General features: G+C 43.0%; 3 protein-coding genes across 7 annotated transcripts; 2 read left to right on the top strand and 1 right to left on the bottom strand.

The window, feature by feature from the left end:
• Positions 1 to 670: 670 nt before the first annotated feature.
• Positions 671 to 182,911, bottom strand: PAG1 (phosphoprotein membrane anchor with glycosphingolipid microdomains 1). Of its 5 annotated transcripts, XM_090040235.1 has the most exons (11): positions 182,470 to 182,909; positions 181,829 to 181,922; positions 145,470 to 145,534; positions 79,730 to 79,789; positions 52,546 to 52,624; positions 38,502 to 38,713; positions 31,649 to 31,700; positions 29,879 to 29,975; positions 24,546 to 25,144; positions 12,684 to 12,743; positions 671 to 10,252 (listed from the first exon to the last, which is right to left on the bottom strand). In XM_090040235.1, the coding sequence occupies exons 6-11, from the start codon at positions 38,624 to 38,626 to the stop codon at positions 9,902 to 9,904; spliced, it is 1,284 nt and encodes a 427-aa protein (XP_089896361.1). In that variant the 5' UTR covers positions 38,627 to 38,713; positions 52,546 to 52,624; positions 79,730 to 79,789; positions 145,470 to 145,534; positions 181,829 to 181,922; positions 182,470 to 182,909; the 3' UTR covers positions 671 to 9,901. The 5 variants fall into 5 exon arrangements, with proteins under 5 accessions (XP_089896361.1, XP_089896359.1, XP_089896362.1 ...); XM_090040233.1 differs by lacking the exon at positions 52,546 to 52,624; XM_090040236.1 differs by lacking the exons at positions 38,502 to 38,713; positions 52,546 to 52,624 and having other exon boundaries at positions 182,470 to 182,911.
• Positions 182,912 to 241,389: 58,478 nt separating this feature from the next.
• MRPL53 (mitochondrial ribosomal protein L53) lies at positions 241,390 to 249,968 on the top strand. The gene is made up of 3 exons (XM_090040239.1): positions 241,390 to 241,548; positions 241,990 to 242,102; positions 248,083 to 249,968. Exons 1-3 carry the CDS (start codon positions 241,457 to 241,459, stop codon positions 248,208 to 248,210), a joined length of 333 nt encoding a protein of 110 aa, XP_089896365.1. The 5' UTR covers positions 241,390 to 241,456; the 3' UTR covers positions 248,211 to 249,968.
• A 24,767-nt stretch (positions 249,969 to 274,735) lies between these two features.
• On the top strand, positions 274,736 to 282,322 carry LOC149869386 (fatty acid-binding protein 5-like). Its single transcript, XM_090040240.1, has 4 exons — positions 274,736 to 274,897; positions 279,108 to 279,280; positions 280,267 to 280,371; positions 280,779 to 282,322. Exons 1-4 carry the CDS (start codon positions 274,822 to 274,824, stop codon positions 280,827 to 280,829), a joined length of 405 nt encoding a protein of 134 aa, XP_089896366.1. The 5' UTR covers positions 274,736 to 274,821; the 3' UTR covers positions 280,830 to 282,322.
• The last annotated feature ends 6,036 nt before the right edge of the window (positions 282,323 to 288,358 follow it).

Below are 288,358 nucleotides of genomic sequence, written 5' to 3' on the forward strand. Positions count from 1 at the left end.
AGCCACACAATGAACCCTTAAGGCTACAGGTCTCCTGCAGAGGCACAGACAGGTTGAGAGGGCCCAGGTTGAGCTTGAGGGCTGAACTGAGACTCCAAGAGAGACCCAGTGGTGATTTGCATAGACTAAAGCTCACTCTAAGGCCCATAAGTAGTCCCCCAAACCTAACCTCAACAAGGTGTGGCAGGTGGGTGAGCAACCAAGGGAGGGCCACACTAGGGACTGAGCTGGGCAGGAGCCACATGGCAACCAGGTGGTGTCACAGCTGCCACAAAGAACCTTGACCAGATAAATCTGCAAGCTCAGTAATGCCAACTTTCTGAAAATACTGAAAACTACAGAGGTAAGCTTAAGGGCCAGTTTCTAATGCTCTCATTATCATGGAATATTATTTTGAGTAGCCCCATGGAAATCATAAGATCTCTAACCCACATGTCTTGCCCACATGTCCTTCCATGGTCATGGCTTTGTAGAATGAGGTGTTACTCAAAAGGAATAAGCCGATTAAAGCTGGGCTTGAAATAAGTAGATTTAATGGTTAATCCAAAGTATTACATGTTACTGAAAGCAACAGAACTCCTCCCCCACAAAAAACACACATCTCCTTCATCAAGCAACAAGAAGGATTTTGGGTGCTTTTTTTTTAAAAAAAAAAAACACTTTCCCAAAAAATGACCAAACTTTTTAATGATAGTTTATTGTATTTGGCTATTCAGGTTTTATACAGCTTTCAATTTATTGAATTATCCCAGTATTTTAAAATTAGGCTTGTTTCATTTCATCTCAACATAAAACATTTCTCATTTTGACATTGTTTACATGGATTACCAATAAATTTAAAAGTTATATGCAAATATATGAATCAGAAAAAAATGGCAGAGCCTATTTTAAAAACTTCCATAGAATATAGGACAGAATATGAAGGTTTCATCAGCATATAAACAAGTAGAGATTATGATACTGCTGTACATAAATAAACATAAATATTACTGACCTGTGTTCTTACTTTTATATAACTCACAACTTGCCTCATACTTTAAGTTAGATTTTTTTGCCCTGATGTATTTACACAGAACTTGTCTACACATATAGTAAATAACCGTAATTACCTACTGTGCTTTCAGCAGCCAAAAAGCTAAATTGGCTAGGAACATCAAATTAACATTCTTAGAATAATGGTATCGCTAAATTACATCAGATCATACATACTATTACAAAAAATATTGAAAGGAATTCCATGGTATTTATCAATTTGCAAGCTGTAACTTTGCAGTGTTGACTCTGAATTACTCCCACAGTTATGTGGCCCTGCAATTACAGCCAAGCTACAATTTAAGGACCATAATTTTGGAAAACTATACTATACTGCCTGCTGTTCTGTTAATAAAACTATACTGATTTGAAAAGGTAGCAAGCTAAATAACCAACCAGGTTGCAAACAAGCCTTTCTGCTAGTGCCATCTTGGAAGTCTGCATGCACCGACTCCAATTTCATATATTACAATCACTTATTTGAACTGCTTGGATTATCCATGCATCTGAATTACACATAGTATATTTAACACAGGCTCTGTATCCAGTCCAAGATTTGAGTCTGATACGGTCGTAATGACCTCTCTTGAAAATTATAATGGTTAGAAAATATTTTGCAGTTCTGCCTTGGTGACAAAAGAACCAAATACAGGGTGGAAAAAAGTTTGTTGCTTAATAGAATATTGCTAGGAAATTATTCTAATAAATATTTTTCCATTATAAAACAACAGCAAAATAAAAAGAGATGCCTATAATTACAAATATATATGCCATATGTCTTAAGTATTCACTGTATAACCTATATAAAGTAATTTTGTGCTGAAGTATAGCTATTCTCTGTAGCACCTGATTTAAAGTAAATCCTTGGAGTATTACTACTGAGGCATGCTCCTTGTGATAGTTATTACTGAGAACACAACAAAGCCCTGCATGTCTAGCTGTTCCAATGGGAGTCATGTGTGTTGATCAGGACAGAAGAAATAAAAATTACTTCAACTAAAATATGCACAGATACCCAATACAAAACTACACATTGCCTCAGCAGTACCTTGGGGTTTGAATCTGTATCTTTAACTTGCGCAAGTTATCCTGTTAGAGTCCAATTTTGATTTCTAATAGCATAAATGTAGGCAAGTCCCTTGAAGTCAGCAATACTGACAAATTTACTTTAACATAACAACACTTGGCCACTGGGATTTCTCATGCGGCAGTATGTCTATTTAGAAGCTACCTATAGATTTCATTTCTGCCTACTTTACACCTTGACAAAAGACAAGCACCGTATGGTAAGACGGGGCAGGAGATTCTCATATGTCCCCTTATTTTGCTAAGGAAATACTGATAACGGTCCTAATACAATCTTTCTAGCTCTTGGGAATGCTCTCAATTGTGGCCTTGTCTGCTGTGTGACACTTCACTGGTGCACGTGCATGTCTGTGGTATGGAAGGAGCATAAATTAAACATACCTGTTACTTTTCTTTCTGTTCTCCCAAGTAGTGGCAGTATTCAACATTGTCTCCACTGGAGGGGACATGTTCCTTTCTGATTTAGCCATGTGGCTTTTTTACAGCTTTTCTTTAATCTGGAGAGTTGGCCTTCTGAGGAAAAGCAGCTCATTTTTGCATTCTGGATTAAGAGGACCCTGGGATTGTGCTACAGTCCTTTCTAGAAAATCATTGCTATGCAGGCAAAACAGGCCCAGGTAGAAATATTTAAGTGAGGCACAGGTGGAAAATCAGTAATTGCTAGGAAAGTCCACTTGCCTATTAATTTGGCCATAGCAGTAGACTAGAGAGTCTGCTTGTAAGGACATTCTAGATAGGCAGGCTGAGCAAAGACGTGCAGCCATACCCCAAGGATCAAGGTAAATTCTCATGTCCTTAGGCTTTTGAGAGACTGCAAAGTTCTTGTGCTTTTAGGCATTTTTAGTCCTGTCTATTGCTCACTTTAAACATATGAATCCTCATTAGCAGCGTACTTCTGCAACAGAGCATCTTGCCTGAGCAAAGTCTACAGAATATGGTCTGCAAGGGTATGGTTTTCAAAGCAGCTAATTTAGAGCCAAAGTCCCATACTTGTAAATCTTTGAGGTGCTTCTGAGAAATCCCAGATTAAATTCCTCCCCTGACACATTAACTCCCTCTGAAACATGCAATTAAAATGCTGATTGCTGTAAATATATAAAAATGCTGCAAAAAACCCCGCAGCTATGTCACAACCCTGATGTTAACAACTTGAGCCTCTTACGGAAAGTCTGAAATGATATGTGGTGGTCTCTCTATGGGCATTTAGGAGTGAAAGGATCAGCACTGTCAACTCCTACTGTTAAAATTATTTAATTTAGAAAAACAATTATAAAATTTGAGTGCTTTTTATTGGCCTCCTGGGTTCTCAAGCCTTCAGGCTATACTTCAGTCACCTTTCAAGATCTTTTGAATGTTACAATTTTTTATTAAAAAATAATCTAAGCGCTTTAAGATTTCAGGACTCAGATTTGCAGGAGTTGGCAATACTGTGCTGTTCTGAAGGGAAGGCATTACAGAGTTTAAATAAAGGCATTTTAAAACAAAGTTAATTTTAAGTACTTTCCAATTAACTGATCATATGTTGTTTTTGTACAAAGATCAAGAAATAACATAGCCACTCTTTAAATATAGCTGCCTTTTACACCAAATAATTTCCTATAACAAACATATGTATGCTTGTTAATAACAGTTAAACAGTGGATCTTTAAATATACAAAACTTGAAACCCACTACTATTAAAAGGATAAAAATAATACAGAAAAGCCATGATTTTAAAAAGTACACTGCAGGACAGTACCATAAGTTGCTATAGTAGATCAACCTATGAATTGTGCAGAAACACTGATCTTTTCACATCTTTATTTGTAGGCACTTTGTCAGCCTGTGCGTGACGGACTTTATCTTGGAAAAACTTTAGATTTTTTGAACTGGCCATCTCCAGAGCTTAAAGAAGATTTTTTACAGCTCAACAAGTTGAGAAACATAGGAGACTTAAATCTTCTCTGGCTTTGACACAGCATGCATAACAGCTACTGGCCAAGTAATTCATGAAGGCAGGGCAGAGTGGCTTTTTAGAGACTAGGTATCAGACTAACACAGCTAACAAATCTCTCTGCTCATGATAGGCAAGAAGCACAGCTATGTTTTGTAGAGCGATCATTGGTAAATCTTACATCAGAAACCATCCTGCATCTTTGTCCTTCTCCTCAAGACAACTGCAATGTCCACTGCACGTGGCAAGTTTAGCATGACTGGAAAATGAGCACCGAGGCAACTGAGCTATTGCATGCTTCTGGGCAGGCATGTGGGAATTCTGAGCAAAGAATCTTCCACACGTCCAGTCAAAGTGTGTGAAGGGAATGCAGAAACTTTACTGTCCTACTTCTCTCTTTAGCCACTACCATTCTTTTTTAATAGTTTGCAACAGGGCTGTTGTTCTGAGAACAGTGGAAAGTTAGCAATGTAATACATCTTTAAGCTTTTCCACATACTGGCAGCTCCCTTCGTAACGTCTTCAGTCAATCTCATTCCACAAGCAGAAACCAAGAGCCAGCTTTAGTGTTAGTGTATGTAATGGCAATGCCTGTCTAAGTCAACATCAGCTGTGTTTCCTTTACTCAGAACAGGATTTGCACCAATGTCTCTAGGAGCACAAGACACCATTTCCTGAGATCCTGAGCCATTCTTTCTGCATTCTTGTATTTTTCAACAGGCTAAATCTTGAGCTGAGCAGTATGGTAAAGTCCAGAAGTCTCAGGCATGCTTTAATTGGAGCAATCCATTCAAATCTGAATTGTGTGTTAATTTTCCTATTTAAGGGCAAAGAAAGAATCGGTCATTTGGCTCAGAGAACAATTTACACTGCAGATATATAGTTCATTAATCAAATTACAAAACTGACCTACAGACAGAATTAGGGATGAGAGAGAAGTCTGGGAAGTCTCCAAATGTACAGATCAGATTCATGCACCCGACTACTTTCAAGCCAAGGAACCTGCTTCCAAGTGGCTTCTTTTAAACATTGACCAGACCTGCATGGTTAGATATGAGGACTTACTTTGATTCGATGTAGGATGGACAAGAAAAAGTGGAGTATCATCAGTACTTTGTGGTTGGAGTAACAATGCTAGTGCTAAGAAGTAGTAATTGCCAAGTGGAGTGCTACATGTCTGAGCAGAGAAAGTACATTGAAATCATTTATCCAGCACCTTAAAAAAGCACCACTGAAAGATTTAGCAGAGAGCACCATGTAAACAGAATTTTGATCAAGACAATCAACAGAAGCTGCTCAGGGAACCATGGAAAAGTATAGGGCACAGAAAGTTCTTTGGAAGATGGATTTCCTAAAGGAACGATCCATTAGGTACTGCTGAAGATGAAGGGTGCCCCACAGTAAGCTGCTGTTGTGAAATGTTCCCTGAATCCTAGCAGCTACTTCACTCCTGCAATTTCCTTCCCTAATCCTATGCTACATATAAAATAAGTTTACAAGTAATATTAATGCAAGAGTCCGAGCAACTTAATTCCCATCAGACTCCCAGAGCACCATTTTCCGTGAAGCTTGCTGGATCGCAGGAGAGTTCCAAAGGGAAAATAATCCTTTGCTGTAAACCTTGGTCATGACTGCTACCTTCCTGAGCTGATCATAGAAAGTTTGTGATATGAATATAGCTATTCTGGATTAACCACTCCCACAATCCAAGTTGATAGATATTCTTCTTTCCCTATAAATTGTGGAGTCAGAGACTTTAGGGGCTAGTCACATCCTTTCTACCTCTGTGCTAAATTACTACTTCCAAAGCCTATGGAAACACTAAATACTTATTACTAGATCAGTAATAACGCCTTTTCTAGCTGTGATAATTAGACACAAGGACTTTGATAAGAACATGGTACGGATAGCCAAAGAACTTATCTCTGCAGCTGATTGTGCCACTATTGATGTAATAGCGAAACCTCCTACAGTTGTCACAGCTTACATTGGCAAGAGCATAGCTTCTACTAGGTCCTAGAATGAAACCAGCTATCCTAAGATATTTTCCCCCTGGAATGTGTGATTTTGCCTATACTAGAACTCTTACTTTCAGAGAAATAGCAATTAGAGGTGTTATTATTCATACACAGCTATACCAGCAAAGGGTTGTTTGGGTTTTTTTTTAAAGTAGACAGTGCTGTAGAGAAAAAATATATATCAGGTAGCGAATTCTACATTTTGTAGGCTGGCCTGTCAGCCAGTATGAGATGCTGGGAGAGCATTTACTTCTGGAAAGAATATTCAGAAGTGATGCAAAGTTTCCAGATCAAATTGTGCATTTCAGAATCTGTGACAGGATTTTAGTGGATTTTTCTTTAGGAGTAAATCAGACCTGGAGACTGAAAGTGAATTTAGATCTTTCCTCTGAAGAGTGTTTGATCAGGGAAAACTGTTCTGGCTGATGACCTCATGAGACCTAAAGATGACTTATAAAAGAGCCTGACATGATGTAAGATGCTATAGATGCCCCAACTAGCCATCCAGACAAACGCTGAAGTGTGTTTTTCCTGAAGACAAATAGCAGTGTCACCTAGTTGTGCTGCTGCTATTTTTCCTTGGGGACTGCCTCTCCATGCATGGAGGGGGAGGGGGCAAATTGCCCTGGGTGGGGTAGGGGAGACTGGGGCCAGAACCTGGGCTGGCTGCAGCAACCTTACCTGGGGTCCTGGGGACCTCCCAGGGCTGCAGCGGTGACAATCTAGGTGTGCAGAGCCTGGCAAGTAGCCAGTGCGTGGCTCTGGCAGGCCAGGCTCTGGTTTTGGGTGGCGCACACTGCAACCATGTGCTGTACCCTGCTTCTTTTTAGATTTTTTTTTTCAGATATCAGAATCTAATTTTGGTTTGCAGCATGGAGAACCTTTTCATGTGTGCCACATGTGTTTTGATGCTGCAAAGTGCATGTGTGCACTTGTCTGGATGTGCCCCCAGAGTCTGAACTTCTTTTGGTATCCTGTAATTTGGAAGCAATCTTGGTACGTCTCTCCATCACTGGCTCCCTAAGATCTTCTGATTTTTGACTTGCACTGCTGTGATGCAAGAGGGGGAGAACAGGGTGGAGAGTTGAAAGTTTTATTCCCTTAGGAAAGATTTTTCTTGTTGCTCTCCTGAAGTTAGGTTTGAGGTACAACTGCAGTGAAAGAGATGGGAGCAATGAACTGGAGGAAGAGACTCTGGTTCAAGTGGGAAGAGATGTAAGTCGGGTGGGGTACGGTCTGCTCCTGGACTAGACTGACTGGCCCTGGACTTGCAGGAGAGTGTCTGAGACTGGTGAGTGAGATAAGGCTCTCAAGAGTTCTAATTGCTCTAACACTGCAAAATCAACTGAAAAAGTATTGAAAAGTATCACTGCTTTGCAAGGTCACTGTAATATGTACCATGTGAGTACAGTATAACCTCATAAATCTGGGTTTCAAAATTCAGAATTCTCAAAAATCTGGCACTTTTTAAAAATACAGTACACTACTTTATTGCATTAAAAATAGCTTTCCAATGATCCAGAAATTTCTCCGGAAGTCCAGAGCTTCTCTGACTGCCATTATTTTATTAGCCTACAGCTATTGCTTTAAACAATACTCAGTCCCATGTATAGTGTAATAGCAAAGAAAATTGTCCTAAGGCTATGTACTTTCCTCATGTTTCAAAAATCCAGAATTTTCAAATTTCCAGCAGGTGCTAGCTCCCAAGGATGCTGGATTTATGAGATTATATTGTACCTGATTTAGTTTTCTTTTGACAGTTAAAAATCATTTGTAGAGTAATTGTGTTGTTTATTAATTTCATGTGTGTTATGTAGGCACATGTGGGACCAAGTATTTACTATGCCAATGAACAAGGAAAAATGCAGCTGGATTTGATATATCCCTTAAACAAACTGGTATTATTACATAGCACCAGGCTACTGTGCAACTAAATGGGCTAATCTCACCATACGCATTTTAATCTTTATAAAGTAAAAAACAAAACAGAACAAATTTCCAAACACTCCTGCTTTTATATATTACATCCTAAATGAATAAGAGAAAGCCTCAAACAAAGTCATAGGATTTGCGGGGGGAGATTTATATTTGGTGCCAAATTATGCAACTTTTTAATGTATATTTGTATCCACACACGCACACATGCACACAGTATACATAAATAGGTGCATGAGTGAGTTATATATTGCATGCACTTGCACACCCACACATTCTAAATACATTGCATCTTTCTGTGCTCTTGAAGTAGTTAACATGCTGTTGCTGTTGAAGCAAAAGAAAAGAACCAGCCCAATACCAACCCATTTAATCTCTCTAAGCAGTATCTCTTGTTTTTATTAACAAAATACTTGTGACTTCTTTGGAGTGATGATTTTCGAACTGCTTGTCAAAACGGTCAGTTGTTATCATATCCCAAGTGATTTGCCTTCCTTACGATTTTATTCCCACCTTTGGTTTTCAAAAGAATGACGACAGCCATTAGACTATTTTTGTATTCTCTTTGTCCTTTGACAAAGTGGCTTCATGCAAACTGAATGATCTTGATTTTAAAGAGAGGCAAGGTATGCTCAATGTACCTGCTAAGACTTGAGATAAAAACTACTGAAGTATTAATTCCTGTGCTTCTACTAGAACTAACAGATAGTTTTGTTGGGTTTTTTAAAGACAGGATAATTTCTTTTGTTGCATAAAATGGCAAGTTAATATACAGTAATCCTGACCATGGAAAATGCGTTAGAAACTGTGCATAAAATGGAAAATATTACCCTCCCACACTGCACCTACTGGATAAAGTCTTACAAGGAAAAAGACATTTTTATATTTTGATCTATCTAAATTTGAAATGAACAACGTGGAAAAGCAGATTTCTTGAAGAAAAAAATCAGATTTCTTCACTGTAAATGCAGACTGGACACATGAATCAGAACATTCTTTTGCACAGTCTTTCCTTCAGATGCAATGAGACAACTATCCAATTACTGTGTGTGAATGTGACAGCCTATGTATTAAAAATGTTAAGGCTACCATTTTAAAGCAATATGCCTACAGATAATTTAAAAAACGAAGCCTACAAACACCAGTCCATATTTTAAATACTGAGAGTCACGTTCTAAAACACTTGACTTAAAAAAGAAAGAGGATTCTACAAAATGAATTCAAGTACTTTTGGAATAGGTCACTTGTGAACTGAAGTACCTTTGTTCACACCACAGCAGTACTGAAAGCAGAACAGAATATTCTGTCTTCACCTCAGATCACATTTAAATGCAAGTGCTCACAGTTCTAATCTGCTGAAATATAAAGATCCTCAGATGATACAAAGATTAAAAATTTTCTCTTGCCCTCACAAAGAAGGACCAAGTTGAAGCATGGAGCTAAGATTAACTCTGATTTGCTCATAAAAGGGAAGGCTGAACCTTAAGTAAAATGATCCTCGAGAAATATTTTGAAGCAAATAACACAAATATTTAAAAATGAAACCTTTGCTTTGTTTAATGGCAGTGTTTTTGGCAAGTGATCCATTGAAAGTGACAAATGTGGCACTCTTTCCCAAATACTGGCTGTCCTGAAACTAACAATAAAGAAGCCTACGTCCTTTTGATCTCAGTTATGAATTGATGTAATCTTTCTAGCAAGCTTCAATCCACCACAAAGAACAAGTGAATAGATACTGCATCCCAGATGAAACGTTCATTGCTTCTTTAACCTTTGTTCTGCACTAATACCTTGACTTTGTTCTTCATAAAGCGAAATATTCCTTTTCTTTTTTCACATATTATTTTGAATACTCCTGTTGATAAGATAAATGTCATGTAATCTTGCTGCAAGAGACCTAAAATCTAGTCATATCTCTGTTTTGCTGCAAGTCTCCTATACTCTCATAGTCACTCTCTCCTGAGAGAGCAGTTTGGCTGGTGGTAGGCACTGATAAGGTCCTATCTTCCTCCTGGCTGACTGAGTGGATAGCTTCATAGTCAGGCTCTGGCTCCCCATTTGGTTGGTCCGCTGAGTGAGGCACAGTGGTAATATTTAGGGTATTTTCAAAGTCTTTTACACTAGCATAGAGTCCACTGGAGATAGATGGTGACCTTGGAGGTACAACTTCTTGAATACTAGTGTAAGTGAAATCCAGTACCCTCATGGACTGTCCTGGCTTGTTCACAGAAGAGTACATCGCTGAAATCTATGGAACAAAGACAAAAATTGAATGTCTAAGCATCACATAGAACTGCTCTTTCACTGTCCTCTTTCTGTTTTTAAAACACCCTTTGAAAAAGTATCTCTCTATGGCATACATTTACAATCCTTTTTTAAAAAAGAAAAATACATTTTATAAATTTAGAAAGGACTTGGTGTCCTTTGGTGTCCCTACTTCTATTTTAGGTATTTTAGGGCTTCTTTAAGTAATCCCAAGTAGCATAGTACTTTATTATTTGTAGTGGTTTTTTCTTGTTAGAAATGTACATTAAGAAATTGGCGGTTTCAGATTTTCAAATTGTCACAGTGTTTTCTTGCTTCATAAATTTGCTACAAATACACAGTCTGGCCTCTTGGGAGCCCATGTACTGCAAGAGCTGTCAAGGATGAGTGTGCTATGTGCTATGCATTATGTGAAGTGCCAGCAACATAATCCTCCACTTCAAACAACTCTTATGAAGACACTGAAACACAAATACTATATTTATTAAGCATAAAGAAGAAACTGTAGGTTCTGTATTTTCTTACTGAATACATTTTAGGCTTGTTTGGTTTTTTTATGAGTATGCATTTAAATTTGAATTTGTTTTATTTTTCTCCTTAGATTTTTTGAAGCCACCTATAGGTAAATTTAAGGAATCTGAGGTGGAAGCACTGTTATAAATAAATTATGCATATAGTAAAAAGTACCTGCTTAAACATGGCTCTAAATCTTGGGGTTACTTCAAGATTTTCAAAGCTTTTGCCTTTGCTTATATCAAGAAAATCAGTTTCACTTAGTGGAATGCCATGGGAAAGACTTAATTTGTTCTATGTTTTTAGCTTTATAATATAGTGATTCCTTTCCCATTCAGGCATACAGGCGTATACCATAATAGCATTGGTTTAAGTACTATAAGGGATGTAAAAAGAAACTTCAAAATGGGGGAGTAAATTCATCCACATGAAATCATATGAAATAAAACTAGACTTAGTACAAGGCCTGGTTCACAGAACCTATTCATTTTGCTTCAGTGGGGTTTAATCCATGATTAGGCACTGCACAGTTAGTTTTACTGAATTAGTGAAAAAGTGAACCCTTTTCAGTATACCTCTGTGTGGTCTGAACATCCATGGTTACTTTAGTCAGTTCCCTCTTGTAGTTGACAAAAATAAATATTCTTAAAAACCTACAGAAATAATGAACTTCGAGCAAGGGCAATAAAGGATTCAGTTAAATCAGTATCAAAGGGAATAATTCAGTTCACTAGAGCCAAATCCTAGAAATCAGTTCAGAATAGCCACTGGACCATTTTATGCATACATCTGGCTTTGTGGCTCCACTCCACTATAGGCTCTACAGGCTGTGAGAATTCTTATGACTATCCTCCTGCCTAATGGCAACATATTGGGTCCTTCACAGGCCATTTAGGATTTGGATTAGATGAATTCAGAACCAGAGGTAGTTGGCAAATAGCTATTATCATGGAAAAGCAATCAGTGGTGCAGGTATACTTGCTATTCCCATGGGCTGGAAAAATAGTTCTATTAATTTTCTCTTGTATTCTTTTATTATATATTTTTATTGACTAACAGGCATGTCACACTCCAGGTGGTAGCACTTCCTACTTTTTATTTCTTGCAGACAATAAAATATTCAGACACAAACTTTTTCTGCCAATATTCTTCCAAAAGTGCCACAGCCGTCATCAAGATTAAACTGAATAAACCCAGTGCAAGGGCAATATGCCTGTCTATGTCTCTTAACAGTATATATGAGACTGTGGAGGGCTGTAAAGTTTGTGTATGATTTTGTGTTTAAACGTCATGCTAGTATTTTACAGAAGTCATTGAAGATGACTCTCAGTCTAACTTTTTCTCCTTACAACTTTCCCTTTTGTGTTTTGATCCTTTTGACTTGCTTGCTTGGCATACCTGAGTGTATGTGGCCTTATATTCCAAATGCTTTTTTTGTGTTTTAAATTTATTTTACACTCCCGCAAACACTGTAGGTCAGGTAGGTGAAACACCTGATTAAAGGCCATTGAACATCCATGAGTTCAGGTTAAAAAATTAGACTCTTAGAGTCTCATACAGGGTCTTCATAAAGTCCTTGTGCACAACCTAAGTTATTAAAGTTTAAAAGTGCGCCAGGATTTTCTGAAGATCCTGTATTATTTAATGGCATTAATATTTTATAAGGTAGTAAGCCCCCATGTGTAGCTATGACAAAACAAAATGCAACATCCCACTGTTAAATGCACCAGATTTTATGTCTGCATCATTACAAACTGCATATAAGAAAAAAATAGTTTTATTTTCTCTATAGGCAATTTTTACCTCTTCCAGACCTTGCTTAATCATGCAGAGTTTATGCTGATCTCAGTCTACAAAAATATTTGTCTGCTTAGTTATTACATTTCATGCAAGAAACCTACTTCATCTTCTGTAAGAGATGGGTCTTCCTCTCGAGATTTGTAAGACAGTGAACTAAGCCTCTGTAAGTGGGGAAATAAAATCTAATTAGCAGGCAGCAGTGTGAAAGTCGTAATACAGCCTTCCCCTTAGAATCAATATATATTATATGGTCATTTGCTCACTCATTCCATCGACTAATATCCAAACTACAGCTTTTGAAATCCACAGCCCTGAGGTTAGTGTAGCTTTTTAATGCACCAGCCCCTTAGTTTGAACCTAAACAAAGGGTAAAAATAATTTAATGGGTAGATTAACTCTGGGTCATTGGATTCCTCCACTTGGATTCCTGATGAAGTGAGAATGGATCTGTAAAAGGTTTAGGCTGTCGAATAATTAAATCAAACTGCTCTGAATAGTTGATCCCATCACACTATTTCTATATTATAGAAGAAACGCAGGGGAAAAGACCTTTACAAAGATAATGTCCTTCACAAAGCTTACTAAGATGTATGACTACTTATTAGTACTGGACCCCTTTGGATGAAAGATCCCTGGACCCCTTTGGATGTTTAGCAGTTTTGTCCTCCCCCATGAAATAGTCAGCTGTTTTAGCAGCGCACAGAATATTACATCACAATTTAGGGCAACAGATGAAGAAATTATTGCTTTCAATCAAACTAAAGGGAGAAAAGTTTAGTTAGAGATGACCCTCAGCCCAGATGTTCTGACCAGACATTGAGTTTGGATATGGGGAGGTGGAACACAGACTGAAGGGATTAGTTTGGAACCTCTCTCTAATTTTAGGCATGCTGATTAGAAAGGAGACAGGGCACTGGAGTAAACTTTTCTGCCTTTGTGTAAAGTGCCTAGGTCTTCATGTGCTACCCTTTTCAGAAGGCTCAGGGAAACTTACAATCAACAAAAAATTATGGAAACAGAATAAAATATTAAAATAAGAAGATAAAAACCAAACAACACCCAAACCCTCTCCCCCAAAATTCAAGAGCAACCCAGCAATCCCAAGAGCCTTCCCAGCCCAATCTTACTTTTTACCCCCATTTATTTACTCCACAGAAGGTAGCAAACTAGATAAACACAGGGCCTAAGCCTGCAAACTGTTCCCATGCTGCTGCTGCTGCTGCTGCTTGGATAAGAAGCCTTCCTAAGCCATAGAGAAAGGAAAATAGACATAAACCAGCTCAGTGTCCCTGTTCTGAGGAGAGCTCTGAAGAGCTAGTTGGTCGGGAGAAGGACCCAGAACCAAAAACTGAAGGGAGCAGAAGAGTGACAGAGACAACTTCCTTACAACTGAGTGAGGTGGCAAGAGTTTTGGAGCCCTTTGGAGCAGAGATGAGGATCTCTGTTACATCATGTCATGGAGTCACAGAGGTGCTCCGTGATTGAGAGGGTGATTGGCAGAGCTGTCAATCACCCAGGCAGCTCAGGTGCCTGGTTGCTAGGACAACCAGGTGGTCACATGGCCGGAAGAGGGCAGGGCCTGGCCTTTATAACCAGCGTAGGCCAGAGCCTGAGACACAGTTCCCTTCTGGCTGCCGCAGGAGCAGGAGCTCTGCGGCTGAGCTGAGCGGCCTGGGTTAGTGGCTGCTACTTCATCGCGCTAACCGGCTGCAATGATGCAGGGAACAGCATCGCCCTGACTGGAGGTAGGATTGCGGGCCCTGGTGGGGCTTGGAGTTATTAGGCGTGTGGAGCCTTTGCTTATGTTATAGCCAGATGGCTTGAGTATTAAGTTACAGTTGATCCGGAGGACTGGGGAGGCTGTAGGGGAGCGAGGAGGCCTCAAGGGGAGCTCCCCAACAGCTTGGGGGTTCCCAGTGCCCAGTTGAGGCACAGTGCCAGGGGCACTAGTGTCGGTGCGGCTGGGCATTATATTGCGCCAGGGAGCCCATAAGGGCGGTGTTTAGCCCCGGAGCAGGGCAGGGACAGGGCGCCAGAGGCGCGGAAGTTAGCCCCGAGAGGGCAAGGCCCCGGAGCAGGGCAGGGACAGGGCGCCAGAGGCGCGGAAGTTAGCCCCGAGAGGGCAAGGCCCCGGAGCGGGCAGAGACAGGGCGCCGGGGGCGCGGAGTCAGCCCCGAGAGGGCAAGGCCCGAGAGCGGGGCAGAGACAGGGCGCGGGGCGCGTGGCGTGTCGGCCCCGGAGGGGGGAAGCCCGAAGGGGCAACGCGCAGGGAGCGCGGTAGCGGCCCCTGAGGGACAAGGCCCCAGAGAGGGGCCGAATAGCCAGGCCTAGCTAGCCACCCGAGGGCGGCGATAGCGCCGGCCCAAGGGCGCCGAGGCTAGGGCAGCGAGAGAGAGCCGGCCCGAGGGCGCCGAGATTAGGGCGGCGACAGAGCTAAGGCAAGCGCGCCAGGCGAGAGAGCGCCGGCCCGAGAGCGCCGAGACTAGGGCGGCGAGAGAGCGCCGAGACTAGGGCGGCGAGAGAGCGCCGAGACTAGGGCGGCGAGAGAGCTAAGGCTAGAAGCCGGCCCGAGAGCGCCGAGACTAGGGCGGCGAGAGAGCTAAGGCTAGAAGCCGGCCCGAGAGCGCCGAGACTAGGGCGGCGAGAGAGCTAAGGCTAGAAGCCGGCCCGAGAGCGCCGAGACTAGGGCGGCGAGAGAGCTAAGGCTAGAAGCCGGCCCGAGAGCGCCGAGACTAGGGCGGCGAGAGAGCTAAGGCTAGAAGCCGGCCCGAGAGCGCCGAGACTAGGGCGGCGAGAGAGCTAAGGCTAGAACCCGGCCCGAGGGCGCCGAGGCTAGGGCGGCGAGAGAGAGCCGGCCCGAAGGCGCCGAGGCTAGGGCGGCGATACAGCTGAGATCCAGGCAGAGTGAGCGAGCCGGCCCGAAGGCGCCGAGGCTAGGGCGGCGATAGAGCCGAGATCCGGGAGAGGGAGCGTGCCGGCCCAAGGGCGCCGAGGCTAGGGCGGCGAGAGTGCTCCAGACTCAGACCGAGCCGGCGATTAGCCAGGCGCCGGCTAGAACCCGGCCCGGGGGGGCCGGTAGTGAGCGGCGCTGGTGGAGCCGACACAGGAGGCGCCAGCAAGTGGCTGGGCGCCAGCGTGATAGGCCCAGGGCGTGGGGAACGGGCCAGAGATTGGGGCCCGACCCAAGGAGGCGCCAGGTGGGCGAAGAGCCCCGGTGCCCGAGAGTGAGAACAAGGGCACCCGAGGGGCGAGGGACCATACAAGCGTCCCCCGGAATAGCTGCGAGGCTTGGGGCGTGCTAAGGGGGAGGCTTGGAGGCACGCATTGCCCTTAAGGCAGGACGCTTATCAAATACCCGCCTGGAATAGGGACGAACAACTAGACCGTCCATTAGGGAAACTGGCAGCCTCCACATTATATATCTTACCATCAAAGTCGTGGCGGGCGAGGTTCTGAGGGTGCTACGTCACCCTAATGTGACGGTAGGGGGCGCTAGGGGGTTCACGGCCGCCCCTAGCCGCCGCTCCCTCACACATCACAACCAAGGTGCTGCTCAGCAGGAACGTGCGTTTCCCCAAGGACAAATAGCAGCAGCACATATTTGTGCTGCTGTTACTTGCCCCTGGGCATGCCCCTACATGTGTGCTCTAGTGCACAACATATTGCCCCAGGTCGGGTAGGGGAGGCTGGGACCAGCACCTGGGCTGGCCCCAGCTGCCTTACCTGGGATTCTGGGGGCCTCCTGGGGCTGCAACAGCAGTGATCTGGGCACTTGGAGCCTGGCTAGCAGCCAGAGTGTGGCTCTAGCCAGCCAGGCTCCAGTTTTGGGTGGTGCATGCTGCAGCCACATTCACCACCGCGCTTTTTTGCTGCATTTTTTTTTTAGATACCAGGAGTTCTTGGTATCTAATTGTGCCTCCATGCTGCATGCAGCGCAGAGAACCCTTTCTCATGCGTCACATGTGTTTTGCAGTGCTTCAAAAGTGTTTGAGGCACTGCAAAGTTCACATGCACACTTGTCTGGATGCGAACCATTGAGTAGAAAAATACTAGCAGCTGGAAGACATGGTAGATACCGGTGGGAGCCTTTGTGTAGACAAGGATTCTGTTATTGGAACTTTTTTTTTACTACCGTCAATTATACTTGATTTTAGACATACAGAGTTTTTAGAGAGAATTTCAGTGTAACAGAAGCTGCTCTATTTCCATTTTTATTTGTGGTTTTAGCCGTGATAAATACCCAACTGTGAAAATTGCCACTGAAGCCATGATCCACAGCTTCTGAAGTCTTTCCACAGATTTCAGCGGGCTTTGGGAGAAGTTCTAAATCCTTCACCTGTTGTTCCCACACACACACTATCTGGAACAAACAGTCTATAAATAACATTAAGTTCAGTTTTCTGTGTTTTTTGGGAGATAAATCCACTCAGTGCTTTAGAAAAGTTCAAACATGCTTTGTTAGAGCTCTACACTGGCTTTGCAATATTACAGAAGTTCAGCATAGCCCTACTTAGTAGCAAGCTGTTTTCCTTGTTTTTACAGATGAGTGTTAATTCCTGGCTTACTGCACGTACATTAAAGCAAACAGTTTGTGCTAGCAAAATTCTATCACACACTATTTTCTTTAATTAGTGGGATATTAACACTTTGTGCCAAGAAGTTGTTTTATTACATACCCTAGAAGAAATGCTGTAGTGTTGAAATCCAAAGGCATTACAAAAGATATACTCTGTTGGTTAGGAGCCGGCATTCTTTTTGTGTAAATATTGACTCAATATCCCACCAGTATCTTAATAAAATGAACATTTTGTATTTAACTTTGTTACAAAAAATGCCTTGCCACAAAGGACAGGACATGAGGCAACAGATTTAAATTGCAGCAAAACAAACTTGAATTAAATCTCAGGAGAAGCTTCTTAACTACAAGAACAGTAGGCCAATGGAACTTACTGCCCGGGAAAGTTGTGGAAGAAAAGTCTGGTTGGGCATCTGTCTGGGATGGGTCAGGAAGAGAAAATCCTGCAGCTGTGCAGGGGGGTTGGACTATAAACATTTTCTAATAAAAAGAATGAAAGCTAGCGAAAGCTAGCATGGCCTTCAGCAGACTCTGTAAGTTGCGCTGAGACCACAGAGGCATTGGAATATAGACAAAACTGAAGATATCCAAAGCCATCGTTCTGCTGACCCTCTTTTATGCCTGTGAAACCTGGACCATCTACCAGCACCATGTCAAGTAACTAAACCACTTCCACCGGTGCTGCCTGTGAAAGATACTAAAAATCAAGTGGCAAGACAAGATTCCAGACACCGAGGTGCTTGAAAGATCAGCTCTCCGCAGTATTCATACTCTACTGAAACTGGCACAGCTAAGATGGGCCGGCCACGTTTCAAGAATGCCTGACACTTGCCTGCCAAAGAAAATCTTCTACATCCAACTGTCAAATGGAATACGCTCTTGCAGCGCACCAAAGAAGCAGTACAAGGACACCCTAAAGGTGTCCCTAAAGAGTTTTGGCATTGACCCCGAGTCGTGGGAGCAAATCGCTTGCAACCTACCGTCCATCCTGGAGGTCATCAATCCAGAATGGAGCGCTGCCTTCGAACAGCAACACATGGCAGAAGCAAAGAAGAAACACATGGCCAGGAAAACGAAAACCTCTTGTACCCAGTCCTCACTGATTTTCTGTCTCTGCCGCAGCAGACCGTTCAAGGCAAAGACTGGGCTCATAAGTCACTTATGTACCCATGCGACCTAGCCTCCACCCCACGCCATTTTCTTTCCTCTCTTTTCTCCTTTTGTTCTACTTTTCTGTTTTCTTCCTCCCTGTTTCTTTCCTGCTTCTTTTCTCTTCTCCCCTCCCCGCACTGGATGCAGTTGTCTTCACCTGTGAAAGGTGAATTTCAATAAAAAGAATGACTTAGTTTTAAAAAATTCAATATGGCAGTGTTCCCCGAAGAGGCACTGTGCTATTGGAAATGCTGTCTTTTACAGAAAATTTTAAAGTTCTTTTTTGCAAGATGGTTTTGGCTGGGGTCTTGATGACAATCTAGATAAAAAAATATATTTCTCTAGCCTATTTCATCATGTAGGGTTGCTATGTGCCTGGAGTTGGCTTCCTGTCAGTACTATGGGAAAGGATTTTGTAGTAGAAAAGGGCTTTTGGATTGTTTAGAATGAAAGGGGCTATTAAACCATATAAGACATTATTAGCAAAGTTAGTCTAGGTATGATATAAGTCTTTTGCTTTGTCTTATACATCGTGTGACAGGTTCTGGGGATGCTGTTAGCAATTAATCAATAATAATTCTCTTTAGAGTCTACCTCCCAATGCCACCTGATGAAATGAGACTACTACTATGATTGGGAAGTGTTAATACATTTGAACCATCCTATTCCACCCAGCCCAGATTTATCTGGCTATTGAAATGGACAGAAAAGAATTCTCTCTCCCTCTCATTTTCCCATGCAAACCCAGAGTCTCCTGTTGTCCACAACTGAGAGGGCTCCAAAACTCTTGCCACCTCACTCAGTTGTAAGGAAGTTGTCTCTGTCACTCTTCTGCTCCCTTCAGTTTTTGGTTCTGGGTCCTTCTCCCGACCAACTAGCTCCTCAGAGCTCTCCTCAGAACAGTGACACTGAGCTGGTTTGTATCTATTTTCCTTTCTCTATGGCTTAGGAAGGCTTCTTATCCAAGCAGCAGCAGCAGCATTTACATGGGAACAGTTTGCAGGCTTAGGCCCTGTGTTTATCTAGTTTGCTACCTTCTGTGGAGTAAATAAATGGGGGTAAAAAGTAAGATTGGGCTGGGAAGGCTCTTGGGATTGCTGGGTTGCTCTTGAATTTTGGGGGAGAGGGTTTGGGTGTTGTTTGGTTTTTATCTTATTTTAATATTTTATTCTGTTTCCATAATTTTTTGTTGATTTGTAAGTTTCCCTGAGCCTTCTGAAAAGGGTAGCACATGCATCTAATAAACAAATAAATACATATTCATCTTTTGTGAAGCTGCACTATACCAGATGTTTGGGCAGGTTTTGGGTTATAACAATACAAACCGTTTTTACACTATTGCAAAATTCCTACAAGAGATATTGCCTACAAGAGAGGGAAATGTTTCTACTGTAGAGAGGCCCTGGCATAGTGCGATACTGGGTTATACATGTATAAGGTGATCTGCAAACATATAGGTTAGAAGCTTTTTTTTAAAAAAATTAAAAGCTAAGGTTCTACAGAGGTTGACAGCATTCATCCCCAGTTACACAAAAACCTTCTAATGGGAAGAGTTTTCAAGCCTGGGACCCTGCACTCTACAGGCTCTGCTAAGACAAAGACACTTATTATAGAATAATAATTAACAAATGACACCAAGTCCCACTTTCTTATCGGGGGAGGAAGTGGGTTGGAGGTTTTGGGTATAGAAGATTTAGGAAGGAAGTTAGAGGCATCACAAAAGAGGAAATAACAAGTGATAGCCAGGGGATTGGTATAATTAACAAAACCCTCACAAAGATGTTTAAGATATTAACATTACCATTCTTTCTCTCTCCCCCACCCCCCACTCCCCTCTCCCCTCTCACTCTATCAGGACAAGCAGCTGCTGCTGCACATTGCTAGGGAAAGCTAGGGAGGAAATGAAAATTAGAATAAATAAAAAACCCTTACAACAACCTCTAAATACAATGCCTGTAATAATTGCATTTATATATTCAATCAATTACCATTTTCAACTCTGCAGCAGCTGTAGCTCTCAAGGACAGGACATGCACACACTTCAATGCATTATGTATGTTCACAAAAACAATGCTGAAATAATCCAATGCTGCCAATTCTCTAACTCAGGATGATTTTTACTCTGAATAATTTTTATTTAGGCAAACACCTTTTTCTGGCACTTAGGGACTGTATGTGTCAGCTCTTGATGAATTCTTCAAAGCCTCAGCCATTTTAATTAATTCCCAGTCCCTGCAGTTACTGAAACTATACTCTTTGTGTTGGGGTACTACATGCCAGTGAAGAGATTTATTTCTATCATTGACTAAGACAATGATTTTCTAGGAGATTTTTCATACCTGACATGAATAATGCCACTTATATATTGTTTATTCCCCATAAATATTAGAGATGGTATAAATATTCACAACAAATAATATTTGTTTGAAATGTAGATAGCTCTTGGTTAACCTCCCCCGCCTCCAAAAAAAAAAAAAAAACCCAAAAAAACCACCAACCAAACAAACAAAAAAACCATTCAGATAGATGAAATGTTCTTGTTATTTCTCATTGGTTCCTAAACTGTGGGCCATGGATCAGCAGGGTCTGGTAAGATCATGGCAAGTGATTTCCAGATTGATCTGGGCCTAGTGTGCCTTTCAAATGTTTTCAGTTAGAAGGTGGATGCTTGATAAGGGTGCGTGGCAACTGTGAGAAATTTGATGGGCTAATAATGATCTGTTGGACCAAACATTTTGGGAATTGCAATTCTGGATTAATTTTTAGATAATGGGTTGTTTGCAAATTATTCATTTTAACTTTACTGTGCTTTACTTACGTTACAAGATACTTTTTTAAAAATAGGGATGATCAATAACAAAGAGCAAATAACTTACAACCAAAAACGTTTTTTGCAGAACCATTCATATTAAAAGCTGTGAAACACTGGGAATTTGTGAATATTTTCATGAAAACCCAAGATAATTTGAATATTCACAAAAATATGCCCTGTAACACCTCTCAGAGAGCCACACTCAATGTACTTAGTCATTAACAATTATAAAAATGTTAAACTATAATATCAGGTCTGATAAGTACAAACCAGTTGTAGCAAACTACAATGAAAAGAAGCACACTAATCTAAATATACCCTAAGTTAAGTTTGGTTCACCTAAGACTTGTGAGGTCATGCAGGATAGGATAGATATTAGGTCTATCCACGCTCCACCCTCCACGCTGCATGGGGGGGCTCTGCTGTGAGCCCCCTGACCTGCCCTGCTGTCTTAGCTCCCCCATGGCTGCCCTGCCTGCGCCAGCCCCCGGCACTTTAGGAAAAACAAAAAAAGCTCTGACTCACTGGCTCCTTCCTGGCGGAGGGGGTGATTCTTTCTGCCCCCCACTGCTCTGTGTTGTCTGGGGGGCTCTGCACAAGCCCCCAGAAAGCCCGATGCCACTGCAGAAGCTGGTGAGTTCGGGGTTTTGTTTATTTTTTCCTTAAAGGGCTGGAGCTGGGGCAGGCGGGGCAGCCATGGGGGTCTGGTAGAGCAGGGGGGTCGGGGGGCAGTGGAGATCGCCCCCCCCGCTGGGCAACAGCGGGCTGTTTTTGAAGCAACAGGGTGGACGGGGCAGCCACAGGGCAGGGCTGGGGGAACGGGTGAGGATCAGGGGGCTTGGCAGGGGTTCCCTCACAGTCCCCTCTACCCTCCTCCAGCCCCACTACCCTGCCCCCTACTTACCAGCTTGGAAACCGGATTCAGCTCCATGCTGCAGCGGGTGGGGGCTGTCCAAATCACCAAAGCTGTCCGAATCTTTTCGAAATCTTTTCTGAATCGATTCTGAGAGTTTTGAATCAATTTGGACCTTTTAACTGGTCCCCGATTCAGTTCAGATATGGACAGTTGGCCATAACATGAAGGATGTTGTGAAGGCCAAGACTATAACCAGGTACAAAAAGGTATTAGACAAATTTATGGAGGAAGATCCATCAGGGGCTCTTAAACAGAAAAGTGAAGGATGTAACCTGATGCTCAGGACATCTTTTCATTGAGGGAATGACAGGGATGGATCACTCTACACTGGGGTGGGCAAAATACAGCCCACAGGGCCATTCTATCCAGCCTGCGGAGCCCCTAAAAAAATGTAGACAATTAATATTTCTCTGCCCTTGGTTCCTGTCAAAAGTGGGCAGTAGGACCCAGGGGAAGCCTGGCAGGCTCTAACAACAGTGGGACCACCTGGCCCTGCCCCCCAGCCAGAAGCCCCAGCTAGGACTGGGAGGACATGGCTGCCCCAGTGCGGGAAGCTCAGGTAAGTGGGGGTGGGGGGACCCCAGGCAAGGAAGGAGTGCGGGGCATGGGGGAAGTGGCCCCTCCCAACCCCTCACCCAGTGCCCAGCACTGCAGCTGCTTGCAGCCCGTGTGGGGCTGGCTGTGCCTGCTCCGGACAGCCCCATGTGGGCTGAGAGTACCTGCAGCGTGGGGCACCAGATGTGGGGTGGGGGAGGGGCTGGTTCCCCCCCACACTCAGCTTTTCCCTGGGCTGCTTCCCCGCATGGCTAAAAGTTTCCCCTTGCCTGCCCCATGGCCAGCGCTCCCCGCTGCAGGCTCTTACAGCTCATGTGGGGCTGTCTGGAGCAGGCACAGGCAGCCCCAGGCAAGCTGTGAGTGGCTGCAGCATGGGGCACTGGGCATGGGGTGGGGAGGGGCTGCTTTCCCCACTCCACTATGCTTAGCACCACCTTGTAACCTGGCCCCACTGCCAGGCTGGCAGTGGGGCGGGTTACAAGCTGGTGCTGAATGCAAGGAAAAGCTGCCCCTTGCCTGCCACATGGCCAGCACCTCATGCTGCAGCCACCTGAAGCTTGCCTGGGGCTGCTTGTGCCTACTCCGCACAGCTCTGCATGGGCTGGGAGCACCGGCCATGGGGCAGGCAAGGGGCCACTTTTCCTCGCACTCAGCACCAGCTTCTTCCCTGGTGGCGAGCAGGGGGTTGGGGCTGTGCACTGCCCCCCCCCACCTGTACCACAGGGCTGGGGGGCACTGGGTGTGAGCGGGTGGGGAGCCAGTGGGAGTACAGGGCCAGTGCTGGTGGGGCATAGAGCACGGCGGCAGGAGCTCAGGGTCCCAGCTGGCAGGGGCTCTGTGGAGCTAGGCCAGCTCCCCCGCTCCCTGCTGGTGCAGCCCAGTCCAGCTCCACAGACCCCTGCCAGCCTGAGCCCCACTTTGGGCCCCACTGGTGCTGGCCCTGGGACATTGGTCCCAAGATGGTGACCAGGGGGTGGGGCACCTGTCAAGAGCTACCCATGTGGCCCTCGACAGCCTGCCAAAACTGGGTAAGCGGCCCTCTGCCAAAAATAATTGCCCACCCCTGCTCTACACATACCCTGTTTCCTATATTCTTCCTGAAAAGCATCTGTTAATTGCAACTGTTAGGAGCTAGACAGGCCTTCTGGCTGACCTACGATCACAATGCTTATGTTCTTATGTGGGGTGTAAAGTGCTCAAACCAGACTGTTCCTTACAAATGCGAAGGGTCAGCTTTGATCACCAGGCTGGTATATTTTTCTACTCTGTTCTTGCAGTCACAGGAATTGCTAAAGAGCCTGACTAGCCTGCAAACCATCTTACTGAATTTTCTTGCATACCATATACCCCCAAATAAGATACCTTGTTTTAGAAGGTAGGATGTAGGGAAAAAAGATTTTTCTATATTCATGGCTTAGCTTTTCATGAAGAGGCTATGCTGCAAAATGGCTGACAGCTTCTTTCTCAGCCATCTAAATGATGGCCTGCTTACAAACCAAGACATGAAGTGCATTCCAAGGTGAAGAGTCTCTGCTGAGAATGCCCCGCTCTCCATTTTGTAAATTTAAGTTTTAACAACATAAACTATGAGCAGAAGCTAAACCTGAAGAACTTGAATGAGACAGAAATGTACTGGATGACAGTGCAGCTTCTAGGGAACTGCATAACAGCTTCTATAAATATCTAACAGTACTAAGCAAATTGACAGAATTTGTTTGCACTGTCTGCAATTATGAATGGTTTTCAAGTGTGGCCCCATAAACAGCTATCCAATCTGGAGGTCACCAGGACATGAATCTGCCCACATTAAAAGATGGGATGCTCCATTGTTTCACAGCCATAGACCACCTTAATTTTAATATTCTATTAAAATAGTGATGGGACCACCAGGTTTTTTTCTCCATTGTTAGTGATTGTCAGATAAGGATGACTGTGTAAGTAGGAAGGCTTACCTTCTCGGGTTCACCAACTTCCCCTGCCACTTCTTCCTCCTCTGCTCCTTTGTCCTGTACGTTCTCATTTTCATCAAGAAGTTTCACAGGTACAGGTGGAGGAGCTTCATCTTCCATGTCTGGGGTGTTGCCAAGAGGGCTATCTGAACTAGCACTCTGTCGGCTCTTTTTATTTCGGTCAACAGAGGCATATTCTGCTGATTCAATCCTACACTCAGGACCCTGGTCCTGCCTTTCAGTAACTGCATCCGTAGGCTTCAATTTGCTGCTGCAGCTTCTTTCCACATTCGTTGTTCCTCCCACCTCCTTAATTTCCTTCACAGTTTCATACAAGCAGTCTTCAACTATATTTTCTTGGGAGGAGCTGTCTTTCAAGACCTCATAGGGCCCTTCCATTCCAAGACCTGGATCATTTTCTACATTTCTTGTGGAAAGGATGGTTTCCATGGTGCTGTCGGGAGGAATGCTAGGTAGCTCCCTGCTCTGGTGACATTTTATGGACTTTCCAAGACTGTCCTGCTGGTCTAATAGATCTGAAACTGAAGTTTGCACTTCTTCATAAGGCTGGATGCAGGCAGTTGTACTGTCTTCTGAGAGAACTGTGGGGGGAAAAATTATTATTTAACCAACTATCCAGCACCAGAGAAAGGCAAGAGTAGATAAACATACTGCACCACTTTGCTTCTGCATTTCACTGTAAGTGTCAAATCATGTAATTACATGAAATTCTATGGTATATGTGGCTTTCAATTTACTAAAAATACTAGCCAAAAAGAGATTGCTATACTTATCAGCTGAGATATTTTTTGGTTTTATATAGCACATTATCTATTCATTTTTTCTTAAAATACTTTATACTGTAGCGCTGCTCATGGTGAGCCCAGGAAACAGGTGATCAGATGCAAGACATGCAATTTTTTCAGCAGTGGCTCCTATCCACTTCTGCACATTAGAAATTCTACAATCCTGAGTAAGGACCTTGGTGAGGAACCTGGCATCAACTGAAACTCCTCCTGGATCTCTAATTTCCATGTTCTCATTTCTCTCAGATAATCAGTCACTGATTTGCTGGTTGCCAGCTATATGCCCTTCACCCCCCATAAGAACAATGACTTAACTCTGACATGCTATCTGGGCATATATTTTTGCTTAGCTGGTTGCTGAGTTTCAGGTACAATGTTGGTGGTCTTCTCTTTTCTGGGTTCCCCAAATAAAGGCAGGGAACAAGAAAAACTGAAATGTGGGGGAAGGGAATAGAAACTTCTCTCTTCTGGCCCCTGCATAAGGCTGGTGTAATGAGAATCCAACAAGGGGACTTTCACCCCCACACCGTGACTCCAGAGGTCCTGAAGAAGATCCAGGCTAAGGAAGCTTGAGGGGGTACTTATTTCTGTCTGGATTTTGGCCCACAGGGGATTCTTCATTCTCTTCACAGTTTTTGGAGAGGCCAGGATCAGGGAAGAATTAAGGGGACTACGAGGTCCATTTAGAAGCAGGACCACTCATTTCTTTATGCTGTTTTTGTTAAACAGCATTGAACGAACAGCCTTGCCAGCTAGCTAGCAAGAATGGAAGCAGGAAAGGACAGGACAGGCCAGAGTACATGTAACGGTGGTGCTTTTACAAGCCTGACCAACTTGAAAACTCCAACAAAAACTCCAACAAGGAAACAGATAGTTGCGGGGAAAGAAATTAAAAAATAAAAAAACAGAACAAATTCATCCAGGCTACTCTTCAGGAGCTTTTTAATACCTTTTGTATCCTGTGCCAATGATATCATACAGCTTAAAAAACCCCTCAAATTGCAGTTTCCTCCTTCCATAGCAGGTTCTGACAGTTGCATGCATGGCAGCTAGTAGCATGAGGAAGCGTTCCCTTCTGTAAGGCTTTATTCAGTGTACTGGGTCACTCTGAGGCAAATACACCCAACTATGAAATACCATCAGCCTGAAAGGATGGGGATTAACTGTAAGAAAGGACACATTTAAAAAATCCTTTTGTTAGTTGTTTTTGAGTGCTAAAGGTTTACCAGATTAGTGTCTAGCATCACGGTGGGATGAGGAGTCCAGCTATAAAGAAGGGAACGCAGCCCAGTGTGTCAGTGTCTGATGCAGATGGAGAGCACTTGGCTCCCAGGAGCTCTGTGCTGAGGGCCTGTTCATTTTTAGTTTCAGCTGAGTGAAATTTTTGTTCAGTCTCATTTGAGTGTGACTCATACTGAGTGCTCAGCAAAGCAAGAGGGATTAAGAAAAAGCTTATTCATGTTTCAGTTTTCTAAAATACAAATATATGCTCAACTGAATGCAAAATGTGTTTTATTTTTCCAAACTACTGACTGTAAAATGTGTTCAAATAAATCTGGAAATGGTGCAGCTTTGTACATTATTATTATTTTAAATATCCCCATCATTCTCAAAGTGTGTCTTTACACCTCTAACCCCAAAAGGATTTAATTAATGCCCTAAGGATTAGGTATGTGCTGATCTTATAAACATTTCACATGAGCTTAGCTTTCCTCAGGTCTGTCAGCCTATTGAAGTCAATGGGGCTACACACATGCAAAAAAGGACATTCATGTTTGCAAGACACAGCAGGCTGGAAGGGGCCTCCTGGGCCATCAAGAAATGATCCCCTGAAGCATTTCTCCAAAGGATCCCCAAATTATCTGCTCCAACCTACTCCAACAATGCAGACACAAAGCACCTTAAAATACCCCTCTACAATGTAATGCAGCTAAAGAGAAGGAGAGATATAAGGACGATTAGCACTCTACCACTGCCATGGCAGGTAATTTGTTAAAATATGGTCACCTAATCCCAGGAAGAGGACCAGGCCCTGTACAATAGAGAAGGCAAAAATCCCAGTCCCCACCACTCTAATTTAAGGAAAATACCTCCCTTTCTCCAAAGTTGGTAGTTTGTTTGACACTGAGTACATAAGCATGACCTTCTAGCCACCACTGGTTAGAGCTCAAGTGAACCCTACTGAAACTCTCACTTTTAGCCAACGTCCAACACTTCAGAAGGAGGAGAACAAAATAAGAACAGAGACAACAAAAAACAGATGCCAAATAAAGCATTCATAGTGGGGAAAATTGTAATGGCTGTTGCAAGTGACTACCAGAACCCTGAAGCATGGACTTACTTGCTTCCTACATGGATTTCCCACTGAGTTTCCTTGAGTTTTCACCGAGTTACCCTGGCATGGAAATACTAAACACCATAAATTTGTATCCCTGTATATATGACCCTTGCTTTTGAACAGCAAAATGAAGAAAAATATTTTGCCAGTTATGGCCGTACAGAACAGGTGCAGAACCTAATCTTCATCTGACTGACCCTCCCTTTTCTACTTAACTAAAGCTGAAACCCTAGCTGTTGCTGAAGACTGGTCTCCAGGGGTGCATTTCTGATTCAGAAAAGAGCTAGAGTCTCCAGGACTGTAAAATAGAAAGAGAGAGACAAGGAACAGCTAGCAGACAGTAAAATCGGCACTACCTTGATTAGCAGAACATCAAAACCATTAAAAAGAAGAGAAGATTGTTAACACCCGTGGAGTGACGTACAAAGAGCCATTAAGTCAACTGACTCCATCAGCTGCCTGAATTGTGATACCACAGCTGCTGCACTGTGGAGCAAGAATCAAAGCAGGGTGTTTCTAATGCGGTCAGGAAATCAGCTGTTCCACTTGTTATGTGCACCCACATTTTGGGGAACTGATTTTGAGAGGAAAAGTCCATGCTGTATGCAAGAAAATACAGTATTTAAAGCCACACATTACATGCTGATTATTGCTTTAAGAACACCCTTGCTGTATCATGCCATCCCTTCCATAAAGCTGTTGAGCTACATCTAACAGCATTTTAGCTTCCTTGCTCCTACTACTTTGTTCACAAAACCACTGCAAAACTCCAGTCCTCTGATCCTTAAAAACCTTGTTTTATTTCTCAGTCTATACTTGTTCATGACCTGTACTGTATGTAGTAGGCATTTGACCTTGTGCTACTCTTTAACAAAAAATACCTCCTTCTCCATCCCTGATTATCAACTCCATGACTTTATTTATACAAAAGCAATCTCTCCAAAAGCTTTCTTTTGCCAAGCTAAACCAACCAAGCTATTTTAGTCTTTTGGTGTATGATAGGTTTTCTGTCTCCCTATCTTAGTAGCCTTTCTTTTTTGAACATGAGGGATCAGAACTGTACACTATATTTTAGACAGTGTCCTTGTCCCCACTGAGGAAAACACTCTGTGTAATATGTTCTAGAACCATATTGGCCTTTTTCGTGGCTGCATCACACTGGTGGTTTAGTCATCCTGTTACAACACCCAGAGCCCTCTCTTCTATTGCCTCCATTACCAGGCCCCATTTTATGACAGAAGTTCTTGGTATGAATCCCAAAGTGCATAAAATTTTACACCATTCCCGGTTACTCCAGGTTATCTAGTTTTTCAATAATCTGATCCTCCTTCCTCTTGGCAACTGCCCCCCCAAACTACATAACACCCTCAAATTTCAGATGACTGTACAAAGTGAGCAATTGAAAAGAGACTGTATTGCTCAAACAAATTACAGAATATGAAAGATGCTGAACCAGTAAAAGACTATAGATTGAGGTGGGTATACGAATCTTTATGGGCTTGCTAGTGATTGTATTCCTAGCTAAATGAGCAAGAGAAGGAATTAAAAGCAGCTGGGGGAAATTAAGGCAAATCTCACAACTGAAAAAAATGCAGGTAACAGATCTTTTGAATTTTCATCCCCTGGCCCTGAGACTCAGTACAGGCTGGTCTCACCTGATTCAAAAGGCCCAAGAGAGCAAAGGACTTGAGACAGCATAAAAAGGTCTGTGAGAGGAAGACACCATTTGGAGCTGAGAGGCATGAGAGGAACAGGTACTGGCGGAAGTTTACATGAAGTTTAGATTTCTCAGGGTCCCCACGAGCAAGATGGGTGGCCACGTAGTAAGCTAGACATGCTTGTAATTTGTTTATTGTTTTAAATTAATGTGCTCTGTTGTTCTGAATAAAGATTATTTAGCTTTATGAAAGATGACTGGTCATTGGATGGGGCCAGCCCTTGCCCCTGAGAGGGTAGACCTAAAGGTGCTGATCTGAAGCAAGACCTGGTGAGGCCATCACAGTTTGTTGCAGGGGTCTGTAGCTTAAGGTGCTAGATCCAGAGGGAGCAGGGTCATGGGAGTCTGTCCCTAGAAAGGTGCCAGGTGGAGGCCTGAGACCCAGGTGGGCTGCCCATCAGGAGACCGCGAGGAGGTGTCAGAGGGGGCAAAGGGATCTTTTGCTCTTTTCTTTTTAGAAAACTGAAGTACTTACCATCCCCGTTACTGAGTCCCCCATTCTGCTCACTGCTGGCAGGTGGATCTGTGGCTGAACTAGTGATAGAATGACTGAACACCTCCTTGTCTGAAGGCTGAAAAAACAAAATCTGATGTTTACCTAACATTTATGGAGAATGAGAGATAACTAATCTTGTAAAATAATACTGCAAATGAAGTACAGTTACCTTGACATGTCTACACTACTACAAGTGTATGTCTACATACAGATGCATACACGCATACACACATACTTTGGTACATACATAATTATACACACTACGAATTTTATTCTGGTTTCATACTGTTCTGTATCAAATATAAAACTGGTGTCAAATTTGAATTAAGTCAAACATATTTCAATATTCCTGCCGGTGTTATATATATATGAAGCTATCAAATGTATTCAATTATACTGTGAAGTTCATCCCAGAAAAAGAGTGGAAGCTGGGGCAGCTAGGGAAGCAGGAAAACAAAAAAATGGTAAAAGCGTATATGAAAAGTTGCCCCCAGCTTCAGTTTCTTGGTTGCTTTTCCTACTCCCCCCTCAAAGGTAAATTACACTAACATTGCATACTCTTTAACTAACACATTCATATACATTATTTTATTGTAATTTGCCATGATCAAATTGTACCCTAAGGCACCTACTGTAGCTGAGGCTAAGTCTGATTCAATCCGTGGAGTTAGCCTATGTAGTTGAGATGCATGATCTACGCTGATCTGCACTGAAAAGTCAATATTTACCTATGGTTACCAACCACCCAGAACTCTGTCCTACTACAATAATTCCTTAAAAATACTAAAGTAACTACAGTTTATGAGACATAAATTTGTGGCAATGATAATTTATTTGTTTAATTAACTTAAGCTGAGGAAATAATTCAAAAAGTAAACACAGCATTTTTAGACTGTCACCATGTCCTTTGCTGAAGTTGCTAAGGCCTCAGAACACTGCCTGGTGTGCCGGACAGCAGTATTCCCTGCTGAACTACTGCACTGAACTACTACTGTGCTAATACAATCAGAGGGAAAGAGGGGCCTCTCTTCTCCTGCAGTTAATAGAAGAGGTTTTTATGCCCTGTCAAGGGTGCTGGCTCAGACAGCATGTGCCTAAAAGAATTGGCCAGGGGGCACATCCAGCTCTTTAGAGAGGCAACAAGTATTCCTTACTCAAATGCATACACTAGTTTGTGTAAGTGTTATTCTTGCTTACCACGAGGCAAAGTGTGACTGAGGACATACTTAACTGTTCAGCGCTATGATCATTGCAAGGTTCTTATGGAGGATGTGCAACCAAAAATACATGAGATGTGCACCCAAGGTAAGTGTAGGAGTTTGCTCCCAGGACCTCACTCTCCTGGCTTGCATTTTGCAAAACCTCCCTTAACTTCACTGGAACTGTATGGAATGTGAACAAGTGCAAACTTAGTGCAATGTACTGTTGACTTTAGTAAGTAACTCAATCTAACAGTAAGGACCTGGAGGTTTGCAATGAATTAGCTGAATGTTAGGAGCTCTGCTTTTAAGTCTGTGAAACTTTAAATATACCCATTACCAACCAATACAAAGCCTATTAGTACATTTTTTTTATTTTAATAAAAAAGCTAACCCAAAGCAGTTTTCCTCCCATGACCCAAAGACAACCCCCAAACCCACCTCTCTGTCTGCCTTTTCGCCAGCAATATTATATTTTATAGGCTCAATTAAACGGGTCAGCACAAATTGAAAGAAAAAATACAAACGATAATAGAGAAATAATGTTTACCACGTTCATCAGATTTTCATGATCCCCGTTCTGATGTTTAGGCTTCTTTTCCCTTAAAGGAAAAGAAATACATATTGTTACAGCCCACTGTAAATCTACTGTGAAATGTGTGTGTGTCCTGGTAGTAATTGCTACTGACCTTCATCCTAGATTTTTATTTTTCTTCCTGTTAAAAACAGATTATTATTTTGGGGATTGTAACTACCTTGAGGACAACAAGGTAGTCATAGTCAACAGTTCAGGATAACTCCAATCAATAGTTTTTTTCCTATTCTAACTTGGATTCATAGTATGGAAAAAGTTGAAAACTATGGAACCAAAATAGGTATTTAGTCAGTCTAAAATTTACAGAGAATAACTGTTCTTTGAGACTGATAATCTTTAAATGTCTTGTCTCTTAAGTGGCCAGTGTGGCATCTTTTAGGGAATGCTTGGGGTCTGAAGAATCATAGGCCTCTTTAAAATTACTCAGGAGCTATACAAATCCTTCCAAGAGCACAATTCCAATTCTTAAACAAAATTCTTAGTAGTAGATAAAGTGTGACTAGTTTAAGGAGTTACAAGTCAGACTGCACATGTTTCAGTCTGGAGCATGCACTTCATTTTCTCTCTTTCTCTCTCTCAGGGTTGTGCGAAGCTTTGGGTGCTGATTTGATTCAGCCCAATTTGGTGGCCCAATCTCTGAATCAAATCAGGAGACCAATAAAAAGGTCCTAATTGATTTGAAGCCTCTGAATTGATTCCAGGGAGATTAGGGCAGTCCCTGGTCTGTGTCAGTAACTGGGGGAGGGGGGCTGGAAGAGGGGGGAAGGTACCATTGGGGAACCCCTGTCAGGTCCCATCCCCTGCCTGCTCCCCCAGCCTCCCTGACCCCCAACAATCCCGGCTCTTAAAAAAAAAAAAGGTTTGCATTCACTGACTGCTACAGCAGCCACTGGGGCTTCTGGGGGCTTATGGCAGAGCCTCCCACTCAGCATGGGGCAGTGGGGTGCAGCAAGGGTTGCCCCCCCCGCAACCTGGTAGAAGCCAGTGAGGGCAGGGCTTGCTTTTTTTTTTTTTTAAAAGGGCCAGGACACTAGGGCCGGGCAGGGCAGCCATTGACAGGGCTGCAAGAGTGGGCACGGGATGGGGCCTGTTTGATTCAGAGATTCAGCCACGTCAATTCAGGACAGTGATTTGAATCACTGAATTGAATCACCATCCCCCGAATCGGCCGAATCTGAAGTGAATACTAGCTGCTTTGCATAGGCCCAAATAGAAAGATATATCTATATTGATATATCTATCGATAGCTAGCTAGCTAGATAGATATACAGATATAAAATGAAGTGCGTGCTCCAGACTCTGTGTGTGTGTGTGTGTGTGTGTTCAGTCCATTTCTAAGAAGGGCCACTGGGGACATAATATACATATTCATAGAAAATATATATTGTAAAACTTAATTACACACAGGCACACACATACTATATATATATATATATCTATATCTATATATATATATAAGCTTTACAATAAGTTATAGTGATATATGTAATTATTATAACTAACACACTAATGCATGTAATTTTATGTATATGGATATACACACACACTTAAGCTATGTGTGTATAATTAAGCTTTACAACGTACAGATTCAAAGAAAGTATATACCATGTCCCTAGTGGCCCTTCTTAGAAATGGATTGAATAGATTGCTTATTTTGAAATACAGCAATAGGATGTCAGACTAATATTCCTCATCTGGAGTGAGTAAAAAGTGGGAAGAGAAGAGCAGAGGAGGAGACTACTGATGACTTCTTCCCACTATACTCTGAAACACATGGCATCCGCCACAACAGCCTGGGCCTTAAACATTTTAGCTGGTTGAGAGCTGAGTAACTGTATCAATTAAATCCATGCCAGTATTCATGCCATTCATAGTACAATTCCTGGTAACAAATACTTAATTCCTCCCTGAAGCTTTTCTGACACTGCATTTTAAGCAGAGCAGATTTTACTTTGGTTTTATGTCTTCAGATATTACATCAACAATTCTCAAAGAGAGTGCTGTAAAGAAATTTTATGTAATCATATTTCTCTGTAAACAACTTTGCACACACAACAATCTACAATAAATGATGCTTTGTTCAAGCTAGGAACACAATGTAATTATTAAAGTATATTACTAGATAATATCTAAGGTTATTAATTCATATTAACTTGTTAGAACCCAAATGATTGATTCTCATAAAATATTTTTGCAGCTTCTTTCTGATAATGTCTCAGGACAGAGCACTATTCACTGATCACAATGTTGGTTAGAAGCTAAATTAATTTTAAACAGTTATCTGTATACAGGGTTGGAGTGTTGTAGCTATAATAGTCCTGAAAATATGCAAACAGCAAGGGGTTTTTGCTGATATCTTTTACTGTACCAAACATATAGCCGAGAGAGGTGTTAGACCACTGATTCTCAACCAGGGTTCCATGAGAATTTTTGAAGGGTGTTGCAAGGTGTTAGGAGATAAGCACGTGTGAGAAGAAAAGTGCAGGCTTATCCTTGTCTGGCTGCTGCTCTGGCCCCACTGCCTGGTCCCTTAGCAAGATGGTAAGCACTGTAATAAATAAATTAGTTTTTGAAATGGGGTGCAGCTCAATTCACAGAAGGTATGGAGGGACAGCTCAAGTCAAACAAGGGATGCCTTACATCTAAAAAAAAGTGGAGAACCACTTTGTGAGGCAAACTTTTGGGCACAAGAACATGCCTGCATACAGGCAGTTGCAATGAATGTGGGGAAGTTCATAAGAACTTTTAACTTAGCTTGTAGGACAATATCAATTGAATGGGCTTCTCTTTTCAAGTTACAAGAAATCAGTACAGTGCTTCTACGCTTTCTGCTATGATAGTTCTGGTGGGGCTTCAGTAATGAAAGTTCATCCTGGTTCCAGTTTGTATTTCAGGGAGTGGCTGCGTGTACATTTGGAGCCTGTGCTGCATACAGCCCATTAGTGGAGACAGAGTGTACATTTTCATGTCAAGGTTTTATGCCAGTGCAACTGCACAACCTCTCCAGTACAGGTTTCCCTTGATTTATGTGGGTTCTTTATATGCAAATTCGCTCTTATGTGATGAGCATATTTAGACCCATAATTTGTTACATGCGAGGTAAATTCACTCTTATGCGATCAGCATAGATGCCTCCCTGCCCAAGCAGGTAAATCTGTGTGGGGAGTGGAAAGGGCCATGGCCCCACTCACCTCTGCCCCTTCCCTCATCCCAGCCTCATTCCCTCCCTGCCTCCCTCACTGCCATGGGAACCTATCCCCATGTGTTACATTGTAGGCATATGCTATATGTGATTTGTAATTTATGCGCTGTCTCTCCGGGAACTCATGTACAGCATAAATCGAGGGAAACCTGTACAGATAAGCTGACAAAAGCACGCCTTTGTCAACATAATTGTATGTAAATCAGAGATTTTGCTGCAGTAGCCATGCTGATTTTTTTTAAACACTGTAGCTAGCACAATTAAGACAGAAGAACTTTGTAACATGGGCTGAGAAAGTGGCTTGGACTGTGTTCCCATGTCAGGTCTGTATCTGAGGGACATTCAGGTAAGTTAAAGTGCTATTGGGCAAAAAGAAATGGCACAAAACAAAATGAAGCAAGAGAGCAACCCAAACCTCAAAGCTATCTTCTTCCTTTCTGGTGCTCATGTGCCATTTCTTTTTGCCCAATAGCCTTTATTACAGAGCCCATACATTAAGTCTCCCTTCACCAGTTAAGTCTATTCAGCCTTATTGGTCGGTGATTACTGGTCTTGCATGTGCTGAAACTGTCAGTTCTTCTCTGTTGTTCCAAGACACCATCTTACAAATCCAATACATATGCCACTGTTTGGGGTGGACAGGATGAACTTTCATTACTGAAGCCCCCACCAGAATATCATAGCAGAAAGGTAAACACTGTATGATTTTTGTAATTGAAAAAAAAAAAAAGAATCTGCTCTTGTCCTTATAAAGAATTCCAGATAAAAATCCAGATATACCCCATTGATATTGATATAATTACTCTAGATTTACATCAGTATAAAGGAAAAGAGAACCAACTCAGGAGTTTTATGTTTAAAATTTAACCAAATTCGTTGTAAATTTTTTTCATAAAGGCAATCTGGATCTTAAGGAGTGTATTTCTGAAGTACTGTACTGCATCACATTTAGCTACATGACTCATTAAAATCCTATACACTGCTTTGGGAGCCTATTTTTAAAAATATCCATCATCTCAGTAGGACTGGTTATATGAATTTTGTAAAGGGCTTGAAATTCAGCTTTGAAGACCAGAAAGTATCTGTTTCATGAAGGTACTTATCTTGATGGAACAATTCTTCTTAACAAGAATGAAATTTTTAGGGGTAGGTTGTGAGATCAAACTGTTAATTCTGTACCACCTTTATCTTAGTGTCTAGTCCTTCCCATTTTTAGAATGAGCAGGATCAATCAAACCCTCAGTCTCAGAGGTAAAGTACAAATATATAGAAATATCAATGTAATACATAACTCTGTTTTTCTAGTCTCTCCCATTTCTTCCACCCAGTTCAACTGACCTGATTTCTTATTTGCTTATACCATGTAGGACAAGTATGTAGGAACATTCATCTCTTGGTGTCTTCTCAAGGCTCTCTGCCCTACCTGAAAACCTCAGATCAACGATCCAAGGCTGAATCAAAATACCACTAGCTTTGTTCTACCCTGGGCTACCTGAGTTGTGCTGGCATTTCAGGCAGAGAAGGAAATCACAGATGAATCGAAGGAGAGAAGATGGTTTTGTGTGAGCAGCACTCCTACACAACAGAAGCAAACAGGCAGACCAGGCTTCAAATGCTCTAAATAGGGAATGTTTTATGAAATTTTCCTGGAAGGATGCTGGAGACAACTCGCTGTTTCTGCCATAGAAAAACACACCATACAATAACCACTCTTAGACCTGTTACCACAAGCTTGGAAAAAACAGAGGAACTAGCATCCTTCATGAATGAAGGAATCTTTCATTGGCTTCAATGCTTTGATGTAACCCTGATTATGTTCTTCATGTTGGACTATGGTTATGTTTTAGAACGGTAACTTTGTATATTCTTCATCTGCATGCTCTCCTTACTATGCAGGCTTGAAGGTCTACTCGCACCTCACTACTCACAGCTGTGGTCTTGGGTTATACTGAGATTAAAGTGTGCAGTTAGAAAGGCCAGGTGGATCAGACTTTGTGTCCAACAGCCCTCCCTTCCAAATGCATGAAGCATAAGTGTTGTCAACATAAGTGTTGTCAATGCCACGTTCTACGATGAACTCTGAAAGGGCCTTGCTACAAGCTGTGCCAAAGGCCTGCAAAGCGGTGGCCCTCAGTTTTAGGGCTAAGTACAGAACAGAGGCATTGAAAAGATTCCAGGCAGAAGTCATGCTCGACATAGCTTCAGCCAACTCCTCAAAGTAAACACACTTCTGAATACAGCAATCTACGGGGGTCTTAGAATGAAGCCAGGGACTCATTACTAAAAATATCCCTAAATCTATAACAGGAATAGGGCAGGATCTAAAGATAGGGACCCCCACCAGCGTGGTGGAAACTCCTGGAGGTGGCAGTCAGAGCATTTTGTAGCATCACACCCTAGTGGTGCTCCCCAACAGCCAGAGCAGCAGCAATCTTAGCATCAGTAACTCTAGTACAGGCCTCCCTACCCAGCACTTGCTACTTTGGCTGATGGAGGTGGTAGAGCCCCCAAGAGCACAGATGCACCCCTGGCAGGGGGGAGCAACAGGGCCTCCCTACCCAGCACTTGTTACTTGGCTGGAGTATCTGGCAGAGTTCCCAGATGGCAACCCTGGGTGAGAATCTCCTTCCAACAGCTGGGATAGGTGACAGCTTCCCAGGCTGCCTTGTCAGTGATTGTGACTGTGATCTGTTTTAAGCTATAGTTAAGGGTTAACAGTTAAGTTTTTCCTGAATGTGTAATCTTGCTCTCCTTTTCCCTTGTTATAAACACTATTTGCTTGTGAGTGGAGAAAGTATGCTCATATTAGAATACCAAGTTAAAATTTATTTGCCTAGGTTTCTGGGTGGGGACTCAAACTAGATTTGAAAAGTTGGTTTTTAAATCCTAAATTTGAACCCAGCCCTTGTTACTGCCATCCAGTGCCTGGGAAAGAGGTTACATTTAATTGTCAAAAAAAATGAGGTAGGGAAAAAACAAACCCCACTTTCTGTGTACCACACAAGGGAACAGTTGTAAGCTAATGTTTCTGGTACCAAACAAACTATTCATATCAGGCGGAAGAACTGATTTCCATTTCATTTATGAAAGTTTGAATCTTTTATCCTTTGCCTTGTACAATGATTAAAAATGTAAGCTATTATTTAAGAGAATCCAGAAAGTTTGATAAATCTGTTTGACACAAATAGCTGAGCACAGAGTTTTCATGTTAAGAACTCAATTTTCACTTTGTTTCCAGTCAGAGATACTATGGGACAGGTTTGTAAATATGAATGTCACTAAGAATCTCAAATCCTATACTGTGAACAAGCACCTAGTAGACAGGTAGAGGAGGAACTGAAAGGAACAAGGTTAAGATGTGTTCTATATATTATAGAGGTTGCCTTCCTTTAAAAGAAATCAGGGTTGAGGACTTTGCTATGTATTTTCAACCAGTTTAACTAGAAACTGCTTTATTTTGGCCCATTAAAATTTTTTTTTTGGAATCCCAACCACGCTTGTTACTTGGCTTAAATGAAATTACTTGAATCCACACAATACTCAAACGTGGCTTCTTGTGGCACATCTCCTGCTTTTACTTTTATTGCTTGAGCTGCTGAGTCTTACCTGTCACAGCTGGAGCAAAGAAAGATGAGGAAAGTAAGGAACAAGAGCATCATCACAGCTGCCAAACCTCCCCATAGGATGATATGAACCTGTCCACTGCTTAGAAAACTGCTGCCAGGTCCCATGGTATAAAGAAGGGCTGGTATCACTTAAGGATGAGGGAATCAGTCCTCAGAGAATGCTGGCATCTGTGGTGAAAGCACTTTCTCTTTCTGTAAAAAGAGGAGCATGTTTAGAAATCATTATGGATTGTGAAGACAGAATCTGACAACTACAAGTCTGGCAAAAGAAATCGTCAAATACCATCTATAAGAACTGTTCCAAGGACATGATAACTAGCAATGTAAATCTTCAACTAAGTGTCTGATATGGACATAGAACAAACTCTATCAAATGTTAACAAAAATGGCAAGTAGCAACAATTTTGGCATAGATGGAAGTAGGACAACAGCTTGCTAAGAACACCACTTGTATTTGGGGAAACAATCCCATGCATCAATTTCTGATTAATCAAACAGTATATTTTGCTGTTTGATTTGCAAATTCAATTTATATGCTGTTCTCCAGAAATGCATGGACAGCATAAATCAAGGGAAATCTGTACAGATAAGATGACAAAAGCACTTCTTTGTCAACATAACTCTATCTAAACCAAAGATTTTGCTGCAATAGCCATGCTGATTTTTTAAAACACTTTTAGCTAGCATAATTAAAGCAGACGAACTTTGTAGTATAGACCAAGCCACTCTCTCAGCCCATGTTTCCATGTCAAGTCTAGATCTGAGGGACATTCGGGAAGGTTAAAGTGAATCAACAAAAAGTAAATAAAGCAAAATGAAGCAGGCGAACAACCCAAACGCCCAAACTACCCTCTTCCTTTCTGGTGCTTATTTGCCATTTCCTTTTGCCCAATAGCCTTTATTACTGAGCCCATATATAAAGTCTCCCCTCACCAGTTAAGTCCATTCAGCCTTATCGGTAGGTGATTACTGGTCTTGTATGTGTAGAGGCATGTGTTGAAACTGTCAGTTCTTCTCTGATGTTCCAAGACATCATCTTACAAACCCAATATATATGCCACAGTTTGGGCTGGACAGGATGAACTTTCATTACTGAAGCCCCCACCAGAATATGACAGCAGAAAGGCACACGCTATATGATTTTTGTAATTAAAAAAAAAAGACACTGCTCTTGTTCTTATAAAGAAGTACAGATAAAAATCCAGATAAGCTAAATGTGTTAATGACAATATTAATAAGTGGCTTTAAAAAATAACAAACTCAGGGAAAGCATGTGAGATAAAAAATGGCCTCTACTCTGCCTAGGTCTCACAGATTGCTGCTTGCATGAGATTAATGTTACAGTTAACAAACAGATGCTATTCCATTAATAAAAGTGTAACACACTTTCCTGCAAAAGGTTTACAGTTACACTTAAATGTCTCTAGGTGAAGCTACTATTTATATTAGATTGTCCTGGGCTCAAGAATAATAAAATTGAACTGAGAATGACTTTTCAGCTCTGTGAAATACTGACAAGAATTTAGAAATGAGAAGAGATGAGAGGGAATTTTTTCAGGCACTTAAATCAACATCACTTTTGCTACGTAAAAGCCCATAAATCAAATTATTTTATTTAAATCAGCAGCCCCTTAGAGACAGTTCAATTTAATCCCACTTCTATATATTCAATTTGTTTGGTATCCAGTATGTTTTCTTCCCAACGTATAAGGCAACAAACTTTTTTAATGGAATACATTCTCTACATAATGGGAAAAAAACAAGCTGTCATTCTGAGTTGCCAGAGATATCAGTTTCATCATAATTTAGAAAATAAATACGCAAATTGGATTTACCATCAGGTTTCAAGATTTGAAAATATTCTAATAAGATACAAGCCTCTGACAGACATTCACTTTAAAATGTGATGAGGTCTAATCATTGATCCCCTTAATTCTGTTAGATCCCAGTCACACTTTATTTGCTGATGCAGGGACAGTCCAGCAAATAAGGTGCCTCATTAGCCTGGGCTTCCCCTGCATCAACAATATTAAATCAATCAGCTGATTGTCAATTGGGGTTCCAAACCAAACTGATCCCTAGCCCCAGCTGACAGTCAGCCCTGCGCATGGGAAGCCTGGCATCAGGCTGAGTCAGCCCGGTGCTGGGCTCCCTGTGGATCAGGCATTATAAAACTATGTGTGCTGCCGAACTGATGCTGGGCTTCCCATGCACTGGGAGCTGTATAAATCCCATGTGTTGCCCAGCTGGGCAGCACTTGGGGTTTGGATATGTCCTGGCCAAATGTTCAAGTTAAGGCATGATATAAATGAGCCACAAAGTTATTCCACATCTGTACAACTCAATTTAAGGTGTGATAAAGCAGCAAATGAGCCACAAAGTTAATCCACATATAAGATACCTTAAATTGAATTGCATGTATGGCCAAATGTAACAGAGCACAGGGTGTGCCCTGTTACTTGCAGGGGCCTGAGCAGCAGCAAGCCTGCTTGTAGCTGGCTGCAATCCCAATGGGGCACAACTGCCTGACTGGGAACAGGGCCCAGCTGTGCCCTGTAAGAACAGGGGCTCTGAACAGCAAAGCAAGCAGCTAGAAGAATACCAACTCAGCTGAGGCTGCTGCTTGTGACACCCTGGAGGTAAGGGCATGAGCTATAGGGATAGAAGGAGGCTCCAGGTACTGGGGTATGACCTAAAACTACACCCTGCTGGGGCTGGATGGTATAGTGCGGCTGTTTGTGGCAGGGCAGCTTCCAGTAAATGCTACACCTGGGGCTTCCCCAGTGAAGGGCGATTATGGGTCACCAGAAAGCCTCAGCCCCTGCTGCCTTGCAGGTGACCCTGTGGAGGGGAAAGGCTAGAGGTACCACACCCTGAATGACAAATCAGGGTCCCAGGCTCAAATGCGAGTCCTGAGGTAGGGCCCTGTCCAGGAAAGGACCAGAGGCAGTGCCCAGATTCACTAAGAGTGCTGAGGCTGCATTAAGGAGCCAGGAGTGTGGCTTCAGGGGGGTGGGGCCCTGAGCCTATACAAGGAGGTCCTGGGATGAAGGGATTAGGGATTGCTGAGGCCCAGTGTAGGGCAGGAAATGCTCAGGGATACAGTGTGGGGCATATGGGGCTTGGAGCCCTGAAAGGGAATAGGGCTCGGATCCCAGTTATGGAGGGGGGCTTGGAGTCTTGAACTGATAAGGGGCTGAAAGCCCTGAGAGGAACTGGGCTGGAGCCTGAGGAACAGTAAAGGACTGAGAGCCCAAGTGATTTAGTGGCTGGGGTTTAGGCCAGACAAGCAGGCCAGATGCTAGGCCAAACAAACCAAGGCCAGGTGTACGGTCATGGATATTATCTGTGAGGCATGTGACATGATAAGGGACAGTCAGAGCCATGTGTATCAGCCCTTAGCATCAAGGCAAGTAAATGGGCAGCCTCCCACCTTGTTAAGATCTATCGATCATTACCATCAAGGCATGGCAGACGAGGTAGGCAGGGGGTTTCCCCAGAGACAAGTGGGTGGGCCTACGTTTAAACCAGCCCCAGGATGGCCACTTGTTACAGGCTACTACTAAAGGCACAGTTAACCTGCTAATCATATTTTAAATATTATGTGTGATGGGACCACATAACATTTAAACAGGCAATGCTGCTTATCTGTAGGCATGGAAAACCAATGCAAACCACACCAAAGGATGGAGGTAGCTTAATGAAACTAAGAATTGATCCTACTCAATAAATATTTTTGTAGCAGTAGCAGATGTTTTCTTTTTTTAAATTCAGAACTGTAGTTTTATCGCCTGTTGAGATCGCTAAGAAAACCACAATAGAACACTAGTGCAGTAATGTTAACAAAAGACAGATTCCTCATTAAAGGCCATTCACATCAAATGAAAAGTGATCAGACAGTAAAAGGGACATATGACAAGACCATAGTAACTGGACAGCTCATGTTGGTTGTTCACTAGTTGCTTGTCCAAGGTGCGTAAGAAGAATAATGTGCTTACAAATCCCTGACAAGATACTGTTCAACAGGGGCAAGAGGATGTGACCAATTATCAATTTCAGTTTTAAAAAGTTTTGGGGGTTGAGATAAGTACAGAGGAACGGGACTAGAAACTGCTCAACACATTTACTGTATAACATACACTTAAATATACAACAGTTTGAAGAGTGCATATGTAATTCCAAATATGCAACAGGTTGCTTTTACTGAGAATGATAAAGAAGAAGAGGTCTTATTGCTAAAATGCCATAAAAACAACTCAAACAACATTTTTGTTCTGATGTGTGCACAGTGCTTTATTCATTAAGGTAAATCAGGATCTTTATTTAACTTGTAATCTCTGGCAATGAGCACAGGATAAAATTTTAATAGATATAAAAATACAATTGCATAACTCAATTATTCATAGTTAGAGAAATACTGATGCAAGTGAAGGTCTAACAAATTAGAAGTTCTACCATGATTTTTTTTGTTTGAACTGTGAGTTTCCCCATGTCAGTACATTTAAATCAAACCATTAATATTACAGCTGCAAAACTCAGCTTTAAACAGAAACATAGGTGTAACCTCTGCTGTGGAACAGTGAATAGCCACTGCCCAATCCCAAGAAGCTATTGTATGCTTTTAGAAGAGAAGCTAACTTTCCACAAAGAAAAGTTTTACTACATTGCCCTCTAGTGTTTCTTTTTTGCTGTCCTTGTTCATGTTCTTTGTCATCATGTTCTTTTTTGCTATGCTCAAGTGATCGCAGTTCAAACTGAACACAAATCAAGTTGTAAAACATGGAGGGATGTATGAAATCATTAATTGACTTGCCTTAAAAATAATCCTGTTGCAGCAATTATTTTAATGCTTGCATTGAAACATCACTGAGACTTGTACCTGAAACAGGTGATACTTAATTGGGTTTAAAAGCCACAGACTAAAAGATCTATTTTTATGTGCAAGTTCCTGATAGGATGCCACTGGAATGAATGACTTTTAAAAAAGAATCTATTCAAATCTTTTTAGACTCAGAGATTTTTTTTTAGATTGGACTCTCTTCTGAGAAGAAAGGTAACTAACTTGTTAGAAAGTTTTTAACCAGCTGTAGATTATAACAAATTCTGAATAAGAATGAGAAAGATGGGGATGAGATGCATCAATATGAAGACAAGCTATTACACTACCTAGGATAAAATGATAACGAATATTGATGCTCTCACTTAAAAAAATCAATAGGCAATAGCACAGGGAAATAATTGCCCTGACTCCAAACCCAGTCTTTGAATAGCACTGTCCATTACTGGACAATTATTATTAATTAATAATAACTTGTGTTACTATTAATTCATAATTATTATAACCCTTAGTAATATATTGGTCATACTTACTAATTATTTATACTTGATACTTATTATTCATTTAGTTAGTAATTATTATGACCCTTTCTTTTTTAGGATCAGGTATAAGACACTACAGGAACCTGTATCCAAATAACAACAATGCCCACAGTCAGTTTCTCAAAATCAGACTCAAACATAACACCTCATCTCTACTCTGTTGGATCGAGACATCTCACCATTAAGGATGCCTTTATTTTCACAGTGCATAATGTGTAAGTTTTGTCTCAAACCAGTTCTGCGGATGAAAACCAGGTCGTGCATGTGTAGGTGATTGAGAAAAGTTAGCTGTGTGCAATATGGGTGGTTGTAGGATAAAGGCACATGGGAGGGTTGTTATGGAACTGAAGAATAAAGTGTGCATTTGGTTATTGTGAGGCATAAAGACTAAGATGCAAACTGAGAGGTTGGAGAGGAGTTTAAGTGATTGCATGGATAGGAGATTTTTACCAGTGCTTTTTGTGGGGCGGAAAACTAGGGATGACCTCAGACTGCAAAATTTGGATTAAGATCTGAGCTTTTCTGAAGCCAAGGTTTTGATTCATGTCCTTTTGTATGCAAGCAAAAGGGTGAGAATGTAACATTGCAAAAGAGATTTTAAATTTCTGAGCTCCAATATGTTACAGTGATACCAGCAGTCTTGGCTTTAGGAACAAAACAAAAATTTGGTTGCATTCAGAATCACAGAAAAATAGGGATGGACAAGACCTTGAGAAGCCATCTAGTCCATTTCCCTGTTCAAAGGCTCATCTATACATAAAGAAGTAGACAGGCTCCAGCACAGAGTTCTGGATACTGTAACTGGTGTAACTAGGTGCAAATAACAAATAATCACAGAAGAAAGTTGCTTTATTCCAATATTGAATACACAACTATATTAGAATAAAGATATAGCATTATATATTAAACTACTCTGCATCTCTGTCTCAATAAGAAATATTTCACAGTTCCTCTCCTATCTTGCTTTCTGCTTCACATTGTAAAGAAAGAGCGCATATGAGGCTTGGGTATTAAAAATAAAAATTACCCACTGCTGGTCCTTCTGTACCCAGTGTCATTTTAGCAAGGACAGAATTGTTAAAAGCAATGTCAGTTTTTGGGCTGATTGTCGAATATCTGGAGGCAGGGATCATTTCCATCTGTTTTTTCAGGACGATACCAGTTTCAGAACCTATCCTGTCAGATGAGTTTTATCGGTATGCTATGACTATTCTTTGCATTAAGTTGCATTTCTATTTGGAAACGATACAGTAGAATGTTTAGGCAAATGGGCAAGTCATTTGAGTGAAATGCTGGGTGTTGAGTTAAACAACACGCAACTGCTTGACCACATGGTGGCAGTATGACACCACATTCAGATATGCAATTTTGCACTTTTCCAGCACAAGGTTTTAACAGTCCCTGAGGTCTGTGGCTTTTTTTTTTTTTAACTACTTCATTAATCTCAAATTATAAACCATCTAGGCAGCACTACCCATTCATTTCCAATAGACAGAATGAGAAAAGCTGATAGTTTAATCTTTCACCAGTTTTCCTTGTGAATTATAAATACGGCACAAACAAGGGAATCAACTGCTTTGAAAACTAAACTATTCTAGACACATTGATAATAATCATATGGTCATCTCCAAAGAGATGGAGCTTGGAGTGAAATATAAAGACTTACATTTCCAGGTTGCCCATCTGAATGTGGCTGATACTCCAAAGTCAGTATCAGATAGCAGTTTAGTAGCATTAGTCTTCCCCCCACCACAGGCCAGTTCCAACCTCCTTGCCTATGCAGCCCAAGTCTACTTCTCTCCCAGCCCTTTTCTGCTCAGTTGCAACCTCAAGTCCACAGTTTCTCTTACCAAAACCCAACCCCAGCTTTCCTCCTCAATTCTAGTCAATGGCTCCATACACATATGTAAATAATGAAACAGAATTCTCTCAAGTTTGTTTTCCTGGTAGAGAAACTTACCCAGAGCCACATATACAGGTATTTGAATGCTGAGGCCCTGAAGAGTAGAGAACTTGCAGTGCTCACACTGTGCAGCTGGGGAAAAGCAGGGTGGCAGGCTGTATACACATCTCAGTGTGCATTTTTGGCTCCCTTAGTCTGCCTGGCGACCAATGGCAACAGTACATAGGGCAGCCCTGATTGGCTGCCCCAGACTGCCCATGATCAGCCTGTGTTTCCTTGCAGCACAATGTAGAGATTGTTCAGGGGATGTGTTCTGCTCCTTGCTGGAGCAGCAGTCCAGTGAGTGACCTCATACAGACATTCAGTTTCTCCTGAGAGAGTTGCTGTTTTCCCCAAGAGAAACCCCAACATACAGATGTTCAGGCTTTTTCTGCCAGAGTAAGGATGGCTGCTGTAGAAGAAAAATAACCAGGGTAACAACCAGGGTTAAATCACCCCCAGGAGTTTCCCTGGAGAGAACAAATGTCTGTACATGCTGCTTCTTTTAGAAGAGAACATAGCCCTCCAGCATTGCCCACCCTGCTTTCCCAGGGAGATGGTGTGTTGCTCCCTGGACTCTGCTGCTCCCTCATAAGCCCAAGCTGGATCATGCTTAATTGTTTTGTGAGGATTTGTAGTCATGTCTGTTGCAGGAACCATCAGAGGACTAGAGCATTCTCAGTGAAATTGGTATCTTTGGTGATTTAGCTGCCAAACACTAAGAATTCTCCAATGAGCATATGCAACTGAACCCTTTCAAACTTGGCTGAACTAGGGCAGATTCCCATGGGTACAACAAAAGGCACTTCTTTCACAAAATGGACCCTCTTCTGCCAGGTTTCATGCTTTTGTTATAAAACATGGGGCCACGGGAGCATTTAAAAAAAAATGTTGCCAGAGTTTTTTTAAATGGCAAAAATGAGGTATTTGTGCACAAGCTTGTTCTTACACTGGCTGCAGTATTCTGGATGAAACATTCCAAAAGAAATATATGTATATATGTTGCCCTGTGGGATCAGGCCAACTCTCAGGGTCTCAATATTGTGCTGTTAGACAGGAGGGTGTGACACAATTGCACATATACAAACACACAAATCAATTAGGTGCACGCACGTGCGCGCACACACGCACACACACACACTCTCTCTCTCTCATACACATCCAAACCAGCCTAGGCACATGCATACCTATCACCAATTAAAGCACATACACACTACACACTAAAAATTAGACAATCAATTGTCAATACCTGCACACTCACTACACATACACAGATCACTAATTCATATATCATGCACACAATGTGTGTGTGTGTGTGTGTGTGTGTATACACACTCGTGCGTGCATACAACTCACCTACACATAGGTAAGTTCCTAACGTGGATGGTACAGTATATATGTGTGTACTTGAGGTACCTGGGATACTTGGGGGAAGGTTCAGGTGAGAAAGAGAGAGTTAAAGTGTAGGGAGTACAAGTTGCCAGAACCCGTGGACTAGAGAGAAGCTGACTGAGGAACTGAGGCTTGGGTTTACTTAAGATCAAGTGGCCCAGGGTTACTCGAGGTCACTGGTACATGGGAGTGGGGGAAAAAAAAGCCTGGTGGCAAAGAGGAGACAGCCAGGAAAGAGAGAGAGACAGAAACTTGGGAGGGGAGCTTGGGGCTGAAAACTGAGGCAGACAGCTGAGATATTGGGGGGGGGGCAGATAAGTGGTGGCAAGGAGGAGACAGCCAGGAAAGAAACTGAGGCAGAAACCTGGTTGCTCAGGGGAAAAGGAAAAGGCAGTGGGGGTAAGACAGTGGCAAAGAAACAGGGGGTCTGGAGGCAGAGCGGAGTTCAAGACAGGTATTGGAGGTGGCAGTGAGTCAGAAGCAGGAGAGGAAGAAATGAGACAGAAGTTATAAGAGCAGAGATTGGAGCAGGGCTGAACCATAGTAAAGCAAAACCCAACTCAGGGGTCCAAATAACAAGTTTATTAAACAGACAACATGCCACACAGCCCATGAAGTTATTGGTTCTTTCTCTCACACACACACACTCACAATGGCAGCAGGAGAAAGAGACTCAGTGGAAGGGTTGGAGTTGAGGTAGGGAAGAGAAACAGAGTCCAAGACCTTGGTTGAAGAGGGGGTGGGGGTGATAGCTTCCTATTCAGGCTGGAAAGGGGTACTTGTCCAGTAGGTGTTGTCCAGAGGGGGGGTTGCTGGCAGGGCCTCTGGTTGGATAGGTGGTGTGGCATGGTGCTGGTCCAGATGGAGAGGGCATCCCTAGGAGTCAGTCTTCACTACAAGATGCTCTGGGCAATTTGGTGGTTGCGCCAGAGGAGAAAGCAGAACTCTTTAACCAATTGTTCACCTCTGTTTTCTTGGGCAGGGACCGGGACTTCCCCACTGTGATGCAAGGCAGACTCGAAGGGAGTGCCTCCAGACCTCACGTTGGGGAGGACCAGGTTAGAGAGCTTCTGGAGGGGCTGGACGTGTTCAAATCAGTGGGTCCAGATGCTCTCCACCCCAGGGTGTTGAGGGAGCTAGCTGGGGTTATTGCAGGGCCCTTGGCACAGCTTTATGAGCACTCGTGGTGCTTGGGCCAGGTGCCGGATGATTGGAAGGTAGCCAACATGGTCCCCATCTTTAAAAAAGGGAGGAGGGAGGACCTGGGCAACTATAGGCCTGTCAGTTTTACCTCAATCCTAGGGAAACTCTTTGAGAAGATCATCATGGAGCATATGTGCGATGGGCCGGCCTCAGAGATGATGCTCAAGGACAACCAGCACAGTTTCATTAGGGGCAGGTCATGTCAGACTAACCTGATTGCCTTTTATGATCAGATCAAAAAAGCCTTGGATGCAGGTGTTGCCGTGGATGTAGTCTTTCTGGACTTTAGCAAGGCCTTTGACACCATCTTCCACCTCATCCTCATTAAGAAATTGGGTGACTGTGGCATTGATGCCTACACAGTCAGATGGATTGCAGATTGGCTCAAGGGTCGCACTCAGAGGGTGGTGGTGGATGGGTCATATTCGACCTGGGGAGCAGTGGGCAGCGGAGTCCTTGGGCCCACGCTGTTCAATCTCTTTATCAACAATTTGGATGATGGGGTGAAAAGCACCCTGTTTAAATTCACTGATGATACCAAAATTTGGGGTGAGGTGAGCATGCTAGTAGGGAGGGAAATACTGCAGCAAGACTTGGATAGGTTACAGGGGTGGGCTAGCAAAAACAGGATGCGCTTCAACACTGACAAGTGCAGGGTGCTGCACTTGGGCAGTAGTAACCAGTAGCACACTTATAAGATGGGAAACTCCCTTCTTGAGGTCATGGAGGCAGAAAGGGATCTTGGAGTCACTACTGACTCCAAGATGAACATGGGCTGACAATGGGCGAGGTCACGCTTGGAAGGGCTAACCGGACCTTGCCATGCATCCACAGGTGTATCTCTAGCAGGGCCAAGGAGGTGATCCCCCCCCTCTATGCAACACTGCTCAGGCCACAGCTGGAGTACTGTGTCCAGTTCTGTGCGCCACACTTCAGGAGAGATGTGGACAACATTCAGAGGGTCCAGAGGAGGGCCACCCACATGACCCGGAAATACAGGGCAGACCCTACAATGAGAGACTGCAGGACCTGAACCGTCACAAGAAAAGGCTGAGGGGGAACCTGGTGACTGTCTATAAACTCACTAGGGGGGACCAGATGGGTTTGGGAGAGACCTTGTTTCCCCTAGCGCCCCCTGGCATAACAAGGAATAACAGCCACAAGTTGTTGAAGAGGAGGTTTAGATTAGACATCTGTAAGAACTACTTCACAGTTAGGACAGCTAGGATCTGGAACCAACTTCCAAGGGAAGTGGTGCTGGCTCCTACCCTGGGGGTCTTTAAGAGGAAGCTTGATGCCTACCTAGCTGGGATCATTTGAGCCCAGTTTTTTTTTTCTCCTGCCCTGGCAGGGGGTAGGACTTGAAGATCTATAAGGTCCCTTCCAACCCTACTTCTATGATTCTATGACTACCCCTTTTATGGGGTAGACTACCTCTGATCTCTTATGGGGAGGGCCTGTCCAGGCAATGTCAGTCCTGTTCCAGAGGGCTCCAGATGTTCCTACTGAGCATATGCAGCCTTGGCACAATCGTGGGTTGCCTCACCTTTTGTTTCTTGAATGCTGGGGGTGGTTCCAATGGCTGGGTCCTTGCTCCAGGTATTGGTGTTGATGGTTTAGTCATTCAGAAGGAGCTATTTTTAGACCTACTGCCATTGTCTCTCAAACACCCTAATTCATCCCCAGTCATTCAGGAACGAAGTTACATAGGATGGGTATGTGTGAGTCATGGGTTACACAACCGGGCATGGGGATAAGATGGAGGCTTGACATTACAAGATGGAAACTTGACATGACTTATGCTAACTCACATATATAGGCCTAAAACAATAACCACACAATATAAAAGCAATAAAAAAAAAATCAATACAAAACATAACAATTATTACTTATAAAACAGTGGATATCCATATCAAAATAGCAGGGCACTTATTTTCATAGAGGGGATAGAAAAATAAAACTTACTAACTAAAATAAAATGTTAAAGCTTATCCTACATCTTAGCTTATTTATACTTATCTAGGGAATAGAGAGAAAAAGTCAGAAATGGTTGGGGAAGAGGAGGGAATGTGTTTTAAAATAAATAAATAAAAGAAAACCTTGGGGTTTTGCTACATATTCACAGAGTGAGAGAGAGAAAATAAATTTGAAAACTACAGGCTCAATTATGTCATTTCAGAGACAGTTCTGTTTTGGGGGTGTTACCGAGAAGAAAATTATTTGCAATGACTTCTTCCCCCATATTTGAATTTGTAAGAAATGATGAGATACAAGTGCTCCTTGTCCTCCCCAGCTTCATTGGGGTGTCTGTCGTCTAACTGTATGGAAAGAAGGGAGCTTGTAAGGTGGCAAGTACAGAGACTGCAGTGGTGGCACATTGACATAACATGCCCCTTGCATTCTCTCCGCTTCTTAAGGGTAACTGATAAAGAAACAGGACACAATCTGGTCCTAAGTTTGATTGCCAGAATACATTACTATGTTAAAATATCTATCAATTACCAGTATCATTTTCACTATTACTATATGGCAAAACAACACGAAGATGAAGTTAAGGCAGTGACCACACATAAGTAATAAGAAAAACATATTTCAGGGATGTAAAAAGTTATTCTCCAAATAAGCTTCACCAACCCAGGTAATTTAGAGCCAAGGTTACACTTATAATATGTTGAGCTGTCAAAATGCAAGTTAGAGCCCAGCTGGATAAATGCTAGAGCTTGGTAGATTTATGAAGGGGGCTACACAACAATGCTTGCAATTGTGAGAGATTAGTACCACCATAAATTTCTAATTAAGGGAATTTAGTGCTTATACTCCTAAAACAAACTTTTTTGGAAGATGCATTAGATTTTAAATCCTCATGGTGATAATGGAGTTAAGGTTGTTTGGGCCACTTTTAAAAAACTAGTTACTTAAATAATTTATGCTGTTATTTTCTCCATATTTCAGTTTCTCTTTGCCTATATGGAGGCTCTTGCAGTGTAGCTATCGTCCCATTGAATGTCTCTGACTGAGATAATCAATAAAAAGGAACTAATCAATTTCACATTTATCAATTTCCCATTGGTTTCACTTTTGCAGTCCTGGGCATTAACACAAGTATGAAACTTTTGAGCTTCAAATGATACAATGCAAGAGAATGTTTATTTGGTAGAGAGAAAACAAACAGTCTTACCACCTACCCAAAACCATCGTTAAGCCCTGCATTGAAAATATTTTCTCTATACTGTACGAACACCTTTCTGTACAGAAGAATAAAAAGATCCTTGGAGTTAAAAAATTTAAATTTTAAGACCATGTTCTTTTAGATCAGATAGAGAGAGAAGATGACTTATTTCAAGAAATCAAAAACTGCTACAGTAAACCATATGTGCATGAAATTAAGACCCACTCCTGCAAGATTTCTCTACATCGAGCTCCCACTGACATTGTTAAGAATTCCATATGCAAAGGGTTTGCATGACTGGACATGTTTTGGTGCTTGAATAAAACTCGCTGAGATGGACTTCAATGATGCAGTGTATTATACAAGAACATGACTTTCAGAGAGTCATTTGCATTGCAGGTAATCAGAATCTCATGTCTGTGACTTGTAAAGCCTCTCTGATGGATGCAGTATACCGAGCTTCTGATCTCTCCAACTGTCTTTAGCGCCTGCTATATACAAAAGGCCCAGGAAGAATATACAGCACATGCGAATCCTGTAATAGCACTAAAAAAATAGAAGATTAAGGCCTGAGGGAAAGATCTGGGGTGGCTCTTCAGGTAACTCCAATTCAGGCTTTGGAATGCTTAAAAATTAGACCTTATGCCCCTGATTCAAAGAAACAGGACTAGTTGCCTAGGCTCCCTACATAGTCAATGGAGAGAGTTGGGTGCCTTCAATGGGCAACCAAATGGACCTGAACACTGAATGGGGAACTGGCTAGTTAACCAAAACACTAAGTTTACAGGCATGTTTGCACTCCTCCATCAAGAAAGCTTTGGTGTCCGAGTCAAAGCTGCACATTAGGTGCCCTATCTGTCCAGAGCCCAGATTCCTCTACCATTGCAAGAAGCCTACCTGATCAGGGATGATGAATTTTAAGACAGGGAACATCCTTACCTTTTACATCACAGGCTACTGGTTAGAGTAAGGAGACTTTAGTTCTGGTTTCTATTCTTGGGATGCTCCAAATTGGGCCCTGAAATTGAAGTGCCCCAAATCAGTAGTAATTTATGATTACTTGAGCCTTTAAATATCTAAAAAGCAGAACAAAACAAAAAGCCAGTCTCTTTGGTATCTGTGGCATTACAGAAGAATTCAAAATTGGCCTTTTCCTCAGTAAATGCTGACCTACCAAGATGTACTGATCACAGTATGAATTTGGATATTTGTACTGTCTCAGAAATCTAATGATTCTATGGATAATCTAATGAGGGAGCATGCAAAAAAAAATAATATAAAGAACAAGAACCTCCTGAAAGATGGGGCATGTCACTGATGACAAACAGCTGCTCTATTTATTAGGATTCAGCAGGCCTATTCTATTTAAAATTCAAATCAAATTTACAATGCTCAATGACATGTAAGAACTGTCTTTGCAAAAGCAATGTAAATTACATTTCTACTGTCATGCTGTTCTTTGACACCAAAATAAATGAGCCATGAATTTAAGGTGAAAGTATGCATAAGATAAATACTAACTCCCTCCCCTCCACATCGACACACACACACTCCACTGACCTAGACCTTAAATATATTAGAAACTGCTGCTCTATTATGCTGGGTTAAATTATACCCCTCACATCCCTTCCTTTCCCTACCCTTTACTTTTCTCTGCCTTCTTGCTATTTCTCCGTATTTAAAAATGAGCTTGTAATCCAATTTTTTTAGGGGAAAAAAGCATACTTGTCTAACTACTACCTCACCTTTCTCTCCTGTGCTTCCATGTCCACTCTCTCAAATAATAATTAAAAAAACAAACAAACCAAAAAACCCCACATTCTTTGTGTGGCCCAGAATCCGTCCTTTAGTTCTCCGAACTCATCTCCTGACTGCTCTTCAGCCACCTCACTTCACTGAAACTGCTTTAACTCAAGTGACCTTTCTGACAGTTTAGTTAATGGCCCTTTTCTATCACTCTTTCCACAGTCCTTGTCATTGTCAGTAATTCCTCCTTGGACTTCTGCTGTACAGAGCTTACCAAGTTTTATCTTACATGCTTTTCCTAATGTACTTAAGGTCACTTTTTTCTCCTCTGTCAAAGACCCCCCTGAGCTTCTTCTAGGTCCACTGCACTTTTCATTCCACACACTTCCCTTGGTAATTCCACTCATTCCTACCATTTCAAATACCAATTGTACCTATTTCTTTGGGTTCACCGGTGCCTCCCATCTTCTAACACATTTGTCTTCATAATTTCCCATGAAGTATTTCAGAAAGTTGCCTGAAGGTCAACCTTCTCACAGCTGAACTCTTTTTTTTCTTGCCAGATTCTCTCCCTCTTTCTTCACCACCATTCCTCCTGCCCAGGTCCATCAGTTTCCCCTCACATCCAGACTCTTACCACATCAGTGCTTGTTATCCTGTAACTTCTCTCCCTGCGGCTACATCCTCTTCAGCCCCAAATCTAGTGTGGTTGTCTCCACCTTAGGTACCTCTCAGTTTGTCAGATGAATCATCTGGTTTCCTCACCTCTCACCTTCCCACAGTGCTTCTCATTGCAGTCCCGTCAAGACACTCTTGACAAAATCATTATTCTCCTTACTGCTCTGGCCTTGTCATTCTCTTTTAGTTTCTTCACTAGTTACCATTTGTTTGCCAGTTCAGTTTATGTTGCCTATTTCTATCTTCAATGTTGTCAGAGCTCTCTGTTTACCTGTCTGTTGGCATTCATCTCCATTTTCCCCTTTGGCAAAGGAAAACCAAAAAAGTGAACCCTCCCCCCATAAATTGATTATTTTTCCAAAACTAAATTACAGGTGTGGATTTAGAGGCATGCTTTGTGGGTGAGAGATCTCAGGGAAATGAATGAAGAAACTTACAGAGTAACAGGACACTGAGCCTGTCACCCCTGAGGCCTTATAGTGGGACTGTTAAATTTGGAGTTTCAAATGAAGATATACACAAGTACAAGTACATAGTTGCCCAGACCTTCCTTATAAAATCTAGACATCAGCCAAGTGCCATTTATGTATATGATTGCATATAGTCAACTGGTAAGGGATGCACGGGGGTGCATGTGGCTCCCCTGATGGGGCCAGTGCCCCCCCGATGACCAACACTGATGCTGTCGGTAGGGCTGGCACCACCTGACAGGGTTGGTGGCTTCTGTGGGTGCCCCCCCAGATTCAGGAGGCACCAATCAGTCATGTGATTGCACATGTAGATAGCTGATGTGTATATACTCATTGGATCCAATATTTGTGCACATAAATCAAGTATGCATAGATGTGTGCCATTACATGCATGTAACTTGGAGAATCTGGTCCTAAATATATTGATTTCTATTTATGTTACACAGTTCAAGCACAGTAACTACTCAAATAGCACTTACTGGTTCATATAAGGCTTAAAGCACTGGATAAACAGTAATTAATATTATATGCTCACCGTGATATCAGGAAGTAGTCTTAGTTATTCTTACCTCCTCAGTTATTTTAAATGAAGCAATTTAGTTAATTATCCACAACCCCAAACTTCCCCCATAATAAATCAATCAATCTGAGGAAGTGACATGGATCACTCTTTTTCAGCTGCAGTTTACCAGCTTGGCCTGGATAAGATGGTAGAGGCCAAACTGTTCAAAAGCAAATTGACAGTGAAGGCTGTATCAGAGAGTTTATAATAGCTCTCACACACATTGTTTTCTCCAGCCATTACCAGCCAGATAATGAGTAACCAGTGTTAAGGGAACAAAGCATTATCTGATGAGTGACCATGTCAAATATTATAGCTTAGTTAGAGTATAATGTTCTTCCTTCCCACACCCCCACAATAGCCCATGTTGTTTTCTGGCTTCAATGAGATAATTATACTGGTATTATCTCATGCTTTAAAGCATATAGGGACACCAGTCTCTTTGTGAAATCTTTTCCAGTTCTGACATTAGTATTTCTGATAGCTCTTAGTTCCAGGAAAACCAGTTATTTGTTACTAAATATAATCTATTTGCAATAGCACATTGCTATACATAACCTCTGCTACACCCACTTAACTTTTTATCTTTGTGTACTCTGTGCTGTGTGAGAAAGATAAAGTAGATCAATCAATGCTGTCTTGTGCACTGGTATAAAAATATGTTGAGAACACATAAATGGTACACCTTTCCTAAATCCAAAAGCACAGATTCATGTAATGCTGTCTCTTAAAAAGACTTGTCTTCAGTGGAATCAAGGTTCTTAAGACACCTTAAAACCTCTTTAAAACATGATGGTACGTGAGTCAGTAATACATCTTTAATTGAACATACTGGGGTTTAAATCAACTCAATGCTATGCTCTTTGCTACATTTAAAAATAATTCCCTACATTTGTTAAGCTGTAAGAAACCACCTAGCAATTTCATCTATTCTGGAAACAGACCTTTATTCTCCTGACAAATATCATCCTCCAGGATGACCTGGGCTGCTACCAAATATCAGTGGGCCAGTCTCTGAGTGTCTATATTCTGGAGACCACCAAGGAATAATAGCAGGTCCTAAATTTACAGGATTGTTGTGCTGCATGGGGAAGCTGCTTGCTGCTGCGAGCTCTGCATGGCACTGGCGACGTGTCCCTGTGCGTGCAGAGGCAGCAGTGTGGGGTTGTGCCTCTCGCTGCTGCTGCACGCACAGGGGACATGTCACCAGGGCAGCATGGAGCTTGCAGCAGCAAGGAGATCCCCATGTGGTCCCGCTGTTCCTTGCAACACTGGGTCACACCCACTGGGCTGCAGAGGCCCCGGGGGAGGGCAGGAGCCCAAGCCCAAGGTGCACACTTACTCTGCATACAAATCTGGGGGGCATGGGTCCCCCCTGCTCCCTGGGAACATGCACTGTGGTGTGGCACTGCCCCCTCCCCCACTGCCTGATCCAGTAGGCAGGCAGCAGGCAGCGCTGGGGGAGGGGAGGAGCTGGGCTTTGCTCTGCTGCAGAAGCTGCTGCTGCCGCCTGCCAGGGACAGGGCTGCTGACCCAGGTCCCTGGCCCCATAGCCCTGGCAACTGGAGGCTTCCTCCAGCAGGGCTGGGGGGGCAGCAGCAGGGCTGAGGCGGGCTGTGGGGGGCCTTTCATTTTAATAATGGATTTTGGGGTTTTTATAAGACGATTTTGCAATTTTTTTACTAGGGAAAACCAGGATCCTCGACTATAAGGTATATTGCCTGAAAACACCAAAAGCACTCTAACTTGCTAGCAATGAAGCAAGGGGACAACAGCAGTCAGCATCCTGCTGCAGCAAGGGCAGTTAAAATGCACTCATGGGGTCCTGAGAAGAGGGCCATGACCCCCTGCTACAGAGGAAGGCAAAAACCCTCACAGTCCATACCACATGACCATGGATTAATACTCCTCCCTGATCCCAAACTGGGAATCAGTTTTGCCTTGAGCTGAGAAGCAAAACAGTAGCTCAGAACCTCTGAGTTTTAGGCCCAGAAGCAGCACTGGCACACCTCAGTCAAAGTTCCCAGCCTTAATGGCAGCCAAAATCCTATGCTTCTGAGAAAAGTGAAAAAAAACGGTCCAGACACCTGCAGCAACAAGAGGGGGAAAATATTTCCTTCCTGGCCCCATGTGGTAACCACCAAATCCTAGACGCGTGGGAAAAAACAAACACTCTCCATTTTTCAGTGCAACCTGGTGACAGCAAGCATAATGCCACATCGCGCGCTTCTACTGTACAGCCAGAATCCCCTGTCTGTGTCCCTTCCATAAAATTACTCTGGCTCTTTTAACCTTCTTTCACAACTAAGGCAATTGTGGAGCTCTGTCTTATTCTCCCGCTCCTCTCCAATATCCACCTGCTTTAGGAAACAGAGCTCTTTGCGTTATCTCCCAGAAATCTGTCTGCTGCAGTTTACAGAGCACTCCAGGCACAGCTATTTCTAGAATCCCTGACCAATGCTTTTCCAACCTCTTCTTAAAACCCTCCACTGCTGGGGATTCCACAGTCTCCCTCGACACTCTATTCCACTGCCTCGCTGTTCTAACACCATGGGGAAGTTTTTCCTGATAGCCAATCTAAACCTACTGTGCTGCAACTTCAAGCCACCAGTCCACATCCTCTTCTCTGCAGCAGTGGAAAAAAAGACAAAGACATTCTCCTTCTCTATTTGTCCATACCCTTAAGAAACATTTAGGTTCACAAATTGACTAATGATTTTGCATCCTAGGAAAAATCACTGAAGAGTTCTTATTTTTAGAAAGTACCATAGACCTATTTTCTTGATATCAGATCTCAGGTTGGGCAACCAAATATGAAGGTACTGAAAATGACCAGTGATGTTTGAGTAGGTAGAGAAAAATAATAAAAACACAGTGTAAGTACTGTATATCGAAAACTGATTCCCCCACCCCCCACTCCCCCGCACCAGCAATAAGGCGTTATGGGATCTGATTCACAATCCCACGCACATATGTTATGGCAGGAGGCACAAATGTGTGGATCATGCATTAGATTCCATTGTGCTTTTACTTGCAGGTGTAGGGGGCCCGCAGAGCTTATAATCAAAACAGACAGGACAGACCGGGGGTGGGAGAACTGGCATATACTTACCCCTTTTTTAAATGGAAAACTGAAGCACAGAGAGTTTAAAGATCACATGCAGATCAGCCTTTCACTGAAGGAGACTTCAGGAGGCTACAGATTGGGCATCAAGGTCTTTATGGCATTCACAGAGAAAGCTTTGTACCTCCAAACAACAGTCAAGACTGAGCAGACAGTGAGAAAGGAGATGCACAGACTGAGCCAATAGGGATCCTTAAGCAAAGTGTTTGGCTGAACTCTCAAGAATCGTCAGAGCTCAGGCACCATTATCGCCTCAAAAATTAAGAGCCTGGAGGGAAGATGCCTCACTGACTGCTACTGTTGGTCACCTTCTTTATAGTAGTCTAGTAGTTACAGCATTCTCCTAGTGGAAGTGGAAACTGGGTTTCAGGCTCCTTCCTCAACCTGAGAGGACTCAAGCCCACATTCCTAACTGCCCAAGAGACTGCTCTCAGCTTTAAGATACAGAATAGTCTGGGTGAGATTGTTTTCCATTCCTACAGGTGACAATGGGACACTGGGAAGTCAGGAAGTCAACAGAACAAGATACACTGACTGGGCTAGAAGGAAAGCAAGTAGCATGACTAGCTCAGTGATAAAGACATGACATTGAGAGGAAGTAACTCCTAGGTTCTGATTCAGCAGTTAATTTTGCTTTTCAAACATTATAAAGGGTCTGTAGTTGAAGACTGGAATGCTTCTAGCTGCACGTTGTGGATGCTACCAGAAATAAACTATCTTTAACATGCATGTTAGGAAATGTTGCTTGGTGGCCTGTGACATATATGATATGGGCTTTATTGCAAGATCCTTATTTTTGTCTTTACTTCTTTTTATTTTGCTCTTAAGTTATAGCATAGTGATGTCATTCATTCCATGTTACGAGACTGGGATAGAGAACACAAGATGGAGCAAAAAGCATGCCAAAATATCAATTCAATTAGCGAAATATATGTTAGGAACTACTTTCAAGTCCTAACTAGTGTGACCTCCTACCAGTGTTATAAAAGGAAATAAAACTGAATGTTGGGGGTTTTTTGCTTTATTTTCTGACACTATATATAGTCTATTTTCCTGCTTTCCTCTGGTGAAGAGAGTAAAATAAATTCTGAATTGTGTCCCAGCAGGTTGAGGCAGTGAAAGGTAATTTTTGGCCCTTTGGGAATGATTGGCAAGGAGGGTTTGTACTCCCCTCCTATAATGCCACATAGCAAATGTGATTATAAGATTTAATGAATTGCAACTAATTTAATTTTGAAAATCTTCACACCTAATGCAAAAACAGCTTTCTCCTTCCAGATTTAATTGGGGTGTTATTTTTCTAAACTATGTAAAAGAAGCTCTTCATAAAATTATATATGAAAATGTATTTTAGAGTTCTAATAAACTGAATTATCCATGCCATTTTTCTTGGGATCCTTCCTGACACCTTGCTAGATCATGAGTGGATCTATGCATATTAACTATGGTATGAAAACAGGTGGAGACAGGAACAAATTTCAGAAGGAATAACATGTGAAATTATTTCTTAAAACAAATCTTTAACCCAGCTGTCACAGACTAACGCTTTATAATCTACAGTTTGTTGCCTACATGTGTACAAATAGAACGTTTACGCACCAGGACTAAATTCTGGCCTCAGATGAACATACAGCTCTCTTGGGCTCAAGAAAGAGCCAAAACACATTTGCCTGAAGGCAGAATTTGGCCCAGAGCCTGTAATTTTCAGTTTGTAGATTAACAGCCAATTGACTGAAAATGCCAAGGTTTGCTCTTCTGCCTGGCTCTTGGCAGCGATGTTATTTTATCATGGTTTGTTCTTTAGGAAAACATTGAGGAAGTTCCCCTGCATGACAGATCTCTGCCTCTGTCTACCCCATTCATATTATTTGCACTTCTCCAGCACCCAACCCTACCAAACTTGGCACTTACACAAACAAACAAATACACAGTCCCTGCAACAATGGACTTAATTGTAATTTAAACATAAGAGCTGCTACAGGACTGTAGCAAACTACAGATGGGCTTGGGAAGGGAAGACAAAGTACCATATAATATGGCATAGTTGAGCAGCTCAACAAAGCACATGTTGGTAACAAATCATTTGGATTCCTGTTGTTGTTTTGACCTGTCTTCAGTTTTTCTTGTTGGTCTCAGCAGAAATGAGTCTCAAGAACATAGGGTACTGAAGTTTGAGGAAACACTAGATTGGATACACAATGCTCCAGGGACAGAAGGCTGAGGCAAAATGGATCAGATGATGGAAAAACAGCTGTGCAACAATGGTGGTCACAGAGAAGAAACAGCCAGTAATTTTGTGTTCTACAATAAGAAATACTGATATAGTCAATAATAAATATAGACTAGGCCTGTGTGAAATGGCAAATATTCCATTTGGATTCAGCCAATTCGGAGGGACAGTGATTCGATTCACTGATTCAAATCACTGTCCTGATTCGATTCGGCCTAATTGGATCCAAAGATTTGGCACCACTTTGGACATTTGGCCATAGACTAAACAGGCAGCAGTCCTTGACACTAGACACAGCTGCCTCTAGCTGGTAAGTCCATTGTGGTGGGCAGAGGGGCATGGGGGGGCAGATCAACGCCCCCACAGCAAGGGAGGGATTGGGGCTGGCACAAGCTGCCCAGCAGGAACGCAGCCCTGGCTCTGCCCACCCCACAGAGTGCGGCCCAGCAGCAGGAGCTTGCCACCTGGAGCGCAGCCCTGGCCGGGGGTGGGGGCGTGGTTCATGCTGCTGCGCGCCCCTGGTCCAGGAGCTGCTCATATGGTGGCTTGTCTGGTGTTTCTCGCCGCTACTCCAGCCACTGGTTCAGGAGGGCATGGGGTGGGGGCATGTGCCCCAGGATCTGTGCGGGGCAGGCAGGGTTGGGGCTGTGCAGCGGAAGGCGCTGGGAATGGGGGCTATGCCCCCCCCAGAGCTAGCTCAGCCAGCATGGGGCTGGCGCAAGACCGAGCCCCTGTGTTGCCTCCAGACAAATGGCATGTGGTGGCAGGAGTTAGCCTGGCCTCCCCATGCCTCATGGATGAGCAGTGGCTTCGCCCTGGATAGGCGAGTGGCAGCAGGGCGTGGGGTGGGAATGTGCCACATGAAAATTCACTGCAGGCCCCCCATAGCGCCTACTCCACCGCCTGCCCTGATCTGGAGGCACACACTCCCCACTTCCTCCCCCTGCATGCTCTGCTGCCACTCGCCCAGTTGGGGTGAAGGCATTGCTCATCCGGGAGGTGCAGGGAGGCTGGGCCAGTTCCCGCCACTGCGCACCACTTGTCTGAAAGCAGCCCAGGGACTCAGTCTCACAGATGGGCGAGTGGCAGGGGGTGCATAGCGCTTGCTTCCCGCGCCTTCCACCTTTCATCCAGTCCAGCCCCAGCCCTGCCTGTCCCTTGCAGATCCTGGGCCACACACCTCCACCCCATGCCCTCTCAGACCCGGTGGGAGCAGTAGCAAGAGCTGCTGGACAAGCTGCCGCACAAGGAGCTCCCAGACTGGTGGTGCGCAGCAGCACAAGCCGCCCCACCTCCTCCCTGGGCAGCATTTGCCCCAGCTCAGGTCCAAGCCGCAGCCCCAATCCCTCCCTCACTGTGGGGGGCACTGATCTGTCCTTCCATGCCCCTTCCCTCCCCCCTCCCCCCACAATAACAGTATTACCAGCTGGAGGCAGCTGTGTCCAGCGTGGTCAAGGACTGCTGCCTGTTTAGTCTATGGCTGAATCTCTGAATTGGTGCTGAATATTTTCTGAATCGATTCGGAATTTTTAATGGGTCTCCCAATTCAATTCGGATTTGGAGATTCGGTCACCAAATTGGGCCAAATCTCCTCTGAATCGAATTGGCTATCGAAGCTTCACACAGCCCTAATACAGAATATTACACTGGAGGTGACAAGGACATCACGTTCTTTCAACTGGAGAAAGACAAACATAATCACATGACACATTTCTAGAAGCTCTTTCACATACTGTACAAAAATACCTCCAGTCTTCAAGGACCTTCATGAACACAATCCTCTACTTTGATAATCTTGTGTCTCTCTGTATAAGTTTCATTCACTTTGTAGTGCTAAATAAGTCTGTCTTCATTCCTGAGATACATTCCTCCCTGCACCTCCTCCTCCTGCACCAAAGGGCAAACTTTTGCTGCTACTCTACTGTAGCTTCCCTCTTCTCACCGTTTCCCTATACCTTATGTACTTTCTGAACATCTAACTCTTCTGTAATGCAGGATTTAATTAGTTCCCAAATCATTCAAATCTACAGTTCTCATCCACTCTCAACATTTTTACTGAAATATTTTTTTCCAGAATTGTCTGTTGTGACCACTGTATGACAGAAGACATTTACATGATTACTTTAGAAAAATATTTAGTAGAAATACAGAAGCTCACTGATTACTTTGGCTTCTGTCTTGTTAATACTTGTTTGCTTTTCCTAATCAATTCATATTTATTTTCACTGTTCTTTTCTTCCCTTCTCTGTTTAGTACTGGAATTGTCATTGAATGCATTAGTTAGAGCTCTGGGAAAGGGCTGAGATGAGAGCTAATGAAGATGCAGATAATACAAATTATGCAGTTTGGTAATGGACAGGGAAGGATGAGAGGAACTGTGAGGGGCCTAAACAAACCAGCTGAAATGGGCTTTTCAAAACGGTTTTGATTTTTAATATGGCACAATTAGCAAATACAATACATTGTCACAAGATACTGAAAGAAAGCCCTGAATAGGATTCAAAAATGGATTTAAAAAAATACAGATATAACAAGAATATCATGTATTAAAGTAGCAAATATTAAAATAGTTTTGAAAGGAACAGAACTTCTCTTACTGTAGGACATAACCTAGCCTCTGTTAGAGGTTAGAAAGGAACCTTTCTCGGGATCATGTTATCCTTAAACCTGCCTATCACAAGGAAACTGCATTTATTTTTACGTCCCTTTCAAAGATGGCTATTGTCAGAAAAAGGATAGTAGATGGTGCATCATTGGTCCATTGACTTATGCTCCTCTATTACTTAGTTGTTTTTGAAAAACTCACTGTCAGTTACTGAGATCCATTTTAGATTTTGAAACCTTTTTAAATACCACAGTGATGAGAGCAATAAAAGCATCTGCACAGACAGATGGGGTGCCATCATCTTGGACATTTTTCTTATAATATTCCAACCTGGTACTACCAACACTGAATTTCCCCCTGCTTGCATCAACAGGGACAGCATTAGCTTAGTTGTGGTACCTGCATTTTTATCACCATGTCATGGTTTAACTGTGATATATCCAAGTCTTATTACCATCATGATAGAACTGCTATCTGCATGTCAACATTAATGTGCTCAAAGTTGCTCCCGCTTGTGAAGGTGCCCTAATGAAACACCAATCCAAAGGGAGATTTTAAGAAAAGTACCAGTTTTTGCAGGCCCTGGCAGGATGCTGTTATTATCACCCCCTACCCCCAAGCAGGGAATGTTTATCACACCTAACTCATTGTTTATCAACCCATTAAGAAAACAAAGCCTCTCTCCATTAATTAATAGCACTCTTCTTAAACAGCTCTTCCAAGGAAGAACATTAAGCTACCTGTTGATTAGCTCCAAAAAGCCTGCCTGCCTGTTGTCTCCCACAGCCTGCCTGCCTGTTGTCTCCATGTGGTATGCTAGCTAATGCTGAGGTATCTGTGTAAAGCAGAGGGGAGGGGGAAATAATTCTTTTTTAGCACGGAGAATCCAGGCAGATGCTCTGTGCCTGCAAGTCTTTACCGGAGCTCTGGCCAGGGAGCAGAGAAGAAGGGCCAGCTGTGGAGCCAGCTGTGGAGCAGAGAGCCCTGCCCAGCCCAGAGAGCATGCTGGGATGCTGGGGGAGTATGGTTCATCTTTAACCAGCAAGGGGTCTGGGATGGACAATGCATATACTGATTGGACTGGAATTAGTTAAGTCTGATGCTACATTCAACCAGGTTTCTCTCAAACCAGTTTCAGCCATTTTGAAGCTGGTTTATGTGCACTGAATATCTGTTCTGTTACAGGTTTAAACCAGTTTCTGATTACTTAAACCAGTTTATGAGTAATGTCTGTACCTAGCCTTAAAGAATATGATTTTCAGCCTTCTCACTGCATGTGATGAGAGCGCAAGGCTAACTTAGTTTGGAGTGTTTGTTAAATTACTTGGTTTACCATGAAGTCTGACTGGTTATTCAAATAGTGGGAATAACCAAGAATGTGAGAATACGTTTCCAGGAAACCAAATGAAAGAACAACAACAACAACAAGTCCTTGTGTGGAATTATTTGCTAGCAAATAACCCATGCCTCAAAAAAAACCCCAAAACAAAAACAGCTCCTGACCCAAATAAATCATGGCTCTTATTTTCCCCTAGTTCATACAGATGAAATGTACCCAAAAAATGCATGCAGAAAAAAATACTCACAGTCTGCCCATGATGTGGAAAAATGGGACATCTGGTGCACAGGAGAACATATTACTACTGAGCATGATAAAAGTGAGGACAGTAAAATGATTACAAAAAGGCCAGGATAAGAGGAAGAATTCAGTTATTAAACAGGTAACCAGATAGTATCTGCTGTTGTTGCAGAAGGTCTGAGTTTTTTACCATAATATGAAGGCAAGGGTGAGCATATTCAGTCTACAGTATGCCCAGTTTATCTTTCTGTTCTTTTGTATCCGTCTCCTAAAACCTCTGGTTTGCTACTCAATACTTCAAAGTCATCCAGGCTTTTACATAGGGCTTCCAACTTTTTTTGCCCACCCATTGTCATAGCATGCATCTAGGGATGAGACTTAACCAGGGTAAAAAGACAGTGTGCAATGTCATCTTGCCCCGATTTAGAAGGTATCTCCCAGGCTAGATCGCAGGGTGGAACCATGGGCCAGGGAAATTCTACCATCTTTTAAATCTCTTCTATCACTTTCCTTCTTCCCCTTCTAAAGTACTTCCACAATTATTTCTTTGCCAGCCATTTCATTCTCAAACATCAGGTGCTACCACACCACATTTTGTGGTTCTCTATGTTAAGCATTGTAATTTTGTGAAAATAGTTTGAAGCTTAAAGGACAGTCTTCAGTGGGAATTTAATGAGAGTTAGTCCTTACTGAAACACATCTCTTATATTTCAGGAATAGACAGCTTATAAACAAAGCAGGAGCTCTGCAGTTTAAAATAGAACGTATCATTGTATTAACAGGCTTATGGCAATGTTACTAAGAATTTTCCTTTAGGTCTCAGCAGGCATGCACTGCTTCACATTGTGTAAGACCATCTGCTGAACAGGCAGAATCAATCTCTGAGTGTGTGTGCCCTGCTTGGTTTGTAAATTTACCTACTGTGACTAAGTACATAACTCATTACTAAAAACAGTCAGACCCAATCTTTCCTAAGGGTAAACTAATGTACCTTATCATCCTTTAAAGAGAGAAAAGATAAGCCATTGGTACGGCATTTAAATAAGATACATCCATTGAAATATTTACCTTTGTGACCTAAATCAATATGGAAGCCTGGGCTGCAAATCTTCTTCACGAGATAATTATAATTAATAATTGGCATTCCTTGAGCATTTTCACAGTGCTGTGCAAATATTGACTAATTAAGCCTCAAAACAATCCTGTAGGCTAGCTAAATACATTAACCTCTCCTATATTTGAAGAAGCACATGCAAAAAATTTAAGCCCATACAAGCATAGCTGGAATTAGACTTCGGGTGCTTCTAGTTCAGTGGTTCTCAACTTGTTTGGATCAAGGCACCCCTGAGAAAATACCAGCTCACAGTTTTCACTTGTTTTTTGACTACAGAAAAATAATAGAACAATTTTTCCATTGCAAAGAACTTAGATCACAACATGTCAGAATGTTTTTAACACTGGATTCCAATTTGAAATCTCTGGGTTTATCATGTGAATCATGTTTGCACACCTAGCAGTGCTAGCATTGTATGGGAGCTTTGAAAGGATCTCAAGCCAGTCCAGGCTGTCACGGCACTCTAGCTGATATTACTCTTTAGTTCTTACTCTGACACCACCTCACATCACCTATAAGCCATACCTAGTGAAGCTGTATGCTTTGAGCTATGTTTTTGGAGACTATAATTAAACCTCAATTACCCAAAGTCTCATGAACCAAAATGGTGTTATCTGAAGGTTAGACATGTCTCCCTAGGTTTGACTTCAGTACAGAAAGTATTTATATGAGGATGTCTGACTTCAGGTCTGAAGATTTACATCTTTATAAGTCTTTAGGCTTAAGGTCTTATTTCAGCATAGAAGAAGTTTTGCAGTAAAGATTTACACAGCCACATCCCTGGGAAGCTCTCTCACTGTCTCTAATTGCTGATGTAGACCAGCAGGCTTTGATGTTGGTGCTCAGCGAGAGTAAACCTCAGGCACTGATTTCAAAGCCTGAAGAGCTGGCAGCCTTGTTTTCTGGTTTTGAGCATCTCTTACACCCCACAGCTAATCTCAAGTCTATTGTCATAGAATTCCTGCCCATTTTTATTAACTAAATGTTACAAGATTATTCCTAAAACCAGAGTCAGAAATAAAACTTTGCATATGAGGATCTAGATGCTCCTTTGTTTAAAAAATTGTTAAAATATGGTCAATACATCCATTATATACCCATAATGAAAGATGACAGAAGTGTGAAGGTTTAGGTAGTGCCTTAGAGTATGAACAATTTGTCATTTATTACAAATCATGAAAACAACCTTACCATCATTAACCTATAGAAAAGCATCTAAAATCAGACTTCCATTTATGGTAGAAGATTTAAAAACAGTAACAGCTAGAAATATCAAGAATGTCGCTGAGGCATATTGATTCCATTAAATCCAGTCCTTTAATTTAATGGTCCATAGGAAAGGAAGGATTAGTTTTTAGATCTTAGTTTGCTGATTTAGTATACCACAGATGGCTTTGTTCCAGGGCTCTGGTATTAATCATCATGCCCAGAGGTGACAGACTGGTCGTTTCCAAATAATTTAATTATGGCCAGATTACAATGCACAATTTATATAGTAATATGGTAATATGAATCACATTTTTATTTGGAGTAACTCTTCCTTATCTGGAATATTGCTGGGTTTTTCTTGTGTTGAAATCTCTTTAGGGAAAGGCCCATGCTTTTGTACCATTGCAAAACTTTACTCACAATTTTGATGCCACATAATGCCTAAATCAATGAGATAAAAAGAGAATACTAAAGATCTGAGACTTATCAGGAGTCCAAGGAAGAATCTGGAATTTTTGCCTCACAGGCAAAATGTAGAAAATTTCTCTCTAAGCTCTGGTACTCTTTTGTGTCTTGTGATTGATGGCAGTCACTCATCGTGGTGCCCTGTGACCAGTGGGGTCCCTCAAGGATCTGTCCTGGGACCCATACTGTTCAACATATTCATTAACAATGTGGATATTGGAGTCAGGAGTGGACTGGCCAAGTTCGCCGATGACACCAAACTTTGGGGCAAAGCATCCACGCCAGAAGATAGGCGGGTGATCCAGGCTGACCTGGACAAGCTCAGCAAATGGGCAGACGAGAACCCCGGGACGTCATTCTCCCCTTGTACTCGGCCTTGGTGAGGCCGCAGCTGGAGTACTGCGTCCAGTTTTGGGCTCCACAATTCAAAAAGGATGTGGAGAAGCTTGAGAGAGTCCAGAGGAGAGCCATGCGCATGATCAGAGGTCAGGAAAACAGATCTTACGATGACAGGCTGAGAGCCATGGGACTCTTTACCCTGGAAAAGCGCAGGCTCAGGGGTGATCTGATGGCCACCTATAAGTTTATCAGGGGTGACCAGCAGGATCTGGGGGAACATCTGTTCACCAGAGCGCCCCATGGGATGACGAGGTCGAACAGTCACAAACTCCTGCAAGACCGTTTCAGGCTGGACATAAGAAAGAATTTCTTTACTGTTCGAGCCCCCAAGGTCTGGAACAGTCTGCCAGCGGAGGTGGTTCAAGCGCCTACATTGAACACCTTCAAGAGTAAATTGGATGCTTATCTTGCTGGGATCCTATGACCCCAGCTGACTTCCTGCCCTTTGGGCAGGGGGCTGGACTCGATGATCTCCCGAGGTCCCTTCCAGCCCTAATGTCTATGAAATCTATGAAATACCTAATCAACATATTGTACCTTTTTAATTCTAAAGTGACATGACTAGACCAGAATGGCCAGAAGACTATTAAGAAGGATGAATCAAGTTCCACAGTGACTGAATGAATATTTACGGCCAAGCTACAGCCAATGTCCTGCCATCCCAGGGTTTATTCTCCAACTCAGCTACCACAACATTTGGTTTTAAGGTCTCGTTCAGACTAATGGGTTGGGTGAGAATTTTCTTCCACTGACAAAACCAAGTACACGATAATATTCTGGCAGTGTGTTAGTATGTGCGCAATGACACTATAGGTGTCACTACTAGTTTGCTGGCATTTTTTAACCCACATCTCTTGGTTAGGCCAAAAAGACCTAACATGTCAGCTGCTGTGGCAACTTTGTCTGCACCAGGGCTCTCACCACAGATAGAGACAATGGTACTGCTCTAGCAGTAGCGAAGTTCTGTTAAAAAAAAAAAAATCAGGACAGGCACAGCTAAATGGACTCCTTTTCTGAGGTATACATCCAGACTGTTTTAACCTGTTAAAGAACAATTATGACACCTGCCACATTTCACATTATCACATTTTCTTGCGGGGGTGGGGGGCTTTCCTCTCTTCTCTTTTAGAGATCTTAGTCAAAATGGGGATTTACTTCTACTAGAGATATTTTTCATTGAAACAAGTGGCCTGGGGCTTTGAGTAACAGTAGCCCCAAGATCAAAAATAATCTTAGTGCTCTCATACCGTGCAGTGGATGTGTTCCCCTTTGTCCATATAAGGCTAGGGTGCAGATTATGGGCTAGATTCTGATCTCAGTTATAATGGTGTCTATCTAGAGTAATTCCAGAGTAGTCATGCTGGTGTAATGGACTGGTAATGTTAACCTGAAACACCTGCCACCTACTAGAAGTGGTATTCATACTGGAAAAGAATTTGGCATGTTCTGCTGATAGAAGTAACACCCCCATCCCACCCCCACCTGGATTTAAGAATAGGAGCAGATCTCAGAGGAGAGAAAATTTAAGGCTGGAAGAAGAACCCTGGAAGCAACCAGAACTGGGGGCCTGATCTTTATCCTGTTGCTGTTTCCATTTTTTTGTAATGAGGCTGAAATCCTGGAAGGGCATAAGTATGCATTTCCATGCTGTCTGAACTAAGCTTGTATAGCAAGTTGAGAAATTCATCTGCTCCTACAGTGATAATAATCGGGCCCCAAAGATTTGTATACCCTGCAAAGTTGTTAGCATGGCCATGGACAGATGTTGCACCTGCAATGCTCCAGAATTTGAATGCACAGATGTGCCCTGCCCTTGTAGCATCTCAGCAATGGCAGACGCATTATAAAAATATTCCTGAATGAAACAGGAACTTCTCTGTAGTGTTACATTTTGCAGTGCTACATACACCATCTGTACAGTATACCACAGTGCTACCAGGGGCCCTCTCAACTACTTCCCTACTTCCTCCCAGATTGCCGACAGCTAGCCTGTTCCCCATCCCCTGCTGTGGGTCCCTGCCTCAGTTCCTCCTGGACCTGCTAGAGGGGAGGGAAGCAGGCAGTGGAGACAGAGGCTACCTTCAGTCACTGACAGCCAGCCTGCCTGCTCCTCTTCCCCTGCCACAGAACCTTGCTGGCTCTGCAGTTGGGGAGGAGCAGGCTGTCAGAGCCATTGGAGCAGGGAAGGGAGCATAGGCAGGTTGTCAGTAGCCACCCCCTGGCTGGAAAGCACACCCGTGAATGCCTTTGTCACAACTTGTAGTGCTCCAGCCAGGGGTCTTTGCATGTCTGTTCCTGTATGTAGTACAACATTTTTGCAACTAAAAATGTAATGCCTGTCCATGGTCTGTATCATAGTAGTTCACTCTCTGAGTGCATATGGGTGCTGTAAAGGGAGGTTAGTAAGGCTTTGTTCCTTTCATTCAGAGTATAATCAAAGGACCCAGTCTTGGATTGCACTAGTCAGACAGTTTATATAGGCACAGTGCAAATTACTTTGGATTCAATCCCTAGTCAGGACATTGCTTGAGTAAGAAGACATGAATTTGGACGCGTCTTGAATTCTGCATAACAAAATGACACACAAAAGGCACAAAAGCCTAATTTTTAAAAATTTGCAAAAAATTAGCCAACAACTACTGTTTCTGACCATGAATCTGACTAACAAGAATCAGATTTCTTTTAAGTATTAGCAGAAGCTGTAATTTCTGAGAGAAATATTTTAGGTCAGATGTCACAAACCACATCAAAGACACTAAAAATGTGCAAGGATTCCCTTCCACCCCTAACAATGGTTATTAGAGCTTTTAGGGGAAAAGCCTGTGGCAAGCTTAGTGCTAATGACCATAATATAATACAGACATTTTTAGCCATCATTATCTAAGTGGCCTCAAGTGCTAATCAAAACAGGGCCTATTATGTTCACTTTAATGGAGTTCGGCTCAGTTATACTACTAAATGAAATAAACTGTATTAACTGAGACAGGCTACAAAAAAGATAAATAGCAAACAATGCACTAAGCCTGAGAAATTCTTTAAATCTACCATAAATTGAGTTACTTTCTACAGTATCCCGATTTAAATGGAATTTCTATAACCTGAATATTAATCTGTATAATATAATCTAAGTATTTCTGTAGAACCCAAGTATTAAAATAAAACTGTTGCTGTTCTACTATTTACAACTACAAATTAAGCAGAGCTCACATTTAGCTGGTCTTGCACCCTTACATTGTGAAAATGGTGGCATGTGTGAAGCCACACAAGCCTATTCTCCAACAACTGTGTGTACAGGAATCTTTTTCCCCTCGGTCTGATCAGACAGAAGGTAGGTTTATTCTTCTTCATCTTTGGAAAGGTTATGGAATTTAATTGAGGCCTGTGTCTTCATTACTTTAGCAGGTTTGAATCAAGCGACCTAGGCCAGACATTCAACAAGCCTGAGGCAGAATAGATCAAACCCACGTGAATTTCTGTAAGCAGCGTAGGTTAGTTTGGGAGCAAATACAAACACGCATTTGCCCTTTGGTGGTGGGGGCAAGCAGGCCCCTGAAGCTTGGGAGTGCTCTTGCACCCCACAGACCCCACGGGCTCCCTGGGCTGCCAAACAATGCCAGACACAACCAAGTGGCCAGGCCACCCCTGGGTCCACGTGGCTTGATTGGCTCTTGGGGCCATGTGGCAGAAGCCTCCATTCCACCTCCACTCCCTGTTGCCTGGCTGCAACTGATAGCTCGCTGCAGGCAGGAGGTAGGGCTGGGGACAGAGCTTTGCAGTTTTGGGTCTGTGAGAGCCCAGGAGCAGGGCTCACTGGGTACTCAGCTGGAGCAGCTAAGAGTGGGGCAAGTGCTGGCAATACTCCCTGTGAGGGAGGCTAGTGGGGGGCCACAAAAGTGCCTGGGATGCAGACAGTGACCTAACATGAATCAATAGGGGATCTAGAACAGAAGTTTGATGCACCAAGTGAACTTAAATTGATTGCGTGTACATTGATCCAGATCTATCTTAGCATAGGCTCCACCATTTTTAAACCAGTCTGTGTGCACTGAACTTCTGTTGTGTTATGGGTACAGATTGGTTTCTGGGCACTTACCACTGTCTGTACCTGGCCCTAGAGTAGAGTATTCTGGCAGGATTCTCATTCTCTGTTGAAGTCCCCAGGCATTCACAGACATTTCTATAGACCTCTATTGGTTTTAGTGTCTACAGGCCTTTCTATGAAATGGAGAGACCTTAGTTGCTACCTAACATGTGTTGTGCAGGTGGACTGAACCTCATCAAAACTACAAAAGCATTCCATCCTGGCACAATCCTAGTGTAGATACAGTTTATAGTGTCGAGTGAAATAAGTTATGCCAGCTAAAGTACTTGTTAGTACAACTAGGGCTTTAGACAACATAGAAACATCATAAAAATGAATATCACTCCCTTAACCCACATTCATTACTGAAAAAAATTATAGGATAGACCTAGTCATACTCTGTCCCTACTAACTAGAGCTACCGTGAAGGGTTTCACAACCCTATTCTCCAGCCCCTTGGAGATGTCACATGCAACTTTGGGATCTACAAGCCAGGAGCTTATATATGAAGTATTTCCCCAGAGAACTCTACCATCCACCAAAGCTTACCTGTCGCAAAGACAGTCATTATGGGGTGATTAGGATTTGAACTGAAAGTCTCTGAAGTCATCAGTTTGATTACTATTTGGCTTCAGTAGGTTTCTCATTAACCAAGAAGCCTATTTCTCATGCCTGCTCCCTTTCTCTTCGTCCTAGCTAATCTTTCCTTTGGGTATATATTGCCCCACTGCATAGCCCAGCCTATGCTGCTTTCTTGAGTCTAAAGTCCCCAAAAGATCACTTACATTAGCTTCTCCCAATTCAAATAAAATAGGCTTTTGTTATGTTTTTTTTGCTATGCAAAGTGTTAGAGCAGTTCAGAAGTTCATTTCAAAATTGACCTGGAAATAATTCATGCATGATATTTATTCACTCATGATTAGTTTTATAGTGAATTAAAATGAAAAGCTTCATGTATAAACACCCAGTCACAGCCTACCATGCTAATCAGAGCTGCATTAAATCTATGCTATTAAATGTGTAATTAATAATTAATTGTTTTAATGGAACTTGACTCTGATGGAAGGCAAATGTAAATACCAACTGAAATATTCCAAATGCTCCAACGCAAGTGAGCTGTTCTAAATAAATAACAAGTTCCTGATCCCAACATCTTTCAGTAGGGGCCAGATGGTTTTCAGGGAGTATGGCTCTACGATAAACTTACTCTGAGATTCACATAACAGCTCTCTTTCCCCCATATAGAAAACGGGTACAATACTAACCTAGTTCACAGGAGAAATTAAGTAGATAAATGGGCACTGTATTTTGAAAATGGAAACCGGTTATTCTTAGATAAGCTCAGCAGCCAGGTGGAACAAACACCAGCATCCTAGAGGAGAGAATGACTGTCCCTCCCAAAACAACTCTACTATCTGCCTACAGTACCTTGAGTAAGGTGGCAGTTCTCCAAGACCTCTGCAAAGGAATAGGTGAAATAGGATGTTCAACAGAAGTGTTTGTACAGTAATTGAAGTAGGCTTATAAATAGGTATTAAAAGATACTGAAATAATATATTCAATTGAAGAAGATGGTCCACTGATGTAATGTTTACTCTAAACAGGTTTCAAGCCAAGGAAAATGGATTAAGACACATAAATGGTGTTCTACATGCTTTACTTGGTGAAACTTTCCACTGAGACCTTAAAATAGGAAGCTCCATCTGCACAGTAAAGAACTGATAGTTCATTTTGTAATAAGTGGCGGTTCCTTGAGGGAAACTGCTGTAAAGTGCTACGTATACAATGGCTGCTCCTCTGAGCTCAAAAGGCTCACAGAGGTTCAAAGGGTGGAGTACTGTCTGTACGATTTACATTTACAAAGTGCTTTGGGATGGGAGATACTATGTAAATGTAAAATATTTCACTATATTCTTCTTAATTGGGACACACTAAAATAGAGTTGCTTTATAGAAATAACTTCTAGGAAACTAATTTAGTCCCATGATAGTGAAGGTCCTTAACTGATTGACTAGGACAGTCTTAGCATATATACTACTTAATAAGAATAAATTTATCCAGTGACGGATAGGTATTGGTGTTTAGTCAGGAGTTACGTAGGTTTGGAATTCTAAGATATCTTATATAGCAGCCACCAAAAGAAGAGTAAAAGGTATGTTTTGTTGAAAATTGTATTGATATTGGAGGAACTCCACACCAGCTCAATCCTTCCTAATCAATAGGTCTGAAAAGTTGGATCACACTGAAGTGACAACAGAAGTAGTTTTAGAATGAATTGATAAATTAAATACTAGTAAGTCACTAGGAATGAATGGCATTCATCCAAGAGCTCTGAAGGAACTCAGAGGTGAAACTGAACTGCTGGCAACAGTACATAACCTATCATTACAAATGGCCTCTGACAGAGGACTGGCAGGGTGTCAACATAATGCCCATCTTCAAAAAAGGCTCCAGAGGTGATGGAAGGAATTCCGAAGTGGGGCCCACAGGAATCTGTGCTGGGTCCAGTTTTGTTCAACATTATCACCAACAACCTGGAAATAGGGGTGCACAGTGAAATCTCTCAATGTTTCACATAATGCTAAATTATTCTGGGTAGTCAAGTCCCAAGCTGGTGGAGAGGAGCTACAGAAAGATTGCACCAAGCTAAATAAATGGGCAGAAAAATGGCAGAAGAATGCAAATGTCAAAAGTGCAAGGTAACATGCACAGGGAAAAATAACCTCAACTATACGTACGCAATGCTAGGTTCTGAACTAGCTGAGAAAAGACACCTTAACATCAGCTAAATGTGCAGTGGCAACCAAAAAAAGCCAAAATGATGGACATCATTAAGAACGGGACTGAAAACAAAATGGAGAACATCATCATGCCACAGTATGTCCACAACAATGGTATGTCCACATCTTGAATAATGTGTTCAGTTCTGGTCTCCAAAGCTCAGAAAGAATATAGTAGAATTAGAAATGGTACAGAGAAGGGTAAGTGTGATGAACATGGGTATCATATCCCCTCTTCAGCCTTTCAGAAAAGACTATAAAAGGTGAGTACTCTTCAGTTTGGAAAGGATAAGGCTGAGGGGACATATGATAGAGGTATATAAAAAACATAAAGCATGTGGACAGAGTAAATAGGGAACTGTTAATCACTAAGTTCAAGAAAACTAGAACTATGGGGCACTCACTGAAATTAGCAGGAGACACATTTAACACTAACAAGAAAAAGTACTTTTTTACACAGTGCATAGGTAACTTTTGAAATGCATTACCACAGGAGATAATAGAGGCAGACATTATAGTGAAGTTCAATATGTAGTGGATGAATTTATGAATGATAGAGCTATTAAGAGCTATTAAACAGAATAGTTAGGGATGTATCCTTTGGCACCTCTTAAACAAATAATGGTGGATGATGAGGAGGATAATGAATAGGGGATCACTCTAGATATACCCTATTCAAAGCTTTCCTTCTAAACCATCCACTCCTGCCACTGTCAGAAACAGGATACTGAGTTAGAAGGACCACTGTCTGACTTAGAATTCCACTATGCATAATCTCAAGTAAAACACAGTGGGTGCATCTACACTTGCAATTAATGCAATGCAATAAACTCTGGAGCAGTTTGAGCCAAAGTAAACTACTCCTGGGCACAGCATCTATACCTGCACCTGGGATAGTAGAGAGCACAGGGGGTCATCCCTGGGCTCCAGGTGGCAGTGAAGAGCAGTGGAAGGGCTGGCTGGGGACATGAGGGTGCTGAAAGTGTGCAGACTGGCCCCTGGCTCGCTGGGTTTAACAGGCTCAGTTTATGCCTGTGTACAGTGCCTACATGTGCATTTAATCATAGTAAATTACCCTGGAATAAGATGGTACTATCCCTGACAGTACTAACTTACATCAGCATAAATTAGTTTACTGTGGCCTAATACTGCTGCACATGTAGATTGCGATGCTTTACTTCGCAACTCCGCAGGAAAGTGCAGGTGTAGTCATGGCCAGTGAGGCTTAGTCAATGGCCAGATGGAATCATATGGGATTAATCCCCCTGCTTCAAAAAGAAAATTTGATATCAAATGTGTTAACACAATATTAAAAGGTTGAGAAATCAGGCATTTGAAATTCAGGAATGGAAGGATAATGCTGTAAAGTTCAGCCTTAGCACTTGTCCCCTCATGGTTATAACGTAGAATGTAGCCTACTGCAGCCAATTTGTCAGTTAATGATATAGAAAATACAAAGTGTAATTTCTGCCCTATATGACTTATAGTCTTCAAGACTTAGGTTGTATACCATGTTCAATTTGGCTTCAAACACAAGACAAATGTGAAGAAAATAATTTTTGCAGTATTTCAAACCACCCTATAGGTTTGAGTGGATCCAACAGGTTTGAATTAGAAAAAAGTCTATTGCTGCATCTAAATATTCATAACTTAAGAGCTCCTGAGACATTTTTCTTTAAGATTAGCCTCATTTTACACTTGTCATTGATCTTTTAAATTCTAATTTATCCTGAAAACTGGAGGCCTGTAAAAAAAGTTCCTCTACATATTATACTTAAATATTATATGCACTGACAACTATAGTCTAAGAATGATAAGAAAATGCCACATTTTAAAAGCATACATACAAGGCTGAAGAGTTAATAATGAGCTCTCCCATCTTTTTTCATGCTTTTCTCAATTCTAACTTCTCATTAAGCTATCTTCTCCTGAGAAAGGACCCTCCAGATTTAGCACTGCAAATGTATTCTAAAAGGATCTCTAAAAGTAATTACTTAGCAGACTGAGTGAAAACAAGGATGGCTGGGATAGCAGCCTCTCTCTCACACGTACATGTTCCCAGATCAGATGGGGAAATACTATATACAATATTTATTAGACAAGTTTTTGGGACTGATGCCAACTTCCCTCCTTTCTCTGACTGAAATGCACTACACTGTCACAGATAATAACTTTGAGGCTGATCTTAAAATTCTTTAAAAGGTGGGGCAATGGGATTATTCTTCCACTTTACCATAAATAGAAAAGCCTCTTTTTTTTCATCCGTCCAACCTTATTTCTCAATTTGCAGGCCCTATTCGAAATTAACTTTGAAGACCAGGGTTACAGAAGTTACCCGCGCAATCCTTTTATCTCATTCCCCATCTCCATGACATCTATAGTGTCACTCCAGAGATTTTTTAAATTGCTATTGAAGCACTTTCCTTTCCATAGCATCAAAATTCCCCATTTCCTACCAATTTTCTGAAACCAAATCGTTCCACTGCCTTTTAAAAGAGCATTGCTGCACATTCAATCCAATAAATTGATCTGATAATGTCCCTTTTACTTTTCTACAAATAGTATTAGCTATGTTTACTGAGTATAAAAGTGTAGTAGAAATGTCTAAGCAGCTACAGACCCTGAGGGGAAAAAATAATTTAATTTCTCTTCTCTAAACTAATCCATACTTTTCTATAACAGATTATGCCACAATATGGGAAGCATAGAACATTTGCATTAGCTATATTTCAGGAAATAATTACAAGAAGGTACCATATAACAGACCTGATTAATTAGAAATGACACGCAGAAGACAAGTCTACATGTGCATTATGGTGCTTTTTCTAACATGCATTGAATTTAGGCACCATCACATTGGAGGCACTATACACGAGCAGAGGCAGCTCTGACATGCTGTCATCCCAGTGTGTCAGAGCAGACTCAATTAACTGAGTTTGTTGGAGCGTGGCAATTACTGTGCTCCAGCAGGTCTCCTGTGTCTCATGCATCAGGGTCCCCATGCTTCAAAATGGCAGTGGGGGCACTTTATCTAAAGCTTACTGAATGAGCTTTAGATAAAGCACCCCCGCCACCATTTTGAGCATGGGGATGCTGATACATAAGATGCTTCAGGCACTTTAATTACAGTGAATCTCAGAGCCGTTTTAATTAAAGCATGCCCCTCCCCACAGCCCCAGAGCACATGTATGAATGCCCAGAGGTACTAAAGAAATACGCATTAGGTTGCCTTAATCTGCAGTAATGAATGCACACAGTTTTTAAGTGACACTTAATGCTCAGTAGTCTATTTTACTGCACATTTGCGTAATTGCAGTTTTTTGCACGAAGCTTTAATGCACATTAAAATAGACTACTGCACATTAAAGCACATGTGTAGACATGCCTATGTAGGGATATCAGTGTAAGAGTGGATATCTTTCATAGCAATTCATCCACTTGTACCCTAACTTATAAGTGGTAACTTGTTTGTGTGGCCACATTCCAAGTATAGGTTTCTTTAACTTTTTTAAACAATTCTGATCTACAAAAAAGGGTCTTGATTTTTCTGATATGGAAAAAAAACACCATTTTATTCCATCTTTTATTCCCTTACAATGATTCCTTCAGCCTGTGTCCCTAACCTCTGCAGAATGATGCTCACTAGCTGCATCTCCACAAGATGCTGACTGCATGGTAGCATCGTGTGACAACAAACATGACACAACGTTACTGCACAGTAGTATCAGGCTATTGTGCAATCAGCATCACAAAAAATATGCACGTGGATGCTACTGAGGAGTAACTCGGGTTACTGCAGTCAGTGTCTCGTGTAAGTGCAGCCACAATTTCCCACAGACAACCTTGACCCTTTTCAACTGTTAACTCAAGTCATTTGCTTTGCATTCTGCAACAATTTATAATTGACTTCTGTGACTGGATCCATGCATGCTCGCTGTGGTGCTAGGAGAGAAAGGGTCAAAATGTGACATCTTCCAGGTCAGCATGGGAAGATGTAGTTAACAGACATTAAGCAGGAGCCTCCTGTCACAATTCAGACAAGTTCCCTTGAAGAAAAGATGTGTTTTTTCTGTATTCTCTTCTCTCTTGAGAGCTTCTGAAGGAGCTCTACAGGCAAGGTGAAGCAAAGCCCTAAGCAAGTGGGTGTTCAAAATCTGCTGGATGAAAATGGATTTCTCTAAAGAACTCCAGGTTTCTGGTATAGTTTCAAGGTAATATCTTTTGGTCTCTTCATGCATCTGAAGAGGGAATGCAGCAGGAACACCTAGCATTCATATTTAGGCTTAGTCTACCTTGGGAATACAGGAATATGTACCATGTTAGTAAACTGAGCTGCCAGCCTGTTTCGACTTACAAGACATTAAACATGACTTTGTACTTTGTGTTTACAGGATCATACTTAACTATGACAGATAGTTTCAGTTAAGAAAAAGCTATTCTTTCACTTAAAGCAAAATTGAGTTTGATCAGGTTGGTTAAAATGTGTTTGCAACACATGTAAACAATGCATTCCCTGATTATATACAAGACCCGAGTTGTGCTGCTTCTCCAACAAAATGAAACTATTTGACATTTTATTATCCCAAGCAGAATAAAGCATGTCTTGAAGACCTCCACATCATACAGAGTCAAAGTTCAAGGTTTCAAATAAATTTCTCAATAGTCCACTTGCTGGTTTAGTCAGAGATGATCCTGTCTGGAGCAGGGGGCTGGACTAGATGGCCAGTTAGGGCTAGAAGGGACCTCCAGCCCTATTTTCCAATGACCCTAAAACATGGCATACATCTCCTCTATGAGTAAAAATGGAAGCTATTTAAGGCCAGTAGGAAAAACATGTATGTATGTTTATACTGCTAGACATTTCAACATCATTTTAAAAAAGCGATACAAACCCACAAGTAAGTTAATCATATAACTGTTAGGCCATGGTGATAAAATGACAGTATATGCAATTTGAATGAAAAAAAGCTTTAAATCGATCTCAGTTAAATTCTTGTATGGAAATTCAGTAGTAGTATAAAATTAGGAAGTACAACAAATAAAAAAGGAAAATCAGACTTTTTGTGGGGTATTTTACTTACCTGGCAGCAGTGTCCTCCCAGCTTGTCATGCAAAGTCTTTTCCAAAGCAAAGCTTGTGTGCTGAAAAATGAAGTAATAACTTAGAAACCATTAAAAACATTTTGCCTGATCCTATGTAAATTATAAGCTAAGATGCATCTTTTTGTTTATAAATTCCCATCAGATAGGTCAAAGCTAAATGTGCAAGCAAAAAACATTCCACTTTAAGTCTACCCTGCCTGCTTTCTCTCATATGCTTTATAGGAAGTAGCTTATCTACATTAGTATATACAAAAAGAAAGCTCATTCATTAAATACCAAATTAAATAAAATTATGCAGATGAGCCATTTTAGTGTGCACATACCCCATACACTTTATTACTGGAATGAACAGAATCTGTGTAATTGCTTGACAAATTAAGCAATATGATTAACAGATGCAAATCCAAAGCCAGAGCAATGTGAAAGTTGGGCCTTGCGGAAAAGCAAAGGCAGAAATTTCACAGGTTCAGAACAAGTGTCCTATTTTGATTTAATGTAAATCGATATGTGTCTACCCAACTTAAACCAAATCAGTGCATTCGATTCCAAAATGAACATGCTCATACACAGACTTTGACTGAAGTAAAGGTGAGGATTTAAACCAATCTAATCATTACAGTTCTTTTTTAGTTTTTACTGTAGACAAACTATAACCTTAAACTTCCCTGCTTGTGGGTTCCTAATGCTATCCTCACATTAAAAAAAGCACAAACCTTTCATTCATTGTAATCTTATTTAGGGTCTACAATTCTCCTTCATTTGAAGCCAGTTTAATTTTATCTTTTGTATTTAAGAAGTAGCTTCAGGTTTGCTTTTTTGGCATAATTTTGAGGGCACAGAAGGGGACTTGGAAGGCTGAGTGCTTGGAATTTGGTAGGAAGGCCAAAAGTTTTATCTTGCCTGCTGATGTTCTACAGATGGCTCAGTTAAAACACTCATGAACGGCTGGGTATGGAGCCTAGCACCATCCACCCACATTCCAAGCACCAGTCCTGCTTCATGGACTGATGCAGAGAAAAAAAATCAAGTATCGCTAGCCTTGTTCTTGTCTAGGTAGTTCTGAAAGGATTTATGTATCAAGAAAAGACCAGGTCCCTGTGCTGAAGTCAGTCTGTCTTCAGGTACAACAACTAGTACTATCATCTCCATTTCCCAGGGACAAGATTTTCTTCGTATTTCCCGATTTGCCTACCCAGTTTGTTGTTGGTCTGCTTGCAGTTCCTGCTGTTTGGCTGGTTAGCTAGCAGTTACTGTTTTTGGCAGCCTGTTGTCCAGTGTGATAGGCAACCGCTGCTGTTGTCATAAGCAGCCTGTTGTCAGTGATTCACATACAAAGCAATGTGTTTGCTACTCAGAACAGTTGTTCCCTGAAGATTAAAACAGAACAGGATCCCAAAGTAGTGTGTGCCCACCGGGACTGGCACATACTACCAGGCACACAGATGGCACTAACAATGTCTTCCTGAATGAAAACATCCAGGTATGCAACAGTGGGTAATGCCATACATGGCGTGAAATGAAGAAGCTATCTCACGAGCCCCAATATGGCAAGGAGGAGTCTTTCCTCATTTCTAGCTTTTGTTTAAAAAGAAAATAAAGTTAAACACAAATTTCAGAAGCCACTTGTGATTCCAGGTATCTTTTCAGCGCTGAGAGCCCCCCCTCTGAAAGTGCATTATGCACTTACTTAAGGTACCCGAGATTGCCAGGCCCTAATTTTTGCCATATTGTTCATACTATATTCATTAATTAAATTGATCAAATATATTTAACTAACACAGCAGAAATGTTTTCCATAATAGACTTAGAGCTACAATATTCTCAGGGTATGACAACACCAAAAACAACCACAAGACCTGCTGCTGCTTAGACAGTATAGAAGGAGAAAAATAAAATAGTAGAAACAGTACAAAAAAATTTCACTGGTAAGATCACAGGAGAAATATAGTTGTATTACAACATACAAATCTGCTTACCACAGTTTGTAGTCTAGTAATAACAAAATGCCAAAAGAAATATTGCTCAATAAACACAAGATGTTTTTTCTTTCTGCTGTGCTATGTGGAACAAATGTTAATTTTTCACCACAGTGTAGAATGTTTTATACAACAGGGATTACCCAAGAGTTAAAGAACTGGTAATGTGCAGAGGTATTTATCCTGTCTAGTGGCTGTATGTTAATGCATCTATACAAGCAAAATCCAAGCAACGTCGCATATATACAGTAGCTACTGGCTGAAAAATGAAGACTAAAACAAACTAAATGTTCTCTTCTTCCTCTGTTGGGAGCACATGCCGATTTTCTCGTTAATGGTAATAGGATCTACACGCATATAAAGGGGAACAGACAAACTTAAATAACTCTAAGATGAAGAAAGACTACTAATGCTCATTCTAAACTGCTTATTCCTCTAAAGAATGCTGAACTCCTATTTTGTTCCTATTGTGTGCATTTTTAGTTAATCACTGATTAACAGCAGTAAGTAATGTGTTACCATATGAGTGAAAATATTACCTTCAATTAAAAAGGTTTCTCTCCCCAGGAACACATTTCTATTCTATAGAAGGCACCATGAAAATCTATTAACAGCACATTATAAAACTCCTTCTTGTAGTTCTTGGAATTTTGAAATTCTTGTCCGCTCTGCTATTTTCTGATTCCGTATGCACAGCACAGATCTCTACCTTATTTGGCTGCCAAGCCTATTACAGTGAGCAAACAATGCCTTCTCTGTCAGAACAGAGAATGAATAGTATCACAAAGAGACTCCTCTAATCTACAGCCATGTACATTTTACTTCTCTTTAGAATAGTCTAACTAGGATGAGAATGGATGGGAAAACACTGATGAATTTTAAAAAAATCTTTATTAACTAAAAAAAAAAAAAAGAAGGAAAAAATGTGCATATTTTACACAAAACCTTACCTTTACAGATTAAATGAAACACTAAACAGCAGGATGTCTCTCCCTTGTGGTTCACACTTTTTTTTATCAGAGGTGTGAACATCTGAAATAGGGGAGGAGTTATTTGATATACAATTAACGGCTTGAAGCAACCGTTTCTATCCGTTAAAAATCAAATTTGAGAAGAGAAATCTGACAGTCATGACCCAGCAATGGGTATTAGAATTCTATCTGCTACTTATTGTGTTTTGAAACTGAATTACGCCCCTCTCCTTTGATTTCTGGAACAGAACATCATGCTCCGAAAGTCAGAAATCACAAGTCTAGCTCTTCACTTTTTCCATACACCATCACCATTTTATTTTTCCAAGAAGGCAAAAGCGTTGATGATCTTCCCAAACAAGTATTTTATGAGACTTTCTGCCAACAATGAACGCCATTCTTAGCAGATGTTTACAGGTGTTAAGATGCAGAGAGGAGGAAGGCAGGTTACTGAATTTAATACCCAGTTCCTAGCACAGCTTTGGCAATAAATGATATAAGCCAGCAGCCTCTTTCTAAAGCAGATGTGTGGATTTTTCCTTATGTTATGAAGGGATGTGGTATATGCTGGGACTTATTTTGTATGATTTCAGTTTGTTCTCTTATCTATTGAAAGCAAAAATCAAGCACTGAACCTTCACATGCCTTAAAACTAATAATGTAAAAAAAACCTGCATTCACCAAACCCGTATGCTTAAAGTTAATGTAAATGTAAATAAAGTTTGGAGGGCTTACAGACTCGGCCACAGTGTAGACTTTGCTACAGAATGCTTCTAAATTGTGAAGATCAAGTGAAATAACAGAGACTGACATTGCAGATCCACTGATGTCAGTGGCAAAACTCCCCCTAGTTTCAATCAGGCTACAATTATAAATAATGCATTCCTGAGGCAGCCTGAGAGGTTGTGTATTTTTAAGATATATGGGAAACTTTAAAGCTTATTTAACTTGAATATTTTTATATACTGAAAGCAACTTTAGAAGAAGAAGGAGAAGATAATGCTGCTGCTTCATACATCCGATTTCTAGTAACAACCTGCTGGGGCCATACAGCCGTGGAATGGAACAATTCTGGACTCATTCCAGTTCCCTGACTAATTATGGCAACATTACCATAATTCCCTGTACAATTAGTATTAATTGGCACTTGCTGGCAGTCTCATAGCAGCCCTCTCTCACATCCCCAATAGGTCCTATCAGGTCAGTTTGAGTATCTTTGGCGAGGGAATGTGGAACACTTGTGTAGCCAGTGTCCAAGCAATACCTACTCATTTCTACTTAGCAACTTTAACACATTTGGGAATTTTACCACTACTTTAAAAATTGCTTAAAATGTTGAATGGCTACAAATATTTAGACAACTAACAATCAAGCCTTGTATCTGAATTTGTGTGGCATGGTGGCAAAGGCATCTCACTCTGGATCCAGGTCTTTCCCAACCCTAAAGAAAGGAACGTTGTGCCCCAAATCTTGTCTGATATCTCTCCCATCTATAGAATTGTTCAGTATTTCAAACAAGTCTGGCTTCCTGCACCAAAGGCTGCCCCTACTCAACCTGGTTTGAAGTGGATACCTGGTCATTCTGGCTGGGGAGTGAAAGGCACTCAGATACGATGATAACCCAGGTCCATTCCAGTTTGTGCCACTGGCTACTTAAACTGACACACTCCAACCACTCTAGCCTGACATGTTCCAACCACAGCTAGGCGTAGACAGACCTTGGACCTTTTGATCTTGCAACTGAATTCAGGACATCAGGAAGGGAAATTTCCAGAATGATTTTTAAAACAACAATTACTATTGTAATACTTGGTACATTTGGAATCCTTTGCATTAGGCCAAATTCTAACATTCTTACTCAGGAAACTGGAATATTCAGTGGGAACATTCATGGAAACTGAGTAAGAGCCACAAAAGTGCTTATCATTCATTGTACACATATTTATTTGAAGGAAGAATAAGAAAGAACAGTCCCAAATGACCAGCCGTCTTTATAATTTATATTTCTAATCCTGCTTTAAAGATAGTTTTTAAATTTACCTGGAAGGAAATAAGAGAGAAACAAAAGAGGCTTCTCCTTGCCACATCTATAAAAATCTCGAAGAGATACTGCATCTGCTAGCACAGTGATGTTCAAATCTCGCCGGAGGCTACAGAGCAGCACCACAGAACAGTGACATTATTACCTTTACACACAAATGCTGCAAGCTGTGCCTTGATTTAGGAAACAAATATATCATTAGGAATTAGGAAATTAGAAATTCGGAAGTAGAAAAAATTAGTATTCAGAATAAGTAAATATAATATTGGTTAAATGTAAGTTATGAATATTCTTTGACGGTAAATCTGACCTATACAAAAATTATTCCAGAGAATAATACACTTCTAGCTTAAAAGAGCACTGCCAAGTGGATGGGCTTCAAATCTGACCCCTCCCCTCCATAAACTTATATAATAGATCTCAAAATGTGTATTTTCAAACAGTTGCTTTGGTGCATATTTCTAAAACCAAAAATGTCTAATTCATTAAGAAACATACACTGTCAGATGTAAGTTGAATCAGTTCAACTCAATTACATGTCAACTCCCATCAAGAATGCTGCACTGTAGACAGTATTCATCATCTCCTCACAATCTGTACTGTACTTTGAAATTTACAGGCTACAGTATTATTTTTCATAACATTTTCTCTTCTTTATTTAACAGCTGAATGGCATCCTAGTATAATGCCTAGAAAATGTCTTGGGTTGAAGGTGTTTTTTCTAAGAATGTCATCATTAAATGGCAGTCATTTCTAACTCAAAAAAAATGGTTCTACCACAAGGCAACAGATGTACTTGTGGATATTTGGAAGAATTTTCTGTGTCATTTCATCTCAACTCTGACATTTTATCTTGCTCTGTCTCATCAGACAGTTATACTCATGTACTTAGAAATCCACATAGTCTATCAGGGCAGAGCCATTTCTTCTGGAAAGTTACTACCTCACAATAGAAATAAAAAGTACAACTTGCACAAATAATAGCTCTCAGAGAGAATTATGGAGCTACTGTTAATACAATTTATTATATTCTTCTTTAAGACCCTTTCTTAGCTGGGTTTGTATGACCCTGTGCATTATATTCTTCTTTAAGACCCTTTCCTAGCTGGGCTTATATGACCCTATGCTATTTTGGTTCTTTTCATGCCTTACTACCTGCTATTTTAGAACCTCCTATTACATATAGAGATCAGACCATTATTTTCTATTTCAGTGAAACTTGCATTAAATTCCAAAAAGGTAGAGGAAATGCTTTTCATGCCCACATTAAGTACAGAACACTGTATTTTGACCTTAGATACATCAATTTAAATCTAAAGTAACTCCATTAACCTCCAATGTGTTTTGATGTGTAACAGTACAACTAAGACCAGAATTATTTTTATGCATGTGCCCTGTACCCGAATGTACACACACACACACACACACAAAGGAATTTCTCAAAGGATGTAGTATACAGGCTTAAGGCAGTCTAGGTGGCAAAAGAACTCTGACACTGAAAGCATGAATGACTATGGAACTACAAAATAAAAAAGCTAAAAAGAATATCTTTCAGCTATATTCATCTTTAAAAATGCCTCAGAGAGTAGAAATAAAGGTGGTTTGTACCATATGACAGAAAGTAATCAAAAGAGTACAATACTACCTCTTCAGAATTGATGGTGCAGTGATTAGAACTTTCAGTAGGCTACTAGTTGGACAGCTGTATTTGATTACCACATTTAAAAAATGTAATATACTTCCCTCCAACAAATACACACACACACACACACATATATATATATATATATATATATATATAGACACATACACACACACTCAAGTAGACAAGTACTCTGTAGAATAAAATGTAAGTTTCAGAATTCCTTCCTGATATGAAATATGATTTAGAACATGCTGAACTTTAGGAAGCAATTGGAACAAATCAAAATAAACCTTTATAAATATCAGACAAGCTTTAAACAAACACCTCTACCCAGCAAAATTAGAAATTACACTTATCAAATGATTCTGTACATTAAGTGTTACATCAAACCTTTAACCAGCCAAACACAGTTGGGGGATAATACGATCTTCTATCTCTGGAGATCTGGGTGCTCATGGAAATGAGTTAAGCAGCAATCTCACTGAACTCTCCTTTCTAAACTTGTATTTCTATCACATAGTCTGGGTACCACTGTACCTTCCTAGTATACTATATGCTTTGTGAGTTACTTTTACTGATAATTGTCAGCAGCCAGGGCCACAAGCTAGCTAAACTGCCATCACTGGCTCTAGTTGCCTGAATTGGCTTGCCAGACTCAGGCAACTAACTACCTCCAGTTGGCTTGAGCTGCTGCTGCTGGGCATGGCTGCCTGCTTTTAAGCAGCAGGCCTTTCAGCACTCAGCCGGCTACCCAGCAGAACAGATGTTTCCCTGGTTAGCCCTGGGCTTCTGACTCCTTGTTCCTAGGGCTCTTGGTGCTGTTGCCTGGTTCCTACTTTCCTGTCCCCCGGTTGTTTGAACCAAGATCAAGTCCAGAGGAAATGCCAGACTCCAGACCTGCTCCTTGTGCTGCTGAACTGCCTTACCACTTCCTTGGCCCCTTGTGACTGACTCCAGACTGTCTATCAGCTCCTAGTTTATGGCTTAGCTAGGTGATTGCCCATGCCATGGTCCCACACAGCAATAGCTGCCTGTTCCAGACCCTCTTGCTGGGAACACTGGTCTGGATCCCTGCCTCCCTTACCACACTGAGGAAAAAAGCTAATGATCGTTCTTCCCACTTGGATTTTACATTAACAAAGTTGGCTGGAAACTAAACATTCGCATCATGTAACAGTGAAAGTACAGCCTCAAGAAAGTCTAAGGTTGCTACTACATCAGAGGCACTAGATAGGTGAAAACATATGTTAACATAATTTAAATTAGTTTTGTATACTACTATAAATTACACTAGGAGGAGGGGAAAAATGGATCTTGGGTAGCTGTATAGAATGAGATAATATTACTGTACTTCACCACAAAGGGTAGGTGTAGGTAGGTTACTTTAAGCTGCATAAACCTAGACCAGGAGAAGTGCGTACAGCAAATTGCCCAGGAGCAGCGCTGTTTGCTGCTGCTGGGAGTGGTATGGGGAGCCCAATGTAAGTAACTTAGGGCAGGGGAGAGAGTGGTAGGATGGGGGGGGCACAAAGGGGGGATGTTGCCTTGTCATGAGGGGAAATTGGGGGGGGGGTGGTACTAAAAAATAGTCCAGTCAGAGTTAGGGTGGGTGGGAATAGCACAGCCCTGAGGTTGGGGTGAGTAACTGGGCTTTTCTAGCCCCAGGGCCGTGTTGTGAACTCATGCAAGTGTTTATGAGATAGGATGCATCTGATCTGGAAGGGGTTAACCCATTCTTGACATTAATTCATCTCCACCTCCTGAGAGGAATTAACTTAGACCATTTTTTTGGCCATATTAAACCCTCTGAACACCTGTATGACTGGGCATTTAGATCAACCTAACTGTGACAAGGTTGATCTAAATGTAATGCCTGTACCTACCTAAGTGGCAGGGAAGCAGGTAAATAGCATGTTAGCCTTCTGCAAATGGCTAGTCTGGGACGTTGTAGACAGATGACAGAGTAGTTTACGTGGTGGAGTTCTGCCCCCGATTCTTTAGCCAGTAATTTTTCACCAGTTTAGGTAAAGTTACCCCAGTTTAAAGGATTGCAATCTACATCAGGAAGTTTGCTGTCAACTTTTTCAAAGTTGTTTGCTGCTTTCTTTTGGGTTTCTTCTGCCCTCTATTGCAGCTTGCTAATTTTTTATTTTTGTTTTTAAATAAAAATTGTGTTACAATTGCCGAATGGAATTTATCTTCATAATCACAAGATGTCTTCTATTTACAGGTTTCAAAGGCCTTCACCCATCAGCCATACTATTTTGAGAGTGCTATACAGCATTTAATTTAATGGGACACAAGTCTTGACAGACTATGGCTTTTTTGTCATTTTCTACTCTTTAATTAAATTTCAAATCAAACCTCTGTCTGGACTCATGACATTCAACTGTGTTTAGATATGGCTTAAAAGATCCATTTTCCCAAATTGTCATGGTTAACCAGGAGGAATTCTGTTGTATTAGTTGGAAATATAGACAAGATTTGATTATCTAAATCAAATTGCTAAGCTATAAAGGCACAAGGGAATCCTATACTTTTTAAAATGTCAAATCTAATTAAAGCGTTCTAGAAATAATATGTCAAGTTACAGAATATTAGTGAACAGAAGGTTTGGAAATGCAGTTGATATCATTGTAATTGGTAAAGTAGCCCCCAAAAAGTATTACCCAGAGATTTAATTTTAAGCATACAAATGTCAAAGAGAGATGAAGACTGACATTCTTCTGTCATTGTTTGACAAGTTGTAACTGTTGGGGAAAAAAGGGAACCCTGGAATTTTGACTTTACCTTTCAGCAGTGTCAGTATTTCATCACCACATAGGGCTGTCCTGCCTCCTGTTTCTAAATGCTGGCTCATCTTTTTTAATCCTGATCCAGACAGATCTGTGTTTAATGTTGTTCCTTTGCTGCAAGGAATGACATGGCTTGCACCATCTCTGGAGAGAGTCTGTTCCAGACCCTGGACAAACACACTGTAAACAACTTTTTTCTTATATCCAGTCTAACTCGGCCTTCCTGGAGTTTATGGCTGTTAGACCTTGTTATGCCTTGGGGAGCTCTGGTGAATAGCTGTTCTTCCAGGCCCTGATGTACCCCTGTTATGTAATTGTAGGCTGCCACCAAGTCCCTGCTGAGCCTTCTTTTCTCCAGACTGAAGAGTCCCAAGTCCCTCAGCCTCTCCTCGTATAGCCTTCCCTCCAGGCCTTGGATCATATGAATGGCTCTCCTCTGGACTATCTCAAGCTTCTCCACATCCTTGCAGAAGTGGGGGGCCCAATATTGGATGCAGTACTCCAGCTGCGGTCTCACCACGGCAGAGTAAAGCGGGATGATGACTCCCCTGGTTTTGCATTGAGAGGCACTGGTGGATCCACGCCAGAGTTTGGTTAGCTTTGCCAGCCACAGCATTTCTACAATCATATATATTTGTTTCTTTATGCTAACTGTTCAGAATGTGCTTAAATCCTGAATCTGAACAAATGCAGGTATGAATAAAGCAGAGAAAGTCTCTTCATGGAACTGATTATTTGGTATTATCTCTGAAATTTGAATATAAGACACAAGTCTGAACTAAATAAATAAGTTCAGACTTCTAAATCAAGAAAAAGACAGTGAATGCACTTAAAGAAAGCATTTCCTCTGGGATCCACATGTCTGATCTCAGTTCTACTATAATGCCTGTAAGAGGATTAAAAACAAAGGGGAAAAAAGCCCAAGAAGTTGATGTAATATGGGAATTTGAGTGAGTACAGTCCCCAGAAGTGACTGAGAAATAAGACACTAAGAAATGGATTTTTCCATATCTCCTGATTTTGTCTCTGAAGATTTAATTACTTTAAAAGAAGTTATTTACTTTAGATCTGTGAGACATCATGCCCCTCTAGGCCACTATATAGAATATCAACAATACTGTATTTACACTAAAAGCTCTGTTATTTGGCATTAGTGGAGAATGGGGTAGAGGGCGTGGTAATCTAAAAATGCCAGTTAGCTGAGACAGGGGTTTTTGGCAGGACCCAGAGCAGGGGGTGGGGGTGGTGGCCACACATGAATGGCAGCAGTGCAGAGTGGTGGGTGGCGGCAGCGGTTGTGTGCAAGCTTCCACACCCCCTGCGTCCTGGCAGCCGGCCAGAAGTTCTGATTAGTAGAGTGTACCGTTTATTAAGATGGTGGTTAACACAGCTTTTACTGTATATGTATCCAAGATGACTTCAAGTTTAAGATGACCCACAAAAATTAGATTCTAGACATAGAAAAAATGTATACATTTGTTATAATTTTCCATGTAAAAAATCTAATTTTTGGAGGGACATCTTAAATTTGCGCCCCCTTCCCCTCAGTGCTGCAGTGAGGTAAGCAGCAGTAGCAGGGCAGGTAGTACAGGGGGCAGGTGGTAGGAGAGTCAAGAGGCCTGACCCATGCTCCTTTGCCCCTAATCACCTACCCCTCTACTACCTACTGCCCCAATGCCTACATGCTCCAACCCCTGCCCTCTTCCTGTTTGCCCCCCCCACACTCCTGCTGGTCTCCACCATGCCTCATTCCCTCTTCCTTCACCCCCACTGCTCCCTCCCTGCTGCCTGTTGCTCACTCCCGTGCCCAGGCCAAGGAGAACATGTGTCTTGGCCCCCCAGCCCTCACCCAGCCATGCAGCAGTAGCAGATCTGACTCAGCTCTGGAGCTGGAGCTGCTGCCACAACTGCCACACAACTAGGCAGGGCTGAACCAGAGCTGTGGAGGGTAACTGGTGATGGGGGGGGAAGCAGGCAGCAGCAAGGGAGCAAAGGCAGTGGAGTGGGAGGGGCGGGGTGGTTGCAGGCAGGCAGCTGCTGGGGCTCTGACTCCAACCTCTGGTCAGGGTTGAAGTCAGAGCCACCAAAGGTGCCTGTCCCCGACTTGTACTCGGTACAGAACACGGGGCTTCCTCCCATCCCCCTCCTTCATGTTAAATGGGGAAAGAAACCTTGTCTTGGATTTGAGTAAATATGACAACAAAAAAACTGAACTGCTACCCTGAACTGCCTGATACTCCCTTTGATGTGATATGGAGAGAGTTAACTCTAACACCAATGTGGAAACCCAACACAAGGGGTGTCAAAGATGGCCTGAAGGCCCATTGGTCTCAGTATGACTCCAAGCACCTTATGTGCTACACATTGATGCTGGTCCCACATGCTGCATGTGATGCAAAGAACTACTCTGGCACGCTCTGTGTGTCACATGCAGGAACAGCTGTGGCACTGCAGGTACTCCACATGGTGCAGGATGCTTGAGCCCTGCACACTGGCTCTGGGGCTGGTCCAAATCAACTGGTCTGGCATGGGCACTGCTTGCAGTAAGCACCCATGCTAGCCCTGCACACTGTGTATAATGTGAACCCCAAATGGGCTTGATGTGTGCTGTGTAAGATTAGACTAGGCATGACCACCACACACAACACAGCAGGCTGAAGCAGGGTACACTCTAGATGCAGTGTCCATACTGCATTAGCTTTGCATGGTGACTCTGAGGCCAAGTCCAGATCAGGCCCACAGACAGGCCCCAGCACACAGGGACAATCTGGCACAGGCATCACATATGGAGTGCAAAGTTGGGGATGGTGCATGCTGCAGGCAGTGCACAAGGCTGGGGCTAGGATGTGCATTACATGAGGTACCTGTGTGCTGTCCCTTTGTACTGACTCCAGACTGCTCCTATATGCTGGCACCAGTGTGTAGGGCTGACCTGTGGATCAGAGCTGGCCCACAGACTGAACCCTGCATCTCTGGGATGAGAAAACTATACACACACTGTTAGGATAGCTTGTCACATTTAACTTTAGTTGCATGTTCTTGAGTGGTGAATTATAGTATTTTTGAACTTTCTTTTATATTCAGCCTTATTTAATGATTGCTTAAGTTTTTGTATAGCCTCATTATTATTTGAACTTTTCTTTTTTCATTTTACTTATGATTATCAGCTAGCCTTGAGCTCGCTTTTACAGAGAGCACAGTGTTATCAGCATAGCCATGTGAACAGGGAGCAGCAGGGCAGGCCCTACAAGGAGAGGCTAAGGGACCTGAACCTGGTCAGCCTCCACAGGAGAAGGCTGAGGGGTGCTCTAGTGGCCTGTTACAAACTAGTCAGAGGGGACCAGCAGGCATTGGGGGAGTCCGTGTTCCTCTGAGCACTACCAGGAGTGACTAGAAATAACGGTCACAAGCTGGCAGAGGGCAGATTCAGACTAGACATCAGGAGGTGCTACTTCACTGTCAGGGCAGCTGATCTGGAACCAAGTTCCAAGAGAAGTGGTGCTGGCTCCTACCCTGGGGGTCATTGAGAGGAGGCTAGATGAACACCTTGCTGAGGTCATTTGATCCCAGTACTCTTTCCTGCCATGGCAGGGGGTTGGACTTGATGATCTGCTCAAGTCCCTTCCAACCCTACTAACTATAAAACTGTGAAACTGTAGGCCTTGTTACTAGCTCAAATGAACTGAACCTGGCATTAACCTGTTGAATCAGAGGGATAAAATGATTGGATGTGTTAATGAAAAGAGATAAGAGGTGACCACTAGGATAGTGTCCAACTGCGGAACTCTTGGATTTCCAGTTTTCGTGGACAGACCAAAGCTGAAGGCCACGGCATGCCCAAATTAAGACAGTGGTAAAAGACAAAATTAAAATGTGTGCATGTGGTAGATTTGTTGGAACAAAGGGGTATGCTGACAGGATAAAATATGAACAGTATGATGATCACAGGGAAACCAATTAACAGTACCCGGAAATGAAGACTCATCAGAGGAGTAAAGTTAAAGAAAAAGCACAAAAGGGGGGGCAACAAGGAAGAGAGGTTTGTGTAATCATCCAACAGTATCTGGATTGAAAAGACAGCTGATACCCACAGATGACCATTTCTACTTTCAGGAACTAATTGGTCACCTTTTCTGTGAAGTGGAGTAACATCTGGGATTGGGTGAGATTAGGCATATTTTTTCTCTCTATGTAGAAACATATATTAATACATTTGTTAATACAATGTGTTAATAAAGTTAGATTTTAGTTCAGCTGAGTTGAATGGTGTGAGGCATATTCCGTGTTCACTCTAGGTTGATTATGCTTTAGTGATCCTTTAGTGCCATGGGGGCATAACAACTCAATGCTTATCTTTAAAGTTTATAAAACTGCAAATCCCACAAGTGGCGGATGAGACCTTGCAGAGGTAGAAGCATAAATAAATTAGGTAACTATATTTTTTCTCTGATTTTTAGGAGCACTTTTTCTAAAAGCAGAAGCTTTTAGATATTTGTATAAACAAAGGTGATGGGAAGAAAAGTGATCCTTTTTGTTGACTTTCTCATATACAGAAGTAATTCAGTGATGATAATGTGAAGGACTAGACTAGTTTAAACAGCAGGTTTTGTATCTTTTTTTACTAGCAGACATCACTGCCTAGAGATAACAAGAACAAATCTGTGATACAGGCTCCTGTACCCACTGAATCTAATTTTAAACTGTTCTTGCAAACCATTACCTTAACCACTAGTGTCAAACTTGGCAGAGAATCTGGAAGGAACTGAGGTAGCCTGTAACATTCCTTATCTTTACTTAATGTAACTACTCTAATAAACCAAACTGCTGAAACAGCTCTGAGCCACTTCCCAGCCTCTGCATAAAAAATGACAGTTTATTGTTAAACAGAGTATAAGCAATTTCAACAATGTTGCCCAGTGCTGGTTTTCACAGCACAATACACTAAAGGTTCCATCCACTTTTCAAAAATCTACAAACATGAAATATTTTCCAAGATTCTTTAATGGCTCTGGGTGACTTTTCTAGAAGCAGCAATTAATGTGGAAAGAGCAAAATTACTTTTTTATATCTGCAAAGACTCTATTTCCGTTCTATAGCTTAGAGAAATTATTTGTACAGGTTATGCCTTGATCACACTGGCTAGCACCTGCCATTAAAAACTGTTACCCAAATTTGCTCTAAAAAATTTAATCGTGTGCAGGAAAGGCCTGAAATTCACAGGACCTACATTGTATCTTTGATAAAACAAAGCCTTGAGGGCTAAAATGAGGATTTTCTCTGGTAATCATCAATTAAGTCTCTGCAGTGGCTACAGCTCAATGCACACAGCCATGCAAAGTCAAATCTATTGAGACAGAGTGCCACAGAGAAGCTTTCATCTATTCAGACTCCCTCATTTCAGTGGATGAACTCTCCAGCTACCTGCTGTTTGTGTGCCATTATCATCTACTATATTCCTTCTGTGATTCACTGAGTAAAAATGGGGTAGGCAAGCCTGAGGGCTGGTTGGTGAGCACACAATCACCTCTGTAGCTGGTGCCTTCAACATTTGGGATTCTTTAGAATTAGGATATGCCTCCTTTAATAGAAGATTAAATAACACAAAGCAAAACACACTACACAAATCTATAGAGACTGGAACATAGGGAAGCATCCTACCTACAGCCTATTTAATCCATTGACTGTGCTTTGCAAATAAACACACTGATCAGTACTGGTAATTTAATATTCTATTCCATTTTATTAATCTGGTACATGCCTGAAAAATGCCAGGTGGATGAAATATAAAATTTTAGAAAGAAATTAGGTAAAATAACACTGGAATTGGCAGTGAGCACATCATTGCCATCACCAGAATGATGTGCAACTACAGACCACCAGCAATAAACATTTGTATGTCTTTGGACAACAGAACACAACCAAATTCCACAGTTCTTCATGGAAAATTACTAGTGGAAATTCCCATTAAATTTATTATGAATCCTGTCTATGGGCCACCACACGTTTTCTCCTACCAGTAACAGAAAATGAAGTCTTTCCTAAAGAATTACCAAACAGTTTATAGAAAAATCTAAGAAAACATCATCAGTTCACCATTCAAAATCCTGAAATAAGTTTATAAAAGAATCTGCACACACACATACATGTACAGACAGAGCCTGGGTTTTTCATAAAGTCTGCCCTTTTCCTCCCATAACTTTGGTCTCAGATACAACAAGGAGGGCAGACAGACAACTGGGATGGTACAGGAAAGCACTAATCTGAATACTAGCAATTGAGCCATGAAGAACTTTAGAAGTCTTATGTCACTTTTGTGCAAGAAGCAAGAAATTAGTTTCTTGCTTCCACAGCACCTCTACACTGAACATGAACAGAAAGGAACAAAAGACAACTGACAGTGTTTATAAAGGCTTTACATATTTTTTTGGCATTAAACATTCACCTCACCAGCTGGTTTTCCTCCCAACCAACAGTTGTTAGTTTATTTCATTACAGTTTTTCTTACTTTTAATTTGCCTCCCTCCCTTCTGAGAGGACTACACTAGCACAGCTGCAAACAGCTGTGAACTTTCCCACAGGGGCTCTAACTGCTGCCTCTGATAAATCCTTGATAGGCCCAGGAAGATGAAGAGAACTTCCCTTCAAGTAAGGTCACTTGCTGGTACTGTGGGAATCCAGGCAGCAAGCTCCCATTAAGTTTACAGTTAGGGTGATGTGCGCACATAACACAATCCAAGCAAAGAAAACATTCCACTTCTAAACCAACTGGGCAGATGAGAAAAACCCTAACCTAATCATGTAAAATTGTTTGCAATACTTTTAAGAAAAGGCTTCCTCCTCCAAAGCATTTAAAAATCCCAAAATTATAAATGGTACTGACTTCCCACCTCCTTTGCTTTTACTTTTGAGTGGACTGATTAGGAATACACCAAATATATCACCTTTCACATTCTTATTCCATTTGTATCACTTTCAGATTTCAAGAATAAAGTTACACATTTTGGCTGTTGGGTTCCTTTCCGTAATTATGTACCAAGCTATACAATTTTGCTGAGTACAGATGTTTGGGGAGGTTAGGGGGAAATTAGATTGGGTTTAAAATGACCATACAATCTAACTTAGTTTGCCCAGGCATGAACCTTGTACTAGATAGGTGGATCTAAGTGCAAACTGTATACAAGTTCAGGATAGTTCAATTGGTCTAAAAATGGCCAACCCAATTTAAGCTAACCCTACATCTGAGGTGGTCTAGACTGGATTGGCCATTTGTAGACCAATCTAATCCTTAAGTTCTGTACAGATCCTGGTGCAGCCCCAGGGCTGGCAAAGCCTAGCCACCTGTCCCAGCCCTGCCCTCCATGCCACACCAGGCTACTTTTAGCCCCCCTGCTTGCCAAACTACCCATCCCACAAACTGCTCCCAGTGTTGGTTTTACTGATGTTCCTCAGTGCCAGGAGCTGAACAAGTAAACTGAAGTGTAGGAGGTACAAGCGTGATTGGGGTGAGGGCAGGGGGTAAGTTGGGGCAGTGGGAGGGGGGGAGAGGTTGTTTTTCTGGGGTTCAGGGAGCTAAAAATAGCCCCTGGTCCCAGGGGTAGGGAAGATACCCTCAAACCCTCCCACAGACCCTGCCTCTCCCTCCAATCCCTTCCACAGGTCTCACCTACCCTCCCGATCCCTTCCATGAACACTACCTGCCTTCTCCCTGATCCTTCCACAGACTCCCCCATCCCCACTTAGAGCCTGCTCTCCCCCGACCCCTGAACGCTCTCACGTCCCCACCCCCATCCTGGCTTATCTTAGATCAGGTGGCAATTTTTAACTTGATCTAACCGCCCTGAATGCCTGTATGCAGCCGATAGTGGGTCAAATTCTGCATCATTGTTCTAGCTAAATTCCGAGAAACACAAATCTGTTGATGACCCAAAACATCCCACAGCCCGAGTTCTCAGTATGGTAGACATTCACATGATATAAAACCTTTCATAAAGGGATCAAGATTCATTTTGTTCCATGAAGACAGAGGATCAAAACCAGGAATATTAATCTGAGTGGACTCCAGATTTTGGGTAATATCTATACACACAGTCTCATTTTTTAATTCCGAATAGGATACCACATGAATATATTTAAAAGTATTCAGTAGTGAGGCATTCCAGAATAGGGACCTAAAGCTCTTGCTGGGAGACTGTATTAGCTAAGCAACAACTAAGTTTTTAACATACCCTTCAAAATTGCCCCTCTTTTATTTTTGTGACGTTGCATTTTAAATTACCAGATCACAATTTAGTTTGATAAGTCCTGATAAGATAACAATATTTTGCCTGTGCTCATAATGCTGCAAGTCTACTTACTGCATCCTTGGAAAAATGCATTAGTTTAACTGCATGAAAATGCTAGAATTTTAAAAAATGCTTATGGATGCATTTGCCCATTTACAATGTACATAATTCTATCTGTATGGTCAATTTTCCAACAAAGAAAGAGACCCAAACATTTGGAACCTTATATGTTGCCCCTTTCCTGCTTGTCTATAGTAACTGCCAATAGTTCAATCTTTTCCTTTCTGAGACACAAAATTCATATTGAAGCCTGTTTATTATTAAACATAGTTAACCCAGTGGGTGAGGAAGAAAAGGCTTCTACTACTGAAGTAAGTCCAAGGAAAAATCTTCTACACTTCCCCTTAATAAAACAAACAGAACACTAATAAGACAAGACATGCCTATGTAAGATCCTCTGTAAATTTGCAACCTACACTCCATGGCTTCCTCTTCGACTACACTCCTCTGTTCATGCCTCTTCCTCTTACTGCCTCTTGCTCTTTATTCCAGCTGCGTCTCTTCCTTCCTTCACCCAGCTGTCCAAGCTCTTGCTTTCAGCTCTCTTAGTAACTAATGTGTTAACAATACCACTCACACCATTGGATATCGCCTGCTGGATTCATCACCGAATCAACATGACATAAATCCCACATGTACGCCAAAGCAACAGTCCAGTAATGCTTTGTCTGCACCACAAGAGAGACTCTGCTGGGAAATCTTCTAAAAAAATGACTGAAAAATGGTTTCAGTCAAGTATGGTTTGTCCCTTGCTACAGACTAGGCAAAAGGTAGCTACAAATATTACTATATTGCCATCATTTTCAATGCTTTAAATGTTGCTTTCATTTACACTGTTGTGAATGAAGAGTAACTCTACTGAAATTGCTAGAATTGCTTTGGATTTATCTAAGTCCCAGTGTATAGGATCAGAATCTGATTTGTGTGCATGCAATGGAGTTTCTGTTGTGAGCAATGCCGTAACAGCAGCTGGTGCCTGGGGAAGCCCCGTGGGATAGCAGGGGTAAGTGGGTTCTGGGCGTGGGGGCATGTATAGATTTCCAGAGCAGGGGAGGTGGGGGGCGCTGTGCAAGTTCCAAGAGCGGAGATGGCGGGGGAGTATGGACTAACCCACACTGAAACTCCTAAACAGTCCCATCTGAGCTCCTGCCACCAACCCCCATGCTCTGCTTGTCTGTCCCAACTGCTGCTTTTAAAGTAGCAACAGCAGCAGCAGAGGACTGTTTTGAAGTTTCTGGTGCCATGGGGGTGGGAGGTGAGTCCAGCACCCCTCCACCCTTGGTGCTTAAGGCAGGTACCCCTGTCACCTACTTCTAGTTATGCTGCCGGTGGTGAGTTTGATGTACTATGTCAGTTAATTATTTCACTTGCTTCTATCCGGTCATCATTTACATTCTTCCCCATCCATGCAGTGGCAAACTTGGAGCATTGAAAACAATTTTTTAAAAGTTTCCCAGGCTGGTGTTTTTACACTGCCAACATAATTTATGAGAGCCATTTACCTTAGGTTCCTTTTAGTGTTACTTTTGTCATTACCTCACTTTTGTCATGTCTTCTCTTTATTTAGACTCTAAACCTGCAAAGACCTACATATATTTAATTTTACGCACTGGAGTTAATCTTGCCATCCCCATTTAGTTCTTTGAATTGAAAATAATCTGAAGCAATGAAGTTATTTTTATTCCAGTTTGTCTGCAATCAGAAACTCAAATCAACTGGCTCCTGAACAATGCTTTATTTTATCAAAATAAAACAAATCCACATGTAGTGGATTACTATTACTGTAGGAATTTTTATTAATATTTTATTTCCCAATTTTTAACTGCAATAAATGATTATTTAACATGAGCAAATATTTTTGCAGTCTACTTTAAGAATATCTACCCTCATTATAAAAAGTTTCTGGCTTTTATATTTAATTCTTTAATGAAGGTACACAAATATAAGGCATGGGAAGTTGTATTATCTGAAAACAGAATACCTTAAGAATACAAAGTATTTCTCAGGGAGACTACACAGATCATGTGCAGTGTATAATACAGATTTTCAAGAGGCAAATACTTAAATGCTCACACAACAAAACAGCAGCAAGGGCTCCCACCAGTAAGTACCACACAACTAACCTCAGCACATTAGAAACTCCTTTATTATTGTTTTGAATCAAACAAAATCTTACAGGTGTGCAATTATGGGGTATTTTTACTGCCACTGCCATTTCATCACAGTACTGTAACAACAACAAAAGTCCTATGTAATCTGTGGCAAGCTTAACCTAAATTCTGAATCAAGACCCCTGGATTATGTGGCATTCCTCTGTAGCAGATGGGATACTCTACAGATATCTATCTATCTATCTAACTATTTTCTTCTTTACATATTGGAAATAAGCTTTTACTGAATTAAATTGCTGGGGACAGGACAGGACATTGTCTACAGTGCAGTATTCCTTTTGGTATTTAATTTGATATTCATAACTCCTACATTTTCAGTATGGAAAAATGTAAGTGTGCTATAGAGTGGCCCTGAAAGAAGCAGGAAGCATCAGCAGCTGTCTAGAAGAAAGTCAGGGCTTCTGGCACCTGAAAACAGGTTATGTGAATATTTTGCTAAACTGATCACTAACAAAATAGGTAATGAAGGTGATATTTGGGTGCCAGTACTGAGGCCCACATGCCCTGATCCTTCTACGTCTGTATATATCCTGGCCGGATCTGCTCAAGAGTAGGTTTTCTCAGACAAAGCTTAGGGCTAAACTGGGGATGGTAAAAATCAGTCTGTTCAAACTGATGCTCTATTGACAAGAATGAGACAGAAATGCTTGTTTCATAATTTGAAAATAAAAGCACCAATTATTTATTATTCAGAAAGTATCACTCTTCTTCTATAGAAATCAGCCTTTCCAGGTAAAGCTCAGGCACTCTAGATGGTTGGAGTTTCCAACAGTGCTTGCCTGGGAATTTAGACAGGTCTTGGATAACCTCCAAATTAGCAATTTCCCATGTGTTGATTAAAATAAATTATATTCATCTATGGTTTTCACTGTAGGAATGTCAAACAGTAAAAAAAACACTTCAGTGAATTCCTGTCTTTCCTTATGTTGAAAAAGGCAACAAAAAACACTTTTGCAAGCAGGACTAGTTCAGAGTGCTTCCTCTGTCAAAATGTAGTACCAAAGGAATAAACTTCAGATATCACAGGAAAACAGGAAGGAAGTACTAAACAGAGGTAGCAGAAGAGCAACAATTACAACTTCTTTAGCAGAAAGAGGTACAAGTAACAAAAACTTACTAGGTAAATGTGTGAAAATAGTTTCCTGTAAAAGCAAAAGAAAAAAAATCCCCCAAACCCCCTTTCTAGACTCTGTGGAGTGTGTAACCAACACAATGCTTAAATAGGTGTTAAAATAAAATAAAACTCCTGCTAATAAAAATAAAAAAAACAAGCCACATGGCATTTTTAAGCACACTTCTATAAGGCAAGAGGGATCCTTTTAATAGTGCTGCTTTGAATTTCTCAGTTGGGAAGTAATCATCAACAAAATTGGCAAAAGCCAAAAAAAAAAAAAGAGACTTCAGATATTAAAAAAAACAACCCAAAAAAGCCAGAACATTCATTAGAGTATCTTGGCTGCACTGTGTTTAGGCTGTCTGTAATAATGAGGCTGGGGGGGAGGGGGAGAGTTAATGTTTTTGAATAAACTATAAAGCAATGAAGCATGCTGAATTACTGTGCATTTGGACAGCTGACAAACAATCTAAAGGGAGTATTTTCATCAAAGATGTGTATTTAAAAAGATTCATTTGGTCTTTCCCAGCAAAAGACACCTAGAGCTTGCTCAGTGGCACAATATAATAGTTTGCCTGGAATGTTTAGGCCACGTTATCAGCTGCATTGTGACCTATACTCAGAGTGGTAACACTCCATTTCCAGATCAGTCTGCAACGATTAGGGGAACCAAGACACCTTTCAGAAAAAGAGTAAGGGGATCTCATGGGCAATTAGCACCACCAAACATGACCTTGACATGCTGACACAGTATGAATTGGGGTACCAAGGCTTATTGGCATGCTGCAGTATTATTGTCATCATCAGGTGTTGCTATGGGAACTAATGTGTCAAAGAGTCAGTGTATACAGTAAGGAATCATCTACAAAACAGCTACAGATATAATGAAAATTAGAGAAGTGCTCTCAATTATCCATAGAAAGAACTATGTGGGTCAACCTTTTTATTTTGATTGCTTCCTTGAGCAATGATACTATGAGACTTTACAAGCTAAGCAGGATCAAGCTAGGTTAACATTTGGATGACAAACCACTAAGAAAGCTCACTTTCTTTTCTAGTAAAAGTACTGGTAGTTTGGGAACACACTCTATTACTAGTACTGCTATTTTTATTCAAGAATCATCCAAACATACATGCATGCTTCTGCCCTATTTGGACTTGAGTCTTTCTGAAGACATTGTGCCCATAAAAAAATTAATCTGACTAGTGCAAGACTATTCAGGTATAGAGTTTAAATATTCTCTGTGCATATTCATGCAGTAACATCCTTATTTGGACCATTTACCTACCACTGAAAGACCCATCAAAGGGAGTTTTGAGAACACTGTACCCTGTAGTACTAAGCAATGTCTTACCCAGTAAAATAGTCGGGTGAGAAGACCCAAGAACCTAGGTTTAAAATTCACTTTCCTTGAATACTTGTGCATGTATACCATGTTTGATTGTATATTTATCAAAAATTAATTCAAATGGGATGAGAATGTGGTACATACAAGAATCATTTGTAAATCCATGCAACTACAGCTAAACAGTTTGACTGAAAAACTTCTCGGTTGAACCTCAGCAATGAAAGGGGTTGATTTGCATTCAATTTAAAATGCAGAAGAGATTGCACTTTTCTAATTTACTTTATTTTTTACATTTATGACATTTCTTATTGTTTTCAGTCCTTGTTTGGTTTCAAATAATGTTAACTGTTTTAGGTAAGCTACAGTTGAAAGAACTTGTTATAATTGTGTATCAATGATGAAGAAAAAAATTATACCTCACAATTTAATTTAAGGGTAAAATGTAAATGGAGAAGTTCATACTTTAGGAATGATACTTTAGAAATACTATGTTATTTCTGTCTATATTGTGCCCCCGATGAACACAGACCACATCATCACTGGACTAAACAACACAAATTACAGTATGTGTGGGGTTCATTAACTTACTTTTCCACCAATGTTATATATGTCATTACCTGCTTAAAGTGCCCCTCTGCTGTTTACATTGGCTTGGCAAGGTAATCCCTACATAAAAGAATGTGTGGACACCCATCTGGCATCCAGAAATCCACAAAACCCCATAGCAAAATCCTTTGATCTCCTTGGACATTCCATCACTGACCTTAGAGTAGCTATCCTTAAACAAAAACCTTAAAAACCCAGTTTAAACACAACATTGTGGAACCAGACCTCACCCACAGATTAGATTGTTTACTAAGGTCTCAACAGCAGCTATGGATTCTTATCCCATTACCTGGGCTGGTTGTTAATTCCAGTGTCCCTCAAGGTGTTAACTGCCCTGTTCATTTAAAATAATCTGATCAGTTCACTTCTTACCACTTTTAGCAGCGTCTTCTCCATCTCCCCTTTTCCGTCAGTCAGACCTGGACACAGGCATGGGTGAACCAAGCAGTCGGTTGGGGCCCAGACAAAAAGGGGGCCCAAAAACGGTATTTTTTTCCCTGTTGCCTGATTATTATTATCATTATCTCTGGTGAAGGGGGGGCCTGATACTAAAAGTTTGCCCAGGGCCTCCAGGAATCTAGGTACGGTACTGCTGCCAGTGCATTCATAGCATCGAAGGTCCTGTTGCACCTTATGCCGTAAACCGAACAAATGTTAAATCAGCTTAGTGTTGTTCAGCATAGTGGAGCAGTTGTACCTTAATGCAAAAAACCATCTCTGGCTGTCCTTCACCTGCAAAGTTGCGAATTGCCACTAAAGGCTTGGGGAGCAGGGACAGGACTAGCAGCTAGGGGCAGAACTGGCTTGCTTTTTGGGCTCTGAGGGGCCTGAATCCCTTTTTCTCTGGACTCCTCCCCACCCCTGTACCACCCCTGCCTGGGCTGCTGGCTGTCCAGGAGCTGCCTGAGCTCTGAAAAGGATCAGGGCCCTTGGAGGTCAGGCAGTATCTGGCTGGCCAGTAGCCCAGCCAGTGGCAGCGCGGGGGAGGCGAGCTCCAGAGAAAAAGAAGAATCTGGCCTCTGCAACATGGACAGATGCCCTGCTGGGGCCGGGTGGTTGCAGTAGGGCAGAGTTCAGCAGCTTCAGCCTGAGGCCAATTTCCACTGACCCTGAGCTCTGCCGGGCTGTACAGGGTCTGGTCACTGGCTCCTCCAGCCTGGCTAGTCTGGCAGTGGCCACAGTTGGCAAGGGCCTGAAGCCCCTGAAGCCCCTCTAGCAGCCAGGCAGTTCCAGGCATGGAGCGTAGGGCTCAGTGCTGCCTGTCTGAGTTGGGGCTACATGCAGCATATGGGAAGCCTGACTTGCTCACAGCTGCCTCCAAAGCTTCACCGGGACAGGAAGATCCTTGTACACCCCTGTCTCAGAGGGTTCAGGAGCTTCAAGTACCTGCCAACTATGGCTACTGCCAGGTAAGCTAGGTGGAGGGAGCCAGCAGCCAGACCCTGCACAGCCCAGCAGATTGTGGGGTCAACAGGAACTGGCCTCAGGCTTCCATGTTGCCAAGCCAAGCTCCACCCTGTTCCAGCCACCTGGTCCCACCAGGGCATGTGTCCAGCTCCTGGGGGCCCAATCCTTCTTTTTCTCCAGAGCTCACAACCCTGCATCACTGCTGGCTGGGCTGCCAGCTGGATGGACACAACATTGGGGCGGGGCCTGTCTTAGATTTGAGTACAACTGGCAGAGGGGCCAGCAGTTGCTGCTCCAGCTCTAATGAGAGACTGTGGGACCTGAACCTGTTCAGCCTTCACAAGCGAAGGCTGAGGGGGGACCTGGTGACCATCTATAAACTCACTAGGGGGGACCAGAAGGGTTTGGGAGAGACCTTGTTTCCCCTAGTGCCCCCGGCATAACAAAGAATAACAGCCACAAGTTGTTGGAGAGTAGGTTTAGATTAGACATCCATAAGAACTACTTCACAGTCAGGTTGGCTGGGATCTGGAACCAACTTCCATGGGAAGTGGTGTTGGCTCCTACCCTGGAGGTCTTTAAGAGGAGGCTTGATGCCTATCTGGCTGGGATCATTTGAGGCCAATTTTTTTCTCCTGCCCTGGCAGGGGGTTGGACTTGAACATCTACAAGGTCCCTTCTGACCCTACTTCTATGATTCTATGAACCATCAGTAAGACAATCCAAATCAGGCACAACATTTGGCGACTCTAAAGATGTAAAGGATGGAGGAATTACTGTAAAGAATTATATTAGGATACTGAAACCAACAAGGTCAATTGGAAGGTTTACACACAAGAATCACCAGCTGTTAATTTTGAAGTAGTCCTGGCTATGAAAACCAAGTCAGGGAAAAATCCTAGCTCAGATGAAGTTCCAGGAGAAACACTGTTAAGAATAGTTCTGTCAAGAATAAATAATAAATTAGAAAGAGACTGCAACAGAACAAGCAGGATTTCAGCAGGGCAAAGATACAAGAAACCAGGTGATGCATCTGAGACTCATGATGGAGAAAGCAAGAGAGGATATGCTTTATCTCTGTTTTGTCAACTTCTTTAAACCTTTCAATTCAATGGAGGACACATAGATATGGCTATGTATGCCTGAGATGGGTTCCCCACCATGACAGGAACACTGTATTCTGTCTCTGCTACTCTTTAACATCTATGCAGAAAGGACTGTGTGCAAAGCACTAGCAGGTGAAGGGGTGTTTTGAGAATTGGAGGCAGAAGATGTAGTAATTTGAGAGCTACAGATTATATTGTTTTGATACCAGTACCTTAGAAGAGCAAAGAGACCTAGTGCAATGATTAGTCTCAGTAGGAGAAAGACATGGAATCGTGCTTAATAATCCAAAGACTGAAGTGATGGCAGGGTTTTTAGTTTTGCATGGAAACACAGATTTCCTTTTTTACCTGAGAAAAACAGATTTCTCGTTTTAATGGAGAAACACATGGATTTTACACTTTTGCAAAGAACTCTCTGCAGGCTGGCAGAGTTTCAGCCTACAAGGGGCTTGAAGGAGTGGGAGGAGGGTTGTCAGGCAGACAGTGCCATGTGCATGTATATGCACCTGGCCACCAGGCACTTTGGAGAGCAGCTCCTGCAGGTTAAGTCTGAGGGAGTAGGGAGAATTGAGGCCCCAACAGGGAGGGGGGGAGGGAGCTGGGAAGGGCTGGGGCTGCTGCCCAGCTGGGCAGTGCATGGGGCTTGGGACTCAGGGCCAGAATGCGTGGCTGCAAAGCCCTGCGGGGAAAGGGACAGGGCAGCAGGCATCTTGTCTGGGAGGCACAGGGCCTTGAGCCTGCTTCCCTCCACTGAGAACACTACAGGGGGGGTGGGAGGGCAGGGGGACCCGTTTCCCTCAGATCTCCATATGCACAGGGCAGTGACATGCTGGGCTTGGGCTCCTGGCCCTGCTGCCCTCTCCCAGGCCTCCGCAGCCCAATGGGCTGGACCAAGCACAGTTCACCCAGAATCCTTCTCTCACCATGTCTCAAAGCCTGTAACATATGATTAGTGTGGCCCTGCCCTGCAGGAAGTGGAGCCAGACCAGGCTGCCCTGTGTCTCATCAGAGTATAAAGTTTTGGAGGATCCCAGGACTCAGGACAAGAACACCTGGTTCCAGTCATGAGTGGAGGGCTAATTACCATGTGGATCCTTTGTGGGGTGGGAGGAGGTACCTAGAGTCCACACACATACTGAGTAGTGCTAAGCTGTGGGCTCACTGTGGTTTGAGATGCTGTTGATTCTGCTTGGGTCCAGCCCAATGAACTATATGATATATCCCCTTTGGCTTTGGACTAATATCATGCACAGTTTGTGTGCGTGCATCTGTGTGTGTGTGCGCGTGCGTGTGTGTATGCCAAACTTGCTACTTAGAAGTGTGTGTAGTACCTGTGCTAAAACTTGCAGCAGTTTCAAAAAAGTAAAATGCATCAATCTGGGATGAACTAAATCTATGGGTACTATATACAAATTACTACAGCTATGTTTATTTCAAGAACAGTTTTTCAAATTTGTTTCTTACTTACATGTACTCAGGGAGAGCAGGAGAGCAGGGTCTGACAGTAAGTGGGGAAGGAGATGCAGGGGGAAGAAGCAGGGGGAGGAGAGGACAAAGGGACTATCTAACCCTCCAGACTTATTTTCCCTGCTGTAGCAGTGGGAGGGGGGCAAACTCAATGCAAGCCTCCAATAATTAGATTCTGTACCTAGAAAATTGTAACAATTTTATAAATAATTTTATTCTATACCTAGAAAATTATAACAATTGTATACATTTTTCATATATAGAATCTATTGGGGATCATTTTATAATCAGAGTCATCTTATATTTAAGTAAATATGGGAAACACACACCAGTTATAAAATCTCAGTGCACATAATATATTTTAACAAAGAGTCCTAGCAGGGATGGATTAGGGAACATCTTTACAAAAAGAGATGAGGTGATCCTACTTTAATTTTTTGAGAGAAAAGCAAATGGTTTTGCTACTTATTATACATAATACAATCCAGCTCCTTAGAAGGGTTAGTCCAAAAAGCAAGACTGGCATGCTGTTTGTGGGGTAAACTGTCATCTATATTCTTCTCTCATTTGACTATTAAAGAAACGCAGACATTAACATATAAATGGACAGAACAAATTGCAGCATTTTCTGGGAAATTGTAAATGCTGTGTTTTCAACATCAGTTAGAATAAAAATTATGACAGATGTTCTACTCTGAGTGATATTAATCTCAAAGCACCAATTGAAGTAAGGAACTGTAGGGAAGAGAAGAGGAAAAAGAGCCAGGCATTAAGTCTAATCTGAATATTACAGCAGACTGCAGCTGTGCAGAACTGTAATTGTCCAGAGTCCAATAGCATTATTCTGAGATAGATGCAGGGTCAAAGCAATCATTGCAATATACCCATCTTTTACACACCAGGTTCCCACAGCTTAGAGGGCAGCATCTCTATCCAAATGCTTGTAAAAACTGCAAGCAAACAATGCCTTCTTCAGTGCAGACCACAAAACTTGATTTTAAAAAAATCCTACAATGCTCGCTGCCAACAGCATGCCGTGGAAGTACAACAGAGTAAAGCTAAAAGTGTATGCTTCAGCAATAGGAAGGGCACAAAAAAAATCAAGACTTTACACCTAGAAGGAGGGAGTCTAGACAAACGCATGCTATATTTTGTCATGAGCAATGCTCCTGTAATGAACTGCCATTGTACCAATGCCATTAAGCTACTCACAAGCTTAATGGCATTGTTATATCTAGGCCTTAGTTCACAACTTCACTCCTAGCATCTGCAATGTCCTAATGCTGCACAAATTCATAATTTCCACATTTCAGTTGCCTCCCTGAGGCTCTGGTTCATGTTTTGCTTTCAACTGCCTATGTGATTCCATCTTATTTCTAAGGTCTGAATGATTAGTCTTCAGCAGGGTAACAGTAGATGATTATAGCAGAAGACTCCAGCAGCTGGATCAGCCTTCGGGAACCTCCTCCCCACCAGCCAGGACAGATTATCAGACGAGCAGAACAAAAGCCCATTCTCCACACTAGGCAAGGAGTTCACTAATGGCTTCCTTCCCTGCAGGGTGATGCAGCACGTGGGGCCTCTGAAGTACTCTGCTTCAAAAGCAAAAAGTACTGATAGCTCTGGTATCCTTAAGGTCTGTGCACAAGAGTGTATTCTTACTAAAGTGTATGCATCAAACACACTAGCTAAGAAAGTTTTCAAGACAGAAAAATTACTACAGGCTGAATTTTGACACACTCCATCATTCGCAAACACCCAAGAACAACAGCGATCAGAAAAGCAGAAATTCAGAACTGACAGAGACTTCTGGGCTCATCAGTTCCAGCCCCAGTCAGTGATGTTACATAATCCCTTTTGTAAATCGATCAAGATCCAAACAATGAGTCAGGGTTTTCTCCTTGTACTCCAGTTTGAAGGCTCTTCTAGAATATGATTGCTCTCATTTCCAGTTAAAATGTATTCATGGCCAGCTTATACCACTACTTCTTATACCACTTTTGTCATTTAGGTTTCTCTTCTTCATCCTGGATATTTATCTGATATATTTACAGGCAGTAATCATATCCCCTCTTGTTTTGCTAGATTTAAAAAGCTAAATTCTTTTAGTCTCCTCTCATAAAACAGGTCCTTTCTTCCCCAGTTATCCTAGCAGCCCTATACTGTATCTACTTAGGACTGAGTTAACCTTCCTTGAATGTGGGTGACTAGAGGTATTTAAAATATACTGAAGAGGTCTTACCAGGGCCTCATGCAATGAGATTAGTGCTTCCCTAATTATATCAAAAATACCGTACCAAGGACTGCATTTGACCTTGTTCATGCCCATGTCAAACTGGTGTTTCATAGCATGACATCTCCATGGGCCACAAGTTTAACACCCCTAATCCAAGCAATCAGTTATTTTAAAGAAGGCACAAACTATCAGCATTTTCTTCCATTTTTCATTTAGTAATTCATTGTTTTAAAATTTGTTCTAAAGTCTTCCATAATATTAAGGTCAGACTAATGGATGTGTAGTAATTTAGATTACTCCTACCTCCTTAAAATATAAGTATTACATTTGTTATTTTTTAATCATACACTACTACCTAGGATTCAATACTGAATCAACTATTTCAGATGCCAATTAATTTAAAAAAACCCAAGGCTTTAAGAAGTTAAATTTGAGAAAGAAATTCAGGTTGACAACACTTTAAAATACTGCTTCTCATGGGAAAAGGACTGTGAAACGTGATGTTTTTCTGGCATGTCTCTGGAATCACATTCATTAATACTTATGATGTCACATTGCACTGTATTTTATAGCTAACAGGATAGATGTGTGACTGTTTAAAAGAAACTGCTCCCAAATCAAAATCAAAATGCAGATAAAATGTTAAATTTAAATAGTACCACCATCATTTCATTACAAAGATTTAAAAGGTCAAGACACACTTAACTAATAACTAAGACTCAGTGAGTGGAATTACATTTTCCCACATCTGGATCAATTGTGTTTAATACAAACAGTCTTTCAGACACTCTGGTGCATTTTGGAATTGAAACTAATTTTTACAGTAGGTGTTTGCAGCTGTTACAATCATCATCACAGTCTGAAAATGAGATACAGTCACGTCTCTTTGACATATTGCTGTATAAATATTAATTTCAGTAAATTATTTTTACCCATCAAATGTGGAGTCAGACCGCATATCCACACAGTACCACTGCAGTGTAATTAAAAGCATTGCAAATATACCAGAAATCCATTAATGCAATGCACAAAGATGTACTTAGTAAAGAGTATGCATGTATATTCCTTTAAGTATTTTATATATGAATAAGAGAACTAACAGTTCCAACTGATATCTTTATTAACTCATAGTCAGTGGCAGTATCACACACAGGGTTAGTGAGAGGTTAATGTTTCCCCAAACTGTGACCTTTCTGACTGAATTTAATTGCATCTCCACCAAGGATACAGAAGAACGATAAGGCACTCATGGATTGATTTTCTTGCTCACAGACCACAAGAGCTCGTTTCAACAAAACCCTGCCATTAAATTTACAGCACAACTGAGAAAGTATGTGGTATGATATACACCCTAATCTAATTTCTGAAGCTGCTATATCAAAGGCCTTCCATCACAAGCCACAATGTCCCCATTCACCTCATCTGTACAACTTCAATATTGCCTATACCATTATCCTTCAATTATTATCCTTTTTAAACATGGGTATAACATAGCGAGAATTTCTTGCCACCAAGCATTAAAAGCATCCTGCTCTTTGTCCCTGTAATCTCTGGAGCTCTCCCAACTAAAAGTAAGGAGAAAGGAAAGTAAAATAATGATCACCACAAACCTAAATGCAATGACAGATACTTTTATCAGCATGCTGTCTTTAGGTTTTATGCAGATGTTAGCATCTTTAGTTGAAATTGGAACAGGTATACTTGTGAATGAACTAATTATTTTGTGGGTGGTTAAACTAGCTTTTGGATTGGAAGAGTATTTCTATAAAATATGATGTGCTCAGTTATAGAGGTTTTCATTCTAAACTTTATTTTTTATGCCAACTTGGATTTCTCTCATACAATGCACATTTTATTACTCTGTCAAATACAAATGTTGCGATATGTTCAGTAACACAATAGCGACAGTGTACATTGCACTAAAAACACCCAAGGGAATCTTTAAAATATGTGTTTCTTTAAAACAGATTCTATTTACAATGGATGAAAATGATGTCCAAGTATATTCTCTTCAAGTGAAGTGATAATATGACCATTTTGTTATCAATCTATACGCTTTTCTACAGCACTCACGAGCACAGTTTGAGCTACATTAAAGACCTGAACTTTACAGCTTTGTTTTGAGGTAAGAAAATATTAGTTCCATTTTATGGGATAGGAAGCAAAGCACAGAGATGGTGAGCCATAAATTGCACTTAGCTATTATATTTGGGGGCAGTTTGGATGTTTCATTCTAGAGGGCAAATACAAAATGAGTTTGCTGTTCTCATGCAAAATGAGTCCTCCCATGGAGTGAACGCAACAGCAAACTTTATTTGGTAGTAATATGTATAGTTGTAGAATTCTAATATAGAACAACGTACATATCTAGATAAGGGCTGTCGATAAGGGCTGTCAATGAATCATAGTTAACAGATGCGATTAACGTGATAATTGTGTTAATTTTTTTTAACGCATTAATCATGAATGTGGTTTTGAAGACTGTGCCTGGGCTCCACTCTACTGCAGTCACTGCCACCTCCAGGCTGCCCCACAAGGCAGTGTCAGCAGCACAGAGGACCACAGGGCAGCGGCCGGGGGGGAGGGAGGAAGAAGGGCACGTACAGACAGACGCAGACACGCAGCAGCAGCCACAGCTGCTCAGGAATGCAACACGGCAGCATGTGGAGCAGTGATCAGCAGGCAAGTCTGTGAAGGGGAAGGGGCGTGGGGGAGAGAAGGGGCATTGGTGGGGGCAGATCAAGGCCCCCATGGTGAGGGATGGAGTGGGGGAAGGGCTGGGTAAATGGGGCCCCAGTTTTGGGGTTGGTCATGGGATAGAGACACAGGCAGCTCATCCAGGGGCATGGGGGGGGGGGGGTTCCAATGCTGCGTGAACCCCCTGGAAAGGCACAGGCAGCACATGCCCCCTGGATTTGTGCATGGGGTAGTTGCAGGCTGCAGCTGCAGGCTGGGGCTTTGCACCCAGCTGCCTTTGCCCCAGGAGCTGCGCACTGGCTGCACCACATCTTCTGCCTGCCTGGTGGTGAGAGGCATGACACTCCCCACACACTCCTGGACTAGCTGCCCACAGCTCCATCCCAAGACTCACGCTGGCCCTGGGGCCCCATTCATCCCAGCCCTGCCCCACTCCCTCCCTCACTATGGGGGCCCCCGATGTGGCTCCTCCACTCCCCTATACCTCTTTCCCCCTACACACTTACCTGCTGGGTGATTTCTGTGCGTCTGTCTCTGCCCCTCAGTCGCAAGCCACAGCATCCCCAGCCCTGCTGCTGCCCCATACTCCTGACCCACAGTGCCCCACATCATGTCAAGGTATGCAGGAACCTTCCTCCCTGGGCTTCAAACTCCACACACACATCCACAGCCCCCCACACCTCCACAAATTCCCCCTACATGTGCTACAAAGCCATAATTCTTCTCATTTGGGTACAGTCAGGTCTAAAAACATTTCACAGTAGTAGCTCTGCATACTATAATCAGTTCTTTCACTTCTTGGTTTAGCACCAAAAGCAGTTTAATAACTGAAAGTAAAGATGTCAAGAATAACAAGTAACCGAAAGTGTGTGTGGCTTGAGACTGTATTAAAACAGGTGTCATGAGACAGCATTGTTACCCAGCAAGGTCTAAGTTCTTACAGTGCAAGTAAATGCTCACTCTTGAAAAAACATACCATGTGTAATACGGGTATTTTTTGTCTTACAAAGTTCTGTACAAATACAGCTGTAAATGCAGGACCATTTACCTTCCATCTTGTGCTCTGCTTAGAGGCAATTTTTGAGGTAGAGTTGCTTCCACGAAACCAGGCACTGCTGTTTGGGAATTTAGAAAAGATGGACTGCCTGCCTCATATTTGACCACAACTGCTGCAATACTTGTGTGTACGGTGTGTCAGTAAAACAAGTTATTCTTAATATATGCCCAGACACATCACTGTTTTTTTTTTAAATCTTCAAGGTCCTATAAAGGCAACAACAGAAACTATATTTTTCAGAGTAGTTTCTACTTCTAAGTTACTACACAATGTGCCAAGCCTGTAGCCTTAGAAACTGGCACAAGAAGCAAGGGGGAGTTCCCACTTTTATATAAAAAATCATAAGGGTTAGGGTCACAAGCCAACAGGCCAAAGGGAGGGAACAGGTAAAAGGTAAAGAAACATCAGCACTATGGTAACTTACACTCAGCACCTTAACTTCTCTCCCCACATCTGCGGAAGTGTCCCTAAACAAGCCTTTAGTCCAGGGCTGGGCAACATGGTAGATCTGGCTAGCAGCTAGACCCCACTTCTCAGCAGCCCTTGCCTGTGCAGCTTCTCACTGGTCTTGGTCCCAGCCCCGCTGTTCCTGGGGTCTCCATAAAGAGCAGTCAGGAGCCGTGCAGGCAGGGTGCACGACTGGACAGGGACAGGGAGCTGCTCTGGGGTAGTGACAGTACAGGGCCATGGCACAGCTGTGATCTACTCCCTACACATGCCTGCCCACGAAGCACATGCTTGTTGCAGGGGTGTGAGAGCAGTGGATTGGAGCTCTGCCATGGCCCTAGCCCTGCACTGTCACCAGCCCAAGATCCTGGGGTCTCCCTGGCTCTGCCCACCCATTTCACTCCCTGCCATGGCCCCATACCAGCTGTCCAGCCATGCAACCTGCCTGCACAGGTCCTGCCCCCAGCAGTAGGTGATAGGGATGGGCCAGGGTGCCAAGGCAGTGGGTTTGGGTCCAGGGGCAGCAGCCCAAAGGCAAGGCCACTGCAGGGGCTGCTGGGTAATGGAGTCTGCCACAGGCCTGATACAGCCTGTGAGCCAGACCTTGCCCAACTCTGCTTTGGTCCCTAGAGCGTTCAAATAGCAGCTGCCCCCAAATCTGAGTCCAGCTCCTTTAGTCCACAGTCTTGGTTGATGCAGGCAGCGAGATCTCCAGCTCCAATGTGCACACCTCTGTGTAGGACTGACCAGGTTCCACGTGCACACTGCTCTCTCTTCTCCTTACTCCATCCTCAAGCTTCCTCTTCCTCTGTCCCTTGTTCCCAAGCCCTTGGGGGTCTCTGAGTGTTGCAGTCCAAATTAAAAGGCAACACAGCTCTGCAGACTGCTCCCTGGTTTCAATATTACAGTACTTTAATGGCATCATCTAACTTATGGTAGATGATAACAATCAATCAAAGGTTTATCTTTGTAGCAAATAATTTCTATCGCAAGTGATGGAAAATAAAACGCTGAGAATGCTAAACGTAGTTCTGGAACATCCTGCCTTTTGAGTTCACAGTTCAAAAAGCTGTTAAGAAAAGTATTTAAAGTTGGTGTTCACACCAGTTCACAGCTGTGTAGGCCTGTGCACTCCCTGGGCGATAGGCCACTCAGGCTCAGCAGCAGTTATGTCTCTAGCTTAGCCAAGACACTAGGCAGCTTTAAACTTTCACAGTTGCCTTCGACTAACAACAACCTTAACTTTCTCAAAATAATCTATATCTATTTTTCATTCACACATTTTTAATCTATGTTTAATTCACGATCATAAAGGCACGGAGGAAAATAAAAGTTACATACTATAGGAAACAATGCTCTCGTTATTTGGTAGAGTATGCTTTTTATTACCGTTTTGTAAAGACTGTTCTCTGTGAAGACTGCTGAAATCTCTCATGGGTCTGTTTTGAAGTGGTTTTAGAACCCATGTAAACTTCCAGTTGGGGATGGTCCTGCTTTGAGCAGGAGACTAGACCTCCTGAGGTCCCTTCTAACTCTAATTTTCTATGAGTCTAATTTTTCTGTTCAAACTGGTTTTTAAATGTTTCTGTTCAAACTGGGTTTTGTTTCCGCCTGAGAACAGCAAGCAATCCTGAGGTCAGAAGTGTTGATGGAGGCTGAAGTGTTTTTGCCACTGGCTTTTGTGTTTTATTCTTTTAGGGTGTGAGCAGATGAACAGTTAAAGTATTTTAAATTTAACATGTGATCCAGTCCAATTCCTGTATTTGTGTATTATCCTCCTCTAAATAATAACTAAACTATTGTAATTTTCAACCTGTTTCATTAAGGTTTAAGATTATAGTTTCTGCTCCTCTGTACTGGTATGAGAGCAAACAGACCAGACAGTTACATCAGTTCAGCTGACTTGAGCTCCTGTACAGTAATTCTCTTTCCCCTTTTAAAACAGTTTGGTGTTACACCTGTTCACATCCTCAGGCTTCTTCTGAAGGTGCCATGGAAAACTGGACAGACTGGATCTGAAAGGCTTACAGATCCCTATAGATGAGACTGATTTGCAGGGTACTGAATAGGAAACTTTTTGTTAAAACAGTTTCACGGGAGCCTGTCCTAACCCAAATCATAAGCCCTCATCTAGCTCATCAAAACATAAACATAGTGTGAACTACTCCATTAAGGCAAAAATAGAATTAGCTACAACACACATGCCAGTGCATATGTCTCTTTCAACACTCACTGACAAACAAATACATGGGATTTTTATAACTCATCAGTGAACAGAAAGCAAATTATATTACTTCTATTTATTGACTGGGAAAATACTAACAAAACCCAGTATATTTTCATGTAAATTAACTAGATGAAAATATAAATATCAAAAGCTATGCAAGATGTTAGAAAAGTAGATAAGAGGCTTAAAAGAATAGGAAAAAGTAACACTTTTCTACAAGCCCTCCAAGGAGAAAAACCAAACAACAGTTTATTTGCATTCCCCGGAAAGCCCAAAGTCAAACATTAGCATTTTCATTTGTAGGCAAATTTCTGCATATTGACAATATATTTGAATAAATTGTTTACTGTTCTTGTTAGAGTCTTTGGCAAGTCTGCAAATTTTCCCTCAAGAAAACAAACATGAAAACCAACATGGCTGGAGCTTTGCACAGGGCTGATAAAGGGGGACGATCAAATACTTTGTTTTAATTATAAGTAAAACCAAGGCCAAACAGAAATCTTACTGACCTGCTGTCAAATGTGTGCCTTTTCTTCACATTTTACATTAAAAGACAACTACAAAAATAGATCCTTTAAGTCAATTCCTTTTTTAGAAGGTAGATGTGCACCTTTATAGGCTAAATAAATAAAATACATATAAATGGAGCACAGGCTTTCTTGAACATGGGTTTACTTCATCAGATGCTGTGAAGGACAGTGTAAAGCAGAATATAAAATGAAGTGAGCAACTGCAATACAATAGGTAGGAAAACAGAAGAAGGGAGTCCTGTGAGAGGCATACAAGCAAAGAACTCATAGGACCAAAGTAGTTACAAAAACTAATCCAGGTAATGAGATGATAATCCATAGTCCCTGTTTAAACCATATTTATTTACAGCCCAGTTTGTAGATAATTTCTTGTTTCATAGTTTCAATGATTTCTTGTTCTTGATCTAGTTGGGGATGGTCCTGCTTTGAGCAGGAGACTAGACCTCCTGAGGTCCCTTCTACCTCTAATTTTCTATGAGTCTAATTTTTCTGTTCAAACTGTTTTTAAATGTTTCTGTTCAAACTGGGTTTTGTTTCTGTCTGAGAACAGCAAGCAATCCTGAGGTCAGAAGTGTCAATGGAGGCTGAAGTGTTTTTGCCACTGGCTTTTGTGTCTTTCTGCAGCTGATATCGGTGTTCACTCATTCTTTCATATAGAGACTGCCATGTCTGTTCAACAGACAAAAGAGAGGCATTGTAAGCAGGTGATGGTGTATATAACACTGGTAGAGCTACAGGTGAATGAACCTTCTATGCTGTATTCCTTGTTTTTTGGTCCACTGGTAATGTGGTCTGTATTGAGGTAGATGCACAGCAGGCATCTGGTGCCTGATGCCTTGGTGAATATGGCAGTCTGTTGCATGAGAGAGACTGTTTGAGTTTGGGAGGCTGTCGGTAAGCCAGGGGAGGTTTGTCCCCAGTGACTAACAAGAGAAAGTTATCCTTTTCCAGGAGGGGTTGAAGGTCATTAATGATACGTCAAAGGTGCTCAACGCTTAAGGCTGTAGGTGACAACCAGAGGGATTCTGTTGTCCTTGTCCTAGGTTTGGTATTGTAGTAGGTTTGAGTGAGGCCTGAGTCTGGTTTTGTTGAGTTGAGTGGCTACAGTTTTGGGATTGTATTGTAGTTGTAGGAATCCCTGCTCTAGATCTTTAAGGTGTTCATCCTGGTTAGAGGAAACAGAACAGACCCTACTGTAGTGTAGAGTTTGACTGTAGACAACAGATCTAGTGGTGTGCTTAGGGTGAAAGCCGTGGCAGTCGGTTGATTTCCAATACAATGTGGCAGTGATGTGGCCACTGCAAATCTTCATTGTAAGGTAGAAAATGAGTCTGTTGCATAGAGTTACTTTCTAGAGTTACTTTCATAGTGGAAATTGTTAACACCTTGGAGCAGCTGTGAAGGAAACAAACCTCAAGGTCTGTCTTAAATACGCTTGTATACTGGGGAGTCAGAGGGGAGCCTTACAATGTGCCCATGGCAGTGCCATTTGTTTATAGGTATAGGGAGTCCCCAGACCTGAAACAGTTTCAGTTGAGGATAAAGCAAAATACTGTACTGAAAACAGAAGTAGTTTTCTTGTCAGGGACAACACTTTATGGCTTGTAATTTGTCCTCATGAGGGATGTTAGTGTACAGAGATGTAGCATCTATGGGAGCTAGCATGGCGTATGTTGGAAACTTGTCAATGAAGCTCAGTTTCTTTAAGAAATCTGTGGTGTCTTTCAAATAGCTGGTGGCTTCTGCGCTGTATGGGAATAGGACAGAACCAACATAGCCAGGAACTTCCTCTGTGAGTGCCAGTGCCAGAGGCAATGGGATGTCCTGGATTGCCAGGTTTGTGGATCTTGGGTAATAAATAAAAACTGCCTGGCCTGGGTTTTTCTTTTGCTATGCCACCTTTTTTCTTGCGAGTTTTGTTTTGTTTTCTGTTCTTATTCACTTTGTTGTTGTTGTTTAACTTTTTTTTATCCTATGTCTATTCCTTGCAGAAACCTATTTTCTCCAGTTCCTTCCACAACCCTCTGTGAAATATGGGCCTTCACTGAGACTCCAGAAGTACTGGATTCCTCTGAATCCAGCCCATAAGCTCTCCACTCCTTTATGGCTAAATTATAACTATTTATCTTAAGGTCCTTGTCCAACAGGGCAAACAAGTTAGATTCACTATGAGTAAGGGAACTTGGAGTAATATTTTTATTTACTTCCTTGTTTGGGTTTTAGTATCACTGTTCACTTTAGTCTAGATCTTGGAATTGAGTTGGTGATAATGCAAGCACAAGGAGAAAGGAAGCAAATTCATGACAGGAGAGGGCAATATAAATATCTTTAAAGAGCATAAATCTATGCAACTACAACAGAGAAATATTTACTGTGAAGTCTTCACTCTAATTTTCAGATTGGAGGTAAAATGGGTATCATAACAACCTACCTTTCAGAGAAGTTTCATTCTATTTGCTGCTCAGGATGGAACACACACTGTCACCAGGGAAAGACACAGCATGTATCGGTTGCACTTTAGTAACATTAAAAATTATCCTCAAAGCACTATCAAAACTGTAGTGAAAATGGCTTTTTCCTTACACAAGGACTTTCATAATAACAGAGCTGAAACCAGTATCATTAGAATGACAGGAACGTTGGATGAATTTGATTATCCTTGAACAATCCTGGTCTCAATGAATTATTATTTTCTGTTATAGACACAAATATGAAAAACACTTAAAACAAGAATATAAATCTACCTGTGTAAAGTGAATAGGCCCACTTATGGTTGGGAGTAACAATTACCAAACATTCAACACTAATTGGATTATTTGATCAATAGGCTGCTTAATTAGTAAGTTTTGAATGAGACGTTATTTTAAAACTGAATGGCTAATGCATAATCCTTTGTTTATCAATTTTCATTTAAATAAATTCTGCCAATCCAACAGTTTCATGAAAATTAATAGGTTACTACCAAAACCACTACACACAGTATGTTTAACCCTGTGCATCTGAATGAGTGTTTCAACTCAGACCAATAAATCTGTATCTGAAACAATATTTGTAGTGCTACTGATCATTACAGCCTCGTTCCACTTGCTACACTTATTTTATCACTACATAATCATAGAAAAGAAAGAAAAAACCCCCCTATTAGCTCATCCAGTCCACCTCCCTGAAAAGACAGAATTCTTTGTAATGTGTGTTCTAGGCTGGCCTTGGCCAGTTCTAAAAAAATAAAAACTAGAAAGAGTTGGGAATTTTTCAACAAAAAAATTTTGTTGAAAAATACCAATTTCTTTTAAACCAAAACTCTGTGCAGAGAAATATCAGGTTTAGAAAAACAATCTTTTTAAAGGAATGTTTCAGGTCTATTCAATAAATGTTGATGCCAGTAAGAAAGGAGAAAGAGAAATAAAGTGACTTATCTCAGAATAGCCAGTAGTACGGTTAATCCATCCTCTGTGTGGGTTTAAGTCCCTATGGAGTCCTACAAGCCCATCAGTTCTCATATTCAAGTGAATATCTAACCGACTGGCTATTCTGCAATGGTTTTCTCTCTATTTTTTCTTTTTTAAGATACAGAAAGGTCTCACACAATGCAGAAAGAAAACAAAAAAGTAAAAAGCTCAGAATTTTTCACAAAATGGAATGCCTGTTTTATAGCTTGCCCAGTCAAAAGTGATCAGGCTATCAACACATTCTTGGGAAAATGGATTCATAAAGCTTCCAAAATCTTAAAAGGAAAAAAAAAATTATATTTGGTTTAAAATCTGCCATTTCTCAGTTTATTCTATATGTCCATTAGTGTGCTTTTTCTAATGTGCATTAAAATTTAGTACCACCAATGTGAAGTCCTTAATTAATGTGCATTTGCTTAATGCAATAGTGTAATGTCATAGTTCTGTGTGCTACACTTTAATGCACAGTAAAATATTCTACTATGCATTAAAAAGCACATGTAGACATGCCCACTTATTCCTTTCTGGAGTTTTTACCACCTCCAAGTGTTAAGAATTAGAAGCATTTTAATATATTCATATTTTCAATAAGTTATTTATGGTATAAAATTTAAGTTATAAAATGGTAACAGAAAAAACAAGTAAAGATCTACGAAAAGAGATTACAGATTTACACTATGCTATATTACCAGAAAGCCCAGAGGCATGTTGGAAATAATAAAAACAATAAATTTGAGCTATGTGATTACTTGAATTTTCAAGACAATAACTGGAAAAGTTTAATAAATTTGGTTTCAGTTTTCAATTTACACTCCTTTTCATAACTCAAAGGAAGTTATCTTAGCATAATAGTCTGGTGATAAAATTATCTGATAAGATTAATAGCTATAAAGCTAAGCATGATAATCTATACAGTATTCTGTCCCTCTGCATAGCACTTCAGAATACTGAATATTGACATGGGAAGATCCAGAATTTCCTAAGTGAGGGGCGAGTACATTTCAGACCATAGCGGGATGGCAACCCTAGAGCCCCAGAGTTGATGAGGAACACCAAAAGCCAGGCAGGAAACAGGCACATAAAGGGTATGAGAGAGAGCCTGCTACTCACTGACACTACTGGGGAGTGGCTGTGCAGGGAGCCAGGCATGGCTGAGGACAGTGGCAACAGCACGCAGTTTCCTCATTCCAGGCCCTGTTCTCTGCCTGCCCCTCCTGCTTTGCATGTGTTTCTGATGGCCAGGAACAGGTGCTGGAAGGAACACTGTGCACCACCACCTCTGTCCCTGCCAAGACCAATATCTTGCACAGCGACAGTCCATGGCTGAACTGAAGCAGGAGTGGCTTTAAGCCTAGACCAGATGGGAACAGTGGCAGCGGCACTGGAAGGAGGAATGTGTCTGCACTGCTACACCTCCCTCCACCCCCCTCGATTCACCACTAAATACTAAAAGCTAAAATTTAAAATAATTTAAAGCTGAACTTTGACAGTATAAAATTTCAACCGGTTTTCTGTAAATCATGCAGTAAATCCTTATTCCCTTAAATGGTTTCAGTGGGGCTGTGAAGGAATAAGAACAACTTAAGTGAACAAGGGTATACAAGACCAGATACATTGTCCTTTGCTTTTACTGAAAACCTGATTCAGACATTGACACTGATATTCAGGCACTAATTTCCTTTTACTACAAAATAAATTGAAAGTTATCACCTTCCTCCAAGAACTCGGGTTCTAAATTGCACACACTGCAGGACACTGGCTGAAACCCCAACCCACTTAAGTCAATGGGAGTCTGCCTTTGCTTCCAACAAGGCCATGCTATATCCAATATTAGTACTGTGCTGAATGCAGCCAGTCAATTAATAGTAAGATAACACTGCCATCAAAACTAGCCACAATGTACATAGATAAACATATTGGGGAAATAGGTTGATTATGGCCAAAACACTGAAAAAAATTTTTATTTTTCTGCTTGCATATGCCTTTTTTAATAGCACAGGACTAAACATGGTAAGGATTAGGTGATGATAAAAAATAGAGAGAAAGAGACAAAGAGGGAATCCTATCATGCCTGCTTGCTTAGTCAAGGCCAGGGTGGGCCAAATCTGGCCTATTAGCCAGATTCAGCACACACTGCCTTGTCATCTGAACCATATAATCATAGAAAATTAGGGTTGGAAAGGATACAGGAGGTCATCTAGTCCAGCCCCCTGTGCAAAACTAGATCCCCAACTAGATCACTGCAGCCAAGTCTTTGTCTACCCACATCTTAAAAACCTCCAAGGATGGAGAGATTCCATTATCTCTCTGGGTAACCTGTTCTACTGCTTTACTACTCTCCTAGTGAGAAAGTTTTTCCCAATATCCAACCTAAATTTCCCTTGCTGCAACTTGAGACCATTGCTCCTTCTTGCCATCTGCCACCACTGAGAACAGTCTGGCTCCATCCATCAGTCTAGCTGGGTCCTCTTTGGAACTGCTTTTCAGGTAGTTGAAAGCTATCAAATCCCTCTCAGTCTTCTCTTCTCCAGACTAAATAAGCCCAGTTCCCTTAGCCTTCCTCATACATCATGTGCCCCAGCCCCCTAATCATTTTCATTGCTCTCTGCTGGACTCCAATTTGTCCATATCTTTTCTGTACTGGACACAGTAGTCCACATATGGCTTCATCATGTGCAGTACCAAATGGGGGGGTGGAATCACTTCCCTTAATCTGCTGGCAATTTTCTTACTAATGCAGCCCAGGATGCTGTTAGCCTTCTTTGTAACAAGGCCACACTGTTGGTTCATATTCAGCTTATTGCCCATTGTAACCCCCAGGTCCTTTTCTGCAGAGCTGCTGCCAGTCAGTCCCCAGTCTGTATAAGTACTGGTATCTGGCCTGTGGACCTCCCCACAGGTCTGGAAATGGCAGTGAGTGAGTGAGTGGTGTCATCAGCATTAATAAATGCTAAATTCCCAAACCCATGGGGACCCCACAGGCCAGATGATGCAGCTCTACAAATCAGAATGAGCCCACAGACTAGCTCTGTGTGCCAGATCGAGCCCATAGACTGGCCTCATGTATTGGATTGGCCTGCAGATCAGCACTACAACACTTATTTGGCCCATCAGGCCCCATGAATCGGGCACCACAGGTTTTAGGCTTATCGACATTGACAAGAAAGTCACCAGGAACGTGTAGCACCTGTGTGATACTTGTTGATGTATCTTCCTCAACCATATATACAAATAACTAAAATTTTGAGTGGGGCTAAAGGGAAAAAAATGTATTGCTGGAAAAACAAAGCATAAAACAATATTTAACTCAACTCCCATTTGAAAGACATGTTGCTGGGGTTCATCACCCAAGCTGTTGTTCTGTAACATGGCCATTTAGGTACAGTATAAGAATTAACATCCAACTTAGAGAGGATGTCTGTTGCTAGTGACAACAGCAGGTAGTTAAAGAGAACCAAATGTAGCATATAATGGGTATAGCAAAGAATTTGTGCCAAATAATCATAAGCATATTTGCAAACCAGAGGTTATTTTATGTTGTATACGAGTTTACATAAATTTATTTCACATAATTTTAAAACTATACTGTCTTCTAAGCTGATTTTTTTTACTTACATCATATAATCATTTTTATTTCTAATGGATCTAGGTGTTTGCTTTCCCCCTATCAACATTTCAGGAATATCCAAAAGGTAATTAATACTCATTATTAAAGAAATAAGGAAGATCTGCATTAAGATATGTCTGTCTCAGAAATCAGCCAGCTCCCTACCAGCTGGATTCTATCATTTGATTAAAAATGCTATTGTGCCAGCTGCCGTACAGCACGTTTCACTACCCCGACTCCTAGTGGAATTAAATCCATATTAAAAATGTAGTCTAGTAAACCAGAAAAGAGGAGTCTTGTCAATATTAATGAATATCTGGGAAACAGAGCCATTAAAAACACCTTTTGGAACTAGCTGCATCAACCCTGGATGTAAAAGGGGAAAATGTTTAATGTACAAAAGCTCCAAATTTTATATCTGAAAGTGGTTGATTTGTTAACAAATATCCTAATGATTATACCCATGGGGGGGATTAATAGTGATTTTTCCTGTTATAAAAAAAATCCCTAAATGATGGCCAGATTTCAGTAGGGCCTAAATTAAAAGAAGTTTAGTGAAAGACATTTACAAATTACTATTAAGTTACTGCATATGTCAGTATGGCAAAGCATTTATTACTGTAGGACAATTATTATACAATAAATACATAGAAAAGTAACTTATAGCTCTAGTCCCTTACTGCTAATATAGTTAGGAATAAAGAGACTGACAGGCAAAAAGCCCACTGAAGTCAAAGAGGACTTCTGGTCCTGTTGCAGACCTGTAGAAACAAGAGCCAACACTATATGCCATGAATGTGTATAAAAAACATCACTCAGCTTTCAACAACACCAGAATATTAAGTCTTAAAAAATCCATTCACAAGAGCATGCCCAATAGTATTCACATTAGGAAAAATAAATGTTGGCTGGATCCAGGATAGCTTTCTCTAAGTTGTGAAAATGAACACAGTTGGCAGCAAAGACAAGTAGAGAACTGGCACGCTAACACATACCTGGCCTGGCCTAGTGCTGGTTCTAAAGAATATCTGCACTTCACAGCATGTTTCCACTTCCCTTTTTACTTCTCTTACAGCGTGGAAAGAAATGAACCACAAAACATGTTCAAATTCAAATGGTTTCAAAGCTGTAATCAAGATCAGACAACATGAACACACAAAAACGGAAATTCAAAAAGTAAGGATGAAACGTCAAAGCAAACTCATTCCTGTGGTAAACCAGAGAGATCTGAATAGCTTCCCTCTTTGAACAACTGTGGACATATTCCTTTGACTACTTACTGAAGTCTTGTGGGATTACCACTGTTTAAACGAATGTTGACCTAAACTCAGAAAAAACAGCTAAATTCCAGAATACTTAAAATAGCTGGGAACATAAGGGTTTGGGGAATGATAACTAGCCATGAGCTTCAGCTCACAGGGCCAAATACAGTTGAGGTCAATAGGGAGAAAAAACTGTTAAATGACCGTGGGTGCTCAAAGCACATCTTTTTTTTTTAATTCTCCATATTCCAAGCCAAATTTGCCAAATCAAATTCTAAATCCATGAGTCAGTCCAGAACCATAACTGGCCATACTACTGGCAATCATCCTGCACCCCCATCTGGGGCTTCAGATGTTTCCAAATCCTTTGACAGGCATCCTACTTGCAGGCCCAAGCCTAGAGGCTTGGGGTTTGGATGCCCCTGAATTTTGCTTGCCTTCAGCCATATGGCCGAAGGACCAAGCTGGGGGGAGTCTCCCCTTTCCATAAAGTGGGCATAAAACTAAGACCCTTCCACTCCAGCAGCTAAGTGGAAGGCTTACTATACATCACTCTGGCAGGTGCTAGTACTATCCCTGTGCCAGGAGAGCAGTCCTCCCCAGGTGTGACTAGGAAGACTGCTTCAGTGACCACGTTGTTCCCCTAGCCAGGTAAGCATAGGACTTGATCTGAGCCTGCGAGAGGCTGAGAAGAGCATGCATGTCCTAACTCCAGTTTACAGAGGACAGATGCTTACCTTGGAAAGACCATTACAATTGGCAGTTTTGTTGACAATTTCTTCAGAAAAGCTTGACGCTGAAGCTAGACTTTTTAAAAGATCCCAAGAAAATTAGATGCTGATTGATATGCAATGGGCAGTGTGTACCTAACTCTTCAGAACATTTTGAAAACCAGAACTTGAATATGATGATCTAATTATGCTGATATTCTTGGAGACATTCTTTTCTAGGCACACTGTAATGCAGCACAGGAATGCTTTGTGCTGAGGTTACCCATTCTGTACTTATGCAGATTTGAAAGGCTTTTGTCTCAGGTCTACCACAAGCTTTACATAAAGATGTCATCTTATAAATTTTCAGCGAGTGTCCTTTAAATATTTCTGCCAGGTTGTTTTCACCTTCCCACATCTATGTATTTTTTTTACTGTAGGTACAGGAAATCTTCCTCACACCAACAAAAACTGTTTTTGTGGCTACTGTATACATTATTTTAAACACAGATTATAAATGCAATGTAAGTGTATGTGCATCTCAAAAATATAGAGGGGATATGCATGTGACTACATGCAGAATTATGTATTAAACAAGTGTTATATATATTATTCAGCTCTTCATTTATCAATTCATCTCCCCAAAATTTACTCCAGCACCCTAGGCCACTGATCATCTTCAGAAATGTCAACCTGCAACAAATACCCTTTTATCCTTCCTCACAAAATGAATCATTCCTCCAAAATTACATATGAAAAGTCCAGGATACACAATACCTAGGCCTGAAGAAATAACACCTTTTATATACAGATCAACCTTGTGACTGGAGACCATGGTGTAGAGCTCAAAATACGATTGATACTGTTGGAAAAGAAAAGATGTCTAGCATCTCAGTAGTATACATGTGTTGCCTCAGATACTGTATGCTACCATCATAATGCTTCTATACACAGAAAGCCATTATATATTAAGAGAAAGAGAAAGATGTTATGGTTTCCTGTGAACATAACTGAATTGACCTCCATAGACTACAACATTATGCTTTACAGGCAGAACAATATGAAAAAAGTTCCAATGTTTACGGAATCCCAACCCCAAATCAGTGCTGATAAATCCTTTATGCCATATAGGATAAAGGCACATATTTTACCAAGATGAAACCAATTAAATAATTTTTGTACCATTTCAGAGATTAGATAGATAAATAGGCAGATAGATATAGAACCTACTCTTCAAACAAACACAACTTTCCCACTAAATAACATGTTGTCAACTAGGAATTTAGCACAACCCTAATTAAAAGCATACAAGAATATTACAATTAGGACAACTACTAAGTAGCATAAAATTGCAATACACACACACACACATATATATAGACAGAGAGAGAGAGGCAGAGAGAGAGAGAATATAATGCATATATTTGTATACACACACACTATTGTACTCATGGACATTAATATGCACACATACTAATGTAACAATTCTCATAGCCTGCAGAGTGGGTCATAACTAGTAACAGAAATTTTAAAAATATTCATAAACAAACTTCTGCATTCCAGCTGTTTATAATATGCATAAGTGAACTTTTACATGCTCAGAGTTCCTGTAAAAATGTACCAGGGATAAGGACAATGGCTTAAGTTTTCTGATAGTTGGTGCTTACAGTCATTGCACATAAGGTTGCCCAATACTTCTAATAATAAGACCACGTTATGTGCTTTTTAACTTTACCAAACTTTAGCTTTTCAGTCTGAAATTTTCTGTTCCAGATGTTTGCTTCAGGCTAAATTTCTGTCTGCCTTTTAAAATTTAACTATAGACACAGCAGTTCTGTTGTATCTGAGAACAAGGCTAAAGAAAAATTATTTATTCTTGCCCAAACTAAAAATTTCTGGGCATTTTATTTTTTTAGTACTGCAGTGCTGTCAGAATGTGGAATATGACATTTGGCAGAGGGTAAACTTTGTGCCAGGGATGGGCCTTTTTCTGTCCCCATGAAAAGCCACATCTATCTGACATTATTACATCGCTTGGAAAGATTGCAGCTTGCACATGGTGAGTGGAGAAGCGCTAGATTGCAGCTAAAAATCTCTGTGCATTCCACCCACACTATGATGGTGCCAGTCTGGGACTAAACAGGCTGCAACTACATTTCCCTGCAATTACAGTTCCTAGTTTCTGTGGACTGTGCCAGGTATTTATTTATTCTACACCACTGAGCAGGGAGCTTATACTCCCAGTGCTTTCCATGACTCTCAGCTGAGTTCTGCCCTGGAGACTTGGATTCCATCCCTGGCTCTACCACAGAATTCCTGTATGATGCAGGGCAAATTACTTAGACCAAAGGTAGTCAATAAATGTGAGATCATAATTTTTAAGGTGCCTGTCTTGTGACCCGATCAGGGCCGGACACAGGCATGGGCAAACTGGGTGGCTCCCCAGGGCCCAGACAGAAAGGGGGCCTGAAAATGGTAATTTTTTATTATTATTATCATTATCTCTGGTGAATGGGGTTCCCCATACTAAAAGTTTGCCAAGGCTGCCAGAAGCCTAGGTACAGTTATGGTCACAATGTTCTGGTTTGGTGAAGTGTTTAGCACTCAGAGCTACAACTGAAGTCAAGGGGAACTGAGCTTTCTATGAATATATAATCCACATACTCAGGAAAATCAGGTTTTTTATATCTCAAATTGAGCACCCAAAATGTAACCAAAATCATTTTGTGCTTGAATTCCTGACCCAAACAGTAGAGAAAAGACCCATTCACCTTGCACAGGTGTTAAAATAAATTTATCAGTGTTCATACAGTACTCTGATACTTATTATCATAGCACCTATGTGCTTTAGTCATTGCCAAGAGTCTCACTGTGCTAGGTACTGTACAAACACAGCATAAAAAGATGATCCCTGCTTAAAAGTAAACATAAAACTAAATTCACTGGGTAGACACTGACAGAAAGGAGAGTACAAGGAACAGAGTCAACATAATAGGTAGTGGTGATTACACTTGTTAAGTTTTAAGAAGAAATGGAAAGGTAATAATTAGTAATCTTTGTTGAAGTTTACAAGAAGCTCCTAATAAGTGTGAATGGCAACACTGAATGAAGTATAAAGGTGCTTGTTTGGAAATTTGAGTGGCAGGTGCTGGAGAATGGTATCAAAGACAGATTGAAGGCAGGAGTCAACCTTTCTACGCTGAGATTAAAAACTGGATGGGGATGGGCTGTGATGGACTTTGAAAGTGGAAACAAATAAAACACACATGCATATATATTTGCATTTCATATTAAGTATAAGGTATAATCTGTAAGCTTATGAGTACTTCACAGAAGCCCATGAAGAAATGTGTAATTAAAGTTCTGAGCAAGATCTGAATAAGGCACAGGGCCACACATTGAACAAAAAAGAGAAATCAAAATACTGAATAGCAGTTCATTAAGTGATCACCCTCATTTCTATGCACTGTACAGAAGCCCTGTGGAAGTAAGATTTGTGAATATGTCATTAAAGTCTACAATTAATATTTAGGCACAAGGAAGTTAAATTAAGAGCCTTTAAAACATTTTAAGTGATTGACACTGAAACCTTTATAATGTTGTTTAAATACAGTTTTTTGTGTATAATTCTATATATACATATATCATTGCTCTTGTAATAGTTCTATTAATTTAGTTATTAGTTACACAAATAACATAGTATAGTGGTGTTCATATAGGCAATCGTGTGCATGTGCACAGGTGCACTCACACACAGTTAGCTCAAATGTTTTATTAACAAACCATATTTCATACTCTTCCACCAATACCTTTCGATGAGCCAAGTGTAGTAACATTAACACTGATAATATAGATATTCTAATTTCACAGCCCTAAATATCATTATTAAAGCGGTTTGTGAAAAAGAACTAATGGCTAATTATACTTCAATAATGTGTAAAGAGTACAGTTACAATAAATTAGTCTGGAAATATGAAAGACTTATCTATATAGATCCTTTTCTAAAATCATTGTACTGTCTGTTTTTTGGCTATTATGTTTTTATTACACACATATTATGTTCTTTCTGCATTTCTGTTGGATAAAATTCCATATGATACATTATATATTTGATATTGCCTTCAAATATATTATGCAACAGAGAATTAAGACCATTATCAGAGTAATAACAACTTTACCTTGTGCTTTATTAATGACCTTTCCACAATACACATTTTGCAATATGATGTTACATAGAATTATAGAAAATAAGAGTTGGAAGGAACTCCAGGATGTCATCTAGTCCAAACTCTTGCTCAAAGCAGGACTATGCCCATTAGATAATCCCAGCCAAGGCTGTGTCTACCCATGTCTTAAAACTGCCAAGGATGGAAAGTCCACAACCTCTCTGGGTGACCTGTTCCAATGCTTTATTACCCTCCTCATGAGAAAGTTTTTCCTTATATCTAATTTAAATTTCCCTTGCTGCAACTTGAGACCACTGTTTCTTGTTTTCTTATCTGCCACCACTGAGAACGGTATAACTTCATCCTCTGTCAACCCCCCCTTCAGGTAGTTGAAGGCTGCTATTAAATCTATTTTCAGTCTTCTCCAGACTAAAGAAAACGTCAACAAGTGCTATCTTTTGCTTTAAAAAAAAAGGCTTAAAGAAACAAAAGTACTGTGTAGATCAGTTATTGACAAACAAGAAATGCTAGGGACAGAAGACTGCTAATACTTCTCTCCTTTTAGGTAGCACTAGTGAATCACCAGAAGAAAATAATGATCACCCTTCTCAAATAGGAGTGCCTTAGAACAATGGGATGACTGAAGGTAGAAGAATCAATTTCCTCTAACTTCTCTGTAGGTGGCTGAGGTTTGAAGGAATGGAATTTCCCTAGAAGTAAAACTATGAGATCAGGTGTGGGCGTTGTCTCTTAAAAACCACAAAGCCTGAGAAACTCATAAATGGAGGAGAATGAAGAACAAGTTATCTTAGATGATCCAAGGCAGAGGGAGAGAGGACGCCTGTCAGGACCCAGTGAAGTAGGCTGGAGGAGACTCTAGGGCTAGGGACATGCATTCAAAAAGCCTGAGCCTGAACTGATTCAACCTTTACAGGTTAGTGTAACCTGGCTAGGCTGAACCTGTTTCCAACCATACAGACAGTCTCTCTGGCCTGAGGAAATTCAGGCACATGCCTCCAGTGGCTCAGGCTATAAGTTGAAGGGTGCTAGAGCAGCCCTGCCTTCCCTTCCTGTGCTGAGCTGAGGGGGGTGTGGCCAGGGCCCAGCAGGAGGCTCTGATTAGGGAGGGGTGTAAACCCTCACCCTGCCTCCACCATCATAGGCTTTTCCAGTCTTGCTGCTCAAGGGGAGGGAGCATTATCAGCCTGCAGCCCCAAGATAGCACTCTGAGGCAAGAGCGGGTGGGCAGTGCAAGCATCTCTTGATGATATGGAGCTTTTCATTCTCCCTTCCTGCTTCTGTATACTGTCTGAAGCAAACTGGCAGGCAAGCAAGCTGGGGGGAAGGGGGGACTGATAACAGTGTTTATTACCCCTATCTCAGTGTTTATTGCCCCATTAAAAAAACAAGAGAGAGACATTGCCAGCTACTTACTGATGTAGCACAGACCCAGCATGTGGTCTGCTAGCTAATACAGAGACACTTTCTCAGCAAGGCAGAGGGGAGGGGGGAATTTGTGTTTAGCAGACAGTGGTGGTGGTGGGGAGCAAATGATCTTCTCAAACAGTGTTTCCAAGGAAGGACATTTAGCTACCTGTTGAACAGCTCCAAAAAGCCTGTCTGCCTTGATCATCTCCCAACAAGACTATAGCCAGCATGTGGTCTGCTAGCTAATGTGGAGGTGTTTGCATAAGGCAGAGGGGGAGAAGGAATAATCCCTGTTTAGCAGGAGGAAGCCAGACAGATGCAGAGGGGAGGGGCCAGCCTTGCCTGCTGTGGAGCAGAGAGCCCTGCCCAGCCCACCCCAGAGAGCAAGCTAGGATGCTGGGGGTCTCTGGTTAATCTTAAACCAGCAAGGGTTCTGGGATAGGCATTGCATACACAAGTTTGAGCCAAATCAGTTAAGACTGATACTACATTCAACCAGGTTTATCTCAAACCTGTTTCAGCCATTTTCAAACTGGTTTATGTGCACCGAACATCTGTTATGTTATAAGTTTCAACCAGTTTCTGATCCCTTAAACCAGTTTATGTGTAATGTCTGTACCTAGGCTAAGAGGCAAGCGGACTCCAGAATTCAGAAGAAATGGCTGAACTTATAGAGAGAGTTCCTGGAAAGAATGATAAGTTCTGGCACCATTCATGAAGACCAACTCCTGAGTGGTGAGGAAAGTGAGGCACAATAGAATGTACAGATATTTTGGGGTTCTGTTTGAATCTCTTTTCCTTGTGCTATCTAAATTAACAAGCAATTACTTTTGGAACCCTTTGTAAATAACTATTGCCCCTCTAAATAGCATCAGAACAGAGGCTAATGAGCAAAAGATCACTGAATAAAGATCTAACCACTGCATCTTCCATTGGATAATTCCATGTCATAGATCAATGTGGGCTAACCTTTTTGGGAGGTGTGCCACAAGGTAGCCACAAACCCTTCCCAAGTGCTACTCTGACACCCACTCCCCTGCTGTATCTACTGCTCTGTGTTCTCCTCTCTGCCCCATCTGCCACTCTGCTGCCTGTCCTCTCCTCAATCTGCAATGTGTCACACATAGAAGCTGTTTGTGTCACTCGTGGCATGCTTTACACAGGTTGACTGCCTCTATAGATAATGTACCTGGCTGGCATGCCTAAATTCACTGTTTTAGCTAAATGTTCTAGGTTTACTGCACAAATAAAACTCCACCATGGATGAGCAATTCTACCCATCTAATGCTGGTCCCAAGCCTGGATAAAGGAGGGTTAGCATCAGGGAGAGCATCCAGCTGTAAACACCTCTACCAAATCACTACGATGCAGATCCAAGAAACAAACCTAGTGACCAAAGCTGTTGGAAAGCCAGGATTTACAACAGTGACCCCATTTAGATGGGACAAGGGAGGGAAGAAGAAGTTTATTGCACAAATAGCCTCAACATAGACTGGGGAAAATATATTATTCAGAATCTTGTAGAAGTACAATACAGGCAAGTATAAAATGGGGGAGTGTGGTAGTGGGAGAGCGGAAATCAGACAATGAAGTATAGGTTAGAGAAGAACTGGGTGATATCAAACAACAGATGGTCATGGAGATGAAAACAATGTAGATTCATTTGGTAAAGGGGAGGAAAAAAGAGCTGAGCACAACAGTGAAGTGGAATTGTGCTGATGGTTGGTTTGGAGGCACTGGTGGGCTTACTTAATGAAGCCAAAGAAATGACCTCTGAGGAAAAGAGAAAATGCTTTGCTGAGCCAGGCTAAGGCTGAGCATCTGCTCAAGAGACCAGCTGAGTACTCCAATTAGATTCGAGATAGCTGGAAAAGAGCTGAAACAGGAGTGAAATCCTAGTTTCACAGAAATCAGCAAGACCTTTGTGATTTCCTTCCATGTGGTCAGAATATCTCCCTAACTCTGGCATATCTGATTAGCTTGAAGCTAAGTATTTGTTTCCAGTAATAATTTAACTGTCTTGTTAAACCCAAATAGACTTTATAGTAAATATCTTCATCTTTACTATTTGATACTGCTATAAAATACAGCTCAATCTTAGAGTTCAAGTAATCCTTTACTACTTTGTTACAAGTTTCCCTTGCCAACTGCAGGGGTATGGAAAGTTCCCGTGGCTGGCAAAACTGTGGTTGGTAAAACTAAAGTCTTATGGGGAAAATGGGGTTAGGGACTTGAATACTGTACAGTATAGTGTATAAAAATCATTTTTACTTATCTTTAATGCATGGGGTGGTCAACCAGGCATTGGCATACCCCTAGGGGTACTGAGACAGCTTATAGGGGGTATGCACTGGTGGGTGGGGACAGAGCGCACCCAGGGCCCGGTGGCAGCATCTCCCCTAGTGTGTTTGCCTCTTACCTGGGAGAGGGAGTGGAGGAGAGGGAGAGGAATAGGAAGGGGAGGGATGTGCTGGCCGGCCCTGTGCAGCACACTGTGGTGCTTCTCCACCCCTACCCATCTAAATGGCAGGGTGGAGGTGTTTTGTGCCTGCCTCTGGCACTGTGCGATTGGTTGGTCAGCAGCCCACGACTGGGGCCCTGGCTGAGTTGGGTCGTGGGACAATCTGAGCTCGGCGGCAGTGGGAGCCGCCTGCCCACCCCCCTGGACAAGCCGCCAGGCTTGGATTGTCCCACTACCCGGCCCAGTTGGGGCTGCTTTCCCTGCCACCCTGCTTCCTTCCCCCGTGGCCCAGCACAGCAGGGAGCAGAAAAGCCTCGCTTGCAGCTGCTCACCTCACATTGCCTTGGCAACATGCCTCCTGAATGCAGGTCTGCACTAAGGGCAGTGGCATGGGGCTGTGCCCCTCAAACCAGCGGTAGACACAGGAGGCATGTCACCGGGGCAACGTGGGGCAAGCAGAGGTGGGCATGGACATCCTCACATGGCTTCTCTGCTCCCTGCCACACCGGGTCATGGGGGAGGGAAGCAGGGCAGCAGAAAACAGTGGTACAATGAGTATTTAACACAGTGCATAAATTATTTATTTCGTATTTATCTTGACCACCCCTTAAGTGTAAATACTTATCAACTGTTATTTTTTGTATAAATCCATCCATGTGTATTGTAAGTAGAGTATTGCAAACTTTTGATTGTATTTAATATTAGCTTGCATATAGCAATTATTTTCTGTATACAGTTACATTTCTGTAAATAGTTACTCCTGAGTCTGCAAGGTCAGTGTGAAAGGAAGCCCCTCCTCTCAGGGAACCTCTAGCCACTCCTAGGTGAGCTGAGCAAGGCTAAAGCTACCTGGCATCCCAGGTTCCAAACATCTGGACACGGCCCTGGGTAGCGTCGCACCAAGGGTTACAAACAAAAATACACAAAAGCAGGACGACTTGATCAGCAGTGAAGACAACAGTAAAATGAGGGAATTTTTGCAGTCAAGTCAAAAGTAGATAAATGGGATGAATGTGAGTTTAAGCAGACAAGTACCTGAAATTGACTTGGATTCAGGCAACATTTCCAAAAAGTAAGAGTAGGAAGAGTCACATAAATAAGATATTTAGAAGGGAGAAGACTTAGCCAAGAGTTAAGTTCCTGCTAGCAGTAATTACAGGGATGAATAAAGGGAACAGAGTTTAAAGAAGACAGATGTAGCTATTTTTTTCAGAAACTCTTTACTAAGAGGCTAAGGTACAAAACAGAGAAGTTAAAACTTTACTTGTTTCAAGCTCAAGTTTAATAGCTGAGAAAATGTATACTTAAAATTATGCTTGATGTTCAGATGCCTAACACTACACTATACATTATTTTGAAATAAATCTGGTTCTTACTAGATTTCAGCTAAATAAATACCACACACAAAACAAAGTATTTACTTGCAAAGTATAACTTTTGAGGGAAAACCATGTGTACATGTGACTGTTTCATCTTGCATCAAATAATGACTACAAAAATGGGACCAACTGTAATATACAGAATATCTCAGCAAAATAACAGTCAGTTTTTGTTACACTTTCTCCAAATTAAACCATGTAAAATCAGATTTTCAAATTCACTAAAGAGAGGCATAAGATCTACATTTGTGCAAACATGGCAATTCCTCCACTCTAAAATATGAGATATCACAACTTTGCTTTCTTGAATTATACCAAAGAGCACCTATTTTTAGGGGAGACATTTCTGTTTTGGTTTTACTCTTTAACTCCTGCATCTTGACAAAAAAAAAATCAATGCTTGTGTGCCTCAGGCACTGTTGCAGGATGTGGATGGACACTGATTAGGCTGTCCCAATTGAGTGATTGAAAATTACCATTATTGTGATGTTTTGTGATTGAAGAGTTCAAAGCTTCCTCTAAGGAAAAACAGCTCCAAGGTATCCTGCATACTAATTTAAAACAGAATTGTAACTATCTCAGCTTCATTTGTTTAGCGCATCTTTCTGGTTCAAACACTGAACATTAGATTTTCATCAACTTAAATATACCTCTTCTTTTTTAGTACCTACCATGCTCAAATAACATTTTATGTAGCAATGTCAGGCATTCAAAAGTTAGAGCAACCTTAATTCTGGCATTTCCTAATATAGAAGGGTAGAAATGCATTTTATAGACATCTCTCCCTCATATTTCCTAATATAGAATTAGTTTTACAAAATTATATTAAAAAAAAAAATTATTTGGGCAGAAGAGTGATTTTTAACTAAAGGAAATTTGGTGGAAGGATCAACTTTCCTCAGGAAAATAAATGCTTTTTTTCTATTAGAAAAGCACATATTTCTTGATTGCCCGTGCCATCTGGATTTTTTATGAAAAGTCAAAACAAAAATCAGTTTTTCCAATTTTTCCGGAAAAACGTCCCTTTTTTCCAAACAACTTTACTTATATGATTAGGGTATCAAAAACATTTTAACCCAAATTCAGTATCACTTATTCTAATACGTGTATAAATATTAATAATGAGATTATAAAATGTTTTAAGGATGAAATTCTGGCTCCATTTAGTCAGTGAGGAGGTTTGGCTCCATGTGCAATACTGGGAAGTTTAAACTTTAATTTGTTTTTTAAAAAAAACACTTTCTTTGTAACTTAACTACAGAGCTGAGTAGGTATATTTGGATAATAGCAGTGCCATCTTCAAAATGTGAGGTGTCTGCACCTGGATTTCCACCAGCCCTGACTTTCACCCCACAACCCTTGGCTTGAAGACAATGAGGAACACTTCAATAAAGATGAGCTGAAATTTAAGCCTTCAGTTTTAATAACAACTATTTGTTATTTAAATGTCCTTTTCCACATAGAATGACTACCAGAGTATGTGCTCAGAATTAAGAGGTTGCTCTTTAACATCAGCACATTGATTTTTGAAGGGTCTTGCAAAGCTTTTCACATTGTATCTGGCCTACAGATTTACACCTCTGTAACTGCCTGTCAGACATCATTCCTGCTTTATGAATAAATAATATGATGCCCAAGGGAAACACTGATCTTAGAAAAAAAATCAATATGTGCCTTGAACATGTTAGGCAGTCACTGGGTTGGAGTCTGTCTCAAATATATAAGGCAATTTTAACAACAAAAGAAAAAACACTCTAAATAAAGCTTAGGAAGGGTTATAAAGGGGCCCTATCACTTTTCCAATGTATGTCTTATTTGCAAGAGTAGTAATGTTATCCTTTTAAAAATGTGAATAGATACACTGATTGCAAAGTAGTCAGTGATTATTCATCTACAGATTTCTAATATTCACATTACAGAGAAGGTGATAGCAAATGATCTTTCCACTGTTCTTGGATTTGTTTCAGTGCACATCTGTGCAATAAAGCTGACTTATTACAATTGGCTTAATTTTTATTGTTTTTTTTCAACAGCTTATTCCAAAAGTGTGGATTTTTTTCCTGAGAGGCCTAGGATCAAAAGTGAAACAAAAGCAGTGTAAATTAATCATTCATGTAGCCCTGAATTGCCTTGGATGTTCTTGCAATGTAAGCCTATTTTCACAGTCAACACAACTGTTGGGTGCTAACATTCACTGTAGTAGCTTTGTCATTGCAAATCCACTATCGAAATCTTTTGCTCTCTCTACCTTTTTACAATAGGTCCATAATAAAATAACATACACGACCTTGAATTTTGTTGAATTTTTGAAAGTTATTTATATTACAACTGCCAAGGAAAGGGTGGAATTTTAATTAACTGCTTCAGAGAAAAGTTATTTCCTCTATGTTATCAAACATGGACCTGCCCACAGTGATCTGTTTTCAAGAGCTCCAGAGTTGACTGCTCCTCATTTATTATACCTAGGCATAAATATTCCAACATGAGATAAGCTTCAGCTAGTTCAGAATGCAGCATCCAGCCCCTGCAACATGTACTACTGCCAATATATCACTATACTTCTCTGCTCACAGTACTGGCTCCCCAAAGAATTCCAGGTCAATTCCAAAGTCTCATGCTCAATATTAAGCCTTTCTATAGAACTGACCAAAATACTACACAGATTGCCTCTTCTGGCTGACAATTTCCCTTGCCAGTGCTAAAGCTGTCAACCTTAAGGATGAAGCTTGCGAGAGTTGGAGGCAGGGCTTTCTTGGAAACAGAGCCAAAGATCTGCTGCTCCCATAATGTTCCCAAAACTGCAACTCAAAATAGCAAATAAGAGAAGGAGAAAGGTGAAGGCATGAAGGAAGTATATAATGAGATGTAAGAGCTGCCTATTTTGGTACCCCTGCTTTGAGTTACTGTATGTCCCATCTGTAGACTTCCGAGTCAGAGGAGCTCCAGAGTGTGCTGTCTTCTCCTTTCAGACAGATCCCTCAGGACAGATTACTTACCAACTCCCTGTGATAGTTTAACAGATACCAAGGAATAGACAGCATATTTAACATAATCACTAAGCTATAATAACCTCTTACTGGGGGAGAAAAACCTGGGCTCAAGTCCCTGCTCTTAGGACTGCCTAACACTGGGCTGTCATTGATGAAAAAAAAGAAGTAATCCTTGGAGATTGGACCAGAATCATAATTCTAATCTACTGCTGTAGCTCAGGGGTGGACAGTTCTTTGGGCTGGAGGGCCACTTATCAAGTTATATTGAGCTGTTAAGGGCCACACATGCAAACATGTATATGCTCACCCACATGCTCCCTGCAGCTGGGCTGGGACTGGGGCCAGAGTAGCAGCAGAAACATAAACCTGCCTGGAGCTGTAGTCCACACCTGGTTAACCAGGGAACAGTGGTAGTGATCGCTCTAGCCCCAGCCCTGGCTCTGACTCCAGTTCCAGGGCTGGAGCTGCCATTCCCACAACCATTGCCCCATGGCTGGGAGGGTTTGGACCAGAACCCTGGGCAGCTGGTGGGGGGCACATGTGTGGGGGGAAGTGGGAGAGGGTGCAGGTACTGCATGGAGGTAGGCATGGGGGAGAAGGCAGGCAGCAGAGGGCAAGATGTTAAGGGACAAGGAGCAATGGTCAGACTGCCTGCTCCCCTGTTGCTGTTTTTCCACTGCAGCAGTGGGGGAGGATGAATTTAAAACAGCCCCCAATAATTAGAGTCTATAAATGATAAATTATAACAACATTATAAATTTTCCATTTATAGAATCTAATTATTGGGGGGTTCATCTTAAATTTACAGTTGCCTTAGGTGTGGGTAAATACAGTAAGTTTTCAATACTGATGCAGTACTTGCTTATGTGTACACATGTACTCATGTACTTGTACACTTAGGCTGTTTTGAGAGACATGCAGAGAGTCTGATCTTCTCTTGTTATGGTGTCGTTCCTCTGTTTTCTGGGGGGGGTTGTTTGTTTTGTTTTTAAACACAGCTTGGGAGCTTGGTTAGATTCCTAAATATTGATGAATGATCAGGTTTCAGCAGTTGTCAAGATGGCTGTCTCGTTTGCATCTGGTTGGCTAGTACAAAAGGTATAAACCTCATAATTTTATCCCTTAAGTGTTAGTATTGAGTATTGTGATGTCATATGCTTGAAGCCATGTGTGAACTTTATTAACAGACAGAATATGGCAGGCCACTTCCTACATAGCACAGCCCACCACACATGTTGTTCCAGTGCTTCATGGTCTACATTTTACTACCTGCTGGTTTGGTCCTCCAATCTACATAGAAAAAAGCCTGTCATCTTATAATCACATACAAGGAAGCTTAATTAAATACACTACATAACATTAAATTACTGCTAAAAGCAGCACATGCTTAGAAATTGAAGCCAACTATGAAGTTGACTAAACGCAGCCAACACTGAGCATGACTATAAAACAGGTAGCCCACGTGGGGCAACCATACTAAGGACAGCTTCGTGCAACCAATCTTAATAAGATGCATGGTTGTGTCCATCGAGTACAATTCCCCCTCAGCACTGACTTTTTTCCAAGTCATGGTGAGCCACTACATTGCATACATTTTTACTACTTCTTCATTTCCACAGCTGAGCTGCATCTCTTTTCCATTTCCAGTTATTCCTGTTTCTTTACCAGCCTTAAATTTCTGGCAAATATCACTAAGTAGGGTCCCAAACTATTCACCCAGAATCTCTCTGTCAGTCCCACTCTCAACCTGTCATACATTATTAGTGTGGCCCTGCCCTACATAAGATGATGCCAAACCAGGATGCCCTGCACCTTATCTGTATATAAAGTTTTGTAGGATCCCAGGACTCGTGACAAGAACACCCAGTTCCACTCATGACTGGAGGCTAAGTAGTACATGGATCCTTTGTGGTGGGGAGGAAGGTGATATCTGGAGTAAACACACATACTGAGCAGTGCTGAACTGTGAAGTCATTATGCCTTGCAATGCTGCTGACTCTGCTGGGGCCCAGGCAAATGAACTATCTGGTAAATCATGAGCCTTTTGGATTTGGACTTTCATGCTTTGTTTGTACTTAGAGCACACTTTATACTTTGGGTTCTGCTGTCAAGTTGAAAGCAAGCAGAGAGTGTTTACAAGCCTGAGAGTGTTTAGAGTTCTTCTGCAATTAGACCAAATTCCTTGCTTTTCATAACGTCTTTTAAATAAGATGTTAATTTTGACAATGAAAGTGTGCACAAACTTGTGAGTGCTGTCATTTGTGGGTTCATATACTGTTAGGGTTTTCAGCATAAGTATCAAACCTATCGTCTAGGTAATCCTTTAAGCCACGAGCTGAAATAACACAGGCTGGGAGGAAAGTGATGGGGAGGGGGAAAGGAGGGCTTTGGTGGTGTGTCAGCAGCAGGGAGCTCTCCCTGCACCCAAGCCAAGGCCAAGCAGCTGGGAGCAGTGCTTGTGCTGCCACCACTTCTCTCCATAACCCCTATTCTCTGGCTGGAACACAGACATAGCTTACAGCTGGTGGGAACTGAGCCAGGGCTGAGCAGCTGGAAACTGCATCTGCACTGCTGCCACTTCTCTCTGCATCTGCCTCCCTCCCCACTTTCTGGTTGTGGCTCAAGCAGAGCTGGAAGCCGTCCGGCCCCAGTGTAGTTCCCCACTGGCTGGAAGCTGCAGCTGAGGAGAGGTGGGGAGAAAGAGACAAGGAGAAGGGCAGCAGGATTGACACAGCTGGAAGCCCACCTCTGTGGCCCATGGGCTGTAAGTTGCCAACCCCTGGTCTAGATCAGCAGGTCTTTACTCAAATCCCAAAATTCATTCAGTGAAGCTTACCCAAACAGTGGTCCTGCAAAAAAAATGTACTAAAGCTGAGATTTTTGCACATTATAGACATATAGTGAAATGAGAAAGCCTCCCAGCAACCTAGTTTTAGCCCAGTGGTACAACACAAGTTAGAGAACATGAGCTCATTGGATATGAAAATTGAATTTTAAAAAGTGATCTTATAATATGGATCACGCTGTCGAGGGTGGGGAGGGAGAGGAAGTTATCTTCTGAACTGCAAAATTTAATTTGGACAAGCCTTGGGGAGGGGAGCAGAGGGCTTACTTCTTCACTACATAAAAAAATTGTAGTTTCTGCAACTGATGACTTTTAATTCTGCCTAAGAAGAAGTCGGCTTCGTCTTTCTGTACCCAAATGAGTAGAGACAGCTATAAAACACTCTAATGGTCTGACTTTTGAAGTGACAAAAGGACAGTTGTTTTCCAACATACCAACTTAAGCTGTAGAGTGGCCCAGAGTTCAAAGGGCAGCCAAGTGAGCACTTGAAATACTATATCAAGAGCCGAAGAGGAGACAGCTAGTCCTAAATGGAAGGGATCTCAATCCCATCCAGAGAAATCAAAATTAAAGAGTGAAAACCAATTTTTTTAAAAGTCCTCTTGTATATAGTATTTGAAAATTGCTGCCAGATATCCCCCTTTCCTTTCCCTTGTGTTTTTGAATTAAGACAGCATAATTAGATCGTCAAGGTCCAGGTAAGGGGCAAATTTCAAGCCTTGCTGTTTGGTTATATACATATGCAAAATGTATGCATGCTATTTCCAATGAATAATTATATTTCCAAATAATATCTGATTGCCCCTGATTAAAATTGGGCATTCCTGCTTTAAACACCAAGCAAAATCAAGCAGCTATAGTGAAAACTTCCTCATTCTGCTTTCTCCAAGATCTAAAGCCAAACATACAGAGCAACTCTATTTCAGGGTAAAAGTAGTTCAGTTCAGATACCAGTTAAGTCCTGAAACTCTTCTCTGTAGGAACTGCAAGCTCTTAGTGATTGAATTATGTCATCTCCTCTATATCATGAACTGAACTGACATCTACAAAAGCAACCTGCTTGCCTCTGGTCCCAGAACTGACAGACAGAGCTTTACACAAGAAGTCACAGAGCCTCATCCCAAATTATTCTTTTCCAGTTTGCACAGTGAGCACTTAGGAGCCTCATAGCTCAGTTAGTAAGGTGACTGGCAACAGAATGGGAGAAGCTGGGTTTGAGGGCAGTGGGTCTCCACTTATTATTTACACATTTGGCATGGCTCAGAGACCTATCTAGCTCATGGCTGTGGCACAGATAATTTTTCTCCTGCATTGGGGTTCTCTGATAACCCTAAAGCAGGCAGAAGAGCCTGTTGGTGTTATAGCTGTTCCGGGAAGGATGGAAGTACAGGCCTCCTCTCCAGCCTGCTTTAGGATTAGCAAAGAATCCTAATGAAACAGAACAGCATGCACATACCACAGCCCTTCCCAATCTGGTTGTATAGCAGGCCCTCAGGACAGTTTTACCTGGCTACAGTGGCAGTGGCACCCAGCTGACAACCACTGAGGTAAGTTGAGTGCAACAGTGGCTCTCAACTGAGGCTGCTCCCATATTCAAAGCAGTGGGGGAGGACTGCCATAACCCTGAAAAGGTTAAGACCTACTGATCTAGAAAATGGTGCTGAGATTAACGGATGCTTATATTTAATTAGATCCATTTAACTAGATCCAACTCGCCTTTTCACCTTAAAACTCCAAACCACTATCAAATCATTTCCATCTGAACTACAAGAAAAACTACAGAACTTGATCCCCCCCCACTACCCAACCCAGGGACTTTTTACATGCTCCCTAAAATCCACAAACAAGGGAACCTAGGCAGACCTATAATATCCAACCATGGAACCCTAACTGAGGTAATATCAGGTTTTGTTGAATCCATCCTAAAACCTCTCATCACTCAAAGAGCAAGTTTTGTCCAAGACACAACACACTATCTATGAAAACTTAAAAATACAAGCCACCTTCCCATCAACACCCTGCTAGCCACCATAGGTGTCACCAGGTTATATACCAACATCCCACAACAGGATAGCATCCAAGCCTGTCTTACATATTTACAAAAGCAAGTTTACAACTCAAGAGTACAGACCAAAAGACATTACTAAACGTATACACGTCATCTTCACACACAACAATTTCACTTTCAATAACCAACACTTCCTTCAGACCATGGGCAAAGCTATGGGCACCAAAATGGTCCCACGATATGCTAACTTTGTTATGGGCCACCTGGAAAAATAATTTTTCAAGAACTAGACCATCAAACTTGTGCTATACCTAAGGTATATAGATGACATCTTCATCATTTGTAGCAAAAAACCTTCAAATTCTGATTGATTTCCAACACATATTCAATAATCATCAACCCTCCATCAGAATACTCCAGCACCAACAGTTCCTTTTTAGACACTATGATCAATGTACAAGAAACCCATGGACCAATATACATATCTGTGCAGAACCAGCAATCACCCTAAACATACCAAGAAAACTGTAATATGCAGCCACGCCCTCCGATATCACCAAATTTGTACAGAGAACACCCGCAATCATCACCTCACAAATCTCAAAAGGGCTTTCACTCAACAAGGACACTCCTCCAAAGAGATAGATCGCACTTTTGAAACAGCCACCAGGATACCACATGAAGAATTGCTACAGTACAAAAAGAAAATCTTCCTATGGCCCAAAACACCGAATGGATCCAGACCATGCCATGACAAGAAATGTAAAACCTGCCAACACATCTCCACCCCCATGATAACTACACCCCACAAAAGAATCATCACCATTCCTGGATCTTACACCTGCACCTCCGTAAATGTAATCTCTCATCCAGTGCACTAAATGCCCTAATGGAAAATATGTAGGAGAAACCCAAAAACAACTGCGTACCAGAATGAATGCACATAAAAAATCTACCAAAGAAATATGCCCAATTACCTGTGGGTACATACTTCTTACAAGGCAACCACTCTCTCTAATCTCTCAGTTCTAACCCTCAAAGGAAATTTACAAAACACGTTTCATAGATGAGCTTACGAACTTCACTTCATAAATCTGTTGGATACCAAAAATCATGGATTAAATATAGACATTAGATTTATGGCACATTATGCCTGCCATACAATAACCGCAGGTAACCTGTCTGCATTTTACCAGCTACACTCTGTCACCAGGTCAACATTCCCCCTCCCCCCACACCTGTCTTGCATCTATTGTCTCCCATGGCCTCTGATCCTCACTGCCACACATTTGCACATTCACAGACCTGCATTTTGTATACTGGCTTGCATCTATTCCATCCAGAACACAAGACAACAGCCCCTCCCTATACCTGAAGAAGGGCGTTTGTACCAAAAAGCTTACAAAGAACAATTTTTCCAACTATTTAGCTGGTCTAATAAAAGATATCACATTTAGAAAAAGAACCTTGTCTGCCTATATTTAACTACTGCATTTAGAAAAAAACTGAAGGCACTATCTATAGCTAGGTTTCTCTAATGGAGCTGCTTGAGGAACAGTATATGGTAGACCACTCAGCTGAGTAGTTAAACAGTGTGCATTAGTATAGCTTCCAATAGCAATTGGATATGCTCCATCAGATAAAAATAACATGCCAGTGTTGTAGAGGAAGAATAACTTAAACTCTGATTGTAGGTGTGTTTGTTGGTGTCTAAGCCAAATAAAATGCAACTGTCCCCTTTCCCAGAACTGAAGAGAAACCATGTTTCAGTTCAGTCTAAAATCACAGCGGGGGAAGCATAGCAGCCTACCAACACAGCACCGAAGTCTACATGCCAAGTCCCGTTCCTTGATCAGGAGCATGAACGGGTGCCGGGATCATATAACCCCAGCCAAATATCTGTCCAACCTCCTCTTAAAGACCGCCAAGGTAGGAGAGAGTACCACCTCACTTGGAAGTCCCAGAGCCTGGCAGCCCTAACTGTAAAGTAATGTCTCCTGATTTTCAGCCTAAACCTTCTCTCTAACAATTTGTGGCCATTATTCCTAGTAACCCCGAGTGGTGCCCTAGCTCCATCTCTGGCTTGGCGTTCCCAACAGCCTCCCTGCAATCATGCCAATGGAGGTGTAGTCCTCCTTGGTGATAGCCCCTTGCTTCCACCGTTTGTATGCCTACATGCTAACTATTAGTGAATGTTAATCAGCTGATATACCAATCACTGTAGGATTTAAAAAAATATATCTTTTAACCCAGCTCAAACCTAGCTATGATGCCAATATACAAACATTATGGATAATTAGACACTCCCTAGAAGCAGTGTCAGCATCATCCACAATATTTGGTTTAGAATTTCTCCAACTGAAAACAGTAGTATCTGTGCAAAAAAAGTGTTGATACAATTTACAGACCATATGCCCAAGCCACTTGAGAGGTCGGTAGCAGAACTGGGCACCAAACCAAATTTTCTTAAGTCTAGGCTGGTGTCTCAACTACAACACAATCCTGCATAGGGCTTTGCATTTTGGATGCATCTTCCAGGGCATATGCTTAATCAATATAATTGCTGATCATGTATGCAGAAGTCTAGATGGACACACTTTCAAATAGATTAAATAAATGCAAAATCTTTATTATTTGGAGCCTGGAAAAAATAAGAAAATGAGGCCTAATTTATTTTAGTCTGTGGATTGGAAAAGAAACAACAAATGAGAAAAACAGTCATTAGCCAAGACAAAACACTGCCAGTGGACTGGAGCTATGCCATTCATAGAATATCATACACAAGTGGTCCAGTTTCATAAATATATTTTAGATAACTCATGGAAGTGACTTGAAAGTTGAAGGAAAGGGAAGACTTTCTAATTAAACACCTAAAATTCCAAACCCTTATCACTTACTAATATAATTGCAACTATTCAAATAAGGGAAAAGCAGGAGTAATCTCCTACCAGTTTTCATTTTTTAAATAAAATGCAAATAAAAGGAAACCTGTTTGCAAATATATCAGTTAAAAATGTTTTTTAATGTAGACCAAAATCTCAGTTTTACATACAACATCAAGAATTATAAGCTAGAAGTAACAACTACTATAAAAGCTATACGTAATGTTGCTTTCCAATTTAATCAGTCAGAACTGGTGCCTCAACAAATTATAGGTGTCTATATGTAAGACTGCATTAAACCCAACCTGACCTCCAGAGAAAACAAAAAACAGTTATATAAATAATTACCTTGCTGTCTCTGTAGGCTCTGATGCTGAAGGGATCTATACTATTGATGGATGTCTTCTCCTAACCTAAAAAGGAGAAGGGGGGAAAAAAAAATCACAATTCCAAGCATGTGAATCCAATTAATAATGACACAGCAGGGGAAAAAGCAAAATAATTATTTATGTTCTCATAGTTTTTTCAATTTAGAAGGCCACCTTTAGAGAAAAGGTATTTTTAGTAAACAACATTTCCTATTATGTGCTGTTAGCTGCATACTGGAGCATTAAAGGATCAAGTGAAAAAAATGAAAAGTAGATTCCCCTTCTCACTGTTTCCTTTTTTTACACATGTTTTTGCATTTTGTATCTTGGATAAATAAGTAAGGTGGATCAGTCTGACTTTAATTATCTTGCTCTTGCAGTGATATGGACTCCACAAGCCAAAATAAAACTTGGTCCTCCTGGAAGACAATTTAGGCTAGCTCAGAACCATGCAGCCACATTGTCTTCAAACTGTGCTTTGAGTGACACCTGTGAAATCTCACCGCCTTCCTAGGGTACCTGTGTGGAGCCTAATAAGCAATGCTGCTTATTAGGTACCTAAAGTAAAAGAATCTAAGCTCTTTCCTGGGTGAGAAAGTTGTACCAATTTAAATAAATTGGTTTAGAAACTGACTTAGCTACATTCATGTAGCCCCCTTCTATGGAAGGTCTCTTACACTGATTAATTTGAAGTTAAAAGTGTCCACACAAGGGACTGCACCAGTTTTAATTAAATCATTTCCTAAACTCATTTCATTATATTAGTGCAACTTTCTCTCATACACAAGGCTTAGCTTTTTGTTCCTGAAGAGTTACTGAAAAATTAAAAAGCAGATTCCTAAAAAACCCAGAAATTACTCATTGTACCAAAATACCAGATTAGCAAGGAAGGGGCCATTTTTACACCATCAAATATTCAGAGTTGAATCACAATTTTAAAACAACTTGAGCATTTGGGCATAATATCAGACAATGCACTTTTTTAGATTTTAAGAGGATATACTCATACAGTATTTTTCTTTCGATGCAAGTCTAAAGTGCAGTTAAACTTTTCACACCCAAAGGAGAGAATTCTCTCATAAGTACTAGGGGTGTGTGAAACGGGCCATATTCAATTTGGATTCAGATTCAGCCTGAATCAGGGGACAGTGATTCAATTAGTTGATTTGGATCACTATCCCAATTTAATTTGGCTGAATTCAAATCTGAAGATTTGATGCTGATTTGGAGAATCAGCGATTCGGCCATAGACACAGCTTTAAATACTTTTTCTACATACCTCAAGGTACCAGGTGTGCCCCCCCAAGCGCTCCTGTGGGATGTTCCATCTGCTCTACCATCTCAGCATTCACAACTTGCCTGGTACCTTAAGGTATGTAGAAAAAACATTTAAAGCTGTGTCTATGTCCAAATCATCAAAACTCTCTGAATCGATTTGGAGAGTTCTGATTTGATTTGGAGAAATTAAAGGGTCTCCTGATTCGATTTGGATTTGGAGATTCGGCTGCCGAATCAGCCCAAATCTCCGCTGAATGGAATCAGAGACTGAAGCTTCACACAGCCTGAATAAGAATTACCACTTGCATTTCCTAGTCCAAGGTGTCCTCTTATTCTAAAAATACTCCAGTGCAAGAATACTATACAGTTGTTGCTACGCTACATTCTCAGTCACTACAATACTGGTTTTGCACACTGTGTCAAGGTCAAAGCAACTGCTTTTCTACTGTAATGCTGAAAAGTATCCTGTTCATAAAAAAAATTTCTCCTTCTCCTACTTTGTAACATACGCCATATTAAATTTGCTAATAGGTGGCCAGCATCTACCAAAGCTACTACTCTGGAGAAGATGAACAACAAAAGGCAACTAACATGATTTTTAACATTCTCTCTTTTCTGTTTTATTATTCAGCTTTATTTTTAATCAAACCCATTAGTGTTGGATCTAAGTGCCTTGCAATGTCGTATCAACCTTAATAGCAATTTACCAACAGACCTGAGATCTCTCTCGTCCCAACAGCACAGCAAATACTAAGGAACTGAATTAGTCTAGTGATTATTCTCATACTCCACTTAACCAATCCCAACAGCAGACAAATTTTTAATATTAATAACATTATTATTACTATTAATAACAACACTAATAGTAATCTGTGCCTCTAATTAGCATTTTAGGAAAGGAGGAACAAGGGGAGTTTTATACCCTAAAATGGTCTGCAGTTTGATTCCCTTCTGTTTCTTATGGAAGGTGTTGCACAGCAAAGGCCTGTCTCTGGCTCCTACTAGTTTACTGAATGTCTCATCACCCTTAAGGAAGGCAGTTGCATAGACTTGTAAATAATGGAATAAATTTTACAGGTAAAGTAGACAATTATAAAGCACTTCCTCTGCTGTTCTTATAGCACAGCTATAACAATTAATCAAATAATTTTTAAAGATTCAAGTAGAACCTTTGTTGTTTGCAAACCTCAGATTGAATGCCATCCCAAAAAATCTCATATGACTGTGACTAACAGCAAAAATAAATGTAGGCAAGACACAAAGATTACCAAAATAAACAATAAAACAAAGACAGGACTGCAACAGAATATACCAATCACATACATAGTTACGTACATTTCTAATAGGAATCATACTGCTGGAAAACAGAGATTACAAAAGCCCAGGTTATTACTGAAACAAAATATGATTGGCCAATATTGACATTAAACTAAGATAATAGTAAAAATAGGCAGCTAGAAATCTTTATTTTAATACTGATTCATAGTGTAACACCATTGATCCTCTAGCTTCCTAGTAACAGGTTGTTGAGGTTTGGCATTTATTTGGCACCAATACTGAAGTGTATAATTTCAAGTACTGCTCTATTCTTAGTCAATAAATAGCTATAGTAAAGGAAAAACAAACAAAGAAGAGACTGATACCCCAAATCCTTACCCAGGAAGGTAAAAATAGGGGATTCTGCAGGGAAGCACTAAAGGTGATGTGGAATGGAAGCTGTCCTTTATGTGATGATACACAGACATTCATATTCTGAGGCTGAGCCACAGTGAATTTCCAAGTGATATGGCAACCCATACCTTTGCAAATGTTGGTTAAACTCAATCCAAAAAACTCATCTGGAGTGTGAGTAAATTATATAATGTTTGACAACCTCTCCTGAAAGGAGCTTATCCACTAAAAAAAACCATCCAGCTGTGAAACAGAATTGACTAACAAAGCTAAATAAGGTTTTGTTGCAAGGCACAGCAGATTTGTAAATGAAAAGCATCATGGGAAAAACTGACCCTTAGTATGTGACCAAGAGGCACAAGGAGTTATAAAGCTGCTCTTCAGTACCCTACATGATCTACCCACACTACAAGTCAATGTATGGAGAGTGGGCAGACAGTGTAGTTCGTATTTCATCCTACTACAGCTTTGGATGGGAATTGGGTGGTGCTTCAAATGACTGTCACAGATGAGCTGATACACACAAGGCCTGTGCATCAAGAAGAGGGCCAATGCCTATTACTCCCTTCTAAGAAGCAAGAAGAAAGCAGAGCGCAAATCGTGACTTGAGTCAACTATGCGCTGACTGTAATATAGCGTTTTTTTTAATGTAAACTTATTTTTTTATTGATCCACCAAGCATCTAGATTTTAGAACATTACTAGCCAGACTGCAAGCCACTCCAGCCATATGCATGAGTAGGGGAAAGGCCCAAACAACAGCCAATTGGTGAGCAGAAGCTCTCCCCCAGCGCAGCCCATTGGTGATGCAAGCAAGCACAGTACAAGGGCAGAACTTGGTCATTACATTGGCAGAGCTGGTGCAAGAGGTAGCGCATGCTGTAAACTGGAGAAAGTCAGCAAGTGCCCATGATACTGCAGGCTCCCTTAGACTAGCAGAGGAGTACTCACTGAACCTGATATGCAAGGTCCCTCCTCACCCTCTCTCAATGCAAGCGGTGCCTTAAACTCGCAACATAAATTGTGTGTCATAGCAGAAAATTGAACTTGGCTCCCTCGGCACATTTTTCTCTGCCTAGGTCTGGCTATGCCTCAGCCCCAGAGACATGAGAAAGGTTTGGATGCAGTTTCACTCCAAGGCCCATTTACTGTGTTGTGTGGTAAAAAATGAAATCATGACAGGCAATGAATGGGCACGTTTACTCAATGTAATACTGTAAACGGAGAGGAAATGAAGGGACATTTGAAGTAGGGATTAAGAAAGAAATTACTGAAACTGGCTCGGAAGGAGCCTGGTGGTTTAGGTAAGGCTGTATTAATTTTAATCCTTTCACTTCCTGTACATATTGAAGCGTTACACAAAAAGCCAAAATCCCAGTACTTGGTTAACATGTTAAATTAAATTTAAAAAAAACAGACATGTATTCCTCCATCTTTGTGTCTTTGTATTCACAATGTCCTGCACATCTTTTTATTTGCCCTTCAGCTCCTATTGCTCATGAGGAAGGCATAGAAAGCAGATCAGTTTAACATAGCCAAGAAAACCTGGCACACATGTTCAGTACAGCAGGGGGAAATCAGCTATCTCATGCATAACAGCAACATCACCTGTCACTTGGAAAGAAATGGGTGTCTCAGAATAATACCACCAGGAAATAATTCCAGTGCTCTGATATTCAAAAGCCTACTCCTGGTGCTATTTTCCATCTGCTGGAGAATAGATCAGACATAGACCTTCTAGCCAAATGGAGCCACCAAAAATTCTCTTCATCTATCATGTAACACAAATACAACTTTGACACACAATCATTCATCTTTTCCTGCTCTACCTCCCTACAAATACCCAAAGAAAAAACACAAGAAAAACACAGATTTAGAGTTTAAACACAATAGAAAAAAAAATCTCTCAGCTTACTGTTTCTATTATTCTTTCATTCACAATGAAAATACACTTTCGTTGCTCATGACTACTCTTTTTATACTACCTGGGAATAAATGCAAACAGGAGGACAGAACCCTGCATGACAAAATTGGTAGAATTCCCATAAACTGCCAAAAAGCTCTTAAAGAATCCAAGAGAAAGGCATTTCAGCAGTCAAGCAAGCTGTCAGCATCTGATGAAATAAGTCCCCTGTTTATGAAAGCTTCTGCTATGCATCTCAGATTGTCTATAAGGTGCCTAACTTCAGTACTTTGCCTTCTGCCTAACTTCAGACTAATACTGCTAGCTACCTCTCTCTGCTCATGTAATTAAAGGCTACAGTATAATGCATATTGCATAAGCACATGGGGTCAACCTAAAATTGCGTAGATAACCTTAATTCTGAGCACTTGGCTTTGTGTTTTTAGCATAAAATAGGATACGTATGAATTAAGAGTATAGGTCACACTTCAAACTAAATCGAGACATCCCTGTGTGGCATGGCACACATGAAAGTCACACTGGTCCTCTGAGTTCTGTATCTTGCTGTTCAGTCTACTGAGTGCCAGCATGGTTTTATAGTCTAGGGACAGACATTACAAATAAATTCATTTAAGTGATCAGAAACTGGTTTAAACCTGTAACAGAACAGATATTCAGTGCACATAAATCAGTTTGAAAATGGCTGAAAGTGGTTTGAGATAAACCTGGTTGAATGTAGTGTCAGACTTAACCAATTTGGCTCAGACTGGTTTATGTAATGTCTGTCCCAGACCCCTAGCTGGTTTAAGTTAAATCAGAGACCCCCCAGCATCCCGGCATGCTCTCTGGGGTGGGCTCTCTGCTCCACAGCAGAGCCGGCCCCATCCCTCTGCTCCTTGGCTGGAGCTCAGCAGAGACTGAAGGCATCTGCCTGGCATCCCCCTGCTCCCAGCCCTCCCCTTCCCACTGCCTATGAAGCAGGGATTATTTCCCCATCCCCTCTGCCTTACATAGACACCTCTCAGCATTAGGTAGCAGACCACATGCTGGCTATGGTCCATGCTGTGGCAGACGGACAAAGGCAGAATCAACAGGTAGCTGGTAATGCCCCTCTGTTGTTTTCTTAACGGGGTGGCAAACACTGAGGGCTGATAAACACTTTCAATTTCCTGCTGGGCTGGTCAGAATGGGGGGGAACGCCTCCCAAATCAGAGCCTCCTCCTGGGGCCTGGCAACACTCTCATTCAGCTCAGCATTGTACAAGGGAAGGGAGGGTTGCTCTAGTGCCCTCCAGCTTCTAGCTTGAGCCACTGCAGGACTGTGCCTGCACTTCTGGGATGTCTGGGCAGTTACAAAATGATTCAGCCTAGCCAGATTAGACTAACCTGCAAAGACTAAATGAATTCAGGCTTAGGCTTTTTGAATGTCTGTCCCTAGCCATATTGATCAATCTGAACCACCTCTTACAGATTTTCATTTGTGTGGCTGCCAAAGAAATAACTCCCTTAATTTAAACCCATGTTTTCAGAATTTGAGCTCAGCCCAAGAATGGGATAAAGTCAGCAGGTGTTATCCAAATCAAAACTCATTTATCTCTTCTCTAGAGAGTTCTTGTCCTCTTGACTACTGCAAAGCAGAAGATAAGACCTTAAATGTCTTTACTCTTGACTGGACACTTCTTGCCTGTATTGTACATATGACATTGTATATGGGTAACATTCATTTACATAAACTGTGAATCAAGTGTAAAATGTTTTCAGACTAGATTAATGGCATCTCTAAAGCTGACAACATCAGGAACAGAGATATTCCTCTTTCCTGCGGAACACCAGAAAGGTCCTACTGTCACCCCTTACATTCAGTATGGTTAAGTGTATGAAACTGCCAGGAAAATTACTGAAGAGGCATGGTCTATGTGATATTCAGTATGGCATAATACCCACCTTGATATATTTGAAGCAACAGAATCAAACAACTGAGTTGTGCATCACTGATATATACTTAAGTCTTGATGAAGGGTGATGTGGCAAAAACTTAACCTTGACAAAACTAGTACAGGTATGCTAGGGATAATAGTAAGAAGGATTAAGGGTATATATTTTGCTGCTTGCACAGGTTCAGCAAGCTGCATGCTGTTAGAGCCTAAGCTCCTCAGGAAGTATCTAAGACAAGTCTTATTTCCATCTATACCTAACAAGCAACTTTTTTTTTTTGTGGCAAGGATCACCATTATTCTTGCCTTCAACATCTTGAGATCAAAGACTCTTGTTTATACTGAGACATTAGGAAGGTGAAATCAGGGTAGAATATGGCAGCAGCCTCACTAGGAACAAAAATCAGGCATACAGGACACGCAATTGCTTTTAATATGTTCCTGGGTAAAACTCAAGACACTGTTGTTAATCTGGGAAACACTAAACAATTAGGGAACTGGGTACCTGAGCTATTGGCTCTTGTCTTGTATGACAGCATTAGAGTCAAGACAGTAAATGAGCTCAATCTTGGAGTCCTTTTTAGATCAATCATCCTCTGCCCCACACTGTGTCCCTCCATATTTGCTAACCCTCTGGGAATACTGCAATGCCATTATGTTCCACCCTCTTGTCCTGGCTTCTAGGGATCAATGGGCTCATAATTAGAGGGGTTTAGCATTATTTTATGATTTTCCCACTAGTTGATGGATATGTGTATCAAAATGAAGGGAGCAGTCCCTCACATTGTATTTTGTCCTGTGCACTGTAATTTGTGGAACATGCATAGAAATGGTGCTTGTGATATTTGTTTCCCCACTGTTAAAATTACAGAAGTGTCAATGAAAAGTGCAGTAAGTATATACCATGATCCAGTATAAAGTTGGCTTGAAAAGAAGCAGACAATAATGTCAAGCATAGACACAGCCAGTAGATTTCATCACTGTCCAATAATAAGCTTCCAATTTCATAAAGTTGGCTAAAGCAATTTCAAGGAAGGAAATGTTTATGAAACAATAAAAAAGAGAAGGGAAGAAGAAAAGACTGCAGAATATGCAGCAATTTTCTAGGTATCTAAAAATTTTTAAATCAGTTTCACAGTTTTCAGTTCTCTTCATCCATTACCTAGCAACTGAGAATATCACTTGTAAATCAAGTTAAAACTTTAGACAAATCTTCCAAGCCTTAGCTTAAATGTTCCAAACTAGAGTCATATTTGTTACAGATGCTAAACCTAACAGATAAAGATGCCCTAAACACATGCTGCTCTTGTCAAGAGCTTATTAAACACTATTTAAAAGGTACAATAGAAATTAATCCCCTACATATTACACACAACAAAATGTACAATATCAATGCAAGCATCTGATTTGTGTATATTCAAGATGGGTTAGGTTAGCATAAAACTATCAGCATCGTTATAATAACCTTATTACTCAAAGCTTTATTGTGCATCACCTATAGGAACTTTTTTTGTTTCCAACTGCTTTAAGGCATTAGCATGTGTGCATTAAAAAATAAAATGCAATATTAAAACAAAAAACCTATAACCATCAGGATTTCTCTAGCTTCTATCATAATGGTCTGCTTCTGGCCATAGAGTCTATTCATCAATAGCTAGTAGTAGTACATGCACATTATTCTAATAAGTGAACAGCAGTACTCATGCAGATGATGAGGAAACTCTTATGGACAAATTGTCCCAGGAAGATTCACACATGGCTCCTCTCCTTTCCCAGCCCTCCCGTACATGCTGTAAGTATTAGGAGGTGAGGCTGGAGCAGGGAGGGGATACAGAAAAGATTACTCTCTCTGTGGCACCATTTCCAGGTTTTATGTCCTGTTTCCAAAGGGTGGTATATATGGTACATACCAACGGGGGGCAAATTACCTCTCTCTGGGCACATCCAGATGAGTATATACGTTTGTTTCCCCAGGGACAAGTAGCAGTGGCAGACCTTGTGCCACTGCTAATTGTCCCCAGGGAATGCCCATGCCATATGTGGGGCAGATTACCTTGGCTGGTGTAGGGGAGGCTAGGGCCAGCAACTGTGCTGGCCCCGCTGCCTTACCTGGGCTTCCTGCGGGCCTCTCAGGACTGCAGCCATGGCAGGAATCCTGGACAGCAGCTGGAGTGTGGCTCTGGTCAGCCAGGCTCTAGTTTTGGGTGGCACGCACTGCCACCACATGCACCACCCTGTTTTTTGGGGTGGGTTTTTTGATCCTAGGATCTCCCAAGGTCAACACCTCTCCCCCACACTACAAGGCAGCAGTGTGGGGAATGCCTGCAAGTGTGATATGTGGCACCACAGATGACTCTGTGGCACCACATACCACACATCCGCAGCCATGTGGACATGACCTCTGTGTCCTCTCCGACCAGTCCTACACAGTCTTGGGGGGGTGCAAACAAGGCAGTCATCCCAGCAGAACTGTCCAATACAGAAAGGTTAGAGCCATTAAACACCTGTCTGGGCACCTCTCTACACAGATGACCTCTAAGTAGGTAGAGGGAAGCGAGATATGTATAACCTCCAAAATCTGCTGCCCCAACATATTTTTCCTCCCAGAGGGGAGGATAGGAAACTTTGCCAAAACTGGAAAAAAAAATCCCCTTCTTTCCAGCTCGGAAATTTTTCCTGAAAGATTTTCTGCAGCAAGGTGTAAGCTGACCTTCAGAATTCAATTACAAAAATTGGTTCCCTAACCCCCTCCAGGAGTGTAACTGATCCTTTACCTTCAGGTCCCTTCCCTGCAGCAACACTCAGATAAGCACAGGGACTTCCACACTTACAGACTGCACTGTTTCCTCTATAAACTGGAGAAGCAAGTTTGAAATTATTTTGATAACATGAGAAGATTTTTGCATTGACCCTTGCCAAGTTACTTGATCTGTTCCAGGCTCCAGATTACAGATGTTCCAGCTCACTTTGTGCACTTTTTCTAATTTATTGGTTGTCTCTGATTTTTCCAATTTCTTGAGGTTTTTTCCCCTAATTTCTTGGGGGGGGGTTTCTAATTTATTGGTTATTTTTCTAATTTATTGGTTGTGTCGCAGCACCTGCCTTTTCAAATTCTGCTCCTTTATGCAGGAAGGCCCCATGTGAGGGTGCTAAAGATATCAGTTAAAGATCTCAGTATTCCCTAAACAGATGCCTCCCACATCTTTCCTTTGGGGGCAATACACAAGACAGTGGGCCTCCAAGAGAAAAAGCACAAATTACAGGTCATTATTCTAAAATATTACAGAAGAGTCTTAGACAAAGACACAATTATATAAGGTGGCTGGTGGTATAGCATTTCCCATTGGTCAGATTATACGTAAGCAAGTGTACAATATTTAAGAATGTTCTCTATGTACCACTGCTTTTACTGTCTTCCAACAAACCTCAGCTCAGAATGGAACTGAATGTGCTGTCAGGAATGTAAAATCAAGTCTCATACAGCAGATTAACACATCGTTTGGAAGACTTAGCAGAATTATATTTAATCAAGCTGCTTAGTTCAGAGTCAATTTGATAAAGCATGTCAGAGAAAACACACTGCAACTCACCCAGACACAGCCTGCTTGGAGAAATATGCAAACAAAGCTGAAAATTCAACACTCTAAGGCTGTGTCTACACAAGACATTACTGAGCAGTAGCAACAAGCTACTGCGCAGTAGCACTAACACTAGCAGGCACTAACTCTGACACGATGCTACTGTGCAATAGCGTCAGAAAAAAGCCATGTGGGGAACACCAGTTACTGTTCAGTCATTTAGTACTTGGTTATGTAAGTGCTAAATGACTGTGCAGAACAACTGTGAAATCTGCCACTTGTGTAGATGCGGCCTAAGAGAAGTAAAATTGGACAACAAACACATTTACGTTTCATCTGAAAATTATTCATGAAACAGCCTCACAAAGCGTCAGAAAACAGCCAAGTGGTTTATCTATATTGATAACCCAGTATCCCCCTGCTATCTATAGCTATCTGAACACTCCTAAAGTAAACTTACCTTTGTCTTTATTAGCTTATGCACCAAGAGAACAGGAAAATATTAAAAGATGTTTTGCAATGCCCGGGAAACAATCTTGTGTGTTTTAGTTACACTACTGCAGCAGAATCTTGTGCAGACATACCTACTATATAATTTCCATCTTTCCAAGAGCTGGAAAGCAATCATTAGCATTAGCTATCTGGCAATTAGAGAGACAAGAAAAAGTATAAAACCCTCAAACTTTTGCATTTAATACATGCCTGATCAAAACACTGTCACAGAAATGAACAAATTTTTCACAAAACAGTATGCAAAAGATACTTCTACAAATTCAAAAAATTTTAAATGTTTGTATGTTGAGAACTCTGATGATTAAACTCCACCTGTTCTTTGAACTTTTAAAGTACTAATAATATTAATGTAGCATTTAATATTCCATTCAAAGTCAAGATAATCCTCCTCATATGGTAATATGAAATTACCTTCCTGAATAACACTGCAAGCTGGGTCTAATCATTTTTCTGCTAGACTTGTTTGTACATGATATATTTTTTCATATTCCATCAATTCCTGTAAAATGTCAAATACACATGAAAACACAATCCCCATTATCAAGAGCTGACGATATAAAAATACAAAAGCAGCTAAGCAGCAGAGGAAGCAGACATATGTACATACATGTATACACACACAAAGCAACCAAGTGATTGTCCCAGGCCTTGTTAATTACATCTTTAAATGTATTCCTTTCATGCTTATTATCCAAATAAGGAGAAGTGAGGAGGCAGCTTATTGCAAGGGGGTTTCAGAGGTGTAGGGAAGGAAGGGGAGAGAAAATAAAAAGAAATGGAGAACAGAAACAAAGTGGAGCAAGTGTAGCTGTGGGAGGGGAAGGAGGAGGAGGTTAGGACAAAACCAAGCCAATCACCAGAGAATAAAGACATTCAGCAAGTAGTGTCACTCGGACCCAGGGACTGGGCAGAAATCCCTGACTTCATCTCTGCATTTGTCCCACTTCAGATGCTTTCCTTGCTTGCCAGTGAGAATGTATATTCTAGAATAAGTTCTCCCTGCTCTGCTTCCCTCAATCTAAATGTAGGAGTAACATTTGGGGTTTGGTGCCACTCAAAGGACTTCCTTTCCATGAATGAGGTGGGTCCGGAGGAGGGAGTAATAGGTAGCATGAGGTGAGAGCTCATGCTCACCCATCAGGAAAGTCCAAACGGGAGGAATCTCAAAGCAGCTATATTGTTATGCAGGTGAATTGCAGGTTACAAAGGATCAGCACAGTTAGTTCTCCAAAGACCCATTTTCATAGCTATGCATTTGTAAAAATGTCAGAGGAAAAACTAAACCATTCCATTATTTGGCAAAGGAGCTTAGGAAACACTTCTGCGATGACAAAGCATTATTCATGGCATTCATCAAGATATTTTTATTCAGTACAATTTGGCTGTCTTGGTTACTACGTCAGTCCAAAACCTCCAATACTTCATAATCAAGGAATGGTATGCCCCAATGTGTGTCTATGCAAAGCCTTTTGACACAGAAGTGATTTTAAAAAATATAAAGAATATCAAATTTGTCAAAATTGCCTTACCTTTGTGAGTGCAAATGTGGGTCCCACTGTTCTGAGATGTGGTTAAAACACCTCTATACTGGGGAATTTTCATTTCTTTATTCTTCCCAGTCCCAGGTCAGCAAATGAGAAGTTTGAGTGTACACAAAAGGAAAGACTTGGCTCCTCCAAAATGATGTGTACACACTTAAGGAGCAGAGTGTCCCAATTTATACCAGCTGAAAATCTGGCCCTATTTCCATCTGCCTTTTACTGTAAATCCTGTATCCTGCTATACCCAGAGTAGAAGTGAGAGTGTGAGTGAGTGAGTGTGTGCGTGTGTGCGTGTGAGAGAGAGAGAGAGAGAGAGAGATTTCATATAGGTAAGCGACCTTCATTGGTCATCTAGCCCACCCGCTATCTCAAAACATATGACAGAATATAACTATTTGCAAGTAATATTCTGCATAATGAAAGACGTAAGGTTTCAGATTTCCTCTACACTACTCCAGGGGGGAAAGAGACGGAGAGAGAGAAGCCTTATAATAATATGGTAAAGGTGCAAAGACTACCATAAAAGGTCACCCATAAAAGCTAAACATACACATAGGGTGCATCCCCATATGCAGGGGCGTGCACTTGCAGTGGCAAAAAAAAGTAGCAGCACCAGCCGCTGCGCATGTCCCCTGCACATGGGCTTTGGCGTAGAGCAAAATGCCATTTCCCCACTCCTCCCGGATCCCAGTGTGCTGAAGGCGCTGGGGAGGAATTAGAGGAGGGGAGACACTCTGGATGCCCGGAGGATCAAGCCTTCATGTCTCCCGGAGCATGCTCCATACTGCTTTTTTCAGGGGCTTCTTTTGCTACCAGGACTTCCCAGTAGCAAATTTTGCCCCTGTCCTGCAAATTTGCACATCTGGATCTTGCCACAGGGTTTAGTTTAGCACTAATTACAAAAAAGGAAAAAAAAGAAAAGAAACTAAGACTTACTTACTGAGTTGGATAGTAAATGAATTCCAGGGGGATGTACACACATTATTATAATATTCTCTGGAGCCTCAGTCTGAACACATTTACATGCAGAGAATCATTTAATACGAAAATCATTTTATGCAAATCTCATGAAGGCCACAGAAGAGAACAGAAACAGTAGACAGTACAGAGATTCATGATGCATGTCAGATGGGTAATTTAAGGTAAATCATATTGTTCCGTTACACAAGACATACAACCTGGGGAGAAAATGTGTAGAATCAAAAACATAAATAATTCAGTCATCTTGTGAAATATCCAAAGGGCTACTAGCCTCCTGTTTTTTCCACTGTTTTTCACCACTCACTAAACCTGAAAGAGGCTGAAGACAAATATCTATCAAATCTAAATTAGGTTTTGATAAGGGTGGCCTTACACAATGGAGATAATTATGGGTTTAGGGGCAGGACTTCATGGATTAGCAGCACAGGAGGAAAGGAGAACAAACAAACCCAAAAAACCAGAAAAACAGGGCATGGGCATGTTTAATGTGTTCTAAAGGATGCTCCCGCCTCTCCATATACTACTATCAGAGGAATACCCTTGGTAAATCTAGTAGGAAAACTTTTTTTTTCCAGCTGTAGAAAATTTCACATTTTCAGGAAGTTCAAAGGTCAAAACATTTTGATTTAGAAAAGCTGCTGAGTTGCTGCATGGTGACACCTGGAGGCAGGGTGCCAGGCTCCCTGGTTCTCCCATAACAGGCTGGGTGAGCTTAGCTAAAAGAACTGCATGTGGGGTCTGAAGCCTGTACTGCTTTGTAAAACTGTAGAAAGACTAGGTTGGAAAGAACTGCAGGAGATTATCTAGTCTTAATACCCTGCTCAAGGCAGGATCATCCCTGACTAAACCATCTCATCCAAATATTTGTCTAACCTGCCCTTTAAAACTTTCAAGGGTGGAGATTTGTCAACCTTTCTAGGTAATCTGTTCCAGCGTTTAACCACGCTAGCAGTTAGGAAGTTATCAAACCTAAATTTCCCTTGTTACAGTTTAAGACTATTACTTTTTGCCCCGTCCCCTGCAGCCACAGAGAATACAGGAGTCTAGGAGTGCTCAATCACTAGTCTGTGGGCCAAATGTGGCCCCTGGAGCAATCAGACCTGGCCCACAGAGCTCTCCACAGGTTAGGAAATTTGGCAGTGGGGAAACAGTGGCCATTAATACTGTCAGTAAGATTCTTTCCAATTTACCCACATCTCTTCTGAAATGTGATGCACAAAACTAGACTCAGTACTCCAAATTAGGACATGGCAGTGTTGAACAGTGGAAGAATCACTGTCATACTTTTTCAGTAAAAGCCAAAACCATGCTAGCATAAGCAGGAATTTTATATGCAAGACATACAAATTCATGTTTTTACTCTACTCAGTCAGTACCATTGGGGCTTCAAATGGCAAACAGCATCCAGTTTTGTACCCCACACATCAAGAAAGATGTGGAACAACTGGAGCAAACTGGGAGGAGAGCAGCAAAAAAGGATGAAAGGTTTATAATTCATGACCCCTAAGGAAAAATGGAAAAAATATAGGTGTGTTTAGTCTAGAGAAAAGAAGACTGAAAGGACACATAACAGTCTTCAAATATGTAAAAGTATCTAAGTAGAGGAAGGTTATAAATTTTTCTCATGTCTACTAGAGATAGGACAAGTAATAACAGAATTAATTGTAGCAAGAGAGATTTAGGCTAGACATCAGGAAAAACTTTCCAACTGTAAGGATGGTTAAGCACTAGAACAGATTAGGTGGGGGGTGGGGGAAAATCTTCCTTACTGCAGTTTTCAGTGACAGAGAGGTTTTTTGTTTGGCTGGGGTTTTTTCCCCCCTTTAAACAAAAAGGTTAGCAAACATGATTTAGGTACTGCAGCACTACGAAGGACTAGGTGATTTCTCAAGGTCTGTTCCATCCCTATTTTTTATTATAAGTAAGGTAGTTAATATAATTGTTATTCTGTAGTCCCTCTCTGCAAAGAGGGATTTATTCAGTAGCATAACTAAGGGTAGTCAAATGGGACACCAGCCTTGAGTGCGGGGAGACCATGTTGCAGTAGTAACAGCCAGCATCTTTGAGTCTCTGAGGTCAGGTAGGACCCTCTGGCACTCAGCACAATCACAATTCTCTCCATACCTGCTGGCTCTCTGAAATATCTGCTCAGGGTGTCAAAACTGCTAGTTACACCTCTAGATTTATCAATACAGCTCCTATGAGACTGTAACAGGGTACACACATGTAAACTCCAACGGCTAAGGCTAGGGACACACATTACACATAAACCAGTTTAAGTGATCAGAAACTGGTTTAAATTTGTAACAGAACATTCAATGCACATAAACCAGTCTGAAAATGGCAGAAACCAGTCTGAGATAAACCTGGTTGAATATAGTATCAGATATAACTGATTTGGTTCAAACTGGTTTATGCAATGTCTGTCCTGGACCCCTGGTGGTTTAAGTTAAATCAGAGACCCCCAGCATCCTGAAATCAAGAATGCCTGTGTTGAATACAAAATTAGTCTTCATGACAAAATGTTGGGGTTACTGATATTACCTACACTGAAATTCTATGCTGCATTTCTTAATCATATTGTGTTATTCTTAATTTTCACCTCCTTTAGAGAACATCTACTATAAGTGAGTTCCTGTCAGCTTTCTCTAGGAAAAGTTTTCTTTTTAGAAGCTTGTCAGAGATGAAAGAAAATTCATAATTGTACTCTTTCTGTGTTTTGTTTCTAGACTGTTGCCAAAATAGAAAAGCACAGTGCCACATTTCTACTTTAGAGCAAAAAAAGATAGGTGTAGGCTTGCAACAGACATAACATAATTAGTCTTTGTATTGGTTTGTACACACCCTATAGAAATATTAATCAGTAAACATGTTGAAAAATGTAACTTTGCTAAAAAGCATCCAATGCACCCCTAATCCTGGCTGGGCAAGTGGCAGCAGGGCAGAGCCCCTGCTTCCAGTGCTGGTAGTGGGGGCTCTGCCCTGCCACCACTTGCCCAGCTGGTGCAGGGGGGCATGGAGGGGTGGGTGCTGCCACCGCTTGCCAGCCAGTGCAGAGGGGCAGACACTGCCGCCACTTGCCCAGCTGACATGGGGGGGCACAGGGGACAGGAGCTGCCACCACTTGCCAGCCAGGGTAGCAGGGCAGGTGCTGTCACTGCTTGCCAGCTGGGGCGGGGAGGCTGCCACTGCTTGCTAGCCAACATGGAAGGACACAGGATGCGGGCGCAGCAGCTCTGGGAAGTGGGGCTATGCCCTGCTCCCACTTGCCCCCATCTGCCCGGAGTGAGCCATGCCTGTATCCTGCCCTGGCTGGACAAGCGGCAGCAGGCCATAGCCCCTGCTCCGAATGCTGCCATGTCCGCATCCCCGCTGCCTCCCTCCCCGAGTACCATGCCCCCTACCCTGGCTGGCCCCGGCCCCAATCCCTCCCTCCCCCACACCCCTTGCCTCCCCTGCTCCCTGTTTAGTTTATGGACAAATCTCTGATTTGGCTGAATCTTTTCCGAATCAGTTTGGAGGTGTCCAATTCAATTTGAAGTTTTTAATTGGTCTCCTGATTGGATTGGATTCCTCCAAATCAAATCGGCTACCAAAGCTTTGCACACCCCTAACACACGCTACTCTCCACCTCACAAACAAACTAGGCAAAGCTCTTCGGTGAGAGCTGCTCCTATATGCATCAACTTAAGTTAACAGCAGGGGTGTCTATACGAGACACTTTGAGTATAGTAGGCGAATTCTACAGCACATTAGTGCAGTGGGCAAAACTGATGCTAATGCATTAATGTGCCATAGAATTAGTCTACTGTTCATTAGCGTCATGAAAAAAGCATGTGCCATGGCTAGTGGGCAGGTACACCGATTACAGTGCATTAAGGTAGTACCTGTAATTAATTACAGTTACTAAACTTAATGCATTGTAATGAACATGTAGACAAGCCCAGAGATACATATATTAGTGCCAAAGGATTTAATAAATGCTTCTCTACATTTTAAATAGGCATGGAATTCTGAACGCTGGCCATTTCTGCACAGTTTTCTACTAAATTTTAAATTTAGAAGAAATAAAAATAATGATTAATTAAATCTGAAACATTAAAATCATTATTTTTATTAAATGCAGTACATTCCATGTATTTTTTTTTTATTTCAGAGTTATACTTTAGACTTAAAGACTCTAGTGGGGGGCAAAAAGATAGTCATTTAATAGTTTTTTAAATTTTACCAAGGTTATTAAGTACACTGGCTGCAATCTGACATAAAAAAGTAATGCAGTTACAACATGGAAGGGCACAGGATGCGGGCGCAGCAGCTCTGGGAAGGGGGGCTATGCCCTGCTCCCACTTGCCCCCATCTGCCTGGAGTAAGCCGTGCCTATATCCTGCCCTGGCTGGACAAGCGGCAGCAGGCCATAGCCCCTGCTCCGAATGCTGCCATGCATGGCACTGGATGCAGAACTGAGTTGGCTGAATCTCAGATTTTCAGATTCATAGAGATTTAAACATTTCGGGCACCTGTATACAAGTACTGAGGCTGCTTTGGCACACTGGAATTCCAGCGCGTCAGAGCAGACTTAATTAATTGAGTCTGCTGGAGCAAATTGCCATGCTCCAGCAGCCTCCTGTATCTCATGTATCAGCATCCCCGCACTTAAAAATGGTGGCGGGGCACTTGAATTAAAGCTCGTTGAATGAGCTTTAGTTCGAGTGTCCCTGCCACCATTTTAAAGTGTGGGGACTGATACACGAGACATTGTGTTGCTTTAATTAGAGCATCTCTCAGAGCCGCTCTAAGTAAAGCACTGACACCCCACCCCCAGAGCACACGTAAAAGTGCACATTGAAATTTCATTTAAATCCAAGCTGAGATGAGCAACAATTGTTTTTAAAATATTCCTGCAAAAGAGAAGTCTCAGAAGATACTCTTTCAGGAAATTCTGACACATGGTGTTTATGAAATGAAATATGGTCCTTGGCACCCAGCTGCTACTGAGTGAAGTTGACATGATACTTGTTAATTTCATGGCTGCCTACTAAAGGATAAAAGCAATGAGACAGTCTCACTGCTTACTCAGTAGAGGACTGACAAATATCATGTCAACCTTATTCAGAAACTGACAAGACTTCCAGGCTCCAGAGATCCAGGGCAACCACACTGTGGCCATGTCTACATGTGCATTTTGCTGTGGAGTCGACTAATGAGCAGCAAAGTAAAGCAGCACCACCTATATGGGCAACGGTACCCGGCTACAGTAAACTAATTAACACCGCCATAAGACAATACTGTCAGGGGCAGTACTATCTTAGCTGGAGTAACAAAAAGTAACTAAGTGCGATTAAATGCATTTGTGGATTCTGACTGCAGGCATACATTATGCCCAGCCAGTAGGGGCGAGACTCCTGCCTGCTGCCTACCCACAAGGCTCTGCACTTTCAGCCTCATACCCTCATACCCTAGCCAGCCCCTCTGCTGCCTGACACCACCACCTGGAGCTGGGGGCAGAGCAGGACAGGAGCAGCTCTGGCATAAACTGCTCCACCATGGCTTAATTTGCTGCTGTTCTGGGCACACATGTAGATGCTACACCCAGGAATGGTTTACTCTGGCTCAAACTGCTCTGGAGTTTTTATTGCTTAGAATTAATTGCACAGGTAGATATAGCCCGTGTGGCCAAACAGGCCAAGATAGCCCACTGGCTCACTGACTTCTACAGGGAGTCGAACCACATCTAAAGCCAGGGCTCCCAGAGGTTGGAAGCTTCCACCACTAAGACAGGTAACTTAGAAGCCCTGGGGTCCTTGCCTCCGGCACAGTCCACATGGCAAGCCTGCCCTGCAACTGCACAGCCTAGAAGCCTGGACAGTTCCATCATCTGGACTGCTCTGGGACTATGAACTCTGAAAACCTGTCCCGGGATCTCCAGGTTCCTAGCTTACAGGCCAGGCCCACAGGCTCCTGGAAGTTCTGTGGTCCCAAGCTCCACAGCAGCCTGCACGATGGGTTAATGTAGACCAGGTTCCCTAGCAGTCCACCAGGAGATCTGACAGGAAACAAAGCAGAGCTCCAACAAACACCCAATTGTAGCTCACTAGATGTTCAACTCTGAAATATTTTGGTTTGATGAATAGGTATTTTCTGACAAAACTTTGTTTTGCCATAAAGTTCCTGATCACCTTTAAGTAAGTCAGGAGACATGGTGAGGCCTTTCCCCTGGAAGAGCTATGCCACTGACTCAATGCGTCAGGCTTTCACTTCTCGTTTATATTTCTGGCTTTCCATTAACTTGTTATGTGGCCTTAAGCAAGCTGCTACACTTTGCTGTATCCTCACTTCCTCTCCGTCTCTGTCTTGTCTATGTAGATTGTAAACTCTGCCAGGGCAGAGATAATCTTAATCTATAATTGTAGGTGCCTAACATAACGGTACTTCACGTTTGGTACCATATTAGAGATTAAGGCCTCTAGGTACTATCAGATATGATTCCCAAAGACATCTAAGTGTGAAGATTGAAATTCAGAGGGAACTGGCCATTTAATTCAGTTAGATCCTTGGTGGGGGGAGAAGAGCATGATAAATCAAAGCCTTAAAATACAGTTTCCTCATAACTACATTTTCAAACTGTTGCCCTTGTGCTTATAAATTCTGAAGGTGCATGTCTTACATGCTACATCTGTAACATTTTTTATATTTGTGGCACAATGATTTGTAATCCTATTAACTTTCTAAACAATTATGAAAAATACATTAAAAAACTGAGCTTGCCTAACTAAAATCTGAATGCTAGTCTAATTATTTTCAGCTGGGCTCCTAGATGTGATTAGCAACCACAAACATTATAACAATGAGCATTTTGCATTGCAAAGAAACATAATCAAATTCCACTCAAACTCAAGACAAGTCATTGCCTAGATTCTAGTAGGTGTCAAACCAGCTAAGGTTTATTGAGGGCTACTTTTCCTTGAAGGAGAAATTAGCTGCAGCCACATTTAGATGAGAAATCTGGGCTCAGGTATAACACCCAAATATAGGAAACCCAATACCCTGCAGCAAAAATGGAAGACAACAGCTTTAGGTAACAGTATCATCATAAAACAGTCCTACATCAGCCCTTTGGGAAGTTCTGTCAACTAGTGGGATCTTATTAGTAAATGCTCTATTACATGGCTATTCAAATATTGCAGACTGAGCCTCTTTTTACCACATAGGATGTATTGTTTCTAGGAATTTTATTAAATTGATTGAAATATTAACTATTCATATTTACCCATATTTGTCCATCAAACACTAGGAGGCTGGGTTGTTTCTGTTTTTAATTTTAGCAGCCTGTGTATTTCATCTAAGTGTTGAATAGAAGTTAGCCATATAGCTAAATATTTGTGTGTCTTCTGTTTATTTTGTTGGGAAAAGGAATTTATGCATCAGCTTTCCATAGCAACCAGGCCTCATAATTTCAGGGACCATTCCTCTAATTTGTGCCTTTCTCCAAGGAGAGGCTATCAGTAATCTAGCAGCTACAAGCAGATCATGGATTAATTCTTTATTTCTCTGAATATGTCTATTTCACTAAACAGCATTAAGAGAATTACCAAAGGATCATTTGGTAGTAAATACCAAGCAATCCATAATGGCAGGTTCTGAATCATGTCCCAGTACTCTGATAAGCAGATGTGCCCAAATATAGATTAAATATCTTTTTACCACAATTTCTCCAACATTTGCCCCTATTTAATCTTTTTTTTTCCTTTGTTCAATGGAAGGTTTATGTATTTTTTTATGGCTATGGACTGAGTAAAAAACTATGGACATCAAGATCAATCCATGAAAATTCAAATAGAACGATGCATATGAATTAAGGTTATGAAATTTAGCCATCATTTCAAGAAATGCAAATATCAGAGAACGAAATCTTGCTTCCACTTAAATAAAGTGGGTTCTCCTCTTGAGGTAATAACTGAAGGGGGAGAACAAACGATGCATTAAGATTTCCCAGTCAGGTGGAACCCACTGCAGTACACATTTATATTAAATACCGGGGTAAAAAAACATTTCCCAAGAACCTTATGGATTTCATATATTCAATTTCTTGTAAGTAAAAGTTTTCAAAAAAGTTTAAATCTCTGGCAATATAATAAAGGCAATAATTAACCTATTTTCAACATATTTGACACATCTGGATAGCTAAGTAATAAAAATAAATGTGCAACATACAAGCAAAAATTTCTGGATACACTTTTAACTAAATACAATGACTCTTTGATTCTTGTAATAAGCTGACTTTGGTTTAGTAATTTTAAAGTTTCAAATAATGTCACAAATTATTTTTGCCTTGAACTGAAAATTAATCAGTACAGAACAGCCTCATGACTGGACACATCAGGAGAGTAATAAGGGCAACAGAATTAACTAACAAATCAGTCAGGAAATGCTCTCTATAGGCTTCACTTAACTGTAGATGTAAAGAACTTATTCTAACCATGCCTGGCAGACATGCCTGTCCAGGATATGTAACACAGTGAAGACTTAAAAGAAATATCCAGTATTCAAATGGTCTCTGGCTACCAAAAGGTGGGAGAAGAATACCATCACCAATAGGAAACCATGCATTACAACACAACCTATCATGCTAATTTTTTAAAATACTGTTCTATGACACAGCTAAATTAGACTCCAGTTATAGCTTCAAACCTGTATGCACTTCAAATGGCTTAGTGCTGTAAGGCAGCCAATTAGGACAGCTAATACTCTGAGAAAAACTGAACTATAAAATAACTTCATGTTACAATCAAACATTAAAAACAAAATTAAAATGTCTAATGTTATGTTCCTTTCCAAATACCTCAGCCATTTTCTGTGCAAATCAATATTGCACAACTCTGAGTTATTTCTAATGTGTTAATTCATTTTTCATGGTTTTGAAAGACTGAACCACAAATTTCCTTCCTTACAAAATTTTTACATGATACAACAGTTTTACAGTTCCTTAAAGTGTAAAACAAGCTTTTAATATCCAGTTTACTTTTTCTGCATTTCCTTTCCCCTCTCCATTGACAATCAGATCTTAATATTTCAAAGTAACAAATTATTAATCTAAAAACAACCTAGCCCCAAAGTAGCCCACTGTCTGCTCAATTATCTTACATTTAACAACTTAATCTCCAATAATGCTAAATTTAATTAAACCAACCTATATGCTAAGTTAGATCCAAACAATGTATTTTCTAAAGCAGAATCATTACCAAGCAATGTACTACTTTGATTTACCACTTGTGTGTAATATGAAGGAATATTTTACAGGCTCTATTTGGAAACTATACATAAATTGCATGAAGTGAAAAAAAGTCACATTTTTGTTCACAGCTGGGAGCCAGAGATACATTCACATCTGGACTTATAACACTGCTTGAAGTGAAAGTTTAAATTATTTACCAAGGGTGAAAGTATTCTACAAAATCTGTGTACTTGATAACTATCATATTCAGCTACATATGGTGCTTCTGGTTTTTGTAACAAGATTATCCTAGTTATTTGGATGTTGATACTTGCACTTTACCTAGCACAATAAATTTGCTACATTATTGATTCATCTAGGAGCAAATCTACTCCATCCACATAAATGAGCTCTATTTCACTACAGTGAAAAAGAATGAAATTTGTCCCTAAGTTTCAAAGGACTGTTTTCAGCATGGCTGTTGAAAAAGCCCTCATGTAGCAGCTATTCCAGCATATATGGGAAGGGAAGTAGTAATCACAACAGCATAGGGTTAAGCAACTTTTTTTAGTCCATGGATACAAACATGGGCATGGACAAATGCTCACCCAGAGCAGTTTCAGCAACAGGGGATGTTGAGAAGGGGCGGGGGCTGTGAGCATGGAACCTGGGCTGGTACCCGGAGCCAGGGCCAGTGGGGCCCAAGATAGGACAGCAAGCAGCACAGGTTCGTCTCTGACACATAGTGCTGGAGTGGCCAGAGGTGGGGTGGGGAGAAGCAGTGGCAGCGGTGAGAAGGGGCAAGTGGCAGGAGTGCAGGGCCCAGGCTGGCGGGGCAGCAGAAATGCAGGGTCCAAGCCAGTGGGGCGGAAGGAGTGCAGGGCTCAGGCCAGCCCCCAGACCAGGACCAGCGGGGTAGCAGGTGATGCCACAGCAGCTGGGCAGGGAAGGGTGGTGAGAAGTAGCAGAACCAAGTATATTTATTTATATTAATTTCTATAGGCGAATGGGTTTTGCTTAGCACATGTCCGCTTAACACTCGTTTTTTTCGGAACCGATTAAGAGCATTAAGCGGGGGTTGCCTGTAACTGCTTCTCACCAGAATATCTGCATACTATCTAGTGAACAGCCTGAGGTCCACTAATAGCTACATTTTTGCCACAGAGCCTCTGGCTCTTCACTTTTGGGGCAGAACAAAGCTCTGCTTAGATGAAGTTGAATTTGTTTGATTTTGAACAGGTGGTAGAACATAGTAGACAGATGACTTCATGAATATTTTCCCTTATGTTGGAAAAGCTCTCTCAAAGAAGGAGATTTTATAACATTCCTCAGGATTCATGGAATCCGGCAGATCAGGAAGACCTTTTCACATCAAGTTTCTCCTGAACAGAGAATTTTTTTTTTTCTGGCTCTCTCATATTTTCTAATCTGCATTGTCCCAGAAGAGTACAACCACATTGGCTGTTCATTGACAGCAGTCTGCTCTCTAAAGTACATAAGACTTGATCCTGCTGCCCAACAGCACTGTTTAAAGATTACAAGCAAAACTTCAACCTGACTACAGAAATGGGCCAAGCTATATTTTGTATTTACCCATAAAAATATCCAGCTGAGAAAATATTTGCAGAATCAAATATTATGTTGGGAACCAAAAGAAGAGCATGTAGTTAGCAGGAAGGGGGTGACTGGATAGAGAAAGAGGTTACAGAGAACAGGATACTTCCCTGCCCTCAAAACAATACTTCAAGTCAGCAATCTGGAAAAATAAGCTTAAAGATCTCCCAGAGCAGTTAATCTTCAAAAACTAACAATATGAACCCTCTCCTAGGAGCTTAGGACTGGAAGGAACTTACTGGGTCTTCAAGTCCAGTCACCTTCTGTCCCAAGGAATATCATCATGTAGCCCTTTTCATGAATAAATCAAGATCCAATTTAAAACTAGTCAAGTTTCTAGCCCCAACAACTCCTACAGGAAGGCTAATCTAAAACCTCAGTGTTCTAACGGTTAAAAGTCTACTAATTTCCAGCTTAAAATTTATTTGCAGCCAGTGTATACCTACTTGTTCTTACAGTACACTGTCCTTTAGTTTAATTCATTCTTTTCCCTTCCTAATATATTTAGACAGAGGAACCCTATCTCTTCTAAACCTTCATTTTGCTAAGAAGCTAAGCTCTTTTCTTCTCCTCTGTCTGATAGTCTCTCTAATCTCCTCAGTTTCACTCATTATCCTAGCTCTCCTCTACATGTGTTCCAATCTGAGTTCAGGCAAGATTCTTTGAGTAGATGTGATATCTTTTATTAGACCGAGTAGTTGGAAAAAAATTGACAAGCTTTCAGGCACAGGCACCCTTCTTCAGGCGTGGGGAGTCTCTGCTGTTCTGAGTCTCCAAGAAATGAAAGAAGCTAAAAGTGTGGCAGGATGTCAGTGAACATGTAAATAGGTAGAATTAGAAAGACAAGAAGTGAGGCAGAGAGGTGAAGCAGAGGGGAGGGTGGGGGGAAGAGAACGGGGAAAAAAAGGCTGAAGCTATGTTTTCCCTGGCAGTGAAACCCCTGCACCTATCTCCATGCAACTTGGCAGGCCTCATGCCCTCAGAAGGTGCTACCATCCCTGCTGTTTTCATCCAGATCTGCTTTAATACACACATGACACAAATTTAGCTTTCATCCATTTAAGGTACAGTTTCCCAGAAACCCCTGCAATTATCTCCTTGAAACTTGGCATGCTTCATGTCCTCAGAAGGGGCTTCTGTCCCTGCATGGTTTACCTGAATCAGCCAAAAAATGACAAAGTTATAGGTCTCTCAGTGATTCTCCATTATACTCGATGGCCAAATCTCCGAATCTCTCTGAATCAGTGCCAAATCTTCCAAAGTCTATTCGACCAAATTGATTCAGGACAGTAATCCGAATCGAATCACTATCTGCTGAATCTGAATCTGAATCAAATACTTCCCTATTTGCACAGGCCTACTTGTTGGCTGAAGGTTCTTTTGAGATTAGTAAAGTGGTGGTCACAGGTATTCTCCTCGCTGCAAATTCGATGGTCTTGAAGAGCCTGGCTGTATATTACAGCTTTTTTGGTGTGTTTGGGGTGATTGATGGTTCTGTGTAGATATGTATGCTGGTCTCTGGGTTTCTTATACATGGTGGTTTGAATTTTACCATCTTGGATATTGAACATGGTGTCCAAATAGGAAATGCTGGTATTAGAGTATTCAAGTGATACTCTGATGGAGGGGTAATGATTGTTGAGTTTTTGGTAGAAATCAATCAGAGACTGCAGGGTTTCAGTCCAAATGATGAAGATGTCATCTATGTATCTCAGGCATATTAAGGGTTTGATGGTGCAGTTCATGAGGAAGTCCTCTAGGTGGGTCATAGCTCAATAACCAACACTTCCTCCAGACTATGGCTTCCTCCAGCTATAGGCCCCAAATGGCCCCACAACATGCCAGCCTTATTATGGTCCACCTAGAAGACTTACTCAGTTGGTCTTATAAAAGATATCACATGTAGTCAAAAAACCTTGCCTTCTTATGTCCGTAGACCAACACAGCTACAACCAACCCCCACCCCCAATCTGAGTTCAGCTTTGTTGAATAGACCTGATTAGAACCATACACAGTATTTAGATGAGGTCTTATCAGTGCTTTATAAAAGGGTTTTAATACTTCCTTATCTCTACTGAAGATACTGTGACTGATGCATTCTAGAATCGTAATTGCCTTTTTTATGACTGGATCTCATTGGAAGCTTATCATTACCAAGTGATCAACTTGCATACTTAGGTCTTTCTCCTCTTCAGGATTTTTCAACTGATAAACTGAATTCAATGATAGAATTCATATTTATTTCTGATCAATTTTTTTATTGGATATAGAAGTAGGCATCCTGACCACGATGCTAGGAACTAACATTCTAGAGCTCTGCTACAATAAAAGCATGGTATGCCCTGTCTGGTGGACAGCTCAATCTTTTTATTTGTTTGAAGTGATATGAGAGTCTTATTTTTCTTCATGCAAAGTAGAACATATATTTTTTTAATAGATAGGTATTATTTTCTTTTTTCTTTTGATTAAAAACAATATATTTTAAAGGTACAAATCCAGAGGAGAGCGTAGATATACTCCTTTGCAGGACAGCAAAGATAGGCAGAAGAGCTGGAGCTGTGAAGCCTGAAATTAAAATCTGGGATTTATGTTTTTGTTACTCCATAAGATTTACTGTCAACTGGATACTGCATATAGACAAAGCTTTCACTTTTTAATTAAATAAAAGTAACTTCTGGAACCTTACACTAAAGTATCCATAAGAATTGTTAGGGTCCTTTCTTTATTACGTGACCTGAACACTTATTTCCTGTACATTAACAGTAGATAGAATATTAAATTGATAGCAAAATTTAAGAGCCTTAATGATCCCCCAAAACCTTGGCAAAGAACTTTAAAATAATAAAGTCATCAATAAGATGACCTTATTTTATTATAGCCGTGCAATTTTTTTCCTATGAATATAACATAAATTGCTAAATTAGATCACAAATATACTTTATTAAGTTTAGACACTAAAAAGGCTTTCAGCAAAAAGGAATTTTAATTATTATTTGACTGAAATAAGGTCCCAATCCTGTAAACCTTACTCATGTGGGGTATCATTGCTCATAAAAATTGTTCCATTGTAATTAGAAGTACACCAATACATTGGTCTGATATTGGATCAACACTGATATAAAGAAAATTGATTGTATCAGAAATCAGCCTGATGTGGCTGATAATTTCACTGATAGATTCCTGTGTGCATGCACAGGTGCAGCACAGCACATAGGTAGCAAGGAGCACAGCCTGGCAGCTTGGAGAGCTGCATGCAGCTGGTAAGTCTGGTGTGGTGGAAGGGGAGGGAAGGGGTATGGGGAGGACAGATCAAGGCCCCCGTGAAGGAGGGAGGACTAGGGCTGGGGCTGGGGCAAGGGCTGCCTAGCCAACGCGAGGCAGGTGCAGGACGGAGCTGCAGCTTGTCTAGGGGCACGGGAGATGGGGTGTGGCTCCCATTGCTGCATGCTGCTCATCCAGGAGCGACTGGTCTGGCAGCTCCCACTTGCTGCTCCCACCACTCATCTGGGAGGACATGGGGGGAGAGGGCATGTGGCCCTGGATCTGCATTGGGGTGGGATGGGGTGGGGCAGGCTGGGGCATGGGCTGCGTGGGGCTCTTCCCACCCCACTTTGCACAGATCCAGGGGCTGCCCTGCACAGACCTATGGGCAAATGCCCCTCCTCCCCCATGTCCTCCTAGACGAGTGGTGGGAGCAGAGGCAGGAGCTGCCGACCATCAGCTCCTGGACAAGCAGCCCCAATGCCCCCAGACCTATGGGCAAATGCTCCTCCTCCCCGATGTCCTCCTAGACGAGTGGTGGGAGCAGAGGCAGGAGCTGCCGACCATCAGCTCCTGGACAAGCAGCCCCAATGCCCCCAGACAAGCCATGCACTTGCCCCAGCCTCTGCCCCAGACCCAATCCTCCCTCATTGCATGGGCCTTGATCTGCACCCCCCATGCCCCTTCCCTCCCCACTCCCTTTCCACCACACCAGACTTACCAGCTGCATGCAGCTCTCCAAGCCGCTGGGCTGGTATCAGAAATCGGATCAGTATCAGCCGATATGCCTCTTTAAAAATCGGCTATCAGTATCAGCCCCAAAAATCTCTATTGGTGCATCCCTAATTGTAATCAAATGAACTACTTGTGAGGAAAGATTCTTCACAGTAGTAATAATTTCCAAATTTAGGCCCTAATATTGCAATTACAATTGCTTTAGCACACCAACTAAATCCTTTATTTGATGTATTATATTACTGAGTATTTGACATAAATATTTCATTGATTAAGAATCCATCATAAGAACTAGTCCTGCAGTATTATGAAAAGAAGGCTTAAATACAGTGTCCAAATGGTTCTTCTCATACACCAAAACAATACATTTCTCCACAGGACAATAAAATATTTATCCTTTGACATGCATTTCATTTATGCTGTATTGGGTGCCTTTTGCAAGGAATACAAGCTGACTTCCACCTTAATTAAAGCACTACCTTTTTCTCCCTGTGAATCTCAAAAGAACAATGAGCACAAGAGGTGATCATTCCAAGAAGTAATGAAGAGATTTTGTTTCAGTGGATTATCAATTATTTATAAGTAAATTCCCAGATGAATAGATCCAAAGCTGAATAGCTTTTTTAATACCTTTTTAATGGTACAGTATAACCGTACATGAGCCAGTTTGGCTGACTGCCTATACAGGTTACGAAGTTAAATCTGAAGTTTTATTAATAAATGACTATTGAACTCTCTCAAACAAAGAATCTAAACACCTAAAAGCTACCCTGAAAAATTGTTTTAGCATCCAACAGTGTATTATTCCCCTGTCTGTATAATTCCTTACTTTCAGAGCATTATAATGCCACACATTCATCCAAGGGTAAAACCTTTGTTTCAATATGCAAAAACTTTTCAATTTATAATCCAAAGAACAAAACAAAAAAGTTAGTCTGCCAGTTGTCTGGACAACATATTCATGTCCACGTACATAAATGCAGTTATTTTTCATTTTAATTTTGCAGTTATTGGATCATTTTCATAGACTCATAGAAAATCCTTTGCCCATCTAGTCCAGGGGTGGGCAAAATGGTGGATCCAGCCTGTGGCAGACTCCATTACCAAGCAGCCCCCATGGCAGTGACTCCTTCTAGCTGCCACCACTGGACCAGAGCCGGTGCCTGGGCACCTCAGTCTATCCTCCCCACACACACTGACAGGGGCCGGGACCTGTGTGGAGAGGGTGCATGGCCATGAAGCTGGGTTGGGACTGCAGCCAAGAGCAAAATGGGTGCATCCCCCTGGTGGAGACCCCAGGAACTTGTGGCAGTGATGGAGCGGGGCTGGGGCCAAGGTTGGGATTTTGGTATGCAGACAGATGTGCGAACCCCAGCCTCACTCTATCCTGGGGTCTTCTCGGTCCTGCCAGCCCATCTTGCTCCTGGCTGCAGTCTCATCCCAGCTTCCTGGCTGTGTACCCTGCCTGTGCAGGTCCCATGCCCTGTGAGGGGTGTGAGGCAGACAAACCAAGGTAGGTCCAGAGGAGCTGCATCCAGTGGGAAAGGGCTTAGTGCAGCAGCGGCCGCCAAAAGGATCTACTGCCACAGGGGCTGCTGGGAAATGGAGTCTAGAGCAGGCCAGATCTGGCCCACAGGCTGGATCTTGCCCACCCTGATCTACTCCAAACCCCTGCTCAAAGCAATATCATCCCCAACTAGATCATTCCAGCCAAGGTCTTGTCTATACATGTCTTAAAAACTTCCAGAGATGGAGATTCCACAAGCTCTCTGGGTAACCTGTTATACTGCTTTACTGCTGTCATCATGAGAAAGTTTTTCCTAATCTCTAAGATTAACTTCCCTTGCTGCAACTTGATACCATTGCTCCTTGTTCTGCCACCACTGATAACAGTGTAGCTCCATCCTCTTTGGAACCACCTGTCAGGCAGTTGAAAGGCTGCTATTAAATTCACCCTCAGTCTTTTCTTCTAAAACTAAATAAGCCAGGTTTCCTCAGCCTTTCCTCAAAAGCAGAGATCTGGGTTTTCCATTTCCCATGGAAAAACAGAGAAAACCATGGATATCCCGTTTTTATCAGGGAAACCTGTGGATGTCCTGCTTTTGCAAAGAGCTCTGCAAGTGACAGAGTTCCAGCCTGCAAGAGCTGCTTTCAAAAAAGGTGGGAAAGCCCCAGCCCTGCCCAGAGGGACAGCGGGAGGGGAGGGAGAGGGGGAAGGGCAGAGCCTGAGGCTTTTAGTCAGTCCTAAGGCTTGGGTCAGGCTCACTTTCCTTCTTGAGTCTGTAAGGTAAGTGGGGATTGGATGGGGCTGGGGGGAAGCTGGCTGGGGGCTGAGGGATCAGGGAGGTGTTGGGGAAAGACACAGAGTACCCGGCTGGCTACACATGGAACATGAGAGGCTTGATTAGCCCAACCTGCTTCAGCGCCTCCATGTGCAGCTTCCCTTAAGGGCATGGAGGAGCTGAGATGGGTTGGGCTGATCAAGCCGTTCACATTCCACGTGCTGCTGGCTGGGCACTCCAGCAGACAGTAGTGAGGTATTGGGGGAAGCCCTAAGTGGCTGCCCAGCTGGCAGTGCGTGAAACCGGAGCAACCCTGCAGTGGCTGCCACCACCCCGCCCACTGCTGCTGTGCCCCACTTCACTTGACTGTGGAGCCATGCAGCTGGCAACATGAAAGCAGCATGGCAGCGGGGGCACCAGCAAGGTGGCGGTGGCTCTGTAGACAAGTGGCGCAGCTGGCTGAGTGGGCTGGGGGGGGTCTCGCACACAATAGCCACCACCACAGCTGCCATGCCCCATGCTGTCTTCCTGTGGCTGGCTGCATGGCTCTACAGGCAAGTGGCTCAGGGCAATGGTGCCCCTCCATGGGCTGCACACAAGCCACTCGGCCGGCTGGCTGGGGGGCATAGTCTCGCATGTGGTGGCTGCCACCATACCACCGTCACCTCTGTTGTGCCCTGTGGCACTTGCCTGCAAAGCTGTGTGGCTGTAGAACTTGCCCACCAGGCCATGCAGCTGGTTGTGGGAAGGCAGGGTGGGACGTGGCAGTGGTGGCAGCTGCTGCATGCTAGGCTCCATCCCTCCCTAGCCGGCTGCTCCGCTTGCTTGCAGAGCCACCACTACCTCACTGTGGCCGCCGCTGCTTCCATGCCCCAAGCTGCCTTCCCATGGCTGGCCACACAGCTCCGCAGGCAAGCAGTGTAGGGCACGGCAGAGGTGGAGAAGGTGGTGGCGATGGTGGCTGCTGCATGCAAGCCACCCCCACCCTGGGTAGCTTGTGTGCAGCCTTCAGAGGGGCACTGCTGCCCTTGCCCCCCCAGCCCTGTACCTGGGAGCAGGAACAAACTCCCCCCCATTCTCTATCTGCCCCTCCAGCATCTTCTCTTCCCCTCAACACACTTACCTGTTGGCGTGTATGTGCGTGCATGTCTGTGCGCCTGTATTTGGGGCTGTTGTGGGGAGAGTGAGGGGCACCTCTAGGGCCAGGGGAGATGGTGGGGGTGGAGCTTTAATTTTAATCATGGATTTTGGGGGTTTTATCAGAATTTACAATTTTTACCAGAGAATTTGCAACTTTTTATCAGGGTAAATCAGGATCAGCAGGGATTGTAAGTCATGTGCCCCAGCTCTTAACCATTTTCACTGCTCTCTACTGGATTCTTTCCAGTCTGACCACACCCCTTCTGTAGCGCAGGGCCCAAACTGGACACTGTACTCCAGATGCAACCTCACCAGTGCCATGTAGAGCGGAATAATCATTTCTCTCGGTCTGCTAGCAACACTCCTATTAATGCAGTTTATTATGCCGTTAGCCTTCTTCTCAACAAAGGCACCTGGTTGAATCATTTTGCTGATACCAACAATTTTGAAATTAGTTTTTTGAAAATAATTGAATGGAAGCTTGAAGATTGAAAACAGACCTCTACAAAACATAACAGGAGGTTTTCAGATTTGCGAAAATTTCTACTGAATTTTATATGTGTGCTCATGCATGCATGTGTGGACACACACATGCCCTTTTCAGCCATCTGCAGGAACTGATCCAATGTTCAATGAAGTGAGTCATAGCACGTGCGTCTACTCGTTCATTAATGCACCATAATTATGGTGTATTAAGTTTAGTACCTGTAATTCCTGTTACTAAACTTAATATGCTGTAATCGGTACTACTGAGCATTAGAGCTGGTGCATGCAATAGAGTAATTCTACTGTGCATTAACATGGGTTTTTCCCGCCACACTAATGCGCACTAGAATTAGTCTTTTGTGCTTGTAGCATCTCATTTAGACATGTTCAGTATCTCAATTTCAGTGGTATTGGATTAGGCTCCTGGAGGGAAGAAAATATTTTTTTAAAAGGTTCTGCGCTTCACTTCCTTCCTGGATCTTCCTCTACATGCTTTCTTCAAAAAGTAGGGATTTGGAGCGAAGCACACTGGGCACAGATTGCTAAACTGCAGGAAAATTAGGCACTTTGTATGAATCCCAAGGCAACTGAAGGAGTGAGCCAATTCTTTCAATGTTCTCAGACCTTCCCTGATCTGGAGCAATACTGACATTGGATTCGTCTCTAATACCTCTATGACTGGCTTCACAGTCTCAGCTGAAGAGTTAAGACATTGCCCTGTACCATAAAAAAACTGCTATTTTGAAACCTATTATATATCTGTTGGTAAAAGTTGATAGGGCACGTTGTGTATTTGGATAAAAGGTGTTATATTGTTGACAGTAATCATTCTTTGTTATTACACACAATTAAGGAACATCTACATTTATTTTATCACACTGGTAGAACAAATGGCTCTTGAAGTGAGATGACAGTAGCTTTATCCCAGTCAATTTAGATTATCTGTCAGTTTTAGGTAAAATAAATGGAAGCTATAACTACAAACATTTACATAAGAGAGAAACACGGGTTGATGGACATTGATACATAAGTGTCATCTATTTTTAAAACACAGGCTACACCTACATACATTTTTTGATACAGCTATGAAATCAATGACCTGCACAAAAACAGTCATAATATTGTGGCCATTCATTTCTTATTCAGGAAAACAACTTATGGAAGAGTTATCTTAGGGAACTATGCTGGAGCACAGATGGTTATGTAAATGGCATTTTAGGTTAATCTCTCAACTCCATATTCTTATTAGAAAGAAAATAACAGAATCTAATTTTCTTCACAGTTTCTATGAGCAAATAGATTGTAACCCAGTGCTGAGGAATTGGAACAACCAGACACACTGAACCAACAGACATACTGAACAACCAGACATACTGAAATAGGTAATATAGAATAGCATTTGACAAGAAGTACATTTTTATTGCCCACACACAATAAGACATGGCCTCAGCCACCATTGGCAGGAATCCCAATGTTACTTGGTACATGTATCTCTTTGAAATCAAAGTATTACTCTCAAATTATGTAAATATATACAATGACACTAATGGAGAGATTTTTCTACTATACTCTTGTATAGCATACTTCCAGGCTTCTGGACTGCTGACCTTCATCTTTCATAGGAACTGTTCCCTCATCTTTTTTAAAATGAACATTCCTAACACATGACCCATCAAGGCTGTAGAAAGTTCATGTCCCAATAATCTGTTCCTGATGTTTAATTTAACATTTATTCATATTACACAAATGAACAAGAATAAACAAAACGTAAGTGACAGCTCTTCAAGGTATATCAAGCACTGAACTGGGAATCAAGACCTCTTGTGAGGTGTTAAACTCAGTTCTTTCACTGATTTGTAGTTTCTGGCATTAAACAAGTCACTTATCTTCCTGCCTCAAGCTTCCTTCTCTGTAAAGTATACTTAATACCCACTGACCTTGCAGGGCTCTTGTGGGAATTAATGGGAGTATAAAGTTTTAATTATCATCAAGTAAACCTCAGTACAGCATCACTTTTGCTTTTCATTGCCTTCATAGCACTGTGGTTTGCTGCTACATAAAAATCAAATATTCAGACAGAAATCCTTTCCTTCTACATAAATCCATCCACTGAATGACTTGATTAACAAGAGAAAAGGTCTGCAGAATTGTGGCAAATATCTTTACGCAATTAAGGCCTTGATTCTATAATTGATATTACTCAAGAGAACTGTTGTGTCCATATGTATCTCACTGAAGGACTCTATGCAAGCATGGTAGTATGGATGCATGCTATCAGTTGTAGAATGTAAGACTTTACCATGGGCTGCTCTGGAGTACATTTGTTGATTATTTGAAGGATTCATTGTTTCTACTACATAAGGTATTAAAGTATGCTTAAAAATGTACCCGGTCCATTGACCTTATCGATTTTCCCCCAGAGTTCGTAGTTACAAAGCATACATCAAACACGTAACAAAATACATTTATTTGCCAGTCTCTCAGCAAAGCTTTAAAACAATCCCCAAATGTTACCCTGTTCCACCCATGAACGTCAACAGAACTTCACCATTAGCCTCCATGAGCCGAGGAACAGGTCTGTTAACTTCCTCGTAGGTCAATAAAACATGCACAACCGTAGACAAAAATGTGCTCATTAGCTACCTGCCACTAAATAGCTGGCTAGGAGAGCTTGACTGCATTTTTGTGGATGTCGTAAAACAGTGGCTATGTTCAAAACACAAGTTTGTTCTAGAGCATGGGGCATTTTCTTTTGAGATTTAGAATCCAGATGGTATAGTCTATCAAATTAAAATAATTTTAAATGGTAAATTAAGTTTGCAGCTTAAAGGATGGAACAGCATTTCTCTAGATTCAACATATAAACTGAAAACCACATTCGCATTAAGATGCCTTGCAATTAAGTTTATGAGGAGCTCTGGGTTTTGAAATGTATGAAAACACAATTTTACAAAAGGCAGTAGAAAACAAATGTAAACTAGTTAAGGGTCAGATCCAGCAACCTTTACTCAGGTAAGCAATACCACTGACTTCAGGTCACCCTCTTATTTATGAGCAGGAGGTCCAAGTCCTTATTTCTTACTTTACAACAGCTCTTATATTATTAAGATATTATTATATTATAATTATTATATTATATTAACCTAGCATTGTACTGAAATACCCAAGTCCGTCACCGGCATTTAAGCGGAAGAATAATTCCCTGTACTAATCCTGTAAAGTGCCAAGTATATTTCAGTCAATGTCAAACAGGAGCTGAAGCCACTCATCCCTTCAAGGAGATGCCAGGATTCTCAATAAGAGCTGGACCCCTGTTTAAACAAACATCAGCTATGAACAAACAACTTTTACAGAAAAAGATGGAAACTTCTCTAAATAAATGGTTTACAGATTTTCATAATCTGTTCAGTCACAAATATAGTAAAACTTTCATTTATGAAACTATTAGTGTTCAGTTTGCTCCAGGTGTGCACCTTTCACCTTAGGTTTGTTTTTTGAATTTTAAATGTAACATAAATAAGTTTGACAACATAGTACATCCATTTATGCACTGGATGCATGGAATGGTTTTTATTGCAATAACTTCACTAATAGCCACTGCTGCAAACAGAATCCAACATGCTGAGAGGTTACGGGGTAATGGAAAAATTATCATAAAGCCATTAAAATCTGTGTGTCCCATCTAAGAACTTCTCCCTGCGTTTCATAAAAAATAACCCTTATTTTGTTCTAAGTCTAAACAAACAGAATATGATATTATAGATTATTCTATAATATCATATAGAATATTGATATTCAAGTCTAAACAAACAGAATATGATATTATAGATTAAACTAAACTGAAAGAGGGATCCTGGGGGGAAAAAGGGGAGATCTTTTGCTGCTTTTTCTTCATTTGTTGCTTAATGACTCAGTGTTATTTCAGTCCATTCCCTTCTAAATTTAATCAAGTCTTCAACACCACTGATGATCTATTACTCTCCTCAAAACCAAATCTCCAGGGGACAGATCAGAAAGAAAGGTTAAAGAGCTCTATCATTCAAAGCTTTACAGCTCAGGCTCCTATAAATCACTGTTTGTTTATTCAGATAATTGGGTACACTAGGGCATGTAACTTCCAAGCGGCAGATCTTTCTGGTATGACTGCCCGCTAAGCTTCCCCCGCGGGAAACACTCCGCACATGTATGTGGCATGCAGAACCCGCGCACCTACCGCTTGTTGCATGGCTTGGGGAAACAGAGCAGCGCTCCCTTTCCAAGGGCTTCCGGGGCTGAAGAACAGATGCCGCTGTGAGACAAACGGGAATCTGCCAGAATGAAAGAGGATTCGAGTTAAAATACAGTTAAGCTTTGGGCTCGCCGCATAAAGGAGGACGGGGAGACTGCCCGTAGCGGGTCCCCGGGGTGGGGGCGACGGGGACATGCCCGAGCCGCCCGGGACCGCGCTGCACCTGTGACCGCTCCCCGCTACGAGCACCGCTGCTCTTGCTCTGCCCACCCACCCGGCGGGTCCCAACCTCCTTTCTAGGCTGGAGGCGGCCTCTGGGGAAACGCCAGCGCTGGGTTTTCTGGACTGCGGGCAAATAACAGAGCTGCCAAGAAACACCCCGGCGGGTCGGCCCGCCTTCGATGCTACAGACCCCCGCGGGGGGCGGGGAGGTTTGAAGGCTCTGTGGAAAGGTGCTCGAGGCACCTGGCGGTCCCCCGGCCCTTGGGACTCGCCCTCAGCCTCCTCCGCCCGTGGGACCCCGTGCTGCCCCGCACCGAGCCCGCCGGCAGCAGCTCGGGCTCGGCTCGGGACCTCCGGCGCCCGCGCCGGGCCCCCCGCAACTCGGGCAAGTGCCTGCAACTCACCCCGGGCGCCCCCCGCGCCGCGGCTGCTGCTCCGGCTGGGCTGGGCTGCGCTGCGCTGCTCCGCGGCGGCGGGGGGCGGCGGCGCGGCTGCGGCAGCCGCAGCTCAGCAGGCGGCGGAGCGCGGCCGGCCCCGGGCTGTGGCGCAGGACCCGCCCCGCCCCGCCCGCAGCCCGGCGGAGGAGGGCGGGCAGCAGCCGGCCCCGGCCCGGCACAATGACAGCGGCGGCGGCGCGGAGGAGGAGGAGCGGGCGGCGAGGGCAGCGCAGGACGGCTCCGGCAGTGCGCATGTCCCCTGGTCCCGGCGCCCAGCGGCGCGGCCGCGGCCGGGGGCAGGGCCCGGCGGCGCGTGGCTCCCGCCCGGCAGCCCCTGGCCGGCAGCCCGGGGGGCGTCTGCCGCGGCAGCTCGGGGCGGGAGGGCCCCCGCGGGCTGCCCCGGGACGCCCGACACACACCGCCCCCCACCCCGTGCGCCCGTGTGTGGCTGCGTGCACAAGCGCGGCTGTATGTCGTGTGTTTCCACACGCCCGTCCACGCGCCATAGCATGCTAGAGAAGCAGGTCTGGGAGGGGCCTCGGCGGTCACCTAGTCCAGTGCTTCTCAACCTTTTCTTTTTCCTACCAGGACCCACCTGTAAACACTGGTGGCCAGTGCCCCGCACTCCCAACCTGCTGCCCCCAGGCCCCAGCTCCCCCAGGGTGTGTGGGGCAAAGGGTGGGGGAGGTGGGACATGGGGGCCCCCAGCAGGCTGGAGCGCTGCCAGAGTGCAAGGTTTCCCGAGTAGTTTTTCTCTTTTAAAAAGAGAATCTGTTTTTAAACTGTGTTTGTGACCCTTTAGTATAGTCTTGTGACCCACAGGTTGAAAAACGCTCATCTAGTCTCTGCTGAGATAGGATCATCCCTATCCAAACCATCCCATACGAAGCATCTACTAAATCCTGGGTAAAAGGCCCATCAGCCCTGACACAGCACGGACTTAACACCCTACCTTGACACAGGGGACCAGCAGTAGCCCTGCTTCAGGGGTGTCAAAGTCATGTGACCCACAGAGGGCTTGTCTACAGGCTGGATCAGCCCATGGACAACACATCCCCCCACGTGCCAGGTCCAGGACATGTGCTGCATGCGTTACTGGAGCCAGAGCAGCCAGGGTGGTGGCACATGTGACACAGGTCGGGGCCCTGTGCATGGGACTAGTGCAGCACCCACCACATGTGGCTGTGGGTCTGCTCTGAGACCCAGTGGCAGCATGGGGGACCATGTCTTTGACACTATTGATACGTTATTGGGGTGGATGTGGGAATATGTATAGGGGCTCATTGTGTGTAAAGGCACACTATTCTTTCTCTAAAATAGTTATCCACACCCCATATACATAAATAGTAATGTGTGTGTATGTGTGTGTGTACACACATATCGATATATAGTCTATATGTGTAGCTATCTTTCTATGTATAGTAGCTGTAGAAGGGTACCATATGGCCCATCTTGTGCTAAGCTGTTGAGTGCTCCTATAAATATTTTACTATCCCAACCATTCTCAAGCTGTGGGTAACTCTCTAGTGACTTGCCATCAGTTGTCTGAGGGATGTGTGTGTGGGTGGGATAGTATAAACTGCTTCTAACCACTATCCTCATCTTCCAGAGTAGCAGATTTGTCCAATAAATAGGCCTCCCCATAATCCAAAATTATGCTGCAAACCATTATAAAATGAACTATGACCAATTAACTGGTCTCAAAAACAACACTTTCAAACTTAGTCTATTGATGAAAAAAATAGCACTGCATAGTATAAGTGAGTAAATGGATTCAGGATAGTTATCAATATCTGTTCATGTTGGTGTCTGTAAGTGAGAGAAAAAATATTTTGTGATTAACAACATGCAAGGGCAGAGGAACTTTAAAGAAAAAGAAACCCCCCATGATAACAGAGGCAGAAAAGGTTGCAAATAAAAATAGCTCACTTAGATTTGGTTGACGTTTTTTTTTTTAAGCTTCACAGTGGCACGGTAAAATACTCTCCATCCCCAGAAAAGTATGCAATTATGCAAGGACTGGATCAAACACATGGTGAATTCAATTGACAGACTTTTATTAATATCAGTACATTCTAGACCTGCTCACATTCTCCGTGATTTTAACCCAAAAGTTACAAACATCACTCTCTACCCTATGACTGAGCCTGATGCTTTAACTGATGCTTAAAGAACAAAGGGAGTATATACAGAGGAAAGGTTTACCAGATGTACTGGTATAGTTAAACCAGTAGAGAAGAAAATCCTGCTATGTATACTCTTATTTCAAGATGAGTGACTTTTTTGAGTTACTTTGAAATCCTTTGCAAGCAATGTAAGGTAGCCCAGAAAAAGACACCCTTAAGCCACCATTAAAGTGGCACAGAAAACTGCGTGCTTTCACTAATGCGTATTAAAGTAAGCTAATATGCCTTTTTCTAGTACCTCACAGAGGAGGTACTAAATTTAATGTGCATTACCAGAAGTCCATTAATGAATGTGTAGACCCACCCACTATGTGCTTTTAAAATACAAACAGTTTAGTTATGTGTTAAGTGCCATTCGAATGTTGCAAAGTTGCTCCCTTTCAGACAAAGATTGTATTAACTTTAATAGGACACAGCATTCCAATGATTTGCAACTGTTGCAAGTGAAGGTTTGACTAGACCTTCTGGTCCTCTCATCCTACAGCAGGGGCGGGCAAAATATGGCCTGCGGGCTGCATCTGGCCCTCCAGGCAAATCCACCTGATTGATGAAGCCCCTCTGTAAGCCCTCTATAAGCCCTGGCCCTTGCTTCCCCTCTGCAAGCTGGCATCCCCAGGCAGAAGGTACAGCTCTGGTTGCTAAGCAACCCCCCCACCCCCACCCCAACCTGGCCTGACCTGCCCCAGCTCTGAGCTACAGGGTGCTTGAAACAAGAAGCCTCTGCCTGGCAGAGCTTGTGCCTGGTCACCTTGAGGCTGTTCCCAGCCTCCCAGCCTGCAAGTGTGGGAATTCAGATAAGGGCCCCACTGGGCATGGGTCAGGGACTCCCACTGGGGGAAAGAGGGCCAAGAGTGCGGGGACCTATGTATTTAAAGAAGGACTTCTTATTGTCCTTAATCTGGGAAGCTAGTCCCAGTTCCATCTCTGCCTTGGCCTTCCTGACTGCCCCCCTACATCCCCGAGCAGCCGCAGTATAGTCATCCCTGGTGATGTCCCCTCCTTTCCATTGGGTGTACGCTTCCCTTTTAGCTAGGAGACATTCCCAGATGCTTTTGGTGAGCCATGGGGGCTTGTGTGCCCTGCTGCTCCCTTTGATCCACGTTGGGATTACCTGTCTTTGGGCTTGGAGGATCGTTTGACCAGTAATCTTTCCTGCCATGGCAGGGGGTCGGACTAGATGATCTACTCAGGTCCCTTCCGACCCTAGAAACTATGACCTGCATGCTGTGGGTTGGCTCTGCACACTGCTATCACATGCAGCTGGCGACTGGGGCAGGAGAGTGGGAATTGTGGCTATGGAACTGGGCAGGGCTAGCCCCAGTAGCTGCCACCACACCCAGCTCCAGGGACTCATACTCCGGGGACTCTAGGACCCCCCACCTCACACACACACACACACACACACACACACACACACACACACTCCCCACCCTACCATCAAACACACCCTCCCACAGCCCCCACATACACTTCTACCCCCTCCACCCAAACCACATACCTCACACCCACTGAAGGCTAAACTACCACAGATTGCCTTTCATTTCTGCAGGGTAAGACAGTGCCTGTGCAGTTACCACAAAGCAGATGGTACACAGTAAAACCCCACCTTCCTTCCTTGCCTCACATGCCTATGTCCTACAATATTCCAAAGGGAATGGATGGCTCTATTTCTGCCCCCCAAGCTTTTTGGAAGTAAAATATTTCTGATTTACTTCATCTTCTAATACTGTTTATCTATCAAACTAGAATGCTGTGTATCAGCATCTGCAAGTTTGTCTGCAATGCTGCATTAGTACTTCTTGGAGGAGGAGGGTCAAGTGTACTTCACCTGCCATGTATCCAACCAAATCTGAAGAAATACATCAGTGAGGCTATTCTGGGCTCATCCCCCTGAGAGAGGCCTGCAAACCAGACACAGTGTCTGAAATAGTTTAGAGACAAAAAGATCAGTAATACAGAGGCAAAGATAGCCAATGTGAAAGGCAAAGGCATAAGCAAAATAAAAACACTTAAAAAGACTAGCAAGAATCAGTCACTTTGAGGCAGATTTCATTCTGTACTGCCCAAACTACTTTCTCCTGTTAAGGATATTACTGTAGTTCCAAGAGATCTCAGTTACTGCTGGGCCTCTACAAGACATTGTACAGACACAAAATATGACAGGCTTCCTGACCCAAAGACCTGACAATTTAACATGAAACAAGATGCAACAAAATAGTGTAACAAATGCCAGAAAAGATTTGGGATGGGGGAGTGAGAGAGTGAAAGAGTGAGAAAGCTATATGCACAACTTCGTGGTTATAGATCATAGGTGGGAGTTTTAAAAATATAAATAACAGCTAGAAATCCATTTTTTGTCCTCAGTAGTACTCTGCTGAACTACAGTTTCTATTCAAGAAAATCAAATACCTGAATTAATGAGAAAGGCCTATGGAGCTTGACGTTGAGGCCCATAGTGTTTTGCATCAGCCTAACCAACAGCAGCTGAAGCAGAGACTTAACCATTGCCTGAAGTCATGGGAGCACGGGGCTTGTCTCATGAATGACTCCTGGTTCCAGTGTGAACACTAGATTCTCTGCATTTGTGAAAATCAGGCTGCTTTTCTAAACATGGATTTAGAAACCTTACTTTGGGGACCTGACAAGTCAATCTGCAAATTCTGGCTGAATGGCTGAGTCCACACAGGGATGCATATGAGTAGATAGAGCTTCATTTGGCTGTAGTGCCTGAATACAGTCTTATGTTAAGTAGTAAGGTCTCAGTCCTGCTTCTCTAACTCATGTGGAGATACTCAGATGGGTTTCAGTTATGTGAGAGGAGAGAAACTCTTGATGGTTTTCTTCTGGCAGAGTTCCTGCATGGTGGAGGTGGGGACAGGATTTTTCTACTGAAAATTTACATTAAATTGGGGACTTCCTGGAAAAGCACCACTTTCCTCCGTTACAGAGATGGTTCTATGAGAAGGAAGATACAACTGTAGGTTGCATTACTTTTTCCCTTACGTGGGATTATATGTATCCTTTTCTCCACCCCTTTTCTGCCTCAGGCCCCCTCTCCTGTACTCTAACATAGGTATGGCATTTACTTCACAAATATGGGGGGAATGGAGGAAGAGGGGTTGCCAGTGCAGCTCTCTCTCTACTCCAGTGAATAACATTTCCAGAAGGTTCATTGTTATTCTTCAGTTTTAAATTAAAGGAAGTTTAGGTGCTCCGCACATCTGAAAAATTGGATCATTAAGAAGTTATATGAGTTTGTAGGGAAGACTTGGTTCCACTCAAGCTGAAAAACAAAAAGAAACTGCCAGTAGCAAGGTGATGGATTATATCAGTGGGGGCCAACATTTTGGCAGGCATGACACAAATTAGCCCCAATGCCACTCCTGAGTGGCACTCTGTTCAACTTCCTGTGCCTGATATGCTGCTGCTTTGCTTTCTGCTGCTTACCTTGGGCTGGGCTCCCTGTCTGATCTAGTGCTCTGCTTTCTATTTCCTGCCTGATCTGCTGCTGCGCTGCCTGTCGCCTCCATGACCTGCTGTGTGCCACATATAGAGGCTGCCTCTATGTTGGCCACAGCTGGATTAAATGATCTAACAGAACTCCCTTCAACCCCCAAAATTCTGTGAAAACTGGATGACTATACCAAGTGCAATTCCTTTCTGAAATCAATGACAAATTGCATTATGTTTGATGTGAGCAACGTAATTCTGTTAAGGAGAAGCCTCCTAGCAGGGCCAATTTTTCTGAAACAATGATCACTAGTTCTGTGTCCTTGGTTAAACCTGCATCCTCATGGGTACCCCAGCTGAGTATTTTCATGACAAAATCATCTTGAAGAAACAGGCCTAAGTTTTCTGTGAGCGGGAAATTGATTAAACTGACAAGAGTAAATCTAATGATTCTAGTGCTGGAGAAGTCAGTATCATACAGGTTTAGCTTTGTTCAATGGTTACAAAGGAAAAAGGATAAAGTAGCTGCTGTGTCTGCCAAGTGGTGGTCAGATACTGAATCAGACTTAGCCAATTAGTGGAAGCTTCCCATCTGCTGACTGAGCTCAGGGAGCCTGGTTCCACTCTCCCTTTGTCAGTTTTAAACTGACATACTCCTGTGTCTTACTCCTGTGCCTTTGATGTAGTAATAGTTAACTCCTAAGTTACACAGAAGAGATAAGAATTCAGACTGAGGCCTGGTTGTTGTGACATGTCCTGTGTTTTACTAAAAACAAATCTCTAGCCAGAAATCCTATAGTTCTTAAGTCGCAGATTTTAAGGTTTATCAATTTTAGTGACATATTCCAGCAATTTATTTTTAGATGAAGAAAGCAGAGGTAAGTGATAGCATTTCTATTTCCTGCCTGATCTGCTGCTGCGCTGCCTGTCGCCTCCATGACCTGCTGTGTGCCACATATAGACGCTGCCTGTATGTTGGCCACAGCATTTTACCTGACAGTGCTTTGAAACTGCTTTTCAGGAGCAATCAATTGCTCTTTACATCTTCATTCTGTTATCGGCAAAGATTTATGTTTGCTACTTTTTTCATTTTTAGGTTTGGAAACAGCCTGATTGAGACAGTAGTAGATATTTTCACCACTAGACAGATCTCCATATTTCAGTACTGCAGCATCTTGGCTACTGGCGGACATGCAGGCCCCGGCTCTAACTCATGGGCTTTACATAAAGTGCAATGAAATAGAGTTGTCCCCCTGACTCAACAGACATTTGCCTGTTGGCGGGGGGGCAGGGGGGATTGAGCCTGCCTATAGCTGAGGAGTCATTCCTGTCCCCTAGCCCTGCCTAGCTCTGTGGCTGTTTGCAGGAAGGAAGTGGGGAGGGGAAGGGAGCTGCTTGCTGGGGTTCCCCTGGCCTGAGCTAGGGCAGGGCTGAGCTGCATCAGCCTAATTCTGATTACACCACAAATTAAACCTGGGGAACACAAGTTCCCTAAGGTGCTCCAGAGTGGAGCACATTCAACTGATCCTTCATTTGACGAGGTTAATTTGTTGTGTGATCGGCCACTTTAAAAGCTCTTGTATCATTGTATGGCTATAGAGTGCTTTCAGGGGGCTGAACATACGACAAACATAACTTCTGTCTGTGCTCATTGATAAACAACTTGAAGCGTTTGACAGTATTAAATCATAGACTCATAGAATCATAGAAGTAGGGTCAGGAGGGACCTTATAGATCTTCAAGTCCTATCCCCTGCCAGGGCAGGAGAAAAAAAAACGAAACAAAAAAAACCTGGGCTCAAATGATCCCAGCTAGGTAGGCATCAAGCCTCCTCTTAAAGACCCCCAGGGTAGGAGCCAGCACCACTTCCCTTGGAAGTTGGTTCCAGATCCTAGCCGCCCTAACTGTGAAGTACTTCTTACAGATGTCTAATCTAAATCTACTCTCCAACAACTTGTGGCCGTTATTCCTTGTTATGCCAGGGAGCACTAGGGGAAACAAGGTCTCTTCCAAACCGTTCTGGTCCCCCCTAGTGAGTTTATAGATGGTCACCAGGTCCCCCCTCAGCCTTCTCTTGTGAAGGCTGAACAGGTTCAGGTCCCGCAGTCTCTCATTGTAGGGTCTGCCCTGTTGTCCCCGGATCATGCGTGTGGCCCTCCTCTGGACCCTCTCAATGTTGTCCACATCCCTCCTGAAGTGGGGTGCACAGAACTGGACACAGTACTCCAGCTGTGGCCTGACCAGTGTTGCATAGAGGGGGAGGATCACCTCCTTGGCCTTGCTAGAGATGCACCTGTGGATGCCCTGCCAACCGTGACCTCGCATTGTTGGCCCATGTTCATCTTGGAGTCAATAATGACTCCAAGATCCCTTTCTGCCACTGTGCTCTCAAGAAGGGAGTTTCCCATCTTATAAGTGTGCTGCTGGTTACTACTGCCCAAGTGCAGCACCCTGCACTTGTCAGTGTTGAAGTGCATCCTGTTTTTGCTAGCCCACCCCTGCAACCTATCCAAGTCTTGCTGCAGTCTTTCCCTCCCTACTAGTGTGCTCAGCTTACTCCAAATTTTGGTATTATCAGCAAATTTAAACAGGGTGCTTTTCACCCCGTTGTCCAAATTGCTGATAAAGAGATTGAACAACACAGGCCCAAGGACCGAGCCCCGGGGGACTCTGCTGCCCACTTCTCCCCAGGTCGAATATGACCCATCCACCACCACCCTCTGAGTGTGACCCTTCAGCCAATCTGCAGTCCATCTGACTGTGTAGGCATCAATGCCACAGTCACCCAATTTCTTAATGAGGATGAGGTGGAAGACGATGTCAAAGGCCTTGCTGAAGTCCAGAAAAACTATATCCACGGCAACACCTGCATCCAAGGCTTTTGTGACCTGATCATAAAAGGCAATCAGGTTGGTCTGACATGACCTGCCCCTAATAAAACTGTGTTGGTTGCCCTTGAGCATCATCTCTGAGGCCAGCCTATTGCAGATGTGCTCTATGATGATCTTCTCAAAGAGTTTCCCTAGGATTGAGGTAAGACTGATGGGCCTATAGTTGCCTGGGTCCTCCCTCCTCCCTTTTTTAAAGATGGGGACCATGTTGGCTACCTTCCAATCATCCGGCACCTGGCCTGAGCACCATGAGCGCTCATAAAGCCGTGCCAAGGGCCCTGCAATAACCCAAGCTAGCTCCCTCAACACCCTGGGGTGGAGAGCATCTGGACCCGCTGATTTGAACACGTCCAGCCCCTCCAGAAGTTCTTTAACCCAGTCCTCCCCAACCTGAGGTCTGGAGGCGTTCCCCTTGAGTCCATCTTGCATCACAGTGGGGAAGTCCCGGTCCCTGCCCAAGAAAACAGAGGTGAAGAATTGGTTAAAAAGGTCTGCTTTCTCCTCTGATTTCCCAGAGGATCTTGCAGGGGTCCCACATTTCCCAGTGCTTTCTTCATCCTCCCTATATATTTGAAAAAGGACTTTTTGTTATCTTTGATCTTGGATGTAAGTCCTAGCTCTATGTCTGCCCTAGCTTTCCTGACAGCCCCCCTACAGGCTGGAGCAGAGGAGGCATACTCCTTTTTGGAGACAGCACCCCCCTTCCACTGGGTGTACACCGCCTTTTTGGCAATCAGGCATTTCCGGATGCCCTTGGTGAGCCAGCGTGGCTTTCGGGCACTCCTGCCCCCGTTGCTTTTTGTTGGGATGGACTCCCCTTGGGCCCTAAGTATCGTTTCCTTAAGGAACAACCACTCATCTTGGGCACTGAGTTCCCCTGCCCTTGAGAATCCCAGTGCCTCTCCCACTAATTTCCTCAACTTGTTGAAGTTGGCCCTCTTGACGTCTAGGGCTACTGCCTTGCTGCTGGCCCTTGACACCCTGTGCTGGATGGTAAACTCCAGCAAGCGATGATTGCTATCACCCAGGTGGTCAAGGACCTGGAGGCCCCTTACCAGGTCATTGCCTGTGGCCAGGACGAGGTCCAACAGGGCATTTCCTCTGGTGGGACTGTGCACCTCCTGAATTAATGATCACACTACAATAAGGATGGTTTAGAATAAGATTAAAAAAGCCAAGTGAACATACACAACGGATTTAACTGATAAAAAGTATTTTAGTGTAAGAAATGCTGTTGAAATCATCACATCACTTTCCAGAAATCTGTGTAGAAATTATTTTTTCAAGAAATGGATTTCTCAATATGGGAAACAATGAACAATCCACATGAATGGGTAAAATGTATTCTTAATAGATTTTGCTTTGCTTAAGTATGGTAACGAAAATACTTCAGACTGGAACTGTTTGAATCTCTATCAGCCAACGTAAAACTGCCATTCAAGGATATAGGGAAATGACTTCATTTTCTAGAAGAAACAAGATAATAATTGAATTTGATCATACCTGATGTGAATCTATTAGAATGACAAAGTAGGTTATTGTATTTGTTACAAACAACAAGTTTGAATCCAGAAATTACTTAGTCCATCTGTGCTCCCTAGCTCACATCTATCAAAAATGCAGTGATGGCACAATTTCAGTTTCCGTGACACAGAAAAGAGTCACGGAAGACATGTTGCTGGATTCGGTGAACTGGTACTTTTTTTAGAGGAAGACATTCCTTGTTATTAAATGTGAATTGAGACACTATTGTTTAGGTAGGAGAGAAGCTGAAAAAAATCATTAAAGGTAAAACAAATTACCCTATGAGACCTTTACAAATGTCTAGCCAGAACAAGGGCAGGCGTTTGGAAAGAAATCAAAATCTGCTTGAGGAACACATTAAAAATAGATCTTTTGAATTAACTAATGCACATTTCAATTAATAGCCCACCTGCCAAGTATAATGAACCTGAACAGATTGTGGCCATTAATGTTCAAAAGTAGCTTTCTGCCAAAAAAGAAAGGAAACCCACATCTCATCTCTCAGGAAAGTGCACTACCATAGGGTATTCTAAAATAGGTTTCCTTTAGGCCAGGTACAGACATTACACTTTTACTGGTACAAATGAGTACAACTACAGAACAGAAGTTTGGTGCCTATAGACTGGTTTAAACATGTACACCTTGTGCCTCCCAAGGCTGGGGGGTCACGGTGACCACCCGCAGGTGACAGTGGTGGCAACAGGGGCATGGCAGCAGCATGCGGGGAGCTCCCACAGGCAGCCACGCTGACGTCGGTGGTGAGGGTGGGCCAAGCGGGGACTGCCCACAGGCGTCCGTAGTGGTGTCAGCGGTGAGGGGGTGGCGAGCGGCAACTGTCTGCAGGTGCTGCCGGCACTGTTGGTGGCAGCCAGTGTCGGGGGTACACCACCAATCTTAGGGGTGCACATGGGTGCATCCCCAATGGATTTAAAAAAGGTGGAACCTGACCTAAGATAGACCTGGATCGCTGTGCACTCAAACTTAATCTATTTAAGTTAAACCAGTACACTGAACTTCTGTACTAGATCCTCTATCAATTTATGTCAGGTTGCTGTTTACCGACATTGCAGGCTCCTTTGCAGCCCCCACAGCCCCAGCCCTGCAGGGTGGCTTGCTAGCACTCAGCCATTTTTTTCAGCACAGGAATTCACAGGGATACTGATACACGTGACATGGAAGGCTGCCAGAGCATATCAATTTCTATACTCCAAAAGACCTGATTAATCGAGTCTGCTCTGACACGCTGGATTTCCAGCGGGGGTGGGTTTCTCTTGGCTGAGTTTTGTGGGCTTTGAGAATGCTGACCAGACTGGATGTCACAGTATATATAATGCTAGTGTAAAGATCAATAAAGGAAAGCTAATTATGTGTGTTAGCAAATCAAAAGATTACAAATAGCACAAAGTCATAATAAAACAAAGGAATACCCAATCTGTAGGTCCTGGGAGGACCTAGGAGACTTCACTAGTGAAAACCTAGGTATCTTGGACTCTGATACATACCAAATTAGGCCTTCACTAAACAGAAGTTTGGCGAGCTGAAAATAGAAGTTGGGTAGCTAAGAAAAAATGTATAGATTCCTCTTACAAGACAGGGTCTATATCCTAGAAAATGATGCCTCTATAAGGACTTAGCATGATGGATACCACACTAAGGTTAAAAGTGATTCTTGGATATGCAGGGAAATACTGAGTAACAGCAAGCAAGAAATACGTGTTCTATGTACAATAATGAGAGAACCATTAACTGAATACTTTGTCCAATTCTGGTTCCATACTTCAAAAGAAGATAAGAAAAACTGGCAAGAATTTAGAAAAGAACTACAAAAGTGAGTAGAGTGCTGAAATATGTGCCCATTTAGTGAGAGATTTAAGATGAGATGTCTTTTTAAAATGCTATAGCCCAGTCACAAGATATACAGAGTTACTGGGTGAAGTGCCATGGCCTCTGTTACAGAAGAGTTTAGGCTAGTTGATAGTAATGGTACATTCTGAACTTAAAACCTTTATGACTCTATGAGAAAACACCATTGAACAATATGTGATTAGTCTCACAGAGGGGTTGAATTTGTGTACAAGTCAATAATGGAAAGCTAATCAAAGTGGGTTAGCGCAACAAAAGATCACAAAGAACATAACACATAATAAAGTTAAGTTATAGTGACACTGAATGGTGTTAGAAAGAAACATGCTTCAGGGAATAACTACTTTCTTTCAGGGACAGTCCTTCAAATAGTTTTTTATTTCATTTATTGCTGGTACACTCTAATTAATATTAACTCTTTTTATATTCCTTATTTATACATATACACAATTATACTGTAACTGATCTGTGATCACCTAAGAATACATTATTGCCACCCTATGACACACTATAGCTGCCAAGAATTTTATGATAAAAGCAGAGATAGGATCCAAAAGTAAAGGCCATTTCACCTAAAGAAAATTGTTGCTGTGGTAATGCCCAGGAGAGACAGTTGAACAATTCTAATTTCACACAGTCAAGGGTGGCAGTTCTCATACTCAATAACTTCTTACTCCTACAAAATGCTGTTGGGATTTCACCCCTAATGTCTGAATGGGCCTGGTTAATTGGCAAGTGCCAAGTGTACATTCATCAATTAAATGAGAGTTATTACAACACTGTCTCACCCATTGTCACAAAAGCAGAGGTTCCTTTCAACTATAATAAATTAAATTGGCTCAAATGCAACTATAGACAGATTGGCTTTATACTCAGAGGAATTACTTTGATTGACACCTGTCTGGCTGACTGGAGTAGTTGCTAGGATGACTATCACCCAGCAATGGGGTTTTACATATCCAATCACATAGTTAGTTGTTAGAAATAGGGTTTGAGAGAAGCAGCAGGCAGTTAAGCAAAATGACTGGCTCTAGGGTTTTCTATGGAGCTCTTTGATGGAACCCTGAAAGTAGGGCTAAATATGAGCCACTGTTTTTGCTGCTGCTGCCCTTCTACCCATATGTATTCAAAGTAATTACATGAAATGTAGTTGTATTTGTGTATAATAAACAGTTGTGTCGAAGAAAATGTCCTAAATTTGGGTCCATTCATTCCAGGAACTTGGATCCATGCAGTATTTCTTGAGAATAAAAATCCAATAATACAAACACCTGAAACTTTTCTTTATCGCTGAGAAGCTGAGCAATCTATAATTATCTACCAAGTGTGTTTTTAAAAGTCCTTTAATAACAATTAAACAGCTTTTGGTGGTAACAGCTTTATGCTTTTTCATTTCAATTTCCTCCAGACAGAAGAAAATACATTATGCTTTTGACTGCTCTCATTGGACCACTATAATATGCAAACTGCTGCATACTCTGTTCATGAATCTGTATAACCACACCAGATTCCTACACAATATCAGGAAAATGTTATTATTACAAGCTTCATCTCACAAACATACAGGGCTATATTTTATTTTCTGATATTTGGTTGTGAAGTAAGAAAATATCTCATAACCTTTAGTGCCCTCTCCAAAATAACTCAACTTAATAGCCCTACAGCTGATGTAAATCATTGTTGCTCCATTTAACCCACTGAAATTTCCAGCTGTTAATTACTGAGAGTCTACAACATGGGTTTTTAAAGAAGCAGTTGGAAGAAGCTGAACAGAATTTCTATCTTCTCTTTGAGGGCTTTTTTTAAATAGGCGGGTGCTTCATAAATGTATTTTAAGTCTGAATTATATAGCAGCAACTACTTTAAAGACTGTAAGCAAGCAGCAATTACTGCTATACAAATACTTGGAACTGAGAATAAATAGTGAGGGAACTGGATGTCTATATTTATATGTAGATCAATATCCTAACCTTATTAGAAATGCTTGATATTCAAAGTCACTCTTGTGAGCATGTAAGCAAAAGTATTTAGAATTCTAATTAAAAAAAGAGATAACTGGAGAGGACTCCATCAGTAATCGCATAATATAAATGTAATTGTTTCTCAGCCAAATCGTCTATTTATCTTTCTATTTTCTCCCACTTAGGTACTATGTTCAATAAACCTTCTGGTTTCTTGCAGTTTTTTTGTCAGGTGTTCGATAAGTGTGTGACCATGCTCTCATTTAAGTCAGCAGAAAAACTACCAATGCCTTCTATGGTACAAGATCAGGCCTTTAACCGCAAATTTTTGTATTGCAAAGCAAAGTCTCTCTCTCAGATATTACATGCTAATCAACTTTGTTTTTTCTTTCACTTTGTTGCTTGTGCTCTAAATAAAGCTGCCTTTGATTTCCTTTAATATATTAAAAGTTCTGCTTTTGGACCACCCCTCATTAAATACCTCATTTTTGGAGAATCCATAAGGATAATATTAAAAAGTGGGGGGAAGGGAAGAAGGAATTTGCAGCATTTTTTCCAGTCTCAGTTATCAATATTCCTGCTCTAGATTTAACATTTTTAATGGGGACGGATGCATTACATCCAAGGATGCTGACCGAGTTGGCTGATATGATTGCAGAGCTGCTGGCCATCATCTTTGAGAACTCATAGTGAATAGGAGAGGTCCCAGATGATTGGAAAAGGGCAAATATAGTGCCCATGTTTAAGAAAGGGACAAAGGAGGATCAGACCGGTCGGCTTCACCTCAGTTACTGGAAAAATCATGGAGCAGATCCTAAAAGAATCCATTTCTAAGTGCTTGGAGGAAAAGACGGTCAGCATGGATTCACCAAAGCAAGTCATGCCTGACAAACCTGACTGCCTTCTATGATGAAATGACTGGCTCTGTGGATGTGGGGAGACCAGTGGCTGTGGTATACCTTGATTATAGCAAGGCTTTTGATACGGTCTCCCGCAACATTCTCACAGGCAAGCTAAGGAAGTATAGACAGGATGAATGGATATATGGGCTGGTGGATAGAAAACTGACTGGATAATTGGGCTCTGAGGGTAGTAATCAATGGCTCAAGGTCTAGCTGGTATCCAGTATCAAGTGGAGTGCCCAAGGGGCCAGTTTTTTTCAATATTTGGTCGTGGGGCCAGTTTTGTTCAATATCTTTATCATTCATCTTCAGTGACCTGGAAGACGGCATTCAGTGCACCCTCAGCAAGTTTGCAGATGGCACGATGATAGGGGAAGTAATAGATGGAGGGTAGGCGTAGGGCTGGGATTCAGAGTGAACTAGACAAATTGGAGGATTGGGCCAAAAGAAACCTTGTGAGGTTCAACAAGGACAAGAAATGCCGAGTCCTCGTCATCGGAGACTCCATCCTGAGGGAAATGGAGGGTCCCATCTGCCAACCCGACCCCATGGTACATGAGGTCTGCTGCCTGCCTGTGGCTCAGATTCAGGATGTTACAGGAATGATCTTGGACCTCATTTGACCCTTGGACCAGTGCCCAATGGTCCTAATCCACGTGGGAAGAAATGACGCAGTGGGGAGCAGTCCAGACCGCATCATGAAGGACTAGGAGGCCCTGGGGGCCAAACTCAAGGACACAGGGGCGCAGGTGGTATTCTCCTCTATTCTCCTGGTAAGCAGATGTGGATAGCACCATGAGGCCTGCATTGGAATGGTCAACTGGCAGCTTCAGAGTTGGTACTACCAGGCAGGCCTCGGGTTCCTTGACAACGACCCACATTTTCGCTCAGGGGGCATGCTCGGGTGGGACGGGCTTCACCTCTCCCTAAAGGCAAATGTGTCTTCTCTTCCAGGTTGGCTGATCTCATACAGCATGCTTTAAACTAGCTTTGCCAGGGGATGGGGCCACAGGGGGACATGACGACATTTCCCATCCAAGACAGGCAGCAAGCGCAAGAGGTACCCAGGTAAGTGACAGGTGTCTGGATAGTTCTGGGATGAGGGGGAGGTGCTTGCACCCATAGGAGGCAATAATAAATAAATGCCTCTACACTAATGCTCGTAGTATGGGGAACAAGCAGGAGGAACTTGTCCTCCTGCTAGTTAGCACAAACCTGGACATAGTGGACTCACTGAAACCTGATAGGATTCAACCCATGATTGGGCAGTAAACATCAAGGGCTACAGACTGGGCTGCCAGTGTAAGTAAGGCTAACCGCACCCTGTCATGCATCCACAGATGCATCATGAGCAGGTCCAAGGAGGTGATACTCCCCCTCTATGCAACACTGGTCAGGCCACAGCTGGAGTACTGCATCCAGTTCTGGGTGCCGCACTTCAGGAGGGATGTGGACAACATTGAGAGGGTCCAGAGGAGGGCCACTTGCATGGTCAGGGGGCAGCAAGGCAGACCTTACGAGGCAAGGCTAAGGGGCCTAAACCTGTTCACCTTCCTCAAGAGAAGGCTGAGAGGGGATGTCATGGCCATCTATAAACTTACCAGGGGGGACCAGTGGGTAATGAGAGAGTCCCTGTTCCCCCAAGCACTACCAGGAATAACTACGAATAAAGGCCACAAGTTGACTGAGAGTAGATTCAGGCTAGATATCAGGAAGCAGTACCTCACAGTCAGGGTGGCTAGGATTTGGAATAAACTTCCAAGGGAAGTGGTGCTCACTCCTACCCTGGGGGTCTTTAAAAAGAGGCTAGATAATAACCTAGTCGGGGTCATTTGACCCCAGCATTCTTTCCTGTCCATTGCAGGGGGTCAGACTTGATGATCTGCTCAGGTCCCTTCCATCCGTACCAACTATGAAACTATGAAATGAAAAGTCCTGCACTTAGGATGGAACAATCTCATGCATCAGTACAGGCTGGGGCCTGACTGGCTGGGCAGCAGCTCTGCAGAAAAGGACCTAGAGGTTACAGTGGACAATAGGCTGAATATAAGTGAACAGTGTGCGCTTGTCAAGAAGGCTAATGGCATACTGGGCTGCATTGGTAGGAATACTGCCAGTAGGTCAAAGGAAGTGGAGAGCAACAAAAATAGTGAGGCGGCTGGGGTACGTGACTTCTGTGGAGAGCCTGAGGGAACTGGGCTTATTTAGTCTAAAGAGATGACTTGGAGGGGATTTAGTAATAGCCTTCAACTACTTGAAGTGGGGTTTGAAAGAGGATGGCGCTAGTATCTTCTTAGTGGCAAGCGACAGAACAAAGAACAATGGTCTAAAGTTGCAGCGAGGGAAGTTTATTTTAGATATTAGGAAGAATTTTCTCATTAGAACGGTAGTAAAGGACTGGAACAGGTTATCTAGAGAGGCTGTGGAGTCTCCATCCTTGGATGTTTTTACAACCTGGCTAGACAAAGCCTTGACTGGGATGATCTAGTTGGGATTGGTCCTGCTTTGTTTCCCCAGCCTGTTTCCTGCTCATCTCTGTGCTCATGGAGTTGAGCAGGGGACAGGCTCCCCAGTCTCCACACCACAATCTGGGAACTGTTCTGGTCATGGGCAGGTCCCAGTCCCATGCCCCGATTGGGTGATTGAGGCATGGGAACTGCAGGGGTGGAGTAGGTCCCAGCCCCCTGCCCCAGTGTACCAGTGGGGCAGCTAGCAGTGAGCTAATTGGGGATCCAGGGCCAGGAGCTCCCTGCTGCTGAGGCAGAGGGACATTGTTCCCACCCTAGCAGCAGGCAGCCTTTGGGGGTAGGGTGTAATTTCCCATCCTGGCCTGTCTTCTGGCCTGGTGCTCCCTACCAGCTCCTAGGCTAGCACCTCAAGGGAGCCTAGAGTTCCCCCTAGTGGCAGGAGCCCATTACAGGTCCCCAAGAAGCAGGCGCAGTTTGCCACCATTAGCAGCAAATCTGTTCCTGCTTCCTTGCATGTGTAGATCCCTTCCCAGGGTTGGCACTGGATTTATGACCCAGATACCTTGTTCCAGGTGGACCCTAACTGTCAGACCAATCACGACCTCTCCATTTGATGATAGGCAAATTTTATTGATACACAGTGATAGCAGATAATAATAATTCAAATAATTTTATATCTATCAGTCATAGAGCTGTACAGAGTGAAGATACATCTGGCCAGTTTGCAAGTTTCACTGAGGTTCTCTCTTGAATGTCAAATGTGAGCAGCCTGGAGGTTGGAGGCCGAGGCCCACCTCCCAAAGGGAGGGACCCTTTGCTGCTCTAAAATCCTTCCTTTTGTATCTTTTCCCCTTCTGATGACTCTTCATTTCTGGTCACATCACTGATTGGTCTCTCTGCAGTCATCATGCTGTCCACGTTCTGGCCTGTCACCATAATCCTTTGTTTCACAAATCTATTACATGCGCTCATCCTAATTTGAGCTTTCCTCATCTTATAATTTGGTCTGTTCCCCAAAACCTGAAATCTCAAGGGCCCTGCAGTTGGGCACTGTGACTGGGTACCACCTTATCTCATGTTATGGAACAGTGTGGAACATGTTCATAATTTCCTAGCCTGTGTGCCTGTTTGCTGGTTGCCTGTAGCGACACAGTGGGCCTTGAGGAAACTGTGCCACGGACAGACTTTTTAGAAATCAGTTAACCCCTGTTATTGCCTTGGACCATTATTCTAATACATATCTAATTTACTTATAAGCCAATTCCCAAAAGCAAACCTCTAAATTCCATTTTCTAGCCATTACCCAGAAGTGTTTACCTGCAAGTAAACTGATTCTGGATCAAATGCATGTGTAGAGCTTTCTAGCTATGAGGGTGGTTAAGCACTGGAATGGATCACCTAGAAAGATTGTAGACTCTGTTACCAGAAGTTTAAGAGAAGATTAGACAAATGTTTTATAGAAAGTTGTATACAGTGATGATGCTGCCTTGAGCAGGAGATTGGACCCTAGATGCAGCATGGAGTTCAACATAAGACTAATTGATCAGGTATTTAGCCGCTTCTGTGGAGGAATTTCAAGCCTGTGCTGGGTTTTCTAAGCAGCACTGCTGCATATTACTAGCATAAATCAGGCTGGCTAATAGTAATGTTTTGTAGACATATCCAAGGCAGCTTCGTTGCTGCAAAAATTTCTATATACTCAAAGACTTTAAGGAGAAAAAGGAATGGACTTCTGGTGGCTTGAGTGGCACTGAGGTGAGTTAGGTTTTATCCCTAGGTCTATTTAATAACTTGCCTAACATCAAGAACTTATACTTGATGTTAGGCAAGTTATTAAATAGAATATATTAGATGGGACTGAGTGCCTATAGACAGTTGTTGTGGTCATTTAAGGCTATTCAATAGCTATTCAGTTACCCAATCTAGCTAGAAAGGAGTCGGCTGGGCTCCGTGGATGACTGAGAGAGGTCAGCTAGAGGGGGAGAAGCAGGAGGAGTGTAGTGCATGAACAAAGATTTTGAAAATAAGCCTGTAAGTGACACAACAATTTACATGCAAAGAAATAACAAAACTGTAGTATAAACATCCTAAAATATATTATCAAGTCTGGGAAAATTTCTGGTCATGAGGGTTGCACATTCTGATGGCTATTGTTTTATAGATGGGAATTAACTGTGGTCTACATAAGCTTTGAAAGGTGATAGGGTTAAAATACCCCAGTTTCTCTACCAACAGCACACGTGGGAGAGATACGGCTAATATTCACGTGCAGCCCTTTCTGATTTCCAAGTCTGCGTGACCAGGTTGGTAGGTTGACTAGAGATAGAGGAGTATTTTTTCCAATGCAAGCCTAGAGCAAGGCTCAGTCTCACACCCATGTAGCAAGACACCTTCACAAGTTTCCCACCATACCCCATATTATGAGGGATAAAAGCAGAAAATCATTTACGTGAACAAAGTTTGAAAAAACAATCAAGAATTATGGTAAAATTAAGATTTTTGTAAGTACTTTTTATTTAAGTCTTAATTAAGATGCAATAGGAGAAGAGTTTGCTCTTTAGTGCCTAAATAATATACGTGTTAAAAGCACTGTGGTGCTAATTGTAAAATAGATAGAAAAACAAACCTATTTCTATATCCAACATTTTACAATTACCTATGTCTAACATGTCTTGACTGGCAAGAAGGCAAGGTAGAGATGCACCTTATAGACCAACTGAAAAGAGTGTCATTACCTTATCCAAACATTATGAAATCAGTTGTTCACCATTACTTGGAAGATGGAGATTCCTCTCCTTTAAAGAGAACATTCTGTTCAGAAATAGAAAAGCTCTTTGTAAGTTATAAATAAAAGCCTGATATTTTCTGCATGGATCATTGTATTTAGATGCAAATGTAGCCTTTGGATTACACTTCATTAGACATACAAAATAGTGCTTCTGAAAGGATATCACTGATTAGCCACTGCTACCAGCAATATTCAGTGTATATACTGAATTTAAAAACATAAAACCACAACTGTTCAGCAAATAACTGAGGTTCAGGCATTTAAACTCTATGCTAAATACATGTGTTTGAATTCAATTTGTATACTTAGTTACGACTCAGAATAAAAATTGTGTTATATATTGAACACAGTATTCAAATATCGCTGTATATGAATGTATTTGAGTCCAACCAGAAACTAATCTCTATGTTATTAGAAACTGCAAAAATCAATCTCATTGCTGGTTAATTGCTACACTAGTTTGCTCCTCACACCATATGGAAATACCCTTTTTAATATGCAAAATAATGCTAAAAATAAGTCACAGCTGCTGTTAGATGGGGGGCCTAAAGATACAGCCAAGACAGCAAAAAAGGAAGTGGCTTGTTCTAAGTACAGCTAAACTGCTTTTAATATAGAGAAGCTTGTTTTCTGTTCTCCAAATCAATATGCAGTAATAGTATCCAGGAGAGAAAATTTGAATATAAAGCACAGAGATAACAGCAGTAATTACAACATGTATTTTCATAGCTATAATATTTTCTATTACCAGCTATACTAGCAAGTGTGGTAATGATTTAAACTTAGAGCACAAAGACTAATTAATATCAATTCATGCGTTTTCTTTGCTAATGTGTCCAAGCATAGTCAAAATCAGTTTCTGAATTTGCAGTCATGCACAACACCTGTAGACAAAACAGTACCTTTTCAGTAACTAGTTTGACTTCTGAAACCATAAATTATAACGGTAATAAACTAAAACCTGCCACATCACCTTTGCTTTCCTAAAACCATCAAAACACAAATCTAAGGAGCACATTATTATAGGGTATATGTTGTCCTAAGCAAAACTGCTTTGTGACTCAGGCTGGAAAAAACTGAAAAAAGGAGATTGCTTTATCAGACTTTTTCCACAAAAGCCACTGAACCTGATTTTCTACTTCCGGTTTTATACAAGATAAATGTGAATGATAGGAAAGAGGAACCTTTTGCTTTTGTTTTCATCTTAAACTATTCAATAACTGCAACATTTTCCTGTTTGGAGGGTTTTTGAGTCAAAATCTTAGGGCTAAATCCTATTTCACATTTATTCACCTAAATGGCACTTACATAGTCATGTAACTGCCATTTTTGGTACTTATGCACAGTTGCCACTTGTGGTAGAATTGACTTGCCCAGGCACACACATACCAACCCATAAAATAGAAGAGGAGCGGGCCACCATACATTTTAGCCCAATAGTCTAGTGTTTAGGGCACTGACCAACAGAGCAGGAAGCCCAGGTTCAAGGTCTTTCCCACCAAGAGTGGATCTTAACCTGCGTCTCCTGTTTCTAAGTATAGTGCTCTAATCACCCGTCATGGGTTAGGCACCTCCTAGGGAACTCACTAGTGTCCCTTATTATATAGATCCGCAGGGCAGTTAGGATGGGGAGAAATGTGAGGCAAGTGTGCTAACCACTAGACTATCCAGCTGGAACTGGGTGGGGGGCTCTTGTCTTGTAACATCTGCTTGTTGTTTCTTTTTCTGTAATTAAAGTGTCTGGATTTGCTTGGTGTTACAGACATGAATATTGCACTCAGATGCATATGTGACCGGAGTTCAGCCTTCCAAAGAGCTCAGAAGGAAAGTACAGGGTCAGTGCCACTGTGTAGAACTGAAACTGAGTAGCTACCAAAATTGCAGTTATATGGCCATGTAAATGCTATTTGGGCATGTAAAGACAAAATAGGATTTAGCCCTTAGTTTTTCATATAGACAAAAATGGAACACCAAATTCAATATTCAGTATAAAGGAAACAAAGGCATGAGCTTTGATCAAGTTCTGCAGATTACCAGTTTGTGTGTGGGGGGGGGGAAAGGATTTGTTTGTCTGAATGGGGGTTCAAACTGGAACCTCATTTTTATGTTGTTGCTTATTGTTTCCCTCTTCTTACAGCTGATGTCACCTCAGCTTGCAAAGCAGAATCACAGGTGGGATCCAAACTAACTAACCTTTCACACTTACTTTCTACACTGAGGCCCCTCTAAGGGAAAGCAATTTGCTTTTAACACCTTACCTTGGAAGAGCCACTGTGCAAGGAAAAGAGTGTAAAATGCACCAATCTGTTTAGCAAGTCTCAGAGTCATTATCCTCTTTTTCTTTTTCTCCTGAATTAACTAACACTGTTGCAACACCCAAAGTAATTCCTAAGGGGGAGAAAAAGAGAAAATTTGCTTATAGCGTTACTGCTTGAAGGGACCCAGAAAATACTTTCTGTCAGTCATCTGCTGCTACTCCATGCCCCTCCTTAGCTGCCAGTATTTCAGACGCATACAAAAATGAAGAGGAGCATAACAGGGAAAAATATGACAGTAACAAAGTAGAAACAAATTAAATGCTAGCTTATGCTCCCACTGATGCCAAGAACAAAACTTTGATTTACCTGGGAGGAAGAGTAGGCCCCAAAAACTTTCAAATTACTGTGCTGAGTCGATAGAAACAATAGATATTTTTTACATTTCTGTTTTAAAACACTTCAAAATGCTCTTTTATTCCTGGAAAGACACTTAAAGCTCCATCATCTGCTTCTGACAGGAATAAATGACTAATTAGACTAGTATAGTGAATGAGACAGGCCCTGCTAACTCCACTTGAAATAAATATAAAGTTGGCAGTAGGAAGATGGATTTAAAAACAGAAAAAATCTGAGTGCAAAACATATGACTAGCATATTCCCAGTGTTATAAACGATTGTCTGTTAACAGAGGGCTTAAGTCCAGATCATCATATGAGGAAGTCTAGTAGGAGAGTGTGAAGCAGGCAATCATGCCACCCGGGTCCTTTCGAAACCAGACTTCCTTCTTCTTGCAAGGGGTGACTGTCCCCTCAGCATCTCTCCATGAAGGAGCACCATTAACTAAAAACAAACCTTGTGGCTGGGTCTGGATGAGCATGACTGTGATATATGTGGCCCCACAGACATCCACGGTGCCATGCACCGTACATTCAGGTGTTCTCTGTGCTGCAAGGCAGTAGTGCAGGGGGGAGGGGTTTGACCCCAGGAGATCCTTGGGATAAAAAAAAACCTGCTCCAACAAAAAGTGGGGTGGCACACACGGGGACAGCATATGCTGCCCAAAACTGGAGCCTGGGCATCTGGAGGCATGCTCTAGCTGCTGGCCAGACTCTGAGCAGCAGTATCTCTGCAGATGCAGCCCCGGGAGGACTCCATGACCTCAGATAAGGCTGCTGGGGCCAGCCCAGTGCTGGCCCCAGCCTCACCTACCCAACCTGGGGTAACTTGCCACATGCCAGAGGGCATATGGCACAGGCATTCCTCAGGGATAAGTAGCAGCAGCACAAGGTGTGCCACTGTTTCTTGTACCTGGGGAAACAAACGTCTACACTCATGTGGACACAGCCTATGTCTCTAAATAAAGTTACTTGCTAAATTAGTTGCTTCTGAGTCTTACATATACATGTGCAGGCCACTGTTATCAATAATCGAAATCAGTTTTGGGCCTATCTTGTACTCCTTTATTTAGGTACTATATATCCCATTTTCTTGCAGTACAGAGCTCTGCTGGGACCTAAAACAATGAAATATCCAGTTCCATTCTATGCCACTGCAGAATTCATTTCCAAATCCCATAAACTTTCTCTCATGAAGTAGTGAAGGCAGGTTTAGATGCCTTACCAGATTTAGGAGTCATAAAGAAAGTATCAAATAATATTGAACAAAAGGCTTCTACTCAAGACATCTCTCTCTTCTAAAAATAAAGCTTTGCCTTAGCTTAGACTTCAGAATGCTGAGCTCTTTCTCAGGAGAGCTGAAATCCTGCAGCTTACCTGATGACCTGGCATTTCATCCTTTCTCCTAGAAGACCAGTTTGGACTATCTACTTCCAAAAGGCATGTTTTCACATTAATATCAGATGGCATCATAAAAAAGTCTTGGTTTCTATTGCATAGAACTCCTTTGGTTCATGCCATCAGGATTGTCACCAAATGCCTGAGTGTAGTGACTACTTATTAAAAACACCTGGATATTCTTACCTGTATTATACAAAAGGCAGACTGATAGAAGTTTTCCCTTGGCAGACATGAAGAACATCCATGGAGTAGACAGGCAGTGGGCTTCAGAGGCTGGGCCCTTCCATAAAACAGAACAAATGCTTCAAGTCTATCTTGAAGCATTTCCTTCATCAGTTTGGTCTTTGTGCAAGTCATGAGCTTTCTATGAGAGGAAACCATTTAAAAGCATTTTAAAAATATGACTATTAAATCTACAGCTAATATTAATCAATGATATTTTACTTCATGATGAGCCTCATGGCTTCACGAGTATGTGACTTCCCTTATCTATGACTCAACATATATTCCATTCTTTGATTGTGGGAAGAACTACACATATTCAGAGAGAGGAGCCTTTCTTGCCTGTTCCCCTCTTGGAAGTTACTGTATCAAATGCTTCCAAATGCCAACACCAACACAAGTAGACTCTCCTCATGCCACGACAGAATTTGCTGGGGTGCTCAAGATGTCTGGATGAACCAAGACACCTACAAGCATCCATCTTCTAGCTGCACATGTTCCCTGCTTCTGCCCATTTCACTGAAAAGGCATGGGTCATACACAGGCAGTGAATTGGTTTGGTATTTGGCTTCACTGTTAATGCTCTAGGATGCAAACAGAGTATGAAGCATAATACAGGACATTGCAGCAGGGTTTGATGTCCTTTTCAGTGACGGGTCTTGGCAAGGAAATCAGGGTGAATCCTGGCTTGATGTATTAGCCATTTGTGATGCATCCTGATCCCAGATTTGACCAGAAGAAATTTTGAGGTTTCACACCTCCAGGGATGTGCCCTTCAGTCCCAAACTCCTGTTGTCAAATGCTTGACCACTGATAACCAGCTGAGATGTGCCAAGAACCAACTCTGGCTTGTGGTGCCTCAGACTTACCCAACTCACACAGATCTTAACAGCTCTTAGCAGAGGGAATTTTGCTAGCCAGAAGCATTGCACCCTTGTCCAGTCACAAGCTCAGTAAAGATGGATCCCCTTTCCATGGAAGAGACTTGCCCGTATGTTCAAATGCTCTGAGACCACAGTTAGAGTTGTGTTATAAAACTGTTATAAAAGATAAAGAAATGTTTTATGAAAACAAGAGCAAACGTTAGAAATCAGTATGTTGCAATACATACAGAGATATAAGAACAAACAAACAAACTAAAACATCAACAATAATTTGATTTTATCCTGCATTTTAAACCCAAGAATGCAGCTGCTAGCTGAGGGCCTGAAGTGTTTCCTTATGCTGGGGAAAACTAGGGAACCTACACCCTGCTGGATGCCTGCTCCAACACATGCTAAGTAGCATGTGTTAGAGCAGACTTGATTAATTGAGTCTGCTGGAGCATGCTAACTATTATGCGTCAGCAACCTCACATCACGTGTATTCAGCACCCCATGTTTCAAACTGGAAGTGGAGGCACTTTAACTAAAGCTGGTGGAATGAGCTCCTGAGCTTTAGATAAGGCATTTTAAAGCACAGGATGCTGAATAAATAAGATGCTGTGGGCACTTTAATTCAAGTGGCTCTTGGGTGGAGTGTGGTTTCTTATCTGGCCATTTACATACATTATGCATTGGATTCTTGGGAGCCCATACAATGCATGTAAGTTCCTGCTCCCTGAGCGCGTATGTTTACCAGACCAAAATACTTGCTTGATCTGATTATGAGCAAGAGAATATTTGCTTCCTTCCAGACACTTGAATGGGATGGTTGTCAGGGATGATCCTACGTTGTGCAGGGGGTTGGACTAGATGACCTTGTGAGGTCCCTTCCAGCTCTACTTCCCTGTGATCCTATGAACATACGATACAGTCTCTCACTTAATATCCCAACTGTAAAAGATATCTTCCTTTGAATTGCCTGTTTTCAGGTGTTACTCTTACAGGTCTTTTCTTTTAATATGTAAATTCATCATTGTCTGGAAGAACTTGGCTCAAGAGCCTCAGATAGGATCCATAAGGGTCTCTATTTGATCAGTAAACTAACTCGTCAGATTCTGATTCTCTCTTCCAAGTGTAAATAGGTGAGGGATCCTTAAATTAATCACTATCCCACTAAATAGACTTGGCTAAAATATAAATACCCCAATTTATGCGGACATAATAACAAAAAGACTGCATACAGCTTGACACTGCCTATATGTAGAGCCTACACATGCCATATCAGTAAAACAAATTCAGGAAAACATCCATGATATTCCACAAACATCTCAAAATATTGTGGGGTTTATGACACCATTCTCTATGCCTGTTCCAGTTTGAGTTAATCTTTCATGAACTTTGATGACTAGAATTGTATGCAGTATTTCAGATGTGGAGGAGCTCTGCCACTTGCCTCTTCCCTCTATTCTGGTACTTCCCCTTTCAGAACTGACTGTGGTAACCCAGAGTAGGTCACCAGTGATCTCTGGAAACAAACTACACAGATTGCTACTGATTGCATTTGCTAATCAGTTTGTTGGCAAGTCAACTCTTGGTGCAAGGGTGGAGTTTTGTGAGGGGTAGACACTACTATTATCCCCCCACAAATAGTCAGTTTGAGGGCCTGGGTTTCCAGAATTGTACTGGGGCCATTAATGACTTGTGCTTCCTTGTTTCTCTAAGCTCTTGCACATTGCAGTAATGTGATCTAACGCTTCTTTAGAGTAATAAAAATAAAATAAAATGTTAAAGTCATACAAATACTGCATTAGGAGCTGGCACAGAGAGCCCAGAAGACAGTACGTGAAGAGGGTAAATGGCAACAAAATTGAAAAATGTAACCTAAGGAGAAAACTACTGGTGACGCCAAACATAATATTGCTGATGATGGAACTGCACATTCCCAGCAAATCCATTTTTCTTCCTTGCTGCTGCACTGGTGTAGGATAAATAGGACAAGTGCCCGAGCAGCCTTCCATTCCAAGAGTATATAAGGTTGCCTCAGAACTATCCCATAGCCACATTAGCTGAAGGATTTGGTAACATGGATGATAGTAAAATAGCAATGAATCTAGTTCAGATGCTGGTACTGACATCCCCATGCTAACAGCTCCCTCTCTTGCTGTCTGTCATGCTCACCCATCCTTCAATTGTGTTATTGGTACCTTGATGCCACTTGATCCTCCTTCTCCCTGTTCTATATTTCTTTTGTCCTACGATCAACAGCAGCAACCTACAATCCACTGCAACATCATCAACATATCCATAGTTTCCTACATTCATAATACAAGACCAAAATCACCACTACTCAAGTCAATAGAGCCATACTCATACCCTGTTCTGACCTGATACAATATTAAAACCAGTGATAAGGACAACAGAATCCCTCTTGTTGTAACCTACAGCCCACAGCTTGATCACTTTAGACACATCACTAATGACCTCCAACATCTACTGTCAGAAGCAGACTGGCTAGGTTCACAGATGACACTAAATTATGGGGAAGTGAGATCATACTAGAGGATAGGCTGATGATTCAGGATGACCTGGACAGGCTTGCAAGGTGGGCGGATCAAAACCTGATGACATTCATCACAGAGAAATGCAAGGTGCTCCACCTTGGGAGAAAGAACCCACATCATACTTATAGGCTTGGCAGTGCTACACTCACTAGCACCACGACTGAAAGAGACTTGGGGGTCACGATTGATCACAAGATGAACACAAGCCACCAATGTGATGCTGCAGCCAGCAAAGCAAATAAAACTCTGGCTTGCATCTACCCATACATCTCAAACAAGATGCAAGAAATCATCCTCCTGCTTTATGCAGCTTTGGTGAGGCTGCAGCTCGAGTACTGCATCCAAATCTGGGCTCTGCACTTTAGAAAGGGTGTGGAGAAGCTTGAGAGAGCCCAGAGGAGAGCCACGTGCGTGATTAGAGGTCAAGAGAGCAGGCCTTATGAGGAGAGGCTGAGAGGCATGGGACTCTTCAGCCTGGAGAAGAGAAGGCTCAGGGGGGACTTGGTGGCAGCCAATAAGTATATAAGGGGTGTGTATCAGGAATTGGGAGAACATCTGTTCACCAGGGCACCCCAAGGAAAGACAAGGTCTAATGGTCACAAACTACTGGAAGACGGTTTTAGATTGGACATAAGGAAAAATTTCTTTACCATCCGAGTCTCCAGAGTCTGGACTAGACTCCCCCCAGAAATGGTGCAAGCGCCTACTTTGGTTACCTTTAAGAAATGCCTGGATGCTTATCTTGCTGGGGTCATCTGACCCCAGCTGACTTCCTGCCCTTTGGGCAGGTGGCTGGACCTGCTGATCTTATGAGGTCCCTTCCAGCCCTGACATCTATAGAGTCTATGAAATCTATGAAAATGATAGCCATCTCCAGGTAGCTTTGGGGGACAAGCCTGATCTGCCTTACAAGCAGCCCCCGAACCTCAAATGACATCTCTCCTACAACAGATTACCTAACTCGTATTCTCACCAAGGCAGTCCATCATATCCTTAAAGAAGCTGTTTTTAAACAACAAACCTTTAAAAGCTGCCTTGAACAGGAAATTGCAGAATACGAAATCATCCACAGACTGGATTGTGTTAAGCATGGTCTAACCAGATACTCTGGATTTTTATCCAAATACCTGGACTAGTTTTATAATCCTTATGTCTCTCAATCAGTTAACTGCTTTGTTTATTCTCTCTGATCCTTTAAATTCACTTTCACTTTTCTCAGCAGGGATCCCTTCTTTCCTCCCTCTTTCCATATCCTTTGTATTTAAATAACCTTATTCCTTTCTGTTCTACACCCATGCTCTCTGAAAGTCCACTCAAAAATGTGAAGAAATAGACTATAGCCTACAAAAGCTCATTCTTCTCTGAATAAGTTAGTCTATAAAGTGCCCCACTGCTCTACTTTTTCCTGTCCTACTTCATTTCGTTCTCTGGATCTGTATGTGTTTGCATCCAAAGACATAATGTATTTCTTATAAGAAGTCATCTCTGATCTTTTTTTTCTCTTCATCTAGTCCTTAAGGCTAGGGACAGAAATTACACATAAACTGGTATAAGTGATTGGGAACCAGTTCAAACCTATAACACAACAGACATTCAGTGCATATAAACCACTTTCAAAATGCCTGAAACCAGGTTAAGATAAACCTGGATGGAAGTAGTATTAGACTTAACTGATTTAGGTTAAATCAGGTTATTGAACTTCTGTCCCGGATCTCCTCCAGATTCAAGATAACTTACAATCACTCAGCATCCCAGGGTGCTTTGCAACTCCCTTGCAAACCCTTCCCCATTCTCCTTGCAAGGTGAGTGGGCTAGCCTTGGCCCAACAGCTGTCTCCTCCAGCTGAGCAGGCAGGCATGCTTTAGCACCCCCAGCTTCTGGCCTGGGCCATTGCAGGCATGTGGCTGAATTTCTGGAATCAAAAGTAAATGTTTGTTCACTTGTTTATCAGTTCAATCTACACAGTTTAGACTAACCTGAGAAGATTGAATCCATTCAGCCTTAGGCTTTTTGACTGTCTGTACCTAGCTGTAGAATCTTTTCCCCGAGAGATCTGGGTGGTTGCCCTCACCCAGCAGTCATAGCGTAACTAGAGGTGGGCAAGGGGGTGGGCAAGGGGGGTGACAGTCCCAGGTACCGGATTAAGCCGGATGCCAGAATTGCCCCTCATCCCATGGAGCCTGCAAACAACAGCTGGTGCACAGATACCCTGCTGCTACTGCTTTAAGAGTAAGAGCTGGGATGGGTAGAGCATGTGACAGTGGCCACCTCCAGGGCCTGTTTTGGATAATGTGTCTGATCCCCACTCCTGGAACTGTGACTTTTTGTCCCTGCTCTCAGAACCATGTTCCCCACTTCCCCCTTCTCCTGCAGAAGTAGAAAATCCTATCAATCCAAAAAATTACAATTATTGTAAATGGAAAGAATAAAAAAAAATGTATCCTTAAATGTTTTGTGTCTCAGTTTTATTTTCCTTATGCCTTTATTTTATCTTTATACATCGACCTGGCCAGATACAACTGAATCCCAGGTTAGCCCACAGAAACAACGGCAAAGATTTCCAATTTAATTTATTAAAAGAAATTTTAAAAAAACCTGTTTGTGTCTCATGAGGCCATGAGGGAAGGCCAGATCACACATGGGATTATGATCATTTACAATGAATTTGGGGATATTCTTTGCAAGCTTTTAGGCCATCTATGTATGCCATGGACCTATTTTGTTAACTAGTGACTGAACAACAGAGTTGGTAAGTTGTGGAGCTAGACCTTGGAAGTCTGCCCTTCCTAAGAATCTCATCAACCACATTGAATTTCTCAAGCATAATTAGCCAAGAGGAGAAAAAACTTGGACAGCCATAAACAGGTTGCTGAACTATGCTGCAGAAACTTGCTAACAGATCTTCTTTTCACACTCTTCCCCACACTCTGCAGTGTAGACATCATGTTACACACTTAGCATTAAAAGGTCAAGCACTGCTAGCAATAAGATGCCTCTTCTCTTAATATGGCTACCAGGATTTACACTACAGACTATGTGAGACATCACATTAATGCTGACACCATTTTAATAGAATCATGAACACACTGTATCTGGATACAGAAAGACAGAGATAGTTGTGTATTTATGCCTGTTAGATGTGAAATCTCAGTTTTAAATAAAATTGTTAGCAGCTATCAGTTTAATCCTACCTTTAATAAATCATGAGTTGCATATTAAGATTTTCCCCTTAACCTTGGATCACACACGATGGAGGGTGCATTGGCTGGAAATTGGAAAATGGTGTGAGATCTTCCCTTTGCTGAAGCACATGATATGGCATAGAATGTAATATCCGCAACAATTGTATTGGACAGAAACTGGTTAAACCTTTTCCACTAATACTGTTATTTTCCTTCAGCAGTAATGGTCCCTTAACTAGCTGTTTCTAGCTCCAGTGAACTGTCTCTTCTGATCTGTTCTTCAGGCCCAACCCTAAACAATTCCTCCATTTGCTCTGGCCATACTTCAGCTGGGAGATCTGTTTTTTCTCCCTCTGTGTCAAGGTTCCCTCCAGAGCCGCTATCTGCCCTAGACTGTTTTGCTTCAAAAGCCCATCAAGCATGGCAGTAGACTCCATGCTCAGTGCCAAGAAACTAATTAATCTCTTCTTAATCAGGGACATATAGATGGGGAATTGCCAGACTGGTGGTTGGCAACATTTGACTTGCAGTACATGTCCCTGGGGCTTTTCATTTTCTATTGACTGCTTGATCCTTTTGTTCTTCCAAACTCTTGAAGATACTCTGTAGATGCTGACTCCTGCTCATCTAGCAAAAATCATGGTGTTTATTGTACTCACACCACGCTAGGTGCTCTCTGGGATAAGTGCAATGACATCCTTTCATGTTGCTTGAGTTAACTGAACTGTATTAAATAGAAATGGAGCAGGCTGTGTGGAATGCAAATTTTTAAGAGCTGCTTTAAAGGGAGCATGTAGATAAAGACGTAAGAAATTAAAGTAACTAAGGAATTGTGGGAAAACACTGGAAGACTATCAAAGCCTGAATTCCATGGTCTGAGTCTCAGCTAAATCCTTGCTGCAAAACAGGTAGGTTAAAGCTGGGTAAGAAAACCAAGGTTCAAAAGTTTACCAGGTAAACGGCTTCATTTGTAGATGGTCAGTAGAGGGAAGTGGGGATTGGTCTAAACCCCAGGTAAGAGCTGGGTTACTTCTGCAGTGAAGACTTGCTCCACCTATGAAAGAAAAGCTGTTAGGCACTTTTTTTACATATCATCATTCTTCTGCAACTCTCCCCAAGCTAAAATTTCTTTGTACAGAATTATGGTGCAGGAGTCTGTGCAGATGTATGTTCTTTGGTGGACATGGTGTTGTTTGGATACCCTCCAAAGGTCACCCTGCTCTGTCTACCCCACTCACCCACAGTACAAATGTGTGTTTTACTGCTTATCATGCTTTCTGTACAGGGCAAGCAGGATTTCAATTTTGAGTGCCACAGAAAGGTCAGGAGCTCACAAGAGCACATTAAAATGAAACACTACCTCCAAGGGACATCTGGTGTACTGCTTTCCACCCAATGTTAATGCTTAATGGATTATGCTGATGTTACCTTGAACTTATATTAGTATGCGGCCACTCAAGTGTCTTTGAGAATAATATTTGCCATGTGCAAGAAGACTGCATTCCCCCTTTACAAGATTATGCAACAGTAAACCAAGTTCTGCTTTTAGTTACACCTGGGTAATTCCTGTGGAGTTTGACCCGAATTGGGTCATCTGACTTGAAAGCATAAAATAAGTTCATGGGCCTCATACCCTTCAAGTCAGGAGATTTTTGCTGGAGTAAATGGAACGCCCACCAGAATCAAAGCCTGAGAACCAAGTTCTTGGGGCTTGTCTACACAGGGAAACTGACTGACAGACAAGAGCAATTATTTATACAGCTGCAACTATGACAGTGCAACTTTCCACGTGAATATATTGTTGAGGAGTAGAAGTGATTTTATTCTGGCATAATTAATGCAGAGAAGATCACTGCCCTTTAGTAGAGATCATCTACTATTTTTTTATTGCTAACTATAACTAAAGCCCATCATGCCCACTTTTCACCTATGGTCTGGGAGTAATTTAGTGATTTCTGTTGAATCAGCACTTGATCAATGAATCAATTATTGAAGCCCGAAGGGGAAGACTAGAAAGGTAGAGAACAGCTGGGTTTAATGAGCTAGGCTTAATGAGACACATGTATCGAAACTGCCTGCAATTCAGACAGCACCTCACATGTATGTAAATGATGAGCAATTTAGAGTTTTTATAAAGATTAGAATTAAAATAACCTGAAAAGAGCTTCAAAACACTTCTTAAATTAATCATGTGGTACAGCAATATTTTTTACCAGAATCAAAATTATTTGCCAAGGCCCAAAGTGCCAATATCCAAATCTGATGGATTTTTCCATTCTGGACCACATTCTCAGTCTCTCTATAATGCCTTTTACAACAGAATGTGGTTTGTTTTTTTCTCTGGTGTTTTATGTCATGTTTTATGGATGTTTCCATGGTGAATTCCTAGAATGCTGGTAGAGTAATCACTTATTCTTTTGAAGAACACAGTTCCAGAGGTGATGCATCAGTAGCTTAGTGTCTTTGTGTAGCTGCATCCAGACAGGAAGGAAAAAGTATTAAACCTATTTGAGAGAAATGTAATAGTTTTATAATATCAGTAAAAGCATTAAAAATAATCATATGGTAAGCGGATCTCCATACTTCACCACTAACAAAACTTTAATAACAGAATCTGACATTTAGAATTTTCTCTGTGGGGTGTCAATTTATATTTATGCATGCAATTTTTAGCTTCTTAATTTTAGACTGAGATTAATGATTTTTTGTGACAGTACTTTGTCAGTTTTCACTAAAATCTCCTTTAGCTAGATTGGAGAAACACTGTGGATAACATTACCATGGGGAAATGAAATATCAGTATTTTATCCTTTAAATAAATGCTAATAGTTAGCTCTTGATGTAGGGCTTTAATAAGAAAATATTGATTTTTAAAGAGTGCTTGGAAGAAATTAAAAAGGTATTGCTTTCATAATAACTATAGTATGTGTTTGAAATTCAAATCAGCTTTCCCTAATTATCCATGAATAATTACTATGTCATTTTTATGAGTTCAGACTTGCTTCCCAATCTTTAAACTGCTACCTGAAGACATGCAGGAAGTAAACAATAGACACTAACATGAACTGTCCTGAGACATACAAAATTAGTCATCTGATCTCTTAAGGAGGTTCAGTCTGTGAGAATTCTGGAGATCCACTTTTTCAGCAGATTGGTGTTTGGCAGACTTTTATAACATGTCTCTGCCAAAAGCTTTCTCCAGCAGATGGTGACAGCTGGACTGTGACCAAGCTTGAAAAAGTACAGAAGGAGCCCTTATGAAGGGTCCATTGTATTATTGCAATGACTTTCTTGTTAGTGAGTTTTCATTGTATCATTACATAATTTACTCAGGCACTTGGGGAGGATGTGGATTAAGAGTTTTGCCTTAGGAAACCAGGATCCTAAAACTCATTGGAAATGATGGTATTCCATTCATATTAACTTCAACAGGACCTAGCCTTTCAGTAACAGCGCCATGTCATTTAAACAAATAGTACAGAGTGGAAGAGGGCTCATCTTACTGTAGTGCTGAATGTCTTTTTTAGTAGTATAAAAAGGGGCTTGAGCAATGAATAGGCACTTTAAACATAAAGCAGAAGAATAAACAAATTCAATATATATTTGGTTTTATTAGTGTGTAACCTGGGCGGTACTCCAGGAGGTACCCCCTCTCCAATTGAAGGGATCAAAGCAGGTGCACAAGCACTGTGAGAGGTGTAGGGACTCTCCTCCCCCTGTAGAGCAGAGCCAGACCACCAATGGGGACTTAACCATATACTTTTAATACTGGGAACATAACAGGCATAAATCAGAGGGTATAGTGGACACTACAATGCCCCAAGGGGGCAGGATTCAACAAAGGTTAGACACTTACAATCACTGACAAAAGACAGGGTTAACAAAATATAAAACAGAAACAGCAGAACAAACAATACAGGTTAGTGAAATATAAAAAAAGGCACAAAATGCAAAATGACAAGGAAATATAGGGCCTTGGTACCTGGAGGAGAAAAGTGGGGAAAACACAATGGTCCCTTTTCACTGCAAGAAGATTTGAACCCACATCTCCCATATAGTCAGCAGGAACACTACCACACAGCCACCACTGGTAGCACTACTTGGCCATCCCGGAGCCCCGGCCTTATGTCAAGCTGCCTGGTCTCTGATTAGAGGAGCTGGAAGCAGGGCCGGGAACCTCTCAGGTTGCTGCTCAGATCCTTCCTGGAGTTGGGGGAGCCTCTCCTGCTGGCCACAGCCTCTCCTTGGGGATCCTAGAACCCAGTGGGGAGCCTCTCCTGCCGGCTGCACGCTGTGCTGCTGAGGGTCCCACTGCTCTTTCAGGTTCTCCTGGGGCACTGCTCCTACCCCACTGGCTCAACTCTTGCCTGCTCTGTGAGGCTCCTTCCTTGTTATCCCTCACTGATCTCTTCCCTAAGTCAGCTCACGCTGCCCCTTTTATCCCCCTCCAGGTGACCCAAGTGGCCAATTGGGACATGGGGGGGGCAGGGAGTCTCTGGGGCCTGATTGGTGAGGAAAGGGAATCCCAAGTCCTCCAATCATCTTTTGCCCTTTCAAAACCCCTGGGCTAGGTCACTGCCAGCCAACCCGTCACAAGTGCATTTATTTATATAACACAAGCCATATCTAATTATTCTACAAAATGAATCAGCAGTAAAATTATTTACCTCATTCTATATTTCTAGTGTAAATAATCATCTTATGTCAAAAACATATTAAAATATAAGGCTTTATGTACTTCATCCTTCAAGCGCGGGTATATCAATAAATATAAGTTAGCTATGTTTTACTGTAACAGTATACACTTACTGTATTATATCATGCTAATATTAGTGTTTGAAGCTACCCTGGAATAAGCAAGACTTAAATTAGAGGGTTCACTGTGAATTAGCTCTCTGCCTTTTTATCACAATGATTAATCAGTTGTGTTCAAAAATCTACATTTCAATTTTTAAAAAAAATGCAGATTCTAGACATTCCAAGAAAACCTTCACAATGTAGAGGCAACCCCCACTTAATGCCGTTTCACTTATTTGACTTCTAGCTATGTCATTATAATGCTCATTTGAAATTGATACCTGATTTCACTTAGCGCTCAGCGAGTTTCGTTATAATGCTCATGGTCACCATCTTAGGTCATTAAAACAAGTGCGGTTGTCATCTTGGGTTGTCAGATACTTTTGGTTTTGCTTAACATTTGTTTTGCTTAACATTCATGTTTTCAGGAACCGATTAAGAGCGCTAAGCGGGGGTTGCCTATAAACTGAGTATGAACCAATGCTATGATGTTTTGCTTAGTCTGCATGCAGCCTGAAACAATGTTTCTGAGAGGTGTGTGTTGCTCCAGTTCACTTTATAATATTTAAATACCAACATTGTTAACTATTTCATTGCTGAAAAATACACACAAAAAAGCAGAGGGACAATTATCTTGTGAAGATCTTGGTGTTATTGTAGGCAGTAGTTTATAGTCAGAGCTTGTTTTTTTTGGGAGGGTAGGTCTTGGAAGAATACCAATGCTTTGTGCTTACAAGCAACAGGCAAAATACAGTTCTTGTTAAGCGGGTATTTAAAAAAATTCTTTAGAAGTACTAAGGGAAAAAATAAAGCCTAACAGCTGGTTATTAGGATAGTTTCATTGCATTATTCCATAGTCTACTGTCAATAAAAAGATCAAGCAAAGAATTATCTCTGTAAAGATCAAAATCAAAACAAAGCCCCAAGACATTAAGTAGGCACTGATTTTTGCCATTCACGTGGGAAAAATACTGTTACATCTCATAAATTAACACAGCTGTTGCTAGTCTTGTGCCACCTGCCAAAAACCCCAAACCTTTGGTGGGTTGTTTATGACAACTTGAATCCAGAAAGAAATGCATTAGATTGGTGGAGGGAAGAGGTGGGAAGTTGATTCTGCTACCACCCAAGCCAGTGTAAATCATGAAGTCAAAGTCGGTATACATCTTCACCAGTGTAACTGACAGAAGAACATGCACATGGGGTTTTAAAGTGTACCAAGTTTTAAGTTATTTATTTCTGGGTTTTTCTTCTGGTAACTGCCTACAGAGCATTTGTGGCCAGAGGAACAACAAAATCATCCTTTCCTTTACTGCTCGCACTAACATCTGCCAATTAGGGATTTGTTATTATCCAGATTACAACTGGAATTTGTCCATTTACCACCCTCAGCTTCCCCAGAGGGCCTCTAATTTAGCAGTTTCTAGGCTCCCTCAGATGGCAGTTCCACCTCTTGTGAAAGATATTACTTAATTGGTTAAACCCTGTCACAAATATTGGAGCCCTTTCAAATCTTACTTTTAAATTTAACAACCTCTTATTTTTCCAGGTCTCTGAAAATAGAGTTTTTTATTCTAATCTGCCAAATATTTTTCAGGTCTGAACCAAAATATGAAGGCAAACACAGCAGCTGATGAAGTCTACTTGAGTTCATGAAAGCTTGTGCTCTATACATATCTTAGTTTGTCAGTCTATAAGGTGTACCCAGCCTTTTGCCAAATACAGAATAAACCACTGAGAGAAGGAGCGATGATGCATTTCTACATGTTCCTGTCTTGGCCTCCATTAGTCAAGACAATTCTGTGAGAATGGCAGTTAAACAGATGAGAATAAATTGAGTTAGTACACGGCTGCCTATTTGTCACCAGGAATGCTAGTTTAATTAAAAAGATATAATTAAGGATGTAGCAGAGGCAATAATCTGAAAAAGGCCACAGAGCAAGCGTACAACCCCTGCAGGTTTTTATCCCTATGATTATTACCCTAACATCATAGTATAAAACAGCACAGTGCATATTTCTATATAATACCAAAACGTATTTACAATAACTTACATTTCTTGAGCACCTTCCTTCTGCGCTAATGGAAGGCAGTTTTCAGACTGCAGGCTGCACATGCATATTGATTAGAACTGGATGATTACTACAAAATAATTTCCACCAATATTCTTTCAAACGTTTAATTATTTTTGGTATTCTTGTGCTCCATTCTGTGACCATTTTCTGGGGGTTTTTTTGTAAAACCGTTTTACTGACAAGAATTTCCACAATGTGAATTGTGAAGATAATTGCAGAAGTATTTATGTAAATCAAATCTGGCACTCATGCTGAATATATCTGTGTGCTCTTCCAATCAGGAAAGAAATGTAATAACTTAAAACTTAGCTGATCAATCACAACTAAGCAATGTAGCTCAAATTTTACTGAGAGCTGAAATTTTTGCCAAAAAAAAATTAAAGGAAATAACCTCCAGAGGCTTATAGTATAGCCAGGAAGATGCTAATTTTATTAAATAATTATTAATTGAAAATTATTCTCAGCTCTAAATTATTCTCAGCTCTAATATCTAATAACTGATTAGATGCGAGTGTCTTCAGACAGAAATAACTGACCCATACAGCATATATAATTTGGTTGGTTTTTGGTGAAAACACCAAATAACTGTGAATAGTAAAATGAAATCTTGAATGGTCAACAAGATCAGATGTATCATGATTTTATTTTACCAACAAAAAAAAGAGGAGGGGGAGGGGAAGAGAAAATCTGAAGCATGTCCCACTCCATACTGATTTCTAACACCACCTTGTTGGTTATATACCAGATCCTATGATACATTGTGTGTTATTGAATAACCATACTCATTTGCTGAATAACTTGGTTTTCCTTAGAGCTCACCCTCCAAGTAGTCAGGCTCCTAGCTATCTGCATTAAAATAACTGGGCAGGTTAAAATTTCATATTTTTACATTTTGGCTAAATAATGTTCCTTTCTTTGTTCTCTCAAATACCAACACAATACTATAATTACCCTAATTTATAATATTCACTAGACAACTAGAGGAAACAAGAAATTAAAATCTACTGTAAATTAATATCTCGCCAGTCTCCTATTTCACTATTTTTCCTCTTTGTCTTTTAGACTGTGTGTTCTTCTGGGTAGAGGCTATATCTTTATCTGTGAATTGTACAGACCCAGAGACCTGTCAGTGCTAAATGAATAAGAGCAGATAAATAATAATAAGTTCAAAAAGGGATTTATTTTTTAATTCTCTTCCCTATAGAGCTATTGTGTGGCATTATAACAGGTACAAAAAGGCTGAGCTGCCTACATGTAAGTGGCCTGAGAGTGATTCACTTTTAACCCAAAAGGATGCTTTTAATGGCAGCAGTAAACTAACATTGATAGAAGGCTTTACAAGTCAACAGCTAAGCCTATCTTTAAACTTTAGTTATAAATACAGTAACATACTACTTAAAAACCTTTTGGGCTGCTAGCAATGAACTAGCAAAAAGGGTTCATTTGAAATGTACTTTTTATGGTGGCACAGTTATTCTCTTTAGTGGAGGGCAGGAACCTACCTCTCAGCTTCCTGTCACATCTACTGTTTTAATTTTCCATATCCTACAGATAATTTCTACCTCATTTTGGTGCAGTACAATAGTATCTGAAAGTTCAAATATTGTCTTCCCTAGCTCAGGAAAAGTATAAATGTTCATAGGGGTTGGTACTTAAATGCTTTAACAGCTGATATGGTATTGTGTGTCACTACAAGTTATTTGTTAGGTATGTCACTTGTAATATGAGTTATTTGGGGGTTTTTTTCTTTACTTCACCTGAGAAAAAGGATTAGATTCTCAGGAAATCCTCTCTAGCTATTTCACTTGAATTGAATTTTTCACCCAAGATGAAAGTGTCACTGACTTCTTTCACACATGAGGATTTTTCACAGGCTATCCTTCTGAAAACCCAGTCTGTGACTTGTTATAACCAAGGACTGGAAAAGGGCCAATGTGGTCCCTATTTTCAAGAAGGGGAAAAAGGAGGATCTGGGTAACTATAGACACCTCTATCCTTGGGAAAACCTTTGAAAAAATTATTAAGGATAACATTGGTGGGAGTCCAGCAGGGATTCACAGGAGGTAGATCCTGCCTGAGTAACCTTTTTTTATGACCAAGTCACAAAATGCTTAGACTCAGGAATCAAAGTAGATGTCATCTACTTGGATTTTAAGAAGGCCCTTAATACAGTATCTCATTCTATTCTCATAGATAAACTGAGCAGCTGTGACATAGATAACTGCATGGTCAAGTGGGTGGCAAATTGGCTTAAGGATCACACCCCCAGAGGGCGGTGGTGGATGGGTTGGTATCAACCTGGGAAGATGTGGGCTGTGGAGTCCCATGAGGCTTCATCCTTGCACCAGTGCTGTTCAATGTCTTCATCGGTGACTTGGATGATGGCGTGGAAAGCACGATGTCCAAATTTGCAGATGATACCAAAACTATGGGGTAAAGTTAACACACTAGAGGGTAGGCAACAAATCTAGGCAGATCTGGACAGGTTGGAAAAGTGGGCAGAACAGAATAGGATGCAGTTCAACAAGGACAAGTGCATGGTACTGGACCTAGGGAGAAGGAATCACCAACACACTTATAACCTAGGGGAGGAACATCTCAGCAGCACAGCAGCAAAAAGGGATCTTGGAGTCATAGATGACTCCAAGATGAACATGAGTTGTCAATGTGATGAAGCGATCAGTAAAGCTAACTGCATTTGATCACGTATTAGCAGGTGCATGACAAATAGGTCCAGGGAGATGATACTTTCCTTTTATGCAGCTGCCCCTTTATGCAGCATTGGTCAGGCCGCAGGTGGAGTACTGCATCCAGTTTTGCTGCACTTAACAGAGATGTGGACAACCTTGAGAGGGTTCAGAGAAGTGCCACTCATATAGTTAGGGGCCTGCAGGCAATGCCCTGTGAGGAGAGATTGAGGGCTCTGGATCTCTTCAGCCTCTGCAAGAGAAGGCTTACTGTGGCTGCCTACAAATTCATCAGGGGGGACTACAAGGAATAGGAGATGCTCTGGTTACCAGGGCACCCCTTGGAGTAACTAGGAACAATGGCCACAGACTGATGGAGAACAGATATAAGTTAGACATCAGGAAGAACTTCTTTACAGTAAGGGTTGCCAGAATATGGAATGGACTTCCAAGGGAGGTGGTGCTCTCCCCTACCTTGGGGGTCCTGAAGAGGAGGCTAGACATGCACCTGGCTGGGGCTGTCTGACCCCAGCGCTCTTTCCTGCCCAGGACAGGGAGACAGGCTCAATGATCTGCTAAGGTCCCTTTTGACCCAAACATCTATGAATCTATGACATTAATTATCTCCATCATTTCTTTTCCAATTGGAAGGGCTGGACTCTAGACAGAAATTAACTACATACTTCAGAGAAAGATGGAAAGAAAATAAATACACGATGAAAATATGTTTTCCACTCCTCTCTGAACTCATTTGATATGACTTTAATGATGTTTTATTTACTGGCTAACTAAAGTGACTAATTCAGAAAACGATTCCTATAATATAGAAACATAACATTTGAGAGTGCTGCATTTTTTGGTAAAATCGGCCTATATTTAATTTGAAATAAGATAAATTATAGTGTTTGCACAATCCTATTAGCTATCCAATAGAGTCCACGGATGTGAGCAAAGCACTTCAGAACAATAAGGGGCCTTCCTTTCTCCACTCCCGAAATTCACATACAGAAGTGTTTCTTCTGCTAGACCCTGTAGACTCTCCTTCTCCGAGAACTCATGATATTTAAATCTCTTGTGCAAGACTTGCAAAACCATGCAACTTACTGCAGCCAAAAATGTGTTTCTAGTACAAGACATTAGGAAATATAAGATGATAACTTGGAGTTTTGTTTTGTTTTTTACCTTACCTAGTATTATTCCACAAGGACATTTAGGGATCTAAAAAAAGAAATAAGGGTAGTACAGATCCAACAGACAGTAAATACAACCACAGCCACTAAATATGGAAAAGATCTATTGTGTAATCTTTTCCTGCCAGGGCATGATTGTTCATACCACACAAGTGATAAAGGAACACAAAGAAAGAGGACTTTCATATCCAAAGTAAAAGGGAGTGTAGAGTGAATTGCGAAATGTAGCAGACTTCTCAGTGAAGTAAAAGGATCTGATATTTGGTTAATTTCCATCAAGCTACCTGTGTGTTGGCACAGCTTAAGTAGGACATAAAGACAGGTGTATAGCTTGCATCTCACCTTACCTACTTTCTCAGCCAGCAATGCATGTTCTGCTTCCTCAGTTGGAGCCTAACATTCAGGAAACATAAAATGACCATATGAAAAGACCCAAGAGAGGAGTTATATTATCACTGGCTATTAAGGTTAGTCCAAAAATTTAAGAAAATGCTTTTTGTGGTAATCCATTCCAGAAAATCTGCTATGATGCTGGTTTTATTGCAAAGCATAAATGTGTTCCAAAGTAATGTTTGTGCTAGTTGATCATCACCATTATCACTTATTTAAGGTGATATTCTGGTATTACATTTGTACCAAGAGAAATACCTTTCTCCCAGCACAAGGAGAGAGTATAGCTGTTCAACAGTTTATTTTGTGGAAGAGACTTGGCTCTTCTGTGAAGAAATGGCTCTTCCAACTAGGAAAATCTCTCTTCTCTAGTGGCAGCTTGAATGGCTGTATGTTTCTCTTGATACTAGGATACCCCCAGTATCCCACAGCCCTCCGCTTTTTGAGAGGGAGGAAAGGAGAACATTGGTTCTCTATTACCCTACCTGGGATAAGCTGTCAGAGCTGCAGGGGCCCTGCTGCTACTAAACAGAACAGGTCACCTTGGTCTGTGCAATGGGCAGGAGGCATTCCTTGCAGATCCATGGGTGAAGCTGCATGGGACTGCCTCATCCTGCCAATTGCTGATACCTCAGTGATAAGTGGAGCCACTCTGCCTCTGCTCCCTGCCTCCTGCTCCCTTCATGGACTGGGATCATCCCAGTTTGTGCAGGAGGAAGTGGGGAGTGATTTCCCTACACCTCAACCTGTTCTCAGTGGAATGAGTGAGTGGAGCTGGGTACCTATGCTCCCCTGTTTCCCATAAAGACCAGGCTCACCCCAATTTGATCAGGTTATGGGGAATGGAAGGGGTGAGACAGTGGTTCTCATTGTCCCTACCTGCTCTAAAGGCCAAGGGGCTCTTACTGGCAGCTGCCAGTTTTCAGCAGGTGCCAACTGCCCATTAGCAGCCTGCTCCCTTCAGAGCACAGGCTGTCAATCACAGTTTCCCTAAGTGCAGAGGTGACCAAGGAGCAGTCCTCTACTCTACTGTCTCTGTGTAGTGCTCCAGTCAGGGAGCTGGAACACCTGCACATCTTAGGTATTGATCTGTTTTTTCAGCTCTGGAAATGAATGTCTGTCCATATCCATAGGGCACATCCAGACGAGCACACACCTGCCTCTTGCCCTGCCTCAAACCCCTTTGAGGTGGGGCAAGAGGCACATGTGGGAACAAAAAAATGTTCCCTGTGCTGCAAATTTGCAGCACAGGGAGAAAATCAGAACCCTGGATATCCAGGGGTCTAAAAAACTGAAGTTAAAAAAAGCGGGGCAACCAGAAGCTGGGTCCTCCACAGAGACGCTCTGGCTGCCAGAGCCTCTCTATGGTTGGCCCCTGCCCTGGTGCTGAAACATGCGGCTGGCCTAGCCATATGTTTCAGCACCAGGGCTCCAGTGCCAGTGAGTAAGAGGTTGGGGGGGCCGGAGGAGGGGGAAGTCAGAAGAGAGGTTGGGGGGGGCTGGGGGAGTGGGTGGGACTGTTGGGGCTCCCCTCCACAGTCCCACCCACTTCCCCAGCCCAACCTCTGTTCTGACTTGCCCTTCCCCCCACCAGCCCCCCCAAGGCCTCCAACCTCTGTCCTGGCTCGTCCCTCCCCACACCAGCCCCCCTGAGATCTCTGAGCCCTGCCGTGGCCAGCCCCTCCCCCTGCCAGCCTCCCTGAAGCCCTCTCCTCCTGCCGTGGCCCCCCCGATCCCTGCTTCCCCACCCCATAGTTTTAAAAAACAAACAACCCCCCCAGGCACTTACTGGCAGTTGGAGCTGCCTGTGGCTGCCTGGAGCACCGCCTGCACAGTGCAGGGCAGGGTGACAGCCCCACCGGCCCCAGCCCAGGCCCTGCTGCCCCTGTGCTGTCCTGAGGCCAGGTGAGGCAGCAATCGGGGGGCTGGGGTGGGGCATGTGGATCTTACAGAGGGCGGTAGCCCCTGCAGGGACCATTTGGCCCCCTGTTGGGGGAGGCAAACCCCCTGTTGGGGGCCAAACTCCCTTTTGTGGGGCTGAACCCCCATTGGGGGGCCAAACCCTTTGTGTGGGGGATGAATCCCCTGTTGGGGGGGTTGTAGCCCTTGTGTGGGGGCCGAACCCTCTGTTGTGGGGCTGAACCCCTTGTGTGGGGGCTATTGCCCTGTGGGAGGGCAGCAAAACATGTATTCATGAAACCTGTATTTTCAGTTCACTTTATTATTATGGTAAAAGACTTGCTTTAACACTGTAAGATATAGCAATAAAATATTGTCCAACTGTTCTCTGTCTCACTCTCTCTCTCTCTTTTTATAGTCGTCTTTTCTTTTACTTGTGGAGGAACATGGATTTGCGGGTATTTTACACAGTGATTTGGGGGATTTTTTTTATCAGGGATTTTTCAGTTTTCCAATAGGGAACACCAGAATTCTTGCTAGGGAGGCCAGTGGCAGGGCCCTGCCTGCTCAGAGCTGACACCTTGGACCCATCTGGCTGTGGCTGACTTCCTGGCCAAATGAAGCCAGGAGGACGTTTTGACGGTTCAAAGCAGGCCAATACACCAGGAACATCTTCTGGGCGATAGCTGCCCAAATGGCTGGGCAAGGGGCACGCATGGCAGTAGTGCTGTACAGAGGCCAAACCTGCAACCACATCCCACTGGCAGCTGGCCCAGAGGGGCAGATGCCTCTACCGGCTGTGCAGTCCCCATCCGGGTCTGACAGGTGCACAGCAGGTCACAGCCAGGCAGCAGCCCCCACTGCCAGACTGCTGCAGTGGGTAGAGGGTTCAGGGAACTCTCAGGACTGCTTCAGCAGTCCAGCTGGCACAAGGGGTAGTGTCCCCAGGTGCAAATTGGCTGGGCCCCAGAAGCTCTTGAGAATTAATAGCCCTGAGCTACTTGCCAGGGCAGCTTTTTATACTGCTGAGGCCAGGACAGGGCAGCTTTTTATACTGCTGGGGACAGCACAGGTGCTAGTCCTGGGCTCTAGGTCCCCTTGGCTGCAGATCTGGGAGGAGCCAGGCAGGGTTATTTTGCCCCAAATGGCACAATTTGCTCCACACCAAAGTGCGTGTCCAAGCACATGCGCTAAAGCAAAAAGCCCTGGCTCAAATTTGCACCACTTCTATTTGAGCTGCTGCAAGTGCATGTGCTTGTATGTGTGGACACGTCCATAGTGTTTCACCAATGCCAGTATAGAAACACCTCTCACAGCTAAAAGCAATGTGGCAAAATCTGTATAGTGGGCAGAGAAGGTTTTGGATACATTGCTTTCACCCTGTTTATGTATAAAAATCCATCCCTTGCAACTGGTAACTAGTAAATAGAATCTAAATGAATAACGTAAAATCTTGACCTCACTGAAATCAATGAAAATTTTGCCACTGGCTTTAATGGAGCTTGGGCATAGAGTTAATTTAATTACATTACTCTAGTTTAGTGATTCCAAGCAGGCACTGTAGGGTGCCTTGAGATCCTTTCAAGGGCACCACAAGGTGCCATGTAATATTAGGTCTGCTAGGTATGCAAACATGATTCATAAGATAAAACCAGAGATTTCAAATAGGAATCCAGTGTTCAAAACATTTTGACCTGTTGTGATCTGAGTTCCTTGTAACAGAAGATTTGCTTTATTATTCAAAAAACAAATGAAAAGGTAGAACTGACATTTCCAAGGGGTGCCTTGAGTCTAATAAGGTTGAGAACCCTTGCTCTAGTTTTATCTTACTACACCAAAGATTTCAATAAAGTTACACTATCAGAAGATGGAGTTACACAGTAATGGATCAGTAACAATGAGAAATGTAAGATACTTCTAGGAAACTATTTAATCTTCAAAAACACTGGTGAAACAAAGAGCAAAAGGTGCTGGGTAATAGAATGTAGTATAAAGAAACAATCAGCAGATTATATTTTCCAAATGTACTGTAGTTACTTAGTTCTGATTAACAGCTGATAACACGATGTGACTTACTTTATTTATAATGATAGTCCAGCTTTATAATTTAGTGAACTCAAGGGTTTTTTAGGTTAATTTCTTAATTACAACTCAATAATGTAGGTGGCAATTCTCTGTTCCTTTTCCTCATGCCAAGATTACATTTTAATGCTACTCAGCACTTTTCAGAAGCTAACTTCTTAATTTTGGTGCAGTTTCTGATTCAATATTTAGAGAACTAAAATGTAAATATTTAACTGATTTCTCCATACTTTAGCCTCCACAGCAGAATATCTTTTTCAGCTCACTGCATCTGGCATTTCTACAGAATCCTTATCCCTATGCATGTGAAACAATTGTTGTCTGTTACAATTAATGTTTCAGATGATGGCACAATGGTATGGTATAAACCATGTTAGGGTATGTCTACCCTCGATGCTACCAGAGGCCGTGTCCAGACAAATGTGGATGTTTGGTTTCCTGGGGACAAGTAGCAGTCTTGCACCTTAAGTTGCAGCTACTTGTCCCCGGGGAATGCATGTGCCACATGTGCTTTGGTGTGTAGCAAGTTACCCCGGGGGCAGTAGGGGAAGCTGAGGCCAGTCTTACCTGGGGGCTTCTCTATACATCTTTCCCCCTGGCTCCCCAGGTTTGTAGCAGCTTCCAGTTGGTAGGTAGCTGTGCTGGAACTGAGCAGCTGGAAGCTTTGTCTATCTGCCACCACTTCTTCCACCCCACTCATCTCCCAGCTATGGTGCCTGGCTTCAATGCAGCTCCCTAGCAAGTGGCAGCTGTGCCCACCCCACATCTGGGGGAAAGGGAGGCAGAGATAAGTGGCAGCAGTGTGGATGAAACTTCTAGATCCCTAGCTCTGGCTTGGCTGTGGGCACAGGCAAAGCCCTCCAGCTCCAAAATAAATCCATTCCATAGACCATAAGTTGCTGACCCCTGAGATAAATGTATAGAATTATAAATTGGAAGATAGAATATAATAGAAGACAATTAGGGTTGTGTGAAATAACACCATTCCGATTTGGCTTCCGTTTCAACCATTCAACAGAACAGTGTTTTGTTTTGAGTTTTGTTTAGTTTCAAAAGCATTGTTCTGTTTTGTTTAGTTGGAACTGCTTTGCTGTTTTGACACTGTTTTGATGTTTCGCCTATAGGTTATTATGGGGAAATATAAAATGCAGCAGGTAGGCAGATGGGGACTCGCCCACACCCCCAGGAGGGCTGCAGGGGCTGTGTTGGAGTCCTCCTGGGGGTGCTGGCCACCGATCTGCCTGCCAGATGACAGAAGCCAGGTGCTGCTGCCTGGAAGCAGCACTGGGAAGATCACCACTGCCGCTGGTCCCAGCTGGCAGCACCTATCTCCTGTCATCTGGCAGGCAGAATGGGGGCTCGCCCACACCCCTCAGAGAGCTGCAGAGACTGAGCCAGTGCAGGCCCCCTATCTGCTTGCCAGATAACAGACTGGCGCTGGGCACAGCCTACATCCAATGCCAGGAAGATCGGTGCTGCTGCTGGCCGCAGGTGGCAGCACCTAGCTCCTGTCACCAACCCTCTCTAGATCCTCCATGTCCCTCTTGAAGTGTGGCACCCAAAACTGGGCACAGTGCTCCAACCGTGGCCTGACTAATGCCGCATAGAGCGGGGGCATAACCCCCCTTGATCTGTTGGTCATGCATCTGCTAATACACGACAAGGTGCAATTGGCTTTGTTGATGGCCTCAGTATGCTGCCAGCTCATGTTCATCTTGAAGTCAACTATGCCTCCAAGATCTCTCTCAGCCTCTGAGCTGCTGAGAAGGACATCCCCCAACTTGTAGGTGTGCTGGGGATTCCTCCTTCCTAGGTGGAGTACCTTATATTTATGTTTGTTGAATTGTATCCCATTACATTCTGCTCATTGATCTAACCTGACCAGGTTGGCATGTATCTGCTCCCTGCCCTCTGGTGTATTAACTTTGCCCCATAATTTGGTATCATCTGCAAACTTGGAGAGGGTGCTCACCACATCTTCGTCCAAATTGCTGATGAAGATATTAAATAACACTGGTCCAAGGACCAAACCCTGTGGGACACCACTGCCCACCCCCTTCCAGGCCGAGAATGACCCGTCCACCACCACTCTCTGGATGTGGTCCCTAAGCCAGTTGGCCACCCATCTGACTGTGTAGGAGTCCACTCCACAGCCTGCTAGCTTCCCTATGAGAATGGGGTGTGAAACTGTGTCGAAGGCCTTCCTAAAATCCAGGTAAATGACTTTGGCCTCAGCTCCTGTGTCAAGGCAGGGTGTGACCTGGTCATAAAAGGCTATAAGGTTTGTCAAGCAGGAACTACCTGTGATGAACCCGTGCTGGTTTCCTTTCAGCATTGTTTCCCCTGCTGGGCCTTCACAAATATGCTCTTTGATGATTTTTTCCAGTATTTTCCCAGGGATAGAGGTAAGACTGACTGGCCTAAAGTTACCCGGCTCCTCCCTTCTCCCCTTCTTAAAAATGGGCACCATGTTGGCCCTTTTCCAGTCCTTGGAGATCTGGCTGGAGCACCATGAGAGTGCAAACAGCTGTGCCAGTGGCTCAGCAATGACATTGGCCAATTCTTTCAGCACCCGTGGATGGAGGTCATCTGGGCCAGCTGACTTGTACCCATCCAGCCCTTCCAAGTGTTCCTGAACTAAATCAGCACTAACCTTTGGCGGTCTGTTGCCTTTTGGACTACTGTCTATGCTCAAGGTGGCGGGATTGTCTTAGTCAGTATTAAGAAATACTGAAGCAAAGAACTCATTGAAGAGCTCTGCTTTTTTCTCTGTGTCAATCACCAACTGACCTGATTTGTCCTGCAGGGGCCCTATGCTACTCTGCGCTTTCTTTTTGCTCGCTGTGTATCTGTAGAAGGACTTTTTATTGTCCTTAAATTGTTGTAGCCAGCCTAAGCTCCAGTTCTGCCTTGGCCTGCCTACCTGACTCCATAGAATAGTGTGCCAGTGTGGTGTATGCCTCCTTGGCGGCTGCCTCCTGCTTCCACTGCCAATACATCTCTTTCTTTGCCCCCAGTCTTTCCTGAAGCTTCCTGTTCAGTCAAGGGGACTTTTTTATCCCCTTAGCCCCTTTCCTGCATAAGGGGATAGACTGCCCCAAGGATCACTCCGTTGAGAAACTTCCAACCCTCTTGGACCCCCATTAGCTCAATGCTCTTGAGTTCCACCACCTCATTAACTAGGTTTCATAACATTATGTTATTCTTTTTCATCCAATGTTATTTATTATATCAGGCAGGAACATGATCCTTGTCATTTTTCGAAACAGGAGAAACAGATCCCAGAGACTTCTTGGCATTCGCCAAAAATTGCCTCCGTGTACCCTTTTATTGTGTTCACATGAAGGGCGAAGCTGTATCAGTAAAACAATATTTCTCTCAGTGCGTGTTTCATTATCAAAACTGCTACAAAACTAAAAATAAATAAACAGTTTAAATCTCTCCCCCACCTATTTTAACACGTATATATTTAAACATGAACAGAGATAAGCACTCATTTGACTATTGTGAGGGAGCGGGGGCTAGGGGCGGCCGTGAACCCCCTAGTGCCCCCCTACCGTCACGTTAGGGTGACGTAGCACCCTCAGAATCTCGCCCGCCACGACTTTGATGACACACACACACATTATATATATATATATATATATATATATATATTTTGTGGAGGCTGCCAGTTTCCCTAGTGGACGGTCTTGGTGTTCTTGTCCCTACTCCAGACTGGTGTATCTATGTGCGTCCCGCCTTAAGGGCTATGCGTGCCTCCAAACCTCCCCCTCAGCACGCCCCAAGCCTCGCAGCTGTTCTGGGGGATGTTTGTGTAGTCCCGTGCCCCTCGGGTGCCTTCGCTCCTTCGCTCGGGCCCCGGGGCTCCTTGCCCACCTGGCGCCCCTTTGGGTCGGGCTCCAATCTCTAGCCCGTTCCCCGCGCCCTGGGCCTGTCTTACTGGCGCCCAGCAACTTGCTGGCGCGCCCTGGGCCTGTCTTACTGGCGCCCAGCAACTTGCTGGCGCGCCCTGGGTCCGGCTCCCTAGCGTCGCCTAATACCGGCGCCCCCTGGGTCCGGCTCCCTCTCGCCGCCCTAGCCTCGGCGCCCCCTTGGGCCGGCTCCCTCTCGCCGCCCTAGCCTCGGCGCCCCCTTGGGTGGCTTGCTATCGCCGGTTATTCTCTCTCGCTCTGGGTCCTCATCCCCCTTTGGGGCCTGTACTGCACCCTCTGTGCTTCGCCCCTCTGGGGCCTTGCCCACTCTGGGCTGACACGCGCGCCTCGCACCGTGTCTCTGCCCCACTCTGGGGCCTTGCCCTCCCTAGGGCTGACACCGCGCCCCTCGCGCTAGGGGCACAGGCACTCGCAGCCGTGCCTGTCTCCTTGACCCTTCTCTGGGTCTGGTGGCCTCGCTAGGCCTAACACCGCCCTGATGGGCCAGGGTCTGTAACCCCGCACACCGTGCCTCCCTGGCGCAATACGGTGCCTCCCCGGCACCGACAATAGTGCCCCTGGCACTGTGCCCCTACTGGGCACTGGGAACCCCCAAACTGTGGGGGAGCTCCCGTGAGGCCTCCTTGCTCCCCTACAGCCTCACCCGGTCCTCCAGTGCAAACTGCAACGTAAACTCAAGCCCTCCGGCTACAACATAAACAGAGGCTCCACACGCCTAACAATAACTCCAAGCCCCGCCAGGGCTCTCAGTCCTACCTCCCATCAGGGTGATCCTGTTCCCCGCATCATCGCAGCCTGTTAGTGGGGTAAGGCTGCGACCACCAACTCAGGCCGCTCAGCTCGAGCCGCAGAGCTCCTGCTCCTGCAGCAGCCAGACAGGAACTGTCTTTCCACCTCCGGCCTCAGCTGGTTATAAAGGCCTGGCCCTGCCCTCTTCCGGCCATGTGACCACCTGGTTGCCCTGGCAACCAGGCACCTGAGCTGCCTGGGTGATTGACAACTCTGCCGATCACCCTCACACTCACGGGGCACCCATGTGACTCCGTGACAACTATGCTAAGTGCTCTGAGACGTTTAACTTAGCTAATGATTCTCTTACAGTTAACGGAGAACACAATGTGAATGTCTTATCAATAATTCAAGACAAAATGAAAATTAATATAAATTAAGCATTTTCTTCAATCCTGTGAGACAGAGAGGAATCTTTGGCTTTTCTAAAGCATCTAGAACTTTGGTTTGAAAGGGCTAGACATTTAGAACCCACATGACATAAAATTCTTCTCATTTTACCGCAGATACTTAGAAAACATTATTGTAAAAGTATCCTTCCTGAATTTCTGACATTGTAGAATCAATGTTATAATAAACTCTTTAGGAATCATTTACATGTTATCTTAGATCCCAATTTCATCTGGGTAGGGCATTTTCCCTGGAAATGCCTACATTGTTTTCTCCCTTTTGTGTCTCTAGTATAGTTCTCTACAAAACAATTCCTGTATTACACTTTTTGTTCTTTTATATCTTTAGCATACTCACTTTAATTAGTGCAGCATTACTTAATTAGTTGGCTATAATTATTACTGCTACAGAATAAGGAGACCCCTGACATTTCAAAGTGGCTGAGATTTGTTGCAGTGAGTTCATGCAAATCTTTTGTTATAATGCATAAGGAAGGCCTTTGTAGAAACAACTGAGATTCTCTCATTGTCATAGATAGATCTCAAAGAACTCACTTATTCTGAGAGAATATGTTGACAAAACAAATGTGCATCTTAGTTTTCTTCTGATTCTATAAATACATAAAACTGCAAGCAAAAGATAAGCCTTATATGAAAGGTACTGCTTCTAGGAAATGTTACATCTAAATAGAATGTACTGACAGTTTTTGGTACAAATCTACTATACATGTAAGTCATATTTGTGTTAACATTCCAATTTTTAAATATTTGACTACTGTTCTAGTATATGACTACTCTTGGTCTGAATTATAGAATTAAAAGGAAAGTGATTTTCTAGTGAGATGTGTTAAACCAATACTTTATAACCTTTCACCTGAAAGTATATGTCATACCTATGTTAATAAATGGGCCTATCAGAAGAAGCAGTTCTGATCACTTGACAGAGGAAAAATAGCTATATTAGCAAAGTCATTGAATAGGTGCTGAGTTTCATGAAAAGCACATGCAAATCTAAGATTATGAGGAGAATATTTTATCATCAGCAAAAGTTGAACAATATTATCAGGGTCTGCTAAAAATGCAGACATATATAACAGCAGTGTATATGCATGCATGCCTATTCTTAGAAAAAGAGAGTGAAAACAAACTGCTTGACTCACAATATTCACAACACTGAAAAGTGCCTTTACATCATACATCATCAATATCTGCTGTGCTCTTTAAAATCTATAACCATTTTGTAAAGTATACAAAATTCAGACACAGCTTCAGGGACTCTTTGAAATGTATTGGAATGTATTGATTGGATTCCAGCACAACTACTCTCCCTGAAGTCTGCAGTTGTCATACTTCAGCAAAACTGTTCCCAATTAGATTAAAGGTAAGAGGTCTGTCAAAGGTCACTCTGCCAGATAAGGGTCTAACAGTGGCTTAGTACATCCTGACATGACTGCGGTCAACAGGTTTACTGTACACATACCTGGAATGCCATCTACAGACTGCAGCCCTTTATGCAGCTCATGGAGACTCTTGCTGACCTTGAGCATTCTGCCTTCCATTGAACCTCTGGGCTAGGGACAGACATTACACAAAAGCCAGTTTAAGTGATCAGAAACTGGTTTAAACCTGTAACAGAACAGAAGTTCGGTGCACATAAACCAATTAGAAAATGGCTGAAACCGGTCTGAGATAAACCTGGCTGAATGTAGCATCAAACTTAACTGATTTGGGTCAAACCAGTTGATACAATGTCTGTTTCAGACCCTTCCTGGTTCAACTTAAACCAGAATCCCCCAGCATCCCAGATGCTTTGCAGCCCTGGGCAGGGCTCTCTGCTCTGAGAGCTGAGCTGGCCCCTTCCCTCTGCTCCCTGGCTAGAGCTCCGGCAGAGACAGCAGGCACAGCAGTGCCTGCCTGGCCTCTCCCCCCCATCCTTATCACTCACTGCTCGAGCAGGGATTCCCCCTCTCCTCTCCCACAGCATAGACCAAAGCCAGCATGTGGTATGCTAGCTAATGCTGAGAGACGTCTGTGTAAGACAGACAGGACAGTGTCTGCTTAGGGCTTTTTGGAGCTAATCAACAGGTCAGCTAGTTCCTCCATTCCTTCCTTGGAAAAAGTTGTTTAAGAGGAGCTTGAACTAATGAGAGAGGCTTTTATTTTGTTTTGATGGGCTGATAAATGCTCTGTTATCAACTCTCTGCTGGGCTTGTCAGGAGCAGCAAGGGGGGAGCCCCTCCCTAATCAGAGCATCCTGCTGGGGTCTGGCCATGCCCCACCGTCAGCACTATGGAAGGGGAGATAGGGCTGTTCTACTGCCCCCTGGCATCTAGCTTGACCCACTGCAGACATGCCTGCATTTTTTCAGTCCAGGGGGGGATGTCTGTACAGTTACAAACCAGTTCAGCCTAGCCCAGTTAAACTAATAGGCAAAGATTGAATAATTTCAGGCTCAGGCTTTTTGAATGTCTGCCCCTAGCTTTTTCCTTGTTATGGTTGTGAGGGACTTTTTATTCCCAGCATTATACAGGAAGCAGGTGTAAATTTGAAATCAACAGAAAAATCCAACCTTCAGCTTCAGGAATACAATATATGGCACACTTTAGGGAAGAGAAACTAAAGGAAAGCTTTTCCTCTTGCTGTTACATAGCTGGAACAATGAAAAATTACAGCAATGTGATCAGGTAACATAAGTTACAGGAGTCAATAACTGGCACTGGTGTCCTTATATTTTAAGCCAATAAATACTACATACATTTTAACTAGGGCTTCCATACACACTCCCTTCAGCACTGATTAACCCCAAGCAACAGAAATGTGGGTAGCAGAAAAGGAAGTGAAAGCAACTGGGAAACATATTCATTTGTTCTTTTACTTTAGCATGACTTGGAAAACAAGCTTATATTATGCAACGACTTTATTTGCAGTGTTTGCATTTTATTCTTAACAATAGAATGTAAATGTGAGGACTTTCCAGGTGGCGTTTTCTTTGGGGAAATGTTGTCTGTGAAAACTTAGTTTAATAACAGGCAGACAAGGTTCTTTGGGTAGGTGTAATATCTTATATTAGATCAACTAAATAGTTAGGGAAAAGTTATTTGTAAGCTCTGGAGCACAAACACCCTTCTTCAGGCATTGGGAGACTCTGCTGCTGTTCTGTGTTCTCTAGGGTGGAAATGAAGCTAAAGTAAACAAGGAGTCTGTGAAAATGCAAATGAGTGGAAGTTTGGAAGACAATGGGTAGAGATGTGGGTGGGGAGGGAGGGAAATAATATTCACTTCAAGGGGAAAAATAATCATTCAAATTATTCTGATGAGCCTCAGGGTATCCAGTAGTGAGCCACTGTGTAAGGTAAGGTAATCATCCCAACATTGCCTTCAATTTAGTAACACTATAGGTAAGTACAGACAATAAAAAAACCCAAGACTGAATCAATTCAATCTTTGCAGGTTAGTCTAAGCTGCATAGATTGAACTGATAAGCAAGTGAACAGACATTCACTTTTGATTTCAGAAATGCAGCCACATGCCTGCAATGGCCCATGCCAGGAGCTGGGGGTCACTACAGCGTGCCTCCTTGCTGGCTGGAGTAGACAGCTTGGACCAAAGCTAGCCCACCCACCCTGAGAGGAGGTATTTTTGGGGGAGGTGCAAGGCATCCTGGGATGCTAGGGCACTGTAAGTTAACTTGAATCTGGGGGGATCTGGGACAGAAGTTCAATGAAATGATTTAACCTAATTCAGTTTATCTGATACTACATCCATCCAGATTTATCTTAAACCACTTTCAACCATTTTGAAAATGGTTTATGTGCACTGAACTTCTGTTGTTACACATTTGAACCAGTTTCTGGTCACTGATACTGGTTTATGTGTAATGTCTGTCTCCACTGGTGATACGTAGGGGATGCACATGCACCCTCTGAGATTGCCTGCCGCTGCTGGTGGTGTCTGTGGGTAGTCACCGATCGCCACTCGGTGCTTACCACCTCCATCCCCCGCCACTGCTAACACTGCTGCTGCTGCCTGTGAGCGGTTGCCATGCCCCGCAACCTTGGGAGGCACAATGCATTCATGTCTGTTCCTAGCCTATATGAAATGGTCATCCAAACATTCTTACTGCTGCTAGCATGTAGCAGTTACTATGTAGGATCTGCCTTTTTCAGTTGTTCTTTTGAAGCTGTGTAACTGTGCATTTCTCTGCTGCCAGGAAAGAACTATTTCATAAAGTGAAGCCACTGTTTTTGTCAAAGGCCTTCTGCTCTGCAGCCATCTGGAGACATTGCCTTGGTATAGATCCAGCAGGCATCCAGGGTTTGTCTTGGTCACCTCTCTTTGTGGACTGCTACCCCTAAGGTGGCATTACATTTTATTCATAGAGAACACAGTTTCATAGCAAGTTGTCTGGAAATGTAATTCTGACTGCTAAATCTTGGGCCTGCAGCCAACTATGATGGACAGTCTCAGGGAAAAAATCAAGAAAAATAGCTAAAGGATTCTAAGAAAGAAATCAAGAGAAGGGGACCTGAAACAGACTTCAGGATGAAATAGTTGGTTGGAGATATAATTCTTAAGGCTAAATCCTGGGTCTACAGGGCAAAGGGTATTGGGGGGGAAATCAGAGAAATATAATGAAAGAATTTGATGGAATAAATTAGTTGAAGAATAGATCCAATATTCTGGACCCAAACACACAGAAATGTTGGAAAAATCTGGGCCTACATCTGAACTCTACAGTTTAGGCCTTTCTCTAATTCTGACTAGACAAAGGAAAGTGGGGAGAAGAAAGGAAAAAGGACTAGGAGGGGAAAAGTGAGCAAAGAAGAAAAACAGGCTAACAAATGTAGCTAAAATGATTAGTTTATTGCTATCCTCAGTCCATAATGAGGGTATAAGTAAGGAAGAGCTAGATTTGCTGTTTCACATATGCTGATTAGACAAGGCTAATGGGCTGCTAAATAAGTCTCCAGTGGGGCTAATTACACACAAAAAAACAGTCTGTATACTTGAGCTGCAGAGTTTTTTGGGGTTTGTTTTTTTTAGAAAATTTATATAATAAAATATTAGATTGGTATGTGGAATACCACCGTCACTTTTGTTAAAATACTACTGCCTCAGCATTAACACATTTTAGGACTATAACTAGATTTAGGAATCACGAATCACTTGGTGTAACAATAAGAACAGCCTCAGTCATAAATCTTCTGGAGTTCTCAGATGACCTAAAGGAAATGAAAAGATCTGTTAAAGGACTTATTTCTTATGTACTATTTTGGAATAGACTTTCAAAGTTCAATCTCAAGTACACCAATGTCAAACTTCACTTGTTGAGTAAAGTTGGTATAAGACCCCAAGTGATCAGCATTATAACTAATTCTTTTATAACTCTTTTATTCAGATTGAATAACAAAATGTGGTTGTAAGCAAGTGCAGAGAGTGAATGACCACACATCATTTCTTGGGTATTTCATGTCATAGAAAGATTCTGTCTTTTTCAGGAGCAAGAAAGAGCATAAAGCTTTATGATTACAGAACTTATCTTTCCTTTATGGCAGTGGTGTCAGATACAGCCCACCAGAGCCCTGTCAACCAGCCTATAGTGCTGCACATGAGTCTTGGAATGGACCCCATACACCACTTAAGGTGAGCACTGGATTGGCCCTATATGCTTCACACAATGTGTGGGGCCATGGAGGATGTGTGTCGCACAGGGAGTGCAAGGCCATTCCAGGATGCTGCCTGCTCTAGCCAGTTTGAGACACTCACTGGATGCAACACCAATTCAGGGCTGGTCCGGGATGTATGCTGGCCCACACCAGGCTGGCCCTGCATGCTAGATCTGTGTAGCTGGTCTGCAGGTTCAGTCTGGCCAAAAGACTGAATGCGCGTAGCATTCATCTGGCCTACAGGGCTGGATGAGTTTAACACCCCTGTTCAGGGCACTAATGATCCCTCAGATGATGAAGGTATATTCAACTTATGGTTTTCTAAGAAAGGGATTGTTTTATATCTTTTCAAACTGATGATTCAGATCTAAGGAAAGGTTATGACAAATCTGGCTTCTGGCTATGACAAATGTTGAGAGACTGATTGACTTGCAGTAATGATCACAACTTTTGTTTGGATTCTGCAGAGTGAGTGAAACATGTGCCACAAGAAACTGCTGTCAAAACACACGAAGGATGATCCAAAAATTATTTCTGCCTTAGCTGTTTTATATTCTGCAAGAACTGAAGACTCCCAAGACCTTGGAGAGTGAAGTTAAGACTCTTCTTCATTTCCTGAATATATACCAGTCCTTCTGCCATTGAGATTGATAGGTATGTTATTACCAATTTAAACTGTAATAAGTTCAAGTTCTTTGTATTACACTGAAGACAGAGACGGACTGTTAAAGTAATATAGGTTAGTTTTGCCTACAAAATACAAATATTCTATTTATCTTTCTATGAATTGGATCCTACATGCCTTATTCAATCGAAAATCCTATTACTTTTTGAATAAGGCAGTTATTCTCAACCTTTTTAAGACTCAAGGCATGCATCCGTAACTGTTGTGAATTGAATGGTATCTCATTTTAAAATCTGATTTATTACAGTGCTTGCCTCTTTGCAATGCAGGCAGGGACCTACCAGTCAGGGAGAGCATGAGCTTGTTATCTGCTTATCTCATCACACTCCTGGTGCTCTAGCTGGCACTTGATTGAGAATCACTGGCACACAGGATAGGTTTGTTACAATTCTCTCTCACAAACATATTTTTCTCCCTTAGGCAACAAGCAAGAATCAGGAAAGGATAAATATGTTAAAAAGTTACTGACTCGTGAAATTACTTTATCTGCTTAATTTTATAAGATAGCTCTAAGAAGGAAGTTGGATTTCTCTCAGCTCTGTATTAGTTAAAAAGAACTAGAGCTACGGGACTGAGAGCTATGGGACTCTTTTCTACATCACACTTCCTGGGGAAACTTGGGGAGCATTTTGACACAAAGTAAAGAAGAAATGCTATACTGAAGACATCTTAGCTATCCACAGAATGTATTTACTGTACTATTATCAATTTATTTATTTCAAGCTCCCTAATACCTGAGGGTTGCTAAGTGCCTGTGCTTCAGGTAGCAAAACAAGACCTTCCAAAAACTTAGAAAAGGTATTTCTGCCATCTAGTGGAAAAATAAAAAATTGCACTGGTTTTGCATCCATCAAAAGTGCCTTTATGGGTGGAAACAGAGGTCGCTTGACACCTCTCTGTGTGGCCATAACATTTTTTACGGCCACACCAAAGCTGAGCAAATAGATGTCGATACCCATTGTTCCACCACGTCAAAAGGAAAAGCAGGGGCACAAAGCTGGTCATAGAGGGCGCACCTACACGTTCATTAATGCACCATAATTATGGCACGTTTAGTACCTGTAATAACTTAATCGGCGCTACTGCACATTACCGCAGACGAACACTTTTTGTGTGAAGCTTAATGCTCATTGGACTAATGTCCTCCGCACTAGCATGACTTTTGCCCGCCCTGCCAACGTGCAGTAGAATTAGTCCAATGGGCATTAAGTGCCTCATGTAGACGCGCCGAGTCTGCCACACACTGAGACCTCAGTAACATCTCTCCCTTCAGCCAGCCCCGCGCCCAGCTGCCGCGAGCTCCCACTACGCATGCGCGGCCTTGAGCCGGCCCCACGCTCGGCTCGCCACAGGGCCCGCGGCCGGGCGGAGCGCACGCGCACGCGCACCCCATTTCCCAGCAGGCCCCGCGCCCTGCCTTCCCTCTGTGCTGCCGCGGGGGCTGCTGGGAGTGTGATGGCGGCGCGGCGGGTGGTGGTTGGGTTGCGGGCGGTGACCAGCGTCCGGGTCCGCTTTTGTCCCTTCGAGACCAACGTGGAGAGCACACGGTGCGCGGCGGCGCCCCTCTCTCATCCCCCGCTCTCTGTAGCCCCGCTGCGCCTCCCTGCTGCCCGGCCCGGCCCCTGCGAGCACGGGCACTGGCCCGGAGTCGTGCAGCTCCCCCCTGCGCCGCAGGGCCCCGCACCTCCTTCCCCCTGCCTGGCTGCGTGGGAGCCACACGTGTCTGTGCCCTCCCCCCACTTGCCCTCCCCCTGCTTCTCCGAGCCCCAAGCAGCACCTTGCTAGGGCAAGCCAGGAAAAACCTAGAAGCTGAGCTGACTGCAAACCTGGACGTTTGAGCATGTAAAAAACTCACCCGGGTGGATATTGGGGGATCCAAAAAGAAGACACCTCTGGGAAAACCCAAATGTATTGAGTTACCATAATGAACTGTGAGAATGCATACAGTGTATTTTACTTACTTAAACATGCTTCATACATCTTTACAGAGAGTTTCTTCACCACATAAGCAGTAAAAAAGCTCGCAGCTCCAATTTCAACTGTGTCGTGACCACCGATGTGAGGCACGATGGGTCTGAACCGATGGTGGACATCAAGTTTGGTAAGAAGCTTAACTTTTTAATGTCCTTTCAAAAGTCCTTGTAGATTTACGCAGCACAGTGGCCATCGTAGTTGTTTCATAGATTCATAGGCACTAGGGCTGGAAGGGACCTCAGAAGATAATTGATAATTGGCGCTCTGGTGTAGTGCCCGAAGACTGGAAGAAGGCCAATGTGGTGCCGATCTTCAAGAAAGGGAGGAGAGTGGATCCAGCTAACTACAGGCCCATTAGCCTGACTTCTATCCTGGGGAAGATCTTAGAAAAGTTTATTAAGGAGGCCATCCTTGAGGGACTGGCCCAGGCTAACATCCTAAGGGACAGCCAGCACGGGTTTGTTGTGGGTAGGTCTTGTTTGACCAATCTCATTTCCTTCTATGACCAGGTGACCTATCACCTGGACAAGGGAGAAGAGATTGATGTCATATATCTTGACTTCAAAAAAGCTTTTGATCTGGTATCCCATGATCACCTCTTGGCCAAACTGGCCAGTTGTGGCCTTGGCTCCACCACGATCCGCTGGCTGGGAAATTGGCTTCGTGGTCGGACCCAGAGGGTTGTGATTGATGGCAGTCACTCATCATGGTGCCCTGTGACCAGTGGGGTCCCTCAAGGCTCTGTCCTGGGACCCATCCTGTTCAACATCTTCATTAACGATGTGGACATTGGAGTCAGGAGTGGACTGGCCAAGTTCGCCGATGACACCAAACTTTGGGGCAAAGCATCCACGCCTGAAGATAGGCGGGTGATCCAGGCTGACCTGGACAAGCTCAGCAAATGGGCGGACGAGAACCTCATGGTGTTTAACACCGAAAAATGCAAGGTTCTCCACCTTGGGAGGAAAAACCTGCAGCACCCTTATAGGCTCGCCAGCGCTACGTTGGTTAGCACTACAGAAGAAAAAGACTTGGGGGTCATCATTGACCACAAGATGAACATGAGCCTGCAATGCGATGCTGCGGCTAGTAAAGCGACCAAAATGCTGGCGTGCATCCATAGGTGCTTTTCGAGTAAATCCCGGGACGTCATTCTCCCCTTGTACTCGGCCTTGGTGAGGCCGCAGCTGGAGTACTGCGTCCAGTTTTGGGCTCCACAATTCAAAAAGGATGTGGAGAAGCTTGAGAGAGTCCAGAGGAGAGCCACGTGCATGATCAGAGGTCAGGAAAACAGATCTTACGATGACAGGCTGAGAGCCATGGGACTCTTTACCCTGGAAAAGCGCAGGCTCAGGGGTGATCTGATGGCCACCTATAAGTTTATCAGGGGTGACCAGCAGGATCTGGGGGAATGTCTGTTCACCAGAGCGCCCCAAGGGATGACGAGGTCGAACGGTCACAAACTCCTGCAAGACCATTTCAGGCTGGACATAAGGAAGAATTTCTTTACTGTCCGAGCCCCCAAGGTCTGGAGCAGTCTGCCATCGGAGGTGGTTCAAGCACCTACATTGAACACCTTCAAGAGTAAATTGGATGCTTATCTTGCTGGGATCCTATGACCTCAGCTGACTTCCTGCCCTTTGGGCAGGGGGCTGGACTCGATGATCTCCCGAGGTCCCTTCCAGCCCTAATGTCTATGAAATCTATGAGTCCAGTCCCCTGCCCCAGGGGCAGGAAGTCAGCTGGGGATAAAGGATCCCAGCAAGATAAATGTCCAATTGACTCTTAAAGGAAATCTGAGTAGGGGGTTGCACCACCTCTGGTGGCCGTCTGTTCCAGGCCTTGGGGGCTTAGACTGTAAAGAAGTTCGTTTTTGTATCCAGCCAGAAATGGTCTTGGAGAAGTTTGTGACCATTTGACCTTGTCATCCCATGGGGCGCTCTGGTGAACAGGCGTTCCCCCAGATTCTGATGCATACCCCTTATATACTTATAAGCAGCCACCAGGTCCCCCCTGAGCCTGCGCTTTTCCAGGCTGAAGAGTCCCATAGCTCTCAGCCTCTCATCATAACGCCCGTTTTCCTACCCTGACCTTTTGGTTTAGCAGGAGGACCAGTTCCTCCTGTTTGTTCCCCAGGCTCCTGGCATTGGTGTACAGGCACGTAAGTTTCCCATGGGGGGTCCTTGCCTTTCCTACAGATTGCTCTGGGGTAGGGGTGGGTTCCCTTGAGTGTCTTATCTTGCTGGGTTTACAAAAACTGCCCAGTGGGCTTGCAGTGGCAGTACTCCCCCCATTCCCTGGTGGGCTCAGTTTAAAGCCCAGTCGAACAGGTCAGCAAGTATGGCTGAGAAAAGCCTCCTTCCCAGCACAGTGAGGTGGAGGCCCTCTCTTCCCAGCAGCTTAGTGCCTCCCTCACCAAAGAGCAGGCTGTGATCATGGAAGCTGAAGCCTTCACGATGACACCAGCGCCGCAGTCTCTGGTTGACTACCTCAACAGGTCTCTTCCACCTCAGCCCATGACCCACAAGCGGGAGGAGCGAGGAAAAGACCACCTGCACCCCCAGCTCCCTAAGCCCCACTCCCAGAGCCCTGTAGTCTCATGACCCGGCTGGGGTTACTCCGAGCCGCGTCATTCATGCCCACATGGATAAGGAGCATAGGGTAGTGGTTGGAGGGCTGGATGATCTCTCCTGGGGGGCAGTCTCCCATGATGAGCACTCCGCGTTTCATCTTAGGGAGAGTAGGGGTGGGTGATCCTCCCTTGCCTGCAGGAGCTGGTGTGTCTGCAGGCTCTACTGGGGCTGCGAGAGGTTTGTACCTGTTGCAAAGCCCCAGAGGGGAGGGGACCTTTGTGCGGCAGGCCTTGGGGCCCGTGACCACCTTGGTCCAACACCTTGGCTGGACAGTATGGGAGATCCCCAAGTCCTCCCTTGTCCTGAAAGGTGACCTTGGTCTACCCTCCGCCTCCAAGGGGTGAAGCACCTGGCAGTCTATCCCTTGCTCACCATTCCTGATGGCATGCAGTCTCTGGACTGCAGCCTGGAGCTCCTCAGTCCGATGCCCCAGAGACTCCAAAGTGGAGCAAACCTTGCAAGGGGAAGTGAACATGCTCCTGGTTCCCTGTGCCTGGAAACGTGCCAGGCAGGCCCTGTAGCCAAGAGCCAGGGGCTCTGTCTGCATGGAGCCCGGAACCATGGGTTTTGTCTGGGTGGAGGCCTCTGAGGTGCCAGAGGGGGAGGCTGCAGGCTCCAAGGAGACCCTTGAGGTATGACATGTGCCCATTTGCATTGTGCTGCTGGGATTCCAGCTACTGATGGAACTACTTTCCTTGGGGCTCACTGGCAGGGCCTCGGGTCATCCCGCTCACCCTTCTGTGCAAACTCCTGCACTAACTTACATGCTGGGCAGACAAGTGTACCTGTTTGTGTGGCCCAGTCGCATGGCTCCCTGGCGGGGCTGGGCAAAGTAGGAGCCGAGGGTGGGGCGGGACCCTCCTCAGCTCCTCTCAGCTGCCTCCCTACAGCTGATCTAACATAGCCCCTCCCTACATGGGCCCTGCTTACCTCTGGGTGTGCCAGGGATCAGCAGGGTGCCCTGCGGCTGTTGGGGGGCTTCAGGGTGTGGGGATGCGACAAGCCTTCACCCATGCATCTCGTGCCACTCCCTAAGCCCAGATTGTTTTCTGGAATTCTGTTAACGTGACTTGCTTTGGGATCATACTGTGACTGGCCATTCATTGTGGGAGGTAATGTAAAAATAGTACTGAGCAAAAGTAGGATGGGATCGCAGGCAGGTTAGTATATTGGGCAGAACATAAACACTTCTGTCTAAGTTGCGTTTAGACCTGGGAAGAGAGAGAAGCTCAAAATTGATTTTTTGGCCCCATGGGCCAGATGAATAGTTTGGGCCAGTCTACCTCCTGGCCCCACGCACTAGGATTGGGCCTTATATTGCCCGAACCATGGGTCCCCAAGGATCTGGATATTTAGCGGCAGGGTAGCAGCAATTAGCTGCTGCTACTCCCCTGTTGCCTAACTTTTCAGACCATGGAGAGCTCTGTGGGCTGGATGACATGGCTCCATGGGTCACATCTGGCTTATAGGCTGGGGGTTGAGTACTGCTTCTGAAAGTATCTGACTTGAGATGCCTGCAAGCAGAAACTTGAACCTGTGTGGAGCCCCAGTGAAGTCACTGACATCTGTTTCCTCACCCCACTTCAGCCCACCCATGACTCACTGTAGTACCAGAGCTATAGACAACTCACTCCTGAGAAGTTAAGGTCTGCTCCTCCAAATAGTTATTCACAAATAACTTGCTCTTCCAAGCTGTCATAATGGGTTAAATGGGACTACTCACATGGGCTAAGTTACTTCATTACGTAAAGATTTGTGGTATGCAGTCAGTTTCTTGGGCTCATCTGTTTTATGGGGTGTTGATCTCTAGAGCTGCGCAGATTCTAGACAGTACATAGATAGATAGCTTTTATTTGCCTTTGCCTGTGCTGCTTCTGTTGCTTTTCCAGACAGGCCCAGCACAGACTGTAGCCCAGGCTTGTCTGTCATATGGCCTGCGGGCCACCGTGCAGCCTGCCAAGCCATTTTCTGAGGCCCAAGGTGCTGCGATGGGAAACAAAAGTAACAGTGTTTACTTTTGTTCCCACCCCTTGTCCCTTCCCCAGCCCCTCAGCAGCTTCCTAATGGCTATCGAAGGGCTGGGGAAGGGACAAGGTTCCCACATGCACCACGTCAGCTTGACATTGCCGACCTGGTGTGGCTCCTCCCCTCCCCCTCATTTCACGGTGTTCCTTCCTAGCCCTGCCCCTCCCTTCCTCATTTGCATGCCAGCCTCGCAGGCTGGAGCAGGTCGTGGGAGACTTATTGGGAATAGGTCTAGATTATGCCTTGGGGTTCCCCTTGGTTCAGCTGACTAAGGGGGAATCACTACTTGTGCTTCTGACTGTGGGAAGCACCCCAAGTTCTTGAATTGAGTCAAGTACCCTTGAGGGCTACTAGGCCTGTGTTTCCTAGGAGGCACAGTGCCAGGATCAAGCCTGTTCCTGGGTGGTGGCAACTGTACCCCTAGGCTGGTGGGTGTGCTCCAGGCAGGGGGTCAGCCAGATGTGAGGCGCCCCAAGAGGCACTCGGAGGTTGGAAGGCGGTCGGGTGCAGTGAGGTGGGTGACTCGGTGCAGGAGCACCCCCCTGCTGACCTGCCACATACTCCCAACTATAAATCAAGAAAAATCTAGTCACCATCCAAAAAAAGGAGTTAAAATTTTGGCTTAGGTACTGTATTGGGCTGTTAATTCCCTCTTTCAGTTTTACATTTTGAACTAATATTTTCATAACTTTTAAAGTACTCATTCTCTTTTGTTACTGTATCAGAGAGGTATGCATTCAAAGGGAATTGATTCATTCATTGCTTCTTCAGACACAAACAGTGAAACTGACTTTATATAACTGACTGTTAAACATGGTCAGTGCAGGATCCATACCTTCAGAAGCCAAGTTTGCTGACCTTCAGAAAATGGTGTAAATCACTTCTAGTGGCACATCTTTTTTTTTGGACAGCATGAAATGGTAGTTGCTTTTCTGTGGGCAGCTTAATGTATTGCTGGCTCTTAAAGTATGCTTGTGTCCAGATTACAGGTTAATGGGCACACAGATGCTGAATAACTTAAACTGAATCAACTAAGTAAGCATTTCTCAACCTTTTTTAGATTTAAACCTTGTTAGATTGGAAATTACCAGCTTATAGGTTCACTTGGTTTTTTTTTAATTGCAAAAAAGTAATAGACCAATTCTTCTTGTTCAGAATTCAGAAAGACCACCACAGGTCAGAATACTTTTGACACTGGATTCTAATTTGAAATCTCTTGGTTTATATTATGAATCATGTGTAAATGTTTGCGTACCTTAAGTGCATCCTAAGGCACCTTGAAAAGCATCCCAGAGCACTCCCGGGTGCCATTACAATCTTGGTTGAGAATTGCTGAACTTAAGCTTATATATATTTTGCTTTGCCTAAATAGACCTGCATGTCACCTTAGTTGTTTATTATACATTTCCTTGTCACTTTTTGAACACGTAAAAAGTGTTTTCTTTTCAGGTGATGGAGAGAGATTGATAATGAAAGGAGCCAACCTGACAACTCCAGAAATGTTATTTGCATTAAGCTCGAGATGTAAAGCAAAAGAACTTGAGGCTGAAAAGAAAGTCAAGAAAAAAGGTGCTTGATAAGGAGAAGGACAGTTAAGTTTGTTCATACATGTGGAAGACAATGAGCAGCTTCTGTCATCAGAACTACTGAGGAAACTGAAAAAGATCTGGATGAAATACCAGCCATTTCAATACATAGGATTTATTTGAACATCTTTTTTAATTTTCCTAGGGAAAGTATAATGGAGAAATTAAAACCTTTTTATCAGTGATGAGTTTAATTGCATCTTAAACGCACAGATGCATCATTCTAACCACCAGTCTCTTGTACGTCTATTCGCAGGAGAAGTATCATGTCTAGTTATATATACATCAACATGAATAATAAAACTGAGTAACAAATTTGTCATAAAATGAAAAAAAAAGATGCTAGACTATTTTTTCCATTGCATTTACAGTGGTATTCAGCATTTCATTATGCAATTAAAGTTTAAGTCACTACATATAAACATACTGAATTTTTACAATACTGTATAGTTTTGCTATTGTTTGGTCGCAGTTTTTACAGACAAAATCTAAAACATTTTTTATAGCATCCTGCTTATCTTTTGACTTTTGTCTTGATTCAAAACAAGTGTCTTTATTCAAGCTCAGAGATGTTTGATAACTTTGCGGTTAGTTCAGAAGTGATATTAAAACCACAAAACGAGAATGCTAGATATTTTACTAGTGCACAGGAAAGTTGCTTCTATATGCCTGAGAAGTTGCAAATCTAGCACAAAATGAAGACAGCAATTAAGCTTTCTATTTTGGAAAGAGTAGCCATTTTTGTTTGGTGCTATTTTGTTGTTTTATCTTTGTTGCTTAGATTGGCTGTGTTACAACCTTTATCCCAAATGAGGGGACTTGGTTCTGCTCCTTTTCATAACAACAATTTTTTGATGAAATGGCAGCTTGTAAGATTTGTGCGCATAAGAAGAGGGTAAGTTAAAAGTCTGAGAGAATATATTTAGAGGATGAAAGAGTAAATGATGTAGAGATGTCTAAAGTAAGAGAAGCCTTTGGGGCATGCAGCCTGATTTACTCTATCTCGCCCTTCTGAAGCCTCACCCCAACCAAAGTAATACACCTCTCCCAGGAAAAGAGGGGTTTAACATTGGGGGAAATTTTATTTTGCTGGAAAACCCACCTGTGTTTCTCATCCCTAAATCTAAGACTACAGGCCACATAGAGTAGTTGGTGTAGTTGATCAAGTGCGTTGCTTGTCAGAAGGCAGAGATTAAAAACAATGCAAAATTGAATTTGCCACCTGTATTGCTCTGTCAGAAACAATGATAAAGCTGATGCATGAGAAAAATGCAAACAAAATTAAGACCCTGCAGGACAATATTATATACATTTTAAGCTAGTCAACAAGAAATAATACTGCATTACCTAGGGAATAAAAGTTGAATGCTTTCCAGGGTTTATTCACGTCTTCCTGAAGAAGGGTTACTTCATCTCTCAGAATTGGGTTATTATGATGCCTTCTCACAGATGAGGACACAAGAACCACTTTGGCATACAAAATTATATTAGACAGATAATAAATGGCTAAGCACCTTTATAGTGCTGTAGTACGTGCTTCTTCCTGGGTACTAGGTAAAGGTAGGGTTCCAATTACCCTTAACCCTGGCAGACCAGGTCATTTCTGGGACTAGATGATTTAGCAGTTGCTAGTCAGCCAATTTTTCCTTTGCTTGTAGCAGTTCTGCCAAGAGTGCTAAGATATGAACCTGGGTCCTCTTACTGTATTAATGTCTGGTACTCTACTAAACACAAAGGTATGTACCCTTGTTTGCGTCTCCAAGATGTCATTCTTTATCCACATCATCAGTGTATCCAAATACTTGACTAGCCAAATGGCAACTTCAGTGATTAGCTAAATGTATCTTTTGTTTATTTTCTTGGGACACATTCTCCTCATTGTAGTCCAGATAAATTTTGTGTGGTGCATTCTAAACATAATACTGGCTGCATCTACACAAGGCACTGACCTTGCAGTAGTTTGTTACTATTACACAGTAGTATCACTGGGTATGCAAGTACTAAATGACTGCACCGTAACAACTGTGCAGTTAGCGTCTTATGTAGACGTGGCCACAGTGTAGTAACCCTCAATCAGGTGCTTTTATGTTTCCATTGTTTTATTGAGATTGCTGGGACTTGAGTATGAAATACCATCACAGTACCCCCTCCAGAGGCTTAGATAAGAAATACTGTTCTACTGAAGGGAGCAGCATATGCAATTTCAAAGCCAGTTTCTTAAGCCAACTAGTAGAGTTGGAGTATTGGTGTAGTTGTGATGGTCCATTCCCAAAATATCACAAGGGACAGAGGATATGGCCCTTCAGACTCTCCTAAATCAGGGGTGTTTAACCCTCAGACCATGAGCCAGCCCTGGCCCCTGGTACCATGTATTCTGGCCTGTGGGGCTCTCCATGGGTCTGGGGGATCCTGGTAGAGTATAACCCTTTATGCCAGATTGGGTGTGCAGGGTAGTGCAGAACCTCATCCTGGCAGATGAGGATGAGTTGGGGTCCTGGAACCCAATCCCAGCATACAGGGCTGGTCTGCAGTGGAATGGGGCCCCAGGGCCTTACTTCAGCACATGGAGGTGGTATGGGGGATCTGGTGCCTGATCCTGGCATGGAGGGTAATGCAAGGGCTGATCTTGTGGATTAGCCTGCTCCACTCATCTGGCCCATGGAGGCCAAAGGTTGAATGCCATTGCCCTAGATAGTTATGGACCAGGAGTGCTCAACCTCTAGCTCGTGGGCCAGATCCAGCCTGTCTTTCTCCATGGAATTGGCACTGCTACCCTGCTGCCAAATTTCTAGATCCATGTGGAGCCCTGAGCTGGATTGGGTACCTAATACCAGGAGGCAGCACCAAGCCCATGGGGCCCAGTCCTGGCGTATGGGGAAAGGAGAGGGCAGTGCCAGGGCTCCTGGATCCGAACCCTGGTGGGATGGTGCAATGTCCGAGTCCCTGGGGCCCAATCCTGGTGTGCAAGGCAGGAGAGGGTGGTGCTGGGCCATAGGACTTGTTCCAGATATGTGGGACTCTATCTGGCCAGCTAACTGGCTCCAGTACTTATCCACCCTGTGGAGCCAAAAGGTTGAGTGGCACTGTTATATACCACATACATGGATATGTCTACATAGTGAAAGACAGAATTATAGGGTATGGCATGCAAACTCTGTGCACAATGCACAGTACACCTATAAATAAGCTGTTGTCAAAGGTAAGCAATTTTTCCTCTCCTCTGAATAGTCCCTGTGTCCATTCCACTCTGGGTGAGTCCTAAACTGGGAAAGTTGCTATGATGAGCGCTCAGAAACTTGCTCTACTATGGAATAAAGTATGCCTTACTGCAAGAATGACACTGCTCGATCTGGTATTGGCTACTAGGGATGATCTAATCAGCGACCTAGTGATCGACGGGAAGCTGGGTGACAGCGACCATGAGCTGATCACCTTCACCATCCACTGTAAAGCTGGCAAGTCAGTCAGCCACACTGAAGTCCACAGCTTCAGGAAAGCCGACAGTGAGGCCCCAAGGGACCACAACCCCAGAGGGAGGGGAGTTCAAGAAGAGTGGTTGCTCCTCAAGGGAGCGATCCTCAATGCACAAGCTAATTCTATTTCATCTTGGAGGAAAGGCAGCAAGAGGGCACAGCAGCACCCCCCGGCTCTCCAGGGATCTAGCAGACCTCCTGAGGCTAAAAAGAAAGGCCTTTCTTTTTACAAAGGATGAAGGATGAGATTTGCCTCCAAAGAGGAATATTTTGCACTGGTCTGGTCCTGCAGGGAGCAAACCAGGAAAGCCAAGGCTGCAACTGAACTCCAACCAGCTTTGAGCATCCAGGACAATAAAACGTCCTTTTTCAGGTATGTGGGGAGCCAGAGAAAAGGCAAGGGCAACATTGGACCCCTGCTGAACCAGATGGGATGACTGACAACTGATGCCCAGGAAAAAGCAAACCTATTAAATGGGTACTTTGTGTTGGTCTTTCACCAGTCCCGCTACGGGACAGGGAGGTCTGGGTAAGGGAGATCCCCTGCCCTCCATTAATACTGACCTCATGAAGGAACACCTTGAGAAGCTGGATACCTTCAAGTCAGCTGGCCCTGCCTGTGGCATGGGGTGCCAGTCTTCAAGAAAGGGAGGAAATTAATCCAGCAAACTACAGGCCCACCAGCCTGACTTCTATCCCAGGGAAGATCTTACAAAAGTTTATTAAAGAGGCCATCCTTAATGGACTGGCTGATGCCCACATCCTGAGGGATAGCCAACATGGGTTTGTTGCGGGTAGGTGTTGCTTGACCAATCTCATTACTTTCTACGACCAGGTGACCTATCACCTTGACAAGGGAGAAGAGATTGATGTCATATATCTTGACTTCAAAAAAGCCTTCAATCTGGTATCCCATGATCACTTATTGGCGAAACGGGCCAGTTGTAGTCTTGAGTTCCACCACAATCTGCTGGCTGGGAAATTGGTTCCATGGTCTGATCCAGAGGGTAGTAACTGATGAAAGTCAATCATCGTGGTCCCTTGTGACCAGTAGGGTTCCCCAGTGCTCTGTCCTTGCACCCATATTGTTCAACATCTTTATTAATGGTATGGACATTGGACTCAGAGGCAGACTGGCCAAGTTCGCTGATGACACCAAACTTTAAGGCAAACCATCCACACCTGAAGACAGGAGGGTGATCCAGACTGACCTGGACAGGCTCAGCAAATGGGCAGATGAGAACCTGAAGGTGTTTAACACTGAAAAATGCAAGGTTCTCCACCTTGGGAGGAAAAACCTGCAGCATCCTTATAGGCTCAGCAGTGCTATACTGGCTAGCACTACGGAAGAAAGAGATTTGGGGGTCATCATTGACCACAAGATGAACATGAGCCTGCATTGTGATGCTGTGGCTAGTAAAGCGACCAAAACACTGGCTTGCATCCATAGATGCTTCTCAAGCAAATCCTGGGACGTCATTCTCCCCCTGTACTCAGCCTTGGTGAGGCCGCAGCTGGAGTACTATGTCCAGTTTTGGGCCCCACAATTCAAAAAGTATGTGGATAAACTTGAGAGAGTCCAGACGAGAGCCACACACATGATCAGAGGTCAGGAGAACAGACCATACGATGACAGGCTGAAAGCCATGGGGCTCTTTAGCCTGGAAAAGCTCAGGCTCAGGGGTGATCTGATGGCCACCTATAAGTTAATCAGGGATGACCACCAGTATCTGGGGGAATGTTTGTTCACCAGAGCACCCCAAGGGATGACAAAGTCGAATGGTCACAAACTACTACAAGACCGTTTCAGGCTGGACATAAGGAAGAATTTCTTTACTTTCTGAGCCCCCAAAGTCTGGAACAGCCTGCCATAGGAGGTGGTTCAAGCACCTACATTGAACACCTTCAAGAGCAAAGTGGATGCTTATCTTGCTGGGGTCCTATGACCCCAGCTGACTTCCTGCCTTTCGGGTGGGGTGCTGGACTAGATGATCTTCCGAGGTCCCTTCCAGCCCTAATGTCTATAAAATTTATGAAAAACCAAGCGCTAAGCGAAACTGCTAAGTGAAACCCTTTTCCCCATAGAAATGAATGTAAATATAGGTAATTGGTTACCACTGCTTCTTCCCAATGCTTCTCGCCGCTGCCACCTCTCCCCATTAGCCCACTGGCCGCTACAGTCCCACATGCCAGCCTGGGCGTGCATTCCTGCTGCCTCACCCTGGTGCCCTGCTGGCCCTAGCCCCAGGCACCAATGCAGGCCCTGTGCTGATGCCCGCCTCCCCTACTCACTGCTGTTCACCCACCCCCACCCAACCACTCCACATGCCAGCCTGGGCACTGGCACTCCTGCTGCCCTGCTTTAGGCATGGGGCCCTGCTGGCCCTGGCCTTGGGCCCTGTGCTCCTGCTGCCTGACCCTGGGTGCAAGCCCCCACTGGCTCTGGGCACTGGCATAGGCCCTGCACTCCTCCCCATCTCTGCTGCTTCAGCTGGTGAACTCAGGTGGTGGAGCATCCCACAGGAGTGGGGTGGATGTTTGCAGCTGGCTGGGAGCAAGGGGGTTTGCTATGTGCCCGGCCAGCTGTAAACCCCACCCCACTCCCGGACAGCTGCAAAACCACTTCCCCTCCCATAGGACGCTCCACTGCCCCACCAGTCTGTATTCAGCAGCCATGCCTGGCTCCTCCCCACCCTACCCCATGCTCATGCCTGCCCCCCCACTTGCTGCCACTCACTGCACTTGCTGCTGCCACCACTGCTTCTCCCTGCCTTCCTGCCAAAACTCACTGATTCCACTGAGCACTTTAGTGAAACTCGCTGAGCGCTCAGTGAAACCAGGTATCAATTTTAAATGAGTGCTATAGTGAAATAGCACTAATCAAAACAGCGTTAAGCAGGAGCTGCCTGTATAAAGATATGGGTAGAGCCATACATTGCTATGTTGTGTGTATCTATAACTGAGATATTTTTAAGGAATATTTTTAAGGAACTGAAGCAACATAGTTTCTAGCACAATGTTTCCTAACCTCCTCTGCTATCAGTGTCATTAGAAGAGAATAATACACCCAGAAATCTGCTTTGAGAATTTCCAGGTAGAAACTGCAGCACTGTTAGTTCTCTCAAAAAGAAGACAAAGGGTATCATCTGAGCAGTGCAAAGCAGTAGTATTGACACACTGGGCGTGCCTGCACATGCAATTAATGTGCAGCAATAAACTCTGACACATTGCATCGGAGTTTATTGCTCCTGGGTGTTCCTGGGACCACAAAAAGTTGAGCTGGGTTGGAGCAGCCCCAGTTGGCAGGGTTCCAGGAGGGTCAGCCTGCCAACCCAGGGCTGCTCCAACTTGGCTCAAAGTGCTATGGAGGGGCTGGCTGAGATTTTCATAGATTTCATAGATTTTAGGGCTGGAAGGGACCTCGGGAGATCATCAAGTCCAGCCCCCTGCCCAAAGGGCAGGAAGTCAGCTGGGGTCATAGGATCCCAGCAAGATAAGTATCCAATTTACTCTTGAAGGTGTTCATTGTAGGTGCTTGAACCACCTCCGCTGGCAGACTGTTCCAGACCTTGGGGGCTCGGACAGTAAAGAAATTCTTCCTTATGTCCAGCCTGAAACGGTCTTGCAGGAGTTTGTGACCGTTCAACCTCATCATCCCTTGGGGCGCTCTGGTGAACAGACGTTCCCCCAGATCCTGGTGGTCACCCCTGATAAACTTATAGGTGGCCATCAGATCACCCCTGAGCCTGCGCTTTTCCAGGGTAAAGAGTCCCATGGCTCTCAGCCTGTCATCATAAGATCTGTTTTCCTGACCTCTGATCATGCGCGTGGCTCTCCTCTGGACTCTCTCAAGCTTCTCCACATCCTTTTTGAATTGTGGAGCCCAAAACTGGACGCAGTACTCCAGCTGCGGCCTCACCAAGGCCGAGTACAAGGGGAGAATGACGTCCTGGGATTTGCTCGAGAAGCATCTATGGATGCAAGCCAGTGTTTTGGTCGCTTTACTAGCCACAGCATCGCATTGGAGGCTCATGTTCATCTTGTGGTCAATGATGACCCCCAAGTCTCTTTCTTCTGTAGTGCTATCCAACGTAGCACTGCTGAGCCTATAAGGATGCTGCAGGTTTTTCCTCCCAAGGTGGAGAACCTTGCATTTTTCAGTGTTAAACACCATGAGGTTCTCATCTGCCCATTTACTGAGCTTGTCCAGGTCAGCCTGGATCACCCGCCTATCTTCTGGCGTGGATGCTTTGCCCCAAAGTTTGGTGTCATCGGCGAACTTGGTCAGTCCGCTTCTGACTCCAATGTCCACATCATTAATGAAGATGTTGAACAGTATGGGTCCCAGGACAGAGCCTTGAGGGACCCCACTGGTCACAGGGCACCACGATGAGTGACTGCAATCGATTACAACCCTCTGGGTCCGACCACGGAGCAAGTTTCCCAGCCAGCGGATCGTGGTGGAGCCAAGGCCAAAACTGGCCAGTTTGGCCAAGAGGTGATCATGGGATACCAGATCAAAGGCTTTTTTGAAGTCAAGATATATGACATCAATCTCTTCTCCCTTGTCCAGGTGATAGGTCACCTGGTCATAGAAGGAAATGAGATTGGTCAAACAAGACCTACCCGCAACAAACCCGTGCTGGCTATCCCTTAGGATGTTAGCCTGGGCCAGTCCATCAAGGATGGCCTCCTTAATACACTTTTCTAAGATCTTCCCCAGGATATGAGGATGCTTCAGCATGGGGCTAGCCAGGCAGCTCCCACACTGAAACACCCCCATGCCCTAGCCAGCCTTGTCAGCATTTGCATGTGCAGTGCTGTGGAGTGAAAATCTCTGCTGTAAGATAGTACTTGTATTTACAAGTACTAATTTACTGTGATCCTAATAACACTGTTCATGTAGATACTGAGGCATTTGCTGTGGAGCTAATTAGGCATCTCTACAGTAAACATCTCATGTAATTGTGTCCACTGTGTGCTTAACCTGGAAGCAGTATAACCATATAATGCAGTGCTGTATGTGAGCTTAACCACTGCTTCTCAGTAGAATTATTATTTTTTTAATAATTACATTTGGAATGACAAATTTAAAAAATATAAACACCAGAGGGGTACTACAGCATTGTTTAAATTACCTTCTAAATCTTTAAGCTTTGTACAAATTTGTAAACCAGAAACAAAAAGACAAATGGCCTTAATATGAAAAAAGGACTTTAGTAACCTTTTATAGCATGGCTTTTATTCTGAAATGCATTACATAAAATGGTAATCCCATACTAGCAAAAAAACAGGCCACAAACAATAAAACCTCACTCTATTTTGCCCAAGCAAACCCATTATAATAGATAAACCTTGCAGCAAATTCAGAAACTTTACAAATCCAAGCTGTTTTGGGCAAAGGGGAATGTGAGTTCCAAAGGCAAGATTTTTCTCAGAAAAAAAACTTTAGCAGTAGCTTACTTTTAAAGTAGCAGATTGTCATTTTATGTGAATCCACTGATCTCAGCTGCTGAGGTCTTTCAGGCAGTCAACTCTCATTTAGGGCTTTATAAATCAAACCAAGCACCTTAAATTCAACCTGGAAATCCAAATAAACAAAGCAGTCATCATTTTCCCTGTGTGAAAGTCCGCTTATGAATGATGACACGGCTGCAGCAGATTCCTTCCAAGTTTGCACATAAGTACTTGTACATTTAAAAAAGACAACACACCCAACTAAAAAAAAATAACATTTGCCACCTGAGCCCTGTGGACTATTCACAAGGGCAGTTTAGAAACTAGATCGGTAATACTTCAAATTTTGGCTCCGTGGGTCAGATGAGTGGCATGGGACTGGTCCATGGGCTGAATTGGGTGTCATGGGCCAAGGATCAGGCTCTGTGTCGCCTTGGCTGGGCCCTGAACACTGGAATTGGGCCCTGCATGCCAGGATCAGGCTCTGTGCTGGGATTGGGCCCTGAGACCCCACACTGCCCCAGCCTGCATGCGTGCAGGGGTCAGTCCCTGCAGCTCTGTCCTACCCCTGCTCAGCCCATGTGCTAGGATTGGACCCTGCACCATCCTGTATCCCCAATCCAGTGTGTGGAGCCATGCAATCTGACCCACAGGGCTCCCCATTGGTCTGGAAGTTTGGAGCAGGGGAGTAATGGTACTGCTCTCCCACTGTCAGATTTTGGACCTGTGGGAAGCCCTGCAGGGTGGATGACAGTGCTGAAGGCTGAATTTGGCCTGTGGGCCTGGGATTAAGCACCTCTGAGCTAAATGATAGTATCAAACAAGCATGTTGTATTCACGTGGGCCATAGTGGTGACAGAGCCAGCTTAATTATGGAAGTGATTTTAGACTTGTTACAAGAGAACAGTTGAGGGAGCAGGGGAGGGTAGATTACTGGTTACACTACTGGTTGCACTGAAACATCTAGTTTCCCATTGCATCCTTCATACCTGGGCTGGGCAGAGCTCCTGTAGAACACACAACAGGTACTGTATTTAGGTTCCAGTATGTTAGGCCTGTGTTTCCTAGATGTTTGATACCCCGTGCACACTTTTTCCTGGATTAAAATTGGTGGCTGTGAGGGAGTGGGGCCTAGGAGCAGCCGTGAACTCCCTAGCGCCCCCTACCATCACGTTAGGGTGGACTAGGCACCCTCAAATCCTCGCCCGCCATGACTTTGCTGTTTAATAGGTTAAATGGGAGGCTGCCTTTGTTCACCTAGTGAACGGTATGTGTGTTCTTGCCCCTACTCCAAGTGGGGTGCCTCTGTGCACCCCTCCCTTAAGGGGTATGCGTGCCTCCAAACCTCCCCTTTAGCACACCCCAAGCCTCACAGATGTTCCATGGGACGTTGTACAGTCCCCTGCCTCTCAGGTGCTCTCCCCCTGGCACCCTGGGCTCGTCGCCGCTGCCCTAGCTCCTGGTGCCCCTGGGCCTGGCTCGTCACCACCGCTGCCCTAGCTCCTACTATTCACTCCAATGTCCTGCTACTGGTAAATATCAAATTGGGCTCAGGCGGCCAGAGCCTTACCTGGCCTCCCCGACCCTACTGGGTCTTCATCAATCAGAGCCTGCCCCACTCTGGGGCCTGGGCCGCACCTCTCGCAGCTGGGGCTACAACCCCCACTCAGCGAGCACCCTCTTGGCACTCCTTATGCTATGCCCGCTGTGGCACTGTGCCCCTGCTGGGGGCCAGGAACCCGCAAGCTCCTGGGGAGCTCCTGTGAGGCCTCCTCTCTCCCCTACAGCCTCACCCGGTCCTCTGGAGTAACTGTAACGCAACGCAAGCCACCTGGCTTCAACATAAAACACAGAGCCTCCTGCTCATAACATAAACACCGAACCCCCCCCACCAGGGCCTCCAACCCTACCTCTCGTCAAGGGGCTCTCATCCCCAGCATCATCACAGCCAGTCAGCACCACAAGGCTGCCACTACCAATTCAGACCACTCAGCTCAGCCGCAGAGCTCCTGCTCCTGCTCCTGCTCCTGCTCCTGCTCCTGCTCCTGCTCCTGCTCCTGCTCCTGCTCCTGCTCCTGCTCCTGCTCCTGCTCCTGCTCCTGCTCCTGCTCCTGCTCCTGCTCCTGCTCCTGCTCCTGCTCCTGCTCCTGCCAGAAGGGAACTGCTAGTCAGGCTCTGGCCTGGGCTGTTTATAAAGGCCTGGCCCTGCCCCCTTCTGGCCACATGACCTGCCTTGTTGCCCCAGCAACCGGCAGCTGGGCTGCCCCAGTGATTGGCAGCTCGCCTTACCTCATTCTCAGGCACGGAGCACCCCAGTGCCTCTGTGACAGTGGCACACTTCACTTTTTACACCTAAAAGCGGGGGAAGAGTGTGTGTGTGTATCTATGTAAGACTTTTAGGCAGCAGTGCCAAACCTTTTGGCCCTACGGGTCCATGGACCATGTCTGGTCCCTAGACCTGATCCCGTTGTGTAGGGCTGCCACAGCCGGAGCCCAATAACAATACGTGGAGCTTGGAAATATGGTGGTAGGAGAGCAGTGGCCATGTTACTTGTCACCTTTCCCCCACTGCCAAGTTTCCCAACCTGAGGGCAGCTCCATGGGCTGGATTTGAAGCTGAGGAAGTAAATTTTTTTGCAGTGTGTTCCACCACTTGCAACACACCCTTTGGAAATTGCTGTGTCAGACCCTCATGCAACTAGGTTTCCTTCAGTCTCCATTTCCATCTGCTACCTACTCATAGAAGTGGGACCCCAAGGCTCAGCTGCTAATACTCCCCAGAACTAGTGCTAGCACTCCAGACTCCACAGTTTAAGAACCCAGCATTCCACTTCTTCATAGACTTCCAGCAGGTGAAGCACATAGCAGACATACAGACTATGCAAATATTTCTAAATACAATTATAGTGTAAAAAGAACATGGCCTCTATAGATCCAGACAATAACAATGAACCTATGCCTCGTTACCTTTGAGCACTCTCTGGACTGAGGTCAGAGTATCTGCTCTTAGGTGCATTAGAGACTGAAGTCTGGAAATGGAGACTCTGGGATCTCTCCACCAATGTACTTCTGGGCTTGCAGTGCATCAGTAGGAGTGGGTAGGGCATTAGTTAAGTATGGTCTGACTGGGATAGGCCATCGCCATAACATAGACATTCACTTATAGGCTTAGACATTTAAATTCCACTTAGACAGCTTCACGGTCAATTACGAACTGGCCCTGGATCTTTAGACATCAACAATCTGGCTCTTAATCTCTCTCTCAAGTTCAAACAATACTATCATTCTGCCAACCTTCAACTGTCTGGAAGGGACTCCAGAGGTCATCTAATCTAGCCAACCTTTTTTGGTAGGTATTTCACATAGCATTCCCATGGTACATCTACATGTGCTATTAGCTTGGAGCAATAAACTCTAATACATATTGTGCTGGACTTAATTGCTCCTGGGTGATGTGTTTGAATGTCTGCCTGGAACCGCAGCATGTTGGGCTGGGTCGGAGCGGTGCCGGCAGGCAGGGGGGCTGGCAGTGCGCCCATGGGGTCTGCCTGCCAGCCCAGGGCTGCTTTGACCCAGCTCAGTGTGCTTCAGAGGGGCTGGCTGGGACATACAGGTGCTCTAGTGTAGAGCTAGCTTGCAGGCATCCCCACACTTAAGCATCCTTGTGCCCCAGCCAGCCCTGTCAGCATTTACATGTGCATTGCTGTGCACTAAAGAACTCCACCATACGATAGTATTTGTATTTACAAGTACTAACCTGTGGTGGAGTCAATTAGTGTCTTGCAGCCTGATAGGGCAGCTGCATGGTAAACTTCTTGTGTAGATGTACCTCCTGAGTGCTACTCCTATCCCCTTCTCCTACCTGTTCAGCTGCTCTGCTTTCTGCTTCTTGCATTGTACTCTCTGCCTGATCTGCTACTCTGCTTTGTGCTTCCTGCCTTATCTACCTAGCCTGTCCCCAATCTGCTGCAGGCCACGCAGAGGCTGCATGTAGTATTTTTTACATGAGTTCTACAGGTTGGCCACTTCTGATGTAGCCATACCCCCTGCATAAATGTAGGATGTGCTATTCTTAGATCTATGCATAGGCGCAATACAGGATCTTAACATGTTCACTGCAAATCATGAACAATGCATGCCCCTAGCAGCTGGGGGGGGGAGGCACGGCGGCAGTGGGAGTGAGGCGGCAGCGGGAGCACAGGAGCGTCAGTGGGAGCATGATGGTGGTAAGCAGGGGAGCTCCTGCAGAGGCCACTGGCACTGTCGGCAGCAGGGGGAGGGGGGTGGCAAGTGCTGACCAGCAGTCAGTGACCACCCACAGACGCCGCTGGCAGTGTCAGCGGTGGCCAGCAGGGATTGCAGACTGGTGGTTGGGTGGCAAGCAGTGGCTACTCGCAGGTGCTACTGACAGTGTTGGTGGCACATTTTTGTAGGGGTGCACTGCCATGCTCAGAGGGTGCACATGCACCCATGTACACCCCCTACACATCACCCCTGCTGCAAATTTACAAGTAATTCTTAAATTGTGATCCAAGCTTACCATAACATGGTACACTAAAAATGCACAAACATAACCAGAGAATAAAGGGCATTTTTACAAATGCTCTGGGGCTGTGGGGAGGGCACTTTAATTAGAGTGATTCTAAGAGCTGCTCTAATTAAAGCACCTGGAGAGTCTCAATTATCAGCATCCCCATGTTTCAAAATGGCGGTGGGTGCACTTTATCTAAAGCTTGAATGAGCTTTAGTTAAAGTGCCCCTGCCACCATTTTAAAGTACAGGGACACAGATATATGAGACATGGAGGCTGGCTGGAGCACAGTAATTACCATGCTCCAGACTCAATTAATCAAGTCTGCTCTGACGCACTATAATTACAGCTTCCTGGTTCTTGTACAGGCACCCAAACAGAGCAGGGTGAAGTGGGAGAAAATGAAAAAAAAAAAGGTATTGAGCAACTCTTTATCGTCAAATTCAATATATTGAAGGACTAGATAGAACCTGATCTTCTATCCACAGTACTTTGGAATTAATCAGAATGTTGAAGTATTTTGTTTGGAAGCTTATAACCATCCTTTTTTGTTTAGTAAAGGTATCTATGCTAAACACTGGTCAGGCCATGTATTCTTATGAAAATTTGGATATTTGTAATTGAGATTTCATTTTGGTTATTGTTATAGGTGTAAAAGTATAAAAGGATTAATTTGGTACATTATAATTTTTCCATAGCTGTGATTTCAGAGTTAAAAGGGGCCTTTTGATCCATACAAAAGAATGGCTCATTAGTGGGAAATGGCTCCTCATGGTGAGAGGCAAACTAATAGACAATAATTTAGTCTGGCTCTTCGAAAGAATTAGAAAGCACGAAAAAATATTTGGTCCAAAGCTCCATAGGCAAAACAAAGTAATGGCTGATTAGTCTTTCCTTTCTATAGCATCTCATAATATACCCAGCTGCTCCAGACTGGCTTCTATTTCTGCTTTATATTCATAAGTGGTAGGAGCATTGGTGTGTAACTGCCGTTTTTGGCATGTATGCAGCTTGGGGTTCAGCACTGCCTGTGCTAGCCTGCTGAGCGTGCACTGAGAATCATCTAAGTATGCATGTGATGCTAGGTAAGTCCTGAAACTTTAGTTGGAGGAAATAACCACAACTCATGAAGGAAAGCAGCCCTCCTGCCTTCTAGCCTGATAGTTTAATGCAAATTAAATGATAGTTTAATGCAAATTCCCAGGGAGGAGTAGAATTGAGTTCTAGGCCCCCCTTACCCAGAACGGATTTGAATGTGCACCTCTTGATTCTCAGCAAAATGCTCTAACCATTACATAATGAATTAGGTATTTCCCCAAACACTCTCTGGCCTTCCCCTTGAAACTGTGCTTGGAAAGTCAAGGGAGGAGCCAGGAGGAGGCAAACAAAGTAGAGCAGTGGTCTGCAACCTTTATAAGTAGAAGATCACCTTTGGCATTTAAAAGCAACCCAAGATCTACTGTGCACCACTGCTCCCCACACCCAGCAGGTAAATCTGTGGGGAGGGAAGGTGGGGCAGATCAAGGCACAGGGAGAAAAAATTATTTGGGGATGCACCTGCCCAGCAGGTAAGTCCCACCTGGCCGGGGCCTCACTCAACTTACCCCTGCTCTTGCCTCTGCGGCACTGTCCCTCACTGTGGCAGCCTTGATCTAGCCCCCACCTCTCCCCTCACCCACGGACTGACCTGCTGTGCATGCATGTGGGCACTCACCCTCCCACCCCAGTCTTAGATCAACTGCAAGAGGCTCCGAGATCTACCAGTGGATCAAGATCCACTGGTTGGTGACCACTGAAGTAGAGGATATGTGGCTTAGTGGGATGAATACTGCACTGGGAGGCTGGGCACCTCTCACAGGCATAGTGCGGAACCTTGCTACCACTACCAGGGGGTTATGCATGCAGAGCACAGTATGCCCCAGCACATCCTGGTGGGTGCTGCACACTTCCAGGATGTTCTCCCCATTGGTGGCCTTGCCTATGCTGAAGAGGTGGAGGAAATAGTGGAGGCTGGTGGGTGTGGCCAGTTTGAGCAGGGTGATGGCCAGCTGGGTGTCTGCAGGAGGTGTCCTGCCATTCCAGGTGCAGGTGGAGCTGCTCCAGGAGGTCCAGGAAGGTGGCCTGGGTCATCTGGAATGCCTCTAGCCAGTGCTCATCATCCCAGGTGGTCTATACAATATGCAGCCACCAGCTCTGGCTGGCCAGCTGGGCCCAGAGGTGGTGGAGTTGGAGGCCCAGGAGGGGCTGCTGGCCACAGGCAGCTGCACCTGGAGCCTCCAGCTCCCCCTGGTTGCAGCAGGATCCTGGTGCAGGGCCCTCAGGAGCAGGAGCAGTCTGCTGCTAGGAGCAGCAAATCTATTCCCACATCCCTGCATGTGTAGACATGTGCCTGGGAAAGTTTACTCTAAAGTAGTTTACTCTAAACTGCTCACAGATTATTTGCATATGTAGGCCCACCCCTTGAGAAGCATAAGCTTGTTTTGTAGGCTGCTTCTAGATAAGCCAGTTGTAAACAGATATCTAGTAAGTTCAGGGTAGGGAACTAAAGGCAAAAATGTGATACTAGTGTTAGTGGCTATTGAAAGTAGGACACCTTGACCAGAGCAGGGTTGGGTGGACCTTTGACTTGACTCTGTACATTCAAGAAGGTAGCAATACAGTATAGAGCAATCATACATAGTATTAATTAAAGGATTCATTTTGCTAGCTCACCATTACCCCTTCTCAATATACAACACATACAAGTTTTTTCCCTCCGAATTGAATTACTGGTTATCAGCCACTGTCAAAGGAAAAAACACTAAATATAGTGAATCTGTGGTTTGGTCCTTCCTGGTGAAGTTTTTGTTTTTTAACTAAATGGATATATTTTTTTATTTGGGGATGACCACTGGTTTGGGAGCAATACATAATCATCTGTGAGGTAGGATATGTTATTTTAACAAAGATTTGTGTCAAATTAGGAGCTCATCTATGTTTGCTGGGAGTAATATTCTGGCATTTAAGAATGTGTGTGGGGAAAAAAATGACCTATTGTGGGCCCAGAAGAAAGAAAATATAAGATAAAGACTAGACTTTATAATAGGGAATCATAACACACAAGGACTAATTCAAAACAGTAGGTGCCGAATTTCAGGCGATTTTGGATTTTAAACTTCATTGCAGAACAACAAGGAGGTTTTTGTTGTCTCCCTGCCTGCCATCTGACACCTCCAGGGAAGGAATTCTACCTGATCAACACATCAAAGAGCTACTCAACACAGCTCACAAAGACACTCATGGACCCAGAGGGACAGACTTCCATCTTCAGCTCCCTCTGTGCAAAAATGAAGTTTATTTCCTACCTATGGGGACTTTTTACCATCTTGTACCATCTACACCTTTCCCAGAGCCTGATGAAGGGACTTTGATTCTGAAAGCTTGCAGAAAAGGGCAACTTTCTTGCCATTTTCCAGTTGGTCTAATAAAAGGTATCATTTTGGAACTGAGAATTCTAGTTTTTTGTATGAAATAGAAATTGGGCATTTATGGACCTGGCCTTAACATCTAGTACTGCATGGGATTTCCTGCTTACACTTTTCAATAACTGTAGTCTTGGCTGAGGCATACAACATCACATCAGACCAGTCCCATAATACTTTTAATCTTCTAAATACTTTAAACTTTAATTCTGTTTCTAAACAAAGATTGTACCGGCCTCACAATTTCCCCCCCATATAAACACAGAATAATTCTGAAATTATAACTTTTATTTCAACCAGTGTTGTTGGAAGAATTCATGGAATAATGTTATGACTATAACAAAATGTGACCTTTAGTTCTTCATATATAAATTTATTGGCCAGGCAAAGTTCATTGATATACCTACTAGCTCTACATCTTCATTGGATTATCAGATCCCCGTTGGTGGATCCCAGTGGGCATGTCTACATGTGCATTAATGTGCCTTTTTTAATACATTATATTTAGTACTTCCAATGTGAGGTACTAAATTAATGCACATTAGACTGTACTAACGCACAGTAGCGTATTTGCATGTTTTTTTCAGTGATGCTTAATGTGCAGTAGATTATTTTACTGTGTATTAGCATAATGTCACTGTTTTTAACTTTATGCTTTAATGCACAGTAACATAGTCTACTGTGCATTAAAGCACACATGTAGACATCCCCAGCGGTCCTCTGTAGTCTCAGAGACCAGATCACCAAATCCTTAGATGCAGGGGTAGCAGTGGACATAGTCTTCCTGGACTTTTGGAAGGCCTTCAACACTGTCTCTCACCCCGTTCTCATTAAGAAACTGGGGGACTGTGGTGTCAACACCCACATAGTCAAATGGGTCCCCAATTGGTTGGAGGCCCACACCCAGAGAGTGGTAGTGGATGGGTCATTTTCAACCTGGAGGGATGTGGGCAGTGGGGTTCTGCAAGGCTCGGTCCTCGGGCCTGCACTGTTCAACATCTTCATCAGTGACCTGGACGAGGGGGTAAATAGAACCCTGTTCAAATTTGCTGATGACACTAAGATGTGAGGGGATATGGGCATGCTAGAAGGGGGGAACAGCTTGCACTTGGACCTAGACAGGTTACAGGGGTGGGTGGATGAGAATAGGATGGGATTCAACACCGAAAAGTGCAAGGTGATGCACCTGAGGAGGAAGAACCAGCACCATATCTACAGGCTGGGGAACTCCCTTCTCGTCAGTACAGAGGCAGAAAAGGATCTTGGAGTCATTATTGATGCCAAAATGAACATGGGCCAACAGTGTGGGGACACGGTCAGGAAGGCCAACTGCACCTTGTCATGCATCCACAGATGCATCTCAAGCAGGTCCAAGGAGGTGATCCTCCCCCTCTATGCGGCACTGGTCAGACTGCAGCTGGAGTATTGCATCTAGTTCTGGGCACCACGCTTCAAGAGGTATGTGGGCAACATGGAGAGGGTCCAGAGGAGGGCCACTCTCATGATCAGGGGGCAGCAGGGCAGACCCTACGAGGAGAGGCTACGGTACCTGAACCTGTTCAGCCTCCACAGGAGAAGGCTGAGGGGGGATCTAGTGGCCTGTTACAAACTAGTCAGGGGGGACCAGCAGGCATTGGGGGAGTCCCTGTTCCCCTGTGCACTACCAGGATTGACTAGAAATAATGGTCACAAGCTGGAAGAGGGTAGATTTAGGCTAGATATCAGGAGGCGCTACTTCATGGCCAGGGCGGCTAGGATCTGGAACCAACTTCCAAGAGAAGTGGTGCTGGCTCCTACCCTGGGGGTCTTTAAGAAGAGGCTAGATGTACACCTTGCTGGGGTCGTTTGACCCCAGTACTCTTTCCTGCCACAGCAGGGGGTTGGACTTGATGATCTGCTCAGGTCCTTTCCAACCCTAGAAACTATGAAACTTTAATGCATGGATATGGGAGTCTGCCTGCATGGTCCTCACTGCAGGCTGTCTTACTGAGAAAAAATAACCAAACATATCACAAAAACTTTTTAAATTTAATATTAAAGGTAATATCTGAGATTTTCCAATCTGACTAACTAGGGATTTATAATTTGTTAGTATTAATCAATGTTACATAATGAAATCCCCTTTTGTCTTTGAAAACCTTAACACTGATTTTGCCAAATTCAACCCTACATGTAGCTATTCAGTTGCACTGAGTTCCTTTGCATGCATAGATTGGCACATCCAGTAAGAGAAACCAGTTGGGAGGCAGGGAGGTACATATATTGGCTTTGAATGTTTCGGGACATATTTGCTTGGTTTATGCAGAAATACACTATGTATGTATGTACAGAGAATACAGCTCCTGATATCATTTTGTTGTCCATTTGCCACTTCCTGTTGCCAACTAATGGCAAAACTCTCCCTAGATATCTGTGCAAGTATCCAAAGGCAGGATTGAACATTAAATTTTGATTCCAGTACATATATTGTTCCTGGTGTTATAGAATACCTATAGGTAGATCTGCAGATGCATAAAAGAATTGGCTGAACTGGGAGTAAGAACAACTTTGTTTTGACTTGAAAACTAAGCAGACTTGTTGCACAAAGCAGATGGATAAAATCCAGAATCATACCCAAGTTGTTCAGTTTACTTTCCAGAGCTCAGGCGCTATGAAATACAGGCAGTCCTCAGACTTATGACACAATTGGTTCCTGAAAATGTTGTCTTAAGTTGAAACGTTGTAACTTGGAACCAATTTTCTCATAAGAAACAATGTTAAAAAGGTGTCAAATTCGGGGATGTGTGTTATATATGGGGGATTGGTTCCTGAACCAAGGCCTGATACCCTATTTTCACCAAAAATACCACAGAATTTTGTACTTGATCAATTATAGATGAGTAATATAGCTACATGAATGTATTTATATTGTAAATACCAATCATATTGATTTGGAAGGACTTCTTTGAGGTGACTTTGCTGGACTTTTTGAAACACTCTTCGTTGGACGTTTTGAAGTGTTCTTGGCTGGATTCTTCTCAGGAGTCTTGGCTGCAGGTTTTTCCGAAGTCTTGTCTGCTTTCTTAAACAAAGTGTCCAAGGAAGTTTGGACAGATGTTCTCCAGGGAGATGGGTGATGCAGCGAACTTGTTCGCTGGGGTGGCATCGTGTTGGATCAAGCGTTGTAAAGGCGAAACTGACGTCATAAAGTTGAAACGGTGTCAATTTATAAATGGTGTAAGTGTGAAATGTTGTAACTCGAAACATTGTAAGTCAAGGACTGCCTGTACCTATAAATAAAAGAATCATGAGAGTACTAACATACTCTAAATACTAAGAAGCATGCATTACTTCACAATTCTGGATTTGCTCACGTTTAATTAGAAACTATCTGACCTGAAGTAAAGCTTATTAATGCTCACCATGCAGAGATATGTTTTAGCCTTTTTTGGTCCAGTGATTATGCAATAAGCAAGTGACTATAATCCTGGGACAACAAGAAAGTAGAATAATAGCTAGTCATAGATTTCATAGACATTTGGGCAGGAAGGGACCCCAGATGATCATTGAGTCCAGCCCCCTGCCCCAGGGGCAGGAAGTCAGCAGGGATCATAGGATCCCAGCAAGATAAGCATCCAAATGTGTTTTGAAGGTGTTCAAAGTGGGTGCTTGAACCACCTCAGGTGGCAGTCTGTTCCAAACCTTGGGGGCTTGGACAGTGAAGAAGTTCTTTCTTATTGAGTAAATTGGATGCTTACCTTGCTGGGATCCTAAGACCCCAGCTGACTTCCTGCCCTTTGGGCAGGGGGCTGGACTCGATGATCTCCCGAGGTCCCTTCCAGCCCTAATGTCTATGAAATCTATGAAATCTTATGTCCAGCCTGAACTGGTTACAGTAGAGTTTGTGACTTTGATCTTGTCATCCCTTGGGGGGCTCTGGTGAACAGTCATTCCCCCAGATCCTGATGAGCACCCCTTATAAGCTTATAGGTGGCCACCAGATCACCCCTAAGCTGCGCTTTTCCAGGCTGAATAGACCCATTGCTCTCGGCCTCTCATCATAAGGTCTGTTTTCCTGATCTCTGACGATGCACGTGGCTCTCCTCTGCACCCTCTCAAGCTTCTCCACATCCTTCTTGAATTGCAGAGCCCAAAACTGGATGCAGTACTCCAGCTGCGGCCTCACCAAGGCTGAGTACAATGGGAGAATGACATCCTGGGATCTGCTTGAGAAGCATCTATGGATGCAAGCCAGCGTTTTTCTCACTTTACTAGCCGCAGCATCACACCGAAGGCTCATGTTCATCTTGTGGTCAACCATGACCCCCAAGTCCCTTTCATCTGTAGAGCTAACTGGCGTAGCACTACCGAGCCTATAAGCAGGGTGCAGATTTTTCCTCCCAAGATGGAGAACCTTGCATTTTTCGGTGTTGAACACCATCAGGTTCTTGTCTGCCCATTTCATGAGTCTGTCCAGATCCGCCTGGATCACCCTCCTGTCCTCAGGTGTGGATGCTTTACCCCAGAGTTTGGTGTTGTTGGCAAACTTGGCCAGTCCGCTTCTGACACCAATGTCCACATCATTGATGTAGATGTTAAACAGTATAAGCCCTAAGACAGAGCCTTGTGGGACCCCACTGGTCACAGTACACCAAGACAATTGGCTCCCATCGACCACTACCCTCTGGGTCCTACCACGGAGCCAGTTCCCCAGCCAGTGGATTGTGGTGATGTCAAGGCCGCAGTTTGCCAGTTTAACCAAGAGGTGATCATGGGATACCAGATCACAGGCTTTTTTAAAGTCAAGGTATATGATGTTGATCTCTTCCCCTTTGTCCAGGTGATAAGTCACCTGGTCATAAAAGGAAATGAGTTTGGTCAAGCAAGACCTACCCACAACAAACCCATGCTGGGTATCCCTCAGGATATTGCCTTCAGCTAGTCTGTTAAGGATGGCCTCCTTGATAATCTTTTCCAAGACTTTCCCCAGGATAGAGGTCAGGCTGATGGGCCTATAGTTTGCCGGATCTACTTTCCTCCCTTTCTTGAAGATAGGCACCACATTGGCCCTCTTCCAATCATCAGGCACTTCACCAGAGCACCAGGAGCTCTCAAAGATCCGTGCCGGGGCTGAGCTATGATGCTCGCCAGCTCCCTGAGTACCCTTGGGTATAACCCATCAGGGCTGGCTGACTTGAAGGTATCCAGCCTGTTGAGGTGTTCCTTCACAAGATCAGCTTCAGTGGAGGGCAAGGAATCTCCCTCATCCGGGCCTCCCTGACCCATAATGGGCAGGGCCGTCCCATGGGGCTCATGGAAAATTGACGCAAAGTACCCATTTAGCAAGTTTGCTTTTTCCTGAGCGTCAGTTGTCAGTTGTCCCATCTGGTTCACCAGGGGTCCAACATTGCCCTTGCTTTTCCTCCAGCTCCCCACATATCTAAAAAAGGACTTTTTATTGTCCTTGATATTTGTAGCTAGCTGGAGTTCCATCACAGCCTTGGCTTTCCTGATTTGCTCTCTGCAAGTCTGGACTAATGCAGAGTATTCCTCCTTGGTGGTGGTTCCAGTCCTCCATCCTTTACAGGTCCTCCTTTTAAGACACAGGAGGTCCGCCAATTCCCTGGAGAGCCAAGGGGGCTGCTGTGCCCTCCTGCTGCCTTTCCTCCGAGACGGGATGGACTTTGTTTGCGCATCCAGGATTGCTCCCTTGAGGAGCATCCACGCGTCCTGAACTCCCCTCTCCATTGGGTTGTGGCCTTTTAGGGCCTCTCTGACAAGCCTCCTTAGCTTGTCAAAGTCAGCTTTCCTGAAGTCGAGGACTTCTGTACAACTGACTGACTTGCCAGCTTTACAGCAGATGGTGAAGGTGATCAGTTCATGATCACTGTCACCCAGCTTCCCTTTGATTGCTAGGTTGCCAATTAGGTCATCCCCGGTTGCCAGTACGAGGTCGAGCAGTGCTTTACCTCTTGTTGGCCCATAGACTTCCTGCGTCAGATAGCGGTCGTCCACACGAGAGAAAGCTTTGCGGCCACTCGGATTTGGCCGAGCACTCCCCCCATGAGATACGTGTGGCCTCAACCAATTCCCAGTCTTACAAATCTTGTCTCATCCACGGAGTGGAAGTAACTAACTTTTATGGGCTGGAAATATGTGTTCTTTTTATAGCTAGACATGGACAGCTGAGTGGATTTTGGTATGTTCTGTCACAATACTCACAGCATGGAGGTTAGCACATACTAAATAATACTATAGAAAATTTAGTCTACTTCACAGTTATAATATGTGATGCAAAGAGAGATTGACCAATTCTCAAGATATATAATTAGAGGAAAGCAAGGTGTTCCCTCTTACCCAGTATAGCACTATCAGATTGGATTCCTCCCAGATTAGATATTTGGGCGTTTAGATGAACAATAAGCCTCCTACAACAAGTCAATGGCAAGGTGTGGATGGCAAGAAGGTGCCCTGCCCCACACGGAAAGACTAGAGTACGGCTTGTTTGCAGGGGTGAGGCCATGGTCTTACTAAGACATCCCTCATCTACCCCAGAACTAGTTGGCACCCTCCTTCATAACTTCTGAGCTGTCACTGCAGTTAATGAGGCATAAGCACACCTGCCCCACACAGATAGCTCAGGCAACAAAGGACATTTTGAACCCGCTTTCTCGGTAGATAGCAAGAAAGATAGTATTATGGTAATCTTTTCCTAGCACCCTCATATAATATGGCTATGCTTATGCTGCCAAAATGGAAGTTGCTTTTAATTTTAGTTATGTATTTTCTGGGCAACTACACTTCACAGAAATATTCAAAGCTCTTAAAGGAAATGTGATTGTGCTTCTCCAGGACTTGCTGTCTTGTAACCAGAAGTTATGACACTATTCCGATAACAAAAGGAAACTTAGGGTTCCTAAAGAATAAGGGCATTACAAGCAATGACTGATAACCAGGGGGAAAGGGAAGAGAAAAGAATATTGAGATGATTGGATTATATGATTGACCCCAAGGTGGTTTTATAACTTTCTAACTGATTACGAGAGTGGGTTTAAAAATAGGATGATTTTTTTTGTGTAAAAGATTAGCTGATAGAATTTGCTAGTTTACATAAAAATCTACCCTGATCCTACAGGCGGGATACATGCATTTTTTGGATCAGTTTGCAGCAGGAGGTCCATCAGACTCTCACAAATCTCCAGTTACCCAAACCAGAATTATAATACTTGGCACATAGATTGACATCTGTATATACCTGTGGAAACTTATGATATTTACTTTATGACTTTTTTTCCCTGGAGTTGGAGAATACCAGTCACTTTTTGAGGGGTTCCATGCAACTGAACTTGATGGCCATCTGAAAGCCAGGCTTAAATAGGAATTGAAAGGAAATCTGCTTTGAAAATCTGATTCTCAAGTATAAAATTGGATGCCTTAAATTTGACTTAATTTATATATATGGTGTTAAATAGCTGTGTAGAATTAGTACATTGTAGCACTAAGCACATGTCCCTTCCTTATACACATAAAGAGAGATATATTTACAATGCTGACACTTAAAAAGATTTTTAGTACTGTTAGTCAGCAGTTTCAGCTGTATTCCCCATTTCAAGGAAGCCTTTTTACTGTAGCATTCTTTATATTTGACCATTGGAGATATAATGCAGCACTTCCAATTCCAAACATAAACTTGAAAATAAGTGAGCCCGACATTCCCAAAATCATAAATTAGCTTAAAATAATTTGACTTGCTATAAACTGAGAGTGATTCTGGGTTTTAATATTAAGGTCCATGTGGGTCCAATTTCAGTACAGAAACATGAGATTTCTCCTTTGTTGATGTGACTTCTCATATTCACATAACTTCTAGAGCTGGAGCTTTAAGAAAAGCACAAAATATCACAACACAAAATGACCAGGAGTTGCCAAAATTGCAACTACTTTGGTCTCTCTCTGTACAATTACATTTTAGGTACAAGAAAACAGTCTCTCACCACTAGATGGGAACAGAGTATTTTGCAACCTCCTATCTTAGCAGGAGGGCAAACCAGAAACCTATCTGCAGAAATGACTCAACAAGTTTCTCCTTTGGTCAAGAACTAGATGTTTGCAGTGCTGGACTGAAGCCAAGAGTTGGTTTCTCCGGAGCCTCCTATCCTGAAGCCAGGGACAAGATAGGAGATTTAGCACTTGCTAACACATAAAAGATGATTCTGTTTGATCTGTAATCTGATTTCTTTTAATGTATCCTTTTTTAAAAGCAAGCAATAAAGAATGACAGGACAGACAGAACACCAGTTGTTCTAAGAGTAAATACCAGGCTAATTTAAAACCTACTCTAGATCCACTTACACAAGCAAGAAGGATGAAAGAGGAAGGAAATGGAGTTTAAATTTAACTGTCTGATGACAATGTGACTTGCTCTCTTATGACTAGATGCTGTCACACTATTGATATATGAAAAGAAAACATAGGATTACTGAAGAGCAAGGACATTATGGTAAAAACTGATAATCCATCACCGGGTGGAAATGAATGAAAACAAATACGGAGATGATTGTTTGGATTAGAAGTCTAAACACAGGGTAGTTGTATAACATCCTGGCAGATAAGCAGAAGTGAATTTAAAGTGGGATGATATGGGGGGGAGGGCATTTTTTAAATGGTTAAAATATTGGAATTTGAAAATGTTTCAGGTGGCTTCTGGACTTACTTTACTGCAAATTTGAATGATAAAGCAAAAACTAACGCTAGCTGACTTTTACTGCACTCAAAATTCAGACCTCTTGCAGTTTCTGGAGCAATTATAGCACCAGATTGTGTGGTTATTGCATTTAATTTTTGATCCAAAATCAAAGTATTACTACTAAACAAAAGTAGCCACTTCTTCACCAAAAAACCCGCATACCTTGACTCATTTTCCAGTGTGAAACTGCTGATTCTGCTCAGTCACTAGTGGTGCCATGGTGGTTTATTTGGATAGCACCGTTTTGAAACTAGCGGATCAATGATCTTTGAGGTGGTTTTGAGTAGGGATGTGCTGGGAACTGAATTTTTAGAGCGAGCTGGAGCAGCTGCAGGTCTCATGGGCTCGGCTGGCAGAGTCTAGAGGGGCGTGTAGAAAAGCGAGCTTGATTCAGGCAGGCGAAGGGGCTGGCTATGCACTTGTCTTCTGCCAGGCTCCCGTGCGGAAGGCACCTGACTTATCGTCTCTTGGGGCAGCCACTGGGGTTTGGGGGCAGCTCCACTTACAAAAATGGCCAGATTCATCAAGACCAAACCAAGGGCGAGGTTCTCCAGGGACAGGCAGGCTGGTGCCCTGCGGGCCGGGGGGCAGGGATGTCTCGGGAGTGCCCGGCTGTAGTGGCTCCGTGGGTCCGCGGGCAGGGTGGGATGTGGGGCAAAGCCCGGCAGAGGTTTTTTTTCCTGGCGGAGGTGAGTGATGTCGTCCCGCCGGGCCCCAGCGGCCGCGGGAGCCGCACCTCGCCAGGCGAGCGGGCGAGTCTCACCTGCCGGCGGCGGCGGGGCGGCGCCCGCGTGTCTGCTCCCGCCCGGGGGGGCCCTGACGTCACCGCGCCCCATTGGCTCCGGCGGCAGCCCGGGCCGGGGCGGCGGCATAAAGGCGGCCCCGGCCCGACCTCGTTCCCGCCATCGCCATCGCACCCGTCTGTCCGCCTGCCTGCCGTCCCGCCGCCCGCACCATGACCATCGACAGCTTCCTCGGCAAGTGGTGCCTCATCTCCAGCGAAGGCTTCGAGGACTATATGAAGGAACTAGGTGAGGGGCAGGATCGGGATCGGGACCGGTCCCCGGGGCGGCAGCTCTGCGCCAGGCTGGGACCGGCTCCTGCTCCGCCGCAGCAGCAAGCCCGGCCCGGGTCCCGCCTGCCCCCCGCGCTCTCCCCCTGCAGCTCGAGCCGGCAGCTTCAGCCCCTGGCCGCCGGCCTCTTCCCGCCCGCGCCGCTCGCTCGTCTGGGGAGATGGCATTAACAGTCCTCACAACCAGAGCTGCGGCGAAGCAGGGCTGGGAGGGCCCTGGGGCCACCTAGTCCAGCCCCTGCCTGCCTCAGGCGGCATCGTCCCTATGCAAACCATCCCACACAGCCGTGGTCTGAACCCGCATAAGACTCCCTGCAGTCCTGGCGCAACAGGGCTAATGCCCTCACCCAACATGGATAAAGCTCAGGACAAAGCCCTGGCTCATTATTTTTATCTCCCTCTTGGCTGTTGAACACTTTGGTGCATCTACACATGTGCTTTAATGTGCTTTAGCCTAATTTAATGTGCATTAAAGCATCACTAAAAACAGTGGGCACATCTACACATGCATTAATGCACTTTAGTCAACGCACATTAAATTGAGCATCTCCATTGTGAGGTACTAAGAAAATGCACATTCGCTTGTCTTAATGCACATTAGGTAAAGAGCATGGGGCATTTGTACATGTTTGTGCTGCGTGAGCAAGTGGTGAAGTGTTTCAGCACTGAGAAAATGGCTGTGGTATGTTTTTGAATGAAAACCCCTTGAAGATGTTTTTGCTCAAAAGCTCACCACTGTCATTTTCTGCATGCTGATGTGCATTTTGCTACTTATACACCTGGATGTGATGCAGCTCAGTGTGCATCAGCTTGCATGCAGAGCAGATTTATTGAATCTGCTCTACCCTGCTGGATCTCCAGTGCGTCACAGGACAAAAAAGTATGTGTATAAATGCCCATGGTTTTTTAAGTGATGCTTAATGCACAGTAGCCTATCTTAATGTACATTAACTAAATAGCATGGTGTTTTCAGTGACAATTTAATGAGCATTACAGTAGGCTACACAGCATATGTAGTTATGCCCACATATCATTTTTAGTCTGGCATTTATCCACCCTCTATGATCTTAGAGGCAAGGGCTAGGTTGTCACTTAATTTTGAGCCTATTGACCCTAAGTTGAGGGGGGTCTATGATATTATAACTCCAACTTGGACTGTTCAGGGGTATTATAAAGAAGATTATAATTCAGTATGGAGAAAATATCAAGTTCTGTCTCCTTTAATTGGACTTAATCGAGTGGTTGATCATCTGAGTCACTGACTTGGATGAAAAGGCAAACTGGATAGCAGTGATCATTCTTGTTGGCTGGTGATTTTTAACTGGAAAAAGTGGCAAAGTTAGATTGTGCCCTTCTAGCTGGGGGCAGGGGAAGGGTTCTTTTTGTCACTCAGGTTATTGGAAACAGTTGGTTGTGGAGGTACAAGTAGAAGCTGTGGCTAGGAATTCTCTTCATCACCTCCACCTAGCTAGAAGCTATAAACTTTTTGAGGTTAGTCTTCACCACACTTGATGCAGTCATCTTGAGGCTAGAACACTGTGTTGTGCTGTACATGAGAACATGGAGGCCCTAGATGCACATAATTTCTGTTGTGCTATGAAGTTTGCAGCACTCCAACAGATAGGGGCAAGCATACATTGGCAGATCCCGCACAGGCATGCTTTCCCGGCAGCAAGCAATAGGGGCTGTTTCTGAGCTCTCCTGCTCCCCAAGGGAGCCTGTCAGCGGGCAGAACAGTGTTATTGACAGGCTTGCTCGGTCAGTTCTTGCCATGGTGGCAACAGCTGATGGGGCTGCCCACAAATGGTTGGTGGCAGCAAAGGATAAGGTGGTCTCTGTCAATCTATTAGGCCTTGCTGCTGCTGCAGCTCTGTCAACGTTCCCTGGTAGCAAGGCTGAAAACTGTCTTTGAGCTACATGGTGTTAAGGGCTGATTGTGTGGTAGGCACTGCCATTCAGGCCCTGCTGTTACTGTAGCTCAATCACACCTGCTGCCAGGTGATGATGGTGGCAAATTGGTCTTTGCAGCTTGCGGGCTGAGCAGGCTATGGGGAAACCAGCAGGTTTCCTCTCCCTCCCACCACCCCATTTTGATATATTGCATTTCCATGACAAAGAAGTTGCTGTTTGAAACAGCAGCATTATTGTCCTGGATCTGTTGCTTTTATAATTGATCATGCTTTTTTTCTTTTAATGTGCCAAACTTCATGAACATGTGGATGCTCATGTTTTGTCACACTTAAAGTGTACAGCGTGACAAATGTAACATGCATCAGGGGTGTAGGACAATTCAAATGACATATTGCATAAAGCAACTGCTCACTACTTCAGTGACACTTCTTACAGAAAAGTGCATCATCCTGAGCTCTGATATGCATAGGCTTTCAGGTTGTTGAGTGCTGTTAAACTGCTGATTTGAGGGTAGTGTAAGAAGCTCTGTGTAGTTCATGGTCCAAGTACCTCCACAATAGTTTCATAGTAGCTAGGGTCAGGAGGGACCTGAACAGATCATCTAGCCTGACCCTCTGCCACAGGCAGGAATGAATGCTGGGTTCACAAGACCCCAGACAGGTGATTATCCAACCTCCTCTTGAATTTGCCCAAGGTAGGGGCGAGGACCACTTTCCTGGGAAGTTGGTTCCAGATTTTGGCCACTCCAACTGTAAAAAAAAAAAAAAAAAAAAAAAAATTGCCTTCTGATCTTTAACCTAAGCCTATTCTCCATCCGCTTATTGCCATTGTTCCTCATCGCCCCAGGTGGTACTGGGGAGAAAAGGGCTCTACCTATTTGCTGTTGATCTCCCCTGATGAGTTTATAGGCAGCCACCAGGTCCCCCCTCAGCTTCCTCTTGCTGAGGCTGAACAGGTTCAGGTCCCTCAGTCTCTCCTCAGAGGGCCTGTCCTGCTGCCCTCTCACTAAGCGGGTGGCCCTCCTCTGAACCCTCTCCAGACTGGCCACTTCCCTCTTGAAGTGCGGCGCCCAGTACTGGACGCACTACTCCAACTGTGGCCTGACCAAAGTTATTTTTCTGTTTTAGATGGTTGATATTAGATTACATTAGTATTCAAGTTAATTTTAATTAAAAAGAGTCTCGAGGTAGGATGAAATTTTTTTTTTTTGGTGAAGCGTCTTCAGCTTTGAAGCTGCTTCTGTAGTTGACATGAAATTCCATAAATTAGGGCTAGAGCAAGTGATGCTGCAAGTTTCATTCTTCCTTGGTTTTGTCTGCAAAACTCATCTGAATGGATTTTAATGGATCCTGTGAGTGTTCTCACTTCTGAAAGCCAATATTCATCATATGAAATCCTCTGTTCTGTGGTTTTTGTTTTTGTTTTTAATCGCAAGAGTTCAGAACTATAGACTTTGAATAAACTAAAATAAATGTATATGAGTAGATTAATATATTTTGAGTAGATTTTATATTTTGAAAAAATCAGCTAGAAAATTTTTGAAGCAGAATTACTTGTGTGGCAATTCTTTTATAGCTCATGTTTGCCCTTTCTAGCTTGCACATTGGTTTGTGTGCAAGGGAGGATCTGGGGGTGAGAAGGGGGTGGGCAGGACTGGGTGCAGTTATATCCCTCTCTGAGTCCTGCTTTACCTAAATTTTAAAAGCAACTGCCTAGGAGGGGTAACAGCGTTTCTATTCAAGCAGCAGTGAGGGAGTCAATTGACTTCATGGCTTATTATGATCTACCAATATAAAATCTAGCTGCAAATTAGTGCACATTCCAATAAAGTTTTATATATATATATTTTTTGCTTTGATCTTACTTTGAACTGAATAATATAGTGCTAGGCCTCTAGTGAATAAAGCTTCTATTTTGTTTAACTGGAGAAAAGTGTGTCGCTATGCCACACTATCTACACCCTCCCCTTTTTCAAAATCCTAGATCCACCCATGTTTGAGTGAATGGACAGAAAATATGTTGGTCCTCTAGGGGGAGAAGTAGATTAAACTTTTTTTTTTTTTTCCTGAGCATACAGAATAGATGAGTTCTTGCAATGAATTTTACCTGCTTTCTCTGAATGATAATTTTTCTTTGAGTCTTATGCTGCAGTCCACACACACTGAAGTGACTAACTCCTATTGAAATCTAATAAATCTAGGCCTTTGTCTGATTGTCTCATCTAAAATGCTGCTTTTTTTTTTTTTTTCCCTCTGTAGGTGTCAGTATGGCCATGAGGAAATTTGGAAGTATGGCCAAACCAGATGTTTATATCAGTAAGGATGGAGATACGATCACTGTGAAAACAGAGAGCACCTTTAAAAACTCAGAATTTAGCTTCAAACTGAATGAGAAATTTGAGGAACTTACATTAGATGGCAGGAAAACTCAGGTCAGTACCTCAGACTTCCTTCTGAATAACCTCAAACCAGTGGATACCCTTCTATGACCCCTACTTGCATCAAGTATTGCCTTACTTTGTATGTGTGGCTAGCATGCTGATGACAAGCCCCATTGATCTCAGTTCTTCTACACTAACTGCCAGTGGAAAAAACACTGAAACAAAATAAAGCCATGTATGTCTAGTTAATCACTTTCTCATAGCAAAACAGTGATATTTAGTGTGTTTAATTAAAACTGACAGACGTATAAATACATATTAAACACTGTCAGTGGCACCTCTATCAAAAATAGGTGTGGGATTTGTTATCACAGCTAATCTTAAAGCATAATCTCTTGCACTTGCGCAACATTTTTCAGTGTGCATTGGATTGACCTATAAGGATATGCAAGTCTGACTCCCTGTTCCTGAACTCCACAGACTGAAAGTGCCTTTCCATTTTAGTTGGAGGAATTGTTCATGATTAGGAGTGGATGAGAATGAATAAAACGTAATCTCTTTGAATGTTATAAAAGCATAGGGTTGTAAGAGACTTCAGCTTTGTCCACAGATGCAGGATTTGCTAGCCCTAACCCATACCAGTTAGTTGGCTTGTCAAAGCTGGATAGGCATCTGTCACATTGTTTGGATTCAGTGCACTGGCCAAAACTCTTCCCTAGCTCAATTATGCACTGTCATTACATGTGCCCAGTGCAAAACCAAACACCAGTGACAAAGGCCTGAGCACAATTTAAACTGTGCATGCTGTAGCAGCTTTATTATATTCAGTGACTAGTAGGACACATTCCTAGATAAGTGGCAGAGTAATGTAAGAGCAAGAACCATCAAAAAAACTTAAAGTGAAAATTTGGGACTTATAGAAAAATTCCTTGGGCCTTCAGCAGGGCTAGGATTTCCTCTGTGGAGTAAAAGAGTTAGAGTGCATCACATAATCGGAACTTTACTGTTGAGCTCAGAGTCATTGTCTTTATTTGCAGACCCTTATCACCTTAACTGATGATAACACATTGCACCAACTTCAGACATGGGATGGCAAGGAATCCACAATAACTCGGAAAATAGCGGATGGGAAATTAGTGGTGGTAAGTAACTTAATTCTTGCTTTCTGATCATTGACTTCTGTAAGGCTATAGAGGCAAGCAGCTGGTGCATGAGTGTTGTCCCCTGTGTTGTCCCCTGCTAACCCTCTTGTCACTGAACACTATGTCCACTGGGGCCCAAGCCCCCAGATTCTTCAGCAGGCAATGGCCTGCTCTAGCCTCCTGACCACACCTCCCAACTTCCAGTTGCCTGCTGGTAGTCTGAGAGGCTATTATACAGTGACTCAGTGGGCCATATATTTGATAAACCTGGGCTGTATTTTTCTATACTATAACTTAAAAGGAAACTCAGAATCTATATTTGCATTCCTATTGATAATTGCATTCCTGTGTTCTGTCCTAATTTAAACTCTATGCAATGTAATTCACGTATCATTTTTTTTTTCTAGGAATGCAATATGAATGATGTCAAATGTATTAGAACCTACAACAAAGCATGAGGATCATGTCTCTATCTCTGCACTGAGCTGGACTTCCTAACAACAGTTCAGTGAACAAACTTACTGTACACTCCATTTTTATCTTTTCCCAGCTGTCCAGTATTCCAGTGGACTAAACAGCTATGTGCAATCATATTGCAAAGCCATGATGTAACTACTCTGAAGTGTTGTGGCCATTTAAATAAATTTTCTTAAATATATGAATTAGAGCTGCTTTCAATATGGTGAATTAAAAAAAAACACACAACCTTTAAGTGAAGTCTATTTAATTAGAGCTGAGTTACAGAATAGAGTCTACAATTAGAGTCAAATGAGATAATGTCCATGTAGAATACTAAAGCACAGGTAATGGCAAATTGTATTTGAGTTTGACTGTTCATATTTAATTGATAAAGGTAATAAATCAGTTTTTCAAATGGTGTGATCCATTTATAATGGTGCAAGAACTTTGTGTGTTACTGTCTGCCTTTTGCAAAAAGAACAGGGCTGCGCTGGGATAACTGAGAGAAAAATGTAGGTTTAAGCAAAAAAAGTACATTTTTAAGGTATCTTATTTTTATTAATGAGCCTCAAATCCCATTACCCAAAGAGTCAGATCATATATTCAGGTGCTAACAGCAGTGGGCTAACTTGGGCAGGGCAATTGGGACAGCTTCCCGGGTGGAGAGGGGCAGTAGGGTAGAAAGAAACAGCTGCTGCTACAGCCACACAATTGTTCAGGCAGCCTGGGGGCAACCAGACATCACCACTGCCCCTGTGCCTAGGAGCTGCATTAGGTTTTCCTGAAATTGAAAGCCTAAGTTTTGCTGGCTCAAAAATTTGGTAATGGAGTTTTATATGCTTTCAAGTGTCAAATAAATAATCATAAATATTAATGGTGTAGAGTTATTACTTTTTATAACAGTTGGGAAACAGATAAAGAGCTGTGTAGGAGAATACCAATTTTATAGGAATTACCAGTGCTATCAGACTGGCCTAGCCTGTCCTGAAAACTAGAATTGGCTAGCTAAATATGATAGGAGGATTTCTAGGGCCCCTGAAAAATGTTGCACTTAAGATGTGATTAACCAGTTAATCACATCTTAAGTAGTGACCTAGCCACATGTTCATTCAATTAATGACATGATAAAACAGGGGATAAGCCGCGAAGTTATTACACAAGAAAATACACGAAATAATAACTGTAATAATTGTGGCTGGTTCCTGTCATGCCTTAGATTGAATGTGTAGCCAGTGCTTCCAGCCTTAGGAGCACACTAGAGCCCTTCAAGACTCCAGTACATTACCCAGGCTGGGGACACTGGTCAGTAATGTTTCTGCCATATGGTCAATATATTAAAAAACAACACTCCATAAAAAGCCATCAGTCTCATTCCTCATTTGCATCTTGAATTGATATCATCAGCTGAATCTTTAAAGAAAAAGAAATTTATTGCTTACTCAAACTAAATATCGTTTTGTATAAAATACAAAAATAAAGTCAGAAAAAAATATTTCCACTCAGATTTCTGTCTATTCTTTCCATAAACTACTCCATTCATGAAATTACAGCCTCTGAGAAAGTTACTGGGCATTTCCCTTCTCATGACTAATGTCTTTTGTGAGGTCTCCAGGAAATCCTTTATTCAGGGAAGTGTATGAGCATCTCCTTTTGCCTTCTGTATCTGAATTCTTTCTTCAGCAGATCCCTGCTGGATCTTCATTATCAAGTGTCCTCTTCTATAAGAAAAATTACAAGACTGATCTGTCCCTATTCTGAGGGCATTACATGTAGTATGTTAAATTTATAGAGTAGTCTGCAGCTTCTCAATAACTTACACCCCAGAACTGTGTTGCTGCAGAACTGATGAGTCCCTCTGGCGATTGCTAGTAGTTCATTCTGTACATCTGATTGGATTATGGCTTCTGTCAGTACTGAGGTAGCCAGAAATCTGTTTTGTAAACACTCTCCTGTAGAGTATAGATCACCAAATTTACTGGTGCATCCCTGATCCCTTATGCAGCAGTTAGATTCTGACCCACAGAGGCCCTGGAACCCCAGTTTTAGAGGTAGAAGCTCATGCTATTGGCTGTTCAACTGCTTTATAAAATTTTGCATCTGTTTATATTAATGCTCTGTTTTTATGAAACAATTTCCTCCAGATGCACTATTAGAGGAGAAAGGAAATGGTGATCAATCATTGCACTTATTTTTAATCTGATGTGTTGATGAGGCTATCATCTACCAGTACGGGGAAGTTAACAGTATTGCCTTTCTATCCTTAATATACTTTTTGTGTTTGTTTTATTCTCAGAAGAAAACAAAGCATAGGAGTAGCATGTGGAAATGAAGTACAGTACAAGCCAAAACACATTGTATTCTGTCAAAGTTATTCTTAATTAATCACATTTTCACAGGGAAAACATTTCCTTTACATTGTTTATTGGCCTTGAATAGTACTGACAGATTTCAGTAGGAAGGATATTCAGTTGCATCTCACAATACCATTTCACTGATAACTTTACTAATGTTATGACCATACATAAACATGGAAAAAGCATTTATGATCCAATGTCATGTGTTTTTTTTAGTATAATGTTTATTGAAATAACTCCAGAAGTACAACATCTTTCACGCACATCATACAGCATTAAGGCATAGATCAAATGAAGGATTTAGGTGTCAAAAACTTAGGTGCCACTTTGCCGAACTTTTAGGGGCCTGGCACCCAGAATGGAATCCAGAACACAATGTTAAGCCCCTAGACTTCCTATAGTGGGCCTCAGAATAACCTCAAAAAGTGAAGTGCCTTAGAACAGCCATCCAAACAGACTACGTGCTGTACAGGGAGCTGCCTGAAGCTAGCCAATAGGAGGCTAGGGGGATGTGTCCTAAACTATTTTGTATCTTGGGACACTAATTTAGAATTGCAAGTAGGCGTCTCTATCTACTTGGGACCCACCATCTACAGCCCTCTCCTGAAATTATGGGCCTAAAATATTTCTCTTAAAGGAAAGAGCAGAGCTTACCCTTTTCTTTTAAAATGTAACTTTCCTCAGATAAGTCAGTCTTGGTCCTATAGCTTTCCACTGTCACCAACAGTCATATGTAAGCACCACAACTCTGTGCAGTCACGTAAGCCTCTGCTCATGCTGTTGCCCTCTCTAGGGATTGATTGCTTGCCCATCCCTGTTTTAACTTCCAGGGCAATCCCAAGTGGCATGTCCAGCTAGTCCTCCTAATTAACATCTGGGTCCTTTTGCCCTTCTCTCTGATTGCTCAGTCCTGCTGAATGGGTACAGTCTGCTGTATTCATTGTTCTTTGGCCCGTCAGTCTTACCTCAATCCTAAGGAAACTCTTTGAGAAGATCATCATGGAGCACATCTGCGATGGGCCAGCCTCAGAGATGATGCTCAAGGGCAACCAGCACGGTTTCATTAGGGGCAGGTCATGTCAGACCAACCTGATTGCCTTTTATGATCAAGTCACAAAAACCTTGGATGCAGGTGGTGCCATGGATGTAGTCTTTCTGGACTTCAGCAAGGCCCTTGACACCATCTCCCACCCCATCCTCATTAAGAAATTGGGTGACTGTGGCATTGATGCCTACACAGTCAGGTGGACTGCAGATTGGCTGAAGGTTCGTACTCAGAGGGTAGTGGTAGATGGGTCATATTCAACATGGGGAGAAGTGGGCAGCGGAGTCCCCCAGGGCTCGGTCCTTGGGCCCGCGCTGTTCAATGTCTTTATCAGCGATTTGGACGATGGGGTGAAAAGGACCATTTAAATTTGCTGTTGATACCAAAATTTGGGGTGAGGTGAGCATGCTAGTAGGGAGGGAAAGACTGCAGCAAGTCCTGGATAGGTTACAGGGGTGGGCTAGCAAAAACAGGATGCGCTTCAACACTGACAAGTGCAGGGTGCTGCACTTGGGCAGTAGTAACCAGCAGCACACTTATAAGATGGGAAACTCCCTTCTTGAGAACACGGAGGCAGAAAGGGATCTTGGAGTCATTATTGACTCCAAGATGAACATGGGCCGACAATGTGAGGTCACGGTTGGCAGGGCTAACCGGATCTTGTCGTGCATCCACAGGTGCATCTCTAGCAGGGCCAAGGAGGTGATCCTCCCCCTCTATGCAACACTGGTCAGGCCACAGCTGGAGTACTGTGTCCAGTTCTGTGCACCCCACTTCAGGAGGGATGTGGACAACATTGAAAGGGTCCAGAGGAGGGCCACCCGCATGATCCGGGGACTACAGGGCAGACCCTACAATGAGAGACTGCAGGGCCTGAACCTGTTCAGCCTTCACAAGAGAAGGCTGAGGGGGGACCTGGTGACCGTCTATAAACTCACTAGGGGGGACCAGAAAGGTTTGGGAGAGACCTTGTTTCCCCTAGTGCCCCCTGGCATAACAAGGAATAATGGCCACAAGTTGTTGGAGAGTAGATTTAGATTAGACATCCGTAAGAAGTACTTCACAGTTAGGGCGGCTAGGATCTGGAACCAACTTCCAAGGGAAGTGGTGCTGGCTCCTACCCTGGGGGTCTTTAAGAGGAGGCTTGATGCCTACCTAGCTGGGATCATTTGAGCCCAGTTTTTTTCTCCTGCCCTGGCAGGGGGTAGGACTTGAAGATCTATAAGGTCCCTTCCGACCCTACTTCTATGATTCTATGATTCTTTGGGTTTCAAGTGGCAGGGTGTACTCACTGCCCTGTCACAACCACTTACCATCCCACAGAGTTTGCATAATCTAAATGTAACATGTAACTTCTCCCTACAGCATGCTTGGAGCACAACTATTAAATCAGGGTCCTCAGTGGGAAAGGGCAGCAAAATGCTTGATGACACCTGTGGGGAGCTAAGACTAAAGATGCTTAGGCCAGGGCAATTCCTCAGGGCATGTGCTGAGACAGAACTATAGGCAGCCAGGGAATTTAAAATCATATGAGGAGATGCCTAATGAATTCAAACACTTCCAGGATCAGACAGCAGAAAACACAAGGGGTGTCTTCATAAGTTTGTGGGGGGAGGGAAGGGACTTTAATTATAGCGGTTTCAAGAACTGTTCTAATTAAAGTGTTCACAGAGTCTCATGTATTCAGCATCCTGTGCTTCAAAATGGCAGCAGGGGTGCTTTAGTTAAAGTGCCCCTGCTGCCATTTTGAAGTGCAGATAGTAAAGAAGCCAGAGGCTGGCCTGGCATGAAATACAGACAAAAAAGCCAGTCAGTGAAAATGGAAATGGAGGCATCAGAGGGTGAGGGACAGGCTGGGGTGGGGTGGGGAGGGAAAGGGGGATGTAACAGCACAGATAAAAATGCAGAGTTATCTGGGGAGTCAGGTGTCTGGCAGAGGTCGCAGTGTGCCAGAACTCCACTGTCTATCTGAGTCCATGAGTTTCTGTACCTACTACCTAGGAGGCTGATGAAGTACAGTTCATAGGCCCAGCTCTGAAAAGTGGTTTGTACATTCAAACAAGCACCTAACCTCATCACCAGAACTGAAGCCAACTTCCTACAGCTCAAAACACAAAACCTGCCAATTATCTCCTTTACCCCACAAACTGCACACCAGAATCTGTCAAAGACAACTACCTGTGGGAGCACACTCCCCACAAAAAAAAACCCACTCTGTCTCCAGTCTCTTAGGACTGATCCTGAGAGGGAACAATTTACAAGCTCCATTTCCATTTTCACTGACTGGCTTTCTTGCCTGCATTGCGGGCCAGGCTAGCATCTGACTTCTTTACTATTCCTTCGATCCAGGACCAGCACACACACCAACTGCAGGTGCTTCCTCAGCCTGACAAAGCGTTTTTCAACTCAAAAGCTGGCATCCCAGGCAGTTAAGCTGAGCTCACCTGAAGCCTCAAAGCTGCACTACAACCAGCAAGACTTAGGCCTGTCAAAGACATGAAAGGTCTGGGCTTTCCCCCATCAGGACCATGTGTGTGCCTGCGTTAGCTGGAGGTTATGCTGCTTCCTACCTGCCTTTCATCAGGGGATCTTTGGTCCTGGCATTTATGGGGCTGCCGTGCTGTCAACAGTCCCACCAGGTCTCCCTACCTAGGCAGGGTGCAGTTTTAGTGGTCATGCCGAAGACCTGGGGCCTCCTCCTTTCCAATAGCTCCAGCTCATACCTCCAAATTTGTCTTGGCACAGGAGCAAGCTCAGCAGGGACATGTTGTTCCCCTGCTGGCTGGTGATGCAGTGAGTGCCCCATCCAGCTGAGAGTGGGGCAGTAACTGTTTTTAAAAAAATGAAAAAAGGAAATAGGTGTGGATGGAGTGATGAGGGTGATACTCAGTCTGTCTGCAGGTGGATCTTAGGGAACCCCAGCAGTGGGAGGTTCACCTTCAAGAACACCAGCTGCTCCACCAAGCAGGTGCAGTGGGGTATCACAACATCCCCAGTGATGCTGAACACCCTCTCACCTGGAACACTTGTTGGTGGACAGGACAGGCGTTCATGGGCGCTTGTGGCTAGATCCAGCCACATCTGGCTGCAGCTTGCCCAGTAGGCCAAGAGGACGCACAGCAGCAACTCTACATCCTTAGCAAGATAGGCAGTCATGGGGATTTGGCCCATAACAGGTGGGTGGGGTCACCAATGGATGGACCCTGGAGAGGCACACCTGTTACAATTCCCCTCTTTCATGTCCCCCCCACCTCCACCACCTCTCTTCACCAGCACCTCCATCCACTGATTCAGGGTTTGGCTGCTGCATATGCTACCCTTCACCCTCAGGTCACACATGGCGGCCAGCACGTGGACCATACTGGCCCACAAGAGATCAAGCTGTTTCCTGATGCTGTCCTTCAACCACCTCACCAGTGCCTGCACATATGGTGACAGCAGCTTGCCCCAGCCAGGAACACTGATCCCCTGGAAGCTCTCCATTTGGCTCTGAAGTTCCCTTACTATGCAGATCACCTGGCCAAGGAAGGCTTTGGGAGCGCTAAGGGTCTTGGGGGCCTTGAGGAAGGGCTTGAGGACCACCAAGATATGGGAGATGATATCCCACTCAGTTCTGTTCGGGGGGCACTGATCCCAATCTCCTTGAGCAAGGCCATCTCATGAATGGCCACCTGTTGCTCCACCAGCTTCTTGAGCATCAGCTATGTGGACTTCCACTGAGTCCCAAAATCCTGCATGATTTTGTGCTGCGGGATGTTCAGCTTTGCCTGTTTGTCCTGCAGCATCTTGCCCGACTTGATGTTCCAGTGGAAGTAGCCTGCCACCTTCCTGCATTTTGAAATGGACTTGCTGGTGGTGCTGGTGCCATCACTGGCAGCCCTGTCCCCCTTCAAGGCATCATTGACAAAAAGGTGCAACTTGTGTGCTACATAGTGGATGCCAAAGGTGGCATCATGGACTGCCCTGACCATATTGGCCCCATTGTTGGTGACCATGATCCCACAGATGAGCTCACTCTGCCTAGTGAGCCACCCCTGCACCAAGTGGTTCATGGCCTCCTGATCTCTGTTGTCGTGTGGGATTCATCCATCACCTTGGCTTGAAAGAGAGCCCACCAATGGCCTGACTG

This window comes from Crocodylus siamensis, chromosome 3, assembly GCF_052110815.1.
Source record: "Crocodylus siamensis isolate JL-2025a chromosome 3, ASM5211081v1, whole genome shotgun sequence".
Taxonomy (NCBI): Eukaryota; Metazoa; Chordata; order Crocodylia; family Crocodylidae; genus Crocodylus; species Crocodylus siamensis.

Bases quoted from the DNA above. Each gene is read 5' to 3' on its own strand.
- LOC149869386 (XM_090040240.1), top strand. From the start codon at position 274,822: ATGACCATCGACAGCTTCCTCGGCAAGTGGTGCCTCATCTCCAGCGAA. The intron at 274,898-279,107 runs GTGAGGGGCAGG...TTCCCTCTGTAG, and splicing joins GGACTATATGAAGGAACTAG to GTGTCAGTATGGCCATGAGG. The intron at 280,372-280,778 runs GTAAGTAACTTA...TTTTTTTTCTAG, and splicing joins CGGATGGGAAATTAGTGGTG to GAATGCAATATGAATGATGT.
- MRPL53 (XM_090040239.1), top strand. From the start codon at position 241,457: ATGGCGGCGCGGCGGGTGGTGGTTGGGTTGCGGGCGGTGACCAGCGTC. The intron at 241,549-241,989 runs GTGCGCGGCGGC...ACATCTTTACAG, and splicing joins ACCAACGTGGAGAGCACACG to AGAGTTTCTTCACCACATAA. The intron at 242,103-248,082 runs GTAAGAAGCTTA...TTTTCTTTTCAG, and splicing joins GATGGTGGACATCAAGTTTG to GTGATGGAGAGAGATTGATA.
- PAG1 (XM_090040234.1), bottom strand. From the start codon at position 38,626: ATGGGACCTGGCAGCAGTTTTCTAAGCAGTGGACAGGTTCATATCATC. The intron at 25,145-29,878 runs GTAAGTACTTCA...TTCCCCCCACAG, and splicing joins GGGACTCAGTAACGGGGATG to TTCTCTCAGAAGACAGTACA. The intron at 12,744-24,545 runs GTAAGCCTTCCT...CCCCACTTACAG, and splicing joins AAGTTGGTGAACCCGAGAAG to AGGCTTAGTTCACTGTCTTA.